Source organism: Lissotriton vulgaris, chromosome 11, assembly GCF_964263255.1.
Source record: "Lissotriton vulgaris chromosome 11, aLisVul1.2, whole genome shotgun sequence".
Lineage (NCBI taxonomy): Eukaryota > Metazoa > Chordata > Amphibia > Caudata > Salamandridae > Lissotriton > Lissotriton vulgaris.
In genome coordinates, this window is record NC_141699.1 from 1,093,381,105 (window position 1) to 1,093,648,042 (window position 266,938).

General features: G+C 47.2%; 2 protein-coding genes across 3 annotated transcripts; both read right to left on the reverse strand.

The window, feature by feature from the left end:
* Nucleotides 1-10,414: 10,414 nt before the first annotated feature.
* PCYT1A (phosphate cytidylyltransferase 1A, choline) lies at nt 10,415-180,951 on the reverse strand. 2 transcript variants are annotated; one of them, XM_086944610.1, is made up of 11 exons: nt 180,690-180,951; nt 136,507-136,593; nt 115,296-115,452; nt 77,921-78,019; nt 50,023-50,122; nt 48,569-48,685; nt 44,225-44,376; nt 41,355-41,433; nt 25,986-26,128; nt 12,503-12,691; nt 10,415-11,695 (listed from the first exon to the last, which is right to left on the reverse strand). In XM_086944610.1, exons 3-11 carry the CDS (start codon nt 115,413-115,415, stop codon nt 11,486-11,488), a joined length of 1,209 nt encoding a protein of 402 aa, XP_086800736.1. In that variant the 5' UTR covers nt 115,416-115,452; nt 136,507-136,593; nt 180,690-180,951; the 3' UTR covers nt 10,415-11,485. The 2 variants fall into 2 exon arrangements, with proteins under 2 accessions (XP_086800736.1, XP_086800737.1); XM_086944611.1 differs by lacking the exon at nt 77,921-78,019 and having other exon boundaries at nt 180,690-180,941.
* A 30,417-nt stretch (nt 180,952-211,368) lies between these two features.
* On the reverse strand, nt 211,369-231,560 carry LOC147684209 (dynein light chain Tctex-type protein 2B-like). The gene is made up of 5 exons (XM_086944961.1): nt 231,382-231,560; nt 225,526-225,659; nt 222,296-222,365; nt 217,575-217,638; nt 211,369-211,786 (listed from the first exon to the last, which is right to left on the reverse strand). Exons 1-5 carry the CDS (start codon nt 231,450-231,452, stop codon nt 211,739-211,741), a joined length of 387 nt encoding a protein of 128 aa, XP_086801087.1. The 5' UTR covers nt 231,453-231,560; the 3' UTR covers nt 211,369-211,738.
* Between the last annotated feature and the right edge of the window lie 35,378 nt (nt 231,561-266,938).

Below are 266,938 nucleotides of genomic sequence, written 5' to 3' on the forward strand. Positions count from 1 at the left end.
CAAACGGTGTTTGTGGAGATGTACAGACCCTTGTGGGCGCCATTGGAGTGTGCCAGCGTGAACGTGTGAAGCTAACACCCTAAACATCTGATTGAGTGCCTAGATCTAACAAAACGTTACATCTCTGCACCTTCAGGAGGACGGAAGTCAGCGAATGCACCCCCACGACAACGTTGACTTGGGCAGAGCATCTACTAAACTTGAGCTGGACTCTTTGCTGTAGCATCTGCTTTGGAGAATCATGTGCTTTTTAAGCCTTCATTCTCTCGTCGCATGAAATTCACTCACTCTCCTCTCGTCACATGAAACTCACCCATCCTTCTCTCTGCACATGAAACTCACCCATCCTTCTCTCTGCACATGAAACTCACCCATCCTTCTCTTGTCACCTGAAATTCACCCATCCTTCTCTTTTCACCTGAAATTCACCCATCCTTCTCTTTTCACATGACTCACCCATCCTTCTCTCGTCACATGAAACTCACCCATCCTTCTCTTTTCACCTGAAATTCACCCATCCTTCTCTCTTCACATGAAACTCACCCATCCTTCTCTTTTCACCTGAAATTCACCCATCCTTCTCTATCCACATGAAACTCACCCATCCTTCTCTCTTCACATGAAACTCACCCATCCTTCTCTCTTCACATGAAACTCACCCATCCTTCTCTTTTGATATAAAACTCACCCATCCTCTTTTCATATAAAACTCACCCATCCTTCTCTTTTCACCTGAAATTCACCCATCCTTCTCTCTTCACATGAAACTCACCCATCCTGCTCTTTTCACCTGAAATTCACCCATCCTTCTCTATCCACATGAGACTCACCCATCCTTCTCTCTTCACATGAAACTCACCCATCCTTCTCTCTTCACATGAAACTCACCCTTCCTTCTCTATCCACATGAAACTCACCCATCCTTCTCTCTTCACATGAAACTCACCCATCCTTCTCTCTTCACATGAAACTCACCCATCCTTCTCTTTTGATATAAAACTCACCCATCCTCTTTTCATATAAAACTCACCCATCCTTCTCTTTTCACCTGAAATTCACCCATCCTTCTCTCTTCACATGAAACTCACCCATCCTTCTCTTTTCACCTGAAATTCACCCATCCTTCTCTCTTCACATGAAACTCACCCATCCTTCTCTCTTCACATGAAACTCACCCATCCTTCTCTCTTCACATGAAACTCACCCATCCTTCTCTATCCACATGAAACTCACCCATCCTTCTCTCTTCACATGAAACTCACCCTTCCTTCTCTATCCACATGAAACTCACCCATCTCCCATCACATAAAACTCACCAAACTTTCTCTCTTCATATGAGAAGGTACCCGTCCATGTAGCAGACAGAAACACCCGTCAGAAAGTGGTATTCTAAGCGAAGAAAAACATATCTTAGCAGCTGCTGCCTCAAATGGATTGTGCTCTATTGAATGAGGAGCAAAATCCTTAATCAGGGACAGCAATGCTGAAGATGACTCACTACCTCATTTATTAAAAAAACCGACATCTTAGAACATTCATGCAAACTGCGATAGTGGACTAAAAATAATTCTCAAGTAACCAGTTTTAATCCCTGAACCACAAAACAGCTACTGATCGCTAAACCTTCATTCAGAGAAGCATTTAACCCCTTGGGCGCGGCCGCGATTCTGCTCGGAACTTTTAATGAGTGGGCGAGTTCATGACGGCCCCCAGCCGTCATCAGCACACGACCACCGTGATGCATGACGGCCGGGGGCCGTCATCAGCATAGAAGGGGTTAAAGAATTCCAGTTTCTCTGCATGGCCTCTTTAGGCATGTGTTTCAGTATTGCCTCCTGATAGAAATCTTCCTATCCATACACATGCCGGGCATACGGTCTTCTCATATGCACTAAAGTGTGTAAGTTAATTTCTCAGGAACAACACCTTACAATTCAGCAACGCAAGAAATGATGAAGCAGGCAACACTGCCGGATTATACGAACTGGAACAGGAGGAAGTAACTGAAAAGTGGTCTTATTCAAATTAATAATGTGTTCAGAGTAGACCATCAATTTAATACTTGATGCACGTCTTCATTACTTTTTATATAGGATTTATGACTATTTACATAGTAATGTATGCAGGAAATGTATAGAGCGCCGGAATCACCCCCGAAAGGGGTGTCTCCGTGCTCACATAGAAGAACAGGTCAGACTACCATAGCTCAAGGCTTGAATAATTCCATCTTCAGAAGTTTTGTGAATCGAACAAGAATAGGGCATTTACGTAAATCCTCTGGCAAAGAATTCCAATATTTTGGGGCCAGATAGGCTTCAGTTTTGCCTCCAGATCGTGTTTTCCTAAAACGAGGGACCACCAGCAACCCTTTGCCTTCTCATCTGAGCACTGGTTCAGACAGTACACTTTGAACTTATGCGCCATATAGCTCGGGCATGTGCAAAAAAACAGCTCTGTGAGTTAAGCAACAGAGCTTAAACTTTATTCTCTGGTGGATAGGAAGCCAATGGAGAAATTTCAGTAATGACCTAGGGGAGGTGCAGGGTGGTTTTTTAAGAGCTAGGCGTGCAGCCACGTTCTGAACGATCTGCAGTCTGCTAAGAGAAGACACGTTCGCGGATGCCAATAAAAATTTAAAATAGTCCAGCCGACCTATAATCAACACCTGAATTAGGGTTCTCCATACCGTGAGGGGCAGCCACATGAACACTAATGAAGGCACATATTTAGTGTGAGGCTGTAGCCTGGGAAGCATACATCAATAAGTTAGTTGACATGTTTAAAGAATCAATAGGGCTATTAATAGTGCAGCAGGTGCAGTGGCACCAGGCCCCAAGGGTGTGATGGGACCTCTTGACCGCAATTATGGCTGGGAGCCCTAATCCTCGTTTGCATGGGACCCGTGGCACCCCAGCTTAAGCCACTTGATGATTGAGGCTTGGGTTGTAACCTACCCATACTTGCCGCTTTGGGGTTTCCCTTTAGATTGCTACATGGCCTTTAAAAGCCATGAAGACTTGGGGCAGCTGCTAAGAAAGATGCCTCTGCAGAACTCAAAGATTCAGTGGTGACAACCTCAGCCCTCGTATGCTGTGGCACTTTATTCCATTATAAATCTCTGGGTATTACTGCCATCTAGTGGCAGGGATGGAAACTACAGAGTTGATTTTAATAGAGCTTTGCAGACCCTGCTTAGGATGCTTACATGAAAGGCAGCACCCCCCCCCATGCACTTTATTATCCTTTCTTCTGCTGAAAGCTGGGCTTTGAATCTTCTCTCACAACAAGAAATATTCCTACATGAGCCCTGCTGCAAAATCTTAAATCGTTTTGATCTTTTTTTTTGTTTTCTTCCCTCCCTTTCATTCTTTCTCCAGACCGGATAGATTACCTTTGGGTCTTGTGCTTGGGGGAACAGTTGCACGCCTGTGCTCAGTGGGCCAATGCCTGTGCGGGGTCCCCTGGGACCACCTGCCTTGTGAGCAGAGCACGGATGCACTGATCCCAGTTAGACGCTGGACTTGAACTCCAGGGAGAGGGATCAGAGGAACCACAGGGTCTCGAGTACCAGAGAGTGTCCGAGAGTACCCAGGTCTCCTCACGTCGATGAGGTCCCCTCCTGGACAAGCCCTCGCTAGGAGGCAAGGTTGGGTCCCAGCCAGGTCTGCTGCTTTTACAGGATCTACAATTCCACTATGGACCCTCCTTCCAGCTCCTCTTCCTCAATAGGGGTTCGCCTGGGGGTGCCAGTCACCAATCCCATTACAGATCCCTTCAACCAGGAGTAACTGCAGCCAATGAGATTCTACCACAGTATCAACGCCAGGGCTTTAGAGACACCGTCTTGCAAGAGAGAACTAAAAGAACGTTTTCCCTTATATCCCCCCAGACTAAAAGAACGTTTTCCCTTATATCCCCCCAGACATGCAGAATATCGTTTTAGCTCTTGTCCTATCAAAGATAGGTTACTGCAGTACGCTAGATCTAGGAATCCAGAAACTCCTTCAATTGAAACTTCAATTTCGCCAAAATGTGGCAGCTCGTCTGCTTTTAAAAATACCTAAATTCAGTCCCATCTCAAAGAAGAACCGTGACCCTCATTGGTTGCCCGTTTGTGAGGGGGGGTGGGGAGTTCAAGGCTCTTTGCATTGCCCATAAGGCACTGCACAGAACCGGTTCCTCTAATTTTCAGAAGATTTCTTCCTGGCATGTTCCCAACTGCAACTGAGATCAGGTCTCGCCAAATTAGAGGTCACCTCAAAAATAAAGAAAGCCAGATGAGAGGTAGAAGCTTTTCCTACATAGTAAGCCAGCTCTGGAATACTATGCCTTTTTCTTTAAGACTCCATCCAAACAGGGTACCTTTTGAAAAAATACTGAAAATTTGTCTCTTCACTTCCTGTTCATAATAAATATTTTGGGTTTCTTGTAGGACACTAGTGCCAACATGCCTCGGCATTCACACACTTTACAAAATCATTACTAAGAAGAGCGCCCCTGCTGGAAAATGAGGCCACCTACGACTTGGTACCTATGTTGGCGTGTATGGCTGTAAATCCCAGATTTCAGTAACATACCCGTTGCTTACATTCTAATGTGTCCTAAGCCTGAGAAGTGGTAACGAACCAGAGAATTTAGAATTAAGTGAGGGGCGTAATGCGTCTGAGTTTCGTGTAATGTGACAAACAGTTTTTCTGTGTGCGGCAATGCCATTCGCGTTGTTGTGTTAGGGTTGGACATGTAGCTTGTTTTTCCAGGTCTTTGGTTCTGGAGCGGTGATGCTGCAAACCTGATGGCGATGGATGGAAGGCACTGCAGATACATTTGATTAAACCGAGAACGCTCAACATTTTTGGCCGATCCTGGCAAACTGCACAGATTGTGCAAAGGAGTTATATGGATGGTAATCTTGATTTCTCGATTTTAAGGTCAGTAGTGAATTTATAGTCAAGGCTACAGAAATCAATGATAAACAAAAGTACACCAAATTTGTGTGTCTGTCTTATCTAAATATATATATAAAAACAAAAGTATGTCCGTTTGTCCTTTATGCGTTACTACACCATTCATCCGATCGCCATGAAACTTTGGGAAGTTGGTAAGTACACTCCTGCGAAGGTTTCTGGCAAAAAATAGGAAGAAAAAAAAAGAAAAACGTGTTAAATATCGGCCCCCGGCCCCCCAGGGCCCCATAATCTTTCCAATACTGAACGTTTACAGTTCACGGTGTGACACGCTTTTGCAATGACCATCAACAAAGCACAAGGACAATCGCTGCAAGTGTGTGGATACATTTGGAGTATCCGTGCTTCTCACATGGACAACTGTACGTGGCCAACTCACACGTCAGAAAACCTTCTGATTTATTCGTGTACGCACCAGACGGAAAAACAAAAAATACCGTGTATCCACAAGCACTCAAATAATTAAACAGAATTAAAACACTTTAAAATGTTTTCCATGTTAAAATGAATACGTTTCAATAAAAATGACACAATGTAAATTGAATGTTATCATAACAAGTTTCCATAAATTTCCTTTCTTCTGAGAACGCAGCAACGCGCGAAGGGTAAGCTAGTTTGCTATAAATGTGAACTGTTGCTGCGGAAATTATTGCCCATGCACTGGGTTCAAGTAAGGTAGCAATATCTAAGCTTTGCACTATGAACTTGAATCCAGAATATGATAGATTGTGAAAAGAGGGTTATTTATGAAGTCTACTAAACTATAGGAATATTGTATAAAGTCTTTTGAGGGCCATGGGGAGGGCATGGTGGTTGTCCCCATCACAAAGGAAGGGCAGTGTAGAAGACTTACTTTTGACTCAGCGACCGCTCCCTCTCCCCAGTAGTCTACGGATGTTGAATGTAGCCACTGAAAAAGTACTTTGCAGAATGCTGGCAACTTTAGCCCTGCATGCGGGATCCAAATAAAGCTTTTCAAAAACCACAAGAAGCCTCAAGTTTTTAATTTTGCATGCAAACTGGTGGGTGAAGTTAGATGGGTATCCCAAAAGCTGCATTTTCCAAGGAAATTCCCCAAGGCAAGTGTCAATAGCCAAAACCATGCTGACAGCAGACTCTGCTCAGCCAGCACTGATTGAGGGGTGCATGAGCAACAGACGCTGAAGGACACCTTATGTACCAATGTCCACGAAGCTGCACCGCAGGCTATAGAGCGCAGTCGGGTCCCGGGAGAAGGGCGTGGAAAACAGGGCTATAATAGATAATTTCATGAGTGTTATTGATTACGACACAAGTGATGTCATCTGTTGTAAGGGTGAAACCATGAGAAGTTTGGTGGGGGTTGAGTTGTGCTAAACAATTGTCGAAACACGCATGCCATCCACCCACCCAACAGGCCCACCCGACCTTGCTTAGTCATGAACTATAAACTGATCACAAACAGCAAACTATTGCAAGATGGAAGACAATGATGCATTCGAGGTCTTTCATAATGCATGGAGGAGCGCATGGCCATTGAGGTTCATCCAACTGTACACCCACCAGCCAATCACTGAAGTACTCCTTATGTCCAGATGTGATGAACACCCCTGTTCTTCCCAGCACAAGCCTCAAATAAGTGGAGAAGGGTGGCTGCGATGTCCGTGCATTCCCAAACACTGCTTCGTGGGCAGAGGCGTCTTACGTTTTAAGGCGCAAGCAAAGAGGGCCAGTGCCCTGGGCCACAATCTTCCATGCTAAACCCCTACCCCCCCATAAATCATCTTTCTCTCTATATCACCTCTGCTTTTTTCTCTTCTTCGACCCTTTTCCTTCTCTCTGCCTCACTCTATCCCTGACTCTGCCTCTCCACCCATCCCCATATTGAGGACTTCATGTCACAACAAAGGCATATTTTAGCCATTTGTGTGCTCTCGTTCCTGAAGGTTTAAAGTATCATTCAGTATTGCTTTATATCACCCAGGCTTGAATTTACAAAACATGGCCAATAAAATTCAAAGTAGTTTGTAACAGGGGGCCCCAAATATGTCTTGCCCAGAACCCTAAAATTCTTTAGGATGAACTATAAATGCGTGTGCCCTAAAATACAGCCTTCAAGACTGAGGAGTTTTATACCTGGGGGAAGCCTAACCCATTTAGCCAAGAGATAACTGATTGTATAGCTTTAATGGAAAATACAAGCTTTTATTTTTTAACAGAAATTTGGTAGAACATGCAGGTAAATGGACGAATTTGTGGCAAGTGAATCTTTTTCTAACCAGGGACCGCTTAAAGATTTCCGGGCCAAATATATTTTAGGTCCCCTACGCAGAACAATTCTGGATTTCTTATCCATTTTTAGCTCCTTTATGGCCTTGGCAAGTATGGTCGGATCATTGGCAACCCTCTTCCTTGGCCGGCCGCCATCTGGGCCCAACCCTAGAATAAACAGTCTCTTTGTCTGGCCAGCAACACAGAAGCCAAAAGACTCAGGGCATATTTATCAAAATGTCACGCAACGCAACCCACAAAGACAACTTGCTGCGCCGCGTGACAGGAAAGAGAGCCGGAATGCAGTGCATCTACTAAGATAAGAGGATGCATTACTGTGCTGGTGCACCGAGTGCTGCCCACCGCAAATGCAAACTCTTCGCCATGGTGCACATATGCCGGCGTTACATGCAGGATTATTTTTCTGAAGGAAGGGGCACCTTCCTGCACAAAAACAATCCTTAGAGTAATTTTCCTCTTTCATGGTGTGATGCAGACTGCAACACATGCAGAAAGAGAAAATAACGAGGAATAAAGATATTTCTCCTTCTAACGCCTCTGTTTGGAAGGTGTACCATTCTGATGCAATCACAAGTTTACAGCCCATAGTAAATCTGGGATTGCATCAGACTCCACGGGTGGATGCGTGGGAACGCTCATGCTCCACCCCATGGAACGCCTTCCCAACGCAGAGTAACGAAAGGCAGTGATTTCGGCTCTGGATTTACTAAGCCTCACAGATTCACACAAGGGGGCTTTGCAAATCTCACTTAAGCCCTTGTCGTGCGTGGCACAAGGGCTTAGAAATTTGGCCCCTGATGTGTAGACAAGATAGCTGCATGTGGACTTGGTCTCACTTTTGGGCCTGTGCCTACGGAGGGCGTTTCCTTATGTTGACTGTACTCGTTTCGGCTCCATGAGGAACAAGGACTCTGCATCAGGTCGCACTGGACTGTGATCGCATCATTCAGGCATACAGTGGCAATTGCTGCTTTTGTTTTCTGCACCGCCTGAGCTGTGCGGGACTAGGATTTGGAGTCAGGTAGCGATAGGTTGTGATTGCACCAGTCTGGCAGCAGCTCTACGAGGGCGATGCAGTCACAAAGGGAGCACATAACGACTATTTCCACTGCACGGTAATCCGAGTATGCTGGATAAGTGCAAAGACCTGTGCAGGTGAACTGGGACTATAAAGTCTAAAAGCTTAAAGTGCTTGCTGAATCTAACCAGAATCAGCCCACACTGGTTAAAAAAGGCAGTAAGTGAAAAAACTGATTATTTGTAACCTCTAGACAGTCTGGGACGATTACAAAAGCCTAACGGGGGCCTAATGGGGACCCCTTGAAAAGTGAGGGCTCTGGGCCAAAGCCCTCTTCGCCCATGCCTTAAAAACACATCCACCTAGGCCCTGATACAACATTTACTTTGGCACATTCACAAGATATTTAAGGATTGGGGGTAGAAAAGGGAATAAATAGACAGACTAACCATTCCACAAAGGAGCCTCTTGTGTGCAGAGCAGAAGAACCCCAGGCAGTGTTTGTCAGTGTGTGTACACACACAACACTCAAAGTGTGCGCACACACTAAGCACACACACACACAATCTGTATACATTCCAGCAAAAAATATTTTGACAATGTATGATTTGGTTTGATCAATTTTCAGATTAGTGAGGGGGCATGCAAAATTGAAGACAGAGTGGCCCCAAAATGTGTTATTTTTAAACACTATCATTTTCATAAGAATACTTTCTCAGCTGAACACCTTTCGCCAAACCTTGCAAGTGAACAGTGCCTGGCCCACCTTGAAGCTCGTTTGTGAATTGCTGTAGGTATGTGCAGCAGTCTTTGGAACAGAGACATTTAAAATATGAAGAGATTCAAGAACTGAACTTGCACTGTCCCTTCAAGAACCTGCCTAAGAAGAGAGGACTCATTTGTCGACCATTGCTACTTAAGAACCGGCTGCCAGTAGTTGAACTGTGTTGCCTTCTTGTGTCAAACATCTGTGCCACGAGCCTCCTCGCAGGCGCTCTCCGAGCCCTTCAGGGTGCTAGACTCTGATGCATGGAGGGGTTTATACCAAGGTCCTTTCATCATGGGTGACTTCGACCCAATAGGCCTGCCAGTGCCAGGACTAATGGCTGGTGGCGGTTAATGCAGAGTCGTGGGGCACATGCCTTATTACCTGCTCTGCAAAGCGGGAAGACTTCCTAATGTGTCAGCCGATGCCATTTGTTCAGTTGGTCACGTACCCAGCATTAAAGGGGTAAGCGAGTGGTACTTCAGTAGATTCAGGTTTAGGGGAGCCAGTTGGTGTCCCACTGCATATATGAATCCCTCTGTTTGTATAGTGCATCCTAGTCTTAATGGTGGACTGAAGGTATTCTGGCTCCCTTTTCCTGCATGTCCTCTTGAGCTGCTCTCCAAACTCCCTCACCCACCCCACACACATTTCTCTGCAGCATCCACAATAGCCATCAAAATGATTTGCGACAGAGAAGCTTTCCTTGGCTTCCTTAAAGAGTGCAAGAGCTGGTGGTCAACTCTACTTACAGTTGAGACCAGGAAAAGTTCAAGAATTTCCGGGGCGGGCTGCTTTTTGACATAGCCTGCTGACAGCGACTCTTCCCGACCAGCAACACGTTTAGGGCTCTCTGGACCTGCTGCTGTGTGGCTCCTAAACTGCTGTGTGGTCCTCTATGTACACACAGGCCCCACCTGTGTGTTGCTGTGTGATCCCCTATGCCTCTGCACCCCCAGCACTGGCACACTCCACTGTAGCCATGACCACGACCTGTCACACACCCAAGATAACACCCAGGACATGCACACGCCCGCGAGCTGCTACAAGACAAAGACACTAGCAAACAAGCGACAACCAAGGACGCAGACCAACTGTGCCGGCATTGTGACGAAGGCCATATCTGACACTTTCCCTACATTGCTGTCGGCATGGGCCTGATGTGTGCTGCAAAGAACTTATTCGACATTGGTCCCTCTCTGACTGTGCACTCTGCCACACTGCCCTCAAAAGGTACCCATTGGCTTTTTTAAGTGAATAAACATTGTTTTATCTTTGAGTTTATTGTTGTTGTTTTTATGGAGAAGACGTGTTAACAAGAGGTCTCATTTAAAGACACTTGGTACATTGCTTCCTAAAGAAGCTTGGAATTATAAAAGCACACTACAATAATACGTTTTCAGAAGGAATTTTTATTTCCTACTTGGGTTAACATATACACATTGAAAAATGACAAATATTACACTGCACAGTCAAGAGGCAACTGGTGCTTTTCCTTCTGTTCTCAACAGGAGACACAGGAGACAGAAGCGACGACACACTGCACCCAAAACCCAAGTGCTTGCAATCTTCAGTGGGCGCCACCTGAGTGCAAGGAAAGTGCGCCCTCCGGCTCTTCATGGCTGGCGGGACACTGCAGACGATACATCAACCCACCCTCCAGAGTGTTCAGAGCCAGGCTCCATTTTGTGACACGAGTCTGTGACAACTCCCACCTGCACTTTTGGAGGGGCACAGTGGTTCTGTTGTACGGACCCAGCCCGCTGTGAGGCACATAGGGTCCCACATACGCGTCAACCAGTTTCGAGTTCCCAAGAGGATTAAGAGACACCACTAATAGAACCCACGACCCCTCTCCTCCATGCTTTCATATGGCCACGTTTGTATGCGTTCGTTACTTTCTTTTGGTTTTACGGGCATCGCCCTCATCCAATGCCCAGCTTGCTCCTTATGGCAACATCCACAAATGGGGCTGCCTGGCTCCACAAGAACTTGAAATCTCGAGAGTGGAAAGGAAATAGATTGGGGCCATTCATACAAGCAACTAAACTTTGTGTCCATTCAATAAATTTAGTGGTGTCCAGGAAAGGAAGAAAAAAAACCTCATAAAATCAGGATATATGCCCGAGAGCTAATTGAGGCCAAAACCCTGAATTTTCACGCGCCCAAATTATAAAACTATGTTTGAATTAAAACCACAGTTTTGTAAGATGAAAAGAAGGAAACAAGAGAATCCACAGCTAAATAAGGTTTAACAAACGCTGGTTATTTTCTAGGGACACAAGTCCATGTTAAAGAGATGACAGCAACTACCCCAGTTCTCACTGGGTGGTTCATCCAAAGCTAATCCTTTCTTTTCTGGTTTCACTGTTCGCGAAGATAGTTCTTCGACGCCTCTGTTTCGCTTCTCCTTTAGGCTTAGTGCAAGGCTACAAAGACCGAGTGAAGGCTGAGCACCCCGGCAGCTTAGTCCTCTTCGTCTTCGCTGATGTCGTAGGCAGCCGCCCCTTTGGACCGAGGAAGGTTGATGGGTGAGGAGGATGGGGACATCTTGTTGGTAAAGGGCCAGCGGAAGGAGGGCGAGGGGGAGCGCTCCCGCACAGGGCTGCTGCTTGGACTCTGTTTGGGGCTGATTGCTTGGAGCATACGGCCTCTTCCCTCCTTAAGCATGTGTTTCTGAAAATTGAGAAAGGCAGAGAGCTCATGAGGCAAAAGAAATGAAGAGATTTGAAAGGGTCACACAAACATTGTAAGAAACAGTTGACAAGGACCAACCCCAGGGTGCAGCTATGATTATGGGCAAATTTAGAGGTTAGAAAAATATAGATATGTGCAATTTCCATAGCCTCTGAAGCAGCAACATTGCTTCAGAAGAAGGGTACTAAATAATAAGGATATACAACATTGCTCCAAGAGAATAGGCACTAGATTCAATTTTCAGATGTATCAGTAACTATGTAAATGGTCTCATTTGTGGACAATTGTTTTAAATGTATTCCATTCAGACAGACTCATAGTTTAGCAGAAACCCAGCTCTTTTGGACAAGGGTGGATGTTGGACACCGAATGTAGGTTTTCCAATCCCTGTATCCATACCCGACTCAGAATAGGGGGATAGGTCTTCGCACCAGAGTGAAGGAAGGAACACAATGAGATATAAGCGGCAAAAGGTACCACCAGCCATTTCAAGAATACGCCCTAGAAGCCACCACAGGAAGCAGAGTACACTGCAATCTATGGAAGTCTTTCAATTGCTAGCTTCTAATTTTGGAGATTTATTTGGATTCTTTGAGTCTTAAGAAAGACCATAAAGATTTACCTGAAGGACGGCTAACACCATGGGGCTCCCTTTCACACAAACATGGAGGGGCTAAAGATAGGGTCAGGATTCTGGCCTTGTACGTGAAATGCTCAATAGAAGGAGAAAGCAATCAAAAGCGCGAAGGCTGGGATCCCTGTTCAGAATCCAGTGAAAAGACTTACCAGGGCCCCTTCGGGTCCAAACATCTCCAGGAAGTTACCGATGAATTCCCGCGACTTCTCCTCCCACTTTTGAATGAGGTCGATGCTTTTCTCCTCCACCTTCTGGACAAACTCCTTGGACTTCTCCTCCACGTCCTTCACCTTCTTCTTCACCTTATCCACCCTCTCCTGTAAGTTGTATTTCTTCTCCTTTAGGAAACAGAAGACAATAGAAGACAGTGGCTCAAATAAATAACCAAATCCTAAAACCATCTAACAATTCAGAATATTCTGAGGTGATTCAACTTCTAGTGGAAGCTCATATGATCTGACTGCTCGCGTGGTCTTTCAAAGCATTAATGCACATTCTAAAGGGCTTGAACATGAGGTAATTGTCCGCCACCATAGTTCTGCATCCCAAGCCAAAGGGGAATAGGCATAGGAAAGGTGAAGACTATTGTCTCAATGGATATTAATGCTATTAGAACATACTCAAAGGGAACAGTAGCTGTTCAGAAAAGTGCGGAAGGCTTTCTTTAAAGAAGCGAAGACAAATTGTGTGCTTTTGTTCAGTGTAGTTGTTAAGCCATTTCTGTGAGAAGCATTGTGAAGTGACATCATTAGTACCCCGAGCAAGATTACACAACAACAGAATCTTCGGAAAAAGCTAGGAGTTCGTACTATGTTTTGTCGTCTTAGCAATCCGACATCACAAACTTCAGAGTTGTGTAAGGAAGTCCTAAGTTACCAATCAAAGCCCTCGCTGTGAGCCTTCTTAATGGTCAGTCGACGGACTGTACATTCTACAGTGAAATACTACTCAAAGGGGCAATCAGACATCTAGCAGTAAGCGAAGTCTGATTGATCGACCAAATCTTGGACACAGTAATTTGAATACATAGTAATACTTTATAAAACATCTCTGCCCACATTGCTGCCTGGAGAATCTCCGCTTCAGGAAGAAGAGGATACTGAGAGAACATCTGTCCGTAGTAAAGATGAGCTTTATGGGAGAGGCTGTCAGTACACGCCTCGGTATGGTCACAGATGCATGCTCTTCAAAAATATAAGTATTCACAGGAAATATGCTGTTCCTCTGAAGTCACAAAGCAAAAGGAGAGCGAAGCAGTAAGTCGGAAGACGCTAGGCAAGCAGATCGGGGGGAATCTGATAACTCCGAAGCAAGAACCCTCATACACTCAGATGGGTGTCATGCTCCATCATCGAGCAACTCCTCGTAAGGCCTGAGCTGCAATACCCAACGGGCCCCTCGAAGTCTTTTGAAAATAAGATGCAGTGATGGAGTGAGTGTGGACGTGCAGTGTGTGTAGATTGGTGACTATGTGGTTTAGGAGTTTTAATACATAGGTCCTACTGTTATAAATAAAATTTATATGTAGTACCACTAAATACAAAATGTCGACTGACCATAAACAGTCACAGTCTACTACTATATGGTAGCCATCACCCCAAAGCCTTGAGCGATAACCTGCCATACGGTCAGTTTCTATACTTTGCTATTACAGCAATGCAGCTGACTTTGACCTATAGACACAGCAACTGACTGCCAGTCTGAGAGCGACGCCGCTACCCACACCACTCTGTCAACCTAGCACGAAAAAAGGTCCGGGATAACAAATCGGACAGCATTGCTGGGAACCCATGTCAGAACACAGGATAACAAAATCACTTGTGTCGCAACCTTCACCCCTAACTCAAACTAGATACAAAAAATCATATGCAAACTCTTGTCCATCTTGCAAACAGATTCCGCTGGAGATTCCCCCTCTACGTTATGCGTTTATATGGACACACATAATCTCACACCAGACCACAGAGGGCACCAAGGTCTAAACAGCGTCCGCTCTGGAACCGGCCCCCATCACAGGACATTATCCATGTGGCTTTGGTGGGGTTTGGTGGAATATTATTCAGTTCATATTTTTTCCTTTGGCAAGACAGAATTTGAGTGAAGCATATTATCTTCAAAGTGGTATTTATTAAACACCGGAAATCATGGATTCTGGATCCTGCATAATAAGCAGGTGCAGGGAATTGACCCAGCAATCAAAGTAAGAAGGAACATGACCAGACTCTACAGATTTGCCTCTAGTATGCGACACAGTGAATACTGTATGAAAAACACTGGATTACATTCGAGGACATTGAACTAGTAACCATATGTGCACAAGGGATGTACTGTGTGGAACCAGATAGCCATTCTGGTCAGGATATGTCAACAAACCATTTGCTTAAATGAAAATGAACACCAAAAGGACCATCTATGTGTACATCTCTTACCAAGGCTCAAGAGCCAAGGTGGTGGGAGGACCCTTGTTTCAGAGAGGAGGAAGTTACTCACCTGACAGACCGCTGCTAAACATGGGGCCTCGGACAGATTCACAAGCTGGCACATTTTACCAACTTGTGGCCCTATACTTAAAATGGGTTTAAAGCTTTAAAAACATTGTGTGGGAGCGAATATTGGTAGGACGGTGAACCCCAATGGAATGAACCCTCTATTGGCTGAGACCAATGCCACTTCCAAGCCCGACCGAGGGCTCATGGTCAAGGATTTAAAAGGAAGTAAAGAAAGTGGCAGGAAACGTATCATGAAGTCAAACAGCGAATCCCAAAGGCCTGCTCCAAAAACTGGTTTAGGACGATGGGCAATAGGTTTTACTTTACCCTAGATGTGACCGGAAACAGCTTTAGTATCAGATGGAGGTTAGGATCGACAAACCTTAAATCTTGACCAGGCGCTGAAAGAGAATTGAAAGGTTTGAAGATGGAAAGATGGAAAGGAGGTTGATGGTCTGAGCGGTGCGGCTTCCTGCATCAAAAGCAGACAAAATGTGGAAGACCCATGTCTAAGGGTCTTTAAATACCTCACTGTCAGGCAGACCTGGAATCGGGAAACGTTCTGGACAAAGTAAACTAATAAACCATAAATGCATGGTTGATGAACATAACTAGGGGTCACAGAAACTGCCATATTTGTGAAAGGTCCGAAGATTACCCTCTGAGGTCTCACAAAGCTGGAGGTGAAGGTGACGGAGGGCAAGAGAGAGCGGCGGCCGCTCCATTGCAGCGGAGGAGCGCCGCCCACCCCCTGCCACCACCATTACATTAAACAGGGTTTTAAAGTAGTTTTATTTTTAATCCCTGGACGAGTCTTGGGGGCCTTGACTCCAAGACTGTGCATGAGGGTTTGAAAGTCCGGCTTAGGCCGGTCAAACTGCTCATGCGCAGTGAAGCTCACTCCAGCCCAGGCTGGAGAGAGCGGGAGAGCTGGAGAGAGCAGGCCCAGGTTTCCAGCCTGTCCTGGAGTGCTAATCGAGGGCGCTTAGGCCAATCCTGATGCTGCACTCATGCGAGAGCAGCTTCAGGATTGGCGGCAGAGCAGGTTGGGAGCCTGTGACCAGCCCCAGAGCAGGAAGATACGATGCGGTGGGACCAGCAGCATTCAGGAAAGTGTATTTATTTATTGTGGCCAAATGGATGGTTAGCAACTTCTTCTGATGGATACTTCTGACCGTAGATCCCTCACCTTTTGAATGATAACCAAAGCAGTATCTCCCAAATGATGGTGGTCTGAGAAGACCTCACAATGTCAAATTCTGCTGGATTGAGCGAGCAAAAACAAAACAGGTACTAAAAAGAGGTACCTCAGAAAACTTTGCCTGAAATGGATCTACAAGATTGCCCTTGCGCCAGGCTACAAGCAGCCAGAATAGAACAACTTGGTGTATTGACAGCAGCCAACCAAGATGACATCCACCACCTCTGCAGGTAATTCAATACGACTCCGCTGGTTCCGCTCAATCTCCATGCACGGAGATTAAAATTGTGGAGATTCCGCAGAAGAATACTGAATTATTGCAGGCACAGCAGGTCTTCCTGAGGGCCTATGCTCAGGCGCAGCAGCTTAGAGTATCAAATTGCGCCAAGCTCAGTCTCCTCTGCCTTTCCTCAGGGCTTGGAGAAGAAGCGGCAGAGGGGCAAAGCCCTAAAGGAGACCTGAATCCCACTGAAGGTAGAACACGCCTCCTAAGAAACTCCCAAAAGGCATGACACACAGCATTCTTGGTGATGGCAAAAAGATCTATCCACGGCATGCCCAACTGGGCGAAGACATCTTGAACAACTTCTGGATGTAAACACCATATATGTTTGATCAAACGTCACCTTGCTGAGCTTGTTTACCCTTCAATTGATGGAGGGACCCCACCAGGTGTATGACTGTCATGGAAACTACTTGGAAGGTCTACCACCGCCAGCGTCTCAGCCCTTCCTGATACACAAAAAGGAGTAGAGAGTGATAAAATATCTGTATGTGTGGTGGCACGAGCTATGTGTGAGTTAAAACCAGCTCGGAGGTATCACTATGCGTAACGTTTATTCCTGGACCCTGCGGCCAGGATTAAAAATGTGAAGGATGGTGGTGACTGGAAGAGATTATGAACTCCTTACACCCCCCACCTTACTGCCAATTTGTCGGCATGTTTCAGCCGTAGTTATGTGCCCATCACACAGGGTCACGCCAGCCTTCGTCAGGACCTTACTGATCCCAGGACCTAGGTCACCTCATTTCCTGGAGTGCAAACGTGCCAGAACAATTGTTCCTGCACCAAGGTATCCCCTATGTAACACTCTCCCGTAGTAATATATGGAAGAGAAAGAAGAGAAAACACAAATAGGAGAGGTCACTCATAGTTGTTCCCTCTCGTGGTTTCGCTTGCTACAGTGCTTCAACAATTGTCAATCCTCCACGACACGGGTATATTTCCTGGAACAGAATCCTGCAAAAAGGATAACATGGCGTTGCTCTAAAATGTGCAACTAATAAAGGCTCACCTACTCGAAAAGTAAGCGTAGATCACGGTGCATATGCATTCTCCCTAGCATCTCCACAGCATCTCTCATTTATAATCAGAAAGTAGCATGATACCTGGTCACTCACCGAGCCTGCCTTAAAACATTGCTAGAACTAGCGAGAGACAAGGAGAGACCCCCTGTAGTCACACTCTGGGGGAGACAAATCAAAAAAGAGACTTACACAGAGGTTAGATGGTAATGTGCCACAATACAATATCTCCTGACAGGATAGACCAGGATAGGTTTCTAAAAAGACACTTCTCGTCTATATACTTGTGGCCGCTGTACATATTGTACTACGTAGTCGGGGAAGGTACCCTCAGTGACATAGTACTGGAGTATCTTGCCTACAAATGCTGCTCCATATGCTCATGCCCATAGTATCGTGAAAAGATAGATACTGGACTGGATGGCCGCCGGGATCTCGATCATAGTACCTAGTCCGGTAATCGCTCCTGCCCCCTCTCCTTACTTCGTCAAGGTGGGTGCTCCTCCCTATGACCAATTTTCTGCTCTCGCCGCAAAGGTAAATGGGGGACCAGCGATAGCTGTCTGAAAAACCTAGTCCGGTTCCCAGCATCCCGTCTCAGCTTCCTGTCAGAGCCGTCGTGTGGTCAGCGCCACGAACGTGGATGACTAGACCCTCTGTGCACCCCGTTGCTGGGCAACGGAGACGCTCCTGGCTTCATTCCCTTCTCTGGTTTCTGCCTCTCACGGTTGTAACAAGCTTTATTGCAGCAAAGGTGCTACAAAGCAGTAATATCCACCTTATGGCCAATAAGTTTTCCCTATTGGTATTGGCCGCTCTTTTTCTGGCTTTTGAAATAGTGTACCCAGGGTATCCTCTCCGATTGAGTTTCTTCGCGAGGAGGGCCGCTTCCTCCTTAAAAGTAATTCTCTCAGTGCAGTTTCGCCTTAATCTGAAGAACTGGCCCACAGGTAGGTTCTCCCTTAGTGATTTTGGTGGAAGCTATCATATGCTAGCAGTGAGTTCTTATCTGTGGGTTTGTGGTGCACCCTGGTGGCGAGTTTACCCCTTTTAGGTTAGATGACTAAATCTAGAAAAGGTAGTCCAGTTTTGGTTACTCTGGATGTCAAATGTAGAAGGGGGTTCCTGCTAGCATATGATCCTGCCAGTCAAAGGACACCGTCCTATCCACAGGATCTGGGGCAAAGAAGACTTGGGCAAGGGTTAACACCTTTAACTTGCCCTTTCAAAAGCAGGTATTCATGAACCAACAGCCCAAAATCAGCCTGAGCCTTTGAAAAACCTGCAGGATCTACTCACTGATGAAGGTTACAATACATCAGGCAGGGAGACAAAAACATTCTTCCCCCTAAAGGCTGCAGACGGCCGTCTAAGGGGGAATCGGAGCATCTTGGCAGGAGTCGCCGCAAGTGAAGAGGCACAGGAGGACTGACCTCACTGGTGGCCATGCCATCACCACGCCCCATAGCACCTAGAGAAGAATAGCTGAGCTGCTGAAAAGACTGAGCTGGCTGCCTCTCGTGGCAAGCTGGATCCTGGGAGTAACTTCTAAACTTCTGGTATTGTTGGTGGAAATGGCAGGCCAGAAATAGCAAGCCAAGCGCAGCCCAAAGACCGATATCTTCGAATCACTCCAATGCAGAACCTGCCTTGTGTCCCGACAGCCTGGAGCCGTCAAACATTATATCCATAAGGCATCCCCGAAAAAACTAGAATCGTGCATCCAGACATGACAGTGAAGAACAAGTTACTTACCTTCGGCAACGCCTTATCTGGCAGAGACTATCTAGAGGCAGATTCCTTACCTTAAATATTGCCCAGGCAACAGACTGGATCAGAAACATTTTGAAACATTTTGAAGCAGTGCTCCTGGGTGGGCATCAGCTCCAGTTGGGGGATGGGTTTGGAGTGAGACAACTGGTGAGGAGTCAGACCCTTGGATTGCCGCCTGTGTGATCGGTCCCTGAAGCGATAAGGAGAGGTCAGCTGCCTGGAAATCTTGTGTTTCTGCCGAGAAATCTTTTGGTCTTGCCCAAAGATGGTGATCTGCCCCGGGCCTTGGATCACAACCAACTTAATTTCTTGTATTCAGCAACACACAGCTTTGCGTTCCGTTTCCTTGGTCATCGGATGCAACAAGGGGCATTGGTCACATAACTCCTAACCATGCTTGGAATCAACACACCAAAGACAGACAACGTGTAGGTCTGAAGCCAGCATCTGCCTCTTGTGTGTGTGTGGCACAGCTTGAAGCCAATAGTCTTTGGGTGTGTGTGGGGGGGGGGACGCGGCATAACATAACCTCTATCTCACTGTCCATAAATGCTTCAAAAGTTTGTAAAGCACTGAGAAAAGTTTAGGAAGAGCGCTGCAGATTTCCAAAGGGCATATGAAAAGTCATTTCTGAGTAAGAACCTGGCTATTATAGAGTACAATGTTACAACCTATCACAGTGCGGGGGCAATTACTGGGTCCAGTCTGGGGGAATTCAAAAGGTGATGAATCTGCTGTTAAACGTATCCATCAAAACATGGATCACAATCGCACATACAATCTTTGAGCGCGTGTCCACAGTGAAACTGGTCAATCCCACCGTCCTGAATACAGTAACGAACCAGTTCAGGTGTCGTTTTTTTGGCGGTGTTTTTTCCTCACCAAATGTATTTTACATCATACGTCCAGTAAGAAAGTACTTATAAATACAAAACTTGTTGCTTTTTGACAAGGAAGCCTTACTTGTCAAGATGGCTTGTACATTCCCCAAACAGTCCTTGCCACATGCTGCAAACTCCACACCTCAACCACTGCAATGGACACACTTTCTAGTGGACAGAAGGACACATCTAACAGACAACATCATGAGATGAGATCGGTTTACTGATTTGAAGACCACTATATGTATATTTTTGAAAGGGAAGCTGCAAAAGCTCTGGTAGACGTTGCACTGCCAAGCCAGATCTGAAGGACTGCGGACAGAGCGGTGTGCCGCTGTTCATGGTCTGGACCCTGGAGCTATATGCACAGCAGGAAATAAAGAAGCTTAGAACAAGGTCAGCGCACTTCATCTCTGCAGGCACAATCTATGACGGACTACTTTAGACATCCTGCCAGAGGCACCTCTGTAAAAGATTTTTAGGGCTGACACACAAGAGGGAACAGATAAAACCGGAAAGTCTACGGGCAATAGTTAATGGTTTGTGCATAAATTACATCTATACTGTTGTGCCAAGCAGAAGTGATGCCATCGTCGCAATTCACTAATATCCGCTGCTAGGGACAGATCACACCTCAAGAAGGTTAGCAGGCACTAGACAAAAGGTTAAGGCAGTGAACCATACCTCCCTCTGCTTTCTGTGTAATAAAATGCAAGTGAGTCAGGGTTCATGGGGCACTGTGTGAAACCAATCTGGAAGCCTATCAAACAGCTGCTAGGGATTCTCTTCACTAGCAGTGTGCCACAGAGGTGGGCGGACAGTTAAGTAGATACAGCACATAATGCAGCTACTGCCATCTTCACATCCTGAAAAGATATGAAAACTAACTCCTGAGACAAAGTACTATATGAACTCTGGTACCACCTCTGCAGTAGGGGGGAGGACCTTAAAACAGCAACGTATGTCAACTTGCGTGCGGAGTATGCCCGCAGGCATTGCGTGGGCGGCTACAAAGTGCTTCACCAGGCAAGGGGTGCAGACAACCGTAGCACAGTTATCCAAACCATAGTCAGAGTGTGGACTGCAAAGCTTTTATCAGCAACATGTGCAAAAACAATTTAACAAGATTATGCGGAAGGGAAGCTGTCCAAAAGTGTTCTAATCAATTTTGCCCCAAGCGAACATAATGTCATTTGTTTTAATAATCCAGGGCTGATGCCCCCATTGGTGCATTCTGTACGCAACTTGCTTGAAAGATCAACCATCAAAATTCATTGACTGGTTAAGAGGTGTGATTCGCTGAGCAGGCCAGTTGGTAAGTCCCCTTTATAAATTGCTGTGGGCCATTTATGGTAAAATTTGCAAAAGGGCTACATGATCTAACTTGTTATTGCCAGCCTAAGGGAACCTTTGGAAGGTAAAAGACACATGGTAATTAAAGAAACTAAAACATACAAGGATTCTAACATCTGGCTTGATTTATTTGAACAGAGTAATCCAATTGTTGTCCATGTAGAGATGTACATATAGACCCTACATTGTATTCTATATTGAAGGCATCTATCCGCTCCTTGATTTAAGAATCGAGCCCCTGGTGCAACCACAACATTTTTGCTCCCCAAGCTCACCCATGGCATCCACGTTGACAGATAGTGTCGCAGCTTTTAGGTGCCAATATCCAAGACGGAAAAGAGCAGAAGAAAAAATTGATGCACAAAATGCTGAACAATGCAAACATTCACCCCCAGTCACAGATCTGGGTTTAATCCATTGTTCTTTAGCTCCCCAAGCCACCCCAGTTTGGACCCAGCATATGCAAATCAGTCTGACCCTGTATCTTAAGGCAACAGTCCAGCCTGAACTGCCAAGCCAGGTCTTCCCTTGACAGGAAACAAACATCCTGGGACTAGATTTTGGGCATCACGCCTCATCAAGCAGGCTAGCTTGAATCCAGTGGCGCAGTGAATACAGCACCCACATCTAGGCAAGATACAAGAGCACCTAACTTTACTGCAAGAAATTGCAGACTTTGAGGCAAAAAGTGCACTTTATTCTGTTGGAATACATTTTGACTACATTTGGTACTATTTAGGCAGAAATGGTGATAGTTGTAGGGTAGGCAGTCCGACTGTGGTGAATGACTCAAATTTGTAGGCGAAGGTTGTTGACAAAGACGATCAATTGCCTGTCAACCCCAGTGGCGGGGTGATCTGACTGACAGGGAACAGGCTGGTAAGACCCAAACAACAGAAGAAGCTGGCGTCTTTACACATGGTATTCCTACCAGTCTTTAGGAAGGGCATTATTCATAGCAAAAAGAGCACGTGACAGCACTGCAATTCTGGGCATATGACCACATAAGGATGGATCAAGAGGAAAAATGGGCTCAAAAGTATCCCGGGCTAGCGAGTCAGAAGACGACGTCGGTTCTGAAGGCAAGGTGCATGAGTAGGTTAGAATGACTTATGGTATAGCCAAAGAGAGTTGAGATTGGGGCAAACAAAAAGAGTTTCAACAACAGATTTGATCAACTGAAATCCACATTTAGAGACAATATTTTGATATAAATGAACGTGAATTGTGAAAATTGCACTTCAACAAAACAGTAAACACAATTGAGAAATTACCATTTGACGAACACTACTAGCCCTATGCGGCGGAGAGCTGGACTGGATCAGTAGTTCAATGAGGCCAAGGACTGAGATGAACTGACCGTAGGGCTAGCAACGCTAATCCTGATAATTACTCATACTCCACAGCGAAACCACATTTATATCATGAAACATTGTTAGTTACAATGAACAAGTTGTAAGCTCCAACGTACTTTGAGTGGACTTGGCTGCAGGCGTCTTGGCACACCCGCAATTGTTCCAGATATGGCGTTTTAACAGAAAGCTATGAAATCAGCCAAGGACAAGGAGAAGGAGGAATCTCTTGCTTTGTGCCACTAGTTGCAGTCTTGAAGGAGAATGAATGATGGTAGCATGTGACTGTATTGGGAAACAGATCCGCTTTGCTGCTGCCCATTAATCCGGCTCACATGATGCTCTGGAATGTAGACCCGCCTCTTCTAAGGCAAGCGTCCTGGAGCCAGCAAGTCTTAATTGCATTGGTGTTGAGTTACTTGGACAGGTATATATATATATCCGGATACTTTTGCAATACGTTTTCATAACTGAAGACTGAGCAGACGTGGCTAACTACCCCCAATAAAAATATTATATGAATACAATAAATGGACACAAAAGAAAGGTAAGCAAGCACAGCAGTATGACAGGCGTCGGATTACAGAGGTTTATAAAGTGGAACTTTGTGATAGAGACAAAGGTTATGACGTGGCACCAGGTGTCAATCTTGAGGATTATGGAGGAAGCTCAAGAGCTAATGGATCAGTGGCCAGCTTCCATGAGGGGGTCCACTCGGGTGGCCAGGCAGTGGAGCCTTGGCTCTGCTCCACTACGGAGGACATTACAGTGAGCAAGACTGAGTCAAAAGTAATCAAGTTCCAAAGGCACGTAGCCGAGTCTAAAACTCACAAGTGGCATCTGCAATATTAATCTGTGAAGTCCATATAAACTCAGATTAAATTAATTTGGAGAGAAAACTGCAAAATACTGCAGGATGTGGAGAAATATTTTCTGGACAAGTAGTAGTTCAAGGAGGTCGTACAGACAAATAATGTAAAAATGTTCTATACGTTGGTGCACGGAGGCAAAAGGGATAGTCAAGGTTTGCCAGACGTGTAGAGTATTGCTCAGTACAGAATTACTGAGAGGATGCTTATTCATTTCAATACCTATAAATGGCTGCAAGGCAGGAATGAAGCACTCTGGTCTGACTGCTCTCTCAGATAGTGAAAGGAAATGACAGCAAAGTAACATTTAAAAGATGTAAAGACGAGGGCGTCGGAGGATGTATCCTCCTCATTGAGCAGACTGGCTTCACTGCCGGGACAAGCACCGTGGCCAACGTACTGTCTCTCTGCATGCTTTAAAAAATAATAATATTATGAATAAATATATCTACAGTCTGGGCAGCACTGGGACTCTACAGTTATTTATATCTATGGTCTTTGATAAGGTCGGACGAAAACTGCTACCGGAAAATGTGTCCAAATGGCAATCGACCAACCACTGCTAAACAGTACTCATGCACAACTTTTTATCTTGAGGGTAAAGGTTTGCCTAAGCAGAGATGATTCTCACACCCATGAAATCAATATAGTGAATGATGGGAAACAAGAATGGGTGCACACAACTTTGTGTCAGTTGTATTTATTAAATATTGTCATTTTGGGGGGTTTTGTAGAGTGCATACAATCACACACTAGGTGCACCTTGGAGCTAGAAAACACAAAAGGTCACAAAACTACAGAGAATCACTTGCTTCAGAGAATAGTAAATAAGGGAATTAAAAAAAGAGCCAGGATTTTAGAAGTTTGTGAAATTTGGTGAAATGATCTTTCTTCCACAGGTGAAATGGCAGCCAGTTCTACTACGTGGCCGCGTCTACTGAAAAGCCTAATCTGCTCATAGTGTACAAGTGAAACTTGGAAATCCTGAGTGGGAATTTGTCTTTAGAGAGGAGACCGCTGATAGACTGATAGTGCTGAAAGTGCCTAGGAAGCGGAGAACAACAGAAGTTAAACACTACCTTATGGATTAGGCATACTGACTTGAAGAGTATACTTTCCTTACCGACAGTCAGTGCAAAGAAATCAAAGCTGGAGTGACAGAATTCCATTAACGTAAGCCCAGAACCGGTCTGGCTGTGAAGCTCTGGACTAACTGCAATCTTTGGGCCAAGAAGTCTGGAAGGTCGAGGGATACAGCATTGCAGTAGTCCAAACGGGAGGATAGAAACGTGTGGAGGGTAGACTAGTCTTCCCACGTACTTATAGCAAAACAGAAATAAGCGCTGCACTCCAAGGAACTCAGTATCTTAATTTTAATAATGCAGCTATTGTTACAAAAACGTGTGTGTATGTGTGTGTGTGTAAAGAATTGTGTGACTGCATGATTTGAACATGGGTTGGAACAGATGTGACGGCTGTGCAGTGTAGGTGCACAAGTAACTTAGTAGATTGGGTGTTTGAGGACCTTTCTGAGAGGCTCCCATGCACCAGCTTATTGCGTCACTTCCTGCTGTAGGAGACACATAGGAGTTAGAGAGGCAGTGTGCATTGGAGTCAATAAAAGAAAACTTCCTAGCACAGTTTTCCTGATAATTGCTTTATGAGATCAGACAAGTTTCCTTTCATAAATTTTCTCTGGAAGAACACTTTCAAATAAAGATAGTAAAAATAAATGTTTCTTTCGGTTTGTGAGTTACAGTGACACATACATGTGTCTTCTCTGGGTTTATGCCAAAACATTCTCAGCAGACTTGTTACTGATGTTCACATGCTGCTGTCACAAGAGCGGTTACGAAGGCCACAGCTAAAAATTTCCACCATGGATAACATTTCTCTTCGACAGACAAAGGGCAACATCCTCCAGAGAAATTCAACTGCTGGAACATCACCAATGTGGACATGGGTGGAGAATCAGTGGACTTGGACAACCACTTCAGTTCACTCTCTTCACTGGCTACACTTTTCACAATATATGCTGTATAACATAGGTTTTAAATCAAATGCGAGAAACGCTGTTCTTGAATTTTTTTCATACCCTTTTTCTTACGCTTTTGCATTTTGAAGAATAAACATCTCGTTTACCATCGTCACCAATCAGATCAATTGGCGATGTCAGGTCTCCCTTCTGCGATCACTTAAGTCTTTAGAGGCATTGGGCAGCGTTGATTGGCTGAAACAATGAAAACTATCACAAACGTCTACAGCAAAGTATAACCTGGTTCTAAATACGAAAGCGTAAGAGAAAAAATAAAAAACAGACTGATTCATCATATAACTACATTTGTAAAACTCTGATGTAGTCATTTCTTCAGTGCGGTCGCCCACTTCTAGAAGACCATGAAAACTCACATTTATGAAGCTGACGTTGAGTTCTTTGGCTGTGTAGCCCCTCTGCAGGTTCCGCCTGGCGTACACATCATAGTCCCTCACAATCCTTGTGATGATATCAGATGTCGAGATGCCTTCAGTCCTCTGAGTCGGTGCAAACATGCCTGTGCCCACCAAATGAAAGCGGGAGAGAAAGTAGACAGGTCCGTATGAGTGATGATGTTTACACACTTAAAAACACAAACATAGTGGAATTACAGCTCTAGGAAATCTGCCAACATGCTTTGAAATGATGGGCAGAACACCCTCATCGTACGTGGTGAGAAGGGATTTTAGTCCCCTCTCTGAAGACAACTGGCTTCTTGTCAGTAAACGTCAATCATTTTGATGGCACTTACAAGCAAGATGACATTCACCAGGATGCTCCATTGAAAAGAACTCAAGCGGAGGGACACATAGAAAGACTCCGGAGGAACATGGGATGCTGCATCCAAGGCCATAAAAGACTAGGCTGGAAAAATGTAAGAGCACATTCTGGCGAACTAATCAACCGACTGAAGGGGGTAAAGTACCAAAACAAACAGGCATTCAGAGGACTTTGGAGAACATGACCTCAGTTTACCATCTCATGGACCAGAACATCATACGAGCGTCTGCTCAACTCCATACGTGTTAATACATGGAACACATTACCAATACACAAAGCCTGAGCGGTCTTCAAGGAAACCAGTTCTGAAGCTTGTGGCTCCTAAGCTTGTGCTCAGGCACCTACTGCTGTGGTCTTAAAAGTTTACCTGCTGGCTTTAACAATTACGAATTGAAATGGAGTACTCGGTGAAGCTCCCCCTACATTGCATGGTCCACCCACACTTCACTACATTCAGGCACTGAATGCCTGCTCTGAACTACAAACAGCGAGGGACAGATGGTTTTCATCTCCCTGGTTTTAGGCACCTTCCTGACATGGCAACCAATACCTGCTGCAGCACACATCCAGGATCCTGGCTATGCTGTGTGGAGGTGATGATGCAGGTAACTGAGCCTATACAACTCATACATCTAAAGGTTCACTCATTAGCTTTGCAAACTTGTCTCTAAAACAACATGCAGGAAGGTGGCGCAACCAGAAGCGGTGGCAGACAAGACACGCTATTTCTGGCACGCGCGGCCAAAAAAATAAGTTTAAAAAAAACCTCAAAATGATTGAAAAGACCTAAGAAGCACAAGAATTGTTCAAGGGATAGGATGGGAAATATTTCAATATTACGCTAGACTGCGCGGCTATCAACGCAGCATGGGCCTTTATATGATAGTCATAAAGGTAACGTACCAAACAAGAGGCTGCCCCTGTAACTTTTTACTAAAATACAGAGCCTCTGGTGGAATTATGATGGCTTGGATGAATCATCGGGAGGAAGGGGGGGATCCGATTTGGGGTCGAGTTGAAACACCCAAAGACCGAGAAGAAATAAGATCCTGTGATCCTCAGAGACTCAACGCCACTGGCTCCAAAGGAATGATCTAATGTGGAGACCCTGTAGTCAGACCGATCCCTGCAAATGTATTGTGGCCCACAGGGGTCAAACCAATGCGCTCCACTGCTGGGAGTTGTTGCAATGCTCTCTTTTGTGATGTATACATTGAAATCGAAAACTTACAATAACTTTTTTTATTAAAGAAACAAGATTTTTTTTTATGTTAGGCTTATTTCAGGTTGACATTTACTTGCTTGATGGATGCTGCTCCAGGATGCGGGCCCCAGAGAAGCGAGGAGCAAAAAGACTGCTGGCCTCGGCACGGAGATCTAGCGACACACTCCTCTACAGCCTCTGCTGTCAGTAGTTTTCCGAATGTACTGCGATCTTCAACTCTTCCATTGCTTCAGGGAGAGTGTTACACAACTAAGCATCTCTTAAAGTCAAAGACTAGTCGATTGCTGTCACGCAGCCTCCATGAACACAAAACTAGGTGTGTCCAGTTTGAGAAAAACGCCCAATCTAAAGTGTTGAAGTAGGCAACATTTGGAAAAGATCACAAAGGTAAGTCTCCAAAATTCAAGGTGCTGTATGTTTGGGATTTTAAGTGAGTCCTCCTACTCGCAGGGGGATTGGCGGGCCCGTGCCAGTGTTTAGCGGGGCTCTCGGGAAGGATGCCATCACTTGTTCACCACTTCCAATGCGTTGCAGTCTATTGATGGTGCATGGTGTGGAGTCCATCTACTCCCACATAATAAAGCCTTTTCACCGACTCTGCAGCAAGGGTCTTGTAGGCCAACTCATAGAGGTGACATTTTTTAGCTGGACAGACATCTGGAAGTTATAGGAGCTGTTAACCTCCGACGCATGCCTTCTCCAGGTTAGGTGGGAGTCCAGGTACACTGCAAGGATCTTTTTATTTTTCACCACTGACAATGCTTATTGGGCGGGCCCCAAACTGCAGGCCATCCCAAAGGCACGTATGCTGGTGCCTCGTTGTTGAACACAACTACAAATTCGTGTTTCAGAATGAATCGTCCATCAAAAAGAAAGACAGACATTAAATTAACACAATCCACAACAGGGAAGGTGACAATGTGGAAACTGTGCTGAGGGGGTGGGGTGAGTAGAAAACACAGCTCACAATAGGTTCCAAGAAAACGCCAACGCTTGCCAGGCTTCATTCCAACACTGCAAGAAGCCGCTTTAGTGCAATGTGTCAAACCAGTTGGGTTGATGTGTCACAATGGCCCCCAGGGTGGGGAGAGTACTGAATGAGGAGGAGGGAATATGCCACACAATAACACACAAGTGGGGAATGGAGCAGGGATTAGAGTTTCAATACTGCAAACAGTACCAACTGTAGCTCTCCGTGACCTCAAAGACCTGGTGACTGGGACGTTTAAAAACAGGATACGCAGCGGACCATAAATACGTAAAGCCCGGTGATGAGCAGCACCCAAGTCAAGTAAACCTTGCTACTTTTATATATTTTCAGACCAGGGAACAGCCCCTAAAGTAATTTAAGTTGTGCTACAGTCATGTAGGTTAAGTGTATTTAAATCATAGCAAGAAACACGTGTTACTTCAATAATTGAAGAACAATGTAATATGATTTTCTTAGCAGCATGATAGGTGTAAAAATATTCATGGATCATATAGATTTATTCAAACATACCTTAGGGATAGCACTTGTCTGTACACCAGGGACCGCAGAACAAATGAATAATTAGTTCTTCACAATTAAGTGCACACTCGCACCTCATGATAGGGGAAAACCAGCAAAGGCCACTAACACTCCTGAGCCTTTTGGCAATACAAGCTTCATGCAACAAAATAATATCTAAATTTACAATTTCCTGTCCATGTAAATAAATTACATTTACAGAAAAATAAACCTAAATGGGCCATGTGGAGATGTTAAAAAGCTGCATTTAGCCCTGCAGACCTACAACGGAAACCCTGTCATAGAGTAAAAGAAAACCAAAAATAATCCAGCACATGAAATCAGTCCCATTATTCATAGTAAGTGTTTACTCGACGCCTCCTAACTTAGCAGAGCTTCCCGGATCCCAGACAAACAAGTTACTTACCTTCGGTAATGCATTATCTGGTAGAGACTCGATTGAGCTGCAGATTCCTTACCTTTGAATTCCGAATCCAGATGGACGCCGGGGGAATTCAAAGGTAAGGAATCTGCAGCTAGAACTCAGATCCCATGGCAAGAGAGTACCTAAAAACCCCTTCTTAGAGGACATACATAGTTCAGCGATGGTACCGAGAAACACCCTTCTTAGAAGTTAGAAAAAGGTCAGTGTTGGTACCTATAAAGTCCCTTCTTAGAGGTTATACAGAGGTCATGAACATCAACTAAAACAACCTTCTTAGAGGTTGTACAGAGGTCAGCAACAGCATCTAAAACACCCTTCTTAGAGGTTATACAGAGGTCAGCAACAATATCTAAAACACCCTTCTTAGAGGTTATACAGAGGTCAGCAACAGCATCTAAAACACCCTTCTTAGAGGTTATACAGAGGTCAGCAACAGCATCTAAAACACCCTTCTTAGAGGTTATACAGAGGTCAGCAACAGCATCTAAAACACCCTTCTTAGAGGTTGTACAGAGGTCAGCAACAGCATCTAAAACACCCTTCTTAGAGGTTATACAGAGGTCAGCAACAGCATCTAAAACACCCTTCTTAGAGGTTATACAGAGGTCAGCAACAGCATCTAAAACAACACCCTTCTTAGAGGTTATACAAAGGTCAGCAACAGCACCTAAAAAACACCCTTCCTAGAGGTTATATAGAGGCCAGCAACAGAACCTAAAAAACACCCTTCCTAGAGGTTATATAGAGGCCAGAAACAGAACCTAAAAAACACCCTTATTAGAGGTTTTACAGAGGTTAGCAACAGCATTTAAAACAACACCCTTCTTAGAGGTTATTCAGAGGTTAGCAACAGCATTTAAAACACCCTTCTTAGAGGTTATACAGAGGTAAGCTACAACACCTAAAAACGCCCTTCTGAGAAGTTATACAGAGGTTAGCGGTGGTACCCACAAATATTGTCAGCGAAGGAGGTGCAAACACCCTTCTTAGAGGTTTTACAGAGGTCAGCAACAGCATCTAAAAAACACCATCCTTAGAGGTTATACAGAGGTCAGAGAAGGTAGCTACAAACACCCTTTTTATAGTTTATACAGGGGTCAGTGACGGTACTGTTAAAGATTAGACTGCAAACGTCAACATTATCGGCGCCATCTTGCCCCTTTCGAGCCCATTCGTGCGCGTAAGCAGCAGCCATTTTGAGCATCATGGTCTCCCGGCCCCTCGCTGATAGCCAGCGCGTCTCTCTCTCTCTCCCTCTCTCCTAACCTCGCAAACATCCCCCGCACGTTGACAACCCCCGCTCTCTCATGCCTTGGGTCATAAACCCCTCTTCAGCGCAGCTCCGCCACAGAATCCCATCCTGTTCCCAGCGCGACACCTCCCCTCATTCCTTTCATGGTCTCAGATCCTTTTGATGCAAACCCCTTTTTCCTGTGTCCCCGTTTGTCTTCCTTATTCCCAGGCCACCACCTGGCCCTGCGGATACTGTTTATTACCCCGTACAGTAGGAAGCTTCCCCTCCCCATCAAAAGACCCTCGAGCCGATCAAAGCCCCCACCCTATGAGATCCGATCAACCCCATGCATTCCGTGAATCGGCGGAATGCCCTGCTGCGTGACAATCATCACCTGTTGTGACCAGGGTGGGGAATTCAACTGTAAATGTAGGTGGGAACGGGCCTGTAGGGGAGATTCCGAGGATGTTCTTTCAAAATATCAAAGTGTTGCGAGAATGTGTTACGTGCAATAAAGGTCATAAACCCTAGTATAAGAGGCCAGGCCTCAGAAATGTGGTTAGAGCACCTCGTGATGATACTTGCTGTCTGAATTGATGTGTTCTCCTCCGGAGAGAATAAAATCCTCGTTTCCTGCCTTCCAGTCTCCAGCGCCTGCTTCTTCGTTGATTAATATTGGTGGGTCATAGAGGCGACACCGCCGGGCAACATAAAAGGGTCTTTGGTTACTGGTTGTCTTTGAACCCCTTTTTACAATTGGCGTCCCAAACGTGGGGCCCATCAGCGACTCGTGGATCCAGTGGGAGAGGTCCTGACGACAGAGTGAACGACTGCAACGATCGGAAGGTACCCTGTCCGATAGACCCTCGTCTGACAGCCGATCATCCGAACTTCACTGGTTCCGAACAGACCTCTCTCGAGTGATCTGCGGTCCTGACTGGGAACCATCAGGAGTGCCACGTGGATTACGAAGAGAAGAGGACGATCGGGCGCTGGATTCGGAAGACAAGAAACTGTCCATGCGGTCCGGGTAAGGTCGTGTAAACACGACGAATTGCGAAAGTGATTGATAATTGAAAGTGATTGATAATTGATGAGAAAATACTAGTATTACTTTTTGTTAATTTATTTGGAGATTCGCTGTCTGCAAACGGAGAAACAACAGGCTCTCCCTTTATAAACAGCGAAGGATAGGTACGCATCCGTCGGACCTATCTTTCTCCCCCACTAAACAATTGCCCCTCCCCCATTGATTAACTGTTATAGATTGTTTTCTGGAGATTCTCTGTCTGCAAACAGGGAAGATTAGGTCCCCTCTTTGCAGATAGTGAAAGGGTAGGTGACGCGGACCTTTGCGAGCCTACTTATTCTCCCCATTGACCATATTGATTTTTTATTTTTGACCTAACATTGATTGCTCAAGATTGGTTCATGAGGTATTCACTACCTGCAAACAACGTAGAATAGAAATATTCTGTCTAGTCTTTGCAAGCAGTGATAAGATAGGTAGTGCTGACTATTATCCCATTGTGATCCGTCATGCCTGTCTTCTCCCCCCTGGTTAGTAGCCTGTTTAGCCCGGACCGCTTATTAGAGATGAACCATCCGGCTCCGCTGGAAGGCACCCCTAATAAGGACATGTTCATGAAGCATGGATTAATCGCTATAGCCTATAGCCAGCTGTGGCATAAATATACGAAAAAGGATCGAGAAAGTCAGTGGCCACTGGTAGGATCCTTTGAAGACGATAAAATAAACGCACTAGAAACAGCCCTTGGTAAAAACAAGACGACGCCCACTATGCTTGACAGCTTCGGCATGTGGCGAAAGGAAGCCGAACAACGTAAAAAGAGAACTGAGAGTAGGTTGGGAAAAGAGCTGCGGAAAGCAGCCCACCTAGCAGCCCAGAAACTAGAGAAAGAGATAAAAGAAAGAGAGGATACCAAACAGAAGCTAGAAATAGAAACGTCAAGCCAGTGTCTGGTTAGAACACCCTCCACGCTCTACCCTGAATTACACTCGAAACAGCGAACCAACGATGATCTGCTGCTAGGTCCTCCGATCATCCACATGCCCCCTCCATATGCCCCTTCCCAACCCTTAGCGCAGCACCCACTACCCCCAGGTACAAGCGAGAGTAGCACCACGGCTTCAGCCCCCATGGCCTCTGTGCCGGCTGAACTCCTTGTATTAGATGCTACGCAAACGACAACGTTGGGCGACCCAGAGGCCCGAAGGGTTGGTCCTGCAAGAACATATAGACTAAACAAAAATGAGCGAGCAGGGGTCGACAAGATAGCAAAGATACTGGTAGAGAAGAGGGAAGATGAAGAGTCCGTCACGGATGTGTTTAATTCTTATACAGGGAGTCACAGACGACACTTTACTGTACAACTGTGTTACCACGTCCTAAACGCATACGAGGACCGATATCAAGAAAAAGGTCCCCAGAGCCTAACGACTCTGTACCGGAAGGTCGATATCGGGGATGAGAGTGAGAGTGATGTGACGGACCTCCTTACGCGTACGCTTGAGGTTTTCCGCCACCTCACTGAACAAAAGCCGAAAATCGAATCCACAACATCCATAGCAACCGAACCACAGACTGAACGATCTAACACCATGATGCCAACACGAGAGGCTGCCCCTTACTGGGTTCCTCCACGAGGTGAAGGGACTCACGATGACGCAAACAACAAAGACGCAAAGGGACGGGTAGTGTACAATTGGGTCTACCAACCATGGGACCGGCAAGAGATTCTGACCTTCCGGAAATCTCTGCCTGACCTACGTAAAAACCCCACTGCCTTCTATACTGAGTTGGGTACAGCCCTAGGATCGACGATTATGACTCTGGCTGACATCGACTTGTTTTTCGGGTTATGTCTACCAGCTGATGTGTGGAAACAAATCCGGAAAGTCGACCACTCTGAGCTGTTTGGACATAACTGGTCACAACTCGATGGCATAGACAGACAGCGAGAACCCGGACAAAAGCCTTTGAAAGCCATTTTAGACCTCCCGGATAAAATCGTACAGAAATTAAAAACCCTGATCCCAGAAAAGAAAGTGGACTGGTCGATAGTAACGGCTTGTCGCCAGAAACCTCAGGAGGATGTATCGGAATACTTCTCCCGGTTTGAAACGGTGTTCTCCGATTACAGCGGCCAGGACCTGACCACTGCAACCGGACACCATCTGTTTGTCCAGAATTACGTTAAGGGTTTATCACCGGAGGTCTCGCAGAAACTGCAGGCCAGCGAAAGTAGTTGGGCAGCCTCCAAACCTACGGCTATCCTCCAGATGGCCCAATATTATGAACATCAGAAAAACGAAAACGATAGGACAACAGAGAGAAAGAAGAAAGATTTAAAAGAGAGGGTGATGATGGCTCAACTGCAAGGGGTGACTCTGGGACGAGACCAATACCGGGGAAACCACCAGATGAACGTCCCTAAAACTGCACCTCCCAAAGACCGTACTTCGACTCCCCACATTGGACGTACAGACATTAGAGAGGACCAGTGTGCTTTCTGTAAAGGAACGGGCCACTGGAAATCTCAGTGCCCAGTTCTTTTGGAACTCATCAGAAATAGAGATCCTAGAGATACAGCAAGCGACCCAAGAAATAGGGGACCACAGCGAGGGCCCCCAAACAACGCAACTAATGATAGATCAAGTAGGCCAAACACATTTGATCGACCCAGACAGAACCAATGCCAGCAATCTGACTACGATGATGTTCATGACTTTGCATAGGACTGCCTAGGGCAAGGGAGGGATCCAGTCGAGCTCCATGTTGACCAGCAAGGCCCTTATGTCACTGCTAAGGTCTTGGGTACAAAGTCACCATTCCTGGTAGACACTGGCGCAACACGTAGTGCATTATCTAAACGACTGATTCCAAGGGCACCCTTGTCTGGCTCACTAATAACATCGACAGGTTTCGATGGAACGCCCTCCACTAACCCTTTGTCCGCCCCGATCCTCTTTGACTTAGAAAACAACACCACTGACACTACGTTTTTGCTTTCCTCCAACAGCCCTGACGCAATTATGGGACTTGACTTATTGAAACACTTCCGAGCAACGATTAGATGTTCCCAAGATGGAGTCCGAGTTTTCCTTTACGACAATCCTGTTCTGCTTAGACATTGCCCTCCCAGACACATGTTTTCCATCACCGACGCTGACACTTTCCTGCTTGACACTCTGCCTCCGTATCTGTGGGCCAAAACGGACTCGGATGTAGGGCGCATGATGATTGACCCAGTGCACATTACTGTTCGACCAGATGCAACACTCCCAAAACTTCCACAATATCGGATATCGCCCGAGGGCGAGAAGGCATTGGTAGAAATCATCCAATCACTGATAGACGCGGGAGTGGTAGAGGAAGTGGTTAGCAACGTTTGCAACAGCCCAATCTTGCCCATCATTAAGAAACAGGGAGAAGGAGATGAGAAAGCATACCGCTTCATCATTGACCTTCGAGAGATCAACAAAGTGGTGGTACCCCAGTACCCTGTGGTCTCGGACATTACCACCATCCTGACTTTGATTCCCTCCACTGCCACCACCTTCACTGTCATTGACCTCAAAAACGCATTCTTTTCCATCCCCATCCACCCAGACAGCCGATATCTCTTCGTTTTCACCCTAAAAGCCCGCTCGTATAGGTTCTGCCGAGCACCCCAGGGCTACACAGAAAGCCCTAGCATCTACAGCCAAGCCCTCAAGAGACAACTGGATCAAGTCCAGTTACCCGATGGAGTGGTGTTAGTGCAATATGTCGATGACATCCTCTTGGCAGCCGACACCACTCCACTAGCTGTCACAGCCACCATTCAACTCCTGCACTTCCTTGCAGAAAATGGCCACAAGGTCTCTAAGAAGAAGTTGCAATTCTGCCAACCCCAGGTCACTTACCTAGGCCACCTTTTGTCCAAAGACGGAAGGAAACTGACTCCTGACCGAATCCAAACCATTCTCGACACCCCCATCCCTAGGACCCAGAAACAGGTCCGCTCCCTACTAGGCCTCACCTCCTTCTGCCGACAGTGGTTACCCAACTTTAGCCTCGTAGTAAAACCACTGCTTTCACTGCTAGCTAAGGATATCCCTTTCCCACTCCCTTGGACCCCTGAGTGTCAGGCTTCCTTCACGCAACTACGAGATGCCCTTTGCTCGGCCCCTGTGTTGGGTACCCCCGATTACACAAAGCCCTTCTCCCTTTACACTCACGAAAGGGAGGGGTGCGCCTTATCTGTCCTGACCCAGTCCATCGGCTCAAAGCAACGACCATGCGCTTACTTCTCAGCCACCCTTGATCCTGTAGCCAGAGCCCTGCCTGCTTGCCTTCGAGCCGTAGCTGCTGCTGCGATCTCTATCCGACAGAGTGAGGGGATCGTGCTCTCGAATTCCCTCACAGTACTGGTACCCCATGCAGTTGACACCCTCCTAAACCAAACCAAAACGCAACACCTGACGAGTGCACGACTGACTGGATACGAACTGACTCTGCTCGCACCCCACATCACTCTGAAGAGATGCACCACACTGAACCCAGCAACCCTGCTGCCCTTACCAGAAAACGATCCCAATGTGCACCCTGTACACGACTGTGTGACCCTCACAGACGAACAGACCAGAAGTAGGGTTGACCTCAGAGACACGGCCTTTCCCGACCCCGACGGAGAGCTGTGGGTGGACGGTTCTTGCATCAAACTCCCCGATGGCACCACTTCAGCTGCCTATGCAGTCACCACGGCTCGAACTGTAGTCGAGACAGCCCGCATAACGCAACGATCTGCCCAGGCAGCGGAACTGATTGCCCTGACACGGGCCTGTATTCTAGCAGCAGGAACCACAGCAAACATTTACACCGACAGCCAGTATGCCTTTGGGGTGGTTCACCATTTTGGGCTCCTTTGGAGGGAGAGGGGATTCTTGACCTCACACGGCACCCCCATTTTGCACGGGGATCTAGTCTCCGCCTTGATCGAAGCCGTCCTTCTCCCCAAAAAACTTGCAGTCATCAAATGCCAGGCACACAAAAGGGTGACAGACATTATTGGACAGGGAAATGCACTAGCCGACATCACTGCCCGAACGACAGCTGAAAATAGGACGACAACACGCATGTACGCAACCAGGTCACAAGCAGAAAAATGGTCTGACGCTAGGGACACTATTAGAGACATTCAAATGGCTAGCACACAACACGAACTGACTGAATGGACACGGGTGGGATTGAAAGATGACGAAGGCTGCTGGCGGACAAAAGACACAAACAAATGGTTGCTACCTGACTCGTATCTGATTCCCATACTGACTATGGCACACTCCCCTGCCCACATAGGATCAGCCCCCATGATTGAACTTGTCTCCAGAGTTTGGCACAATGATAAGATCACAGAGTCCGCCAAACGCCTGGTCCAACAATGCTTGATATGCCTGCAACACAATCCCGGAAAAGGAACTGTAGTACCCCGGGGAGGGTTTGGGGTCCCAAATCACCCGTTTGAAGTCCTGCAGATGGACTACATCCAACTAGACAGATGTCAAGGCCTGAAATATGTACTTGTTGTGGTATGCGCATTTAGCAAATGGGTGGAAGCATACCCAACCCGTGACAACACTGCTATGGTCACAGCAAAAGTACTGTTAAAGGAGTTTTTCCCCCGTTACGGCCTTTGCCGAATTTTGTGGAGCGACAATGGCCCCCACTTCGTAGCCGAAGTTATCCAACTCATTTTGAAGGGGTTGGGTGTAAAACAAAAGTTCCACGCAGTCTTCCACCCCCAATCTGCCGGACTAGTTGAACGACATAACGCCACACTGAAACTAAAATTGGCCAAAATAGTGGCTACCACAGGACTGAAATGGCCAGACGCACTCCCCCTGGCATTGCTCTCAATGCGTTCCACCCCTACCAAACACCACTTGACACCATACGAGGTTGTATTCGGCCGGCCTATGAATGTCTGGTCTGCACCGAAACCAACTTCCATTCATGACGTCCCGGACGTCCTAATGTCTGATTACTTATGCCAGTTGACTAAAACACTGTCTGTTATCCATCAACAGGTGCTGCATGCCATCCCTGACACTTCCAGGGGTCCCGGACACACCATCCAGCCTGGGGATTTCGTCCTGATCCGGAACTTCCAGCGCGCCAAGAGTCTGGAACCCCGGTGGACGGGCCCCTGGCAAGTCCTCATCACCACCCGAACAGCACTTCGAGTGGAGGGAAGACGCAACTGGCTGCATGCACACCACTGTAAGAAAGTCTCCTCGACCCTGACCTCGACCGAAAACATCGACAACCAAGAAGAGCTCCTGAACAAGGACCGACCGTCACTAACCTGCTATCCTGATACCGAAACGCTTGAACTTTCAAAATTCTCTGATCCCACTGTGCCATCGAGAGAAGGGTATTTCCTGCGTCGAAAGGAGGGAGCCTCGGCTAAGTAGACCACGGACTGAGTTAAATCTCAGAACGGTGACCTAAACACTACCAAGGGTTACCCGGAGAGAAGCAAAACAAAATCTGTGGTTCTGCCCGCTACCGAGCACCTTGAAGATGATGGAAGCGCCAGATAAGAAGATGATGGAAGCACCAAATAAGAAGATGATGAAGGCAACAGGAAATACCCACCACAGAAACCCAAAAGCAGACAGACTCCACAGCTCAAAGACAATTGCACTCTTCATCACGATCCTTTTCTGCTTTCTCCTCATGACCACACTCTGGATTGTGGAAGAAAATGCACCCGCTCACGAAACATTCCTGACCACTGCTCAGCCTACCACCATGAAGGAACATTATCTGATTTCGCTCTCTCCCCAACTCAGAGAGAGGCGAAAGGAATTTTGGAATAACTCTTTCGTACAACTACTTCACCAGCACAACCTCGCCACCAATGCCACCAACTGCTGGATCTGTGGGTTGCTACCCCACGCCACTGGACACTCGATACCATTCATCCCTTCACCTTTCTCAGTTCACGGCTCCTGTCTTGCTTGGCTGATGCTTCTGCAAGAAAGCTTTAAGGACAATGCCACCTCCAGCAAAACCGTAACGCATTTCTACCACGGGGTCTGGCGGAACAGAACAAAGACACACTTCTGCCCACAGACCACCAACAAAACAATCCACTTGGACATCCCGGCTAAAGAACAAATCGAAATGCAAGTGTTCAATAATCCAACCAGAACCACCTTCTCCTACCTGCGAAAACGAACGGCTGCCACTCTGACTGTGGCCCGGTCAGTCATCAACGTCACCGGCCACATGTGCATGGAAGGGCTTGGGACTCAGCTGGTAGGCCACAGTGCTTGCCGGTTTTCCAGAACTCTGGACTCCACCGACCCACCTTCCTTTGTGGCATCTCCAAACACGTATTTCGTCTGCGGCACGAAGGCTTACACCTGGCTCCCCAAAGGCTGGGGGGGCACTTGTTTCATTTCCTTCATCCTTCCTCCGACATATGTGGCACCAGCAAATCATCACAGACAAAAACGAGCCAAAGACATTGAACAAGCCGACTCAACAGGAGCGCAGTTCCTCGATGCTATGAAGGGACTTGTCCCCCTCTGGGGCCCGATGGCGAACAGCCGTGCCATCCGACATCTGACTCAAGCAGTTGAGACAACAATGAACATCACGGCTGGTATCCTTGCTAACAACACCGCTGAACTTCAAGCGGTCCGCTTGGTGGCCCTCCAGAACCGCCTTGTCCTGGATGTGGTTCTTGCGGATCGAGGTGGAGCATGCCGCATTATCGGGTCCAGCTGCTGTACGTACATACCGGACAACTCACCCTCAGTGTACAAAGCCATCGAACATCTTCATAGGCTCTCTTCGGAAGTCCACCAAGAACAAGAAGAATGGTCGCTTGGTGGTTGGTTCTGGAGCACCGTTAAGAACTGGGGCTGGAGGCTATTCACCATTATCCTGATTCCTGTAGTTGTAATATGCGGTCTATGCTTAGGAATTCAATGTCTGCCACCTCTGTGTACATTATGCGTAAATTGTATTTGCCCTAAGACTGTGGACTTTGGGAACGAACATATGAGAGCAATATATGATGCCGAGGTTAGGAATTTGATGAAGATTGACATTGAGTAAGCAAGTTGGCTAAGATATGTTGAAAAGGGAGGACTGTTAAAGATTAGACTGCAAACGTCAACATTATCGGCGCCATCTTGCCCCTTTCGAGCCCATTCGTGCGCGTAAGCAGCAGCCATTTTGAGCATCATGGTCTCCCGGCCCCTCGCTGATAGCCAGCGCGTCTCTCTCTCTCTCCCTCTCTCCTAACCTCGCAAACATCCCCCGCACGTTGACAACCCCCGCTCTCTCATGCCTTGGGTCATAAACCCCTCTTCAGCGCAGCTCCGCCACAGAATCCCATCCTGTTCCCAGCGCGACACCTCCCCTCATTCCTTTCATGGTCTCAGATCCTTTTGATGCAAACCCCTTTTTCCTGTGTCCCCGTTTGTCTTCCTTATTCCCAGGCCACCACCTGGCCCTGCGGATACTGTTTATTACCCCGTACAGTAGGAAGCTTCCCCTCCCCATCAAAAGACCCTCGAGCCAATCAAAGCCCCCACCCTATGAGATCCGATCAACCCCATGCATTCCGTGAATCGGCGGAATGCCCTGCTGCGTGACAATCATCACCTGTTGTGACCAGGGTGGGGAATTCAACTGTAAATGTATGTGGGAACGGGCCTGTAGGGGAGATTCCGAGGATGTTCTTTCAAAATATCAAAGTGTTGCGAGAATGTGTTACGTGCAATAAAGGTCATAAACCCTAGTATAAGAGGCCAGGCCTCAGAAATGTGGTTAGAGCACCTCGTGATGATACTTGCTGTCTGAATTGATGTGTTCTCCTCCGGAGAGAATAAAATCCTCGTTTCCTGCCTTCCAGTCTCCAGCGCCTGCTTCTTCGTTGATTAATATTGGTGGGTCATAGAGGCGACACCGCCGGGCAACATAAAAGGGTCTTTGGTTACTGGTTGTCTTTGAACCCCTTTTTACAGTACCTACAACAACTAATCTTACAGGTTTTACAGAGGTCAGCGATGTAAAACACCATCCCTCGAGCACGATCATTCTAATGGTACCATGCAACTGGTCTCTAACCAAGGTTGTCACCTTTCTAAGAGAAAATTACCAGCCATCTGTTCACATTTAATATTCTGCAAAAGACCCGGACATGGATTCTTAGGTAGAACTTTATATGAAGTTTTCTTTATTCATTCCTAACATGGCCTTTCTTTGCATGCGTAGAAACTCTTTCTATGCAGTATCAGGTTTCCATTGCCCATACCATTACCTTTAGGATACTGAAATAGCCGCAACTTAATTCCAGCAAGACTGCAGAGAGCTATTCAGGGACATGTGTATCACCCTACTGTTCCTTGGTTTGTTAATAAAATTTGAGGTCAATGATGAGATGAACCAAGTCCAATTCACAGGCTTATAACCACTGCAGGACCATCTGCAGTAACTTATGCCATCAGAGAAATACCACAAACCCTGGTACAGTCGATAGCCACCCACCTGCTTCCTTTATGTGCTTGTAAACATCGTCACTGCCTGCAGAAGAATACGGGATGTCGTCATGCGCAACAAAATCAATCTGCAAACGTGAGAGAATGTACATTAGGAGGGTTAATAGCCGGAACAATGCACATAAACTGCTACAATCGGCTAGACTTTTAGTTATACTTATCACTCCTTAAAAATAGCCAAATACACCATTGATATAAAGAAAGTCAAATTACAGCTCTACACCAGGGAATGCTGGAGCAGCAACAAACATTGGGGCAGCAACAAACATGGAGAAAGCACCCATCAATGGCAGAACTGATATATCACAAGACGCTCTCAGAGTATCCTGCAGGAAGATCACATTCTGCAGGGCCAGCATGCAAGGGGGAACTCACGAGGATGCTAGAGCAGGAGGTAACGGAATCAGTTTGACCTCAGAGCTCTGCTTTTTCAATAGAATGGCTGATCAACTTGGCATTTTTTGACATTTCTCAAGAGAGACCAGGACACTCCCTTGGGAATATATTGGTCAATGCATATTAAGGAATGCATAGATTAGCAAGTATATTTTACACTGATAGGTAGAATTTGATTTTTTTCTTAATACCTTTTCCAAGGTTACTTGCTGTGCAAATTTATGTATTTTTCTGTTCTATCATACCTTTCTGCACATGTCACCTCCATTCTATATCCTTTACAACAAACGTGAATTGAAACATTCCTTCTGGACAACATATTATGAAATGTATTGTGATTAACAACACTTGGACAATATTGGTGAACTAATTTTAGCTGGCAACTGTTACATATTGTTTAAAATTGGTTGCAAGTACCAGCAGTTTTACATGTGTTTATATTTTTTAAGAAGATTCAATGGTAGAACTACTTGCCTAAAGACATCAGACCCTTACTATCACTCCTGAGCTTTCTACAACATCCTGACATCATACCTGTAGTACATCGCGCTGACTGCAAGCCACTATGAACAATGTTCAATACAATGAGTTTCAGCACTATATAGTAGGATATACATGTATCACATCAAAGTGCAAAAACAATTGGCACATAAAGAAACGTCCAGATACAAGATGTGTATTTCTTGACGAAGTTTCTCTTTATTTTTCATCAAAGGATTTTTCTTTAATGTTCCATAAATAAATTATCATAGCCAAAGCCTTTCGTCTCCCAAGAGACTTCTTCAGGGCTTTGCAGTATGGCCTACAATATGTTCTTTAGATGGTCGTACACTTTCAACAGTTTAAGCATCCAATATTCAGAGCACTTATATAAGTTTCACAGACTCAGTAGCGCCATAGTAACCACCAGCATGTAGACAGCGTTAACTTTCGAGCAAAGTTAATGCTGTCTACATGCAGGTGGTTACTATGCCGCTACGGAGTCTGTGAAACTTATAGAAAAGTGCTCTAAAGAACATATTGTATGCCATACTGCGAAGCCCTGAAGAAGTCTCTTGGGAGACCAAACGTGTTGGCTATGAACATTTATTTATGGAACATTAAAGAAAAATCCTTTTATGAAAAATAAAGAGACTTTGTCAAGAAATACACATCTTGGATCTGGACATTTCTTTATGTGCCAATTGTTTTTGAACTTTGATGTGAAACATTTAATTGTATTGAATGTTGTTATAGGACTAGTTCCTATTTTTGGGGAGCATAGAGGGGAGTGCTCCCTAGTTTTGTGCACTATCAGATACTAAGACACATTATTCATCTGTGGAGTGTGGATCTAAATAGCCTCTACCCTCTGTTCTTTGGTTTCAACTATTAATAATACAATACGTCTGTAGCCGCTGTGAACTAATGTGAGCTATTTTTACTACAGCATATCCCATAATGCAGGCGTGGGGTCCACAGCTAGAATCGGTGACTTTAGCCTCTGTGAGCCATCTGGGATCTAGTTTTCATTACAATGGCCATTCTGTCAAACAAAGACTGTTCCCAGACACAGGAGGCACACAACATGTGGGAAGCTGATAGTAAAATGAAAGATTAAATGTTTTGAGTACAGAATTTTAAACAGTTTAAATAAAAGGATAGGCAATAAACTACTTTTGCAACCCCAGCCGGCATCTCGGTTCGTATTGTATACTTTGTTTTTTATATTCATTTGTTTTGCTGTCTATTTGGGATATAAGATTGGATGAGCTAATGCTGGGTCGATTACTGATAAACATGCACTTGATTTATTTCAGCAGGCCTCTATGGAGAGAGGACATTTCGGTGTCTAAACAACATACAAGGTAATTTGATGTAAAATATAGATCGCAAAAAGGAGCATTTAGACTGAGCAGAGCTCTGAAACTGGCCCTGCAGCGGATTAAACCCACCCAATGTGGTCAGTGAAATTTATAATCCAAGTCTGATCAGTTGCAACCCTTGAATATTTCATCATGTTATCTGGGCCTTAACTACACCAAAAGGCCACATGTCCCTCCACAAGCATCCAGGCTCCCTATAAAGTATTTAGGAAGCCATTCAGAAGAGGCCCAACAATATGGAGCCACACGTACATGAAGTGGATGGGTCACAAAACAAAATTATTTCAGACTTTTGTTAAAATCTCGTGAAAAGGCTAGAATTAGTCAACCAAGTTTTCATTTAGCTTCTGTGCTGTAAAGCAAGGAGCAACTACAAGGAAATTTAGTAGCAGCCACAACATTGGGCTCTTGTTCAAAGAACTACCTGTGAGGCTTGGAGTAGGTACCTCCCCCAGTGGAACTAGAGCAAGAACCTGGGACCTTAAACTCCCATTGGGAACTAACAGTTTGAAATGAGTTGTGTTTTTCTGTGCCACTTAAAAACACAGATATATTGACACACACACACAAGCGATTAAAATATCACCACAAACCTTACCCGATGCTCCGCTAGGAACTCCGGCGTTAACGTCCATGGCGCGTTTCTCACCACTTCATCAACGTAGCGACAATGCTGTACGGCATCATAGCGCTCCGCCTCGTTCATCACCGTGAAGCCCTTCAATGTGTGCGTCAGCTCGTCACTGCATACTAAACACAAATTAGTGTTGTCAGGTAACAAGTAGAAGGCACCATATCATAAAAACATATTTCTTTTAAAAGCTCCGTCACTGCTGAGGTAAAGACAACTTGGCAGTTGGGGATGTAGGCAAACGTAGATCCATTTGTAGACTATTAACACTTGGCCTTTCCGACCCAACTTCCAGTGTTGGCTCTAGTTCGTAGACCGGTTGGAGTTCCTGAGTGACATATATGTATTCTTTCATCAGGCGGGTACTGCATGTGCTCGGGAGCTTCTTTATCTTTGATGGGTTACCCAGCATTAGAGAGCACTCATACAGAGGGGCCACAGATCAGCAAAAAAAGAAAAGCAAAGCAACATGAAATGTGCTGGCCAAGGATCCTCCAACCAAGGCTAAGGCTCTTGCACCGGTATCATTGCAACAATGTTTGACAAGCTGCTGCCTTGCATCCCTCCTACAAAACTCCTCCCCAACAAATGCAGCGGCGGCGGGGGCACTGCCCCAGGTAGGGGAAGAAATGATGTCCTTCATTAAAGAATGCTGCTGCTCTCTCCTAGCATTAGCCACCTTGTAACTGTCAGCTCTGTGAGAGCCACGCCATTGGAAGCACTGCCGGGGGTAAAAACCGGAGTATGCACCTACACTGGTCAACCTGGAAATAGAATAACTACACATCCACTCTGATTTCTGGCTGTGTTGATTCTCCTCCATCCTTAATGGATGCAGTGGTGGCAAGAAGGCGACACCTAAAAAGATGCACATCAATGAACAATTAGACACCGGTGTGAGGTTGCTACTTTCCACATCTTGAGTGGACATGGCCTTGCAGATGGGTCTGAACTGTGCTCCTATAGCAGCAGGGCCAAGAATGCTTTTTATCTAGCAAGTCACTGGCTAGAGTGGTAGGATGGACTGGAAAGCGGCCAGGATGATCACCAGAGGCTGCGATGAAGTCAAGCATTCCTTCCATCATTTTGTTGTTTGTTCTTGATTAGACTTCAGCCGTTTCCCACCACGACAAACATACACGTGTGTTTTCAGCAATGCCATTAACATGCATATACTGCTATAGTCTTTCTACATGAAACACTCGTGACTTTGAGTCCACGGGTAGCCCATGCTCCCCCTCGTCAGGGCTCGGCTGCCCTGTGAGTGCTCACCCAGTCATTTCCACTGTAGTATCTTTGTTATGAGAACAAAATTGTCCTTCTTCAGTTTGAGCCGCTCTAGCGTAAGCTCCCACTGGGCTCCTGCCGGAGTCTGCAAGCTTTGTATCCAGTGCCTCTGGGTGACATGCTTTACTGTGCTTCCTGGGTCTTGGCACAGCACACCAGATCCACTTCACATCACGGCCACCACTGCACGTCATCAGCCTACACACAAGCACAGCACAGGCATAAGAGGGCAGTACTTCCCTTGAACTGCTGATGCCTGCTGCACCACAAGGGCAAAGCTGCTGCTTGGGGTCACCGTGCACAACATGATGCTGTCGCTGTACAGGACAGATGAACAATGCAGCAGAGGGGCCCACACTAACAAGGTGAAACAGGAGTCAGGAGTTTTGAGTCAATGCCTCTCCAACTGTGACTCACCTGGCACAAGTACGGAATCCTCGCCTCACACAAGTTTCCATTTCATTACCTCATCCCACCTCTGCCCCCCTATGTTTGGTACAAAGGGGGAGAGAAACCAGAACAGGGAAGGAAGGGGACTGAGAGAGAAAAAGAGAGAGAAAGAGAGAGAAAGAGAGAGAAAGAGAGAGAAAGAGAGAGAAAGAGAGAGAGAGAGAGAGAGAGAAAGAGAGAGAAAGAGAGAGAGAGAGAGAGAGAGAGAGAGAGAGAGAGAGAGAGAGAGAGAGAGAGAGAGAGAGAGAGAGAGAGAGAGAGAGAAGAGAAAAAGAGAGAGAAGGGTAAGAGCGAAGAGAGCGAGAGAAGAGAGGGAGAGAGAGAGAAAGATAGAGGAGCGAGATAGAGAAGGAGAGGGAGAGAGAGTGTGAGGGAGAGAAGAGTGTGAGGGAGAGAAGAGTGTGAGGGAGAGAAGAGTGTGAGGGAGAGAAGAGTGTGAGGGAGAGAAGAGTGTGAGGGAGAGAAGAGTGTGAGGGAGAGAAGAGTGTGAGGGAGAGAAGAGTGTGAGGGAGAGAAGAGTGTGAGGGAGAGAAGAGTGTGAGGGAGAGAAGAGTGAGGGAGAGAAGAGTGTGAGGGAGAGAAGAGTGTGAGGGAGAGAAGAGTGTGAGGGAGAGAAGAGTGGGAGGGAGAGAAGAGTGGGAGGGAGAGAAGAGTGGGAGAGAAGAGTGGGAGGGAAGAGTGGGAGAGAGAAGAGTCTGAGAGAGGAGTGAGAGAGGAGTGAGAGAGAAGAGAAGAGAGAGAGGAGTGAGAGAAGAGAGAAGAGTGTGAGAGAGGAAGAGAAGAGTGAAAGAGGAGAGTGGGAGAAAAAGGGAAGGAGAGAGTGGGAGAGAGAAAGAGTGGGAGAGAGAAAGAGAGAGGGGGAGAGAGAGGGGGAGAGAGAGGGGGAGAGAGAGTGAGAGAAGAGAGAAGTGAGAGAATAGTGAGAGCGAAGGGAGAGTGACAAAGAGGAGGGAGAGACAGAGGGGGAGAAAGGGACAGGGAGAGAGTAGGCGAGAGGGTGGGGAGAGCGAGAAGGAGAGAGAGTGGAAGAGAGAAAGAGGGGAGAGAGAAAAAGAGAGAGAGAGATAGAGAGACAGAGAGAGACTTAAGCAGAACCATTGTAATGTCGGCCCTTTGAAGCAGATATCGTCCAACAATATTTTTTTAAAACTATTAGAGCGTCACGTACTTCAACTAATGACAGATGTAAAACTTGATACACTTATCTGGGTCAAATGTATACTTTTCACCAGGTCATCATGGCTAAATAAGAACACATACAGACATATAAGCAAAATAATGTAGCCTGAATTGACGTCTTTTTACCTTATATGTTCATAAGGAAACCCCAGGGATGCACACCTTGATGCACATATTCTATGTCAGACACTCCTAAACTTATGTCAGAAACTCCAATTCCTGATCAAATTTAATGTACAAGGACTGCCACTCTACCGCTTGTCAGGAGATGTCATTCACCCCAGATTACTGCTCGAGATTCTGGCAGAGACGGTCTCCCCTACTACCAGCACACTTTACAGATGCTACATCTTGCCTGAAGCCTGAAGCAGATAAAGTAAAGTCCCACTGTGTGCTTGCCCTTCATGGGGAATACTGTCTTCATGCTCCGGCTGACAAAGACAGTCTTTGCTTTCAAAGACAGTGTGTCTCTTCTCTTTGTGAAACTCTAGTCTGCAAGCTGCTCTGCCTCCCATGCTCTCAGAGTGTAGTGAATAGTAATAGGTGTTGGGGTGTTCGGTTTTGTTTTAAATGACGTTTAAAAAAATGCTAGAAATGTTCATTTTATTCTCGTTATTTAGACCGTGCCTTCTTGCTGTTCTAATAATATTCTGTGTAGTTGTTTTAGATGTCCTAAGAAACATATTGTTCCTGTAGTAATAAATACTTTTAAAGTGTCCTTTCTTCTTAATACAGTGCACGTGTGTGTGTGATATCGATCATAAAGAAATAGGTTTGTTAAGTTATCAAGGTGTCCCTGATCCGTTCCTTAGGGATTGTTAATAACCCAAAAGCAACATCTCTACTTCAATTACACATAGAATAGTGTTTCGCGGGGCTACAGTAACCTGCCTTTCTATTCATCCATGGTGCATTGAACCCAGTTCACCAGTGTCACCTGTGGGTGGGAAAGCACACCTTGTACAACTCAGTCAAAGTAATAGTTTACACATCACTCGGGGGCCCAAACACAAGCCACTATTCCTCATCCGAGGCCTCAACCTTCACCATGCACCATAGGAGCCATTTCATGCCAACCCCTGGTAGAAGCTGGAGAGGACCTGGCCTCAGGGACCAGAGCGAAGAGCAAGGTTAACCCTCAGCAGTGGGCGGAAATACCTGTACATGCAGAGACAAGAATGAGTATTTGATAAAAGAAGGTTCTCGCAGCTACTCCCTCCTGTGTCTGCAAAGAAGAAACATGGAGGAAACTTCCTCATGTCCTTCTTGGAGGTCAATAGCTGATCAGTAGTCAATCGTAACACAAAATTCACTTAATTTTCTTTGTACACATCATGCAAGCCATTTGAGCATCAGAAAGAAAATGAATAAACTCAGAACAAGAGTTCTTCCTACCTCCTACAATGAGGTAAGTATTTGGGAAGAGGCATTTTGCCTGCATTAACGCCCGAGCATGTCCAGAGTGGAACACATCGAAGATTCCATCGGCGTACACTCTCACCGGCCGGTCCACTAGGACAAAGAAGCACAAAGACGTCAGTGGAGAGCAGTCAATCCAAACGCAGCGTCTGAACTCATTTATAGGACATGCTAACACAAAAAACATGCATGATCGTCATAGAATGCGATTCCCCTTCTCAAACTGACTATTACATAGGTTTTGCTGTATATCACAGAAAGTATCAATAAATCAATCAATCAATCGAGCGTTTTTAGAGGGTCTCAAGGTGCTGGGGGGGGTTGGGTTGGGTGATGCGGCGGAGGTGGGGGGGCCTAGGGGGTGCGAGCTGCTCAGTTGGATATTCGAAGAGCCAGGCCTTGAGGTCCTTTCTGAACTGTTGCAGTGTCTGGCTTCGTCGGATGCGAGGGGGAAGTTCGTTCCAGGTCTTGGCTGCGAGGTAGGAGAAGGATCTGCCACCTGCTCTGTTCTGTGGATGTGAGGGACCGTGGTTAGGGCGAGGTTGGCAGGGCAGAGGTTTCTCTAGGGGCATGGAAGGTGAATAATTCTTTGAGGTATTGGGGACCTGTGTTATGGAGGGCTTTGCAGGCATGTGTGAGCAGTTTGAAGGTTATTCTTTCGACAGGGAGCCAGTGGATGTCGCTGAGGAGTTTGGTGATGTGGTCATGTTGTGGGATGTCTAAGATAAGTCTGGCTGCGGGTTCTGGACGGTCTGGAGTTTGCGGAGAAATTTGTTGTGGATTCTGGCATAGACAGCGTTTCCGTAGTCCAGTCTGCTGGTGATGAGTGCGAGGGAAATTGTCTTCCTTTAGTTAGGGGGGATCCATTTGATGTTCTTGCGAAGTATGCGGAGGGTGTTGAAGAACGTGGAGGATACGGCTTTGATCTGGTGGTACATGGTAAGGGAAGAGCGGAGTATGATGCAGAGGTTACGTGCATGGTCCATTGGGTTGGGTGGATTTCTGAGGGTGGGGGCCACCAGGTGTTGTCCCATGCGGAGTGGGTGGAGCAGAGGATGAGGACTTCTGTTTGCTCCGAGTTGAGCTTCAGGCAGCTTTTGCTCATCCAGGTTGCGACGTCTTTCATCCCATCTTGGAAATTGCACCTGGTGATGTTGGTTTCCTTGGTGAGGGAGAGGATGAGCTGGGCGTCAAGTATCAACTTTCACTTGGTCCTTCGCTTTTTCCCCCAACTACAATCCACCATTCTGCAATCCACTACAAGCACACACAATTTGCAGCAGCTGTCCTATGGCTGAAAACAGTTGGTTCCATTTTTCATAACTGTGCAGCATGCATAGAAGACCAGTCAGCACTAGGACAGAGGATCTCCTGTACTTAAAACAAACACCTAGAGAGAAAGCAAGGCTTCCGGTAGTAGTGGCGAGTACCTGGGGTTCCCATCTTTGCCTCCTCTAGCGTCAACCTTTTGTAGGGCTGGCTGTAGTCCTTCTCAAGCTCGTCCGAGAAGGGAGCTGGCTCACTCAGGCCCTGGGCAGAAAAGAACAAAAGGGGTTAATGGAAAGAACAAAAATTGAAAAACCCATGAGTGACTGGGCAGCAGGATCCAGGTATCTATTAAAATACTCCCACCCTGCTGCTCCCACCCCCCACAAATCTGCCCAACACTAGGCAGAGCCCAGTGTTCAGCTTCAGTAGGATTCGGGATATGGAAAGATTGTTTTATGGGTTACACACCTCTCAAGTCCAGGGTGCACACCTCAGTACTTTTGTTGCAACAGGAGGCAATGGTGGTGGCCTACAGGAACATCTGGTTGGTTCTCTAGCTCTTTAGTACAACTCTAGACCACTTAGGCCAAAACATCAGGTTTATATCAGTAAAATGTGGTTCGTGTGATGGTGGCACGGGGGTGCGCCATGGTGTTAAGATGGATCTCTCAGCACTTAGAAGATCGAAAGGCCACACACTTCACAGCTAAGCGCGAAGACACTCTACTACTAATGAGCAAAATCTAGGAGGGGTAATGTTTTAAAGAGGTTTATACGCTAATGAATTTAGGCAGAGTCTCCTGCTGGCTCTCTACTTTGGTATCCAACACATGTGATAATATACGGTGTAAGATACCCCAAACCGTGCGACATCAGGGTACTGCAAATCACTTGACCTCTATGGGATGTGCACTTGCAAGACCAGAGTGGAGAGTCACTATATATAAAGTAATGGAACCCAGAGGAGACCTTCAGTAAGCTCATTATGTAAATCTGGGGGGATTTTCTCTTATAATGCATGAGTCTTCAACGATTTGTACAGCTAAAAAGAAACATCACATGTAGAATATCCCAATTTTAAACATCACATATATTAGAACGAGTATGATTTGCTTTTATGATTTTTTTGAAACCAGGCACCTTCACAGAAAAGGTTCCAAGAAACGTGCCGTTAATGCGAACATAAGGGACATGCCTCTATACGAAGGTTTGTCCTTTCCATATATATTATAATTTCTTATTCCTCACCTATATTTGCAGTCTCAACATTGTGTCTTTCTCGCTAATGCTTCATGAAGCAACAAGATCTGAGGCCGTATCTAAACTCTTATGTGCTAGAAGTGGCAAAGTGGTAAACAGTGCTTATTAGTATGGTGAGGCTGGGGACTCACCTGGGTACAGCTAGGCTAAAATCCTGGTTGAAGAGGAGTGAAACCCCGAAACCGGTCCTAGGATGCTTGTTTCCAGTCCAGGGAGGACCTGGCTTGGCAGTTCGGGCTGGACTGTTCCCATGAGGCACAGGGTCAGACTGATTTGCATATGTGTCTGAACTGGGGTGATGGAGTGAGCTAAAGAATGATGATGGATTAAACCCAGATCAGTTGACTGGGGGGGGGGGGGGGGGGGGGGGCTCCAACGCTCCATTCATCATCCCCTTTGGTATCGCTTTGTTCAACCTACGTTGGCAGGGTATGCCCAGACGTGGGTCCATTGCTCATTTTGCCACTGGATTCAAGCTATCCTGGCTGATGACAGCTGATTAGCCAGAAACCGTTCCCAGGATGCTCGTTTCGGGTCCAGGGAGAACCTGGCTTGGCAGTTCAGGCTGGACTGTTCCCACGAGGCACAGGGTCAGACTGATTTGCATATGGCAATGTTGCATCTCAATATTCATCAAGCTAGTATTACTGGCAGGGTGCAGAATTTCATGCTCAAGAACATGTGTGGAACAGAGATTCAAATATATTTTACAAGAGATTTATAACAACTCCCCAACCCCCCCCCCCATTCCCCCCCCCCCCCACCCGCCCAGGTGGCTTTTGAGAACTGGTGGCCAGTGGTGCAGTTTTAGGACATTTCTTTCATTATCTTCTGTTCTTAGCACTTTTTCAAGTACACGATCCCTTCACGTGGCAGGACAGTCCAGCAGCAGACGAGACTCCGTCCCTGCTGTCCTGGGAGGATGCCTGGTGTGCAGGCTCCATGTACCAGAGAAAGCGGTCCCTGCACTCCCTGGTACTGCAAGGCAACGTTCCATCTTGGGACTCATAAAATATTCTTGATTTTGTTGCGATTTGGAATTATAGAAGTGTGAACTCCAAACTAACTCTGGACAGAAGTTTGCTGTAAAGCAACTGAGCACAGAAAGAAATCACTTCATGTCAGAATCTATAGTGCCCCCACAGAACAAACATTTACCCAAACTTGCAACAAACTCATTAACACTGGCAGCAGGAGAATACAACCTAGTGTCACTCTGAAAACACCCCTTCGCAGCGCCATATGAACTCATTTAAAGTTAGGCTTACCTAATGTGTACATATGTGTTACTGATGGCGTGGAGAGTATTTCAGGGGGAGTCTTCAGTAAGGGGAAGGAATCACGCAATGCAGCTCCTTGGCGAAACGCTACCTAGCAGGACAACAAAGTTATTCTGGAAATAATTGTAAGCGAGAGAAACTCACGCAGACACGCCGGGGCCTACGGAGGCAGGCACGCCGGGGCCTACGGAGGCAGGCACGCCGGGGCCTACGGAGGCAGACACGCCGGGGCCTACGGAGGCAGACACGCCGGGGCCTACGGAGGCAGACACGCCGGGGCCTACGGAGGCAGACACGCCGGGGCCTGAGGAGGCAGACACGCCGGGGCCTGAGGAGGCAGGCACGCCGGGGCCTGAGGAGGCAGGCACCCCGGGGCCTGAGGAGGCAGGCACCCCGGGGCCTGAGGAGGCAGGCACCCCGGGGCCTGAGGAGGCAGGCACCCCGGGGCCTGAGGAGGCAGGCACCCCGGGGCCTGAGGAGGCAGGCACCCCGGGGCCTGAGGAGGCAGGCACCCCGGGGCCTGAGGAGGCAGGCACCCCGGGGCCTGAGGAGGCAGGCACCCCGGGGCCTGAGGAGGCAGGCACTCCGGGGCCTGAGGAGGCAGGCACTCCGGGGCCTGAGGAGGGAGGCACTCCGGGGCCTGAGGAGGCAGGCCCTCCGGGGCCTGAGGAGGCAGGACCTCCGGGGCCTGAGGAGGCAGGCCCTCCGGGGCCTGAGGAGGCAGGCACTCCAGGGACTGAGGAGGGAGGCACTCCAGGGACTGAGGAGGGAGGCACTCCAGGGACTGAGGAGGGAGGCACTCCAGGGACTGAGGAGGGAGGCACTCCAGGGACTGAGGAGGGAGGCACTCCAGGGACTGAGGAGGGAGGCACTCCAGGGACTGAGGAGGGAGGCACTCCAGGGACTGAGGAGGGAGGCACTCCAGGGACTGAGGAGGGAGGCACTCCAGGGACTGAGGAGGGAGGCACTCCAGGGACTGAGGAGGCAGACACGCATGGGCCTAAGGAGGCAGACATGCAAGGGTCTACTTTGTTGCATCAGGCGGGCGGAGTGGGGACAAAATAGGCCAAACAATCCCAATCCCAAACTCATCAGAGATGGAGGACCGTCTCTTCTCATACTGAAGCAGCTACTCTCGGACAGCAAATACCTGCACTTAGTATCGTCCACTTCAACACGGATCTCCTGCTAACGTTACTTTCTTCTTGTACCCATCTCAAACCACTATCAAAGCCCTAATTTCTCCAATCCAATGATCCATGTCCCTCCGGAAGCCCAGTTCCCCCTCCCTCCCTACACTTCTAAAATATAGGCCATAGGGAGAGGATGAGGTGAGGACTCACCGTTGACACTGAAGTAGGTGAACCGCCACTTGGAGTTTGCAAGCTCCCTCTTTCTTCTCTACCATCTCTGCTATCACAGTTCCTCTCACCGTCAACCCACACTTCATTCTCTCTCCTCTTTTCTTCTGTTTAACATTATTACTACTAGTTTTCATTTCCTACCTATCTGTTAGTCAGACACACTGGTTTGGCTACCCAGGTTTCTTCCCCCTCTCCATTCTCAAGACTTCTTCCTCTTTTGCTCTATTGTGTGTACTCCTTTCCTTCCTTCTGGTTTGTCGTTTCTATTTCTCCTGCCCTTTTCATGGCTCTCAGTGCTTTTAAGTGACTTTACATTTGCTTAAAGAACTTTATTATTGATTTGTTTATTGTTAAAAGTATGCATCTAATTTCCACAGAGAACCAAACAACCATGTAGTAGAGCGGTTCTTAAACTGTGGGGGTCCGCGACGCATACTCAGGGAGTCCGCAACTGCTTCGAAAAATAAATAATATTAACAAATTAGTAAAGTATATATATAAGCAAAGAGGCAAAATGTAAAACCAACTTTTAAAAAGTTATGTAAACTTGTGGGAGCAATGCAAGTGCATCAAACAGAATATAGCATGGACAACGGGCGGCCTCAACTTAATTTAGAAAAGCTCCACTGTAAAAAAAAAGAAAAAGAAAACTACAATTTTGATTGTTAACATTTGTTTGCAAATGACATATTTCATCTTTTGTATATCAGTTTCATAAATGCACGTGCTTGTATTTTGTGCTTCATATTTTCAAAAACTAGCTTAGGCCATGGTCCCTGGGTTCTGCAAAGGACTAAGTGGGGGTCCTTAAATTCCAACAATGGTTCAGTTGGGGTCCCCGGATTCCAGTAATGATTGAATAGTGGTCCATGGAAGTCAAGCATCACTAATGTAGTAGAATAGAAATATATCATCAGTCATATCAAATGCCCTTCAAATGTTCATTAAACAGCAGATTTTACACGTGCATTACAATCCGCTTTTGCGTCCGACATGCCCCACAAAATCAGAAGATTGGTCTCCCTAACTGGATGAGAGGAAGGCTGCCGGGCGGTTACCATGCGCACAGGCAGCAGCAGGTACAGAGTTCCATGGCTTTCTGACCCAGGGCTACAGACACCTGGTGCCAGATAAAGGCAGTCCGCTCAGTGTCATACGGCTCTATACCCGTGCGCTCATGGCCAATGATGCTGATGGACAGTGGTCAGTCCAGAGCTGCATGGCTCTCTCGCGGGGTGTCGGGGCCAATGGTATCCTCTGCCCTAGTCGGCTCAGACCAGCCCAGCTGTCTGGGGGGCACGCAGGCTCATGATGCCTGCTGCTAACAGTCCGCTCAGAGATGCACGGCTCTCCTGGTGTGGGGTAGCGGGAGTCTGGACCTGTGGAGCCTACGAGCAGACCCACTACCTCTACGGCAATTCTGTTCCAAATGCATGCAACCTACAATGGGTTAAAGTTACCAGAGGCCTCCACTTTAATGTGAGGGGGGGGGGGTCGTCTCAATCATAAGGTTTTGTAATATGGTGTTGGCACAGGAACGTCCCCTGCACGGTATACACTTACCCTGATGACCCGAATGCCTATGAATCTGGTACCTGAACTTTTTACTGGCCCCACAATCTAGTGTATGCTGAGGCAGAGGCCTGTCCATGGTAAAGCCTGGGCCCAAGGCCTGCGCTCTGACCAGAGTGGTACAGCAAAGGAGCCCTATTTTGTCAACATTGGACTACTGTCTATGGCCTGGGTTGTTGACATGCATTGGTGATGGCAGAATAACAATTTTTGTGAATATTAATGAACTACCCATGTTCTGCATCAGAGGGGAGTGCAGCCTACCGGCCCCACCCATGTAAATTTCCATTTCCATGCAACACCCTGACCCTTGCACTGGCGTTCGGTGTGCGTGTTGCAAACATATATGCATGTGAAGGTGGAACTAGATGCTAAATTAGGTCACAGTATGAATGTGAGGGGCAGTGGGATCCATTCTGGATCAGCCTGGGCCAGGAGAGGGGTGGACACAGCTTCCCCTCATAGCAGAAGTGCATTGCCTGCCTTCCCGTGGCCGAAGAGCCAGACACTGAAGTGAAGAAAGACTGGTTTATTGTTACCCAACTCAATGATACTCATGTTATCGACCTCAGAAGGATGAAAGGCTGAGTGGGCCCGCCAGGATTTGAACCGGTTATCATGAGGTCAAACACAGGGCCCTACAGTGGATGCATTAGTTCACTGAGCCACCAGCCCCGACATACTGGAGTTTTAACAGCAGGGGCAGGCCCACGCCCAGGCCGCCATGCAGCCATCTTAGCAAAGATGGGTGCATCTATAAAAGACGGGGCGGCCTTAGGCATGTGCAAGCTGTGCACCTGCACAGGGCCACCAAACACCAGTGGCCACCACGCCAATATATATCCTTAATATAATAATCCTCGGAGGATGGATACATATTGGTTGGCGGCTCCTGGCAGAGATTTGGCAGCCTCCGGCACTGTTACACTTCCAAACACCCTGACCCCCCCCCCCCCCCCTCTTCACTGCCCTCCGCGCCTGCATTCCTCCTGATTCCTGATTGGCTTCAGACTCGCTATGTTGCGGGGGCCCCCTACCTACGCTCCCTGCCCAGGGCCACCATGAGCCTAGAACCGCACCTCTACATCACATAAAATGTGTGCCTAGGCCGGGGTCTTTTCTTTGAAAACTTGCAACTGGTAACCTACTTTTTTCACTATAACCAGGCCCAAAAGTCCCAGAATTCAAGAAACCCCGTGGTCTGGATGGGCTGGGGCCCTCGCCACCTCAGATGCACTCCAGTTAAAGTGGGAGGGTGGTTGGTGTGCCGTGGTATACACAGCACATGCCTGGCGCGCGCTGAACTTTGGTACTTTGTACACTAGACAGGCACAGAGCCGGGCTGGCCACGGTCACAGATGCAATGCGGCTGCGCTGTGACCAGCTGCGCTTCAGAGTCAAGTTCCACGTGTAAGAGGACACGGACACGCGCTTCTTTTATCAACACGGAGAGGAAGCAGGAAATGACTCCTCGCCCGGTGTGCAAACTAGATTTAGAGCGCAGATGGAAAGGGGGATCTTTATGAGTTATAGGGCGGTTTCCAGCACCCGCGGACTACAAGGGGCGTCTGTCCGATGCCTCCCGAGTCCGTGACGGGCCAGGCTGGCAGCACACACCTTCCAGGGTGGGGCTGTGACTGCCTCAGTGGAGTTGCAGCCCCAGAGGGCACGTCATGCAGGGATGAGCCGCTGCCGCCACCTAGTGGTATACAGGGGACGCTCTGTTGGATGGGAGGGCTGGTGGCACGCACCGTCCAGGGTGGGGCTCTGTCTGCCCTGCCTCAGCGGAGCTGCACGCACGCCCTGCAGGGCCTCCATGGCAGGGATGAGCCGCTGCCGCCACCTAGTGGTATACAAGGGACGGTGAGTTGAATGGGCAGGGCTGGTGGCACACACCCTGCAGGGTGGGGCTGTGACTGCCTCAGTGGAGCTGCAGCCCCAAAGGGCACGGCCCAGGGACTTGGCAGGGACGAGCCGCTGCCGCCACCTAGTGGTATACAAGGGACGAATGGGAGGGCTAGTGGCACACACCCAGCAGGGAGGGGCTCTGTCTGCCCTGCCTCAGCGGAGCTGCACGCACGTCCTGCAGGGCATCCTTGGCATGCATGAGCCGCTGCTGCCACCTTGTGGCCTTCTACATACACGGCAGTCGGAGACCCGACAGAGCAGGAACAGACAAGGCTGGAAAGGTGTTGAACCCCCTCCCTGGAGCAGGCGCGCCCAGGCCTGCCTGGTCCTTCCTGGGGTGCAATCGTTAACTCACGAGTTAACACGAAGTGGAGACGAACACTGTTTCAGCACAGTGAGAGCAAACAAACGCAGCAACAAACCGGGCCAAGTCCCGTGTTACAAACAAGATATGTGGACGTGGCCAGTGGCCTGAAGAAGACTGCTGTCAGGGGGCGGAGCACAGACACCCCTTCAAAACCCACATATGTGCCATGCCGCCACGGAGACACGTGCACTCACCGGGGTGCCACAGGGAGTCCCTGGTCAGGGTTTGTGGAGCAGGGAGTCCCTGGGCAGGGTTTGTGGGGGTTGTGGAGCAGGGAGTCCCTGGGCAGGGTTTGTGGAGCAGGGAGTCCCTGGGCAGGGTTTGTGGAGCAGGGAGTCCCTGGGCAGGGTTTGTGGAGCAGGGAGTTTATGGGCAGGGTTTGTGGAGCAGGGAGTCCCTGGGCAGGGTTTGTGGAGCAGGGAGTCCCTGGGCAGGGTTTGCGGAGCAGGGAGTCCCTGGGCAGGGGTTTGCGGAGCAGGGAGTCCCTCAGCAGGGTTTGTGGAGCAGGGAGTCCCTGGGCAGGGTTTGTGGGGGGTTTGTGGAGCAGGGAGTCCCTGGGCAGGGTTTGTGGAGCAGGGAGTCCCTGGGCAGGGTTTGTGGGGGGTTTGTGGAGCAGGGAGTCCCTGGGCAGGGTTTGTGGAGCAGGGAGTCCCTGGGCAGGGTTTGTGGAGCAGGGAGTCCCTGGGCAGGGTTTGTGGGGGGTTTGTGGAGCAGGGAGTCCCTGGGCAGGGTTTGTGGGGGGTTTGTGGAGCAGGGAGTCCCTGGGCAGGGTTTGTGGAGCAGGGAGTCCCTGGGCAGGGTTTGTGGGGGGTTTGTGGAGCAGGGAGTCCCTGGGCAGGGTTTGTGGAGCAGGGAGTCCCTGGGCAGGGTTTGTGGAGCAGGGAGTCCCTGGGCAGGGTTTGTGGAGCAGGGAGTCCCTGGGGCAGGGTTTGTGGGAGCAGGGAGTCCCTGGGCAGGGTTTGTGGAGCAGGGAGTTCATGGGCAGGGTTTGTGGAGCAGGGAGTCCCTGGGCAGGGTTTGTGGAGCAGGGAGTCGCTGGGCAGGGTTTGTGGAGCAGGGAGTCCCTGGGCAGGGTTTGCGGAGCAGGGAGTCCCTCAGCAGGGTTTGCGGAGCAGGGAGTCCCTCAGCAGGGTTTGTGGAGCAGGGAGTCCCTGGGCAGGGTTTGTGGGGGGTTTGTGGAGCAGGCAGTCCCTGGGCAGGGTTTGTGGAGCAGGGAGTCCCTGGGCAGGGTTTGTGGGGGTTTGTGGAGCAGGGAGTCCCTGGGCAGGGTTTGTGGGGGTTTGTGGAGCAGGGGTCCCTGGGCAGGGTTTGTGGGGGTTTGTGGAGCAGGGAGTCCCTGGGCAGGGTTTGTGGAGCAGGGAGTCCCTGGGCAGGGTTTGTGGGGGGGGGGGGGGGGGGTTGTGGAGCAGGGAGTCCCTGGGCAGGGTTTGTGGAGCAGGGAGTCACTGGGCAGGGTTTGTGGAGCAGGGAGTCCCTGGGCAGGGTTTGTGGAGCAGGGAGTCCCTGGGCAGGGTTTGTGGAGCAGGGAGTCCCTGGGCAGGGTTTGCGGAGCAGGGAGTCCCTCAGCAGGGTTTGCGGAGCAGGGAGTCCCTGGGCAGGGTTTGTGGGGGGGTTTGTGGAGCAGGGAGTCCCTGGGCAGGGTTTGTGGAGCAGGGAGTCCCAGGGCAGGGTTTGTGGAGCAGGGAGTCCTGGGCAGGGTTTGTGGAGCAGGGAGTCCCTGGGCAGGGTTTGTGGAGCAGGGAGTCCCTGGGCAGGGTTTGTGGAGCAGGGAGTCCCTCAGCAGGGTTTGCGGAGCAGGGAGTCCCTCAGCAGGGTTTGTGGAGCAGGGAGTCCCTGGGCAGGGTTTGTGGGGGGTTTGTGGAGCAGGGAGTCCCTGGGCAGGGTTTGTGGAGCAGAGAGTCCCTGGGCAGGGTTTGTGGAGCAGAGAGTCCCTGGGCAGGGTTTGTGGAGCAGGGAGTCCCTGGGCAGGGTTTGTGGAGCAGGGAGTCCCTGGGCAGGGTTTGTGGAGCAGAGAGTCCCTGGGCAGGGTTTGTGGAGCAGAGAGTCCCTGGGCAGGGTTTGTGGAGCAGAGAGTCCCTGGGCAGGGTTTGTGGAGCAGGGAGTCCCTGGGCAGGGTTTGTGGAGCAGGGAGTCCCTGGGCAGGGTTTGTGGAGCAGGGAGTCCCTGGGCAGGGTTTGTGGAGCAGGGAGTCCCTGGGCAGGGTTTGTGGAGCAGGGAGTCCCTCAGCAGGGTTTGCGGAGCAGGGAGTTCATGGGCAGGGTTTTGGGGGTTTGTGGAGCAGGGAGTCCCTGGGCAGGGTTTGTGGAGCAGGGAGTCCCTGGGCAGGGTTTGTGGAGCAGGGAGTCCCTGGGCAGGGTTTGTGGAGCAGGGAGTCCCTGGGCAGGGTTTGTGGAGCAGGGAGTCCTTGGGCAGGGTTTGTGGGGGGTTTGTGGAGCAGGGAGTCCCTGGGCAGGGTTTGTGGAGCAGGGAGTCCCTGGGCAGGGTTTGTGGAGCAGGGAGTCCCTGGGCAGGGTTTGTGGAGCAGGGAGTCCCTGGGCAGGGTTTGTGGAGCAGGGAGTCCCTGGGCAGGGTTTGTGGAGCAGGGAGTCCCTGGGCAGGGTTTGTGGAGCAGGGAGTCCCTCAGCAGGGTTTGCGGAGCAGGGAGTTCATGGGCAGGGTTTTGGGGGTTTGTGGAGCAGGGAGTCCCTGGGCAGGGTTTGTGGAGCAGGGAGTCCCTGGGCAGGGTTTGTGGAGCAGGGAGTCCCTGGGCAGGGTTTGTGGAGCAGGGAGTCCCTGGGCAGGGTTTGTGGAGCAGGGAGTCCTTGGGCAGGGTTTGTGGGGGGTTTGTGGAGCAGGGAGTCCCTGGGCAGGGTTTGTGGAGCAGGGAGTCCCTGGGCAGGGTTTGTGGAGCAGGGAGTCCCTGGGCAGGGTTTGTGGAGCAGGGAGTCCCTGGGCAGGGTTTGTGGAGCAGGAGTCCCTCAGCAGGGTTTGCGGAGCAGGGAGTTCATGGGCAGGGTTTTGGGGGTTTGTGGAGCAGGGAGTCCCTGGGCAGGGTTTGTGGAGCAGGGAGTCCCTGGGCAGGGTTTGTGGGGGGTTTGTGGAGCAGGGAGTCCCTGGGCAGGGTTTGTGGAGCAGGGAGTCCCTGGGCAGGGTTTGTGGAGCAGGGAGTCCCTGGGCAGGGTTTGTAGGGGTTTGTGGAGCAGGGGTCCCTGGGCAGGGTTTGTGGGGGTTTGTGGAGCAGGGAGTCCCTGGGCAGGGTTTGTGGAGCAGGGAGTCCCTGGGCAGGGTTTGGGGGGGGGGGGGTGTTGAGGGGGGGGGGGGGGGGGGGTTGTGGAGCAGGGAGTCCCTGGGCAGGGTTTGTGGAGCAGGGAGTCCCTGGGCAGGGTTTGTGGAGCAGGGAGTCCCTGGGCAGGGTTTGTGGAGCAGGGAGTCCCTCAGCAGGGTTTGCGGAGCAGGGAGTCCCTGGGCAGGGTTTGCGGAGCAGGGAGTCCCTGGGCAGGGTTTGTGGGGGGTTTGTGGAGCAGGGAGTCCCTGGGCAGGGTTTGTGGAGCAGGGAGTCCCTGGGCAGGGTTTGTGGAGCAGGGAGTCCCTGGGCAGGGTTTGTGGAGCAGGGAGTCCCTGGGCAGGGTTTGTGGAGCAGGGAGTCCCTGGGCAGGGTTTGTGGAGCAGGGAGTCCCTGGGCAGGGTTTGTGGGGGGTTTGTGGAGCAGGGAGTCCCTGGGCAGGGTTTGTGGAGCAGGGAGTCCCTCAGCAGGGTTTGCGGAGCAGGGAGTCCCTCAGCAGGGTTTGCGGAGCAGGGAGTCCCTCAGCAGGGTTTGTGGGGGGTTTGTGGAGCAGGGAGTCCCTGGGCAGGGTTTGTGGAGCAGAGAGTCCCTGGGCAGGGTTTGTGGAGCAGGGAGTCCCTGGGCAGGGTTTGCGGAGCAGGGAGTTCATGGGCAGGGTTTTGGGGGTTTGTGGAGCAGGGAGTCCCTGGGCAGGGTTTGTGGAGCAGGGAGTCCCTGGGCAGGGTTTGTGGGAGCAGGGAGTCCCTGGGCAGGGTTTGTGGGAGCAGGGAGTCCCTGGGCAGGGTTTGTGGAGCAGGGAGTCCCTGGGCAGGGTTTGTGGGGGGTTTGTGGAGCAGGGAGTCCCTGGGCAGGGTTTGCGGAGCAGGGAGTCCCTGGGCAGGGTTTGCGGAGCAGGGAGTCCCTGGGCAGGGTTTGTGGAGCAGAGAGTCCCTGGGCAGGGTTTGTGGAGCAGGGAGTCCCTGGGCAGGGTTTGTGGAGCAGGGAGTCCCTGGGCAGGGTTTGTGGAGCAGGGAGTCCCTGGGCAGGGTTTGCGGAGCAGGGAGTTCATGGGCAGGGTTTTGGGGGTTTGTGGAGCAGGGAGTCCCTGGGCAGGGTTTGTGGAGCAGGGAGTCCCTGGGCAGGGTTTGTGGGAGCAGGGAGTCCCTGGGCAGGGTTTGTGGGAGCAGGGAGTCCCTGGGCAGGGTTTGTGGAGCAGGGAGTCCCTGGGCAGGGTTTGTGGGGGGTTTGTGGAGCAGGGAGTCCCTGGGCAGGGTTTGCGGAGCAGGGAGTCCCTGGGCAGGGTTTGCGGAGCAGGGAGTCCCTGGGCAGGGTTTGTGGAGCAGGGAGTCCCTGGGCAGGGTTTGTGGAGCAGGGAGTCCCTGGGCAGGGTTTGTGGAGCAGGGAGTCCCTGGGCAGGGTTTGTGGAGCAGGGAGTCCCTGGGCAGGGTTTGTGGAGCAGGGAGTCCCTGGGCAGGGTTTGTGGAGCAGGAGTCCCTCAGCAGGGTTTGCGGAGCAGGGAGTTCATGGGCAGGGTTTTGGGGGTTTGTGGAGCAGGGAGTCCCTGGGCAGGGTTTGTGGAGCAGGGAGTCCCTGGGCAGGGTTTGTGGAGCAGGGAGTCCCTGGGCAGGGTTTGTGGAGCAGGGAGTCCCTGGGCAGGGTTTGTGGGGGGTTTGTGGAGCAGGGAGTCCCTGGGCAGGGTTTGTGGAGCAGGGAGTCCCTGGGCAGGGTTTGTGGGGGGTTTGTGGAGCAGGGAGTCCCTGGGCAGGGTTTGTGGAGCAGGGAGTCCCTGGGCAGGGTTTGTGGAGCAGGGAGTCCCTGGGCAGGGTTTGTGGAGCAGGGAGTCCCTGGGCAGGGTTTGTGGAGCAGGGAGTCCCTGGGCAGGGTTTGTGGGGGTTTGTGGAGCAGGGGTCCCTGGGCAGGGTTTGTGGAGCAGGGAGTCCCTGGGCAGGGTTTGTGGAGCAGGGAGTCCCTGGGCAGGGTTTGTGGGGGTTTGTGGAGCAAGGGGTCCCTGTCCACTCAACCAAGTAACCCGGCAGTCCTCACAGGACAAGACGCTGGCACAGGGGCCCTTCACAAACCACCCCGTCCGTCAGTAAGAGCGGCTACCCCCTCACTCCAAGGGTGTGCAGCTGGGGGGCTAGAGAAAGAGTCGCACCAGAAACCCACTGGGTGATCTTTAACTTATATTAACTAAAGACCTGCTCTATGGTCATCGTAGCCAGATCATGGAAAGTGTGTGTTGTTTCCGTCCTGCACGGGTACCAGAGGTGTGCCAGCATCCATCAGGACACATGACAGACAGTCAACAAACAGTTAACCCCATGGGGTCTCCTGCAGCTCCCAACCACATGCAATACAAGGCACAAACCAATATGAAACGGAACACAATTCCCTCGAACTGCAAAATCAGCACAAATATGCAACATCGCTTTCTATCACTGCGTTTACAGCACACAAACAAAGGTTTGTGTACACACAGGTATAGTTCTACAGTCGGTGGTCAGCAATAGGCAAAGATGGCGCTCTAAGGTCTATCACAAGTGCAAATCAGTTAAGGCAGGTAATCTGGCAAGACGCATAAGTTAGGGAAAAACCACCAGATCCCCACGTTGGTGGCCAGCAGACCCCTTATGCTATATATACAAATCCTCTGCCCACGTTCAAAGTAAATATATGAAGTTACATTAAATATCACAATGATGCTGGTCTTTGTATTTTCCGATGTCTTTAATTCAAGATCTTTAAGCCATCTTAAGATCTTGTAACAGCGACGTGTTTCGTCGATGTTACAGGGGATTACCCCACGACTTCTTCAGGGCTGACGTCAGTTTCAAGTAGTCTCTTAATTCCGGTGATAATTCCAACCAGGAAGGGGTTCCTATAAATACTGCTCCTGGAGAGGTAGACCAATTAGTCTTGTGTCCAGAGAGCTAAATATGCTTCCAAATATAAAGGAGTTTCTTTTAGAAGAACTGCCCCATCCCGCAGTATTAGGTAGAACCCTTCGGATCTCCAGGCCGTGGCGTGTTCGCCGTGCAAATCAGCAGTCTGCATTGTGATATTTGATGTAACTTCATGTATTTACTTTGAATGTGTGCAGAGGATTTGTATATACACACACAGGTATATTCAAATTAATTGTGACGTCATCCAAGATCCAGTATTACATGAACTCATAGATAAAACAAGTAAAACAATGCCATACAATCCTTATACATTGTAAAAAAACAAAAAAAATAATCCAGTAGACACAATATAAATATTTCAAAACACTGGTAAAAAAACTCCTAAAAATGTAAACATTTTAAAACATACTTGTTCATTCAGAGGGTGCACAGAAAGTTGAATCCAGTTTTGAAATGTTCGAAGTCCTGTTGCTCTCCTTTAGAGCCTTTCAGGACCTAAATACCTCGTCTCCAGATTTACTCATTACACCACCACCCGGACCCTGAGACCTTCTTAAACCTCCAACCTTTGGGTGCAAGACCAAAGGTGGCCAATCTATCGCTGCCTTGGGGATCAGGACCTGGAATCAGTTCCCCAGACCTCTGAGAATGACTCAGAATTGCTTTTTAGGAAACATTTAAAAACGTGGATCTTACAGCCTCGGATCCATTATTCCACTATTTTTTGTGGGGCTTCTCGCTCATGTTCAATCTTGCCGCTATGAACTCTGCGCTTCTCCGCTCAGCGCCAGGATGATCCGTGTGGAGTGATAGTTGCGCTCTACAAATGCAATATTCATTCATTCAGACATTTATTCATTCATTTGTTTCTGTATTAAAATTCACAATTAATGGATCTAAAAGTTGCATGCTGGCCTTCTTTAGTCCTGGCCACAATTCTAACACGGGGAACATATTCTGTGTTCCTACTTGTCAGATTACAGATCCTACTTAGCAGCAGTAGAGCTGTTCCTCCATATCCCTCTTTTACAACACGTCATACCACACTCGAACATCACACAGAACACACAACGGAAAGCTCCTGTGAGACAGCCAAGCCAACCTGCTGCCATGAAGACGCATATACAAATGGTGAAGCATTTCCAGTGTCACCGCCTTCACACCCATCGCTCAATGATAGGGGAGGATGTAGCCTTACCGCTAGAGCCGTCGACCTCGAAGCTGGGGAACCTGGTTCGACTCTCGGCAACAATGCTCAACATCTTGCGATTCTGGGCAAATCACTTAATCTCACCATGCCTAACAAAAATGAATGTGTCCTTCTGCAACAAAACTGGTGCTCATGTAAAGTGCTCTGATACCCAATATCTTTGGGTCTAGTTTGTGCTATATAAAACTCTACAAAAAAAAAAAAATTATACACAACCGCACAACTGAGGGAAGCACCAGGACACAATGGCTATACCACAATGTCACAAGCTGGATCAGAGCCTGGTCGGTAATGACGCCTTCAGCTTCACTCACATAGATGGACATATCAAAACATGTCCTTACTTATTAGATGATGTGAATCTTTGTATTGTGAACTAACATCACACAGAGATGACACTTTGAGTACGATTTGTGACAAACCTGGGGTCCACAAAGCCTCCTCAGGGAGTTCGCAACTACTTGAAATGAAATAATAACAGATTAATAAAGTGAATATAAATAAAGAAGCTAAATGTACAATTGAGGCAGGTTAAATGGGATAAAATCATTGGAAACCAACAAACAGTCTTATCGATTAGGGCAAATGTTATAACACACTTAAAGAGCTGCAAACTGCCCATACCAGGTACAACTAAATAAAATAACTGGGGCACATGATAATCTATTTCACAAAATAAAGACATACTTCTCTAAGGCCTCTTAGATAGCCTAGCAAATTGACGGTGAACCATGTTATTTGGTACAACAGGGACTGCAAACAAGAATACAAGTCCCTAGCGGCCGCAATTAAATCAAAAGATTTGGCTACAATTAAACCAACAAGGAAGTTGTATAAAGCCACAAAGCTGGGAGCCACAAAAGACTGGGATGAACAGAGATGGTAAGATATCCATCGGGCCAGTACAGGGAAAAAACACCAAACTTTTTGACAGCTGCTAAAATGGGGTAGAGGAGGGCAAGTACCATCCCCCCAAAATCCTGCGGCCCAAGAAAAAATGGGTTGCACATTTTTCAACACAATTTGCAGCAGAAGAAGAGGGGGAATTCAAGAGCCTTTACAAAGCCGCGTTGGGGACAGTAACGGGAGGTAGAGCCCGGGGCCTAGATAGTATTCCGGCAGACCTATTTTTGTACGAAGGGGATATCTGGCAAAGGTATACACAGTTGCTAGCCAACGCACTAGTCAGTGGACCTCCCAATACCGAAAGCTAGCGAGGTGCAGAGATTGTACCAATCTATAAAAAAGGTAGAAACAAAATTCCCTATGCACACACATTCGAAAGTACAAACAATCGTCTTATCATTGGATAAGTACAAAATGCAAAGGGTAAGGTAGCAGAATGACGAAGGAGTCTTGTATAGACTGAAATCCTCAGTTCTTTATTTTCTTGACATAGAAACAGCAGCCAGCCGACACGCGTTTCATCGCTCACGCAAATCTTCAGGGCACGAACGCTACTGTATACGCAAAGGAGGTCGCTCTGCCGGTGATACTTCCGACCCGGTGGGGCCCTTGACCAATACAAGTAAAAGTAGAACAATGAAGAAGGTCACTTCCAACTAGGTAACGTCGGACAGGACAGATGAGAAAATAATGTGAGGAGATCGTAGCGATGCCAGAAGTTTCAAAAGTGAATCCACTATCAAAGAGGGGAGTTCAATCTGTTTCTATTTTGTTGTAAAATTAGAGGGTCTCCATATAGTAGTGTAGCAGACGTGATACAAGACGAAAAACGCGAAGTGCGCACCAGCATCTAGATCTCTCTGGTCACGGAGTTCCTGGTATCGACCGATACCAGGAACTCCGTGACCCGGGCGCGCACTTCGCGTTTTTCGTCTTGAATCACGTCTGCTACACTACTATATGGAGACCCTCCAATTTTACAACAATATAGAAACGGATTGAACTCACGACTTTGATAGTGGATTCACTTTTTTTTTTTTGAAAATTCTTTATTGTCAGGAGTTTAGAAGAGATATTCATAACGACATTTTGCAATTGCAGCAATATAACAGTAATATGATCCCCGGGCGGGGAAAGGATTTGACATAGATTGTAGTAACAGTTATCATGTTCACGTAGGGCCCAGCAGGTGAAAAGTGAATAAACAGACATATGCATCACAGGGCCCAGTGTCACCCCTTCTTCTTAACACCCATCCCGCCCATACTGTTTCAAGTCAGTAGGCTGACTTCCCCCTTACATAGCATGAGCGGGGACTCATAAGAATAAAGAAAACAAATCTAAAAAACCAAACAACGGTCATCATGTTACCAAAATCTGTGTACGATCATATATACTATCCACAGGCTTACATATTCAGCATTCCGCTTGGAGTGGCGGTGCACGCCCTCCGCCTCCCGGCCCCGCCCCCGTTCATGTTAGCACCTCTATAGCCACTAGTCCTCTTCTTCCTCCGAGTCTGAGTCCTCACCCTCCGGCAATGCTTCACACGGGTCACCCCTATATGCGTTCCATGGCATCCACACCCGGTTCCATTTGCGGGGGCAGGCTCTTAATACATACACTGCTCTCTCCTTTACCATGAGAAGGTCCATATTTCTTATCCACCCTGCCACCGTCGGCAATTCTGGAGCACCCCACCTCTGTGCAATGTCTCGTTTGGCCACTGTCACTGCTAGGGTGACCCACAGTTGTCCATACCTGCTCAAGTCCGTAGGGTCCCAAATGTTCAGCAGGCATTTACGAGGTTCCGGCAGTACAGACATATTGATGGCCTGAGAGACTGTGCGCATAATCTGACGCCATAGTTCCCTGATTTGTGGACATTCCCATAACGTGTGTAGGAGAGTCCCTTCCTCCCCGCATCCCCTGAGGCAGTATGGGTGTGGCGCCCTCTGTATTTTGTGGAGTAATGTGCGTGTGTAGTAGGTGCGGTGTAGCACTTTGAGCTGTACCAGGCGGAATCTGGCTGATATGCCCACTTCCCTCGGCGAGGCCAATGCCTCATTCCACTCCGTTTCATCCATGTCGCCCAGTTCGTCCACCCATTTCTCCTTAAGTTTGTGTGCGGGATCTGGCATGTTGTTAATTAATTTTTTGTACGTGAGTGAGGTCGCTTTTTGCTCCATGAATTCGGTGAGCAACCTATCCTCAAGGGGCGATGATTCTGGGAGTGCGGTGTCTGGTGGGATCGCTCGTAGTAATGCATGCCGGATTTGTACATAGCGGTACGTTTCAGTGGGCCCTAGGCCGTATTGTTGCTGGAGGTGCTGGAAGGGAATAACCGTGCCCTTGTCCCAGAGGTCCCCAACTACCGAGATCCCTATGTCGTCCCACCTCGCAAATCCTTCACAGGTCCGTAGGTTACCCAGTGTTTTAGTGTCCCATAGTGGTGTCAGCCTGGTGATTTTACCCTTCCACCCTAGGCATGATTGTGCCGTATGCCAGATTGTCGCTGTGTGGAATGTCGGGCCTAGCAGGGTCTTCACCTGCGGGCAGTTGTACAGTACCGAAAGCATGCCATCAGTCCCCAGTTGCGACCAGTCTGCCTTATATGCGGGGTCGTCTCTTGAGACGTGAATCCAATGATTAATAACTTTAAGCTGTGACGCCCAGTAATATAGTTGGAGATTGGGTAATGCAATACCCCCCTCGTACCAGCTCTTCACCAGTTTTGCCTGCGCTATTCGCGCCGGACCATTACTCCACAACAGGCTGGAGACCAAGGCTGCTACTCGTCTAAAATACTGCGGGCTAACCACATAGGGGGAGTTTTCTAGCACATACAGAAATCTCGGGAGAGCCATCATTTTGTAGAGCGCCGCGCGCCCTAGGAGGGTCAGCGGCAGCGTCGCCCAGTATTGGACATCAGCACGCAATCTTTGCAGAGGCGGCTGCAGGTTTTCAATATAAAACGGTTTAGCGTCCTTCGTCACATAAATACCTAAGTACTTAAAGGAGGAGGCGGTCACTGTGAGAGGACAGTTAGCCGGCAACACCGGAGCCGGGCCAGTAAGTACATAGAGTATAGACTTGGCCCAGTTCAGGGTATATCCTGAGGCCCTGCCGTGTTCATCGCAGATCGCCAATAGAGCGGGGACCCCTTCAGTTGGGCCGGTCATGTATACTAACATGTCGTCGGCGTACAGGGAGACCTTGTCCTCCCACCCGTCGCGCCAAGTGATTCCCCGAAACAGCGGCGTCGATCTGAGCAGGATTGCCAGTGGCTCCAGTACTATCCCAAACAACAGGGGCGACAGCGGGCACCCCTGTCTTGTTCCCCTCCCCAGTGGAAAGGTCGAGGATATGCGTCCGTTCGCCACCACTTGTGCCATCGGCTGGGCGTAGAGCAGTCGCACCCATGCCATATAATGGGGCCCGAAGCCCATGCGGGTTAGGTCAGCAAAAAGGTATTCCCACTCTACCAAATCAAAGGCCATTTTAGCATCTAAGGAAAGTATCACAGCCTGCTCCTTAAGAAGATGCGCCTTCGCCAATACCCCATGTACCCTCCGTAGATTAAGCGCTGTGCTTCTATGTGGCATAAAGCCCGACTGGTCAGGGTGTATTAGGGTACTCAGATGCTTGGTTAGGCGACTGGCCAGGAGCTTCGCCAGGACCTTTGCTTCTGCGTTGAGCAGTGAGATGGGTCGGTATGAGGCACTATCTGTTTGTGGCTTAGATGGTTTGGGGATGGCCACAATGGTGGCTGTGCGTTGATCGAGTGGGAGCAGCGCCTTTTGTACGCTGTCGTTATACATGTGTAGGAGGGGCTTGGCCAGGACAGAGTCCATCGCCTTATACCATTCCACAGGAATTCCGTTTGGGCCTAGGGCTTTGCCTGACTGCAGCGCCTGTATCGCCAACTGGACCTCTCCCTCTGTCAGGTCTGCATCAAGTTCCTGCTGTGCTTCAGGTGTGAGTACGGGGACAGGGATGTGACTAAGTGAGTCTGTGGCCTCCCGCTCAGTGACTGGTCGTGTCGGTGTGTAGATCCCCTGGAAGTGGCGAGCTAAAGTCTGGATGATTTGCTCCGGGTGAGTTTGCAGCACGCCGGTCGCATCGTAGAGCCCGTGTATTCCCTTGTTACTGCCACCCCGTTTGTCCAGCCACGCCAGCATCTTCCCCGCCTTATCGCCCACATCATAGATCCTGTGCGCCGTGCTCGCGAGGTGTCCTTTGGTGATTACAGTGAGGTGTGCCTGGTGTTGCTGCTGACGGAGCTGCAGTTCATGTAGCGTCTCAGGAGTGGGGTTTGCCATATGTGCAGTGTTCGCCGCGTGTAATGCGAATTCCAAATTGGCCAGTGTAGCCCTAGACTCCCTTTTATGCCCAGTAATGGCCGATATGGATGCCCCTCTGAGGACCGTCTTATAGGCCTCCCACAGAATTGAGGGTGAGGTGACCGACCCAGTATTCTCAGTAAAATAGTGTGTGGTGGCTAACTTGAGTTTTTTCCCAGTGGCAGGGACCTGCAGATAATTGGGATAGATCGGGTACAGCCTACCCCGCTTACAATCCTTGGTAGAAATGTGAAGGGAGACCGGGGAGTGATCAGAAATTCCTCGTGGTAGGATATCAATACTATCCACAGAGCTCAGTCCAACCCCTAGAAAGAAGAAGTAGTCAATACGGGAGAGGGTGTTGTGGGGTGCAGAGTAGTGTGTGTATTGCTGCGCTGTAGGGTTCAGGTGGCGCCAGATGTCTGTGAGGCCCATAGCAGATAAAAATCCCGGAAGTGTGGCAGACCCTCTCTGGCGCGCTCGCTGGGGAAAGGTGTCTAGCAGAGGGTCCGTGATGGCATTGAAATCTCCCCCCAGGATCACGTCCCCCTCAGGGAGGTCAATAAGGAATCGGCTTAGCGCCGGCAAGGCTGTAGCATGCAGTGCTGGGGGGATGTATACAGATATCACATTCAAGGCTCTCCCCTCCCACTGGCCTGAGAGTGCTGCGAACCGTCCCTGATCATCTGTCTTGTGGCCAGTGACCAGGAAGGGGGAGTTGTTTCTGAGGAGTATCCCGGTGCCCCTGGAACCCGAGGTAAACTCGGAGTGTACTGCCATGGTGTACCCACGCCTATTTAGAGCCTTACAGGTGGTCCCCGCCAAATGTGTTTCTTGCAGCAGCACTAGGTCTGACCGATTACGTTTAACAGTTTGCAGCACCAGACCCCGTTTAATTTTGTCTCCCAACCCTCTGACATTCCATGTAAGGAGCTTCAGTGGGGGCACCAACGTCGTTACAGGGGTACCCATTGTGGGTGTAGCTCGATCATGTTGTGCCATTTGAGTGTATGAACCGTGTTCTCCATGTTCAGTAGGAGAAGGACGCCAGAATGCGGAGGCGGCGCACGCCGCCCATAGTGAGCAGTGTTCCCGTGCCTTGTGAGATTGCAATAATGATGACCATAAAACTTAACTTTAACTTGAACCTCGTAACTCCCATCCCTCCACCCCCTCCCTGCTCCCCTGCACCACGGACGAATTCCCGCCCGCATCCCCAACTTGGCAGAGTGCTTTTCTCCCCCCCCTGTCTAGTCTTACTTGCTTGTGGGGTTGGTGAGTCCCCTACAGGCTCCGGCCAAAACCCGCCCTACTCAGTTCCATCGGTCCAAGGTCCCAAGGGCAGTGTCAGTTCTTGGTGCTTCCAGTGTAGCCATTCATCCCCTGCTAGGCTGACCTGAATCAAACGGGTCCCTCTCGAGATCGGAGTCCAGGCCCCCGGCCGCGCCCTGCTCAGTGGCCGGGCTGGCCGCACGGTGTTCCGGCGTCTTCTCATTACGGCGATCCTGGCGGTCCTTGGGCGGGCGTTGAGGCTTGCCCGCCGGTCTCCAGCCATCCAGCCATTCTCGTGCCACCTCAGGATTGTCGAAGAACCATGTCCTTCCCTCGGCCACAATCCGCAGTTTGGCGGGGAAGAGCATTGAATAGGGTAGTTCCCTGTCTCGCAGCGTCTTTTTGATTTCATTGAAGGATTTCCGACGCCTGGCCACCTCGGCCGTGTAGTCTGGGAAGTACGCTAGCGTGGAGTTCAGGATTTTTACCGGCGGCGCCACCCTGGCCGCCTGCAAAATGGCGTCCCTGTCCCTATAGTTGAAGAGTCTGGCCAGCACCGGTCGCGGCGTGGCCCCTGGTTGGGGCGTACCCCCCGGGACTCGATGAGCCCTCTCAATGGAGAAGAAGGCTGACAGGCCTTTAGGTTGTAGTTGGGTCTTAATGAGGTCCTCGATGTACAGGTCCATGGCCCCCTTCCCCTCCGATTCCGGAAGGCCTAGGATGCGGACGTTATTTCTTCTCGAGCGTCCTTCCTGGTCGTCCAGTTTTTCCTGTAGTTGTTTAGTGGTCCTTTCTAGTCGCTCCATCGCCACCTGAAGGTCAGAAGTGTCTTCAATGAGGGATTTCGTGACCACCTCCACTTGCGACACTCTCTCCAACATTTTCTTAAAATCCGCTCGTAGCAAGTTCACCTCAGTGGAGATGGTGCCTACCGTCACTTGGACGTCTGTGAGAGTTCTCATTATGGCTTCCAGTGTGACTTTTCCAGTGCCATTGGTGTCAGAGGAGGCACCGGCGGAGTGCCGTCCAGGTCCCTGTGAGTGGCTGTTCTGGGCATAGGCAAACTTATCAAGCTTTGCTTGCGTCGCTGTCATGCTCCTCGTGTTTTTGCCCGTCATGTTGGTGTGCTAGGGCTGATAGTGTCCGTGTAGGCCTTCCCCTTGGTGTTCGCCGTCGAAGCAGCCGGTAAAAGGAGCAGGGACCGCAGGGCCCAGGTCGATCCCGGCCTGTAGTGTAGCTGCCGTTGGATTCAGCAGAAGGGTTTTCGCGGTGCTGATGGCGGCGTGTGCATCTCTCGGATATCGTATTGTTTCTCCTCTCCACGTGGGTCGCGCCGCCGCTTTCTAGGGCTGCAATGGGCAGCCGGAGACTGGCGCCACTACGATGAATTCAGCCCTTCTGCCCAACGGCGGTTCGGAGCAATGTTCAGTGCTGTGGGGGGACCGCGTTTACCCAGGCGACCCTCGCCCTGTCTTGCCGTATTTGTCGGGGCGTCCGTCCGGTAGCGTAGATCTGGGGCTGCTTCGATGTTGTGCGGTGCCTCTCCCGCCCTTGATATCACTGGAGTCTTGGCTCAAGGGTGCTCCCAGGTGCAGCGTTAAGTGAGCGCCGTGGTGGAACTTGGCGCCAAGCAAGGAGGAGCGGATGCCGGCCGAGGCTGACTCCTCCCGGCCGGGCAAGGCGCGCTTCCGGTCGGCCTGCCCCCGAACTCTGGGCCGGTGCTGCCGAGTTGTCGCAGGCCTCGTCTCACCGTCGACGGATGGAGCACTTCCCGGCGTCGGATTTGCGCTGGGGGCGGCTCGTTGTGCGCCGCTCGGTTCCCGGAGCCGATTTCACCCCTTCAGGCAGGTTAGTAGACGGATGTGCATGCGGATTATTGTGCGGGCCGGATTGCCTTGCGGAGCTCCCGAGTTAAGCTGCCGCCATGTTCGGCAGTTGGCCACGCCCCCCCCTAGTGGATTCACTTTTGAAACTTCTGGCATCGCTACGATCTCCTCACATTATTTTCTCATCTGTCCTGTCCGACGTTACCTAGTCGGAAGTGACCTTCATTGTTCTACTTTTACTTGTATTGGTCAAGGGCCCCTACGGGTCGGAAAGTATCACCGGCAGAGCGACTTCCTTTGCGTATACAGTAGCGTTCGAGCCCTGAAGATTCGCGTGAGCGATGAAACACGTGTCGGCTGGCTGCTGTTTCTATGTCAAGAAAATAAAGAACTGAGGATTTTAGTCTACACAAGACTCCTTCGTCATTCTGCTACCTTACCCTTTGCATTTTGTACTTATCCAATGATATGATGATTGTTTGTACTTTCGAATGTGTGTGCATAGGGTATTTTGTTTCTAATGTTTAGGGTCCAGCCGGCCTTCTGGTTAGACTTCTGAGTGTTCATAGGTTTTCCATTCACCCAGTTGCACCACCAACCTTATGGTTGGTATTCTGTATACTCATGCTGCTTTAATCTCTAGCAGTGCGCCCATCTTTTACTGACACTTAAACCTTCGTGTTGTCAAATCTATAAAAAAGGTGACCGATCTAGTCCTAGCAACTAAAAGCCAATATGCCTGATTGATTAGATACAAAAGGTAGTGCCAAGATAAGTGCTGGCAAGAATTCAGGAGTGGATCACAGATAATGATATACAAACACATCACAGATAATGATATACAAACAACTCTACAGGCAGGTTTTCGTGCACATGTCAGTACCATCGACCAGGTATTTAGTTTTGTATTAATATATTGCTGCACTGTAGTGATTACGGGAGGCACAATTTATGCTGCCTTTGTGGATTTGAAATCTGCGTCTTACCTGTTCTACCCAAAAAAAACCTCTGGTCGGTTCTAATTGACCTAGGGATGCCATTTGATATATTATCTATAGTCGTGAGACTACACAAGGGCAACTTTGCACAGGTGTGATGGGGCGCACAGGGTAACAACACAAACCGATTTCCTGTATCTAAAGGGGCTCGCCAAGGGTGTGTCATGGCCCCAAAATTATTTTCATTATTTCTGAATGGGGTTGTTAATTTCCTCTCCACCCATCCAACAGATGCACCAACATTTGCAGGTACCAAAATACCCATACGTAGGTTCACAGATAACACGCTTGTCATCTCGAAAACACAGAGCAGTTTACAGCGAGCACTCACGCGCTTTGAAGATCTTTGCAAGCTCCGTGGTCTTGTGATAAAAACGAACAAAACTAAATTTATGGTCCTACACAAGCATCGGGCAATCAAGGGCAGTGTATCTCTCGAACAGACTGACTTTTAATTATCTAGGGATTACCATTGCAACAAATCTAAATTTGAAACCTCAGATAGATACTATGGCCCTAAAATATCGCCAACTGGCAAGGGCATTGGCCAGAGAACATAAAACATCACTAACCAAGCCAATAAGCCCTGCTCTGAAGATCTAAAATACCAAAGCCATGGGGCTTTGAAAATCTGACACCAAAAGTTTTAGCCCAAAACAAATTCTTAAGAGGCATCACTGGTCTCCTGCAAAACACCCCCGTAAAGCCCCTATACCATGATCTAGGATGTAATCCACTGTATGAGGTAGCAAGGTCCCGCCGATAGCATACTGGTGCAGACTGTTAACCACCCCCGAACTAACATTATGCTGCAGCCCTGAAGGATGTCTGGCAAGCTGACACCGCATAAAAGATCAGTTGGTTAGAAAAAGTTAAAAGCACATTGATCAATATGGGCTTGAGACATCTATGGGAAGACCCTATGGGCACACGGTTCCCGTCAAAGGGAAATGAAAGAGCTTTATCGGTCCATGACTGTAACCAACAGCACACAAACCATTAATCCCGCATCATTGACAGGCCGAGTCCTAGAGTTTAAGCCTTGCCCCCGTGCGAACCATATTGGGATTTTATTTCCAAGCCTACAGACAGATGCCATATTTTCAATTTCCGGTGGGCACTGTCTGTCGCCGCCCGCCCCCGCAGCAGCCTGTGGGGAGTTCTTCCAGAGAACTGCCATTTGGTAGATAAGAGAGGAGGGTGGGACTGCAGTCTGTTTAAAGTGACAAAGTCCCGGATTACTGCTTCAAGAAGACGGGTGACATTTCTTGCTTACTTTTCTGGATACTCCAGGCTGGAGCGAGCCCCGTCGCTACCCGCTCTGAGAGCAGTAACTTTCCCGAAGGCTATGACTAAGGAGCTAGAAAATGAGATTTGAAACAGAACCAACCCAGACGGGTTCTAAAACCTTAAGAGTGGATCCACAACCCCCCATGGAAAAAGTGATAAGCCAAAGCAGCCCGTTTTCTTCCAGTGCCAAGGAAGAGGGTGCTCTGCACAGCTCTGCAAGGAATGCGGAGTGAGCAGGGCTGGTGTCTGCTCTACTTGATGGAGAAGCTGAAGGTCTGTCTAGCACCTAGAAGCCGGCCTGCCAGTCTGATCAGAAAGGGAAGAAAAGGGTCTGGCCCTGCAGGAGGAGAAACTGTCCAGAAGAAGTCAGCTGCGGTCCAGGCCTGCGGAGCACCCAGAATTTGCGGACTGCCATTGGGAGCGAGGCCAGGGCCAAAAACTGCAGTCATGGGTTTCCTAGTCTCAGACGGTCGCCTCCTCAGTGGTGCTTATAGGAAAATCAAGACAAGAAGTCAACCAATGCTGTTCAGCACTTCCACAGCACTGAAGGCTGAATGTTGCTGCCCATCCCACCTACCTCAATGAATCGGGAGGAGGAGCATATATCACCACCGAAGAAGGAGCTGATCCCGGCCTGGAGGCTGCAACTGTCCAACCCCTCCACCGCGTGTGAACCGTACAATGAGGAAGCATTGGATCCCGGTCTGGAAGCTGCATCTGCTTGGATGGCCACCGGACGAGCAGTCCAACCCTGATGCTCCCTGACCACAGACCCAGCCCCTAGGGAAACCGCTGCTCCGTTCATCAACACCCCCTTTTGTACCGCGCGGTTCTATGTCAGCAACAATGCTGCTGAGAGCACCAGCCCAAGGAGTGCCCGCCACAGCCAGCCAACCACAACAACATAAGCAGGTAAAATATTAGGCCTTACACCAAGACTAAAACCGACGAGCAACCAAGTCCTGCAGCAGGAGCAGTAACTGTGGTCTAAATGACCGCTTCAATTTGGGTACAAACTCCTGACCTGAAATGCTGAGTGGAGATATAGTGATGTGAATTACTAGAACTGAAGAGCTACAGGCAGCATCCCAGTAAATGGAATAGAGAGAGGCCACCATAGTGGACGGACTGTTTTATGATGCGTTATAGCTGCAGTCTCAATCTTGCATCTGAGCCTCTGAGCCCCACTGAACCGTATGGAATTGGATTTTGCTGGGTTAATAAAGTACTTTCTTTTTTAGTAAGACAAGCACTGGGCTGTGTAACATAATTACTGTATCTGTTGGAGGACTGTTGAGTTCTGAGCTGGTGGCTCCCACACTATTGCCCTGAAAGTCTAGATTTGCTTGCCCTCGTTGCCCAGAGTCATACGGTGAAATCATGTACTTGGCCCAGTTTGCAGAGCCATAGTTGGACAGACCCCAGAACACCACTGGCAAAATACCTCAATCACCGTAGTTGGGGACCACACGCCCCTGGAGGTCTGTGGCACCTGAACTGGACCAGTCACCAGGCTTGTAAGTGCCTTTAGGGATGAGGTTGCGAAGATGAAGAAGTGCACAGTTAATTGAGAACTCCAGAGCCAGTCTTTAAGCAGGTAGTAACCTTCCAAGTCTCCTTGATGGTTTTAATTTATCTGCCTGCCATTTCTGTCCACAGCCCAAATTCCTTTCTGCTTATCATTTTTCAACTAAGTACCAAAGTCTTGCATCACTCTGCTCTCAAGGTGTGCTATGTCCACTTGTGTATTAATTGTAACTTGTACTCCCATATGAGGCCAAACATAGCCCAATGTGTTTGTAACAGAGAAAGGTGGAGCTCCCACAGGCAAACTTTTCACTGCGTTGCAAATGGAAAATCGATGATTATGAGAGGAGTATGCATAAATGTTATACATTGACAGGACTGATCCAGTTTTTTTATGAACCTCATGAAAAATACAGTCTAAGACCAAATAATCTTCACGAGACAAACTCAGTCTGTGACACTTACTGCATGAATTTGTAACTTATGCACCAGACAGGTAAAATATCTCTTCCCAGATCTCCCGTGATTGAACTTCTAAAGTGGGATACATTTTTCACCTCTTGACATGCAGTGATTGACCCAATTTGGAGCATGCATATTAAAAACAATTAAAAAAGCCAGAGTGTTATTGATGTGCACATTTATAGATGGATCTTAAAGAGGATTCTCTAAGCAAGCCGGACAGGTGCAGTTCATTTCCACCTCTGTCCTTGCTCAGCCGAAGGATGAGGAGGGGGAGCAGCTTCATTGCTGCATTGGGGAGTGTGAAGAGAAAAAGTAATAACTCACCCATCCCTTGCTCAGCTTAGCACGCTCAGGCTCCAAGTGGTGAGAGTTTCGTAAAAATATCGCTTCAGTCCTTTGCTGTTTAAGAGGACCATTGGTTCCCTTAACGTTGAGAAAAAAAACTTTATTTGGCGACAAGAAGCATTTGAGGACAGTAAATTTGCTATCTGTATGAAAAATGGAGCACTCTGAATTTACAGTGCATTATTCACAATATGAGTGATAAAGTCCACTAAATGTAAAAGCATCATACGGTTAATTGAATGATTGTGTCCGAAGAGAAAGTCATAGTGAGTCAAAATGAGTACCATTGAGATGGATAACAATAAACATCTGCTATTCAGTGTCAAGATACCCTTCGGGTGAACGTGCGCTTTACAAATACACGTTTTGTTATGTTATTGTAGAATATACTTACTTCAGGTTTATTCCAAACGCTAATCGTGCTTTTCAAAGCAGCTCCAATGAGTAGTCAGAGGATATGTAATACATACCAGGTCAGCTCTCCTCCAACCCTTCCACCCACCAAAAACAGAGACTGTGTGTGCATCCAGAACAAACACAAAAAACAACCAGGCCTAAGGAAGGGAACTGCCTCCACCTTTGCAGCCACTGAGCACACAACACATCTTTTATTTTCAAGGTAAGCTATTGTAAGTGTCTAGACATAGGTAGAAGCTTCCTCCACGACAAGACAGAAACTACCAGAGAAATCTGCGTCGAAAGCTGGAGAGTACCCCAAGCCCAACATCACTCAGATCAAAGCCACAGATGAGGAGGATCAGAGGCGTTCCTCACAATGAGGACTGGACAAAGCGATGAGGGGCTTGGAGTTGAACACAGAAAAAGTAATTCCTCCCTGATCCAAAACAGCTCAGTCGGGGATGGACCGTCCATACAGGTCAGCATGTCGTCTCCAGGAGGCTAGAGGACACAGGGTTGCTTTCAAGGCTACATTGTCCATACAGGACACCGGCTCCAACAGGCTAGTGAGAAGAGGGCTGCCCTCAGAGCAGGACTATCCATACTGGACACAGGTTCCAGCACACTTGTGGTCAGTGACTATGGTGGGTAGCTTACAAGACTGGACTGTCCACCCAAGACACCTGAGATCCCCCGCGGGCTGGTGAACAATGGGCTGCTTTTATGGTTGGGTGGACCCGGGAAACCACAAATCACGGACCATCGAAAACACTCCTGTGAGAGCCCTGCGCAGTTTTCATTTAGATGCAGAATAAATGACTGACTGAAGCATTTCAATAGCGCATGTGACTCCGATGAGTCTCTTGACGCTGACAGACGGGACTTGTTGCTGCAGATAAATATAGCTTCTAGGGAACTGTGGCATCTTAGCAAATCAATTTAGAAATTTGCGAGTTAAAGTCAGCTGTTCTGTGAACTGGATCAGACTTGCTTGCTGCACTTGCTCTCTGTAATGTGGCTTGGAGACTTTAAAAAACAAACAACAAAAACAATCAAGAGTTCCTTTTTGGATCCCACCTTGCCCTGCATAGCAGTACCTTGGCCAGCTGCTCTAGGTAAACGCAGAGCCTGCCAATGCCCTGCAAAACAGATCTCACCCAACCTGGCTTTAAAAACATGGACTAAAGCGGTCAGGTTCAGGACGTCTCAGTGGAAAAAAGTGAACACATGTTGATCCAGAAGAAAACAGATTCTTAGACCAACCACCCTAACTAACTCTTCACTCTTTCCCTCCACCTCATACTCGGACAGTGTCTCGGCTGCCATACACTTCAGACCTCGCCCCTTGACGTGCGAGGCTCCTCAGACGGCAATAACTGCTGCCCATTTCATTCAACGTCCACCTCAGCCTCTGGAGCAGGTCATCTGGTCCAACTATCACATGCAAGCAAGGATGTCCAGTTTACAGAGGAAACCAGCGATCAGAAGCGTTGTGCGGTTGCAATGAATGAGGGCCAAACTGACGAAGAAGAGGTGACCGCTGGCAGAGGAGAGCCTAGGGTGCCACATTCTGGTCTCCTGAACCAGCGGCACTGGTGACCAATGCTGGCCTCAGGGTGGATTCAACTGCGACAGCGCCATGCTTTTACGCGGTGTCGCCATCATGGTTTCATCAACTTCAAAATAGGATTTAAAAAATCATTATTGGACTGTAAGTGGTCTACGGGCAGAACTCAATATGTTCCCATATGGATGCCCTCAGGCCTTCAAGGCGCTTGTACCAATCGTCTTGCACAGCTCAGCTCTAAACAGCCGCCTTATCCCAATGCCCAGTGCCATCGCAGGCGGTGGAGGGGAGAGCGCTGCTGTGAGGTGGAGGGTCCCTGAGCACATTTCCACCTCAGCTTCATACCGCGGTCCGTTGGTTCCCAGCCCTAAAGGCCATGAAAACCTGGCTCTTACCCAACTAGCCCTCTCCTTGCACTCCATTCATCGCCGTAAGATCCTATTAGGAAATGCCTCTGACGCAGCATGAACATAAAATGCTGCCTCATGACAATATTTATCCACACTAGGGCAAACAGTCTTCTAAACATTTACAGCCTAGGTTAAAAAATAGGCAGGGTAAGTTTTGGGGGTTATTTTTGAAGTTTTGCAGAGTTCACAAAGTCAGAAAGTCGTCAAAGTTGCAAACTTGGAAAACTACAAAATTCTACTTGCAAAATAATTTTCTCTAATACAAGTTTTAAAAACACAATTCTATTAAGGACATGGAGGCGAGGATTATGCTTCTCAAACTTTACTGCATCAACACAGCAGCCAATGAAAATATATTATTTTCGCAACAAACAATAAATTACTACATATCCCATGAACACCATGGTTATAGGCACGCCCCCATAGTCCATAAGAACCCTTTGCGTGCGTTACACATCCTCTTTCTTTGCTGCTCAAGTCAGAGTTAAGTGCACCTCCCCTTGGTCCCCTCACTATGCTTGTGTTTGGGTTGTTCCTTTGGGGTTAATGTGAATTGCTTTGTTATGTGTTTGTATGATTGAGCGATTAGCTACGAATTTGAATGGTTTTATTACTTTGTGTTTGACTTATTGTTGCACTTTCTCTGTCCGTTCATGAACCACTTCAGAGCCATAAACTTTGGACGTCCGTCCACTGGACCGCGCGCTTAACGAGCGTCCAGAACAACGGTCTTTGACCGACAAGGGGGCCGCCGCGCACCGCATAGGAGCCAGTTACCGGCAGCCGCTAGGCGCGCAGAGGCTTCCCTCGTACGCCCCGACGCTTCATCCGGGTGGCTCTCGGCCGACGCGCGCAACCTAAACGCTTACCAAATTGGGCTAATTCGGCGGTTTTGGTAGCGTTTGGGCGGCGCGCCTCGGTCTGATTCCTCGACTTTCTGCGAACGCATTGCCTACGCGTTCCACACACCGGCAGGACCCCTTGTGTGATCGCCAGCACTCTTGAGCTTGTTGGTTGGAAAGTTGATACGTGGCCCAGAGTGTGCACACGCTCACGGAATCGAAGGGCCCAGGTCTTTGACCTTTGATTACAGCTTTGCTGAGGGGGTTTAGGAAACGTTGCCAGCAATTTGTGTACCAGTGTGCCTGGGCAGACCCCCCCCCATTACCCCCTTGTATCGGCAGATCGCCAGCGTTCCTTCACCATGGAGGGTTGGGTTCGTTACCCAGATGAGGAACATCAGGATGAGGAGGAGATTGTAGAAGGACAGCAGGAGGCTGTTTTAGAAGATAATATCGTGGAAGCCTTGGATGCCTCGGTCCAAGCTTCGGTGGCGAAGGCTATGGAGACGCAAGTCCCGCAGACGGTGCACCAGGCACTTGCAGAGGCTCTGCGCCCTATTCGCAAACAGCTCGAGGGTTTTGCCAAACGCCATGGCTATGGAGGGAAGAAGAATCAGAAACCGAAACAAGCAGCCACTTCTTCCGCGACGGGCTCAACCGGGCAGCAGTGGCCGCATGCTCAGTCTTTGGCTTCCCTGCCGGCGAAAGGGCCATCGGACCAGCCCAACGTGGGCGGAAAGGCCAAATCTAAACGCCCAATATCTGTGGATACGAACACTGCTACCACGAATACGGACACGGGTACCGACACCGACACTTCGGAGGAGCATCCTCCTCCCTTTAAGAAGGCCAGAGTCGACCCGAAGCAGACGGAAGAAAAAAATCGGGACTTTCAGTTTTGACCCGTAGGATATCGTCCACCCCCGGTCCTCGGACTGGATTCCACCCCCGGCGGTCGCCGAATATCTGCACGAGAACCTCCGTAAGTCTTTCAGCAGGGAGGTTCGTAATCGTTTGAGGTCGGAGTGTCCCCGGCCTGAGATTCCGGATGGTGTAGCAGATACTCCGGAGATAGACGCGAGCATGCTCACGTTCTTACGAAAGTTCTCGAAGGACCCGAAGAGGGGGTTGGATAGGGCTTGGCGGTGCTGCCAGGACAAGATGTTGGACGTCGTGGGGCCCCTCGCAAAAATTTTGGAAATGGCGCTGAAGGCCAAGGAGGGTACGGAAGCGGTTGACCCGGACATTCTAGCGGGCTAGGCCCAGCGCGCCATTTGCCTCGTGGGCAACGCTAACTGCGCCATCTCTTCTGAGAGGCGAAAATCCCTGCTTCTTCAGATGGACAGCAACCTCACGGACCTTGCGGAAGCGGGACCCCTGGCGGGGGGTTTCCTTTTTGGCGACAAATTCTTAAAAGACGTTACTAAATACGTCAGCACCTTCACCGCCCTTGACAAGGCCCAGAGCGGAATAAAGCGGGCCCTTAGCCAAGGGGTTTTCACCAGGGCCGGACGAGGCGGGGGCCGCTCGTCAGGCCGAGGATTTCAGCAAGGCTCCCAGCGTGGAGACTTTGGTCGTGGAGAGTGGGACTCCACCCGCGGTGGAACTTTCTATCCATCCAAGCGGAGATTCTCCAAGGGCCGTTTCCAGTCGAGGAACAACAGGGCTTCCTTCAAGTCAAGTCAGAACTCCGGTGAGTGTTACAGATCTTTCCATTCTTCCGTTGGGGGGACGAACGCAGCATTGCATGGCGCAGTGGCGAGCTTTGACGCAGGATGCATGGGTGCTGCAAACCGTTCAGGGATTTCAGCTGGAATTTTACTCCCGTCCAGCGCAGGGGTCTCCCCCTCCACCTCTCCATTTTTCCCTACAAGATCACAATTTTATAAACGAAGAGGTGGAAGAATTGCTGAAGAAAGGGGCGATCACCCAGGTTCAGAGGGGTCCTCGGTCTTTCTTCAGCAACGTCTTCCTTGTCCAGAAAAAAGGGGGCGGCAACAGGTTGGTTCTCACCCTTAGAGATTTCAACCAATACTTAACCTACAACCATTTCAAAATGGAGGGTATTCATCTCCTAGCAGATTTGCTGCAGGAAGGGGATTGGTTTGTCCGCCTGGACCTCAAAGATGCATATCTGTCTATACCAATTTTTCCCCCACATCGCAGGTTTCTACAATTCATGTGGGACGACCAATGTTACGAAAACTTGGCTCTTCCCTTCGGTCTATCCTAGGCTCCATGGTGCTTCACGAAAGTGAGGAAACCGGTGGTCGCCTTCCTCAGGGAAAGAGGAGTACGACTGATCATATATCTAGACGATATATTACTCATGGCACAGGATCGACTTGGTCTCCTGCGACATCTGAACATGACTGTCATTACTCCAAAGCTTGGGATTTGTAATCAACTCAAAGAAATCGATGCTGGTTCCGACGCAATCGGTAGAGTTTCTGGGGTTCATGATCGATTCCCTGTCGGCACAACTATACCTTCCGCAAGCCAAATTGCGGGATTTGAAACTAGAGATAAAGAAGTTATTAGACAGTCAGGTAGTGACTCTCAGGACGCTGGCCAGAGTAGTAGGCATACTGGCATCGTCCATTCAAGCAATCTTTCCGGGGCCATTGCATTACAGGGCCCTTCAAAGGCTCAAGATACAACATCTGAGGAGGGGCCTATCATACACGGACTCGGTACCTCTGTCAGAGGAGGTACGGACAGAACTACAGTGGTGGTTAAGTCACGTAGATGCCTGGAACGGCAGGGGGATATTCGGATCACAACCGGAGGTAGTGATCGAGTCCGACGCCAGCAGGTGGGGCTGGGGCGAGTGCTGTGGAGAAGTTTCTACAGGCGGCAGATGGTCGGCACAAGAACTAGAAATGCACATAAATTGTTTGGAACTACTAGCAGGGTCTTTTGCGATTCGCACTTTATCCCCAAAACAGACGTCTTGTTGCATCCTCCTCCGTTTGGACAACGTGTCAGCGGTGAGGTATATCAACAAGCTGGGCGGCACGAGGTCGTCGATGCTTGTTCAGATAGCCAAGGATTTTTGGCATTATTGTCTCCAAAACCAGATCTCAGTGGTGGCGGAATACATTCCAGGTCAGGCCAATCAGGTAGCGGATTGGAACTCCAGACACCTGAGGGACTACAGCGAGTGGAAGCTGCTCCCTCGTGTCTTTCAGTGGCTTCAGGCGACGTGGGGCCCGTTTCAGACGGACCTATTTGCCTCCAGGCTCTCGTTTCAGATTCAACAGTTCTTCAGCTGGAGACCGGATCCGATGGCGGCGGCGACGGATGCCTTCCTCCAGGACTGGACTCAGGGGACGCAATATGCCTTTCCTCCCTTCCTCTTGATTCCCAGGGTAATGTCACAGGTAGTCAGACAGAAAGCGGCAATAGTCATGGTGACTCCGTGGTGGACGTCTCAAGCTTGGTTCCCCAAGCTCTTGCAGTGGAGCTGCGATTGCCCACGGATGCTTCCGGACTCGAGATGGTTGTTGCAGGGCCCTCAACAGGAACAGCACCCGTTGCTACTGGAGGGCAAGCTGTCGCTGATGGCATGGAGGCTTTCCGGGAACAGTGGCAGTTGCCGGGAATTTCGAGCGAAACTGCTGAGTTTATCAGACAGGCATGGGCGCCTTCCACCAGGAAACGTTATTCCTCAGCCTGGAAAAACTGGGTGGATTGGTGCGTGGGACGACGTTTGGATCCCGTGGGGACAGAGTTGTCCCAAGTTTTGAATTTTCTGACGGAAAAGGCCGGATATGGTTTAGCGTACCAGTCGGTTAATAATTTTCGTTCGGCGATTTCAGCGGGGCATACCCAGATAGACGGGAAACCGGTGGGCATGCACCCGATGGTATGTAAGCTGTTAAAGGGCATCAGGGCTGCCAAGTCGCCCTCACCCAAGTATACCGGCTTGTGGGATGTGTCCTTAGTACTTTCTTTATTCAACAGTTGGCTGAGCAACGCTCTTCTGTCCAGAAAGCAATTATCGGCAAAACTGGCTACGTTATTGTGTTTATCGTCTTGCAGACGGTCCTCGGATGTGAGAGCGCTCGACGTAACAGGTAGAGTGTTCACCCCGGAAGGGGTTTCCTTTCACATTACAGGTCGCACTAAAACTTTGTCACGTCACATTTCATATAATGCTTTTCCTACCAATGATAAATTGTGTGTGGTTCACTGCTTGAAAGCTTACGAGGAATGTACCAAGGCCTTGCGGCCGCAGGGTTGTAAACAATTATTAATTGCCATTCAAAAACCCTTCAAACCTGTGGTAGCGGCCACAATAGCTAGATGGCTTCGTTATGTGATGGCTGAAGCTGGCGTAGATACTGGGATCTTTGGTGCTCATTCTGTAAGAGGCGCAATGGCGTCGAAGTCGTATAAGTTGGGGTCAAGTATACACGATATAATGCGTTGTGCAGATTGGTCGTCTGAATCGACATTTAAAACGTTTTATTATAAGCCGGTGGGAGATATTACTTCAGTTGTATTTAATCAAGCGTTAAACTAGCATAATCAGAAGCCTCCGGTCCTGTAATAGAATCAAAAATTTGCTAGCATTCGCGCCAAGAATTTTCAATTCTATTAAGGACACGGAGGCGAGGATTATCCTACTCGGCTTAATGTCTGTATATCATACGCTTGCCCACCCTGTATTTCAGTGATTACGGTGGTGTTATCCTTTTTTTCAGGAGCTGAGAAAAAGTCGGACTAAGAGACGATGGACGTCAAGCTGTTAAGCTGAAGATATTCTTCCATGTTGGAGTTCGTTTGGTTCAAGTTATGGACTTATCGCCTCAAAGAAAGAGGATGTGTAACGCACTCAGAGGGTTCTTATGGACTATGGGGGCGTGCCTATAACCATGGTGTTCATGGGAAATGTAGTAATTTATTGTTTGTTGCGAAAATAATATATTTTCATTGGCTGCTGTGTTGATGCAGTAAAGTTTGAGAAGCATAATCCTCGCCTCCATGTCCTTAATAGAATTGAAAATTCTTGGCGAGAATGCTAGCAAATTTTTGATCCTCCTACTTAAATTCAGCTTTTGTCCAGTAAAAAAATGTATTTTCGCAAAAGAAAAAAAATCTCACAACTTCATGGGTTGGAAAGGGTGTGTGGGGCCTCTAAAGTTTGAAAGAAAAACGAATGGAAAAAACATAGCTACTCAGCTGTACACCTCATAAAAACGACAGATAGCAAAATTTAATTAAGCTAAGCACATGACTCCGTTTGGTTTCGCCTAAGGAAATGTAAGTGAAGTTTCCACAATGGGTGTGTGACGCAACGCAACACATGCCATGGAAACATGGTGTGATTAAAGGCCCACAGGGCGGTGGTGACAAAGACCGGACAGGTTTCACTGTAGCCATAAAAAGTAAGAACGAACTGACCAACAACACAATGAACACAATAATATCATGTCTTCTAAAGATAGTGTGCTTCAGACACGCATTTGAGCTAAAAATGTGTATAGTTGTGCCCTTTTACGAACTGCCTTGTAAAGGTCACCCCTGTGGCAGAGGTTAGTAAAGGCGTCACACAGCAAAGGCACCTTGAGACGAGTCTTCTCAACATAGAAATTTGTCTAAAATCACAGGGATACCCTAAATATACATTACTAGCAAACAAACACACCAGGCCACGGTTGAAGAGACCTGTGTCAATGTCTGTTAATTACACGCATGGAGTAATCTGCACATTCACCAAAGATGTAGAAAGAAAAAGGACTCCATGAATTAAAATAGAGTCTAGATCCTTAAATTAAAATGGGGTCTAGATCCTTACATTAAATTAAAATGAGGTCTAGATCCTTACATTAAATTAAAATGAGGTCTAGATCCTTAAATGAAAATGAGGTCTAGATCCTTACATTAAAATAGGGTCTAGATCCTTACATTAAAATAGGGTCTAGATCCTTACATTAAAATGGGGTCTAGATCCTTACATTAAAATGGGGTCTAGATCCTTACATTAAAATGGGGTCTAGATCCTTACATTAAAATAGGGTCTAGATCCTTACATTAAAATAGGGTCTATATCCTTACATTAAAATAGGGTCTAGCTCCTTAAATTAAAATGGGGTCTAGATCCTTAAATTAAAATGGGGTCTAGATCCTTACATTAAATTAAAATGGGGTCTAGATCATCACATTAAATTAAAATGAGGTCTAGATCCTTAAATTAAAATAGGGTCTAGATCCTTACATTAAAATAGGGTCTAGATCCTTACATTAAAATAGGGTCTAGATCCTTACATTAAAATAGGGTCTAGATCCTTACATTAAAATAGGGTCTAGATCCTAACATTAAATTAAAATGAGGTCTAGATCCTTAAATTAAAATAGGGTCTAGATCCTTAAATTAAAATAGGGTCTAGATCCTTAAATTAAAATGGGGTCTAGATCCTTACATTAAATTAAAATAGGGTCTAGATCCTTAAATTAAAATAGGGTCTAGATCCTTAAATTAAAATAGGGTCTAGATCCTTACATTGAAATAGGGTCTAGATCCTTACATTGAAATAGGGTCTAGATCCTTACATTGAAATAGGGTCTAGATCCTTACATTGAAATAGGGTCTAGATCCTTACATTAAAATAGGGTCTAGATCCTATGGCGGGCGGTGGACGTTCTACTAAGATACAACTGAAACACAGGAATGACACAGTTAATGCAGTTTAAGAGGATCACTCCAGACTGCAAGAAGAGTCCAGAATAGACCACAAAGCATACGCCTCAACCATCTAAGGACAGGGATCTGAGCCCAGGGAGGGTACGGTGCCACCACGCGGGACCACAAGAGAACATGTGATCAGGAGCACGCAAGGGTCTTGATCTCATGTAATAGATGGGTATCACATGCACTTGCCACTAAAGGAGTGCTGGAGTCAATTTAGTGATTGTAAGAGTGGCAGGGAGCAGACACTTATAGCTTGAAGTCACCTCAGTACTGAGGAAGCCATCTTGGCCATTGAAAAGAGAAGGCGTACGCCTATGCCATCGGTGGCGGCGTCAGGCTACACACGTCATTACTGTTGATCCTGCTATGCAGGGCAGCTCTGGAGGACACCACACGGTGACGTACGCCACAAATTACAGACATGTGCTGGAGTACGGAGCCCACTACTGCGCGTAACTCGAAGAGTCATGTTTGGACTACTATTAGAGCATAATAATTACACCCCTTAGCAAAACCAACAACATCCAGTGGAATCCAGGCCAATACAAGAACACTGCCTCCAATACAGAGCACGGGTAAATTACAGCTGCTATAAGTTTCACAGTGCCGTCACACTAGTCCGCCTGTGTAAAAGGACTAAGTTGGGCGCCATCTTGCTGAACTAAAAGCATGGTTTCCTATAACTGGACATTCGTGTTTCTAGCGTCTAGACAAAACACTGCTGACGAGATCAGTGCTGTAAATCAATCAATCAACAAAATGCATATATAAACAATAATGCAAATCAACAGGCTTCGTACTTTGACTATTTTCAGGCCACCTCCTATCACGCTGGCTGAAACACTCTGGCCTTAATTACTTGCCTATCACGACATGTGCAAAACTTACATTAATCCAAGATCAACTATTTAGATAAAGGTATATAGAATATCGACTATGGTTGGATTGTGTTTTGTTGGTTTTGTATAGCATGAACATGGTCCAAGAGAACTAAATATGGCCAATAGTTTCTGCCATCACCAGCCTGTTTGAGAACACCTCCAAATATATAGACCATCATTTGCAGGATTTTGTCACCACTCTTCCTGCTTACATCAAAGATTCAACTGAATTTTTAACCCGTTAAGCGCGCGCAAATATTCCGCCCCAGTGCGGACGTTCGATTGCGCTAACGGGATTCGGACGTCCAACGGTCGTGCGCAGCACTAGCGAGGTAGTGCACGCGACGACCGTTGGACGTTCGAAGCACTGAACGGGTAAAGGAACATTAACCACTGTGTATGGTCAGCTGACTATTTTCTCATGAGTATGGACATTGCTAGTCTCTATACTAGTATTTCACATGCAGATGGCCTGAGGGCTGTAAAGTTCCATTTGGACAAAAGACCGGTGGAACTATACAAGCACAATTCCATGTTAACAACTATGGTGGAACGTTGTCTTAACAACAATGTTTTTTTATTTGACAACAAGGTCTACAAGCAGTTAAGGGGTGTTGCCATGGGGGCAGGTTTCTCCCCCACTTACGCGGGGCTCCACGTGGGCTGGTGGGAGGAACATGTCCTCAGGGTAAAGCACTAGGAAGCTTGGAATAACAACATTGTGAAATATATGAGATATATTGATGATATATTTATCATTTGGAGAGGTAGTATGGAGGAGGCACAGCAATTTGTGGAAATGATCAATATAAATGACTCTAACCTGGTATTCACTGCTGAAATCAGTAGAAATAAGATTAGTTTCTTGGATGTGTTAGTAGAAGTAGTTAATGACACACTCACTACAAGTCTTTTCAGAAAAAGCACGGCAGGCAACACCATCCTGCATGCTCAGAGTTTCCACCCTAAGCATACCATCAGGGCAATCCCCTATGGGGAATTCCTTAGAATTCACAGGACCTGTAGTACAGTGGAACTCCGGGACCACCACCAAAATGAAGCCAAGAAAAGGTTAGAAGCCAGAGGTTACGATAGCAGTACCTTAAACAAAGCAATAATCAGAGCAAATAGCTTAGATCGGCACAAACTGTTGGAAGCCCCGATATCAGATTCCCATCTGACCAATCCACAAGAGAACAGCAGTGTCAGACTTATCACAGGGTATAGCCGCCAAGCACGCAGAATTTCCAGTCTGCTGAGAAGTCAGTGGCCTGTGATTCTAACTGACCCTGTACTAAAAGACATTTTACCGAACAAGCCCACAGTAACCTACAGAAGGGCATTTAGCATGCGTAATGAACTGGTCTCAAGCTCTCCGGAGACACCAAAAAATGATGACTGGTTGTCACCCCGTAAGGGTTTCTTCCGGTGTATTTCATGCCATGCATGCAATTTTGGTATTAATACCAGATCTTACCTGACCCCCTTTGACTCTAAACCCATCACTATTAAGGCCCATTATACCTGCAGAACAGAACTAGCGGTATATGTTTTAACTTGCACTTGCAACTTAAGATACGTTGGAAGCACCAAACTTCTGGTGCACCAACGCATCCTCCAACATCTTAGGGCCATAGTGAATTGTGACCAAAGCTACCCGGTGGCTCCGCACTTCGACCAGCATCACAATAGAAACCTGTCGATCTCAAATATTTTGTGATAGATGCCGTAAGAACTTCCAAGAAGGGTGGCGACTATGAAAAGAAACTAAGACAGTCAGAGTCAATGTACATTGTGCGACTAAATAGTAAAATCCCCGGAGGTTTGAACATGGGGGAGGATCTGAGTAACTTCCTTTAATCTTTCGCGTAATCTGTCCCAGAGCTTCATATAGGGCGTTAAGGATCAAGTCCTGACATACAGATGTTTAGTCATCTTCTATATCTTACCAGCAACCAGAGCATCACATTATAATTTAGGCAAATATGGGTTTTTGATAAAGACCTCGTCGTTGTCCAGCACATATCTAAACCACCCTGTCATGCTGTAAGGCAAATTAAGATGTGATTCAACATCTTAAAATGAATTTTTAATATTAATGTTTAAAAATGTGTAGAAAGATTAATTTCTGGTCAACATTGATTTACTTTTAGTTTTATCCCTTCACTACCCAAGTTGTCTAGCATTATTGGTTTTAGGCACTTATTCACTCCTTCACCGTTATTAGAGTTTGTTTTATTAGCAACAATGGACTGTTACATTTACGTAAAGAAGTACAATGCAAAGCTATTTGGAAATTCTATAAACTCTTAGGAGAGGCGCGTTTGCACCATAGCAGAAGCAAAATCATTTAAACTGTCAGCATCAGGGATTTATCCCAGCATGTTCTGTTTGAACACGTATGGTCACAATAGGGGGGATAAAAAAAACTTTTGAGAAATGCATTTTTTTTCCAATTTAGCAATATTTTTTGCTTTTGATCCATTATGATAATATCTGCTAACATTGCGTATTTGCACAGATAAGACTAAGGCATATGCCAAACTGCGTATTTGCACAGAATGCTTAACATTGCACTTTTGCACTTTATTTAACATGAGCAAAATTTGCACTATAAAACATTTAGATATGCATTTGCACTTTATAATGTGGATAGATAAAAACAAAGGATCATCGATGCATTATTATATCCTTTTGTTAAATAGGAGTGTTCCACTACTATGTTTATTTGTATTTGTACTTCTATATAACCCATATTTGTTTCAAATGTGTTCGTGAACATTTTAACTAGTCAAATATGGCCCCCATACTTGCTGATGTATTAAGTTCACTTATGTCCTGAGTCCTCCTGCTATGTCAATGAAATGCATTTGGCGCGCTATCTGAATCTGCACAGTACCATTTAAATGTGATTCAGTTCCACTAACCGCTAACAGTGAACAAGGGCGTGCACGCCCGAAACGCGTCTGTTCGGCGTTCTTTTGCACCCCTGCACTTTATGCTTGAAAAAATAAAATAAGAGAAGAACAACTTGAAGACTGGCTTTGAACTTTGTAATCTGTTGTCTGCGTACTGGGTAACGTGCACAAGGCGTCCGTTGCACGGTTGGAGGAGTGTGTGTGTATATATATTATATATATATATATATATATATATATATATATATATATATATATATATATATATATATATATATATATTCTCTGCCTGCTTCCTGAAGTTGCGCATGATCAGAAAAATCCTCCCCTATCTCCCTCTGGACTCCCGCCGTACAGTTACCCATGCCCTCATCACGTCCCACCTGGATTATGCTAATAGCCTCTATGCTGGAGCTCCCCAATACTTGATTGACCGGCTGCAGATTGTTCAGAATGCGGCGGCGAGGCTGATTGGCAATATTCCCTATCGTCAATCAGTTGCCGCATATCGTAAGGAACTGCACTGGCTACCTGTGGCCAGCCGTATCCAGTTTAAGATCCTCACTCTGACTCACCGAGCCATCAACGATCGCGGACCAAACTACTTGAAAAAACGTGTTTCAGTATCCCGCTCCATCAGATCTCTGAGATCCAATGACCTATGCCTTCTGATCTCTCCCCGTTTCAGACTATCCAGAATGGGTGGCAGAGGGTTCAGTGTCATTGCGGCAAAACTATGGAACGCGCTGCCAGTCGATCTTAGATTCTGTCCCTCCGAATCCATCTTCCGGACCAGACTTAAAACTTGGCTCTTCTCTGGACTCTGATTTACTACGCTACTTCCCCTTCTTGCTCCTTTCCTCTCCTCTGAGACTTAGGTTCTAGCGCCGGGACACCCCTTCGGGGGTAGCTGTGCGCTTTATAAACTACATAAAATAAATAAATAAATAAATAAATAAGCTCATAAATCAGCAACACACCAGAGCCGGGGCCCAAATGTTCGTTCAAAAGTGCTAAATATATATTGGCACACAGACAAAACCCTACGCATTTCGAATTTTACGCCTCTTGCTCACGGGTAAATATATATATATATTTTTTAAGCATAGGGAGGTTATGTCATTTACGCAGAATCAGTGGCAGCCCCCCCCCCCCCCCCACCGCTGAGGATCATCGCCCCACTGCTATTTAAGCAGTACATAAGAGAAAATGACAATAGGACGTTATTATCATTTTATTTTTCAATGCAGCGCTCTGTGTCGGGTGGGACTGGGCTCTGTGACGCCAGAGCAGAGTGAGGAGTGGTCTGCAATCCCTTAAGTGCGCATGACGGTTTGGCCAGCCCTGTACACCCCATGGAGAACTCGCCCAGCCTCCCAGGCCCTGCCTTAGCGGACAAACAGGCCGCTCAGACCAATCACGACGCTGCTCATGCAGCGTCTTTATTGGCTGGGAGAGTCCAGAAGGCAGGGTGCTTGCAGCAGATCTGAAGAGGACGGAGGAGAGGCGTTCGGCGGGGCGGCAGAGATGGTAAGTTTCATTTTTAAATACGTTCCCCCTACCCACCATCCCCATTCCAAGGCAGCCGCCACTGCCCAGAATGACAGGATTTTGAGCGAAGGTCGGGATTCAAACTTGGCTCCCTAGTCTCAAAGACGGCAGCTCAGGCCGCTAGGCTATAACTCCCCCGTTGACTGATGGTTGTGTTTAGTCAGCGTTATGCTGAACAGTATCACCTCAGTTTCAACACTATGGTGTCACGTGGCAGCAAAACGTGCAAGAAAACAAGAACATCGCACCGGAAACATCATGTCGAGAGAGCTATAGGTTACAAGGATCGGCTAATGGAATAAAGCACTGAGAATGCCCGATTTCAGATTACATGCCAACAAAACCCAACTTCAAGGAAATTTTCTAAATAAGAGCCCGGAAAATTGGGATGGGCTCTTGTTAAGGTAGCCCCCCATAGAACGAGACCACACAGATGGAGTCACAGGGACTAAGTGTCTATGTCGCAAATCGGACAGCATAAAGGGTAGGAGCCAACAGCTATGGAGTTCATTAAAAAACAAAAGACTTTTTGCTTGGTGGGCTTTCGGAAAAGATGAATGTGTAAAACAAGAGTGAAAATTGATGATATGGACCTATATGACCATCGCTACATGCAAGTGGAGATATCCTCTTCTATAGTGTAACTGGACAAACAACTAAACTACTTGACCCCAATGCACTGGATTTACTATTAAGACAATCACTCTTGCACAAGTTAACACAGACCACACCAAGGGTAAGGGTTGGCACATGCAAGATGGGCGCTCAACATGTGACAGCTTGGAGTTTTCTCCAACGTATATTTATCAGGTCTCCTGCATTTTAGACTAAAACACGCTTTTTCACTCAATTATGAGTTATTTTTGCTATTTTTGTCATAGCTCCCAGCTTGCCTTGGAGACCAAGGCCGTGAATATGAGCAGCCCAGATAATTGCAATACGTCCGTGAACTCCTATTTCCGCATTTATCGCAACTATTGGCTTTGTGATAAATATCGGCAGGTCAACCCAGTCTATGCTTATTGGTGTAAAATGTCCGGTGTTTACTGAACATGGTGATTTTATTGCGATAAGTACCAAAAAACAACATGTTTCTTAAAAAACTAGCAAGTGTATACTACTTATCGCACCCGCTAAATTCCAACCAAGCAGACACAGATTTGAACAAGTGCGATACATACTACACCAGTTACTGGGCAGCATTAAAGGAGGACACTCAACAACTGAGTGAAGCAGCCGAAGATACACTGATCGAGCCTCTGCTTTTTAGGTTTTGCCTCGCCAAAAAGATGCGCTCTGCGCATCTTTTTTGCACAGCAAAAACCTAATGAGAACTGTAGTGTGGCTTTGGGTCGGCCCTCGTCATTCATTGGCTGGCTCCATAAATGGAGCCTAGCCATTGGACGAGGGGCCTGTCCGTCAATGCCGGACCAGACACGGGGGCGTTCCCGAGATTCTTTGGCTTTTGGCTACGTCAGCCGAAAGCCTCTTCTCGGGAACGCCCCCGAATCTGGTCCGGGATTGAGGGCACCCGCCGGGAAAGGGCATGAAGGTCAAACCAAGCTGCAGGAAGGTATGCCGACAGCCCGTCATCCGAGGAGATGGTTGGCTGCGGGGAAAGTAGGAGGCATGAAGATTATACCGAGTGCAGAGTGGTGCTTCAGAGTGGAGCGCCAGAGTGGAGCGCCAGAGTGGAGCTTCAGAGTGGAGCTTCAGAGTGGAGCTTCAGAGTGGAGCTTCAGAGTGGAGCTTCAGAGTGGAGCTTCAGAGTGGAGCTTCAGAGTGGAGCTTCAGAGTGCAGAGTGGAGCTTCAGAGTGGAGCTTCAGAGTGGGGCTTCAGAGTGGGGCTTCAGAGTGGGGCTTCAGAGTGGGGCTTCAGAGTGGGGCTTCAGAGTGGGGCTTCAGAGTGGGGCTTCAGAGTGGGGCTTCAGAGTGGGGCTTCAGAGTGGGGCTTCAGAGTGGGGCTTCAGAGTGGAGCTTCAGAGTGGAGCTTCAGAGTGGAGCTTCAGAGTGGAGCTTCAGAGTGGAGCTTCAGAGTGGAGCTTCAGAGTGCAGAGTGGAGCTTCAGAGTGGAGCTTCAGAGTGGGGCTTCAGAGTGGGGCTTCAGAGTGGGGCTTCAGAGTGGGGCTTCAGAGTGGGGCTTCAGAGTGGAGCTTCAGAGTGCAGCTTCAGAGTGGAGCTTCAGAGTGGAGCTTCAGAGTGGAGCTTCAGAGTGGAGCTTCAGAGTGGAGCTTCAGAGTGGAGCTTCAGAGTGGAGCTTCAGAGTGGAGCTTCAGAGTGGAGCTTCAGAGTGCAGAGTGGAGCTTCAGAGTGGAGCTTCAGAGTGGAGCTTCAGAGTGGAGCTTCAGAGTGCAGAGTGGAGCTTCAGAGTGGAGCTTCAGAGTGGAGCTTCAGAGTGGAGCTTCAGAGTGGAGCTTCAGAGTGGAGCTTCAGAGTGGAGCTTCAGAGTGGAGCTTCAGAGTGGAGCTTCAGAGTGCAGAGTGGAGCTTCAGAGTGGAGCTTCAGAGTGCAGAGTGGAGCTTCAGAGTGGAGCTTCAGAGTGGAGCTTCAGAGTGGAGCTTCAGAGTGGAGCTTCAGAGTGGAGCTTCAGAGTGCAGATTCAGAGTGCAGATTCAGAGTGCAGATTCAGAGTGCAGCTTCAGAGTGCAGATTCAGAGTGGAGCTTCAGAGTGGAGCTTCAGAGTGCAGAGCGGAGCTTCAGAGCGGAGCTTCAGAGCGGAGCTTCAGAGCGGAGCTTCAGAGCGGAGCTTCAGAGTGCAGAGTGGAGCTTCAGAGTGGAGCTTCAGAGTGGAGCTTCAGAGCGGAGCTTCAGAGCGGAGCTTCAGAGCGGAGCTTCAGAGTGGAGCTTCAGAGTGGAGCTTCAGAGTGCAGAGTGGAGCTTCAGAGTGGAGCTTCAGAGTGCAGCTTCAGAGTGGAGCTTCAGAGTGGAGCTTCAGAGTGGAGCTTCAGAGTGGAGCTTCAGAGTGCAGAGTGGAGCTTCAGAGTGGAGCTTCAGAGTGGAGCTTCAGAGTGGAGCTTCAGAGTGGAGCTTCAGAGTGGAGCTTCAGAGTGGAGCTTCAGAGTGGAGCTTCAGAGTGGAGCTTCAGAGTGCAGAGTGGAGCTTCAGAGTGGAGCTTCAGAGTGGAGCTTCAGAGTGGAGCTTCAGAGTGGAGCTTCAGAGTGGAGCTTCAGAGTGGAGCTTCAGAGTGGAGCTTCAGAGTGCAGAGTGGAGCTTCAGAGTGCAGAGTGGAGCTTCAGAGTGGAGCTTCAGAGTGCAGAGTGGAGCTTCAGAGTGGAGCTTCAGAGTGGAGCTTCAGAGTGGAGCTTCAGAGTGGAGCTTCAGAGTGGAGCTTCAGAGTGGAGCTTCAGAGTGGAGCTTCAGAGTGGAGCTTCAGAGTGGAGCTTCAGAGTGGAGCTTCAGAGTGGAGCTTCAGAGTGGAGCTTCAGAGTGCGGATTCAGAGTGGAGCTTCAGAGTGCGGCTTCAGAGTGGAGCTTCAGAGTGGAGCTTCAGAGTGGAGCTTCAGAGTGGAGCTTCAGAGTGGAGCTTCAGAGTGCAGAGTGGAGCTTCAGAGTGGAGCTTCAGAGTGCAGAGTGGAGCTTCAGAGTGGAGCTTCAGAGTGGAGCTTCAGAGTGGAGCTTCAGAGTGGAGCTTCAGAGTGGAGCTTCAGAGTGCAGAGTGGAGCTTCAGAGTGCAGAGTGGAGCTTCAGAGTGGAGCTTCAGAGTGCAGAGTGGAGCTTCAGAGTGGAGCTTCAGAGTGGAGCTTCAGAGTGCAGAGGGGAGCTTCAGAGTGGAGCTTCAGAGTGCAGAGTGGAGCTTCAGAGTGGAGCTTCAGAGTGCTGAGTGGAGCTTCAGAGTGGAGCTTCAGAGTGGAGCTTCAGAGTGGAGCTTCAGAGTGGAGCTTCAGAGTGGAGCTTCAGAGTGGAGCTTCAGAGTGGAGCTTCAGAGTGGAGCTTCAGAGTGGAGCTTCAGAGTGCAGCTTCAGAGTGCAGCTTCAGAGTGGAGCTTCAGAGTGGAGCTTCAGAGTGGAGCTTCAGAGTGGAGCTTCAGAGTGGAGCTTCAGAGTGGAGCTTCAGAGTGCAGAGTGGAGCTTCAGAGTGGAGCTTCAGAGTGGAGCTTCAGAGTGCAGAGTGGAGCTTCAGAGTGGAGCTTCAGAGTGCAGAGTGGAGCTTCAGAGTGGAGCTTCAGAGTGCAGAGTGGAGCTTCAGAGCGGAGCTTCAGAGTGGAGCTTCAGAGTGGAGCTTCAGAGTGGAGCTTAAGAGTGGAGCTTCAGAGTGGAGCTTAAGAGTGCAGAGTGGAGCTTCAGAGTGGAGCTTCAGAGTGCAGAGTGGAGCTTCAGAGTGGAGCTTCAGGGTGCAGAGTGGAGCTTCAGAGTGGAGCTTCAGAGTGGAGCTTCAGAGTGGAGCTTCAGAGTGGAGCTTCAGAGTGGAGCTTCAGAGTGGAGCTTCAGAGTGGAGCTTCAGAGTGCAGATTCAGAGTGCAGATTCAGAGTGCAGAGTGCAGATTCAGAGTGCAGAGTGGAGCTTCAGAGTGCAGATTCAGAGTGCAGAGTGGAGCTTCAGAGTGGAGCTTCAGAGTGAACCTTCAGAGTGCAGATTCAGAGTGCAGATTCAGAGTGCAGATTCAGAGTGCAGATTCAGAGTGCAGATTCAGAGTGGAGCTTCAGAGTGCAGATTCAGAGTGCAGATTCAGAGTGCAGATTCAGAGTGCAGATTCAGAGTGGAGCTTCAGAGTGCAGATTCAGAGTGGAGCTTCAGAGTGCAGATTCAGAGTGGAGCTTCAGAGTGCAGATTCAGAGTGGAGCTTCAGAGTGGAGCTTCAGAGTGGAGCTTCAGAGTGCAGAGTGGAGCTTCAGAGTGCAGAGTGGAGCTTCCGAGTGGAGCTTCAGAGTGCAGAGTGGAGCTTCAGAGTGCAGATTCAGAGTGCAGATTCAGAGTGGAGCTTCAGAGTGGAGCTTCAGAGTGGAGCTTCAGAGTGGAGCTTCAGAGTGGAGCTTCAGAGTGGAGCTTCAGAGTGGAGCTTCAGAGTGGAGCTTCAGAGTGGAGCTTCAGAGTGGAGCTTCAGAGTGGAGCTTCAGAGTGGAGCTGCAGAGTGGAGCTTCAGAGTGGAGCTTCAGAGTGCAGAGTGGAGCTTCAGAGTGGAGCTTCAGAGTGCAGAGTGGAGCTTCAGAGTGGAGCTTCAGAGTGCAGAGTGGAGCTTCAGAGTGGAGCTTCAGAGTGCAGAGTGGAGCTTCAGAGCGGAGCTTCAGAGCGGAGCTTCAGAGCGGAGCTTCAGAGTGCAGAGTGGAGCTTCAGAGTGGAGCTTCAGAGTGGAGCTTCAGAGTGGAGCTTCAGAGTGGAGCTTCAGAGTGGAGCTTCAGAGCGGAGCTTCAGAGCGGAGCTTCAGAGCGGAGCTTCAGAGTGGAGCTTCAGAGTGGAGCTTCAGAGTGCAGAGTGGAGCTTCAGAGTGGAGCTTCAGAGTGCAGAGTGGAGCTTCAGAGTGGAGCTTCAGAGTGGAGCTTCAGAGTGGAGCTTCAGAGTGGAGCTTCAGAGTGCAGAGTGGAGCTTCAGAGTGGAGCTTCAGAGTGGAGCTTCAGAGTGGAGCTTCAGAGTGGAGAGTGGAGATTCAGAGTGGAGCTTCAGAGTCGAGAGTGGAGATTCAGAGTGGAGATTCAGAGTGGAGAGTGGAGATTCAGAGTGGAGATTCAGAGTGGAGAGTGGAGCTTCAGAGTGGAGATTCAGAGTGGAGAGTGGAGCTTCAGAGTGGAGCTTCAGAGTGGAGCTTCAGAGCGGAGCTTCAGAGTGCAGAGTGGAGCTTCAGAGTGCAGAGTGGAGCTTCAGAGTGGAGCTTCAGAGTGGAGCTTCAGAGTGGAGCTTCAAAGTGGAGCTTCAGAGTGCAGAGTGGAGCTTCAGAGTGGAGCTTCAGAGTGCAGAGTGGAGCTTCAGAGTGGAGCTTCAGAGTGGAGCTTCAGAGTGGAGCTTCAGAGGGGAGCTTCAGAGGGGAGCTTCAGAGGGGAGCTTCAGAGGGGAGCTTCAGAGGGGAGCTTCAGAGTGCAGAGTGGAGCTTCGGAGTGGAGCTTCAGAGTGCAGAGTGGAGCTTCAGAGTGGAGCTTCAGAGTGGAGCTTCAGAGTGGAGCTTCAGAGTGCAGAGTGGAGCTTCAGAGTGGAGCTTCAGAGTGGAGCTTCAGAGTGGAGCTTCAGAGTGGAGCTTCAGAGTGGAGCTTCAGAGTGGAGCTTCAGAGTGGAGCTTCAGAGTGGAGCTTCAGAGTGGAGCTTCAGAGTGGAGCTTCAGAGTGGAGCTTCAGAGTGGAGCTTCAGAGTGGAGCTTCAGAGTGGAGCTTCAGAGTGGAGCTTCAGAGTGGAGCTTCAGAGTCGAGAGTGGAGATTCAGAGTGGAGATTCAGAGTGGAGAGTGGAGATTCAGAGTGGAGATTCAGAGTGGAGAGTGGAGATTCAGAGTGGAGATTCAGAGTGGAGAGTGGAGCTTCAGAGTTGAGATTCAGAGTGGAGAGTGGAGCTTCAGAGTGCAGAGTGGAGCTTCAGAGTGCAGAGTGGAGCTTCAGAGTGGAGCTTCAGAGTGCAGAGTGGAGCTTCAGAGTGGAGCTTCAGAGTGGAGCTTCAGAGTGGAGCTTCAGAGTGCAGAGTGGAGCTTCAGAGTGGAGCTTCAGAGTGGAGCTTCAGAATGCAGAGTGGAGCTTCAGAGTGCAGAGTGGAGCTTCAGAGTGCAGAGTGGAGATTCAGAGTGGAGCTTCAGAGTGCAGAGTGGAGATTCAGAGTGGAGCTTCAGAGTGCAGAGTGGAGCTTCAGAGTGCAGAGTGGAGCTTCAGAGTGCAGATTCAGAGTGCAGAGTGGAGCTTCAGAGTGCAGAGTGGAGATTCAGAGTGCAGATTCAGAGTGCAGAGTGCAGATTCAGAGTGCAGATTCAGAGTGGAGCTTCAGAGTTCAGATTCAGAGTGCAGATTCAGAGTGCAGATTCAGAGTGGAGCTTCAGAGTTCAGATTCAGAGTGGAGCTTCAGAGTGCAGAGTGGAGCTTCAGAGTGCAGAGTGGAGCTTCAGAGTGCAGAGTGGAGCTTCAGAGTGGAGCTTCAGAGTGCAGAGTGGAGCTTCAGAGTGGAGCTTCAGAGTGGAGCTTCAGAGTGGAGCTTCAGAGTGGAGCTTCAGAGTGGAGCTTCAGAGTGGAGCTTCAGAGTGGAGAGTGGAGCTTCAGAGTGGAGAGTGGAGCTTCAGAGTGGAGCTTCAGAGTCGAGAGTGGAGATTCAGAGTGGAGATTCAGAGTGGAGAGTGGAGATTCAGAGTGGAGATTCAGAGTGGAGAGTGGAGCTTCAGAGCGGAGCTTCAGAGTGCAGAGTGGAGCTTCAGAGCGGAGCTTCAGAGTGGAGCTTCAGAGTGGAGCTTCAGAGTGCAGAGTGGAGCTTCAGAGTGGAGCTTCAGAGTGGAGCTTCAGAGTGGAGCTTCAGAGCGGAGCTTCAGAGCGGAGCTTCAGAGCGGAGCTTCAGAGTGCAGAGTGGAGCTTCAGAGCGGAGCTTCAGAGTGGAGCTTCAGAGTGGAGAGTGGAGCTTCAGAGTGGAGCTTCAGAGTGGAGCTTCAGAGTGGAGCTTCAGAGCGGAGCTTCAGAGCGGAGCTTCAGAGTGGAGCTTCAGAGTGCAGAGTGGAGCTTCAGAGTGGAGCTTCAGAGTGCAGAGTGGAGCTTCAGAGTGGAGCTTCAGAGTGCAGAGTGGAGCTTCCGAGTGGGGCTTCAGAGTGCAGAGTGGAGCTTCAGAGTGGAGCTTCAGAGTGCAGAGTGGAGCTTCAGAGTGGAGCTTCAGAGTGGAGCTTCAGAGTGGAGCTTCAGAGTGGAGCTTCAGAGTGGAGCTTCAGAGTGGAGCTTCAGAGTGGAGCTTCAGAGTGGAGCTTCAGAGTGGAGCTTCACAGTGGAGCTTCAGAGTGCAGAGTGGAGATTCAGAGTGCAGAGTGCAGAGTGGAGCTTCAGAGTGCAGAGTGGAGATTCAGAGTGCAGAGTGGAGCTTCAGAGTGCAGAGTGGAGATTCAGAGTGCAGAGTGGAGATTCAGAGTGCAGAGTGGAGATTCAGAGTGGAGCTTCAGAGTGCAGAGTGGAGATTCAGAGTGGAGCTTCAGAGTGCAGAGTGGAGATTCAGAGTGGAGCTTCAGAGTGCAGAGTGGAGCTTCAGAGTGCAGAGTGGAGCTTCAGAGTGCAGAGTGGAGATTCAGAGTGCAGATTCAGAGTGGAGCTTCAGAGTTCAGATTCAGAGTGGAGCTTCAGAGTGCAGATTCAGAGTGGAACTTCAGAGTGCAGATTCAGAGTGGAGCTTCAGAGTGCAGATTCAGAGTGGAACTTCAGAGTGGAGCTTCAGAGTGCAGAGTGGAGCTTCAGAGTGGAGCTTCAGAGTTCAGATTCAGAGTGGAGCTTCAGAGTGGAGCTTCAGAGTGGAGCTTCAGAGTGGAGCTTCAGAGTGGAGCTTCAGAGTGGAGCTTCAGAGTGGAGCTTCAGAGCGGAGCTTCAGAGCGGAGCTTCAGAGCGGAGCTTCAGAGTGCAGAGTGGAGCTTCAGAGTGGAGCTTCAGAGTGGAGCTTCAGAGTGGAGCTTCAGAGTGGAGCTTCAGAGTGGAGCTTCAGAGTGGAGCTTCAGAGTGGAGCTTCAGAGTGGAGCTTCAGAGTGGAGCTTCAGAGTGGAGCTTCAGAGTGGAGCTTCAGAGGGGAGCTTCAGAGTGGAGCTTCAGAGTGCAGAGTGGAGCTTCAGAGTGGAGCTTCAGAGTGCAGAGTGGAGCTTCAGAGTGGAGCTTCAGAGTGGAGCTTCAGAGTGGAGCTTCAGAGTGGAGCTTCAGAGTGGAGCTTCAGAGTGGAGCTTCAGAGTGCAGAGTGGAGCTTCAGAGCGCAGAGTGGAGCTTCAGAGTGGAGCTTCAGAGTGGAGCTTCAGAGTGCAGAGTGGAGCTTCAGAGTGGAGCTTCAGAGTGGAGCTTCAGAGTGGAGCTTCAGAGCGGAGCTTCAGAGCGGAGCTTCAGAGCGGAGCTTCAGAGTGGAGCTTCAGAGTGGAGCTTCAGAGTGGAGCTTCAGAGTGGAGCTTCAGAGTGGAGCTTCAGAGTGGAGCTTCAGAGTGGAGAGTGGAGCTTCAGAGTGGAGCTTCAGAGTCGAGAGTGGAGATTCAGAGTGGAGATTCAGAGTGGAGAGTGGAGATTCAGAGTGGAGATTCAGAGTGGAGAGTGGAGCTTCAGAGTGGAGATTCAGAGTGGAGAGTGGAGCTTCAGAGTTGAGATTCAGAGTGGAGAGTGGAGCTTCAGAGTGCAGAGTGGAGCTTCAGAGTGCAGAGTGGAGCTTCAGAGTGCAGAGTGGAGCTTCAGAGTGCAGAGTGGAGCTTCAGAGTGCAGAGTGGAGCTTCAGAGTGGAGCTGCAAAGTGGAGCTTCAGAGTGGAGCTTCAGAGTGCAGAGTGGAGCTTCAGAGTGGAGCTTCAGAGTGGAGCTTCAGAATGCAGAGTGGAGCTTCAGAGTGCAGAGTGGAGATTCAGAGTGCAGAGTGGAGATTCAGAGTGCAGAGTGGAGATTCAGAGTGCAGAGTGGAGATTCAGAGTGGAGCTTCAGAGTGCAGAGTGGAGCTTCAGAGTGCAGAGTGCAGATTCAGAGTGGAGCTTCAGAGTGCAGATTCAGAGTGGAGCTTCAGAGTTCAGATTCAGAGTGGAGCTTCAGAGTTCAGATTCAGAGTGGAGCTTCAGAGTGCAGATTCAGAGTGGAGCTTCAGAGTTCAGATTCAGAGTGGAGCTTCAGAGTGCAGAGTGGAGCTTCAGAGTGGAGCTTCAGAGTGGCGCTTCAGAGTGGCGCTTCAGAGTGGAGCTTCAGAGTGGAGCTTCAGAGTGCAGAGTGGAGCTTCAGAGTGCAGAGTGGAGCTTCAGAGTGCAGAGTGGAGCTTCAGAGTGTCAAGAGCAATGCCAATAGCTCTAACTTTAACAAAGGCAAAACCATTGCATTGTAAATGCTTGTTAATCTTTACCTGGTCCCCCTGCTGAAGCTTATCCGCTGTCTTGGTTGAGAAGGAATACAACCAGGCAGAGGGTCAGGCACAGAATCCTCTTCATTGTGTCCATTTCAGGGATTTCCGTGGTGGAGTCAGGAGCCATGGACCGGCCACACAACCTCTGGTCTGAAAAGGCAATTGGCTCTTGTCCCAGTCCTGTCTCTCAGGAACTCCTCATCGAACTAACGGGAGGTACTCTTCGATAGAGCGCTAGTCTGATCAACATAAGACTCTGTTTTGTCCATCAACAACAGAAGTGTGTCTTGTTCTACTATTCCCTCACGGACATTAAGCCATGCTTGCCTAGCTGGTATCACAACTGGACTATGCGGTCATCACCTACCCAGGTCTACGCTAATACAGACTGTGCCGCTTTTAATGTCTGCAGAGTTCGGCGGAGTGCTTAGTTTACCAGGTGTAGAAGAAGGCCCAGGCCTCCCTGCACTGGCACAGACAGGAAAGACTACCCTGCATGACAGCCAAGATGATGCACTAGAAGAGGCAGAGAAGAGATACAGGCAGACATGCATGGGAGGAAGAGAGAGATGGAGTTCCATGGCACAGCAATAGAGGGTCAGGCATTCTGTTGAACAACAACTTTCTTTATTCTGCATAGTAGACATTACCAGAACACGTCACTGCCAACAGAGGGTGTCACTGCACAGCGTTCAAGACACTATGTATGTATATGTATGTATAGGCATTTATATAGCGCACTACTTACCCGGAGGGTCCCAAGGCGCTTCGACCGCTGCGAAACCCTTCCTGGCTTTCCTGAGAGATGGTCCCTTAATGGGTATCTCCAGGGTGAGACCAGGCATCCCCGGCGGTCTGGTGGGGCCGTTAGTGAAGATGAGGCAAGCTAATGCCCAGAGTTGCCGAGTGTGATCGCTGCACTGTTACTCTGATGTTTGTAGCAGGGATACACGGATTCGGATGACTTTTGATGGGCATATTTTCTGGAACCCTAAATCGAAATGCTACAGTGTCCCCTTAAATTGGAAGCATGGTGGTATTTTTCACAGCACTTGGAACATATAAGCAGTATTTATGTTGTAAAATGAGAGATGGCTCTGCTCTCAGTGCCTGTAAGACCGGAGATTTGCCTGGAACGAGGGATTAGAGTGATCTCTGATGCTTGCAGCTGATATCTGCCGCTTGCCCTATCTGTACTAACCGCGACTGCATACTACGGGGACAGGGCGACCGGCAGCGTTCAGTGTTCACCCCTGCGCACTTACACAAATGCTTATCACCAGCCCTGGTCACGCCTTCGGGCATGAACCTGTGAGTCTGTCCTGGTACTGGGCAGAACCGTGGAAGGAGCGTTCATGGGAGGAGCTTAGTGATGTTACAGGTACAAAGAGGGCTCGGCCTTGGAAACATGCTTGCACCTGATCTTTCCTTCACAAGAGGACGGAAATCCTCCTGCACTAGAGTCCATTCTCCATAAGCCTTACTCCTAGAGTGGTCTTCCCTTTAAACATAGCCTGTGCCTCTCTAATAAAAAGACAACTGATGTACAAGTGTACGCGCTCTCACAAAGTTCCCGCCCCATGCTTGTTCGTCTTCCTCTGCTTTCATACGCTCATGTCTCGCTATTAAGACTTAAAAGAACGTATAGATTCCTCAAGGCAGCCACTCCTGGATTCCTTCAATCAATCAGCACTTGTAAAGCACACACTGCACCCCTGGGGGTACCTGGGCGCTGTGCTTGTGCCGATGAGCCAGGTCTTGAGGCTCTTTCTGAAGTCTGCCAGTGAGAGGGCTGTACGGAGCTGGAGGGGAATGTGGTCTTGGCAGCGATGTGCTGCGACAGATGCGGGGTGTGTGCAAGGGCGATTGAGGAGGAGAACCGGAGTTTGGAGGGTTGGTGGAAGCTCAGTCGATGGTGGATGTAGGCAGGTACTAGGTTGTGGAGGGCTTTGCAAGCGAGTGAGGATCTTGAACTGGCATCTCTTCTGGATGGGGAGCCAGTGGAGGTCTCCCAGATGGGAGGCGAGGTTGGTTTGGGGAGGTTCAGGATGAGCCTGGCTGGGGCGTTCTGTATGGTCTGAAGTCTTCTGAGGAGCTGGGTGGGGAAACCAGCGTACAGGGCATTGGTGTGGCAGCGCCGGCTGGTGACGTTTCATGGTCAGTTGGCTGTTGAGGATGATGCTGAGGTTGTGTGGATGGTCGGTCGGTGTGGGGCAGAGTTGTGCAGGCCATCAGCTTTGGTACCATGCAGGGGTGTTCTTCTTGAAAATCAGTCCTTCAGTTTTGTCGGCCTTGAGTGGGAGGCAGTTCTCTCATTCATTTGTCTACGTTGGTCATGGCGATGCAGAAGTTGGTTTTGGCGTTGGAGGGGTCCTCGATGAGTGAAAGGCTCAGTTGAGTGTCATCTGCATAGAAGATTATGTCGAGTCCTTCTCCTTCACACCCTTGCACCTTCTCTGCTCCACCCTAGCTGGTGGTGGAGGCTGAGCAATGGGAGGGCACAGACTTCTTGTGCCTCTAACTGCTGACAAGTGTGTATCGGATTCATTTAAATTAAATGAACCCCTTGGGGTTCGGCTGAAGAGGGCAGACTGCTTCCGATACCACTTCTATGATCCTCATGCCGTATGGGGCGCTCCAGGGAATGAGGTTTCTCAAAGTCTGTGTCTCACGTAAGACAGGACAGCTGAATGAAGCCAGAAGCTTACAGGACCTCTGTGCTGGACTGTACAGGATGAGCTTGGGGACATATTCTTAGAATGCCCTAAACCGCAACCCCACCGGGACAGACCATGATGCATGTCAACACCTCCAGAGTGCATTTTATTAGTTCAGCTGTCCGTATTCAAAGAATTTCACTATTGCTTTCCTAGGAGTTCAAGCTTAGGTGTCCTGAGGAAGCCAAAAGAACAGGTTGGTACTCTGTAATTTTCTTACATTTTTTACTTGTTTAACTTTATGGAGTTTCACAGATGTTCCTGTAGGCCTGGGTGTCCAATACAGGTTCATGTAAATTTGACTGAGGCCAGATTTTTAAGATATCTACACAAAATGTATTTAACCATGGCTAATATAACAGTAACTTCTTTATAAAGTATATGGTTATCCTGAATCACTGAAAAGGATCCTGCCGTTGAGCATCTGTGTGGAAATCCCTGCTCCAGCATTTACTCCCGAGAAAGGAGTTTTGTAAATTTTGGGAAAATCACTGAGGACTTCTACCTTCATACAAGACCCAGCAGACCTCAACATCGGCAAAGACATTCTGTGTGATGAATATGAAAGCCTGAGGAAAATAAACTGAACAGGAAGGACAATGGGTTTTAAATATTTAACGAATGCTCTGTGTCAGTATGGAGTGAACAAAACCAAACAACAATATAGTGTTCCGATTGCATTTTGAGACAAAATAAGTTTTGTAGCTGAATGCGGATCAGTCGATACCTTGCGGTGTTTTATAAATAATTTAAGTGCTATCTACTTTTTTACCTGTTTGAAGGGAATGCAACAAAGTGAAAAAGAGCAGACTGATCAGAGATGTGGTGGCAGATGAGAGGTTCTGGGGAAAAAACATTAGAACCAATTAAATACATTTAATATAAATTGAACTTCTACCATCGAAAACGTCTTCGCTTTGTTGAAACCTGTGTTTGAGGCCAGTATGGTCTCTGCCACTAAGAAATAGATGCAGCAGATTTCAATGGAGATACTTTAATGGGTGTTTGAAACTTGCGCATTTTCTTTTGTGTAATTACGCTACATTTCTGAAAGTTTGTGTGAAATAAAATGCAAAACTGGCATTCAGCTTTATATTTTAATGCAAAATAAGAGGATGCATTTTCCTCTAAAAAACAAATGGTGCAAAAATACAGAGGTGCGGCGTGCGGCAAACAGCAATTGGATTCTGTTCATGCTCCCGCTCTAGGATTTTTACCTGAACAGCCTTGAAATTACACAACATCGAATAATGGCTGTATTTTAGGAACTTCAAGTAACAAGTTTATCGTGAAATGCCAGAAATTACACTTGTGTAAAGAACATTTTGCCTGGGCCTAATCCCGATACAATAATGAAGAGGTAAAGTAGCTGTTTTCCTGCAAATGTGCCACACGCCCAGAGTGTACATGGGTATAAACTTGATTTGTTGTTGCCAAAGTAGTTTATGCCAGGGTAGTTTATGCGCTATATAAATGTAATTTTCATTTCATTTCATTCAAAATGAAATGTTACTGTTTGATGAATTTCTAAGAACACTTTTTTCACCTCCTGCAGTGTTGATGCATCTGATTTAAACTCAATGACTATGCATGCAGCCTACTCTCCACAGGGTCTTTCATGCAAAGATTGGTCAAGGATTTCTGGAAGTGTTGAAATGCAACTCCCAATCTATGTGTTTATTTTCTCCAGTAGCTATATGTTTATGGGAGATTGGGATCCTCTCTCTCACAGGTTCCCTCACTCAGAGGGTGTCTGATGGAAACTACCATGTCCCGGAGTTGGGTCGGGCAACGTCCCTGGATCCTGCAGGGTGGAGACTAACCCACCCATGTATGAATTATAATTTTGGGCTTGACTGTTAAGAGCAAGAACTAACCAAAAAGCTGATGTTCACACAGGGTTTTGGGCAGATGGATCACGTTTGCGAGCGCATATGCTGCATCTCGTGTCGGGCACTGCAACGGCATGGTCAACGTTGGCAAACATACAATAGAATTTGCTGCCACGCGTCTACTGTGTCTGCTGCCAGGATCCTGCTACATGTAAACCCACAGGCTCATCTCTCCCTGCCTTGAAGGCCCTCCACTGGTTCCCAGTTGCCAGAAGATCCACATTCAAGCGGCTTCGCCGCCCCACAAGTCAATAATTGGCAACAGAACACTTTTCATCGGGAAGAAAAAAAAACAAAATAAATTCAGCCTAGGAACCTGCCTTCTAGGTTGGCACAGCATCTCACAATGCCAGCATACAAGAAAAAAACCCACGGGCGCCCATCTTTCTCTGTGTATGCAACAAACTATGGGATTCAGTACCACAAAAAATAAGGTCCAAGGGGAACCATCTCAGCTTCAGAAAACCAGTCAGGAGCCGGCCCTTCCCTGCATGGTCACAATACTCACAACAAAACAATCTACAGCAACTCCAGGAACAAGACAGACAAAAATAACCTCTGATATTTATAGAAGAATGAATGTATATTTATGCCTTACACGTTTACTTGTGTCTGTATATAGACATTGCACAGTGTATGTACAGAGAAGTATATTTATTGGGGTGCTGCTTTGTATAGGGATTCACCAGTATGTGTATGTATCTGTGAATACATATGTTTCCATATGTATGTTCTATGTATCCGTCTAAATTTATAAAAGTGTTATCTATATAGCAATGTATGTATATGTATGTGTGTGTCTGGATATGTTACAGTTGTTAGGAGCATATGCAGGCCTTCATCAATACGAGTTTAGGCTTTGTATAAGGATTTGTCTGCATATGTGTGTATTTATGGGTAGGTACTTGTATTCATATATGTGCATGTGTGTGAATATATACATATTTAAAAACATATTTATAGGACAATACGTGCATAGTTCTGCATTAACCGCATGCGCGCTAGCGGGTTTTCTCGCTGCGCGTTGAAATGTGAAAATCGCGGGTAACGTGACAAAGCCAGCTCGTCATGCGCGCAGCGCAGGTAACGCCCATGACGAGCTGGCTTTGTCATCCGCATCGAAGGGGTTAATGGACACGCAAGTCTGGATATGTAAATACCTCTATGTGTTTATACACGTGTCTGTACAGAAGTATGCATTGAACAAGGATATAAGAATTCTATATACCTGTGGGGGAAAAATTCTTTTATGACAAATGTAGGTTTACACATTACACATACATATATCACAGTATATAGATATGTACACAAGTGTATGCATAATATATATATATATATATATATATATATATATATACATATACACACATACACACACACACACACACACACATATATATACATACACACATGTAGCTGTACCTAAATATGATCATATGTAGGTACTTGAACCTATTAATATGGTTTCAGTTTTCTATAATGATATAACAATATATTTAGATATTAAATAGGCAAATGAATAATACCGCATTTATATTCAAACATGACAAAAGTATGTATGTCTGGGTATGCAGAGGATGAGGTGTATACACACAGGGGAAGAGACCTTGATGGTCCCCATAGAAATAAAAAATTCTGGGACTGATTCCCCAGCAAGTCCTCATTTTCAGCAGCAGTGTCCCGATTTGATTACCGGGTGATAGTTAAGAGATCCAGTGTGTTCCGGTAGATCCATAATTGTGATGAGGCTGGTAACAGGAGCTGGAATAAGTTACCTTCCCTATCGGCTGGTAACAGCAGTTGGAATAAGTTACCTTCTCTATCGTCTGGTAACGGGAGTTGGAATAAGTTACCTTCCCTATCGGCTGGTAACAGCAGTTGGAATAAGTTACCTTCTCTATCGTCTGGTAACGGGAGTTGGAATAAGTTACCTTCCCTATCGGCTGGTAACAGGAGTTGGAATAAGTTACCTTGTTCATCGGCTAGTAACGGGAGTTGGAATAAGTTACCTTCCCCATCAGCTGGTAACAGGAGTTGGGATAAGTTACTTTCTCTATTGGCTGGTGACAGGAGCCGGAATAAGTTACTTTCCCTGTCGGCTGGTAATAGGAGTAAGAAAAAGTTACCTTCCCTATCGGCTAGTATCAGGAGTTTGAACAAGGTTTCCTTCCCTATCATCTGGTAACAGGAGTTGAGATAAGTCACTTTCCCTATTGGCTGGTAACAGAAGCTGGAATAAGTTACTTTTCCTATCAGCTAGTCACAGGAGTTGGAATAAGTTACCTTCCCTATTGGCTGGTAACGGGAGTTGGAATTATTTACCTTACCCATCAGCTGGTAACAGGAGTTGGAATAAGTTACTGTCCCTATTGGCCGGGAACAAGCGTTGGAATAAGTTACTTTCCCTATCTGCTGGTAACGGGAGCTGTAAAAAGTTACTTTTTCATATTTGGCTGGCAACAAGAGTTGGAATGAGTTACCTTCCCCCATCAGCTGGTAACAGGAGTCGGAATAAGTTACTTTCTCTGTTGGCTGGTAACAGAAGCTGGAATAAGGTACTTTTCCTATCAGCTAGTCACAGGAGTTGGGATAAGTTACCTTCCCTATCAGCTGGTATCAGGAGTAAGAAAACGTTACCTTACCCATCGGCTGGTAACAGGAGTTAGAAAAAGGTTTCCTTCCCGATCAGCTGGTCGACTGGCAAGGAGTGCTGGAATCAGTTACCTTCCCTATCGGCTGGCAGTTGAAGCTGGAATAAGTTAATTTCCCTATTGGCTGAATAAGTTACTTTCCCTATTGGCTGGTAACAGGAGTTGGAATAAGTGACCTTCCCCATCAGCTGGTAACAGCGGTTGGAATGAGTTACTTTCCCTATCGGCTGGCAATAGTAATAAGAAGTTAACTTTCCAATCAGCTGGTAATAGGAGTAAGAATACGTTACCTTACCCATCAGCTGGTAACAGGAGTTGGAATAAGTTACCTTCCCTATTGGCTGGTAACAGGAGTTGGAATAAGTTACCTTCCCTATTGGCTGGTAACAGGAGTTGGAATAGGTTACCTTCCCTATCACCTGGTAACAGGAGTTGGAATAAGTTATCTTCCCTATCACCTGGTAACAGGAGTTGGAATAAGTTACCTACCCTATCACCTGGTAATAGGAGTTGGAATAAGTTACCTTCCCTATCACCTGGTAACAGGAGTTGGAATAAGTTACCTTCCCCATCAGGTGGTAACAGAAGTTAGAACAAGGTTTCCTTCCCCATCAGCTGGTAACAGTTGGAATAAATTACCTTCCCTATAGGCTGGTAACAGGAGTTGGAATAAGTTTCCTTCCCGATCAGCTGGTAACAGGAGTTGGAATAAGTTACCTTCCCTATCGGCTGGCAATGGGAGCTGGAATAAGTTACTTTCCCTATTGGTCGGGAACAGGAGTTGGAATAAGTTACTTTCCCTATCGGCTGCTAACAGGAGCTGAAATAAGTTACTTTTCCTATCAGCTAGTCACAGGAGTTGGGATAAGTTACTTTCCCTATTGGCTGGTAACAGGAGTTAGAACAAGGTTTCCTTCCCTATCAGCTGGTAACAGGAGTTAGAATAAGTTACTTTCCCTATTGGCTGGTAACAGAAGCTGGAATAAGTTACTTTTCCTATCAGCTAGTCACAGGAGTTGGGATAAGTTACTTTCCAGCTGGTAACACAAGTTAGAATAGGTTACCTTCCCCATCGGCTGGTAACAGGAGTTAGAACAAGGTTTCCTTCCCTATCAGCTGGTAACAGGAGTTAGAATAAGTTACTTTCCCTATTGGCTGGTAACAGAAGCTGGAAAAAGTTACTTTTCCTATCAGCTAGTCACAGGAGTTGGGATAAGTTACTTTCCAGCTGGTAACACAAGTTAGAATAGGTTACCTTCCCTATCGGCTGGCAGTGGGATCTGGAATATGTTACTTTCCCTATTGGCGGGGAACAAGAGTTGGAATAAGTTACTTGCCCTATCGGCTGGTAACAGAAGCTGGAATAAGTTACTTTTCCTATCAGCTAGTCACAGGAGTTGGGATAAGTTACTTTCCAGCTGGTAACACAAGTTAGAATAGGTTACCTTCCCTATCGGCTGGCAGTGGGAGCTGGAATATGTTACTTTCCCTATTGGCGGGGAACAAGAGTTGGAATAAGTTACTTGCCCTATCGGCTGGTAACGGGAGATGGAATAAGTTTCTTTCCCTATCGGCTGGAATAAGTTACTTTCCCTATTGGCTGGTAACAAGAGTTGGAAAGAGTTACCTTCCCCCATCAGCTGGTAACAGGAGTTGGAATAAGTTACCTTCCCTTTTGGCTGGTAACAGAAGCTGGAATAAGTTACTTTTCCTATCAGCTAGTCACAGGAGTTGGGATAAGTGACTTTCCGTATCGGCTGGTAACAGGAGTTGGAATAAGTTACCTTCCTTATCGGCTGGTAATAGGAGTAGGAATAAGTTCCCTTCCCTATGGCTGATATCAGGAATAAGAATACGCTACCTTACCCATCGGCTGGTAACAGGAGTTAGAACAAGGTTTCCTTCCCGATCAGCTGGTAAAAGGAGTTAGAATAGGCTACCTTCCCTATCGTCTGGTAACAGGAGTTGGAATAAGTTACCTTCCCTATCGGCTGGCAATAGGAGTTAAAATAAGTTACCTTCCCTATCGGCTGGAATATGTTACTATCCCTATTGGCCGGGAAAAAAGAGTTGGAATAAGTTACTTTCCCTATAGGCTGGTAACAGCAGTTGGAATACGTTACCTTCCCCATCAGCTGGTAACAGGAGTTGAAATAAGTTACTTTCCCTATTGGCTGGTAACAGCAGTTGGAATAAGTTACCTTCCCTATTGGCTGGTAACAGCAGTTGAAATAAGTTACTTTCCCTATTGGCTGGTAACGGGAGCTGGAATAAGTTACCTTCCCCATCAGCTTGTAGCAGGAGTTGGAATAAGTTACCTTCCCTATAGGCTGGTAACAGGAGTTGGAATAAGTTACTTTCCCTATCAGCTGGTAAAAGGAGTAAGAATAAGTTGCCTTACCCATCGGCTGGTAACAGGAGTTAGAACAAGGTTTCCTTCCCTAAAAGCTGGTAATAGGAGTAATAATATGTTACCTTCCCTATCTGCTGGTAACAGGAGTTGGAATACGTTACCTTCCCTATCGGCTATAAACAGGAGTTGGAATAAGTTACCTTCCCTATCGGCTGGCAGTGGGAGCTGGAATAAGTTACTTTCCCCAATGGCTGGTAACAGGAGTTGGAATAAGTTACCTTCCCGATCAGCTGGTAACAGGAGTTGGAATACGTTACCTTCCCTATCGGCTATAAACAGGAGTTGGAATAAGTTACCTTCCCTATCGGCTGGCAGTGGGAGCTGGAATAAGTTACTTTCCCCAATGGCTGGTAACAGGAGTTGGAATACGTTACCTTCCCTATCAGCTGGTAACAGGAGTTGGAATAAGTTACTTTCCCTATTGGCTGGTAACAGCAGTTGGAATAAGTTACCTTCCCTATTGGCTGGTAACAGCAGTTGGAATAAGTTACTTTTCCTATTGGCTGGTAACAGCAGTTGGAATAAGTTACTTTTCCTATTGGCTGGTAACAGCAGTTGGAATAAGTTACTTTCCCTATTGGCTGGTAACAGCAGTTGGAATAAGTTACTTTCCCTATTGGCTGGTAACAGCAGTTGGAATAAGTTGCCTTCCCTATTGGCTGGTAACAGCAGTTGGAATAAGTTACTTTTCCTATTGGCTGGTAACAGCAGTTGGAATAAGTTACTTTCCCTATTGGCTGGTAACAGCAGTTGGAATAAGTTACTTTCCCTATTGGCTGGTAACAGCAGTTGGAATAAGTTGCCTTCCATATTGGCTGGTAACAGAAGTTGAAATAAGTTACTTTCCCTATCGGCTGGAAACAGGAGTTGGAATAAGTTACTTTCCCTATTGGCTGGTAACAGGAGTTGGAATAAGTTACTTTCCCTATTGGCTGGTAACAGCAGTTGGAATAAGTTACTTTCCCTATCAGGTGGTAACAGCAGTTGAAATATGTTACTTTCCCTATCGGCTGGCAGTGGGAGCTGGAATAAGTTACTTTCCCCAATGGCTGGTAACAGGAGTTGGAATACGTTACCTTCCCTATCGGCTATAAACAGGAGTTGGAATAAGTTACCTTCCCTATCGGCTGGCAGTGGGAGCTGGAATAAGTTACTTTCCCCAATGGCTGGTAACAGGAGTTGGAATAAGTTACCTTCCCGATCAGCTGGTAACAGGAGTTGGAATACGTTACCTTCCCTATCAGCTGGTAACAGGAGTTGGAATAAGTTACTTTCCCTATTGGCTGGTAACAGCAGTTGGAATAAGTTACCTTCCCTATTGGCTGGTAACAGCAGTTGGAATAAGTTACTTTTCCTATTGGCTGGTAACAGCAGTTGGAATAAGTTACTTTTCCTATTGGCTGGTAACAGCAGTTGGAATAAGTTACTTTCCCTATTGGCTGGTAACAGCAGTTGGAATAAGTTACTTTCCCTATTGGCTGGTAACAGCAGTTGGAATAAGTTGCCTTCCCTATTGGCTTGTAACAGCAGTTGGAATAAGTTGCCTTCCCCATTGGCTGGTAACAGCAGTTGGAATAAGTTACTTTTCCTATTGGCTGGTAACAGCAGTTGGAATAAGTTACTTTCCCTATCGGCTGGAAACAGGAGTTGGAATAAGTTACTTTCCCTATTGGCTGGTAACAGCAGTTGGAATAAGTTACTTTCCCTATCAGGTGGTAACAGCAGTTGGAATAAGTTACTTTCCCTATCAGGTGGTAACAGCAGTTGGAATAAGTTACTTTCCCTATTGGCTGGTAACAGCAGTTGGAATAAGTTACTTTCCCTATTGGCTGGAAACAGGAGTTGGAATAAGTTACTTTCCCTATTGGCTGGTAACAGCAGTTGAAATAAGTTACTTTCCCTATCGGCTGGAAACAGGAGTTGGAATAAAATACTTTCTTCATCGGCTGGTAACGGGAGTTGGAATAAGTTACTTTCCCTATTGGAATGAAGTCGCCCCTGGCAGTGAGAGCCCACGGTGGGTTCGTGCACCTGCTGCACAGATTCAAGCCATAGCACAGTTTTCACTCTGTCAAGGTCCATGAATTGACTAGGACTTTGCCTGCTATAAGTGCAGCACTTTGAGGCCGGGGGGATGAAGCGCTAGATCTGTCCAAGCACTAGTTATTGCTCTAGATGTACTCTCGATGGTATGGCGTGCCTGGCATGAGTGCAGCGCTTTGAGGCCGGATGGACGAAGCGCTAGATCTGTCCAAGCACTAGTTATTGCTCTAGATGTACTCTCGATGGTGTGGCGTGCCTGGCATGAGTGCACCGCTTTGAGGCCGGATGAATGAAGCGCTAGATGTGGCCAAGCACTAGTTATGACCCTAGATGTACTCACGATGGTGTGGCATGCCTGGCATGAGTGCAGCGCTTTGAGGCCGGATGGACGAAGCGCTAGATGTGTCTAAGCACTAGTTTCGGCGCTAGATGTACTCACGATGGTGTGGCGCGCCAGTTTCCGCGGCACCAGGCCATCCTCCGCCGTTCCGTTGGAGCCGGGCCCGTCCTTCCTCCTCTTCCTGCTGGTGGGCTTCTCGGCGCTAAGGGGGACTTCCATGTCGACGGCGAGCTGGTAGTCGGAGCTGGAGTGGGAGCTGCAGAGATAAAGAACAATGTTTATACTTCCAGGGAGGGTGGGTTCTGAAGAAAGCACCTGCCCCAGCACAGAGGTAAGGGCTCCGCTGGCTGCCCCCTGGGCTGTGCTTAAAGTCCCCGCTGCCCCCAGAGCCCAGCACCGCCCCCTCTGCACGGATGGAGGTACAAAGTGTGCACGCCAGCCCAGCGCCCTCCCAGAGATGCGCCCTGTGCCCCTGCCCTGGCAGCGGAACTGAAAACAAGCGCTGGAGCCCGGCCGCAGTGCCAGAGCCCTGCCCGGTGCCAAGTGCCCCACCCCGGGCCTGTGGCATGCGAGCAGCGGGGGCCAGAGGGGGCTGAGTCACAGCGAGGGCGAGCAGTGACAAGGCGGTCTGGCCTCTACCCGGGGCGAGGTTAAATATAGGCCTGGAAGGGGGCCCAGAACACACCGTCCAGGGCACCCATGACTGCCCTGTCCTGCTGTCCGAGGAACGGGGCCGTGCCCTGGCCGCCCCGGCTGCCCCCGGTCTGTGCCACACCTCCAGACGGTCCTGGCTGCCAACCCATGGCACTTGCCCTGCTTGGCACCCTGAGCGCAAACTCGCAAGGTTCAGAGCTGAACTTCAAGTCCCAGCATGCAAAGGGAGCTAAAGGAAAAGGCCGCCCTGTCTCAGCGAATCACGGTCACATGGGGCCACGGGGAGGCTGAGTAAAGTATCACAGACATCTACTCCTGCTGTGCCTGGTGGTGAGAAGTGGGGGCCCATGCACACAGCACCCCTTCAGTTAAATGGACCCAGGCTCTCTGCCACCCCCACGCTCCTAAGTATGTTAGCACACCCCTTCTTTCACCAAACGCTGCGACGTCCTCGAACAGGGGCCATTTCCCCAGGCTTGACCCCTCCCCCATGAAAAGGATTCACAGAGAACTGGAAAAGGTGATGAGAAACTTGACAATGTGGGGTGCTCTTCTTTGGGAAAAGGGGCACGAGGAAGAGTTGACGTGGAGGGTGGGGGCAGGACACTTCCCAGTAATCAATCTATGTATTGGGTCCTACATAAAGCAATGGCCCAATCAGATGTGGCTATTGAGTGGGCTAGTCACTAGAGACAGAATACAGGTAAATGCAGCAATCGGGCAGAATGTAGTGTTAATGACTGCTGAGCCAGTCAATAACACCAGATAACTGCCCTCCTCCAATTTACAAACTCTATAAACTGTTGCCTGGGTTTCTTGGTCGATAATACTCCGTTATTGCCCTCACTCTGTTCTTCCCTGTAAACAGCAAGTACCCTACTCTGAGAAGAGTTGTGCCCGAGACGCTGTTCTTCTCCATTCTGGAGAATCTGATTGGCTGACAGTCTTAACTGTCCAACAGCGCACCAATGTCGATTCCAATGTTCAGCATAACCGGGAAGGAGTTTAATTTGTGCTCATTCTGCCCGGTTATACTGCCCCTTTCTCGCTCGTTTCTGACCTTTATTCTGCCTCTTTCTGCTCATTTACCTCTTTCTACTTATATCTCACCTTCATTTTGCCTCTTTCTGCTCGTTATTTTACCTCTTTCTGACCTTCATTTTGCCTCTTTCTGCTCTTTTCTCACCTTTATTTTGCCTCTTGCAGCTGGTTTTTACCTCTATTTTGCCTCTTTCTGCACACTTATGCCCATTATTGTGCCTGTCATTTTGCCACTTTCTGCTCGTTTAAGCCCGTTATTTTGTGTCTTTCTGCTCGTTTCTCACCTTTATTTTGTCTCTTTCTGCTCGTTTATCACCTTTATTCTGCCTCTTTCTGCTAATTTTTAACCTTTATTTTGCATCTTTCTACTCGTTTCCGACCTTTCTTTTGCCCCTTTCTGCTCGTTTATGCCCGTTATTTTTTTCCTTTTCTGCTAGTTTCTGTCAATTATTTTGACTCTTTCTGCTTGTTTTCCCCGTTATTTTGACTCTTTCTGCTAGTTTGACCTTTATTCTGCCTCTTTCTGCTCGTGGTTGCCTTTTATTTTGCCCTTTTCTGCTCATTTCTCCCAACTATTTTGCTTCTTTCTGCTCCTTTATGCCCGTTATGTTCCTCTTACTGCTAGTTTCTGACCTTTATTTTGCCTCTTCCCTCTCGTTTCTGGCCTTTATTTTGACATTGCATCCACAGCGTCCAGATACCCCTAGGGATGACAGTGCTGCGCTATACAAATGATGACTGATTGATGATCGATTGATAGAATGCTTTAAAAGAGTGCAATATTGGTAATTAGCACATTACTATGCACCCACCGCAGGAGGACAGCAACAGGTTACACTTTACAACTTAAACCAGGACACATTCACAAACCCCTCTGCCTAATCCTACATGGTGGTACAAAAGGGGGTGGTGATGGACGGAGCATCTGAACCAATCAAACACTCACACCCAGTCAACTGATCTGGGTTTAATCCATCACCGTTCTTTAGCCCACTCTGCCACCCCAGTTCAGACATGGCCATATGCAAATCAGTCTGACCCTGTGCCTCATGGGAACAGTCCAGTAGAACTGCCAAGCTATGCCTTCCCTGGACCGGAAACAAGCTTCCTAGGACCGGTTTCTGGCATTACAGCCGTCTTCAGCCAGGCTAGCTTGAATCCAGAGGCAAAGTGAGCAAGGGACTCACAGTGATTTGCATATGGCCATGTCTGAACTGGGGTGGGAAGTGAGCTTAAGAACGGTGATTGATTCATCCCAGATCTGTGACTGGGGGGTGAGTGTCTGAAAAGTCTCAGCGCTCTGTTCATCATCTCCTTGTGTTTGCTTTGTTTACCCTAAGTTGGCAGGGTATGCCCAGACATGGGTCCCCTGCTCACTTTGCCACTGGATTCAAGCTAGCGTGGCTGATGAGGGGTGTTCCCACTAAACTGGTCCCAGGATGCTTGTTTCTGGTTCAGGGAAACCCTTGCTTGGCAGTTCGGGCTGGACTGTTCCCATGAGGCACAGGGTCAAGACTGATTTGCACATGCCAGGGTCCAAACTGCTCGGCATGATGTGGAAAATAACGATGGACTGGAAGCGGCCGAGTAATTACCAGCGGCTGAGATTCATTCAAGCATTACATCCATCCCTCTTTTGTGTACTTTCTTACTGCAGCAGTGATTGGTCATCAATATTGAGCTGCATTTAAATAACCCTTTGCCCGATACACTAACCCCAGCAGTGCACTATCGTTCCTTCTTTCAAATATATGATGCTGACGTTTTGAAACCTAGACAATCCTGCACCTATTTGGGGACAGAATGTTGTTGTGATGAAGAATCACAGCCACATAAATGCACTCCTGATGCTGAAGAGCTTGGAATGATATGAATGGAACAGTTTCAGGAAGCACCTTGCACTGAGAGGGGTAAGGGTGTGTTCTAAAGAACAGCAGTGACACAAGGGTCACACAGGTAACAACAACACTGAGAAGATGGTCAGTGCAGCCATCTCAGAAATGGTAATAGTTACATTACAGCGAAATAGAGGAAAAGAGGAACCAGGGAAGAGGGTAACGAGAGCTCGTTAGAAGTACAGGATGCTGTGGCACCGGAGCCCCCAGTGTCTGTACGCGGTGGCACCGCAGCCCCCAGTGTCTGTACGCGGTGGCACCGCAGCCCCCAGTGTCCGTACGCGGTGGCACCGCAGCCCCCAGTGTCCGTACGCGGTGGCACCGCAGCCCCCAGTGTCTGTACGCGGTGGCACGGACCCCCCCAGTGCCTGTACGCGGGGGCACGGACCCCCCCAGTGCCTGTACGCGGGGGCACGGACCCCCCCCAGTGCCTGTACGCGGTGGCACAGACCCCCCCCAGTGCCTGTACGCGGTGGCACAGACCCCCCAGTGCCTGTACGCTGTGGCACCGGAGCCCCCAGTGCCTGTACGTTGTGGCACCGGAGCCCCCAGTGTCTGTACGCTGTGGCACCGGAGCCCCCAGTGTCTGTACGCTGTGGCACCGGAGCCCCCAGTGTCTGTACGCTGTGGCACCGGAGCCCCCAGTGTCTGTACGCTGTGGCACCGGAGCCCCCAGTGTCTGTACGCTGTGGCACCGGAGCCCCCAGTGTCTGTACGCTGTGGCACCGGAGCCCCCAGTGTCTGTACGCTGTGGCACCGGAGCCCCCAGTGTCTGTACGCTGTGGCACCGGAGCCCCCAGTGTCTGTACGCGGTGGCACGGACCCCCCAGTGTCTGTACGCGGTGGCACGGACCCCCCAGTGTCTGTACGCGGTGGCACGGACCCCCCAGTGTCTGTACGCGGTGGCACGGACCCCCCAGTGTCTGTATGCGGTGGCACGGACCCCCCAGTGTCTGTATGCGGTGGCACGGACCCCCCAGTGTCTGTATGCGGTGGCACTGGAGCCCCCAGTGACTGTATGCTGTGGCACCGACACCCATTGTCCGTACGCGGAGGCACCGGAGCCTTCGGTGTCTGTACGCTGTGGCACCGGAGCCCCCGGTGTCCGTACGCTGTGGCACCGGAGCCAACAGTGTCCGTACGCTGTGGCACCAGAGCCCCCGGTGTCTGTACGCTGTGGCACTGGTGCCCCTGGGGTGGGTAAGCTGCAGCATAGGAGCATCAGTGCCTGTAAGCTACAGCACTCCAGCGTCCGGTGTCTGTAAGCTGCAGCATTGGAGCCCCCAGTGCTTGTAAGCTGCAGCATTGGAGCCCCCAGTGCCTGTAAGCTGTAGCATGAGCCCCCAGTGTCTGGGAGATGCAGCATTGGAGTACCCAGTGTCTGTAGCAATGCAGGCCCCATGCCTGTAAGCTGTAGTAATAAGTCAAACAGAGCATAGGACATCACCTGAGAGTTGGGGCTTGTTGCTCCTGGAAGTGAGGGGGCTGGAGATAAGCTTAGATGACAAGACACAAAAGAGGCTGGAGTTAAACATAGAAAATTGTAAGGACCGGGACAAAGTGGGGACTGTCAACCAAACATCTTAGAGGAAGTGGAGGTGAAGAACCCTGGGGATGAAACGGTGAGCTAGGAGGGCTACAGAACCTGGTATAATGAAAGCAGCTTGCCAAGTCCCCCAAACTAACGCCTAGCCAATGAGTGGCAACTAGCTCGAACCGAGTCCAAGGACACCCAGCACCTGTTGTGGCAACACGGGTGACAAACACTTGGTGTGAGTATGAACACCGAGGACTGTTTCTACCAGGATATGGTTAAGCCTCAGCCAAGCTATGCGGAATTCTGCAAGTGGCGCAGAGTGTTACCTCGCGCCGTTCGCACAGATTTTTAGTGCTGGGTGTTTGTACCGTGCTGTAAAATCAGCACGAACGGCATCTCGCACAATGCAAGAGGGTGCTGCTTGTTTCTGCCTCTCGAGTAAAAGTTATACTTCCTCAACACGAACAGAAGGTTTCTCATCGTGAACTGTAGCGACCATCAGCGACAGCCCGCGTTGAGAAATCTCGCAGAGAAGTGGTCTAGTGTCGGATTTTCCCAACTTGCGCTCACCAATCTACCGTTGGCGAGCGCGAGTGAGGGAAAAAGTCGCTCTGCTACGCGGAGCGGAGTTTTTGGGATTTCTCGAGCTGCGTGGTGTGCGAAAAACTCAGCAAAAAGTGGAGTACAGCGCCCAGACTTGGATATGGTATGATTTGCATGCAAAGATCAGTGTCCTTTGTCAAACATTTTAGGATTATCTTTAGTATGGCTTTAGAGGTCATTTTTGACCAGTAAACAGCAGCTTGAGGTAAACTTAAAAAAATATATGATTTCAAGACAAAACAAGCTTAAAATCTTTCATGAGGACATAGAAGTTGAGCAAATACAGACTAGAGTAACCTATGGCTCAGAATAAGTGTATTAGGAAGATTTTAACTGCCTGGAAAAAAGCCCTGCGTTTCTTCTACGCCATCAAGAAGCAACTTGCAGGCTTCAGCCCCTAATGAGGTTAATGCGCAAACTGTTCGAAAGCATGGTCTTTCCAATCTAACTTTATGAAAGTATGGACCGGATTCAAACAGTGAAAACACTATGAAGCAAAGGACACATTCCCAACAGAAATGGCACACGCAAAGTCCATTCAACAAGTAGGCTTTCCTGTGCGCCTTGACATGGTAAAACTGGTTTCAAAATCAAATTAAGGAGATTTCTCAGTCGCTCAATATCTAAAAGCAAATCTTAAAATTTTAGAAAGTGACCCAAACGCCCTACATTAGAGGGCGCTGAAAGAAAAGAAGAATCAAATCCCCAATCCCCCTTAATGCCATCTCAGAAACCAATCGTCCCTCGAGAGGAACCCCCACAGAATACCAACAGGACTTCCCAAGCTGTCGGAGGCCCTTCGGGTCAAGGAATCGACCCCCAAGAAGCAATGCCAAAAGTAACACCTGGGGCAACACTGGCTAAAATACTGCAGATCAGTGGGAAGCTGTATCCTTGCTGAACACATAAGTGAGGTAAAAAAAACCAAAGCACAGACAAACACTCACCATATACAAGCTAAGTGACCACAGGCCAGGACAGAATTTGTCAACACTTGCTGGAGAAGAGACAGAGACTTTATGATACACTGCCCTACCTACAAAGACCCCTGGGACAAGTACTTCCCCACGGTCTGCAAGCAAAGGACCAGCCAGCTGGCTACAAGACTTTAATACCTACTGTATTTTACATGTTTACTCTGTCAGACCTGTCCTGCCAATAAAGCATCCTGTATTGCACCCCATAAACCTAGACAGAAGTGAAAGAAGAGAGGGACATGAGGTGTGACAGGGCTCTCCAGTCCTCAAAGACTGTTCACATGGAAGTCATTTAAGGGTCACAGCTGTGACCCCCTCTTGCTCTTTGCGACCCCTGGTAGTGCCCCGGTGACCCCTGGCTTCAGATAGGCATCCAGAAAGAGCTAGCTTAGTAATACTTTTTTCTGAAAAGGAAACACGCAGGACAACTGGTCTTTAAATGACTTCCTCAAGACTTAAGTTTTGTTTCCTTGCTTCTCCATTTCCTGAGGGGACAGAGTTATGGTTTCTCTTTACAAACATGTCGGCCTGGCCTTGTTTTCCACTTTGATTCAACTAATATTACAAGGGCAAGGAATTGAGACAAGTCACAAGTTTTTCTTACAATCAGAGCAAGGATGGAGACTTTTGTTGGGCCTGCTTTTGCATACGATACATTTTTAAGACATGCATTTGCATATTTCTACAGGTATATTTTTGGATTCTCTGTACACAATCTGGGTTGTCATTCTTCCCTGTTTAATTGTACACCTTTTACATTCTCTATTCACAAAACATTAAATATTCATGATCTTTTAACCAAACTTCTTTGAAGAACGCCCTCCACTCCGCACCAGTCTGTTGCATGTACCTGCTAATGACAAACATCCACTGTCATCACCATTGATGGGCAAACAGGATTGACGCATGACGTTTCTATTAGAGAAGTTACTCTATAAGACATTTGTTCTATCTGCTCTAATGCAGGACAAGGTTGACTGGTGGAAAGGCCTAAATGAATCTTAAATGGCTGGCAGGTCCTCTATCAAGTCTTCTGTATAGCAATCCATTGCACTGTTTTTAGGTCGAGCTGGAGATCGCAAGGCGAAGCATTGCGTCCAGCTCGACAACTATAGTTGCCCGTCTCCTGGGAATGCGAGACAGGGGTCGGGCACGCACGGTGATTGACGTCTGTGGACGCGCACGTCCAGGCCGGTGCCGTGCACATCCCCTGCCCCAGATTCCCTGAGGTAGAGACAGACAGACAGACAGTCTGCTGTTGGGGACAATCGCCGGGTCCTCGGCTCCCGATGGATGGGCGGGCGGGCGGGGGCAACGCAGCCAGGGGCTCCAGACCAGGGACACTTTCTGCTGCTCCTGCGGTGTGCTGCAGGGACGGTGGCTGCAGTGCACGGGCGTGACAGGACGGCGGCTGCGCAGGATTCGTAGCCCTTGCCCTTCGGCCGCCTCCGAGACTCCGCCCTGCTAGCACACCATTGGCCGCTGCTCCAGTGTTGGTGATGTCACCGATCCTGTGTAACAGACGGCCGGGTGGTGAAGCAATGCAATGCTGGTGCGTATGACCAAGTCCATGGCAAATGTACTCTGGGGTTTACATCTACTATAGTTGCTCCCATTTGCTTATTTTGAATGTGTTTCTCGAGAGTCACTCTACTCAACTTATTTCCAGTGGGACACGCTGCACCATATTCGCTACATCCACCTTTCCCAGGCAGTCTCATTACTCGTCTGAGCATGCGTATATAAACAGTATCTTGGTAATGAGCCAAAGAGGGCTGCAAACAAAAAACTATCAGTGAACATGCTTCTTCACCCCCAAATCAGATTCCGGGTCTACCGATCGCACTCTGCAGCCAGTCACTGTGTTACTTTTAGAGTTGTTTTGGATTAAAATACGCCGCTTTCAGGGCTGGGTGTACCTGGGCTGCTTATTAGGAGATAGGGAGATGTGCCGTGTTTCCCTAGCTTCTTTTCGTCTTTATCTTCCTATGTTGTTCTTCAACAGAGGATAGGGCGGTGCACGCGGATTCTATTCTCTCATCGGTTTTCATAGTGAGAGGGTAACCATAACCTTTTTTTTCTCGTTTCTGTCTCGGTCTCCCTCTTTCCAAAATTGCGCTTGGGGACTGTGTGTATGTGCCTTGTCTGTCCCCCAAACCCTGCACAGTCTCATACATTTGAGAAGAAAATCTTACATCTGGAATATTACAATAAAAATCAGGAAAGGAATATGCAAGCGGGATTCAGAGGAGGTAAGCACCACTCTAGAAATTATCTTTTTGTTGTCTCTGGCGTAAGAAATGTTAATTTACGTAAGATGATATAGTAATGCATCACTTTTCATAGACCTGAACGTTGAAGAAAGACGTTGGAATAATCCTTTGATGCCCATGCACTAGTATTCTTGGTGAATCTGTCTATCTTAAAGTGTGTGAGATTGAGGTAAGGAGTGGAAGTCTTTCTATGTGACTCTTTAAGTGAAATTTGAGCAAAGGCAGTACGTACATCAATGACAGTGGGTACCCATGCCACAAATCTACTCTACGAAACGTCATTGCAGCCCTCTCACCTGCCGGTCTTCTTTTTCTGTCTTTTCCCCACAAGTATTGCGTACAAATATTTCTTGCACATACGTGAATGTGGGAAGGGTGCCCAGTAATAAAAGCCAAGAAAGAGAGCGGGAAGAGCATCGTATGTAAGACAGAACATGCTTTATGATACTGTGGCTCTACTTGGCTCGTGTGAATGTCACTCTACCAGCTAGCCACAACTGTAAAGACGTAAAATATGGTTTTAGCTGGTGTGTTCTGCCCACCAGTCTTTTCTTCCCAAATCCATGCACAATGGTGACTGTTGTTTCCAGGGCCAGGATATTTTCGATTTTGTTCCTTTTGATGGGATGTGGACAAAACGTAAACAAAATATATAGTTGTTTCACATAGGCAAACTTAAGAACACCGTGATCGCTATCCATGTAACTGAAAGAACTGAAGCGATACATTTGTGCTTAAATTGGTGTGTTATATTGCTGCTCAGCCAGTGTGTGAGAGAATGTTGGTGAATGGAATGTTCGTGTGTGACCCTCACCCTCACACCTCCTCACCCTCACACACCCTCACAACCCCTCACCCTTACCCTCGCACACCCTCACCTTCACACCCCCTCACCCACACAACCCTCTCACCTTCACCCACCCACCCTCACACCCTCACACCCCTCACCCACCCTTACCTTCACACACCCTCACACCCCTCACCCACCCTTACCTTCACACACCCTTACCCCCACACACCCTCACACCCCTCACCCACCCTTACCTTCACACACCCTCACACCCCTCACCCACCCTTACCTTCACACACCCTCACACCCCTCACCCACCCTTACCTTCACACCCTCACACCCCTCACCCACCCTTACCTTCACACCCCCTCACCCTCTCACACCCCCTCACCCCCTCACACCCTCACCCCCTCACACCCTCACTCACCCCCTCACTCACCCTCACACAATTCACTCACCCTCACCCCCTCACACCCTCACTCACCCTCACACAATTCACTCACCCTCACCCCTTCACAACCCACTCGCCCTCACACACTCGCCCTCACACACTCGCCCTCACACACTCGCCCTCACACACTCGCCCTCACACACTCGCCCTCACACACCCTCTCCAGCATAACAAAACACAACACAGCATAGCATAATAAAAAAAAAGCATAGGATAGCAAAACATAGCATAGCATAGCAAAACAAAGCATAGGATAGCAAAATAAAACATAGCAAAACAAAACATAGCATAGCAAAACACAACAAAGCATAGCAGAGCATAACAAAACACGACAAAACAGCATAGCATAACAAAACACGACAAAACAGCATAGCATAACAAAACAAAGCATAGCATAACAACAAAGCATAGCAAAACAAAACATATAATAGCATAGCAAAACATAACGCATACCAAACACAACAACGCATAGCATAACAAAACATAGCAGAGCAAAACAAAACATAGCATAAGAAAACACAGCACAGCATAGCATAACAAATCAAAGCATAGGATAGCAAAACATAGCATAGCATAACAAAACATAGCATAGCATACAGCATCACTCAGCACCACCACAGCATCACTCAGGGGCACCACAACATCACTATGCACTACCACAGCATCACTTAACGCCACAGCATCACTCGTTCGCCATCACAACATCACTCAGCGCCACCACAGCATCAATCTGTGCAACCATTCAACAACAACTGGTTCAAATATGTTCTCTCAATGTTTCAAGCTTTATTACAAATGTAACAAAAAGATATTAATATTTCACTTCTATTCTTGGATTTTCATCACAATAAAATACACAAAAAAATACACTGAACATAATCTTCACAAAAGTTATTTACAAAAGTTTAAGCTATGCCATTATAAATTACAATAACTTTTATTTAAGTATTCATTATTAAAAAAAATTAAAAGCCATTGTTATTTGTAACCTGTAAGTCACGTAAATACAACACATATTGCATTACAAATGCTATAGTTGTCACATTTGCGAAAGTTATAAGTATTGGCATTGTAAATGACAAAGCTATTAATTTCGCTTTTTTCAAAAACAAAAAGATATATAAAGAAAATTGGCATTTACAATACCAATAGCTCAAACTTTCCTAATGCGAGACCTATTGCATTGCAAATGCTTGTTTGACTCTTTGTCATTACAGAAATATATCATCATAAGCAAATCAGCAAATGCTTCTTAAAATACTGCAGTCCGCCCCCCCATGCGGCCTCCTATTACAAGGTGGGCTAGAAGATGGAGACACACTTGGGACTAGTTGGACGTCACGGATAAGCGATTCCTCCAATCCCCGCGACACCGTTCACACGCGCCGGTGTGTGAAGGAACATTCAACGTAAAGATGGAAACCTTGCCAAACTGAGGCCAGAGTGTGCACTACTGATCCTCTGCTACTAAGCAGAAGGACATTAAATCTGTTGCATCACTGCAGCACTAGTATTAAGAAGACTTGAAGCAAACCGTGCTACGAAGTGCGTATAGCTATAGATACACGAAGTGCACGTTTTAGATCAGAAAGGGCCTTTAGCGTGTGGACCCCAAGAGGCTTTACTGCACTGGCGAAGCTCAATTACTGGTCTCTTACACATCCCCAGTCTCTCTGTTCTTTGTTGAGATGGTTTAAAGGCGCTTCTCTTTAAAGAACGGCTCAAGCATCACCCTACCATGAAAACAAAATGTCTCACCTATTAATTGGGTCGCGTTCCCAGGTCGCTTGGTCAAATTCCCAGGTCGCTTGGTCAAATTCCCAGTCCACTTGGTCAAGGGCAAGATCACTTCCTTCAAGGTGGGCATCGCGATGATCTATCGGCTCATAGGTTCTCAGGTCAACTTCCATCTTTCCTGGTGAAAAAGCCATCCCGCAGTCTGGAACGGCATTCTCCCCGATGGAAACATCAGTCCGCTCCACTGCAACGTCATTTCCTTCCAGGTAAACACCATCTTGTCCCTGGTTAATGACATTCCCTCCGGGTTGAACATTGCTTCCATCGGGGTATACATCGCTGGCTCCAGGGTGAGCGTTACTCCCTCCCCCCACCCCAATCTTCCCATGGTCACCTAAGATACTTATATCAGCCACTTCCACCGCAGTCTCCGTGGCAACAATCTGCTTGTTATACTCTATCTCGATTCCTTTCTGGTAGTGCTCTCCTCCCCTTCCAACTAGTTGCGCCCATAGTCCCATCTGGCGCGACAGCCAGACCGATCTTCTTGACCTTCCCTGCCCTGGTCGTGTTCATCGCCACATGAGTAGATTCTGTCCCAGTTCTCTCCCTTCTTGCACCAGCTTGAGCTCTGGTTACTGCACTCTTTATTCCCACACTTGTCTGAATCCAGGCCTGAGCATTTCACACGCTCCGATTGGCCCAGCATTATGACATCATCTGTACAAGATGCTCACCAAGCTACAGGCACTCATGTTGGTTCTATCAGGACATGTGGCTTTGTGCTTAGGCACTGGGCTTGAAATCAGCAAGTCAGGTCTTCAAGTGCAGCCCTCCACATTCATTCCTGGAATGGTCCTATCTTCAGAGTTCCAGTATCTGGATCCACTGAACCGAATACAGGTACAGGTGTGCTACAGGAGTTTCTCGTCTCCATTCTACAGGTACTTTCATCAGGTAACCCTCTTCTTTACTCAGGTTTGTACCTGACTGAAGCTTCCTACTTGCTCTTGGTCTCCACCTAACTCCTGCTACATTAAGCCTCTTAGAATGCGTTGAGGCGCAGAGGAAGCCAGGCAGCATCATTCTGGAGAAGAGAAACCAAAACTGTAAGAACTTCATCCGACGGCCAAGACTCTTAGATGTGCCCTCCACGCTGCTGCCAATCTTTTACTTATGGCCCAATTCCAGGTGAAGCATATGGCTGTCAGGGAATACCATGAGGATAACAAACATTGGCAAAGTCAATAGGTCTTGCTTTGAATATTAAGTGCTAACCTATTGGCTTTCTCCTCGATGACTCCAGAGAACTGCCACACAGGCAGATGGCATCTTACAATCATTTTATTTTTAACTTAAGTGAAAAAGCATTATGATGATGATCAACCTGCATGCGTACACATGCTTAAATGCCATGTTGTAATAGTTGTTCATGAAGGATAAGAAAAAGCATTACAAGATGGTTGCCTCTGTGTGCCACTGACCACTAACTCGCATAAAGGAAATATTTTTTTAAATCACTCTAGATAACTGGACAACAGTTTTGGCTTTGCCAATGCTTTTAACGTAAGTAAACCAGTATTGGTAAAGGCAAAAGTATAAATGGAAGGGAGTGGTGGCCAGCGGCAGCAGGGCCACATCTGCCGCAGAGCAAACAGGATGTGGTTTACATAGATGACTATTTACAGCTTCACCCAATCATAAAAGCCGAGGCAAAACATAATGAAAACCCATGCACCCTTTGACGAAATGATATGACTAATGACAGCTCACCCATAAATGACAAATCTTTAAAAAAAATGCAATCAGCCAATGGCTTAAGAGGGCTGCCCTAAAGCACACTGCAAGTGTTTGTTGTATGTACACAGAAGTACACTGATACAAAGAGGCCTCGGACAGACAGACATAAATCTTTGTAAGCTAGATGCAAAAAGGACCTTGCACACAGTGTCCCAGTCTCCCCTGCTCATGACCCCTTCCCACCGACATCCACTTTTGGAAACAAGAACTGTGGCAATGCAAGAGAATATTTTCATTGCAGTATCAGTTTTAGTTGAAGCACCAATCCTAATAATCTTTCAGAGTTTGCAAGGGTAGATAACAGGGCCAGGCAAAGCAGAAATGGCCAATTTGCGCCACCATCCTCCATTACCTCTCTCCTTGGAAGCTTCCCACTTTACAAGATGTGAGTTTGAGAACCCTTGCAGTGGCTTTACAGAGATCTACAGCTACTTCTCTGAGGAGTAGACAATTCTCTCTGATATCTCTGTAAATGCGGCACTGACAGGTTTCTTAACGGTGAGGCAGGATTTCCATTACTCCCTTAGTATCTTATGGGGTTCAGTCCTGTTCACTGGCAGAACAGGCTTAAAGCCAGGTCTGGACCATGCTCATAGACGAGGCTCTTAGGCCCCACCCACGGGTCTCCAGGGTTCGGGTGCATCCTGTTCAGCCAGAATCCCAGTGGCCCTAAGAATTGCACACGGGATGGCATGGTGCAGCCTGCAGCAGGACCCGGCCTCTCCCAAGGGCCTAGAAGGGCAGCCAATGCTTAGGGTGACCCCATGGCAGAGCTTCAGCAACGGTCCATGACTGTCCATTGTATGCCGCGAGGTGATTCCGTGCATGTGTTCTGTGAAATGCCTGGCTTGAGACCGGATCTGGTACATGAGACATGAGAGGTGACTCGCCGGAGAGATGGATGATGTAAGACCGATAGGGTCGGTCACTCTCTGGGACAAACAGTGGAGGGTGACTTCAGAGGGACAAAGGTGGCCTCTAGTAGCAATGGAAGTAATGACGTCAATAGAACGAGGCATGTTGAAGTTAGAGTGTGAGAAATGAAAGTTGGAGAAATCAATTGCTTGGAAGACACAGAGCACTTGGTAGCACAGTAAAGGAGCTTATTTAACTTCCTTTTGTGTAGCGTGCTACTACACAAAATTAGCGACGAGTTACGGCCAAGCCATATTCATGAACCACGTATGCCCAGCCGGTGTTTCCCATAAAACCTTTTTGATTTTGACGAGGAACTATCAAGAAGCGTCTTTCTAAATGTGGGGATTTAGAGATTATGGAGGCCAGTGTCTCATTGAGAAGGCCCTTTGTAGCGAGTGCCTCCGTCCCATTATAGGAGGGAGAGCTGCAAGGCTAGTGCGCTTGACGGAGCACTGTGTGCCCACATTCTGCGTGCCCCCCCCCACCCTCCAGAAAACAAAAACTTAATTGGCACAGAAACGTTTATATTGGTGGTAGGTATGGATAACAAGGTAGAAAAGGAAGTCCGAGAATGTCATGTATGCAGGTCAGCTGATAAATCTTTGAAGACCTTAAGACCTCCTATGGGCAATAAATTACAGTGCCCGAAAGCGCCTTGGGAAAAAGTGATGGTTGACATTATGGGGCCAATTGGGAACACTCAAAAACATATTCTAGTATTGATGGGTGTATTTTCCTGGTGTCCTTGCATCAACATTGTTTACAAAATAAATACAGATACAATACTATGGTTCATAAACAAGGTTTTCTAGAATGAAGGGATACCTAGCATTTTACTGAGTGATAATGGTGTACAAGCAGTCTCAGAGAAGGCCAAGGAATATTTAAAAATTGTGAGGTTCTCCATCCCTCCCAACCTTCACAACCTTTGACACCATCCCTTGACAATACAAGTGGAAATGGAATGGTAGAATGCCTCAAAGTTCTCAAGGGGGCCATTCAGTTGCCATTAGAAACAATTCTTGTTGGGGAATGCCAGTGTATCAAGCTCTTTGGTCATATTGATGAACAGAAGTGGCAAGCACAGGATTTTCCCCATTTGAATTAATTAGAGGAAGGAAACCTAGAGCAAATGTTAACCCAAGCTGGTTACCCCCTCCTACGAGTGTAACCTGGTCTTTGGGAAAAGTCAGAGAACAAATATAAAACAAACAAGAAGAATACGAAAAATACTACAACTGGAAACATGGGGTCAAACAAAGCAAGTTAAAGCTTGGACAATAGGTTAGAATATAAAAAACAGGCATAGTTCTTAAGGGAGTTAGTTCTTACTTTGAACCTAACCACATTAAACAAGTGTTACATAATGCGATGAGATTAAAAGATGGTAAGGTGTGGAATTTAAAGATATTAGCTGCGTGTTAGGAACAATGAAGAGTAGAAATGCCAGCGAAATAAAATGGTAAGACACGCAATCTGGAAGAAGATATTGTGACTGCAGAGCACCAAGAGAGTGCTGTGAACAACAACATAACAAGTGTATGATCAGTCTAGGAGTGGTGAAGAAATCCTGGGACAAGAAGATAGTGGAACGGATTTAAATTCTATTGCTGTGACTGCGATTGACAAGTTGATTAGAAGACCAAAGAGATGAATTAAGCATCCCATTCAGTTGGGTAATTATCTTTGTGATTAATGAATTGAGCTAGATTACATACCCTTTTCCCCCCATAGGCTATATGGTGAATTTCACTATTTAAAATGTGTCAACGCAATGATTATACTTTTTAAATATGATGTATAGAAAGGTTTTTATTTATGTTTAAAAGGGGAGGGGTGAAGTACTGACATCTGAAGAACGTGGAATGTTGAAGTTAGAATATGATAAATGACAGTTGGATAAATCAATTGCTTGGTAGATGCGGAGCGCTTGGTTGCATAATACAGGAATTTATTTAACTTCCATTTGTGTAGCGTGTTACTACATGGTCATCATGAGACAAGTAGACCAGAAACTGGGCTGAAGTTGTACAGACAACCTAGAAGAGACAGAGTGGGAGGAAGAACTGAAGTTTTACAAGGGCCTTCTACAAAAGACCACTAAGGCTAAATTCACTGAAAAATGACGAATGTCCTCTAATACTTGGACCAGGGTGTTTAAGATGAGAGTAAAGATTTGACGATCAGGAGACGGCAAGCTGCAACGGACTACACTGGGCTGTGAAACTGAACTAATACAGAAATGTCCAATGTGGCGAAATATAAAATGAAATTCTGGCAAGACCGCAATTTCAATAAAAACATAGGAATTAAAAAAAATAATAACACATGAAAAACCAAAAAGATAAACCTCTTCCTCCCCCAAATTTCACGAGACAAAAACTATGCAACAACATTTGATATCAACTGCTACTTGGAAACCCGCTACAACTGTATTCGCCGTCTTTATGACCTGTTCTCCCAACACATACACTTCATCTTTTACTGAACCATCCCGCGCCTGTAAAGCACTATAGGTTACATCATAAAGCACCGCATATTTCAGAACATTTACAACAGTTGCCCTTTAGCTCACCTGGTTCTTCACTTCCAAGTCTGCATGTTGCACCACAACTCCTCTGACACACATTGAAACTATTGTGCTCTTCCTCATTTTACTTGTTTACAACCTTCACACTTATTTGCAAATTCAAATTTCACTCCTTCGCATCGTTCCCATACATGTTCACCTGCTAACTTGTGTACGGTTTTGTATCAGGCCCCCCTAGTGCTCTATAAATGAACGGGGAGGGTACAGGCACCAGACCATATGGGAACACCAAAAATCACCGCTATTAAATACTCGACTCACCCTGAACAAGCTGTTCCCTGCCTGCTTATCCCAAGAAATGAGTCGGCCACCTTCAGCAACGTAGACCAGAAAACACTGTTAGCAACTTTTACTACACAGTAGAAAGACCGAACAGTCCTTGGCTGGTTCTTTTCATTCCTCACAGGGAAGCACAAATGCATCCATTAGGGCGCAGATAACTTCTCCCACTTACAGTTCACTGTTAAGTTCCAAGAGAATTTAGACTATCATTTTTTTTGTTGCATTCTGTTTTTATTACCAAACGTTCAAGTCACTTCATTGCAGATACACATTGGCTCCAGCAGCACAGTTCTGAAAATTAGATCGATACAGGTCATAGCACTCTATCCACAGCAAAAACACAATAATACGGTAGTTATGGCGATGTTGGATCATCACGGGAGGAAAGAAGAGGAGGCTCACAAATATTGCCACGATACACATTACATCTATCCCAGACAGCCATCCACTTTGGGAGCAACTGAGTGCAACATAAAAAAAAATGTCCCTGACCATACACCAGTCCATTCCGCCTTCCAGGCTGCCAGTGTAGGCGGTGCAGTCGCTCCCCATAAACGAGCAATATTTATTTTAGCCACCATTTGACCCAGAGTCGCCCATAGCTGGCCTTGCTGTTGAGGTCTGTGGGTTCCCACAGGTTAAAGAGACACTGCTTGGCTTCGGGCCTAATCACAACTGCCCAGACTGTACTCATGCACTCGTGCACCTTCCTCCAATATTCCCGAATACGCCCGCACTCCCATATAATCTGCATAACGGAGCCCTCTAGTCTACATTGTCTCCTGCATTGTCGATCCCTAGCCCTACCCATGTGTACCAGTCAAGGGCCAGAGACAAGGGGCCCGATTCACAGAATGAACTTAAAACTCAATCCTAAACTTACTACTGTTTTGGTATTCACAGAATGAACTTACTCATTTCGGTATTCACAGAAGTTAGGACTCCTAAATGCCTTCACTTACTCATTTCGGTATTCACAGAAGTTAGGACTCCTAAATGCCTTCACTTACTCATTTCGGTATTCACAGAAGTTAGGACTCCTAAATGCCTCTTGTGAATACCGAAAGTCTTAAAATTAGGATTTTTCTCAATTTAGTAGTAGTAAAGTTAGGACTCCTAACTTTACTACTACTAAATTGAGAAAAATCCTAATTTTAAGACTTTCGGTATTCACAGACGGCATTTAGGAGTCCTAAAGTTAGGAGTCCTAACTTCTGTGAATACTGAAATGAGTAAGTTCATTCTGTGAATACCAAAAGTAGTAAGTGCAATCTGTGAATACCAAAACGGTAGTAAGTTTAGGATTGAGTCTTAAATTCATTCTGTGAATCGGGACCATAGATCCTATATAAAATTTTAAAGTTGGACAAGTCGTAGTCTAGATGAAATTGCGACTTCCCGTGGGGAGGACACTGCTTCCTGCCATTCTTCATCATCTAGTTCTAGCCCATCTCTCTCCCATCGCTCCCTCAAGAGTACAAGGGGGTCCAGAGTATTGTTGTTGAGTTTTTTAAAGGTGAGGGAGAAGGCCTTGTCCAGCAGGTATCCTTCAAGCAGTCTGTCCTTCAAGGGAGAGGATTCTGGTGGGGAAGACCCTGCTGGCAGGTTAGTTTGGAGGGAGTGTCGGACTTGCATATATCTGAAATATTCCTTGTCCTCTAAGTTGTGCGTTTCTTGAAGTGAGACAAATGAAACCACCCCACCTGCCCCCCAGAGGTCCCCGATTGGAGACAGCCCAATAAGATCCCATTTGTCAAACCCTCTTGTCCTCCCGAGGGAGCCCAGTTGGTCCGAGTCCCATAATGGAGTGGCGAGTGTGAGCTTTTGGGTCCAACCCAGTATACGGTTAACTATGTGTCAGAGTTGGACTGAGTATTTTGTGGGTCCGACTATCATCTTTTGTGCATAGACAGAACCAGTGGGTCAAGATACTAAACCAAGAGGCCTCTGTATGGCATCATGCAGAGGAGCAATAGTATTGTCATCTCTCAGAAAACTTCCTGGTAATAAAACCATGCCTCACACTCCTTTAAATCTGGTGCATTGCGGTCTGTCGGAAAGGGAATTCTACACAAACTGAATTATAACCCTCTCAGGTGGGATCACAGTTCCCAAACTACTATACTTTCATTGATTTCATGAAGCTAAAATATTCCTGTTTGAATCTTAACCCATGAGCCACAACATGTGGCTGCGATAGACTACAAACACGGACTCGAAACTCCAGAGCAAAAATGGTTCAAAGCATACGTTTGATTAAGTCTACTATGCAAGAGTAGAAGTTACTACCCAAAACAAATTTCCAGCTCATAGTTCAAACCCTAGTCGTGTCCTACTGGATGAGGTTAACACCCTCAGCATTTCCACAACTTTTCTGGATCCCACCCAAAACAATGGCATCAAACAGAAATACCACACAGCAATAATGAATAGCAGGTTAATAGGCATTCTCCACTCGTGTCCCCAGGCTTGTAAACCAACCCCTCAATGAGCAGACTTAGTTCCTTTCCTACAATTCAAATGTCGACTAAAATCCCACTTTAGATGCAACGCTTCTGGACAACCAACCAATCATGCAACCACGTAAACGCTGTAAGTCTACCTCATTAAAGACCAACTACAGCCGATTGCCGCTGTGCCCAATCTGTTCTACTAATCCTTTTCACCAGCATTGTCCTTGCTAAAGTTAGAATATAAGCTGCATACTGTTTCACAGTATAAACTACATGCTTTTAATATGAACCCCCTTCAATCAGGTAACACAGCTCTCCATCTTGGAGACTGCCCTCTCTCCTGTGGTCTTACATTTGCATCATAACCACTTCTTACCCATCCTCATAGTCTCTCTGCAACGCAGGATACTCTTGTCTCTCACTGTCCTATCTACCCTGGTCACCCTCAGCATCATCCTTCCCAATGATGTGGCGCTCATGATTTTTCACACCAGCTCCCCAACTGTTGGCATCTCAAAAACTCATCCCCCCAAAACTCCAGTCTTCGGTATTGCCTTTTCACGCTTTATTCCACGTCCGCTGGAAGTGCTACCAATTGCATAATTATAACGACTGTTGAAAGAGAATAAAGTCCAGGCAGGTAAACAAAATCATCATTTACAAATACAGAACATTTAAAGTTTTGGAGAAAAGACAAAAGAAAGCAGAAATTTACCAACGCCAGGTTGTGGCTGATATCTACACTGTGCTTAATTGAGAAAATAACAGAGGGCATCGTATAGGACGAGACCTTCGGGTTTCACTATTGACAAATTAATACATTTTGATTACAACTATGTCAACCTTGATTTACGATGTCCTCCTCTCAGATGTTTGTTTTTACTGTAAATACCCAAAATGTTCTGGTTTGAGTAGTCACTGCTATGGAGTTCCCTAAAATGCATTGCATCGGGGTAGCTCTCGTACCCCTCCCAATCGTACTTATGTGTTCCACAATCCTGATCCGTAGTGACTGATCGAGCTTCCCATATAAAGCAGCCAATAAGGACACCAATATATGCACACAACGTACGTGTTTTGACAGTTTTGAAAGCACTGATTTTCAAATACTACACCATCCCTTCCTGTACAAATTCTGCATGTATTCAAGGCGAAATGCAAGTTTGTGAGAGTTTGACAATAGGTTAGATGACCCAATACCCAACTGAAGGTCTAATGGGGTAATTATCCGTTTATCCAACTTTACAATGTTCACCTGTCATGGAATTCACCTTCTATTTTGCAGTGCACAAAAGGCTGGTCAACATACCTTGTTCAACTAAGATCTTCTGCCATTGGCCTCCAGATGTCTGCTGGAGCCCTGGAGGTGGTCTGATCTGCCGGAAGCTACAAATAGCTGAAAAAAAAGAAAATGACAAGTTGAAGCTTCGAAAGTTATTGATTCAGTAATGTTATATTAATATATTCACACCCAACTCTGACACAATCTCAAATTCATGACTGTACAAATGCAGGGTGGGGGTACCATCCAAGAAAATGCAGGAAGAAGACACATTCATTATGCGAGACAGATCAATATTATCAGGAGCTGAAAGCTTGCTACAAACTTCGTTCTGTTCTCCATTGAAACTGCTTACATATAAACAAGCCAATTCAATAACATCTGTATTTCTTGGTAAATTCAAGAATAACCCAACTAAAACTGCAAAGACTTCCAATAGCAATTCTGGCGATAGCTCGTCTGCATCTTCGAGACAGTGAGAGACCACGCTCAGAGCCTTCACGCCCTCACCCAGCGTCACAGTCGGCAGCTTTGGGATATGGTTCAACGTGGTACCATCTCCTTATGAAGTTTTACTTCAGCAATCCCATGGATGCGTTGAAAGCCTAGTTTGTGTATATAGACGTGTATAAATGTAGGTGGATCAGAAAATCCAGGGCATGTTAGATGAGCATTCACTTCGAGATCACCACCTCTTTCTTGTCCGTGAGAGCGGAATCACATCTCCCAAAGATGCTTATGAATAGAATGGATTGTGAGGAGAGCCCTTCCTGATGGACCGCTACAACGTACAGTAACAAGAGATTTCTTGAGCATTCTTAGGCGCAGAGTTGGTCCTTGTTGACAGATATCGGCTCTCACACAACTTAGGATCCTGAGCCGCAGACAAAAGCACACCAGGCAAGTAAGGGACAGTAACCCATGCAAATGACTGACTCCTGGGCCCTCTGAAAACACCAGCACTGCTACCTCTGCCACCCTTCTTCCCCCTTCATCTGAACCTCTGTTTGCTGCCACAACTTGAAGAACTGTGGAGAGAAGTTTCCAAAGCAGTCTGATCAGATTCCAAACAAACCCAGACGCAAGCCGTCTCGGTCTTGGGTCCAAGCCGGCTCGGTCTTGGGTCCAAGCCGGCTCGGTCTTGGGTCCAAGCCGGCTCGGTCTTGGGTCCAAGCCGGCTCGGTCTTGGGTCCAAGCCGGCTCGGTCTTGGGTCCAAGCCGGCTCGGTCTTGGGTCCAAGCCGGCTCGGTCTTGGGTCCAAGCCGGCTCGGTCTTGGGTCCAAGCCGGCTCGGTCTTGGGTCCAAGCCGGCTCGGTCTTGGGTCCAAGCCGGCTCGGTCTTGGGTCCAAGCCGGCTCGGTCTTGGGTCCAAGCCGGCTCGGTCTTGGGTCCAAGCCGGCTCGGTCTTGGGTCCAAGCCGGCTCGGTCTTGGATTCAAGCCGGCTCGGTCTTGGATTCAAGCCGGCTCGGTCTTGGATTCAAGCCGGCTCGGTCTTGGATTCAAGCCGGCTCGGTCTTGGATTCAAGCCGGCTCGGTCTTGGATTCAAGCCGGCTCGGTCTTGGATTCAGGCCGGCTCGGTCTTGGATTCAAGCCGGCTCGGTCTTGGATTCAAGCCGGCTCGGTCTTGGGTTCAAGCCGGCTCGGTCTTGGGTTCAAGCCGGCTCGGTCTTGGATTCAAGCCGGCTCGGTCTTGGATTCAAGCCGGTTCGGTCTTGGATTCAAGCCGGCTCGGTCTTGGATTCAAGCCGGCTCGGTCTTGGGTTCAAGCCGGCTCGGTCTTGGGTTCAAGCCGGCTCGGTCTTGGGTTCAAGCCGGCTCGGTCTTGGATTCAAGCCGGCTCGGTCTTGGATTCAAGCCGGCTCGGTCTTGGGTTCAAGCCGGCTCGGTCTTGGGTTCAAGCCGGCTCGGTCTTGGGTTCAAGCCGGCTCGGTCTTGGGTTCAAGCCGGCTCGGTCTTGGATTCAAGCCGGCTCGGTCTTGGGTTCAAGCCGGCTCGGTCTTGGGTTCAAGCCGGCTCGGTCTTGGGTTCAAGCCGTCTCGGTCTTGGGTTCAAGCCGGCTCGGTCTTGGATTCAAGCCGGCTCGGTCTTGGATTCAAGCCGGCTCGGTCTTGGATTCAAGCCGGCTCGGTCTTGGATTCAAGCCGGCTCGGTCTTGGATTCAAGCCGGCTCGATCTTGGATTCAAGCCGTCTCGGTCTTGGATTCAAGCCGTCTCGGTCTTGGATTCAAGCCGTCTCGGTCTTGGATTCAAGCCGGCTCGGTCTTGGATTCAAGCCGGCTCGGTCTTGGATTCAAGCCGGCTCGGTCTTGGGTTCAAGCCGGCTCGGTCTTGGATTCAAGCCGGCTCGGTCTTGGATTCAAGCCGCCGCGGTCTTGGATTCAAGCCGCCGCGGTCTTGGATTCAAGCCAGCTCGGTCTTGGGTTCAAGCCGTCTCGGTCTTGGATTCAAGCCCATGGAACAACCACCGTCACACAAACCCTCATACAAGACTCAGAGTATTAGGGATCTTCAAGACTTGGAGGAGGCCCTGCATTAGTGCCCAAAGAGAGCATTCTGCCTACCTGAAAATACCAACAGGAATCTTAGCACCTCCCCAACACCATCAGCCATTCTGTGACCCTGCGCACAATCTTTGAGTGGTTCCCCTACATCCTCCTGAGCCCGCCTCTACAACGTGCCACTGCTCACTAAGCTCAGCTTACACTTTATAAATACCTGACACGAAAGGATATGAAATGTTCTTCCGCTCCTAATACTCCAGCCAATAAGCTAGGGACGTGTCATTGTTGGCCTCAAGCAGCACTCCAGCTTCAGACAGTGGTGGAGAACAGAATAATGTACAGGAAGAACCGGATAGCTCACCCTCAAAGCATTATTTCAAGACCAGAATCATACACTCCGTCAAAGCGTTATCTAAAAACGAACAGCGTCCGAAGAAGGTGGTGGACAGTAAACATGAAATCTTGAATATAAAGTTTTCAAACATCCTCAAATGCTCTTTGTGCAACGAAGCCAACATACGTCGAACGTGAGACCACGAGCGGAGGAAGACGCTTCTTGACCGCTTCACGCGCTATACACAAAGCCCGCATTCAGCTGAATCACAAATACCTCCATTCTATGAGTCAGAATGCAAACAGCTGTCCACCACTGCGTGCCAAGCCACACTAAGTACATTGTATTCTACCCACATCTGAACAGGCTCACTTCTTCTATAAACTCCTTGGTGGTGAAGACAAAGATTTCAAACATACAGGCAACTCAACATGAAGTCATGAACAGAAGAAATACACCACGTGTGCCCAGAATTGGTGTGTGCGCAGACTGGTGTTTAGATTTCAGGACAAGCGAGGATGGGGTTCACTGATCTAGGTGGAGGGGGGGGGTGGTTGATTCTGCCTGTTACCAGCTCTTAAAGTAATTAAATGTTGCAAGTGCGCTGCAGCACGCATTGCGATGCTCACTGAAGTAGCGCTGTAAACATGTCTCAGGTCAGTCCTTGCAACCTGTAAAGCAGTATAAAACCGTCCCTTCGACCTGGCAAAATAAACCTTTCGCTATGCCCAAGCCTTTCTTTTTAATAGTTATAAGTCACCCCTAAAGTGGGCCCTAAATGCCAACACGTCAGGGAGTTTAAAAAGTAGGGCATGTTATGCTTAAGTTTTACATGTCTTACCAGGGAGAAACCTACAAATCCGGTTTTCCATGCAGCAAGGTGGGTTCTCCACAGAAAAGCAATGGGCTACCTTATAACCCCCTTTAATGCATAGCTTCAGTATGGGATTAGCTAGAAAAATGATTCAAGGACTCATTAGAATAGGAATGTTAAATCCAACTGAAGGGTTAAGTCTCTTTTTTAGTTACTCCCACGTTTTGAAAGTTTGCAAATTCCTGCGTAAGTCAAATGTGCCACCCTACCACTGTCACCTGAATGTTAATAGTGCTCCTGAGTTGTTTTGGGTTTTCCTTACAGACAGTGGGCAAAGGGCTTCAGAGTGGAGAGGTGAGGGTCTTCCTGAATGGATGGCTGGGGAGGAGCTGAGCCCCTTGTCCTGATTACACTTCATAGATGCCCGCTGAGGCACACGCAGTAGGACCAAACACCAGGCCTGACCCGGTCTTTGTTCACTTGCAAGGCTGGTGTCAAACCCAGAGGAAAAGGAGGAACTGACCAGAGGCAGTTATAGAGTTCTATATATGTATGCCATAGTAGGCCGGCACAGGGAATAAAAGTGGCATCCCCAGAACCTGAAATAGGAACACTGCTGAACATGTGAGGAAGCCCTGGAAGGACTGCCCTCGGTCTGAAGCACGAATTGAACCCAGGACCCTAGAAGTGAATCCAAGGGTCAGTGGGCTGGCCTGTGTGAGCTTCAGAGGTACACGTTCCAGAGGCCTTTCCTTCTTCCCAGCTGACTCAACCCAACTGGACCTGACCTGTCTCCCTCTGCTGGCCTATGTGGCAATGAGTCCTGACCAACAAATGCTGTCATCAAGCTCTTGGAGCTTTGGCTGGAGTCAGAGTGCACTACTCCCTGCCTCACGGAAGATTTGACCAGATCTGACGCAGAGCAATAAAGCACCCCGTACAGTTGTGATGCTTCTAGCTGAAGGCTTCACGGATCCAATGACAAATGACGCAGAGATCTGCAGCTCCCTACTCGAAGCCTCAAAGGATCAAACGCAGAGCGACTCAGAGCCTCGCAGAGCTGCACCATGCAGCTACTCATGAAAGGCTTCACCGGATCTCACAATGTGCAGAGGGGAGCCCTGCAGAGCCGTGCCACCCCCAGCTGGAAGCCTCACCGGATCCAACGCAGAGCCGCACCACACTATCCTCACAGCAAAATCAGAAGGTAAAACTTCCAGTGGGATGAACCTAGTCCAGTATTGGGCACGCCCTCCATCGTGTTAGCCTGAACTTCTGACTTTGACATGGTTTCACATGGCCAGATACTAACAGTTGGCGCTTTGAGCCTTAGGTGCTACTTTGTTTAAAACTTTTAAAAACTCATACCTCCAGATCTAGTGATTTGATTTTTTTAAGTTTTGACATAATTACATTTATTAAAATTTACTCAGTTTTGTAAATACGTTTGGGATTTTTCTTGTTTGGTTTTCACTTTATTACTGTTTGTGTGCTACATAAATACTTTACACAAATCCTCTAAGTTATGCCTGACTGATTTTGTGCCAGACTTCCGGAGGGCTAAGTACAGGTTTCAGACTTTGTGCTTCATCCTGACAAGGAGAATGATTATTTGAAGTGGGTTCTCATCCCCTTCAACAAATAATCCAATTTCTTATAAGTCCCTTCAGCTGGGAGGCTGATATATGCATTCACTAAACTTTATGAACACGTTTTTCACATGTGTGCAATTGAGCCTTATTATTCTGAAAATCACATGTCCACAAACGATCCTTGTGTCTCGTAACTTTACTTACGGACATCCTAGCACACCCGTCACTAATCAGTTAAGCACAAAGTCTAGGATCCCAATGTTGCTGCTGTTTTTGCAAGTATGGCGAGTGCATCGACAGCTAAGGCTTTACCAAGTCTGAATACATCTCTTCCACCCATGTACCGCCTGCAAGTGGCTTCCTAGTCACTCAGTTAAAGAACACGCCCGGACGGGTCTAGAACGCCCTTAGTCATAAGAAGGGAGAAAGTCCTCAGTCACGTTAATTCTCAAAATTCAAGGTAATTCTGTGCTGGGACTGTGGTTCCATGACTACACCATCATGGATGCCACTCTTTCAATAACTGTACCTACCAAGCCTCCCTCTTTGGAGGGAGCATGGCTGCCTTACTGCAAAAGAGCTAGTCTGACTCTCCCCATAGTGGCAAAAGACGCAGTCACGCAACCTCCCAACACACTACTTTTCCTCCACCCATGTTGCAGCCGCTCCTCTGCAGTCCCATGTCATGCCCCTGCCCCATGGAATGGATGGTGTGGAAGAAGGCTTTGATGAGAGTTGCACCAAGGTCACTGAATCTCAGCTGGAGATGGACTGATGTGGGTCATCATTGCTCAGGGTGGGAACTAATACTTGAAATTCACTTCAAATAAACCAGTGTATTGGTTCCTGTGCTGCTTGGGCAATAGCAGATCCGAAATTCATGTCCAACAAACACACGAATCACATCAGTAAAAACACACCGGATCCCCCAACCTCATGTCAAGCTCGGCCTTAGAAGCTAAATAAACCCTACAAATTGTTAATGAGGGTCTTGTGTGAGCACGCACCCTACTTTTAGCTGGAGTGAAAATTAGAGGACTGGGTTCACGGATACATTTTGGTACAGCACTGCCAGATGCTCGGGCTCTGCACAAACAGGGCATATAAACTCATTTGGCCTACTGCCACCATGATCAAGAGCAGGTTCATCAAGGTGCACAGCACAAGTGCATTAAAACCCAGAGCCGGCTTGGTTGGAACATCCACAAATGAAGTCTGGCACAAAAATATTGTGAATGACGGCATAGGAACTTAGCAGAATGTGGAAGGCTGAAGTTAGACAGTGGTTGATTGCTCCAGAATGTAAAGGAACCATTAGTGTACATGTACGGAGAGAAGCAGCTTCTTGTTGGGTGAGATGGGAGGACATGATGAGGGAGCGCAGAGTTCACGGCAGAACACAGCAGAAGGTAGCACATCTACAGTCTGGACTGTTCCCATGAGGCACAGGGTCAAGACTAATTTGCATATGGCCATGTCTGAACTGGGGTGGCTTGGTGAGCAAAATAACAACGGATTAAACCCAGATCTGTGACTGGGGTGAATGTTTTGCCATTGTGCAACATTCCGTCCATCATCTTGTGTGTTTTGCTCATCTACAGTGCTGCCTGGAGATCTAGCAAAAAACACAGTAGATGGACAGAATGTAGAACAATGTCATACATTCACCCCAGTACAAGGATCTGGGCCTAAATCCATCATTTTTTTTTTGCACTCCACACCACCCTGGGTTAGACACTGGCTATATGCAAATCAGCTCTGACCCTGTGCCTAATGGGAATAGTCCAGTCCAAACTACCAAGCCATGTCTTTCCCAGACCGGAATCAAGCATCCAAGGACCGGTTTCTGGCTATCAGCCTTCATTCAGCCTGGATAGCTTGACTCCAGTGGTGTGGAGAGCCTGGGGCTCACGTCTCAGCATACCCAGCCCACTCGGGGTGAAAATTGCAAAAAACACAGTAGATGGACAGAATGTAGAACAATGTCATACATTCACCCCAGTACAAGGATCTGGGCCTAAATCCATCATTTTTTTGCACTCCACACCACCCTGGGTAAGACACTGGCTATATGCAAATCAGCTCTGACCCTGTGCCTCATGGGAACAGTCCTGTCCGAACTACCAAGCCTGGAGATCTAGAGCAACCAGAACTTCACTGGACTAGAGCAACATGGAGACGAATATCTGGATTCACCTCAACGGGTCTCAAAACGCAGGGGTAGTAAACAGAGTGATGAACCATGCCGTCAGTTCTCCAACCTGCAACAGGCTCTCCTCTGCTGCATCCGTATCTTATGTATCTATGTGATGGTCTTTATGTGGCGATGACATCAGCAAAAGGCAGCGGAGAGCTGTACAGGGCCAAAATAACAGTCAACGAGTGATTGGAGAGGTAGCTGGGTTCTCGACTGTAACTGCACCGCGATGACACATCTACTCAACACTGCTTGCTTATCAAATGAGGTCTTCAGAAGAAGGTTAAAAAGCACTGCAGGGAAAATCACTGGGCGGCTGGAATTTATTTATGAGTGAGTCTAATATTGACACTCCAAGGACGTGCCCCTAGTATTCGCTAATGTCTGTTTTCTTGGCTTGGAAAAAAGGGAAATGTTTCCAATACACAATGTGGCAAAGGTCAAATTCCTTTACGGTTTAATATTAGCCACTCAGGCTCCATTATGACAGATCTAAGGGCCTTTGGAAAATTTCTGATGGAAAATAAGGTGACAGACAGGACAGCATGTAGAAGAAGTAAGGTCCTCTCTCAAAATGCTGCACTTCAAAAGTGTCATGAATGAGTAAAGCGGATCCCACCACAACCATCTAGGAGTGTAGTTTGCACGGCATCGACTCAAGCTATGGTCTGTGTAGCTAACCATACCTTACCAATTTTCGTGTGCTACCATTACTTTGCAGTCACTACTTTGAGGGAAGTTACATTGCGGTGAAGTACATCAGGCTGGTCGCTACAACGCAGGGAATACCGCATGTTTACTTCACATGAATGGTGCAACAAATTTTACTTCATGGGGCTTTCCATCGCAGTTGTGTGTGGGTGTGTGTAGGGGGGGCAACATATAGGGGCAGTGAGTTTTTCAGGTTTCAGAGAGATGGGTATAGTGTAAGGGGGTTTTAGGGTTCATGGTTGGTATATAGGGGTAAGGGTGTTTTAGGGTTTAGTGATATGTATTGGGGTAGGAAGGTGGTTTTAGGGTTCAGAAATGGGTAGTGTTTGTGGGCAGCATGGGTTGTTAGGGTTCAGGGAAAGGTAGTGTTAGGGGAAGCAAGGGGGGTTTAGACTTCAAGGATGAGTAGTGCATTGATAGGTCGTGTACAGGGGCATTTCAATGCATGTGCAATTTAAAGTTAATACGTATTAATCAAAAATAGGTCAAATTCAATATCTTACAATGTTAACAGTATAGAATTAATTTTAACAAATACAAAATATTATTTTGAATATAATTCAGAGTTTATACTATGTTAGAATAGAATTGTATCTGTACCAAAGTAATGGGTTGAGAAATACTGACTAACAATTCCCTATTTCAGGAGTTTTTTTTTTTTTTCGGAATCATAACTTTACTTTGGATTTAAATGGGATTTCAACTTTACTTTTACATGTATTTTCAAATTCTACAAAACTTATCCGCACTCTGCAGGGCACAGATCGGGATGGGCGGAAGAACCAGGCATTTGGCTAGCCCTCCTTCCCATCCATCCAACACCCGATCCTCACGGGGCACAGCATGCGGCCATGTGCAACTGGGTGCCCCCTGCATTTGCAAAATATGTAAATAAATAAAAACTTTTTTCCTCCCCCAAAAATTGCCTATCTACATGTGAATACAAGGATTTATTTTTTATTTTATGTTTTTATATGTGGGGCAACCACTGTACCTTTTTTCATGACACAGGCTTTGATGCCTGGCATCCTGTAAAGGCGTCAACAAAAAATATTTTTTCAGCCAATCATATTAGATTTGAAGCCCAGGTCCGCTCTCAGATTATTTATTTTTCAAACCATGTCTACTCAGATATTCTTATCTTCTTTCCTCATTAACTCAAGGCCGGCCCGACACATTTTTGTAACAAAAATGTTTCAGAAATGTGCGAGTCGGTTTATTCCAAACCAAGCAAAGCCACACCTTGATATAAAATTGTAGTTACAAGCAAGCTTTGGTGCAATTCCACTCATCAGCTTTTTGCTGCCGCTGATAGCAAAGAATCCAGCGGAATTTAAAATCGAAAACACAACTCTCCTGACCTGAATTTTAGCTCTTGTTTGACCACGACATAAATGGGAGACAGCGTTGTATTTCTTGGCTTCTTTAGGCAACCGGATGACTGAGTGAGTTTAATGTTGGCTGCTGCAACAAGCTGTGATATGCAGGTCTAAAGTTTGAATCCCAGCAAGGCCGATTCAGCCTTCTATCCTTCCGAGTTAGGTAAATGGAATTCTACTACTAAATCGGGTAACAACAACACTTATCAGTGCAATACCGGTCCCTTGACAAATGTGTGGCCAGTAGGAGGTATCCGCTCTCCCTTTTCCCTAGGATTCTAGTAAGCGGAGTGAGAATTACCTCTATCAGTAGATACAAAGCAAGTATCATGCAAGCTTTTCTTTATCTTGTCATAAGTGTTGTGTGTGCTATGTGTTAATCAAAGGAACTTCCAACAGAAACATTCAAACAAACTGGAAATATCACATCCCTGAAGAAAGCCTGGTGACCCTGTGGCATTAGCAAAAGAGGCTTAAAAATGGGGACTCATTACCATGAAGGGATAAATAACTTCCCTAATCATCCAAAGTTTTGATTATAATCGTGCCTCGGATACCTTAACCCAATAAACTTACAGGTTTGTTCCAACTGTTCAACATCATAACGGATCCCCCCAGATCACATCGAAAAAGAAGCATAAAACAGAGCTTCGACTAGAATGGTAGAACCCAAGCCGACACACCCCGATTCACCCTTTGCTGTGATGTAGAGCTCGATGATGTAGCATGCCAAACACTGAGGACAAGGGATATTCTTCCAAAGTTATGTATATCCCTTATCCATGGAGTATCACAAAACACACACTCAAAGTAAATCGGTGCCAACTGATCTGCATCAGGGCACAAGTCAGAATTTAGGGAGATTAGAATACAAACAATATAACAACTCGCTCCTTGAAAAAGGCTAAAATGTACTCATGTTGACTTAGACCTACATTTTAAATACATTTCGGACTGGAATTCTTTCAGAAATGGTGGGAGTATTCTTAGGCGTATGACACGGTCACAGATTGGAGGGAGTAGTCACATGTGTACCCTCCAACACAGTTGGACATGAAAGTGTAAATTTATACGTGTAGAAATGTGACCATGATGGTCATCTGCTTGTTATATTTCTCTAATGGAAAGACATGTTCAAAACATAGAAAAATCTTACACAGATGCTCATTCCACATTTACGTACAACTTCCCCATTCCTACTCTATAAACAATGTACTTGTGTCTTTGATATTTTCAAATCTATAACTTCTTTCAGGAGCTTTAAGTAACTGCACAAAGTTTCTAAATGCCCCTAAACCGGCCATTTTCTGGGATGTCACCAACTTTTATAGTTGGACCCATCGCGGAAAAGTCTACAAACTTGCTCTTGTTAGCAGATTTGCTCACATGAAAATTCCAGCATAACAGCAGAATTGGCGAATGAATAAATCCTATTAGATACAATTCTATAAATTGAGAACTGGGTTCTGTCCTTGTAAATGACTATATATTTACTACTAAGTTTCAAGTATAAGCAAACATGTCTGCATTGACCCAAGGACATATTGTTTGGGGTCAAGGACAACAAGTTTTCATGTTTGTTTTGTCCTTGGGACAAGTAGGCCCAACCACCTGCAGCACAAGCCCTTTGGCTGCCAGTTTACAGTACAACATTATGGAGCACAGAGGTAAATTTGGGTCCAAATGTTAATGCTGTTCGAACTTGTATTTATGGCTCATTAATGCAAACCCTTTATTATTCGGATGAACATTTTAAATAAATGTTGTAAGCTCGTACTGTACTGCTGACAGTAGATCCAGTAAAAAAAATGTGTACACACGTTTGCAAAGCTTAACAATATAAGGCTACATAAAAGGCTCCTAGAGTGTTCTTTGATTAAATGCAAATATTTGCAGATGCTTGAAAGATTGACGATTCTTGGCTTTCAAAATAAAATGTTAACAAAAAAATGTAACTAGGAAAAAAAACATTTTGCTAAACTACTGTGAAAACTACAGGAGCATTTCTTTGAAGCATCATTTAGTAAAATGGGTTGATGCGAGCTAGTATTTCCAAAAAACATTCATGATGGAAAAGGAGTGTAACCACTTGCAACAAGATTATAGAAAACATGAAAATAAATGAGCATTGGCAAAGCCACTAGGTGTGGTATTGGTGGTCAGTCGTTTGGTTTTGTCAATGCGTGTCTTGTTTTGATGTAGCTTTTGTTAAACTTCATTGTGGAAGCTGCCAGGCCCTCATCATTGTAACAAACATTGGCAAAAAGCAAAAATATGTTCTGCTCTCAAAAAGTACAGATTCTCACTATAGTTATTGGCACTGAACAGAACTACTTTAGGTGCTGATGTGCTCCTTGTGAAAGAGCGAAATGATATCACTTACAGTGAAGCCATTCAATAGATGTATAGCGAGGGAGACCGAATTTTAATAAAAACAAAAGGTCTTGGTTAACACCACACCTAATAGGGGGCCTAATTCTTAAAGAAAGTCACAAAAGTGCACCCATGGTTGTCTTTGCATTAGTACAGATTTATGTATTTCATGAATTCATGAGAATTTACAGAAGGAAACCGGGAAATCGTACTCCTAGACAATATCTGTGAACAGTATTTTAGAATAAGAAAATATACAGGAGTTGATTTACTCATGCGAAGATCTGTTGAGAGTTTATAAGCTCACTTTCTCTACAACCACTTTTTTACCTGCACTGGAAGAAGTTTTACTTCTGCCCTTGTCAGGAGTAAATTTACAACCTTTCTCAGTAAAGAAAAAGATTAGAGAAGAGATGGTGAAAACCCTTAAAATATTCAAGTTAGTAGGTTTGCACAGACTCAAAAGGGCATTCCAACCCTGAAACCATTGCTGACCTCCAGCCCAAGTATGTAAATGTGCTAAAAGGTGATAAAATAAGGAAATTGCTATTATTTAAGCTCTGCTATAGTATTAGCTGCAACAAATGATGGACGGAATGCTGAATGATTAAAACATTCTCCCCCAGTCAAGAGATCTGGGTTAGATCCATCGTTCTTTTGCCCATGAAAGGCCAAAACCGGTCCTAGGATGCTTGTTTCCAGTCCAGGGAGGACCTGGGCTGGCAGTTTCGGCTGGACTGTTCTCATTGGGCGCAGGGTCAAGACTGATTTGCATATGGCTGGGTCCAAACTGGAACGGAATGGTGAGCAAAAAAACGATGGATTTAGGCCCAGATATCTGTACTGGGGTGAATGTATGACCTCGTTCTGCATTCTGTCTATCAATTGTTCTTTTTGCATAGTATTAGCTCTGGCATAATCAGCTAGACTATCATAAGAGCTCTTATATAATGAGACTGCTGCCATAATTTGTCGCTGCACTACATGGCACTAAAGGGACAAGTAGATTTTTTGTTTACAGGATAATTCGATTTATGAAGCAACTTGTTCCATGGACAAGTAGATATTTTATTAAATTCCACACCCCTGAACAAGATGTGCTTCAACATTAGCTTACAGAGGAGATGCTGCATAGGTGACTACCTCTGGCACCAGAGATCAGGGTTTTACAACCAGCTTAGGCACTTGATTGACAAATGTGTGGTTGTAGACAAAGTACATGGTCTCCGCTTCCCTCAAATTTTAAACCATTTATTAAGTAACAATGTAAATATATATGGTGCATTGTTTGTAATGTATTGTTCCAGTGATTGGCTTCCCTTCCTCTCTGTAACTGTTCAGTTCCAATAACTCAAACCCTGCTGTATTGCTACATACAGTCTTTCGAACAGAAAGGTTAGGCTATAAGCTTTTGTATACTTCTGCCATTAGCCTGGCATTGTAGCGCTTTCTCATTCCGGGGGCTCTTTTGTTTCCTTCTTACATTTCCATTGATCAGCTGAGCATAGCTGTTGAGTTGTGTACGCGTAATAAAGACTTATAAAAAGCCTAAATTATGAATACCTCATTCATAAATAAGTATGTGTTATGTGGGCTATCCACATAAGAGTAAAGGATATTACTATTAATCAATTCGGTTACATTTATTTTATTAGCTTTCGAAAAATGATAACTCGTGTGTGGGCCCAGCACTGTCCTCAGGAGAAGTTCTGGCCAGAGGTACTCCTTGGAGACTAATCTAAGTACAGGACACGCTCGAGCAGAGAACGGGATATAGCTTCAAATAAAGAATTCTTTTTTGTATTATTGTCTTTTAGGGCCACATGTACGTAAGTTTCATTTTGCAAGTTGCTAATAGTGAATTTTTACGATTTGCTATTAGGAAATCACAAACACCTATGTAGAAATTTGCCCATGACACATTCAGCCATTCCTAATGTGGTTGCAATCGACCTACATCATTAATATTCATGAGGTAGGTCACAAATTGCGGCCCATTGGGAATAGATAACACAGGTATGGCGGCCTGCTGGGGATAGCAGACCATCATGCCTGTGTTTGCTTTTAAATAAAGCAACGTTTTTGTAATTTAGTTTTATTTTTTAAATGCAGCCTTTTTCCTCAAATGAAAACGGGGTGCATATCAAAAACAAGAATGAAACGTTTCAGTTTTTAACAGTAGGAAGTGGTCCCTGGAACTACTGCTTGCTCTTAAAAAACGTTTTCACATCCATTCACAAAGGAAAAGGGGGCCCCTGGGGACCTTTCCCCATTTGCAACTGGGTTACCACCTACTTGAAGTAGGTAATGTTTTGTGAACACATTTCGGTTGCACAACATTCGTTCATAGCACCGAGAGTAGTTATTAGTAAGAGCTGCCATTAACACAGCCCTTCCTAATACCGAATCACAAACCCATTTTGTGATTCAGTAATGGGTTACCGAATAGCAAAATAGCGTTTTCCGCAAATACAAAAAGGCTTTTTTCTGAGGTCGCAAACGGCCTGATTTTGCTAATCGGCCCGCATGCGACAACAAAAGAGCTACGCACATGTGGCCTCTTCTTTTTATATAAATCAGACAAAGTTGTCTGATTTCTGCTTCTCCATTTTTGATTTCCAAATGCCCAACAATTCAGTTTTCATTTTGACAATCTCAGCAAATGGAGACTTTGAACACAGCCACCAAGTGCCCTGAAACATCAGGGTAAGATTATGATCCCACTGGGGCAGCTTAGTCGAAAAATCAACTCTCTACAGTAGACAAAGTATAATTCTACGGACATATTATGGCTGGATTGCGTCATTAATGATTTGGATCTCACATTCTTGGCTTCCAAGTATCCCGACCCTTAGGGCCCTTGTGGGGACGTCACTGACTCGTTACATTTGATCCATGTCCAGCAATCTCGCCAGATTGAGTCTTCCCATTTAACAATGTCGGTAGTGATCTTGTGTCCCTCAGGTGGACAACTGTGTTGCCTGGATACACAGAAGCGATAGGCTCCGCATTCCTGTTGTATCCCTATATACTGAGCCAAAGTGCCCGCCACAAACAAGGGACAAACCAATGTTAAGTGAGCAGATTGCCAGCGACAGACGTCGGATAGGATTCGATGCTCTACACGCATCATGATTCCCAAGAGACTAAATGCCTGTACATTAGGATTTACTCTTATACCCACTCAACATAAAGCAGCAATGTTGGCAGGGACGCAGGTTCCGCTAATAAAAGGAAGAACCCACAGCCGCCCACTTTAGAATACTGGATTCAAGATGTAGAGAAATGGAGCAGAAGAAATGTTCACTGTGCTGGTCCATAGAATAAGAAACTTGATAAAGAATTAACGGACTGGAATATGCTTCCTTTTAGCGTACAGCAGAGGGCACTTTAATCCCTATAATACATATTCACACTATCTCCTTTCCCATAAACCAATGAAATCCTTGGTCTCTTGCATGTATGTATGTGTATATATATATATATATATATATATATATATATATATATTCACTGGAAAAAAAACATAGGTTTCACACCAGTTATAGTTAGCTGTAAATTTTACTGACATAAAACCATTGAAATTCCCACGTTATAGTTAGTTGGACTCACTATAACTTGCGCGCCTGCACTGCACTGCTGATGACGTCACATATTACATCACTCCTGACATGGTCAGTGACATCACTCATGACATCACTGATGACACCATCCAGGGAATGTGTGTCTTTCTGAAAAATAAATATGGTTTATATATGTATGTGTAAAGGTCGATGGAAGAATAAATGTTTAAATAAGTGTGTAAATGGATGTTTTACTAATAAAATATTGATTGGTTAACTGGCTTATTAAGTGTATCTTAGTGAATACATATATTAGCGAGTAATTTTTAAATATTTAAATATATGTATCAGTGTTTCACTTTGTGTATAAGTGGCTGCATGGGTTGGTGACTGACTCACTGTTTGTATGTGTTTTGAAGACAGCATATGTGCAGGACTGTATGGGGTGATGAGTGTGTGTATATATGTGTGTTAGTGAGTGAATGCCTGCCTCACTAGTGTCTTTATGAGTAACTACATATGTTTTAATCTAGTATATGTGAGCATTGATGTATATAAGTAAGTATATGTGAGAGTGAGAGATTGAAAGAGTTCCTGTTTAAATAAGTATGTGTTTCTATAAGTGATTGTTTAAGAGAGTAAGTATGTGCAAGTTTCCTTAGAAGTAATGTGCTAGTGTGTGTATAGTTGTATATGCAAATAAATGGATGCTCAATAGTTTATTTGCATGTGTGAGTAACTTTTGGATGACTGTCGGTGTGTAACAGGATGTATATGTGTATCACTACATATGATGAGTGAGTATATGCATGAGTGACTATATAGAACTGTTAGTGGATGTGTATATAGATGGTGGAATTACTGAATTGGTTGTTGTAACTGGTATGGGTATCTCCTTCTTTTTTTTTAAATGTTAGTTTCTATTTTTGAATATGTGTTTCAAGGCTTACATTACACTGAAAGGAGGTCTGTCAGTCTGTCACAAGGATGGTGTCATCAGTGATGTCATGAGTGATGTCACTGACCATGTCATGAGTGATGTAATATGTGACGTCATCAGCAGTGCAGTGCAGGCGCGCAAGTTATAGTGAGTCCAACTAACTATAACGTGGGAATTTCAATGGTTTTATGTCAGTAAAATTTACAGCTAACTATAACTGGTGTGAAACCTATGTTTTTTTCAGTGAATTTAATAGGTTTTTTTAAAATGCTAATTCCTAACTATAACTGGTGTGAAACCTATGTTTTTTTCAGTGAATTTCATAGGTTTTTTAAATTCTAATTTCTAACTATAACTGGTGTGAAACCTATGGTTTTTTCAGTGAATTTCATAGGTTTTTTAAATGCTAATTCCTAACTTTATATAGGGCCTCAAACCTATGTTTTTTTCAGTGAATTTCAAAGGTTTTTTAATAGCAAATTTCTATAGGTATGAAATGTAATCTTTTTTATAATGAATCCTATATTGTATATTTATGTAATACTATTTTTTTATGTATATTCATGGGTTTTTTTTTTTGCCCTGGGGCGCTCCCGGTGCGCGTTCTGGTGAGCGCACCAGTAAGCGCAGTCTTGCGGCGCGCCCCGGGGCTCATACAGGTGAGCGTTCCGTTAGCGCTATTGCCGCAAACGAAAACATCATCGTGACGTATCGTGTAGCCGCGTCCGCGTGATACGCACAGCGTAAGCGCACCCGGAAGCACTCGAGCGCATACGATTGCGCTACGTGACGCGCTTACGCGAAGGGCCCCGGGGGCGCGTAGCGTAAGCGCGTCGGGTCATGTGACCTAAAAATAACACTTGATTGGTTCAGGACAGTTTTGGTTTCCAAATGATGAAAGCCCTGGTCATGTGACCTTAAAATAACTTTTCATTGGTTGTTATCAGTTTTTTTTTTTTACAACTAATGAAAACCCCACCCATTTCCTTCATTTCTTTTTTCACTTTGTTGACAGCAAGACCTGTATTTTTTCTGTCCTACCATTTTGTGCAAAGAATGGCAGCTAGACCATCCAGCAGTAGTGAGGACTCAGATGGCTTCATTGAGGAAGAGCCTCCTCAGCCCAAGATCAAGGAGCATTTTATTTGGAAATTTTTTTCAATACCTGAAGGATTAAAAAAGGTGAACTCTCCCAAAGTAGAATGCAAAATCTGCCAAACTGTGCTTTCCCGAGGAGACCCAGAAAGGAACTACAGTTTTGGCAATTCGACAATGATTCGCCACATCCAACGCAGGCACCCCCAGAACTATGCCATGGGAGAGTGTCCGAGAACTGGCACGTAATCCCCCAAGGGATGGTGCCGCTACATCCACAGGAGGAGCCACAACATCAGGGAGAGGACGTGCAGCGGAATTGGAGATGATTCCGAACATTCAACCTGTTTTTAGTGACATTACTATAAAGTGCAAGCAATGCGATGAAATGCTTTGCTATGGTGAGCAGAGCATCAAGCTCATTGCACGCAAGAGGCAAGATTCTTATCAAATTCAAAATGAGTAACTGGAGTGCAGTGAGAGAGGAGAGGAAAGGAAAATGAGTGAGAAAGCAAAGAAAGGGACGAGAGGGGAAGGGAAGTGAAGTAGGGGGACTGAAAGAAGGCGAGTGTGGGGAACGAGAGTGAGGAGAAGGAGAGTGAACATGGGGAATGTGGATAAGTGAAGAAAATGTAGTAAAAGAACGGTGGTGTGGAAGGGTAAGAAAAGACTGATGCCAGCCTTTTCACATCATACCTGCGCCAGGTGCAATGTATGCAAAGGGGGCGTATTGACGCAAGAAAGGGTCGTAAAAGTGACGCCGTGAAATCTATGAGATTTCACTGCGTCCCTTTTAGGACACCGTTGCGTCAAAATCTTGCGCCTGCCTCACAGCAGGCGTAAGACTGACGCAGGCCCTTTCACATGGGACTGGCCCCATGTGAAAGGATGCATTGCTGGAGTTGCATCACTTTTGTGACACACTCCAGCAATGCATCACTACCTCTAAGCACTTTAAATTATTATTTTACTGTTTCACGGGTTTTCACCATGGTACGCTCCCCGGTGCGCGTACTGGGGGCTCCCCCGCGCAAATTGGAAAAAAAAAAATGTTTGCCCTGCGGGGCCCTTTTATGGCCCCAACATCAAACCTAGGGGGTCAGGGGGGGTCTACCCTGTCCCCTTTTGGACATTTCCCCCTTTGTTTTTGCCACCTCTTGTGTCTCGATCCTACCGAGACACAAGATGGCGGCCACTCCGGACTGTTTGGAATGTTGACAGACACCCGAGAGCCAATCAGGTTTCCGCGCGTGAACTCGCGTATCGCGCTGGTTCGCGCCCCGGTGCGCGTACCGGGGCGCGCTTATAGATATATATTTTTTTAACCTAAATTACTCAAAATCCACTGGAGCACATATCTTGAGACATAGCAAAGGCACATCGGGCTACCAGTCCCTACAATTTTGCCAAGTTTGGTGGAAATCCATTCAGCCGTTCGGGCTAAAAGTGAGGTTGACCGCCCTATGGAAATTAACATGGGGAAAACACGTTTTGGGACCCCCTTTTTTCTCGGCCCCCGCTGGACGAATTCCCCTCAAACTTTCAGGGAAGGACCGGAGCGCAGCGAGACACATTTGAGGAAATTTTCAGGCAGATTCCTCAACCGGCGCCAAAGTTATTCACAATAGAATGTTGCGATTTCCCACTACCTACTGGCGACTGCCAGTAGGTAATTACATACATATATATATATATATATATATCTATACTACTATTATAAGGAGAGAACTTGCACCTTTTGGCCAGGTAAACTAGGGAACCACAGCGCCAATCTACACACCAGATACATCTATGAAAATGTCAGGGTGTGTAGATGGATATAGGCTATATAAATTAAAAAAAAAAGTAAATTAAAAAAATTAAGTTTGAAAACAAAGTAGTCCCCTGAAAGTAGCGCCGGCCGGGACCTAGCGCTGGCCGCGACGAGACGTGCGTGATGACCGCGACGCGACGTGCGTGATGATGACGAAGGAGGAGCGGCGGTGTAGTGACGAGTGGCGGCACAGGTAAGGAAAGGGAAAGTTCAGTGCAAGACTGTGTGATGCAGGGGGAGGCAAGAAGGACCTTCGCAGTGCTATCAGCTGGAAGAGGCAGCAGTAAAAGGAAAATGAGTGAGTCGGGGCGGGAGGGAGTCGGGGCGGGAGGGGGGCCTGGTCCGTGTCTGTGCATGGGCATGCAAGGACAATGTCGGGGCGGGCGGGGGCCTGGGCGGGCGGTTGGCCCTGAAGCCTCATTGCCCCCAGGCAACGCTGGGGCGGGCTGCTAGTATATACACTATATATATATATATACACACATATATATATATATATATATATATATATATATATATATATAATAGGATTTCTACAGCACAAATGAGTGCAGAAAATGGTCCAGGACTATGCTCTTGTACATGAAATGTAGTGTAGCTGCAGACATGAAGAATAAAACCAGACTCTGTAGATCGAGATTAAACACCAAGAAGCCATTAGTAATCTCTTGCAAAAAGCTATTGGAATCAGTTTAATGTAAGTCAGGGTTAAAAAGGATGTAGCTCAGAAGGTGTAAAAACATACAGATTCTGTATGAACAGAAGAATAAAAGAAATGTTCTCCTTTTCCTCGTTTGAGCTGCAGCTGCAACGGTGCTCTCAGACTTGCTTTTCACCTTGGTTGTCAGCTCTGGCACTAGTCACTATGACATCACAACTCAACTGTAACACTTTATTACAGTTGAGAAACTATGTTATTTTGCTATTACAGGTGATTATTGACATAAATACCCAGCTGTAATGGAGAAATTAGAGAGATTTGTTTAAGGAATTGTTCACTTCCATGATTTAGATGTTGATTATCAATTGATGCTCAGATGGGAGGTCTGGCTACATACCAACTGTCTTTATGTTTTAAAATGTGTCTCTCTCCTGCTGCACACCACAGCTAAGTTAAAACATCACGTTAGATTGATAATTTAAGGCAAGAACCATTTGTCCACGAAGGAAAATGTAATGATCATGTGTTATGTGGATAAAATCATTAACATATATTTTAAAAAGATGTCCAGGGACAGGAAATACGTCAACGGGTGGATAAGGCCCCACCTCCAACTGAAGGAGGGGGTGCATTGTTACCTCAATAAAGAGGAGCATCAAAAATTGAATAAAGGCTTCAAGTCAAGTGTTTTGTGGGAGAAGGGATGGGCTGGGAGGGGAGAGTTCATGGTGCCACCCAAAGGAGGGAGCAAGTGAATGACTGTGGAAGCGAGTCCGCCTTTAAGGAATGAGTGGACAGGCCCAAACATGTACTCTGCGTGCTCTCCAATCCCTCTGCGGCACCTCAGGGGCATAGATTCATAAGCCTTGGATTTAAATGGCAATGTCCTGTCAACCATGGTGCTCCTGGACCCAGTGGCTGGTACAGCACCCCCTTTATCAATGCAACCGACCCCCCCGTGCCCCAAGCTCGCTGCCTGCTCCCATGGGTTAGTGATTGCTATACTGTCCACTTCACCTTAAAACTAAGGTGTCCTCACCGACATGTAGGAGGAAAAGTGCAGAATCAAAACTACATCGTAGAATTCCTAATTTTTGCACTCTTATGTGATGGGGCAGCTCTATTGTTTGCAATGGACTTTTTTCTTTTTTAAATTAAATAAAAAGTGGTGCTTGCCTCCATAGACCATCGGCATTGAGAGATTGCAAAATAATCTGCAAACATTAGACCACAGAAGTAGCCAACAGTGACTGGTTAAGGATGACATTCTACAGATATCTTCAAATAGGGCCAAGGAATCCCCTCAAATGTATGCGCAGTGAAGGGCTCTGCTTCTTGACCGCGTGGCTCACTAATCGTTAACCGGTCTCTGCCGGTCCTCGAACTGCACACAGCATGTGATGTTGGCTGTGCTAGGTAAATACATCTAAAATATGTACATTGTAAGTCAACGTTTTGTTGGCAAGTCTTAACTTACATAGGAACACACCCCTGGCTTTTAGTAGAATCAGGACTTCTGGGCGTGCCTCTGAGGCAAGGCTCCCTACAAACACCTGTCCACCTCCCCTACTCTGTCTCCACTACACCTGGGAGGAAGTCCTTGATTGACCTGCACCGCCCAACAGAAGCTGGCCCCTCGCTGCTTGCTGTCCACCCAAGTCCCTTCCGTAAGAGGAGGTCTGTAGGCAGTAAGAGACTTGAGCCCTTACTTAGGGGTCTTCGCAAACAGGGTCGGACTGGTCTATACGGCAATCAGGCAGTGCCGGAAGTACTGCTTGGAAAGTAGAGTAAGGGGGGCGATTTTTTGGCTTTTTGTGGTCTGCTAGACCGCTTTTTAGTGTGGATTTCCCCGATATTAAAACACACATGGTCTGCTACAAGCTCAAATCCATGCGGTCTTTCATACCTTGCAGAGCCCTTATACAAAGCGTTTTACAAGATCACAACTTCCCCAGTTTGAAAACATGGGCCACTTTTTTAGCTATCTAATTCTCTAATGGAGGCCACTTGAATTTTGGTGCCTGGCCTATGTTCGGTCAGAGTCCCACCATTTTCACAAACATCCAGGAGGACCCTTAAGACCTTCAAAACCAATGTCCGCGTCCTACCTCAGAAGGTATCCAAGTCAAACTATTTAAGAAAGGAATGAACCCCTGCTAGGCCATCAGCAGACGATAAACACAGAACTGGTTAGATGGCCCGCTTCGATAATGCAGGTTCACTGTGTGAAATAGAGGACACAGATCAGGCTACAGATGGACCCAAGGACGTGGATGACAAAGGTGTAAGATTAGATAAAAAGTTTGACACCACAGATTCGCAGGAGTAAAAGTACAGTGCAAAGCTCAAAATACAAAGCTTGGATGGCGTGACACACTGGGTGAATCAGACACGATTCTGGGTTTGAAACGGTTGCCCAGTAACCTTAGAGCCCTACAAAACAGAGTAATTCCCAATTCTCCATGCCCTGGAAGCCAGCAACAAAGGGTCCTTACAAAGTAGCACAAATACTGAAAGAAATGTTGTTTCTAGAGGAATATTAGTGCCGTACAGTCTAGACACCTTCTGTCTCCTGAGCCTACATATGTAATTCCTGAGTTACTTGCTTGTGTCCTGCACAGCTGTGGCACTTCCAACCCCTCACTACACAAACCACATAACATGTCACCCAAGCGACAGGCTTTCAGTACATCTTAGGTTTCACTCCCTGCTACTGACAATCAAGACAAGCAACTTCAGGCATGTGAAGAGAGGTGAATGGGAAAGTGGCCATATGCATTCCATCCCAAACACTACAAGCCAAGAAAGAAATTTGCACACCCTGTGACTGGCACGCAGGGCTTCTTGGCTCAGCATACTCTGGGTCTGATCACACTTCAGAGAGGGTGCCCCATGGAAGTGGAAATTATGCCATACCGGCTCATCCAATGACAGTGGCATTTACAGCAAACACCAAGAGGGCGAAGCTATGGGTGATGCATGCATAATGCCACCTCGCAACACAGAAGTAGGCGTCAGGTACGCCCGTGTGCCCGGGCTTACAGCCCATGCCATGCACAAACTGGAACAGCCATCGGGGGAGGAGCAAACAGATTGAAACAATGTTCTAAAATCTACAGCTCTAAGCCAGACCTAAGCACACGTGCACTGGTGCTCAGCCAAGTTCATCCATGATTCACTCAACGCATTACTGCACATGGCAGCGAGGCGAGGGGCCAGTTTAGGCTCAGTATCCAGGGCCTTGCCGCCAGCTAGTGCAAGTTGTGAGGAATCTTGGGACTCAGTTTCGGAGGTTGCCCTCCAGTAACTGGTTCCTACGCCAACTAAAACCGTTTATCATAATCCCAGACCACTCCATTGCAGCTTTAACGTCTCATCTTCCTCTCTAAGTGAAGCAGCAATCAATGTTTTTGTCCTGGCATATATTCAATGCAACCAGAACCTTCTTTCATAAAAATAAAAAAATGTAGTGTGGGACACATTTTTACTCACAACTTTGTTGTGACATCACACCGTCACAAGAACTCTGCAACTCCCTCGCCACGTTTTTCCACCGAAAGATCGCAGACATACACGACAGCTTCGGACCCCAGACCCCACCTCCAGCCACCCCCAGCACCTGGACCCCCATCAGCACTGAAGACACCACCAACGTCATGAACTCCATCCACTCCGGCTCCCCCTCGGACCCATGCCCCCATCATATCTTCAACAAAGCGGACACCATCATCGCACCCAATCTCCGAAACGTCATAAACATCTTGTTCGCGTCAGCCGCCTTCCCCGAGAGCTGGAAGCACGCAGAAATCAACACCCTTCTGAAGAAACGCACAGCGGACCCCAAAGACCTCAAGAACTTCCGCCCCATCTCTCTTCTTCCCTTCCCGGCCAAAGTCATCGAGAAGACCGTCAAACAGCTGACTGCTTTCCTCGAGGCAAACAACTCACTCTACCCATCCCAGTTCGGATTCCGAGCCAACCACAGCACCGAGACTGCCCTCATAGCAGCCACCGACGTCATCAGGACCCTGATGGACAACGGAGAAACAACCGCCCTCATCCTCCTGGACCTCTCTGCAGCCTTTGATACCGTATGCCATCGCACCCTAATAACCCGCCTCTACAACACTGGGATCCAAGTAAAGGCCCTGGACTGGATCACCTCGTTCCTCTCCGACAGAACCCAGAGAGTCCCCCTCCCTCCCTTCCGCTCAGAAGCCACTGAGATAATCTGCGGCGTACCCCAAGGCTCCCCGCTCAGTCCAACCCTTATATGAGCCCCCTCGCCCCCATCGCACGCAAACACAACATCAACATCATCTCCTATGCGGACGACACCCTGATACTCTCCCTCACCAAAGACCTAGCCACCGCCAAAACCAACCTACAGGAAGGAATGAAAGACGTCGCTGAATGGATGAAGCTAAGCCGCCTGAAGCTGAACTCAGACAAGACGGAGGTCCTCATCCTCGGACAATCCCCATCCGCCTGGGACGACTCCTGGTGGCCCCAAGCTCTGGGCTCCGCGCCGACACCCTAGGACCACGCACACAACCTGCGATTCATCCTGGAGTCCTCCCTCACGATGACCAAGCAAGTCAACGTCGTCTCGTCATCGTGTTTCAACACCCTGCGCATGCTCCGAAAGATCTTCCGGTGGATCCCCACCGAAACCAGAAAGACGGTCACCCAGGCCCTCGTCACCAGCAGACTGGACTACGGAAACGCCCTATACCCAGGAACCACCACCAAACTACAGAAACGACTACAACTCATACAGAACGCCTCTGCACGACTCATGCTCGACATCCCTCACCACAGCCACATATCCGCCCACCTGAGAAAACTGCACTGGCTACCCGTCAACAAGATCACATTCAGGCTCCACACCCACAAAATAGGCCCCGAATACCTCAACAACCGCCTCTCGTTCTACACTCCCACCCACCAGCTCCGCCAGCCTCGCCCTCGCCACCGTTCCACGGATTCGCAGAACCACCGCCGGAAGATCATTCTCCTAACTGGCAGCCAAAACATGGAACTCCCTCCCTGCACACCTACGAATGACCCAGGACCACCTCACCTTCAGGAAACACCTCAAGATCTGGCTTTTCGAGCAGTAGCAGCACCCCCCTCTCAGCGCCTTGAGACCTTCACGGGTGAGTAGCGCGCTCTATAAATGTTTCTGATTGATTGGGTTCTTACAGCAAGCATACTGCTCAAAAGCCCCTGCATGAAGTGTCACTTCTATTATTCATAGAAACTTAAACTTGTGAGGAAAAAAGTTAAATATAACCATCAACTGAACAGACTTCTTTTCAAGGCCCTCAAATTCAAGTTGAAGAAGAGGGGCAGCAGAGTTTTCTGTATTCAAGATCCCTTACTAATAACTCCAAGCCCTTGAAAATTCAGGACAAGCTGCCCCATCTGAATTTGCCTAAACTTAGAACCTTCACTCTTTGCTTTAAGCATTTCACTTGTAGGGAATCTGTAATGAGCGGACGGTCTTGCCCTGTGATACTATTCTACAGCATCAAGATATCCTATCTAGGGTGCACAATGCCCTTAAAATAGGACCTTCTGGAATAGATCAAAGAAGCCTCACACCTCTCCCTCTTTTTCTAATTCTGGCTGGTACCCTCTACCCTACTTGAAACATCTCAGACACCCACCCAGTACCCAGCCGGTGCACTTTGCTTTTTAAATAAGATCAGCAGGACTTTGGACTTCGAGTGGGAAAGGCATGACGGAGGCGCCAGGTGTGACACTTCCAACCCCTCACTACACAGGCAGCTCGGACCCCGTGGAAAAGGCAGAAAAGACAGGCTAGAGCAGATCTGGTTGAAGCAGGCCATGGATGAAGTGATGTTGACCATGCTGAGCTGGACATTGGAAATACCACTTTCATGGACATCGTCTTCTCAAAAACTAAAGAAATGCATACAGAACATTGACAAGAACTCAGAGGACGTGGACACGCTCTTCAGTCTCCTTTTCTCTGAATTAATTCCTGAACCAAAAATCAATGGCTGCGACGAAGAAACAAACATCAAGAAAATAGCAAGTATTGTCCAAAACCAGACATAAGGTTTGAGGCAGAGCTCAGTCCTAGAACAAACACGCTCTTCATCATATTCACAGATATGAAAATCCCAGCATTCGGTGTTCTCTTGAAAGTTTATGAATGTCATAGCAAACAACAAGGCCCCTGTGGACTTACAGGAGCGCAACAAAAGGGCTGATACTGCAGCTACTGGGATTAACAGCGAAGAGCAAAAGTTGGAGACGATGCTCAAAAAAGAAGACAATCCATCGTTACTTCATGGATTGTGGAGTCTGCAATTTGAAAGCAGGTGGAGTCTGTTATTTGAAAGCAGGCGATGATTAAACCTGAATCTCAATACAAGGACATTGCACGGCTAAAAAGCAGCATCAAGATTCTTCACAACATTCTTACGGACACTCCGAAGCTGGAGTATCAGGGAGATAAAAAACACTTAACGCCAGCATGGATAAGAGGGTCAAACATACTGAAAAAGCACCAGATGAACCTGTGAGTGCTGAATGTACCAGAATCAGCCACGCAAGGTGTGTCTGTCCACTTGCCACTCTTACACTATGCTGCTGTCCGGTACAGACCTGGGGCCAGCAGCTGTTCTTGTATTTTGTATGTGGCATTTATAAAACACAACCATCGCTCCGAAAGGAGCATCCTGGCGCTATAGAACTTTAATGTACATGGGTGGAATTATACGGCAGCCATAACAAAGGGATCTGATAGACTGAAGATCCAAGTTTTCAGTTCTTTTATGAAAGCTGATTCTTGCTCTACAAGTCGGAGATCCTTGGGCATTGCATTCCAGGCCTTGGAGGCCAGGATAGAGTTTTTCCTCCCTTAGTTTTATAATGGATTTTGGGTACCACCACCAGGTTGCTCCCTGATGATCTCAGTTTTCTGGGTGGATTGTAACAAGTAAATCTCCTGGCAAGATACCTCGGACCTGAGTGATTAAGAGCTCTAAATGTTATCAGAATTTTAAACAAGATCCTTATATGCAAGGGTAACCAGTGTAAGTTCTTAAGGGCCTGTGAAGCGGAGGCGCGTCTCGGTAGTTTCAATACCAGTCTGGCCGGAGCGTGTTGCACGCTCTGGAGCATCTTCGGCGTTGCCTTTTTTCCCCCGGCCATCAGTCCATTACAATAGTCTAGCCGGGAGAGTATTAAAGCAACTGCCACCGCCTTCCTGGAGTCCATTGGAAGGAAATCAAAAAACTTCTGTAGTGATTTAATGATGCCGAAGCAACTCCCTGCCACATTTCTCACATGCTGGTCAAAGGTGAGAGCGGAGTCAAATATGACTCCCAGGTTTCTGGCTGATTCCACAGCCTGGGGCGGAATAGGAGAGCCATCTGGCCACCATTTGCTGGGACAAAAATGCACATTTTTCCCTAAGGTGAGAATCTCGGTCTTATTTGTGTTGCATTTTGAGTGATTTTTTTCCATCCATTTAAATTCTTCTGTCAGGCAGTTCTTTAAATTCTGTTCTGCCTCGTTCGAGTTCTTTTCTAGGGGCACAATTAATTGGGTGTCATCGGCGTATGAAGTAACTAAAATGCCATATGACTCAATTAAAGCAATGAGAGGAATCATGTAAATATTAAATAATAAGGGGCTCAAAATCGAGCCTTGTGGGACTCCTGATAGAACCTTCTTTTTCTCTGAGAGGAAGGGACCCAGAGCCGTGATTTGAGATCTATCAGTCAGGAATGAAGTAATCCACGCTAGAGCCATGTCTGTAATCCCATTCTCTCTCAGCCTACTGATCAATATAGTATGAGAGATGGTGTTGAACGCCGCTGTGAGATCTAATAATATCAAAACGGCGCTTTTCCCTTCATCTTGCAGGAACTTAATTGAATCAGTAAGCTCAATGAGGGCCGTTTCCGTCAAATGCCTGGGACGGAACCCTGATTGTTGGGGATGAAGAATGTTATGAGTGTCCACAAAGTCTTTTAACTCACGATAGACCATCTGTTCCGTTATCTTACCCAGGACTGGAAGGAGGGATATAGGACGCAAATTAGACAGGTCCGTTGGGGATTTATTAGATTTTTTCATTAGGGGCTTAAGTATTGCTGTTTTCCAATCAAGTGGAACCATTCCTGAGCTAAGTGACGTATTAATGATTTCATTAATAGTGGGGTTAATCACATCGATTATCTGATGGAGTATCCGTGGAGGACATGAGTCAGATGGAGCCCCTGATTTATAGGCCAGAATAGCGCCCCGAGATTGGAGCAACGAGACACGCTTAAATGCACTGAGAGAGTGAGCCCGGGCCTCGCCCTTGTCGGAGTTACTCAACCGGGGAGGGGGGGGGGGGGGGGGGGGGGTCGAAAAATCTCTCTGTATCAGTTCAATTTTCTTCTCAAAGTAATCCGCAATTTGATTGCAGAAGGTTAGAAAGGGCGGGATTTCAGGCTGAAGGGATTTTGGATGAGTGAAGGATTTGACGATGGAAAAGACCATTTTTTGCTTTTGCTGCGCTTCTTTAATGGCTTTCATATAGTATTCCTTTTTCGCTATTTTGATGCTGGAATGATATAGTCTCCTTTGTTGAATATCGAAGATTTTGGCTGTGTGGTCATACGTTTTACACCACGTTCGTTCACTTTGCTTACACAATAAGTGTTTCTCGGCCAGTGTTGGTGAGAACCAAGGTGCATTATGCTTTCCTCTTCTCTCTTTTCCAGGGGGACGTTTAGGAGTGGCCCGTTCTTTAGTAACCTGGTTCATCCAGGTATGGAAAAGTTTGAAGTCTTGTGTTACGTCTCCAGTCATAATCGGGATTTGTGATTGGTGAATGGGAACATCCTTCAAGCTTTCCTCCACTACCCTCCAATTAATATTCGTAGGAGGTTGATGGTTGACATGTATCGGTTTAAGAGTACGACGAATACAGATATTAAGAGGAATAAGACTATGGTCTGTCCAGATTTGCGGGATGGGAATCTGAACCTCCAAGGAGGGGAAATTTGAACACACACCATCTAGTGTGTGCCCAGCGCAGTGAGTTGGTGCGCCCACCATCTGGTGTAAGCCAAAGATCTCTAGAGTCTGCTGAAGATTGAGGGCTTGAGCATCCGTTTTAGATTCTAACTGTAGGTAGAAATCACCTAACAGGGTAAAGTGGGGGTAAAGTAATAGGAGCTGTCCTAGGGAGTCACTCAGTGAGTCCAGAAATGTAGTAGCACTTCCTGGGGGGCGGTAGATTAGACCTCCTGAAAAAGCTGTAGATGCATTTAGCATAATGGAAAAGCCCATACTTTCTGCCCCTTTAAGGGAGTCTAAATTGAACGTATGATACTTCATCGTAGTTCTAAGAACCACAGCTACCCCTCCCCCTCTACCCTTCGGCCTATCTTGCCTCAGAATTGTAAAACCAGGGGGGGGGGGGGGGGGAAAGAGCGTTCACTGGATCAGGGTTGCTGATATCATTCAGCCAGGTTTCGGTAATAAAGAGAATATCCATGTTCGAATCAAGGATTAAATAGTTTATGTCTTGGCTATGGCTGCACATAGAACGCGCAATAATAAGTCCCCCTTTAAAGATGGAGGTTCCCACTAGGGACGTATCAGGGTGGGGTATCATTTCCGGGGCCGGCCCGGGTATGATGCATGTGCAGGTGTTACATGAAAAAGGGCCCCTTATTCGTTCCGTGATATTGACACATGGACAGTTCTTAAATGCATTCAGTTTAAAAAGCTCACTTGCCTGAAAGATTATGGGAAGTGGGGTTTGGTCAGCCTGTCCTGCACCTGTCGCGGTCTTGGCGCGGACAGGCGCAGACGGGCTTTCCTTTGGCGCGCGCGCCCGCTGCGCGTACGTGCTCCAGAGTCCATTAAATAGTGGAGGAGGAGGGTGGGAGGCATCCAACAACTGGTGCGCTACTCTCCTTTCTGCCCCAATATGGCGGCAAGCCCTGACTCCCACCGCGTCCGTTTCTATTTGGCTGCGCGTGGAGCAGGGATTAAAGAGCGGTGCAAAGGAAGGTAGATGGTATAATTAAAATATCCAAACAGTCAAAGTGAAAGAATTAAAACAAGTTTTTAAAATTTATACAGTATTAAAATTCGTGGCTGCCTAGACCGCCGGCTTTCCGCCTCAGGGGATAGTGTGTACAAAAGTTCTTCCTCTCGGTTGATCATGTTGCAATATTGTGCTCTGGCTCCAACCATCTTTCTCCGTTTCCTACTTCCATAAATGACTATGTTGGCGAATATGGAGGTTGCATTGCCTGCATGGAAAACAACTTGGAGCTGTTGGTTGACTTTGTGGAGCGAGCTGAACCAAAGACGGTAAAAACCCAGAGGGTTGAGGATGAGAGGCGGCAGGAGTGATGAGAGGGGAGAGCATCCCTACTCCCTCAACCCTGTCCAATCAAGCCTACCTCCTTACCCTCTCACTTAGGCGTAAAACAACAGCTACCTCCTAAACTCTTTGATCAATCCTACCACCCCCTCATCTAGAATAAAAATTTATTTTTTATTATCTCAGGTTCACGTGATGTAAAGGTGATAGAAATAAAAAACCCACTTGTATTCAGCTAATTAGACATCCAGTTTTCCGTTTTTACTGATTGTTCCAATAAATACAGACAGAAAATGTGTGTCCTGTCTATTTATTTCTAAAAGTGGAAAAATACAAAAAATTGTGCTTCTTGTGGGCGACTCTTCATGCTGCGTTTCGTGATTTCCAGGACAACAGCTGAGCAGACAAGACAGACAGCATCGGAAGTTAAAAACAAGGTTGAGCCTTCCCTAAATACATGCATAGGTTAACAAATATTTGTATTATACTGGGGATATTTACCAGTGGGTGTATGGTTTTGCTATGTTTGGCTGCTTAATTTACTAAAATGCATCAGGGCGCAAAGTTTGATAGCATGTTTTCAGTTAAATAACTGTGGAAATATACCATTATAGGACTTCACTTATTCTCAAAACAGAAAATAAATATGGATAAATGCCAATAAGATGTCTGAAAAGTTAATATATGGATAAATACAGACAGAAATGTTAAATAAAAAAAATACCATAAAACCGGGAGCCCTACTTATAACCAGTATGGCCTCCAGGAAGATCTTAGGGTGCGGAGAGAGGGTACTCTATGAACCCAAAGATGCCTTCACCGTAAAGACTTTTGTAAGCGCTGATTTACTAAGTCTATGGACTGCAGCCATTACCGAACTTTGAAAATATTGATTAATGATGGATAAGACAAAACTGCTTCATTAGATATAGGGGAAACCTGTGACTTTCAGGTTCCACAAATATAATGGACTTTTGTTCTGAACAGGGCATCCACCTACTCGCATTGCTACGTTTCTGTGGTATTTGGATATTTTTTGGGATATTTGGAGGGGTATTTGTAGAGCGCGGCGTTCGCTCCGGAGGGAGCATCATGGCGCTGAAAAGTCCTGAAAGCCCGGTCCGGCGGAAGGCACGGGGGAGTCTATATGGCGGCTCTGGTCCAGTCGTCGGGGAGGTTGAAAATCCAAGTTTTGAGGAGCTTTCTGAAAGGCTTCTCTAAGGTCTGCTGTCTCAGGTGTTTAGGCATGTTGTTCCACGCCTTGATGGCCAGAAAACAAAGTTTTTCCACCTTTGGACTTTAAGTTGTACCTGGCAGAGGACATGAGATTGTCTTGGGCAGAGCGAAGGGAGCGACTCGGGCAGTAGTGTGGGAAACGTCTGGTGATGTATTTGGGACCAATGTTGTTATAAGCTCGAAAGGCCACAGTCAGTATTTTGAAGAGTATTCTTTTATGAAGGGGTAGCCAGTGCAGGGTTTTTAGGGCTGTAGAGATTGAGGATTTGCGTGGTAGTTTCAGTACCAGGCGTGCGGCCGTGTGGAGGACGCTTTGTAGTTTGGTCAGAGTGGATTTTTTGGTCCCAGCCAGGAGGGCGTTACAATAGTCAACGCGTGAGATAATGAGAGCTGCTGTTACAGTTTTCCTGGCCTCCAGAGGGAGAAAGTCGAAGAACTTTCTAAGGGATTTAATTATGCCGAAGCATCTGCCGGCTACTGTCCTGGCATGCTGGTCGAATGATAGGTCAGAGTCAAAAAGAACACCGAGGTTTCTAGCGGTAGTGACGGTCTGGGGTGGAGCAACAGAGTTATCCGGCCACCATAGCGTTGGACAGAAGGAAGTGTTCTTTCCGATGGGTAGGATTTCAGTTTTGTTGGAATTGCAACGAAGATGGTTAGAGTCCATCCACTGGAAGACCGCAGTTAAGCAGTTTTTAAGGTTGAGCTCGGCTTTGTTTGAGTTGTCCTCTAGTGGTACTATCAACTGAGTATCATCGGCATACGATGTGACTGGGATGCCGAATGATTCAATCAAGGCGAGCAGTGGAATGAGGTAGACATTAAAGAGCAGGGGGCTTAGGATGGATCCTTGGGGAACTCCAGAAGAGACATTTTTCTCCTTAGATAAAAAGGGGCCGAGGGCGACCGTTTGCGACCTGTCGCTGAGGAATGATCTTATCCATGATAAGGCAGTATCTGAGATCCCTATATCCGTCAGTCTCTTGATCAGAATGGAGTGTGATATGGTGTTGAACGCTGCCGTGAGGTCGAGGAGAATCAGAATGGCTTTTTTCCTCTGGTCTTGCAGCATTTTGATTGTATCGGTCAGTTCTATAAGAGCGGTTTCCGTTGAGTGTTTGGGGCGGAAACCAGATTGTTGAGTGTGAAGTATGGAATGGGTTTCGAGGTAGGATTTGAGCTCTTTGTAAACTAGTTGTTCAGTTATTTTTCCTAGGGCAGGGAGAAGGGTGATTGGGTGCAGGTTGGTTAAGTCCACTGGGGATTTGTTAATCTTCTTCATCAGTGGTTTGACAACACCCTTTTTCCATAAGCGAGGGACTGATCCGGAGCTGAGGGACATGTTGACCAGGCCATTGATGGCGGGGTTTATCACATCAATGATATGATGGAGAATCTTGGGGGGGCAGGGGTCGTCAGGAGAACCAGATTTGCACGATAGGATAGCTTCTCTTGTTTGAGCCAGGGAGACAGGGGTGAACTTTTTAAGGCTACCAACTGGGGAATTAGGTAGAACCGGAGAAGGGGGCACTAGGGTGGCAAGTGGAGGGGGGAAATTCCTCTGGATGGAGGCGATTTTATCGTCAAAATAATCGGAGATCTTGTCGCAAAGGTCTTGGGAAGGGGGGATTTCGGGTTGAAGGGCCTTGGGCTGAGTAAAGGTTTTCACGATAGAAAACAAAGTTTTTTGTTTTTGCCTAGCTTCGTTGATGGCTTTTACATAGAAGATCCTTTTGGCCGATTTGATGTTAGAGAGGTAATTTTTCCTTTGTTGGATGTAGGCAAGGCGATGATCATTGTCATAAGTGTGGCGCCATTTGCGCTCCGCTTTCCTACATAGAAGGTGAGCAGTCGCTAATTCAGGAGTAAACCAGGGGGCGTTGTGTTTTGTTTTCTTCTGGGTTCTGTTGGGACGATTGATGGGGTTCCGGCTCTTGATTTCTAGTGTAATCCAATTGTGGAAACTATCCGCATCCCTTTCTATGTTGCCAGATAGAACGGGGGATTGGGGTTGAAGGATGGGGTTGAGCGTAAAGTTTTCCTGGACGGTTTTCCAATTGACCGAGTTATCTCGATGAGGATTGGATTTATTGGTAGTACGAGGTCGGCTGATTGAAATGTGGAATGGAATCAGGCTGTGATCGGTCCATATCTGAGGGAGAGGGGGAAGGGTAGTGAGAAAAGGAAAATTAGTGCAGACACCATCGAGAGTGTGACCGAGTAAATGGGTGGGAGAGTTGACACTTTGTTGGAAGTGGAAAATTTCAAGAGTTTGAAGGAAGTTATTGGTATGTGAGTCAGTTGAGGACTCAAGGTGCAGGTTGAAATCTCCAAGAAGGGTAAAGTGTGGATAACGAAGTAGGAAGTGTCCCAGAGAGTCGCTGAGGGAATCAAGAAATTTGGAAGCGTTGCCGGGAGGGCGATAGATCAGACCGCCTGAAAACGAGAGGGATTGACTGAGTTTGATGGAGAAACCCATGCCTTCTGTGTCCATTAGGGGGTCTAAACTGAACGTATGACAGTTGAAGGAGTTTCTTTGTTTGGACTCGTCCACTATGTAGGCTGTGGAGGTGGATGACCATGAGAGAACATAAGGAGACCCCAAAGGGACTGTGGAAGAGCAGCAAAAGAAAGTGTGGACAAAGGATAGAAGGGGTCTTGCCTGGCAGACCCTAGCGTGGATGACGCAGCGGCTTTGGTGGAACTTACCAGCATACAAAGCTGCAGTGGTGTATGCACTTGGTAACTTACCACTGTGATATTTTTTAACAGAACCCTGCTCAGTGACAAGGTATTATGGCTCATATTTCACCCAGTGCCTTGGGCTCACCTTGTTTTTCAAGTTACAACAGCACACCTTTTATCCAGAGCCAATCAGTCGATACCTGTGTTCCCTCAGAGCCTCAAACAGAGCCCCACCCTCTTAGATCATAACTTATGAACCTTAGATCAAGCTGGAAAAGTCAACTTTGCAGGAAAAGCACAAAGCCTACGCATGGATCCGGGAAGGGGTAAATCACTTTGCCTTCTTGAAAGGCAAGTTCAAGCCATGCAAGATCTGATCAGACTGATCCTGGCGCTTTGGTTTCAGCGACCTACTCCTTCCTGTGAGGGCCCTGCAGAGGTAAGTCAGTGAATCTCAGGCTTACAGCTTCTTTCTGTAACATCCATGAGAGAGTGCTTCGAAAGGGACGTCTTACCATTCATTTCCATAACATCCATGAGAGTTCTTAGAAAGAGTCTTACCATTCATTTCAAGAACATCCATGAGAGCGCGCTTGAAAGAGACTTCTTACCATTCATTTCTAGAACATCCATGAGAGCGCGCTTGAAAGAGACGTCTTACCATTCATTTCTAGAACATCCATGAGAGCGCGCTTGAAAGAGACGTCTTACCATTCATTTCTAGAACTTCCATGAGAGAGCGCTTGGAAAAAGACTTCTTACCATTCATTTCTATAAAACCCTTGAGGGAACGCTTGGAAAGAGACGTCTTACCATTCATTTCTATAACATCCATGAGAGAGCGCTTGAAAGAGACATCTTTCCATTCGTTTAAAGGCGAAAGAGTGAGCGCTTGGAAAGAGACATCTTTCCAATCATTTAAAGGGGAAAGAGTGAATCTCCTTTTGATTACTTCAGAAATCCAACATGTACAACTTAAAACCAGGACACTTGCTGCCGGAAACAGCCACCTGCCCCCTCCACTGGCAGGTTCATGATACCAGCACTGCGGCGAGGGCCCAAGAAGTTAATGCTATGGTTACAAGGGCATCCTTACCGCCCTCAACGGCCCCACCCCGAGACCTACTCCAGAATAATATTAATCACCTGTCACCCTCTAAAGAGCACTTTTAAAAAAAACTGTATCTTGGCATCCGACCAAATATATAAATATATATATATATATATATATATATATAGCAGTACTCTATCCACCAGGAATCCAATGGAACAACACGGACTCAGATAGACACGCGGACCCAATTTCTTAGTGCGTTTTTCATTTATTCAATTTTCTGCCCTGCATCCCATGCCGCCATGACGCGTTTCGGTCCGACCTGGACCTTGATCACATGACATATATATACTGAGAGCCTCAACTTCTAAAGGAAGGACTGGCAAATTGTCTAAGTGCGGCACGTGACCTGCTCAGATCCCAGCCGGTATTACCCTACTAAAGCCTACAGCTCAATTAAATCTACTTTGGGAAATCCTGGGGCTTGCAGATCAGCATTCCTCCTGCTCCAAGACAGCTCTGGTGATATCTAAGCCCTGATTAGCCTCCTGCTTCAGCACCACCAGTCCTACCGCTGCCCCCCAGGCCAAGTACAGCCAGCTTGCTGCGCCACACCTCACACACAGGCCAGTATCACCTGTCCTACCACAACTGTGCCACACCTCACAGGCTAGCACAACCACCAGTTCTACCGCTGCCTCCCTGGCCAAGTCCTACCATCTCTGTGCCACACCTCACACACAGGCCAGTATCACCAGTCCTACCCCTGCTGTGCCACACCTAACACACAGGCCAGCGCCATTTGGACAATTACCTCTGTGTCACACCTCACAGGTCAGCATCACCTGTCCTACCCATGCTGCTCCACAATTCTCACAAAGGCCACCACCACCAGTCCCACCTCTGCCTCCCAGGCTGAGAACTGCAAGCCCGCTGCGCCACACCTCACAGGCCACCACCACCAGTCCTATCACCACTGTGCCACACCTCACAGGCCACCCCCATCAGTCCTACCACTGCCTCCCTGGCTGAGAACTGCTAGCCCGCTGCACCACACCTCACACACAGGCCAGTATCAGCTGTCCTACCACTGCTGTGCCACACCTCACACACAGGCCAGAACCACCTATCCTACCACTGCTGTGCCACACCTCACACACAGGCCAGAACCACCTATCCTACCACTGCTGTGCCACACCTCACACACAGGCCAGAACCACCTATCCTACCACTGCTGTGCCACACCTCACACACAGGCCACCACCAACAGTCCTATCACCACTGCGCCACACCTCACTGGCCACCACCATCAGTCCTATCACCGGGGTGCCACACTTCATGCACAGGCCAACACCACCAGCACTACTGCGGCCTCCCAGGCTGAGTACTGTCAGCTCACTGTGCCACACCTCAATCACAGGCCAGCACACCTGCCCTAACACCGCTGTGTCACACCTCAAGCAAAGACCAGCACACCTGCCCTAACACCGCTGTGTCACACCTCAAGCAAAGACCAGCACACCTGCCCTACCACCGCTGTGCCACACCTCAAGCAAAGACCAGCACCACCTGTCCTAACACCGCTGTGCCACACCTCAAGCACAGGCCAGCACACCTGCCCTAACACCACTGTGTCACACCTCAAGCACAGGCCAGCACACCTGCCCTACCACCACTGTGCCACACCTCAAGCACAGGCCAGCACACCTGTCGCACCGCTTCCCCCAGGCCAAGTACTGCCAGCCTGCTGTGCCACCCCTCACACACAGGCCAACACCACCTGTACGACCGCTGCCCCCAGGCCAAGTACTGCCAGCCGGCTATGCCACACCTTACTTATAGGCCAGCACCAGCTGTCGTGCAACCACGTGCCACACCTCACACACAGGCAAACAGGCGAAGGAGTCGTCTAAATAGCTGGAATTCCACAACAGAAGCAGCTGACTGGAATCTAAAAAGTACGTGTGCATTACTGCAGGAAAAGAGGCCGTTTTAAGTAAAGTCTAAAGAGTTTCGAAAGCTCCCTCTTTCAAGAGTACGTGATAAAAAGTTTCAGGGCACTTCCTAATCTGTGCAGCCACGCGATTGCACTTTGACCCCCTAGAAAGATGTCGTGTCACAGTCCAAAGGCTGGAGGCCCTCCCCGGGTCAGGGACAGTAACTGGGCAGAACACGATCACTGCCAGCATCACAACACTCTGCTGGGCACCTACTGCCCGCCCACTCTGGCAGATGTGGATGAAAGCCCCACCCTCCTGCGGGGCCTCATGTCCCCTCCATCACTGCTCCCTCGGTTCAACCTCAACCCCTCGCCTCTCCTCTCACTCGCCGCGTCTTCCATGGCCTCTGCCTCTCAGCAAAGACTGCAAGCCCTCTCCCTCCCTTCGCTCTCACAGCATCGGCTTCCTATCTCCCTTGCCCTCTCACCATAGACTCCGAACCCTCCCTCTCCATTCACTCTCACAACACCGGCTTCCTATCTCCCCTGCTCCCTCACAACAAACTACAAACCGTCTCTCACAACACCGGCTTACCATTTCTCTTGTCCTCTTACCGAAGACTGCAACCCCTCTCTCTCACACACAAAACCAGCTTCCTATCTACCCTGCTCTCCCACCAGACTGTAAACACGCTCTCTACCTTCACTCTCACAGCACCGGCTTCCTATCTCCCTTGCGCTCTCAACACATACTACAAACTCTGTCACACTCACACACCACTGGCTTCCAATCTCAGCACAGAACCCAAGCCTTCACTTCCGTGTCATGTCACAGGCCTCACATCACCTCTGCTCTCAGCACAGACTCCAAACCTTCACTTCCGTCTCATGTCACAGGCCTCCCATCACCTCTGCTCTCAGCACAGACTCCAAACCTTCACTTCCGCCTCGTGACACAGGTCTCATAGTCTGCCCTCTCACCAGAAACTTGATTCATCTCTTCCCTTCACTCTCGTGACATAGGGGTTGTATCACCTGTGCCCTCTCACCAGGAATGCTTAGCACCTCCTCCCTTCACTCTCGCGAAGAAGGCTTTTGAATGGCTGCTGCTCCTGCGAAATATCCTCTAAACCACTTAACTTGACTGTAGTGTCATAAGGTTTTGCACGACTGCTGCTATTTGGCAATAAACTCTAAAGCTGCTTCTAAAGCTGCTCTTTCCCTTCATTCTTGTGATACAGACCCCATGCCACCCCATGCTACCCCTGCCCTCTCACCAGGGACTCTAGCCACCCCTGCCCTCTCACCGGGGACTCTAGCCACCCCTGCCCTCTCACCGGGGACTCCGCCCACCCCTGCCCTCTCACCGGGGACTCCGCCCACCCCTGCCTTCTCACCGGGGACTCCAGCCACCCCTGCCCTCTCACCGGGGACTCCAGCCACCCCTGCCCTCTCACCGGGGACTCCAGCCACCCCTGCCCTCTCACCGGGGACTCCAGCCACCCCTGCCCTCTCATCGGGGACTCCAGCCACCCCTGCCCTCTCACCGGGGACTCCGGCCACCTCTGCCCTCTCACCTGGGACTCCGGCCACCCCTGCCCTCTCACCAGGGACTCCGGCCACCTCCTCCCTTCACTCTTGTGGCACAGACCCCATGCCACCTCTGCCCTCGCACCAGGTTCCACTTTCCTATTTTTCTTTGCAAGACTGCTGCTGTTGCGCCATAGATTCTAACCCCTCTAGCGCCTGAGTTCTTGTGACATGGGCTTCATACCGCGCCCACTCTCTGCACAGACTCTAAACTGCATTTCCAGTTGCTGCCACGAAAGACGCTTAATGACAGGTTTGACAGCTCTGCTCTTGCGCCATATGTTCTAAAGCCACTAGCGCCTTAGTTCTTGTGACATGGGCTTCGTACCACGCCGCCTCTTTGCATTTGGCTCCCATGAAACACGCCTCGGGATAGCCCTGCTCTTGCACCACAGACTGGAGCCCTCCCTTCTCCTCTGCCTGAGGCCATGATAGGCTCTTCACATGCTCTCCTTCTGGCCCTTGCGCCACAACTTCTCAACCTGTTCCTCCACTTTACCCTTTTGGGGGGGGGATAGCTTTCCCTATCGACCCAGGCTTCACACAAGCATCTGGGCAGTACCTCTTGCCCTCTGCTCTCCCCGGCTGCTCTGCAGTCCCTCCCCCTTACAGCCTGATGCAGCAGGCCTCATCCCTTCTTGTCTCAGGCTCCCAACCCTCCACCTGCTCGGCTTCCATGCAACAAGCACTATACCCTCTCCACGCCCTCACCACCGGCCCCCAAGCCCACCCAGTGACATAATCAAACAACCCTGCACTTCATTGAAAGATATGGCTACATGAAGCTGCTCGCGGCACACATAGTGTGCCCACTTGGAAGGGCGGCCACCTTAGCGCACATTAGGCACAGCCCCCCTGTGGATCCCCAAATTCAGGAGCAGGATCCAGGCGTCATTTCCGGCGCGCGGCAGGCAGGTGCATGGTACTTATACCTGCCCCTTCCACCTAGTCTACCTTTTGGGATCATTGCATACGCAGTCTCCCTCCTACCGCATACTCAGCGGGTCAGCTGGAAGGGTAGCTGGGGCATGAATATGATAACTTGTTAATTTGTGTTGCAGGCGGAGTGACAGGGCAATCCAGAGGCTGAATGGTACAGAAGCACAATAGGGGTTCAGAAGCCAAACAACTCCAGGAGTCTTTACGGCAGGACCCTGGAGGAAAAAGAAGGCGCCCGCTAGTCCTTTGGGCGGTTGTAAGCCTGGGCAAACGGGGGCTTGTCTGGACAGGCTCCGCCCCTAAAAAGGCATGAGTATAAGGATGGACTGGTGGCCCACAGTATTTAAGGGGGATAATCCCCAGTAAAAGGTAGCACAGATTGGATTGGCCATGGTGCAGTTGGCTCCTCATGCGGGCAGGGCCGCTTAGGTTAGTCACTGCTGCCTGCCCTTGGATCGCCTGCAAGTTAACCCACCATGTTGGCATAATTCTTGTATGAAATAAACCTGCAGCAAAATGTTTTCCCACAAACTATTCCCATGTGGTTATTTATTGCTGTGCATGCTATGTCTCCATGCTGGGGGGTGAGTTGCCTCTATTGCCACCAAGGGCATCAAAGATGGTCTTTTACACCCCAAGGACTGCTGGGTCGAGTCACCTGCAGGGTAGAGCTAATGTCCCGCGGCCGCCAGGGCACCAAATCACATGCGTTACTTCTGCCAGGACACGTAGCTCGCTGTTGCATTACAAAGCAGCTGAGTAATTTCACACCAAAATTGTTATATTCCTAAAACAAGTGCCCCCACGGGCTCCTGAAGGCGACCCCAGGAGAGAAGGACAACAGGTCTGTCTCTCACTGTGTGACCCATTCAGACAGCTCTGGCTGATGCCCCCTTCAGGGCTAGTCTGAACATAAGGCACAGTTGGGCTGTCGCCTTAAAGCCACTCCAGGGTGGCAGTCAACCACCCAGAGCATGGATGTGACCATGAGTGTTTTAAACCCAGCAGCACAGCAACATCAAACCAAAGGGCAAGAAAGGAGTACACAGTACAGGTTACTGAGGGGTGGCTGGTCTGCACACAACCACTCCACAAACATACAAGCACACAAGGCTGGGGCGGGCAATCATGGGTTAAAGACAGGAACACACAAGCAGGCCTAGATACTAGAGGAAGCCAGGCTCCGTAAACAAAGCAAGAAAAACACGCCGAAGGTACAACGTACTTCCTGGTGAGCGGCAGTGAATGTCAAACAATGAGAGCCGAATTTGGGGAGTTTGAGAAAAAAAATATAATTCACAGAATTTCATAAACTAAGTGATGAAGAGAAGCTTCTAACCTTGACCTGGGAGGTGAAAGATAAAAGGCGGAGAAGGCCTGGGGGCATGCAGAGGCTCAAAAGAGTCCAGGGTTAAGAGGAAGACGCGGGACTGGCCAGGGCACAGGTTACCCCACTTTAAACACAGCGCAATAAAGGCCCCCTTGATGGATAACTATCATACGACACAGTGTAAGGAACGCTGTTTACAATCAAGCCTTGGCAGTAACAGCAATAAGGCATTGCAGTACTGGGATCTAGTATCCGAGCGCCTCACCTCAGACAATACCCATCGACCCCTCCAATGCAGACAGTACTGCAGCACTGGCCGTACTCTGGCTCCTCTCAGCGCACTGGCAGTACTCCCACACCACTGACAGTACTCCAGCTCACACCTGCACTGACAGTGCTCCAGCACACACCACCACACACAGTACTCCAGCACACACCGCCACAGACAGTACTTTTGCACACACCGCCACAGACAGTACTCCAGCACACACCGCTACAGACAGTACACCAGCACACACCGCTACAGACAGTACACCAGCACACACCGCCACAGACAGTATTCCAGCAAACACCTGCAGTGACAGTACTCCAGCAAACACCTGCAGTGACAGTACTCCAGCACACACCTGCAGTGACAGTACTCCAGTACACACCTGCAGTGACAGTACTCCAGCACACACCTGCAGTGACAGTACTCCAGCACACACCGCCACAGACAGTACTCCAGCACACACCGCCACAGACAGTACTCCAGCACACACCGCCACAGACAGTACTCCAGCACACACCGCCACAGACAGCACTCCAGCACACACCGCCACAGACAGCACTCACCGCCACAGACAGCACTCCAGCACACACCGCCACAGACAGCACTCCAGCACACACCGCCACAGACAGCACTCCAGCACACACCGCCACAGACAGTACTCCAGCACACACCGCCAGACAGTACTGCACACACCGCCACAGACAGCACTCCAGCACACACCGCCACAGACAGTACTCCAGCACACACCGCCACAGACAGTACTCCAGCACACACCGCCAGACAGTACTCCAGCACACACCGCCACAGACAGTACTCCAGCACACACCGCCACAGACAGCACACACCTCCACAGACAGCACTCCAGCACACACCGCCACAGACAGCACTCCAGCACACACCGCCACAGACAGTACTCCAGCACACACCGCCAGACAGTACTCCAGCACTGAGAGCACTCACATGCACCAACAGTACTCACATGCCCACACCTCCAAAGACAGTACTCCAGCACACACCACCACAGACAGTACTCCAGCAAACACCTGCACTGACAGTATTCCTGCACACACTGCCACAGACAGTAATGGAGCAGCCACTGCCAGACAGTACTCCAGCACACACCTACACTGACAGTATTCCTGCACACACTGCCACATACAGTACTTCAGCACACACAGCCACAGACAGTACTCCAACACTGACAGTACTAGCATGCACCTACATTACTCCAGCACGCACCAGCACAGACAGTACTCCAGCACCCCCAGCTCTTCCACCCAGAATGTGTCCCAGCGCGAGTAACTGATGCAATATTCCTAGTCTGAACATTATCTCCGTTCCCAAAGTTCCTCTAGCCCAGTCAGTGTCCAATATCCACTACCCCCTCCCAGCCCAGTCATTGCTACAACTCCCCTATGTCCCTGCACCCCTGTCACTGTTCCCATATCCATATCTCTTTCCAATCCCATGTCATTGCCCCCATATCCATATCTCTCTCCCATCCCAGTCACTGTCTCATATCCAGTACTCTCTCCCATCCCAGTCACTGTCTCATATCCAGTACTCCCTCCCAGCCCAGTCACTGTCTCATATCCAGTACTCACTCCCAGTCCCAGCCCAGTCACTGTCTCATATCCAGTACTCCCTCTAAGCCCAGTCACTGTCCCATATCCAGTACTCACACACAGTCACTGTCTCATATCCAGTACTCCCTCTAAGCCCAGTCACTGTCCCATATCCAGTACTCACTCCCAGTCCAGCCACTGTCTCATATCCAGTACTCCCTCCAAGCCCAGTCACTGTCCCATATCCAGTACTCACTTCCAGTCCCAGCCCAGTCACTGTCTCACATCCAGTCCCCTCTCCCAGCCCAGTCACTGTCCCATATCAAGTACTCACTCCCAGTCCCAGCCCAGTCACTGTCTCACATCCACTCCCCTCTCCCAGCCCAGTCACTGTCTCATATCCAGTACTCCCTCTAAGCCCAGTCACTGTCCCATATCCAGTACTCACTTCCAGTCACAGCCCAGTCACTGTCTCACATCCAGTCCCCTCTCCCAGCCCAGTCACTGTCTCATATCCAGTACTCCCTCTAAGCCCAGTCACTGTCCCATATCCAGTACTCACTCCCAGTCCAGTCTCTGTCTCACATCCAGTCCCCTCTCCCAGCCCAGTCACTGTCCCATATCCAGTACTCACTCCCAGTCCCAGCCCAGTCACTGTCCCATATCCAGTACTCACTTCCAGTCCCAGCCCAGTCACTGTCTCACATCCAGTCCCCTCTCCCAGCCCAGTCACTGTCTCATATCCAGTACTCCCTCTAAGCCCAGTCTCTGTCTCACATCCAGTCCCCTCTCCCAGCCCAGTCACTGTCCCATATCCAGTACTCACTTCCAGTCCCAGCCCAGTCACTGTCTCATATCCAGTCCCCTCTCCCAGCCCAGTCACTGTCTCATATCCAGTCCAGTCACTGTCTCATATCCAGTACTCACACCTAGTCTCAGCCCAGTCACTGTCTCATATCCAGTCCCCTCTCCCAGCCCAGTCACTACCCCAATTTCCCTGTGCCCCTGCAGCCCACTCACTGCCCCACTCCTTCTCTGGTCTCATTCCCCTGCAGTCCTTGCTCACCGACACCCGTCCCCCCCGGGGGGTGTCCTGCCTCTCTTGCACCCCTCCAGCTCGGGCACTGCCCCAGCTCTCACGCCCTCTCCAGTGACTCCCACTTCAAACCTGGGCATCAAGCCGGTCTCTGGCCCCTCGGTGCCCCCACACCGCCACGTGCCCATCCCCTGCCTGGCCCCGCCGCTGCGCGCTCACCTGGCCCCGCCCGGCGGCTCCAGCGCTGCTGCTGTCACTCGGCTGCTGGTCCTGCTGAAGGAGACGCAGCACCGGAAGCGTCTCAGGGGAACACCCCGCCCAGGCCGGAGCTCCGCCCACCACACTGACACCCAAGCCTGGCCCGGAAGCCGGCGCCGCTGACCGGAAGTGACGGCACAGCACCGGCGGCCGAGAGCTCCGAAAGGGAGCAAAGACCCTGACGCATGGGTTCCACGTCTGACGGGCAGGAATGCCGCGTGTCACTGCGCATGCGCAGACAGGAGAGTGAGCGTGTCCACGGCGAAGAAGGGGCGTGGCCATGCAGATCAGAAGTCCACAAGAGACTGGCTTCTTTCCTGCTGCCTCGTGCACTTTTATTATAAATTTAAGCTGCTGCCTGTGTTGCATGAGTGAAGCACAGCAAATAAATCAAAGCTCTGAAGCCTTCAAATGAGCCTGTCTAGGTTTTGAGAAGCAAATACCAGGCGTGGCCAAGCACAGAAGTAGGAATAAAGGCTGCCTGACCATGAATATATATATATTGCCTACTGGTGGTTGACAGTAGGTAGTTATAGTTAGGAACCACTTTCCATAGACATCGTATTGTTAGGTCGAGGACCGTAGGCTGCGCTTGCGCAGTCTCGGTGAGAGAATTAATGTTTTGTAGTATGGGGTCTTGAACCTGCCTCTCTCCTCCATTGGCTGGCTTCCTAAACGGCGGCCAGCCATTGGAGGAGAGGGGCATCACTCCATTCAAGCCCGTCTCTTTCGGATTTGGGGGTGGGTTTTTTGCGTTCTTTCGCCGTGTGACGTCATCCGTCACTCAGAACGCAAAAAACACGCCCCCGAACCAGGAAAACCAGGAGACCAGGACACTGGCGTAACGAAAAGTGAGGGGGCCTCCCTGCACAGTACTTAGGGGGGCCCCCTCCGGGCTCAATTAGGAGCTCTCCCGGCCAGAGTTGGACCAGGAGAGCAGCGTCTACCGAGGACATGAGGTAGCTATCCCTTGTTTTTTTTTTACTTGAACTAGTTTATGTAAAGCCCGACCACAACACGAGAACAGCGGGATATCCTTCCCAGCCGCTGCTCTGCACACAACCACAGAGGCATTCCCGGGATCCACAACATAAACATACTCCACCCGCTAGGGTCTCAAGGCGCTGGGAGGGGGGAGGGAGTCGCTACTGCTCGAACAGCCAGGTCTTAAGTTGTTTCCTGAAGGAGAGATGGTCGTTGGTCAGCCGTAGGTGGGTGGGGAGAGAGTTCTATATCTTGGCCGCCAGGTAGGAGAAGGATCTTCCTCCGGCGGTGGATTTGCGAATTCGTGGGACAGTGGCGAGGGCGAGGCTGGTGGATCGGAGCTGGCGGGTGGGTGTGTAGAATGTGAGGCAGCTGTTGAGGTATTTAGGGCCCATGTTGTGGAGAGCCTTGTGTGCGTGGGTGAGGAGTCTGAACGTGATCCTCTTGCTGACGGGGAGCCAGTGCCGGTCTTTCAGATGGGCAGAGATGTGGCTGTGACGAGGGATGTCCAGGATGAGTCGTGCAGAAGCGTTCTGTATGCGCTGGAGTCTTTTCTGGAGTTTGGCTGTGGTTCCGGCGTAGAGGGTGTTCCCGTAGTCCAGTCGGCTGGTGACGAGGGCCTGGGTGACCGTCTTCCTGGTTTCGGTGGGGATCCACCGGAAGATCTTTCGGAGCATGCGCAGGGTGTTGAAACAGGATGACGAGACGGCGTTGACTTGCTTGGTCATCGAGAGGGATGAGTCCAGGATGATGCCCAGGTTGCGTGGGTGGTACGTGGGTTTGGGGGCGGTGCCCAGCGCAGAGGGCCACCAGGAGTCGTTCCAGGCAGAGAGGGCTGGTCCCAGGACGAGGACTTCCGTCTTGTCTGAGTTCAGTTTCAGACGGCTGAGCTTCATCCATTCCGCGTCGTCTTTCATTCCTTACTGGAGGCTGGCTCTGGTGGTGGCGGGGTCATTGGTGAGGGAGAAGATCAGCTGGGTGTCGTCCGCGTAGGAGATGATGTTTAGGTTGTGTTGGGGTGCGATGGCTGCGAGAGGGCTCATGTAGACGTTGAAGAGGGTGGGGCTGAGTGAGGATCCTTGAGGAACGCTGCAGATGACTTTGGTGGCCGCGGATCGGAAGGGGGGGAGGCGGACTCTCTGGGTTCTTCCGGCGAGGAACGAGATGATCCACTCCAGGGCCATTCCTTGGATTCGGGTGTTGCTGAGGCGCTGTATCAGAGTGCGGTGGCATACGGTGTCGAAGGCTGCTGAGAGGTCCAGGAGGATGAGGGCAGCTGTTTACCCGTTGTCGAGCAGGGACCTGATGTCGTCGGTAGCTGCGATGAGGGCGGTCTCGGTGCTGTGGTTTGCTCGGAAGCCGGACTGTGAGGGGTCGAGGGAGCCGTTTGTCTCGAGGAAGGCGGAGAGTTGTTTGTTGACGGTCTTGCCCAGTCAGCATGACAGTACCAGACTGCACGCAGGTTCTGCAATGGCAGACCTTAAACATATTTTACCAGGCCGCTTCTGTGGGTGGCACAACCAGTGCTGCAAGCCCACCAGCAGCATTTGTATTTACAAGCCCCGGGCACTCCTGGTGCACTGTACGAGGGACTGACAGTAAACCAAATAAGCCAAACATGGAATCCAATCAACACAGCAATTTCACATAGGGAGCACTTGCACTGTGGCACTGATTGGCAGTGGCACAGAGCTCTGAGCAGCTAACACCAGCAAAAACACATGAGGCAACAGTAAAAATGGAAGGGAGATACACGCCAATGGTGCCAGGTCTAACATAACATAACTTGTATTTGTAAAGACACGTTCACGCGTAGGTATCTTGGTGCTGAATAATAGCTGTTTATTGTTATCTAACTCAATGGTACTCATTTTCATCGACCTCAGATAGATGAAAAGCTGAGTGGACCCGCTAGGATTTGAACCTGTGACCATTAGGTAGAACACAGGCTCCTCCAGTTGGCGCATTAGTCGACTGAGCCACCAGACACAACAGCTAATAGGAGCAACTTTTATTTCAGTGCCCCAGCCTGTTTTTTGTTTCAGTCCAACTCTGCTCCCAGTCCCTTTTGTGGCAGCAACTTTCCTGGAAAATGTCTAGAGGCAGGTCTACCATGTCATGGTGGCACACTGTGACACTGGAAACAAGTTGCCTCCAACTGGCGATCACCACTGATGGTGAAAAAAGTCTTGTGTTCCTCGTGCTCCGGTTCAGAGGGCCTGGCCTGGCAGTTCAGGCAAGACTGTTCCTATAGGAGCAGGACAATGTCTGCATATAGCCGGGTCTAATCTGAGGTGGCATGGTGAGCCAAACAGTGATTGTTTGGATGCGGCCCCAAGTAATTACCAGTTGCTTCATGGTGGCACACTGAGGCTGCTCCCTCAAGTGCGTCTAATGGAAATGGTTCCCTGAAGCCAGGATATACCAGTGCCACATTAGAAACTTCCCTAGTGTGGTTGGAGCTTTCGCCCCAGGCCAGCAGCATTATGAGGCTGTTCTGTGCAAGCCAAATATGGTTACTTGCTCTAAATCTGGGGCCAGCAGACACTGTGCTACTTTTCAGTTTTCTACCGAATTTCCTAAGTACCTGAGCAAAGTGGACAGCAAGGATAAACAAGTTGAAGCCAGTTATACTTGGAGAAAAGAGAAAGCATGTTAACAATGTTTTATATGCTACCAACAATATACATTGTCCTTAAATTCTTTGGGAATCACAGTGCCTGCTATTAAAGTGCTGAAAGACATAGGAGACCACACTCCTATAAGTTTTGTAGAATCAACATAACGTATGTATTGTTAATTTGGACTATGATTTGTGCAGACTTCCAATTTTTCTGCTGTTTACAAATATCCCTTGGGATATGCTCGAAAACCTATAGAAGTGCATGCATTTCATGGGTTTATTCAAACACATAATCCGTGAAAGCAAGACAAGTAGAAATATTTATTATCACATTTATTTTTCATTTCAATGTTTTGTTCACAGAAAGAAATATTTTTCAGTGTGGATAAACCCCTTACCAGATTCCCAGGATATTGCAATGTGCAAAGAATTCACAAAATCAGCACTTTTGTAAAAACCTCGCAATTTTTACAAAAGTGACTGCAAAATATATTTAAAAAACAAAACAAAACAAAACCATGGCGTTCGCCCTCTCTTTACTGACTCTGTGCTGCCACTGAGCCAGTAAAGGGAGGGTGAGCAACAGACCAGCAGGCAGCAGAGGTGTTAATTTCCTCTGTTGCATGCCTTTGAAATGCACCTAGCCCTCTCCTATGCTATTAACCTGCAGCCCGTCTCATACTTTTGTGTCCCCTGCGGGCTCTGCAGGCTCTTGAAAGGCTCTCCTGCCCCTCACCTCCACTATAGTCCCCTCCCTCCACCAGCTCTTGTCTCCTATTAACCCCATAACTCCCTCATGTTGCCTCTTTTTTTTAGGTCTCGCCGAGCGTTGCAGCGCATGCGCTACTTGCTTTGCGAGGCATGCTGTATTCGGGTATTTTTTAGAAGTGGTGTGGAAGCCCCGCACATATTTTTCACTGGCTGGGGTCATCGTCCATGGTAAACGCTGGCTTCCGACTGATAATGAGGCTTCTTAATCCCTCCTTGTTACTGCCCTGTCTCCTTTTGGGACAGCTCATCAGGACTGGATCTTTTACTTGCGGCGTTATGGTGTCTCCTTCATTTCGTCAGTAAGCACTATGTTTTTTCATTCGGTTTTGGCAATGATGACAGCTTGTTTTATAAAGAGCATACGGCGGCCATGCAACTTTATTATGTTTTTTTAATTCTGCTTTGGCAATGGCGACAGCTTGTTTTATAAAGCGCATACGGTGTCCGCGCAACTTTATTATTGCGCACGCCGTCATAATACTTTAAAAAAAAATGTATATGTTTTCATAAAGTGCGGCACACCAAGCTTTGTATTCATGGCGGCCGCACACTTATCTCCCGCTTTGGCGTTAGCCACGGCTCTTCCCTTCTGCCCCTGCATCGGCTAAGACAGAGGTGGGGACAGCAAGACATACAAAATTGTTCTTGCTACCTATTTAAATAAAAAAAAACAATCGCAACAGCTCCCTAGCAACCCATGATTCGGTCCCAGCAACCATGTGACCATTATTTACAACGTTGCTGGGAGCGATGCCGCCGACTTTGGGTGAAATTGTTGAGGGCTGTAGGGGGCATGAGCAGCGGCAAACCGGGCTGCTAGAGGCAGCCGCAGGGCAAGGACAGCACACAGGCACAGCGGCAGCCAGGCCAGCTCTGGGGTGCCAATACTTCACCTGCTTTCCACACTCTGCCGAGCCAGGCTGCTTCCCTCTTGCTGATGAAACTGGATGGCTCCTCTGCAGCATGGCTGAATTCACTGACTAATCGGAGCTTAAAAATGTATTTATGTGAGGCGCTTGTTTTTGTGTATTGACTGTACAGATAGGTCCCGGTGTTTTCCATCCTCTCCTTTGAGTTCAGTTTTAATGGTCATATTTTTCCTTGTTCAGGCAGTGACCCAAAGCACTCAGGACTGCAAGTGGTTATAACGCCTTGGAGCAGGAGAGCGCCGTTCTACATCTCACAAGTTCAACAGTTTGTAGCAGCGTGGTCAGTAATAAACGCACAGTACATGAGGGTAACACACTTTCTGAACCTACGTGTTCAGTAATCTGTAACAATGTGCACTATTAGTGCAATGCACAGGCACCCACGTGCACATGAGGTGCTCGTAAATTTGCAGAGACGATTCTGTCGAACAAAACCATGGCAGATTCCCAGCGAATATATGTTCTTGGCATTTGCTGTTGGCGGAGTACTTGGTTGGGAAGAGGGAGGTGTTGGATAGTTTATGAGCATTCATCGCCCCTGCCCCACTGGAACTGAGCCAGCTCTGTTACCTTAGACTCCCCACCCCCAACCCTTTACCACAATCAGTGGTCACGCTCATGGCCCTGCCAACCATGGCTGTTGGGGCAGCCATAGAGAACATGGGCATACATCTGATTCTGCAGAGTCTACCTAGTATATGAGCGCCTTGATGTGGCCTTGCGGCGCCACACGGAGGCAGGCAGTGCCACAGAGTGTCACGTCTCACGTGTGCACTGTTCTACACCAGTCAGCCTGCTGTGGCATCAGTGCAAAGGCCAGGGACTCTGTCTGCATGCCACACATTCTGTGTGTCTGGCACCTGCCAGCTTGCAGTAGTAAAAGACCAATGCATAAGGAGAAACTTTCCCCAATTTGCGTTCTTGTCACCGGTCAGGCAGAAAAAACCTTACAATGCACAGCACTCTACCCTTCGAAAGAAAGTGCAGTGTGCCAGCCAGAATGCTGTAATAAATGTAAAGCAAACATGTGAACAGGTTCTGCGCTTCATGTTTTGATTTTTCTCCGCCAATCAACATGCAGTAGTAACAGAACACTGCCTAGGCACACACGTCTGCAATGTAGGTCTGTGATGTTGGTGTACTACTCGACCTGCAGTAACCAAGCAATGCGTGCCATTCTGCTCTTCACACAGCCCCTTATACCGGTCACTATGCAGCAATCTGGGTAGACTGCACACACGATATGCAAGGGATGTACATCAGAAACTCAGAAAAAGACTTTACTGTCTTTTCTACCCCACTTCCTATACCGCTCTTCTATTCAGAGGCTTGAGACCTGGCCGTAGATACCTCACTGAATGAGTTGACTTTAAAAATTATATATATTTTTAAATATGTGATCTAACGTGTTTATCTCCATGTATATAAAATCGGATTTGTATCCCCATTCAAAAGGTACAAATATATAAACCTGTATCTATGAGGTTCCTGTACCTATCAAAGGAATTCTAAACTAAGCGGCCCATCCACTAAACCCATCAGAAAGGTCATATGCACCAAGCTGCTACCCTCACTTACATATGGTCATCTAGCATTCCCGACGGTTTTTAGTAACACCTTGGAACAAGCCAACTGTTGTGCGTTGAAGCGAAATTTCCAAATACCAACACATGCCCGGAATGTAATGGTCCGATTGGAATTCGGGCTAAACAGTTACGAGCATTGGGTCTCGATTGTGCGGTTCTATCGAGGGGTATGTGCGGCCCCCCCGCACTCAATGAAAGCAATTTCAAAAATAATTTTTGAGAAAGGAAATAACTCGTGGTCCAAAGGCCTGCACTGAATTGCACCTTGACATGTCCAACTGGCAGGATTTTATTCATCAGCCCGGTACCCTAAAATTGATCTTAATAAAAGAAGTTAGACTACTCTCCAAGGAAGAGGACATGAATGAACTGAGGCTCTCCAGCAGCAACATCAGGATACTTGCTATCTCCTATGAAGACCGTCTAAGGCAGCCGTATCTTGATGCCGCTTTAAATAAGGCAATTTTAAAGTGAATCTTAGCAGTGAGACTTATGGTGCTGCCGATAAAAGACATTAACATGCTCTGGAAATCTTTAGAGGTGGTCAGCACTTGCAGACTCTGCCAACAGTACGAGGAATCCATGGCTCACTTGGTGTGCATATGCCGCCGCTTTACTAAAACCCTTGTTTTTAAAATAAGGAACATACATATGCCAAGGTGCGATGAAACTTCCTTTCAATTTGGACATCCCAATGGAGCTGGCAAGATTTGCGAAATTTTCACAAAAGGTGAAAGAACTCCTAGGCACTTCCTCGCACATCGCACTTTACTGAAATCTCTGTGTCAAAAGTCAAAAAGTTTATTGTTTAGTTAGTTAAAACCATAACAATTTAAAACCAGCATTTCAAAACCAAAAATAAAGGAGCAAATCATTATCATACGAGAAGAATAACCATACATTCATTTCATCTCTTCTGATTCTTCTAAAATTCATTATAAAAAAAACAATACAGTAGGATCAACCGTCTTCCTCTTTAACCGAGTTTCCAGTCTTTTTAACAGAGCTTAGTAAATGCTTTAAGGAATTTAATCAGTCTGCCGTTCAGAGGGGGATCTTCCGGATTTAGGCACACTGTTATTGCCGCTCTGCATGACCTAATACCTCTTACATTAAAACTTGATTTTAGGAGCATAACTCGTTCATTGTACAGTTTGTTGCATATGCAGATTATGTGAATGGAATCTTCTTTGTGGCAGTTGCACAGCCGGCATAGTTTAGAACCTGTGTGCACCCAGGCTGGCTGGTCTGCCAAAGATGGTAGTTTACCAAAGCGTAATGTCATTAATTGCTTTTTTTTACATTCATTGAGAACGGTATGCTCAAATAAGGTGCCGGAACAAGGGACTTATAGTTATTTATCACCATCCAAGCGTGTGACCTTGTTCTAAAGATATTTTTGTCCATCTGCGATGAATGAATTTTGTAGGCGTTGTTTATTGCTTGTTTGAATGATTGGTATGGGAGGTTTTTATTCCATAATTCTGTTGTACATGTAATTGAGAGAGATTTGAACAGATATTGTTGAAAAGGGGAAGTTTTGTCCTCATTTACTTCCGACCAAAGTGCTTCATTGATTTGTGAAGTAGCTACGTTTAGTTTCAAACTATGCCAGGTTTTGACTGTCGCATACATTCTGCCCACGTCTTCATTTAGTATGCCGAATTCCAGGCGCACCTGGGCTGGGGAGGCCGACCTTTGTATCTGAAATATTTTTTTGTAGATGGAAGCTACAGTTGGTTTAAAACCTCTCCGTCTTCTCCATGAAAAGCAACACTGGCATACGTTATTATTGGTAGAATTTTTGCCTTCATTACGGCAAGCAGAGGATTATATGAAGGACCCTTCAACTTGTTAGCCAATAGGCTGAAGGCAAAAGTAAGGGCGGTTTTTCTCTGTGCCATATCTCCTTTTTGCTCCGTGAGATTTCTTGAGTTGTCGATATAGAAACCTAGATACTTGTATTTTTTTACCTCCTCTAGTTGGTTACCGTTAAGCCAGATTATCTGTTTACGTCTCAGTTGGCTCCCAATCACCATTATTTTGGTCTTCGATGTGTTTATTTCAAGTTTGTTTTCTGAAATGTAAGCTAACATTTCATTCACACTTATTTGAAGACCAATTTTTGTGTTGCTCATTAGCACCACATCATCGGCATATGAGAGTTGGGAGAGTCTCAATTTTCCGAGTTTCGGTGGATGGGAGTTGGTACAATCCAGCCTTTGCGAAAGATCCGACAAAAACAAGTTAAAAAGGTGAGGGGCCAGGACACACCCTTGTTTAAGGCCTCTGGTAGTTGGTAACTTCCTCCATAACCTGGATCCATCTCCTATCTTGATTCTTAGCCACGTGTTTGAGTAGAATAACAATATGCCTTTTAATAGCCTTTCAGGAATGTCCCATGCTCATAAAGCTTTTTCCACAGGAGGTGGCGATCAACACTATCAAAAGCAGCTTTCAGGTCTATAACGCAGAGGTAGAGATGTTGTTTCCTGTGCTTACATTTGTTTGCCATTATTGATAGACCTAAGATATTTGTTGTCCTCCCTATACCTTGCCTGAAGCCTGTCTGGTTGGCCGGGATAAGATTGAGGTTATCAGACCAAGCCTTAAGCTCTTCTAACACCAGAGTAGCATAGTATTTGGCTTCAACATCCAGGAGAGCTATCAACCTGTAGTGTGCTGGATTTGATCTGTCTCCTCCTTTAAATATAGGGGTCAGTATCGAGCCTTGCCAATTGGCTGGTATATAGTTTAAGAGCTCTACCTCTTGATATAGACCAAGTAGATAATGAATCCAAAACGATGTGTCATGTTTAAAGATTGCTTGGGGGATTCCGTTAGGGCCAGGAGCGCCGTCATTTCGGGCTTTCTTTATTGTGCGTCTAACTCCTTTGCTTGACAGAAACGAGTAACTTGTCGCTGGTTTCGATGGGCCATTATCCTCTATACACATTAACCAATCATTTGATTTCTTTTCCCTATATGAGGTTTTGACTTCTTCTGAGCTGGTGGTTCCTTAGATCCCAATGGAATTGTCATTTCCCTCGGCTAAAGTCTGGCGGTTTCTTTCTGCGTATCTTGGGTATTTATGTAAAAAAACCTCGAGGCCAGGAATTCCGCCCACTCCCCTTCTTGGATATTTGACGATAATACGTTCGCTGGTCTCTGCAGTTTATTTATGGTAAGCCAAAACTGTTTTGAATTTGATTTCTTAGAGATACAAAGCAGTTCTGCCCAGAATTTGTCATTCATTTTTCTTCTCAGAGTTCTTTTTTATACCGTTTCCTTAGCTGCCGTACGCTGTCCCAGGCTGCTGTGTCAGGTACTGTTCTTTTTAGCCTCCTTATTTCTTTTTTGAGATTGCATTTCAAGGCTCGTAGCCCTGCAGTTGTTGCTTTCACCAGGTACTTTTTTTGGCCATGATTTCTTGTCTGCCTTTGTCCAGAAGACATTAGAGAAGATAATTCTGCTGTAAATTTTTCCCAGGCTTGGATGATAGTCTGGGCTTCTGCTTTGCTGGCACCTATCTTCTTTTTTAGTTGTTGCTCAAGTGTTTCCATTGTTTCATTTGACCATTTAAGGCGCTTTAGGTCAACCGTTTGTGTGTTTCCTTCAACTATTGTATTTGCCTGATGTTTAGTGATTTTTAGCCTGAAGTGTATGAGTTGTAATGAGTGATCAATCTTGGGTGTGTACTCAATAGAAAAGTGGGCGAGGAATGGCATCAATGATACTGAAATGGCTGTATAGTCTAGTCTTGATCTTATCTTTCCCCCGTGAAATGTATGTTTAGGTGGGAAGTCATCTGGAGTTCTGCCATTTATTACTCTTAATCCAAGAAATTTGAAAGCATTTACCAAGCCTTGTCCTGCATGATCCTTTTTAAACATCGTTGGCTGGTATTGTTGTGGCACATTCCAACATATGTTGTCCGATGCTAGCAGGTCATCCTCATCTGGGGTATGAATTAAGTTGGAGTTAAAATCTCCTGTAAGTATCAGGTCCCATGAGGGAAAAGTAATCCTGATGTTTGTGATGGTCGTAATTAATTGCGTATTGTGCTCTGCTTTTCGCCTGGCCGACGGATCTAATATGTATTAATCAGCAGGACAGTTTTTGATCTCTGCGCAGACCCGGAAGTTAGTTTGATCAGTTGGATGTTTAGTCCTACTGAGTCCATCTGTCCGGAATCAATTAGTAGCTCTGTGGATATGTAGACTGCCAGGCCCCCTTTCGTCCGACCATAAGTTTTAGTTTTGGTTGCTGGTACTGTATATTGTATGTAATTTATTAGAGGAAGGTCTTCTAGTGCCCAAGTTTCTTGCAATGCTATTATGTCGTATTTTTCCCATTTGTCTGGTCGGGACCAGTTTTCTAACCATTTTTTCCTCCTGCGATGTTCCATGAGAGCATTTGTATATTTCTTGAGTCTTGAACGGCTAGTTCCTTTTCCATCAGTCAATTGCATGAATTCATATTTAGCGCTCCTGGCAGCCAGCCCCAGTTATCCTTAGACCCCTCCATTCTGGTTGCCAGGTCATTCTGTCGGGCTCTATTCAGTGCTGTAGAAAGGCTGCTGCCAATTGCTCCTTTAAGTAATGTTTGATTATTCGACGAGGTTCCTTTTTGCCTTTGACCGATATAATTGATGTTTAGATTGCTGTTTAAAGGTCCCGGGTAGCGAGGTTTCATTGGTCTTGATAGTTTAATGGTGGTTAAAGTAACAAACATGTACCTGCACAGTCGCCACAAAATCTCTCTTGGTCCCATATAGAGGAGTGAAAACCAGCACTTTAATGAAAAAACTCTGAACATCGCCTTAATCAAGGATTAGAACTAATCGAAGGCTTAGGAAGTTGATCATTTGCAGGGTGTTTTATTGTTAAATGTAATATTTTAAATCTATTTTATTCATGTATTAGAACAGTACTCCGAAACGGTTAATCACATACTTACTATAACTGAATTAATTAAGTGCTGGAATATCTCTGCTTGGTCTTCATTGTAACAATTTTAATTAATTGAAACAATAAAAATGTATTCATTCATCGTTATTCCCTCTGTCTGGTTCAGTGACCCTGTTATCAGGTTTCAAATCATGTCTCAAGCACAATGGGCAACATACTTATTTTATTACAACTAGTATCTCAGAGTTTTCTCTGATCTTGTGTCCTCCTACCTGGGGAGGACAGCATAGTTGAAGTTTTCAGGGTTCTTAAATCCAGGTCTGGGCTGCCAGTTTATTGCCCCGAGGAATTTTCCCGGTGGGCTGGAACCACCAGAAGCCAGTTTTTGATGGCAGACGGCCGCTGATGGGGCCTCTGCCACTTTCTCCAGCTCCCCCAGGTAATTACAGCAGGAGATTCAGATGAGAGGAGAGAGAAGAGGAAAGAGAGAGGACAGAGATAACGAGAGACAGAGAAGAGGGCAGGGCTGATCTGGACATCTTTGCCAGGGCTGATTTTGGTTCCCAGTCCAGCCACAGTTATAACTCACCAATTTCTACTCTTTTCCCCCTTTAAGCCTCCTGACAGCCACTAGTTCAGGGACCATCAGACCATAAACAAGAAATGATGCCTTACTTCTGCAGCCTGCCTAGTCATCTGACTTGAAGTAGCATGCTTGAACACAATAACCCAGCCTAAATATTGTAGGCCAATAAAAGGGAGCACTGCTGCAGTATTACTGACACTGTGCGGCCTTCATGCCCACCGCATTGCAGATTTTGTTATCCTCCCGCACGGCCGCAGGTGTGCCATACTGTGAACGAGACCTTGAAGCACCCGTCTGTCCACTCCCTGCCAATTCTACTGCGCATGCCCACACTGTGGACGCATGCGCACTGAGAATGGTGTAGTGTGATTCCCACGCTTGCACAGACTATGGCAGAGCTCACGATAACATACTTTCCCCGCCATTCGAGAGCCGAGCGGGGACAGCAAATGATCCTGTCCTGGGACACTCGGGCACATTCCTATACTTTGCTTCTGGGTTTCAAAGGAAGCAGACAAATGGGACGACTTCTAGGAGGCGCAGAGAGGCCGGCGGGGCAGGGGTTCAAGTGCTGGAGCACAGGCACCCCCAAGCCATGGGGGGTCCATCAGTTTTTTTTTTTTATTGGCTCAGGGGTGTGGTAGGTGACAACTATCGAGACCTTTCCCACACTGTTGCTGTCCCAAAGTCAGGGACTTGACATCAAATTTATGAAGTCTGCCATAAAAGACATATTGTATTGTGTTCAGGGCATTCCAGTAATGATATATTAGTGGGGAGTTGTATTTTCAAACAACCTCAACCGTATGTTGTATGGAATTTTCCCCATGGAGTGCGCAGAACTGTCCTGTTGCTAAGGCTGAATTTGTTTCTCTTACAAATTATCAAAGTCAGTCAAAAAAAAGCTTTATTATCTGTTAAAAACCATAAAAGCACATGTATACATATGGAAATAAAAACTGTCCATATACAACAAGCAAAACATACAGGTTAACATGCCTAAGTCCTAAAATAGTTTGGATAAAAATATTAAAAGTGTTAAAACATGGCAGAATCCTGTACAAGTTGGAATCAGAGTGAGGAAAGTTAATCCCTGGGTTTATAATTTATAGGGACCTTCAAGTTTACACAGATTACGGTGGGACAATGTGGGCAATTTGACTTTTCTAGATTTTTGCGCCCCTTATGCACCACATAGCCCAAAGGTATCTGGAGGTTACAAAGACAATCAGGGGGGTTGTGTCGTATTTTAGTATTCTGAATACGTCCCTATAGTCCCTGATACCCCTGGATTTACAAAGTTGTACGATCCATTTGGCTCTAGCCCTGGAGTACATCGAGAAGAAGAGCAGAACTTGCAGATCTGTCTCTTCGCTGCTTTCGCACCCCGGGCAATCACTCGGACCGTGGGGAACATTAGACCACTTGTTTGTCACAGCCCTCACCGGGAGAACTCCATGTCTGAATTGGAGATATAATTTTTTTGCCAGTGGGGGCTGGATAATGTCCAGGAATTTCTCGAATTGGTAATTGTCCTTGACCACCATAAAGCTATTGGTCAACCTACCCAAAGAAGGATTTGATAGTAATAGGTGCATACAATCTTGTTTAAGTTCAGCCCCCAAAGCCCTCTTGTTAATCGTGGCACATGTATCCTCAGGAGCAGACCACATGTCTCCCCTGCCAAATGCATGGCAGAGCTGCTTGACGGACTTCAGCCAAGGAATGTTTCCTAAACCTCTTAAGGACAAAAGAGCCCCTAGTTCTGCCCTATAGCTTGAAAGCTCTGGGGTGGACCAGAGACGCCTCCAGTACAGCAGAGGACGATTTGAAATGACCTTCTGGATCGGGGTCAAACCAAGGTCTAGCTGTAATGGGGTCAAGGGTATACTCAAGGGGAGTCTCACTAGGCGCCTGATAAAAGTATTCTCAGAAGTGGACAGAGAGGCCGCGTTGGTATGGCCCCAGAGTTCAGCTCCATAGAGCACCCCCCCTCTCGCCTGGGTCTTGTATATTTCTACTGGCGGGCCCAGAGTTTTAGATGAGCACTCATTAAAAACCTTTAGGGTGCCGCCAGAGGATTGGACCAACTTCAGGTTAGCCTTGGTCAAATGCGCCCCCCAGTCCATCCTATCATTTAAAGTTACCCCTAGGTAGTCAAAAGTAGACACTCTTTCTAACGCCATGCCATCCATATGCGGGTGCAGACAGTTGGATGATTTTACATTACAAGCCATAAACTTGGTTTTTGAAAGATTAATCTCCAAGTTTCTAGATCTGCAGAAGGAGCAAAAAGCCTCAAATGTTCGCTGTAAACCCATAGGGGTTTTCGATAACAAAAGGGTATCATCAGCGAACATCAGGGCTGGTATCTTGCGGGCGGCTAGGCTAGGTGAGTCCAGATTCCTCGCTCCCTCCAGGTGTTTGATCAGACCGTTGAGGAACAGCGAGAATAATGTAGGGGCCAAGACACCCCTTTCCACCAGGAAAAGAGCCACCAGGAAAAGAGCCGAAAAGTTCCCCATTCCTCCCATACCTCCCCCTTGCAAAATTGCCTTGATGCATACGTTTGAGTAATTGGCAAAGATGTAAATGTAAATGTACAGGAATTTATATAGCGCAAATCACCAACCGGTCTCTAAGCGCTTGCTTAGGGAACCCGTCCTGGTATTCCCCTTTGAGATAACCCCGGCAGGGTATCCGCAAGGTGAAAGACAGGCATCCCGCCACGAGGGGCCGTTGTGGAGATTAAGCAAGCTATTGCCCAGAGTCGCAGAGTGTGAACCCGTGAATCGAGTAGGCACCGGAGCGAGAATTGTCGAGTCCATGGACATTTTAGGACTCAAGACCCCGCTGAGCCGGGAATTGAACCCTGGTCCCAGGCTGACCTCTGCTTCCAGGTCTGCCTCCTCTAACCAGTGAGCCACACTTCTCCACTAAGATAGACCGGGGTACCCATCTCCAACAAAATCACCCAAAGCTTATCCCTCTGGACCAGGTCAAAAGCGTATCGAAGATCCACAAAAATCAAATACAGACTACCAGCTCCCATGGTCACTGTCTTCCAGTGAACCAACTGAAGTCTAAACAGTTGGTCGATGGTAGAGACCTTAGCACGAAAGCCTGCTTGGAGGGGAGTTAGGATGTGGTGTTCGTCCATCCAACACTGCTACCGCGCTAGTAAGAGGCGGGCAAATAGTTTCTGTAAGGCATCGATGAGACAGATAGGGCGGTAATTAACCGGGTCAAGAGGAGAAGCTTTTTTATGGATTGGGATAATCTCGGCTCCCAGACAAGTTCTGGGAATCTCCATACCAAAGAGAATGGCATTGAAGTATAGCCAGATATAAGAGACCCAGACCTTCTGTTTGCTCAAAAATAAATCACCCGGGATCCTATCTAGACCCGGAGCCTTACCCGAGGATAGACTTTTGAGTGCCACCTGAATTTCGGGTATGGTAAAAGAGGGCAGGTCGGGGACCCCAGCATCCAATAATACTCGGACAGATGAACTCTTCAATGAAGGAACTAGGTCTTCAGAAAATGGGAAGTCAATGTGGGAAAAAAAGAGGCTTGAAGTGGGCTAACCAAACCTCTTCGCTAAAGTCCTGGACTTTAAGATCAAACTCCCCTTCTTGGATATTTGACGATAATACGTTCGCTGGTCTCTGCAGTTTATTTATGGTAAGCCAAAACTGTTTTGAATTTGATTTCTTAGAGATACAAAGCAGTTCTGCCCAGAATTTGTCATTCATTTTTCTTCTCAGAGTTCTTTTTTATACCGTTTCCTTAGCTGCCGTACGCTGTCCCAGGCTGCTGTGTCAGGTACTGTTCTTTTTAGCCTCCTTATTTCTTTTTTGAGATTGCATTTCAAGGCTCGTAGCCCTGCAGTTGTTGCTTTCACCAGGTACTTTTTTTGGCCATGATTTCTTGTCTGCCTTTGTCCAGAAGACATTAGAGAAGATAATTCTGCTGTAAATTTTTCCCAGGCTTGGATGATAGTCTGGGCTTCTGCTTTGCTGGCACCTATCTTCTTTTTTAGTTGTTGCTCAAGTGTTTCCATTGTTTCATTTGACCATTTAAGGCGCTTTAGGTCAACCGTTTGTGTGTTTCCTTCAACTATTGTATTTGCCTGATGTTTAGTGATTTTTAGCCTGAAGTGTATGAGTTGTAATGAGTGATCAATCTTGGGTGTGTACTCAATAGAAAAGTGGGCGAGGAATGGCATCAATGATACTGAAATGGCTGTATAGTCTAGTCTTGATCTTATCTTTCCCCCGTGAAATGTATGTTTAGGTGGGAAGTCATCTGGAGTTCTGCCATTTATTACTCTTAATCCAAGAAATTTGAAAGCATTTACCAAGCCTTGTCCTGCATGATCCTTTTTAAACATCGTTGGCTGGTATTGTTGTGGCACATTCCAACATATGTTGTCCGATGCTAGCAGGTCATCCTCATCTGGGGTATGAATTAAGTTGGAGTTAAAATCTCCTGTAAGTATCAGGTCCCATGAGGGAAAAGTAATCCTGATGTTTGTGATGGTCGTAATTAATTGCGTATTGTGCTCTGCTTTTCGCCTGGCCGACGGATCTAATATGTATTAATCAGCAGGACAGTTTTTGATCTCTGCGCAGACCCGGAAGTTAGTTTGATCAGTTGGATGTTTAGTCCTACTGAGTCCATCTGTCCGGAATCAATTAGTAGCTCTGTGGATATGTAGACTGCCAGGCCCCCTTTCGTCCGACCATAAGTTTTAGTTTTGGTTGCTGGTACTGTATATTGTATGTAATTTATTAGAGGAAGGTCTTCTAGTGCCCAAGTTTCTTGCAATGCTATTATGTCGTATTTTTCCCATTTGTCTGGTCGGGACCAGTTTTCTAACCATTTTTTCCTCCTGCGATGTTCCATGAGAGCATTTGTATATTTCTTGAGTCTTGAACGGCTAGTTCCTTTTCCATCAGTCAATTGCATGAATTCATATTTAGCGCTCCTGGCAGCCAGCCCCAGTTATCCTTAGACCCCTCCATTCTGGTTGCCAGGTCATTCTGTCGGGCTCTATTCAGTGCTGTAGAAAGGCTGCTGCCAATTGCTCCTTTAAGTAATGTTTGATTATTCGACGAGGTTCCTTTTTGCCTTTGACCGATATAATTGATGTTTAGATTGCTGTTTAAAGGTCCCGGGTAGCGAGGTTTCATTGGTCTTGATAGTTTAATGGTGGTTAAAGTAACAAACATGTACCTGCACAGTCGCCACAAAATCTCTCTTGGTCCCATATAGAGGAGTGAAAACCAGCACTTTAATGAAAAAACTCTGAACATCGCCTTAATCAAGGATTAGAACTAATCGAAGGCTTAGGAAGTTGATCATTTGCAGGGTGTTTTATTGTTAAATGTAATATTTTAAATCTATTTTATTCATGTATTAGAACAGTACTCCGAAACGGTTAATCACATACTTACTATAACTGAATTAATTAAGTGCTGGAATATCTCTGCTTGGTCTTCATTGTAACAATTTTAATTAATTGAAACAATAAAAATGTATTCATTCATCGTTATTCCCTCTGTCTGGTTCAGTGACCCTGTTATCAGGTTTCAAATCATGTCTCAAGCACAATGGGCAACATACTTATTTTATTACAACTAGTATCTCAGAGTTTTCTCTGATCTTGTGTCCTCCTACCTGGGGAGGACAGCATAGTTGAAGTTTTCAGGGTTCTTAAATCCAGGTCTGGGCTGCCAGTTTATTGCCCCGAGGAATTTTCCCGGTGGGCTGGAACCACCAGAAGCCAGTTTTTGATGGCAGACGGCCGCTGATGGGGCCTCTGCCACTTTCTCCAGCTCCCCCAGGTAATTACAGCAGGAGATTCAGATGAGAGGAGAGAGAAGAGGAAAGAGAGAGGACAGAGATAACGAGAGACAGAGAAGAGGGCAGGGCTGATCTGGACATCTTTGCCAGGGCTGATTTTGGTTCCCAGTCCAGCCACAGTTATAACTCACCAATTTCTACTCTTTTCCCCCTTTAAGCCTCCTGACAGCCACTAGTTCAGGGACCATCAGACCATAAACAAGAAATGATGCCTTACTTCTGCAGCCTGCCTAGTCATCTGACTTGAAGTAGCATGCTTGAACACAATAACCCAGCCTAAATATTGTAGGCCAATAAAAGGGAGCACTGCTGCAGTATTACTGACACTGTGCGGCCTTCATGCCCACCGCATTGCAGATTTTGTTATCCTCCCGCACGGCCGCAGGTGTGCCATACTGTGAACGAGACCTTGAAGCACCCGTCTGTCCACTCCCTGCCAATTCTACTGCGCATGCCCACACTGTGGACGCATGCGCACTGAGAATGGTGTAGTGTGATTCCCACGCTTGCACAGACTATGGCAGAGCTCACGATAACATACTTTCCCCGCCATTCGAGAGCCGAGCGGGGACAGCAAATGATCCTGTCCTGGGACACTCGGGCACATTCCTATACTTTGCTTCTGGGTTTCAAAGGAAGCAGACAAATGGGACGACTTCTAGGAGGCGCAGAGAGGCCGGCGGGGCAGGGGTTCAAGTGCTGGAGCACAGGCACCCCCAAGCCATGGGGGGTCCATCAGTTTTTTTTTTTTATTGGCTCAGGGGTGTGGTAGGTGACAACTATCGAGACCTTTCCCACACTGTTGCTGTCCCAAAGTCAGGGACTTGACATCAAATTTATGAAGTCTGCCATAAAAGACATATTGTATTGTGTTCAGGGCATTCCAGTAATGATATATTAGTGGGGAGTTGTATTTTCAAACAACCTCAACCGTATGTTGTATGGAATTTTCCCCATGGAGTGCGCAGAACTGTCCTGTTGCTAAGGCTGAATTTGTTTCTCTTACAAATTATCAAAGTCAGTCAAAAAAAAGCTTTATTATCTGTTAAAAACCATAAAAGCACATGTATACATATGGAAATAAAAACTGTCCATATACAACAAGCAAAACATACAGGTTAACATGCCTAAGTCCTAAAATAGTTTGGATAAAAATATTAAAAGTGTTAAAACATGGCAGAATCCTGTACAAGTTGGAATCAGAGTGAGGAAAGTTAATCCCTGGGTTTATAATTTATAGGGACCTTCAAGTTTACACAGATTACGGTGGGACAATGTGGGCAATTTGACTTTTCTAGATTTTTGCGCCCCTTATGCACCACATAGCCCAAAGGTATCTGGAGGTTACAAAGACAATCAGGGGGGTTGTGTCGTATTTTAGTATTCTGAATACGTCCCTATAGTCCCTGATACCCCTGGATTTACAAAGTTGTACGATCCATTTGGCTCTAGCCCTGGAGTACATCGAGAAGAAGAGCAGAACTTGCAGATCTGTCTCTTCGCTGCTTTCGCACCCCGGGCAATCACTCGGACCGTGGGGAACATTAGACCACTTGTTTGTCACAGCCCTCACCGGGAGAACTCCATGTCTGAATTGGAGATATAATTTTTTTGCCAGTGGGGGCTGGATAATGTCCAGGAATTTCTCGAATTGGTAATTGTCCTTGACCACCATAAAGCTATTGGTCAACCTACCCAAAGAAGGATTTGATAGTAATAGGTGCATACAATCTTGTTTAAGTTCAGCCCCCAAAGCCCTCTTGTTAATCGTGGCACATGTATCCTCAGGAGCAGACCACATGTCTCCCCTGCCAAATGCATGGCAGAGCTGCTTGACGGACTTCAGCCAAGGAATGTTTCCTAAACCTCTTAAGGACAAAAGAGCCCCTAGTTCTGCCCTATAGCTTGAAAGCTCTGGGGTGGACCAGAGACGCCTCCAGTACAGCAGAGGACGATTTGAAATGACCTTCTGGATCGGGGTCAAACCAAGGTCTAGCTGTAATGGGGTCAAGGGTATACTCAAGGGGAGTCTCACTAGGCGCCTGATAAAAGTATTCTCAGAAGTGGACAGAGAGGCCGCGTTGGTATGGCCCCAGAGTTCAGCTCCATAGAGCACCCCCCCTCTCGCCTGGGTCTTGTATATTTCTACTGGCAGGCCCAGAGTTTTAGATGAGCACTCATTAAAAACCTTTAGGGTGCCGCCAGAGGATTGGACCAACTTCAGGTTAGCCTTGGTCAAATGCGCCCCCCAGTCCATCCTATCATTTAAAGTTACCCCTAGGTAGTCAAAAGTAGACACTCTTTCTAACGCCATGCCATCCATATGCGGGTGCAGACAGTTGGATGATTTTACATTACAAGCCATAAACTTGGTTTTTGAAAGATTAATCTCCAAGTTTCTAGATCTGCAGAAGGAGCAAAAAGCCTCAAATGTTCGCTGTAAACCCATAGGGGTTTTCGATAACAAAAGGGTATCATCAGCGAACATCAGGGCTGGTATCTTGCGGGCGGCTAGGCTAGGTGAGTCCAGATTCCTCGCTCCCTCCAGGTGTTTGATCAGACCGTTGAGGAACAGCGAGAATAATGTAGGGGCCAAGACACCCCTTTCCACCAGGAAAAGAGCCACCAGGAAAAGAGCCGAAAAGTTCCCCATTCCTCCCATACCTCCCCCTTGCAAAATTGCCTTGATGCATACGTTTGAGTAATTGGCAAAGATGTAAATGTAAATGTACAGGAATTTATATAGCGCAAATCACCAACCGGTCTCTAAGCGCTTGCTTAGGGAACCCGTCCTGGTATTCCCCTTTGAGATAACCCCGGCAGGGTATCCGCAAGGTGAAAGACAGGCATCCCGCCACGAGGGGCCGTTGTGGAGATTAAGCAAGCTATTGCCCAGAGTCGCAGAGTGTGAACCCGTGAATCGAGTAGGCACCGGAGCGAGAATTGTCGAGTCCATGGACATTTTAGGACTCAAGACCCCGCTGAGCCGGGAATTGAACCCTGGTCCCAGGCTGACCTCTGCTTCCAGGTCTGCCTCCTCTAACCAGTGAGCCACACTTCTCCACTAAGATAGACCGGGGTACCCATCTCCAACAAAATCACCCAAAGCTTATCCCTCTGGACCAGGTCAAAAGCGTATCGAAGATCCACAAAAATCAAATACAGACTACCAGCTCCCATGGTCACTGTCTTCCAGTGAACCAACTGAAGTCTAAACAGTTGGTCGATGGTAGAGACCTTAGCACGAAAGCCTGCTTGGAGGGGAGTTAGGATGTGGTGTTCGTCCATCCAACACTGCTACCGCGCTAGTAAGAGGCGGGCAAATAGTTTCTGTAAGGCATCGATGAGACAGATAGGGCGGTAATTAACCGGGTCAAGAGGAGAAGCTTTTTTATGGATTGGGATAATCTCGGCTCCCAGACAAGTTCTGGGAATCTCCATACCAAAGAGAATGGCATTGAAGTATAGCCAGATATAAGAGACCCAGACCTTCTGTTTGCTCAAAAATAAATCACCCGGGATCCTATCTAGACCCGGAGCCTTACCCGAGGATAGACTTTTGAGTGCCACCTGAATTTCGGGTATGGTAAAAGAGGGCAGGTCGGGGACCCCAGCATCCAATAATACTCGGACAGATGAACTCTTCAATGAAGGAACTAGGTCTTCAGAAAATGGGAAGTCAATGTGGGAAAAAAAGAGGCTTGAAGTGGGCTAACCAAACCTCTTCGCTAAAGTCCTGGACTTTAAGATCAAACTTTTATAGGTTTGTCTAGCTGCTCTGATGCCCGGCATGGACCCAGATTTAACCTCACTTTCAAGAGCACATTTGGCCGCCCTACAGTTTTTGTTATACCATTGGGCCCGATTAATATCCGTGGCTTGTTGATGGCTGAGGTGTAGAAATAATCAGCCAAAGTCGAGACGAGGTTGGTGTGGATGCGCTCTAGATCCTGGAAACAAGGTAAATCATAATTGTCCGTAGGGAGTTTAAAAGCCTGTACTAGAGAATGGGCAACATGCCGATATAGCTCAGCAATTTTGTCAGGAGCCAACACAAACTTAGCCTACGTAATGCGTTGGCCACCTGCCACTGCAACTAGATTAAGATCAGCACAGGTCTCCATTGCCCCCCTTTCGTGTTGATGTCCCAGAGTAGAATTTAGTTCAAGTGACAAAAGATTGTAGTCACTATCCACCCTTTGAATTACAGTGAAGGTCTTCAATTGAGACCAGAATTCCACATTGACCATGATGTAGTCAATGGTTTTGCTTTTACCCACCCTGTTATAGGTACATGCACCTGGTACGTCTGGTAGGAGCCTACCGTTACATGCCCTAAGAGAGTAAGTGACGAGCAGTTTATTAATCTGAAGGGCCAGGGGCGTTAGGAGCTTTGCCAGGTACATGGAGCACTCCTGGATGTGCCAAGACAAGTCCTTATCTGGGGTAACAGAAGGGATCCCATCCAAGGGTTCGAAGTGACAATTAAAATCACCCCCTATGATTCTGTGAATTGGTGGGGGGAATAAGAAAAGGAGTTCATCAAGGGTTTCTAACATAGATGACCCCAGTGATTGTGGAGTAGGGCGTAAATAAATGTTAAATACCACCACCATCGTAGCTCCCGGGAATTTAAGTGCTATACAGAGGATATCCGGGGAATGAGAATCAGTTACTTTAACTGTGCACCCCAGATGTGCAGCTACCCAAATGCACAATCCCCCCGATGGTCTTTCCCTAGGTCCCTGCACAACCGGTATGTAGAATGTTGCGAAGCCCACCCTTAGGGGGCTGTCAGCAGCCAAGTCTCTTGGAAGAGACACAAATCATACTTTTCCATCAACAACACCCACTCTGGATTAGATAGCTTTGAACCAAGCCCTGCTAGATTCCATGACCCAATTAGTGCTCTACGAGAACCATCCCCTTCAATACTAACTAAAGGGGGTTCTGCCCTATCAGAACCGGCTAAAGTAGGTAGGCTTGAAGATCTAGTAATAAATGGGAAGCCCAGACCGGAGGTGCTAAGGTGGAAAAGTTGGGACGTGGCTCAACATCTGTGGGATCAGAAGTAGGGGAAATACTCTTGGGAGCCTTTTTGGGTTGTCTCGACTTTTTATTTCTGGGCTTAGGTGCCTTTCTGACAGTCAGGGGAGCTATAGACGATACAGAGTTAGTAGGAGCGCTAGAGGCTGGCAAGATCTGTGCACCAGGAAGGTCAACAAAGGAAGACACTAGAATCGAGTCAGGTGAGTTAACAGTATCTAGGGATATATCCCCATTTGGCAAAGTGGAGGGCATGACAGGGGTTAGAGAAAGACGTCTTTCAGTGTTTACTATTGCAGACGCAACCACCCCTATGGTTTTCTGCAACATTTTATCAATCACTGTCAGACTCGGGAGTGGGGTTGATAAGGCTGCCGTTTGCCTAGTTAGGGGACGGGAAGTTGTGGGATTTGCTTTGCCCATGATGCTCTACAAGGGATTCTCAAGTCACAATTCGAAGTAGGTTAAAATTGAATAAAATACTCCAATTACTGAAATATAAATAAAACATTATAATATAATATAATAAGGCCCCAGAAACAATTCCAATGGTCAGCGTTTGATTAAAAGACACAAAAAGGGCCAAGCTTTGACTGAATAAAGTAAGAGTAATTACCACAATAAATCAAGACAGTAAATAAGTCCAGCCAGGAGGGGTGGCCCTGCCCGGCCTTGGACGGCCCGCCCTTTGCCCGGCGGCCGCCCGCGTGCGTCCCGCGTGGCGTGATGTACTGGTTAGTAATATACGCCCTCGGTGACGAGCTCCAGGTGAGAGGGGGAGGGGCAGGCAGTCCGTTCACTGCCCCGCGGCAAACTGGTAGGTGTAGTCTCCCCCGTGCAGGCTCCAAACGCCAACACCAATGATGCGTCTCCCGCGGAGCGGGAGGCGCAAGCAGTTTTGAATGCCCCTGGTGACGAGCTCCAGGTGAGAGGGGGAGGAGCAGGCAGTCCGTTCACTGCCCCGCGGCAAACTGATAGGTGTAGTCTCCCCCGTGCAGGCTCCTCACGCCAACACCAACGATGCGTCTCCCGTGGAGCGGGAGGTGCGAGCAGTTTTGAATGCCCCCCGGTGACGAGCTCCAGGTGAGAGGGGGAGGGGCAGGCAGTCCGTTCACTGCCCCGCGGAAAACTGGTAGGTGTAGTCTCCCCCGTGCAGGCTTCTCACGCCAACACCAACGATGCGTCTCCCCAAACAAACTTACAAATTATACCAGGGGCGTGGGAGGGATTAGCCAGGCAGGACAGACTGTCACCTATGTGGAAACTGGGTAAGGGATCTAAATCAGGTTTTATTTTTCTGTCCCAAACTACAACCGTTACAATGTCATTTTTTAAGACCATTGTATCTAAAATACAACATTGCTACAGCTAAGCAATTCTTAAATATATTTTAGAGAAGGACCAGCATGTTGTGTATATTGTGGTATATTGAACAGGGTCCTTTCTGGCCAAAATTCATTGCATATTATAAGTAGAATTATCTGGGTCTTTGTATTATACAGTTGAAGTTGTTGGAGTATGTAATGGTATCATCCGATTTGCACTGACCTAGTTAGGATGGTTTTTTGAAACATATGAGAAATTGGTATTATACTTGTGCAGTTGCACTTTCGACATCCTGTATGCTGCTATGAATATTGTACTGTACTATGAAAATCTAACACTGTTAGGTCTCTGCATGTATTTTGCACATGGTCCCTTTTAGTCAAAATCCATTTCATATTTAGGGTCTTTGTATTATACAGTTGAAGTCATATTTAATGGTAAAATCCAATTTGCACTGACTAAGTTAGTATTGTATTTTAAAGGATTTGAGGAATTGGAGCTCCAAATCATAATTTAAAAAAAAATGGAATTGGACATAGTTGCAGAGTGATTTCACCAACATGCAGTTAGTAGATATGGATTTGTAGATAGGCGATGAAGGCAGTGGTACCCATATGTCTGTAGCTCTAATATTTTTTCATTCATTCACTGTAGTGTTGATCCAGAAACCTACCAATATTTACTACCACAGCACGACAATAATGTATACTGCTTGGAAGTATGATTTTGGTTTATTTAGTGGACTCTCATTAGAACTGACATGTACGATGTATACATGGTAAATTAGCCTCTCTGTGTATTTTTGCCCAGAGAGGTGTTGTGCTAGACAGCACACTTTGTCCTGAGGAGATCCTTGTAAATGGACTGAAGGGTCGAAACGTCGACATTTTTCGGGGGGATTGTCTGTCATTGAATTACATTGCAAACAGTAACCATTGGATCGATTTTGGTCTGTTTCTTGGTCTTTAAATCCCTGCGACACCCCACTGTACATATGTATCATTGTAAATATTGCACACCACTGCACGCTTGAGCACTGCGCTGTCTGCACATAATTTTATTCTGGCTATGTGCCGTATAACACATATTTTGGAGAGTAAAGTGTTTCTTTGGAGAAATGGACATCAAAGGTGTCCTGTTACGTACAAACAATAGTGTCAGTAGGTGTCCTTTAACTCCCCATGAGTCAGGGGGGCTGTGCCTTCAGGGACAGAGGATGAAAGGATGCCAGTGGGTGACGTCACTGAAGGAAAGGGTACTGATGGAGAGGCGGAAAGAGGGAGACTGAACAACAGATGGAGCGAAAATGGAGTAGTTGAAACAGGAAAGGAAGTAGGAAGGGTAAAGTGCAGATGGAGAAGAGGTTTGAAGCACTCCCGAATAGGGTGTGTAAGGCAGTGGAAGGGGGCCGAGGAACAGCGTGTGAAGAAAGAAGGACAGAGAAAAGGCGATAGGAGAAGGGCCGGGTGGTCATAGGGAAGGAGAGAGGGAGAAGAGACTGGAACGAAGACGACAGGCAGACAGATGGAGGCAGGGAGGAGCAAAGCCTCGGCATCTTTTTTTCCAGTTACGTTTTCCCCCTATCTGCATTCCAGCACTTGTAGTTTTGAATTTGTGGTTGTAGGGGGTTACACGTTGCAGAATACAATGGAAAACAGGATCGATACTTTATTAATGGTTGACATAGAACCACTAGCAATCTCTTAGGAAATGGGGGGTGGAAAGAGAAGGGTCTCAATGGTTGGGAGGTAGCTAGCAGGCAGGGAGAGGGAAGTTAAAGTAAGGAAAAGGGAGGGAAGCAGAGGCGAGAGAGAAAGGTCATGGCTCTAAGTGGAGAAGGTGGGTGATAAGGTGAACAAAAGTGTAAAAGGCAGCAGAGGGAGAAGTCAAGTGGATGGCAGTAGCTTGCCAGCATCCAGCAATCAAGCCAACATCCCACATCCTCACCTCACACAATAACAGGGAGGCCTTGCTTGGGTCCAAATGTGGGCATTGGGTGGCATATTGTGTGAGCACCGTCTTATACAACTGGGGTCCACAGGCCACAAAGATGTTGCACTCCAGATGGATAACCAAGTTACTGCCTTTGGGATCTTGCTGGTAGCACACAGTCAAGGCTTATTCTAGGAAGGGGGAGGAGTAACAAAATCGCACAAAATATGCCAGTAAAAAACATACCATAACTTCATTGACCTGCCGTAGCATATACATGCAGAGTAGAGGACCTCAAGCACCATGATCACACCTCCAACACCCTCAAGTACACAGGTAATACAGAAGATGTCAATGGTGCTGAAAGCAGACATCTGGCCAGACCTTCTAAGTTGTGATCCAAGACCCGCAAGCATCCTTCAGTACCGCATGAGCTCTGACCGTAAGCATGTCAGTCACCTTCAAGGCAGCACCCACCGGTTCAGTTGCATCGAGAGACTTGTGGAGAAAGTTCTTACAACTATTATGAACTGGTCTCAGGGGTTTCTAAATCTATTGTCCACTGGTCACAAGGGTTTCTAGATCTCTTGCACACTTGTCTCAAGGGTTTCTAGATCTACTGTCCACTGGTTTTAAGGGTTTCTAGATCTCTTGTCCACTGGTCTCAAGAGTTTCTAGATCTCTTCTCCACTGGCCTCAAGGGTTTCTAGATCTCTTGTCCACTGGCCTCAAGGGTATCTAGATCTCTTGTCCACTGGTCTCAAGGGTTTCTAGATCTATTGTCCACTGGTCTGAAGGGTTTCTAGATCTCTTGTCCACTGGTCTCAAGAATTTCTAGATCTCTTCTCCACTGGCCTCAAGGGTTTCTAGATCTCTTGTCCACTGGTCTCAAGGGTTTCTAGATCTCTTGTCCACTGGTCTCAAGGGTTTCTAGATCTAATATCCGCTTGTCCTAAGGATTTCTAGACGTGCTACCTATTGATTACCCAAGCTTTTACCTCTATTAACCACTGGTGTCAGTGGTTCTTACATCTATAATGTACTCATCTAAACAGTTTCTAGAAATATTATGTTCTGGCCTCAAGGGTTTCTAGATCTCTTGTCCACTGGCCTCAAGGGTATCTAGATCTCTTGTCCACTGGTCTCAAGGGTTTCTAGATCTATTGTCCACTGGTCTCAAGGGTTTCTAGATCTCTTGTCCACTGGTCTCAAGGGTTTCTAGATCTATTATCCACTTGTCCTAAGGTTCTTACATCTATAATGTACTCATCTAAACAGTTTCTAGAAATATTATGTTCTGGTCTCAAGGGTTTCTAGATCTGTTGTTGACTGGCCTCACTTGGTTTCTAGCTCTATCATCTACTGGTCCACAGGGGTTTTTAGATCTCCACTGCTCTCAACGGCTTCTAGATTTAATATTTTCTGGCCTCAAGTGTACGTTTGCCAGGTTGTCTTGTTGCCTCTTCAACATATGATCTAACCATCATGACTGGAGGGTGAGGAGTGAGATTGGTAATAGTTCCTTACTGGCGCACATATGCATTGTTACTCACCTTTAACCAATTCCTAGTTTGAATGAAATCTAGCAATGTTTCAAGAAAAACATTTAACACTAATTACTTTTTATCAAGTGGGACAGGTATCAGGAGTCCTGCAGTGGTGGCCTGAAAGCGGGAGGCCAGCATGTTGAACAGGATCACCGAGCCCAGCAATGTAAAGGTTACCTTCTGTATTAACCTCTATCCAAACTCTTGTTTTAGAGAGCCAGCCCTCACACAAAGGGCCAGTTGCAATAAGTTCTGGCCAACAAGGTTCTTAATACCCACAATGTTGAATTTTAACAGTTGAATGATCGCTAGGGCACAAGGGACATTTGTTTTATCCTGGGCTAAGGCGAAGATCAATGGGGAACCTACATGAGTCTGACCTCACCTGGGAATGTGAGAGGTGGGTGGCGAGTAGTGGAAAGGAGAATTTAGGTAATACAAAATGATGCCCCTCCCCTGCAGAATGTGATGAGACCCAGCGTCTCCCAGATCGCACAAATATTCATTAGTCATGGGGCTGAATAGGGGTCCCCTGAATAGTTAGGCCCCCCTACACTACAGGGGCCTGCTACGGAAGGCAGAGTGGCTACTCAGAGCGTTTAACAATTTTTTATTCCATGCCATTGCACACATTCTGCAAAGCATGCAATGGCATGGCTTGGAGAGTGAGAGGGCCCCCACTAAAACCCTGGGGGGGGCCTCGCACAGCAGGGGCCTCCTTACGCCCCTGTCCCCTACTTGAATCCCTAGTGTATTGTAGAAATGAATACTGTTCTGGGATTATTGTATTTAATTTTCTCCAATGCAGCAATTCTTTTGTCAGGGTGCCAGCTCTAAAGTGCGTGATGTGCCCTTTCCAATATTGGCCCACCCAAAAGCATTCTTTCTTGGGGATGGCAGTAGGACCAAGACCCGAGGTACAATCGTTTCCATTGGACACCGGGTATTTTCAGCGGGCGAGAGTGCCCCAGGGCATAGGGACAGATTCTTCCAAGGCACCAGCGGCCTTTCCCCCCTCCTGTAAGGAGCATGGGGAGTTTGGAGGACAACCCACAATCTGACTCCGTAAAGACAAGGAAAGCACTCAAGGAACAGGCAAGGAAAGCACTCAAGCATAAGGGATTGTTGCCACATTTCTGCCCAAAAGAAAGAGGATATGATGGAAGACAATAAAAGAAAAATAGATGGAGGTAAACAAATAAAATATATCAATACAAAACAGAGGCCCAGCTGGTGTCAGGCAGGTGTCATGGAATTTGGGGTGATATGGTATACAGCGTCCTGACAGCAAACAGTAGGAAACCAGAGAAAGTGTGTGCGCAACGCCCTGCTCCACACACGAGTCATAATTTGGCAGCCATAACATGCAAGTATTTCCTGAGCAGGTTTTGAACAACTTTTCTTCACAAGTGCCTCGGGTGCCTCATGTGAAGGAACGGGTACGCAAAAGGTTCACAAGCTTAAACAAGCATTTCCAAAATGGGATTTATGCTATAAAAAACTATTGCCAACGACCAGACTTCACACGGAGGCACCAAAGCGAAAACCTTCACTTTACTGTATTCTCAATGGGTCTTCACGAGGATCAGAGGAATACAACTTTGCACGCCTCGAATTTAGCACATGGCTCCCACCACTGTAAGGCTGGGTGCCTTATTGAAACCATTGAACCCTTTTGGACCTTCAGTGCTGAATCTGAAACCTCAAATCCACCACAAACCTTTTTTTCCAGCTCCACTCTGACAATTACCCACAAGATCAAAAAGACAAGGTACTGGTGAGTGCTTAAGCATACTCAAAGGGTCAACTCTCGCAAATACTCTGCTGGATTCATAATGAGATGGGTGATCACTGCTTTGGCTTGGAAGGCCGGCTGAAGTGGGCTGATAACTATCAGTCTCAATGGTGCAGCAAATGTGCCATCTGCCCTGGAGCAAGCAAGAAATTCAATGTCTAACAGGGGTTCAGTGTCCACCTAGCTGATAGGGCAGCGGGACCCTCACCCACATGAAAGTCAGTGTCCGAGCACCTGCAGATCTAATTATAGCTCCATCTGAGCCTAGCACATTTACCAGCATGCTGTGACCCCTCCACAAAGTTGCCTTCCAGACCTGGTCCAATTAAACTGGGACACACTGCCTGTTTGGAATCTCTAATGATTGGGATGATTTGCTTTGGGTACCACAATATGTACATCATCGAAATCACCCTTCGGTGTGGGGACAGCCATGGAGTCTAAGCATACGGCTCCCATCACAGCCCATCAAGAGGATTCTTTCAAAGCAAAGCTGGTTAGGTTCATGCTATAGAAATACCATTTACATACATACATACATACATACATACATACCTTATGCATACATATATACATGCAAGAGTAAACTGACTCCCAGAGCGCCACGGAGGGGGCTGCATATGTTGGTGTCTCCAATGCCAAATTTACTAATTTGGTTCACGACACTTTTTATTTTACAGACTTCAAACAGAACCATAATTCACCAAAAATGTACATGGATGCACGACTTAAGCAACTTTCTGTCCAGATAAATATTTAATTACTCATCATTAGATCATTTATCAGTCACAATACAACAGCATTTAATAAATACATGTGTCAGAATTTTGAAAGGACGAGAAAAGGGAGAAAAAATACAAAGCATTTATACACAAATCTCAGGAAACATTTGCTAGAATTGTGTTAACTGTACAGTAAAACAACCTTTAACACTTTAAAAACGCTTCTATTTGTAAATTAAAAATCTTGGCGACACAAGGCTGCTGGCCAAGCCTCTGCTTGAAAGTGCAAAATAAACATCTAGAATATAAATGTAAGTATAAATATATAAATGTTTACACAAAAATAGGTCTGAAGCGTGGCCCCGTTGACATCAGTGGTTTTTCGTTAATAGAAGAAACAGCCAAACGCAGCAGCAACACAGAACAGACTGTCCTGTGGGGAGAGGAACAAACAAAATGAATTTCTATCAGGTTCCTACTTCACATACAAAATGTTTAGGTGATCACGTCAGCTGTCAGCAAGTACTCCTAGAAGTGGAGTTGCCACTAGCTGGGTAAGTGTTTAAAGATTACCGCAAGCCCAGGGTTTTGGTTTTATATGCCATAGCCTTGCCTGTCCTCCAGGTCCTTACTATCTCTATCACCATTAAGCAGATACCTCTCATTAATAATGTCCTTCACCAAGGGCACTCAAAGTGGTCTTTCCACAGCAGAGTAATGGAACTTCTGCAGGAACCCTCATCCAGGCTGGCCAGATCTTCCCTGTACATGAACTCCTAGATGAAGTATCCAGCAGTGGCGGCTGTCAAGGAACGGGGGCGGTCAGAAACATGTACTTATCTGCAACCGCCGCCTCTCCTCAGCTTCGGTCCCGGAAGCAGGAAGCACACAGGCTCCCCATAGCCAATCACAACGCTACAATTCAGCATTGCGATTGGTCTTAGTGCTGTGGTTCAGTGCTCAAACAGGGACTGGGAGCCTTGCATGTTCTCCACCAGGCTGTGTATTACAGTCTAGTGGGGAACATGCAAAGTGCGCATGACTGTTTGACCACCCAAGACGGCCGGCCAAACAGCCCGTAGCGAAGAAAGGTTAAATGATAATAACAATGTTAGTATCATTTTCCTTTTTCCTGCTCTGAGCCGGCCCTGGCCTCCAGTGTAGGATGAGGGGTGGTGGCAGCTCTCGGTACAGGCTCGTGTAGTCACAGTCCAAGTGATTCTGCACAAGTTCACTCAGGGGAATACATTGCACACTACTGAAGAATCTGAACTTGAATTATGGGAAAACGTTTAGGCAGAGATAAGAGGGAACCATCAGCAATGTGGTGAAGCTGCCTAAATGTTAGAAAGGCGATGATACCTAAGGAATGTGGAGCCAGCAGTGAGAAGATGTCAACAGGTGAGAAAGGGCTGGAAAAACAAATAAATGCCTGAGTCGAACAGGAAAATGGATGGAAAAGTTGAAGGTAGATGGAGAGGGCCCACAGAAAACCAAGAAAGAGGGAAAAAGAACAATCACTGAGAGGCTGGGTAACTTATTGGATTAAAGAAAAGCAATACAACTACAACTGTTGTTGACAATTCTTTGCATGACATATGTGCTCTTGATTCTGATGTATACTATGTTGCAATAAGCATTGGAACTTTAGCATGTACACAGACTTACGACGATCATATGCTGACCTCAGTGTCTATCTTTTGGAGGGATTAGGGGTTTTCCCTCTCCTGTCTGCACCGCCTCACTTACGCTAGACTTACTTCTACGCATACTTGATTGGAGCCATTCCTACCACACCTAAGAAACCCACCCCTCTGTGTGTAATCATTGAGAGGAATAAGCTGAGGTTCAATGTTACAACAGCTTTGAAGGATAAGAGGATACATTTCTGGGGACCATAAAAACTGAATATGGAAAAGCATGTGACAAAGGCGGTCTGATCCCATTATGAGAGGGAAGAGTCATCGAACACCAGGGAAAGAAGCATCTGGAGCAGAAGGCAGAGAGGGGAAAGAATTGAAGAGAAAGCACAGGGTGAAGGGAAGTGATGCAAGCTGTTGGTGAAGACCTCATAGGATAACAAGAGCATTTGACAGAGGCGATGTGATCACTGTATGAGATAGAAGAGTCAAGAAACACCTGAATTAGAAGCCGGAGAAGATGAAAGATGGAAAGAGGGAAAAGTAAGGAAGAGGAGGCACTGAGTACAGGTGAGCGATGCAGGAAAGAGCAAGCTGTTAGTGAAGATCTCGTTGGATAACAAGAGCATGGGACAGAGGCGATGTGATCACAGTATGAGATGGAAGAGTTAAGTAACACCAGGGCTAGAAGCAATTGGAGAAGAAGGCAGAGAGGGAAAAGAATGGAAGAGAAAGTACAGAGTGCAGGGGAGCGATGCAGGAAAGAACAAGGTGGTGAAGACCTCAATACCTAAAGCACTGGGTAGTTTTTGGCCATGGTCTACAGCCTGTAGATATGGTGCTCCCTCCCGCCCTCTCCCTCTGACATCATAATCTTTTGACTCTGTGCAAGCTTCTCAGCTTCACTTGAACGCCTTAAAATACTAACTGCTCTTGTAAAACCACCCTTTTGGAAAAAGTCTCACTGCCACTGGGTCACGCTTGCGCTATAAGTAACTGCTTATGAAATAAAATAAAAATAAGAATACTGCAGGAGGTTGGTGTGGCATTTATAATTCTAGACATGCTACCTGCAGATTTGGTGGCAGAAGTGGTGATGGTCCCACCACTTCTGCGCAACATGTGAAAAATCACACATAAAAAGGTGCCCTCTTCTTTGCAACTGCTGGCAAGGGTTGCACTTGCCATCTGCGACACAAATAACTCTTTCACAAACTTCTACCCACGCTACCACCCGCTTCTTGCTCTGCACAGCTCTGCACAGAACAGCAGGAGGTACAACCCATGACTCCTGTAATCTCCTCTCTGGCGGAGGACAGTAAGTATGAAACAAACAGGTCTGTCAACGCAGGGGGAGTACAGGAAGGATGGATGAAAAGAGCATGTGAGAGCAATAGCAAGATAGTCAAAATAAAGAAAAGTGTGCAACAGAAAAAAGGGGGAAAAAAGATGAGAAAAGAAGTGAAAGGAAGAAAAACAGGAAGGTGAGCAGGTCGAGCTAGTGGAGGGAGAGAAGGGGCAGAGGAGAAAGAGACAAGGCATGTGCGAGTGGAGAAAAGAAGAAAGGGACCCTCAGAAGAAAGAAAGGCTGAAAAAGAGGAGGGAAGAACAGAGATTTAAAAAGTGGTTCGAGGGCCGGCTGCATTTTTTTAAATTTTCGTGTACCGGCACAAAGCACCAGCAGCTGAAATTTTTTAGTTTATCCATTTAAGAAATGGACCCTTTAGATGAAACTAGAAGAAAGAGTGATTACCACAACTACTTACATTCCCTCACGAGACCTTACATTGACAATGAATTGCTTCCACTGCAATGCACAGATGGAAATGCTTTCATTATACAATGGCTTTATGATTAGTTTTGGTCAGAAAAGTCAGATGGACACCAGTAGTACAGTGCATGCTGAGGCACTACCTCTGCCAAACCCTACTGTTTATCTCCTGACCCCACCCCTCCCCACACACACACACACACACATCCCCTGCATGGACCACACCCCATTCCTATTCTAACCTCGACAATCATCCTTTCCCCCTTAACCTGCTCCCCTCAACGATGCATTTCATTCGAAGCCCTCCTTTTCCCATGTTGACACAGGGTAGCTACCCAGAGAAAAGGAGCAAAGCCCTCATCACCCCCCTTACCTGCCCCAACACCCCACTTTGCCATGCTCACCCCAGCGGAATGTTGTCCACATCCCTTGCACCTGTATGGGTGTCCGTGCTACACTGTCACTGTGAGCGAATGAAGTGAACTCTGCTGTTGTGCATGGACCTCTGTGAGAGGAAAGATTTCACAATGATGCTGTCGTGTACTACCTCGGAGATGGAGAAAAAAGTACCCTGCTGATGTGCACGACTTTGTTAGAGGAAAGATTTTCCTACTGATGTTGTACTGTACTAGCTCTGTTAAGGACAGAAGCCTACACTGCTGATGTGCACGACCTTATGTGAGAGGGTCGTTGTCCTTAATGATGCAGTACTGTACCTGTTCTGCGAGGTAGAGAAGCGTACATTGCTGATGCTCATGACCTGTGAAAGGGAAGTTTTCACAACTGAGGCTGTACCGTACCTGTTCTACGAGGGAGGGAAGCACATTCTGCTGATGTGTGTGACCTGTGAGAGGGACGTTTTCCATACTGAGGCTGTACGGTACCTGTTCTGGGAGGGAGGGAAGCATACACTGCTGATGTGTGTGATCTGTGAGATGGACGTTTTCCATACTGAGGCTGCATGGTACCTGTTCTGGGAGGGAGGGAAGCATACACTGATGTGCACGACCTTCTGTGAGAGGGACGTTTTCCATACTGAGGCTGTACGGTACCTGTTCTGGGAGGGAAGGCAGCTTGCAGGATTGATGCTCATGTTATAGCTCTTCTGTACTAATTCTGTGAGTAAGGCAAGCGTGACCTACCGGTGCCCATGCAGCACCTCTAAAGTGTGCGTAATAGAGCTTGCATTCCTGATGCTTATGCTCTCTCTGTTCTGGTGGGCGGGGTGCCTCTGGGGATGCTATGCTGTATCTTTTATGTGATGAATGGAAGCCACCTTTATGGATTCCCATGCTGTACTTTTTGTGTTGGAGGCAAACTTGCCATACTGATGCCCATGTGGTATAATTTGGTGTGCTAGAATTGTGCACCACTGTTGTTCGTCAGATCTCTTCAGTGGGGTGGTAGTTGGCCCTGCTAATGCTGTACCTGTTCTGTGAGGAGGGAAGCTTGCTCTGCTGAGGTCTATGCTGTACCTGTTCTGTGAGGAGGGAAGCTTGCACTGCTGAGGTCTATGCTGTACCTGTGAGGAGGGAAGCTTGCACTGCTGAGGTCTATGCTGTACCTGTTCTGTGAGGAGGGGAGCTTGCTCTGCTGAGGTCTATGCTGTACCTGTTCTGTGAGGAGAGAAGCTTGCACTGCTGAGGTCTATGCTGTACCTGTTCTGTGAGGAGAGAAGCTTGCACTGCTGAGGTCTATGCTGTACCTGTTCTGTGAGTAGGGAAGCTTGCACTGCTGAGGTCTAAGCTGTACCTGTTCTGTGAGGAGGGAAGCTTGCACTGCTGAGGTCTATGCTGTACAGCGTCTGTGAGGAGGGAAGCTGGCTCTGCTGATGTCTATGCTGTACCTGTTCTGTAAGGAGGGAAGCTTGCACTGCTGAGGTGTATGCTGTACCTGTTCTGTGAGGAGGGAAGCTTGCACTGCTGAGGTCTATGCTGTGCCAGTTCTGAAGGGCTGAGATACCTCCCCAACTGATGCCCATCATGAGAGTTTTCTCTAAGGGAGGGGAGTTTTTACTACTGATTTTGTGCTGCTTTGCGAGAGAGGGAGCTTCCAATACGGACGCCTAAGCTGGACATGTTCTGTGAAGGAAGGAACCTTGCACTATTGAGCCCTGAGCTACAGCCTAATGATGGGCAAGGGCTGCTTGTACTCCTCATTCCTATGAAGTACCAGTTCTGCGAAAAAGGAAAGCTTGCACCGCTTGTTGCCCTTGTCAGACCGGTTTTGAGAGAGGGTAGCTGGCCCAGCTGATGCCGATGCTGTATCTGTCCTGTGAGGGAGAGAAGCTTGCACACCTAATGTCCCTGTGGTACCTCTTCTGTGAGGGGGTAGTTGGCACAGCTGATGCTGATGCTGTTATGAGGGAGAGAAACTTGCACTGCTTAGGTCTATGATATGCCTAGTCTTTGAGGAAGGGTACCTCGTACTCCTCATGCCCATGAGGTAGCGGATGAGTGAGGGGCAGAAGCTTTTATTGTTTATGTCCATGTGGACGTCTTCTGTTATGGAGTAGTGAGCACGGCTACTGCCAAAGAGGTACATGTTTTATGAGGTTCTTTACCTTGCCCTGCTGATGCGCCTGTGGTATAAGTTCACTTTGCGTTTCTGAGGCCGAAGATCTTTGTTTTGTTATCTAAAAGCTACAATGACTGGAGCTTTCAATACCTATCAGCATTTACCTAGAGTGCTATTTCGTCTCGCGATAGCACCCCGGGAAATTAATAACGCTAGGAGTGAACCCCATAAAAAAGGAAGACACAGAGCCCCATGCTGGCATTACTATTCAGTGACCAACCCCAAATACTTACATTCATGAAAACCTCTTGAGCATAGTTATCAGTGTCAGCATCCCAGAAGCACCGAGCCGCCATCCTGAGCAAAACAAAAACACATGCTGCTTTTAGGTACTGAACAGGATCGCAATAAATACAACTGGTTTGTAGTTAGCCCAAAGATACAAGTTCCACGCTGATGGGGAGAAGAAGACAGACAATGCATGGGTTGGTTCACAGTACAGTCATCTGCACAGCAGTATACGACAGACCCAGCAAATATCGATAGTAGAAATTTATAGACTAAGCAGTTTACCGAATGCAAGAAAACATTAAAACTATACATTATAAAAGAACAACTGCTAAACCCAAATGGAGAATGTATAGAAGGTACAGCGTTCCTGCTCTTCAAATACCATACTTGGAGGATTTATAGGTGAGGCACTGTGTATCAGAGATGAAGAAGTCAAACCGAACAATACAACATTACCCAGTAAAGGAATTGAAGAAAGTCTTGTAGGGCTGAGCATGGGGACAGTATAGCAAGAAGGGGAGGTAAGAATCCACCTAAAAGAGGAGGCCAGAGATAGAGTTTATGGATTGATTGGAAACTGGAACATTAGTATCCCAGACAGAACATTTGTTGGGCACACAAATACCCATGAAAGTAAATATTTTGCATCTGTTCGATAGAGCTTCTAGAAAGTTTCACCCGAGATTAATGTTGTTGCCACAATCAAAGAAACTGTAAGAGTGATAGGACCCGTTGTGCTTTGCTGTAGCTCGACAGAAGATTAGTATAGACCTCCCATATGGGGTTTAACAGAAGGATTTATTTGTTTTTAATGTAGTACGTGCTGGGCATTGCTTTAATGCCGCTCCAGACATAGGAAAATCTTGGTTTGGAGTAAATGTTCAAGAGACTGCTGAGAAGGAGTCCAGACAAATGCTCAACTTGCTGACACAGTGCGCCAGAGTCACAACCCTGCCTGCACACCACCCGAAAGAGCTCCACCACACACAATAATAACTCTGCTCAAGGCCCACATTTGGTTCTATAACATTTGAAGTTGTGAATATATTTTCCTGACCATGCACTTGCTGTAAAACATGAGCAATTTGAAAAATCAAAACATACTCATGGAGCTGGAAGTTATACATGCACTTATTACCTGCCACAGTGAGAGACAAAGATAGATGGACGTCTTGGATTTTATCCTACGAAGGGTTGGGAATGGGCAGTAGAATGGGGATTTGGGGGTAAAGCTGGGGGGCTGATGGCAAAACATGATGATGTCCCCAAAGTCAGGACACAAACCGCTGCGATGAGAAGCCAATAATTAATAACAAGGTGTTTCTAGAGCTTGTAGACGTTGGCAGCTGATTTGTTGTGATCACAATTACTCAAAGTTGGCTTTGTTTGGAATGCTTCCTTACACGTCCCATGGAAACCTCCCGGAATATGGACTCCCATTGGGGAGGAGCTCCCCCACTCTACTGTCCCTGGTTATTCTATCGGGTTCGTTAGTACTGCTGCTTTTTATGGACAGTAGTTCAGTGAGGGATCATGATCCTCTCAGCTACCCCCATGATAGTCCACCAAGATGTGCTTGGTATCAAACATTTGTTTCAGCCTCTATCCTACGCTGTTTGTGCAGGTTGCTCTGTTTGTTAAGCTGTCGGCATTAAAAAAGCCGCAGTGTTGGAGAATCGTCAAACAAACATTCTACCAATATTTTTAAGGATGACAGCCAGGCCCTTCTCATGGTTGAGTGGATCTTGTACAATTCTAGGCACTGAAGAATCCACAAGTAGGTAAAGGGCAGGGAGGGCGAAGAGGAAGGAGCACAAATGTTATTTCTCTTGCTATCCAAGCTGACTTTGCAACGTTGGTGCAGATGTTTGTGTAGGAAATGGGACCCCCGGCCGGCCAGGGCTTGCGCCACAGCCAGTCAGAGACCGCCACCCCTATGTAAAATCGACCCCTGCTCACCCTCTAGGTAACGCGGCGTGGGCAGTCAGGCCTATCTCGGAGGACATGTGTGAAGCATTTGCGCACGCACCCACCAACAACATCATCCCGGGCCTCCCACAAAAGGGACTCCACACCAGTATATATGAAAATAGTATTTGTATTAAGAAGGACACATAGTAACATACACTTTACAATGTGCTCGAGGCACGGCAGGGGTTACAAGGAAGAAGGTACAGGGCAGGGCCAAGGGGCCCCTGCCTGGGGTATGCACATGATGGATCACATATCCACTGGGAGCTTCCTAGAACTAACAGTAGAACTCACTCTGACCAGGGATCACATACATGGGACAACGGGTATTCAGGAGGGGAGGACAAGGTACATAACACAACAGAGGCCCCCATCAGCAGGGCAACACATAATAATTATCAGCATCACTTGGATATTAGTCAGTAGCACCCCATAGGCCAGATGGCCTTCCTGGGGCAAGGTGCCTTAGAGTCTCGATGTCCAGAGTGGGCTGCAAGGGGCCCGGGACAAACCTAAACGTGGCAGCGGCCCACGAAGTGCTGGGCCGCTGAGGGGCTTGGATGTAGCCTTGCAGGCTCGGGGGGACAGGGGGGGCAATGGTGGAGCCTCTCGCAGGCTCGGCAGGGTCGGGGACACGTGGTGGAGCCTCTCGGGGCTCAGGCAGGGTCAGGGACACGTGGTGGAGCCTCCTCGGGGCTCAGGGAATATCTGGGCGGAGCCTCGCGGGCTCTGAGGGCTAGGGACACGTGGTGGAGCCTCCTCGGGGCTCGGGGACCAAGCTGCGGGCAGGCGGGCCCCCCCCCCTCGGGAGACCCGGCATCCCTGGGGCCCCGTGGGCCTCTGAACACATGTCTGCCCACGCGGGAGGGGAGGGGCGGCCACCGGCAATGTGGCCCGATGCCCCGCCTCCCCTCCTGCATCACTCACCGGTCGGCGAGCGCGCCGGTCTCTCTCGCTCTCCGGGGCGCCCTCTCGCTCCTGGGGGGCCCCGGGGGGGAAGCGGCAGTCGCCTTGGGGGACGCAGGGGCGCGGAGTAGGTTCCCCCCCCCGCTCCCTGCATGCTCTCTCTCTGTATCTGCAACTCCCCGGGCCGCCGGCCAATCAGAGCGCGGCCCGGGGAAACGTCATCGGGCCAGCCGCCAATCCGAGCGCGGCCCGGGGGCGGGCTTCACGCGGGGTCCCGGGAGGCGGCGGTGAACACAGGGGAAGTTGACGAGGGCCCGGCTCCCTCGATAAGGCAGCCAGGAAGGGGCACGCGAGGAAGGCACTTGCTGGGGGCTCGGGCCCCCTCCCACGAACAGGCAGATGCCGGGTGGGCACCGGCTGGAGGAATAGAGCGCTCCCAGCGCTGGGGGGGCAGAACGGCAGCGCCTCAAGGCGCTAGGAGAGCCTGATGGCACTAGAAGCCGGGAGGAAGCGCCCCAAGGCGCTAAGACAGCAGGAAAGCGCTCTCAAGCGCTAGAAGCGGGAATGAGCGCCCCCAGGCGCTAGGATAGCAGGAAAACGCTCTCAAGCGCTAGGGCCATAGATAGCAGAGACCCCAGGAAGTCCAGGAGTTCAGGGGGAGCACATCAGCTCTTGGAAGGGAAAAAGGGACATCAGCAGTTCAGGAGCAGGGCAGGGCCCAGGGAGGCCAGCCAACCCTGAGCCCACGCAGCAGCACGTCCCTGGCAGGGTTCCAGTCAGGACAAGCAGGAAGAGAGGAAGAGAGAGAGAAGAGGGCCCACCCTCCTTTTATACAGGAGCTTCCTTTGTCTCCAAAGGGACAGGCAGGGAGAAAACCAGCCAGAACTGGTTATAAGGAATTTCGTGTTACTGGCCAGGCCAGGGACACTGGACGCACCCCAGGGGGGTGGAGCCAGCCTGGTGGGGGGAGGCCCAGCCGGCTTCAGCCAATCATGCGCCAACACACCTACTGCACACACGCACCAAGGTCTAGAAGTGGCACTTCCCTTCTAGTCACACACATGCCGCATACATCATCTTGTAGCACTCAACCTCACGAGCGCACACATACCAGACTCGACCCGGCACGCATCAGGAACTACCAGAGCCACATACATTCCCCATGCATTCCTATGGGAGGCAGGTCTCTCTCACCACAGACACACTCAGAAGGGGGATCTCCATTCCCAGGTCACATATAACAAGCGCAAAACTTCAGGGGCGGACCTGCCAGACGGGCCAAGTCCAACAGTTTGCATTTAGCTAGGTCCACAAGCAGGAGGTAACTGCTTTAACTTCCAATTAATTACAGAAGATTATTTTTTTTATCAGAGTTTTATATAGTGCGAACTTGACCCAAAACGGGTATCAGAGGGCTTTACATAGCACCAGTTGCATTACACGAGGACACATTCATTTTTGGGGAGATTACGGGATTTGCCCAGAATCACAGGATGTTCAGCGTTATTGCAGAGACTCAAACCCAGTTCCCCAGATTCGAGGTCGACCGCCCTAGCCGTTAGGCCAACTCCTCTCCCCAAGTTTAGCATCTGGACACTCAAATTGGTAAAAGTGCCATCTGCAAATTTGTCAATCAATCAATCACAAGTTTAATTTGATACTGCAAACAAATACAGGTTTTAAATAGAGGAGGACAGTAAAATATACCGGGATGAGAACATTAATCCATATATTGAGCGTTTCTCTAGATCTCAAGCAGTGTGGAGATTAACTTCCAATAAGTGAAACACACCTTTTACACACAGTTGGCACAGAACCCAAGGGAGAGGCAAAAAAAGCAACTTACTTCACTCCTTCTCCTCTCTGCTCACCAATCACAACCTGCACCACCATTTTGTATCTGTCATATCCCATATCTGTGAAGGAAAACACAGATACTGGATCTTTCAAGCTGATCATACATGTGCATGTTTCAATATTAGAGCAAACTGGTAAAAACGTGTCTAAGAGCAATGGGATGAGTACAGTAACACCAACAAGATTGTACGACCATATGGTTTCAACTGAATACCGCTCAGTAATTTCTAGGTGATACCTTCCTCAAAGTCTTTACAGTAAGCTGGTCTAGAATCCAGTAGGAGCCGACAGTATAGAGACGGATCCTGACATGCTCAACTTGCCACATAGAAATTTTGCAAACCACAACAGTAGCTCCCTCTAACCATTTATGCCACTTGTTTTTATAAAATCCAGGCTGTAGTGTTGTTACTTAAACAGGCAATTAGTTGGGAAAGAATCCTTCATGCCATCCCTAACAATAGTTAGGAAGATAATAAATAAAAGAAATTCAGTTTGAAGTGGACACCTCATAACCTCACAATACTATGTAGGGCCAGTATGAGGAGCTGGCTAAACTAACTTCTTAGAACAAGGTACTCAAGTTCACCAATAGAAGGCAGTGTGAGTAACCAGAGTTTTCTGCCGCACTAGAACATCTAGTATCTGAGGGACGCATACGGACAATAGTTTCGTAACAGAAAGGAAGGGTGAGTAACCAGAACCTCTCTACTGCACCAACACATCCAATAGGGTAGCTGGGTTCTGATAGAGGAAGTGGACTGTTAGTATGCTACAATGTAGTTTTCTTTTTAAAAGGAGGACTATTCTGCCCTTTAATAATTTGGAGAAACCCAGATTACTAAAGGCAAGTCATTCTACATCATAGTTGGTTAGATGGGGAAGGCTCTCTACCTAGCCATTGCTTTTTTGTGCTTCACAGTCTCCACTGTGATGATCTTCTGATTGCAGGTGTGCAGACAATCACCACAGATAGCGAATGTGTCAGACAGATATGTGTGGTTGCCAGTCACACTGTTTAAGTAGATGATGTAGCTGTTTTTGAAGATGGTGTAGGCTGGCAAGGGAAACCAGGAGAGTTCCATCAGGGTGAGTCTGATGAAGGAAAAGGTCTTCAGGCCCTTGATGAGGCATCCTGCAGTGAGTAGGATGTTGTTAACGTGGTCCAATGTGTTGTCTGGCACCACATGGTCGGAGCTTGCCACTCAGCATTATTTAAAACAACACCCCCACTAGGAGCAGAACGTGATAGAAAGGTGTCAAAGGTATTTCCATTTACCTGATGTACATATTTGTAATTTAATGTGTAGTATTGTGTGGTTCATGACCTGGACAATAAAACATAATTTGGTCCTCCCCCGCCATATACTTCTAGTAGTCCTGTTAATAACCCAATTTCTAACACATGGAAATGGGGATCTGTATAATTCATTTTGACATACCTTCCAACCCACAGCTCTACTTTATTTGCATTAATTATAGACTACCCAGTGTTCTCCCACTTGTCTCAATAAAAGCGTGACCCTAATCATGTGGCTAGGCCTTGTGCATGCTACAGGAACTGATCAAACCAGGGTCCATGGGAGTCCTCGCAAGGGTTTCCATGTTGTGTTTTGGGTCCATTCCTGCTGGGCAGTAGGCCCATCCACACAAGTAAGGTATTGTTTTTTTATCAGGAGACTTGGAGGAATGCTGGGTAGTAGAAATGTGTGCTTTTACGCATATTCCAGAGGTTTGCCTCGCAGAAATGTGAGGAAAATCAGTGTTTTTAGACAAACTTTTAGAGATTTGCAAGGAATCTAGGTAAGAAAAGCTGGAGAGGGTCACAAAAGTCATACACCCCTGAACTTCTAAGTGTGGCTAATAATCAGAAACGTATGGATTTGGTAGGTTTCCCTGGGTGCTGGCTGAGCTACAGCCCAAAATCCACAGCTACCCATACTGTTAAAAAGTGTGGAATCAGAAGGGATGTCCCCAGGTTGAGTTTTGGAGCATTTTTGTTGCAGGTGCTAGGCCTAGCCACACAAGTGGGGTACCGATTTTATCAGGCAACATGAAGGTACACAGATTAGTAGAATGCTTGTTATTACAAATTGGATTTCTCTGCATTTGTGGTTTCCAAATGTAAGCCAGAGAGCAAGAAATAAACCATTTTGCAAAAACACATCTAAATCACAGGATTGTAAGGGCAACCCCAAATTCAGAGGTATACAAAAAACCACTGTTCCTAAACTCAGTATCTTGGGTACATTTCAGAAATACACAGATATTCTTCTACCCATTTTGCATTCCTTTTATTTTACCATATGAATTGCTGTATAGTCAGTACACAATGAAAAACAACTGTAAGGTGCCTCAGGTGTTGGCTCTGGATCCCTCAGATTCTTGTAGAACCTATAAATCGTATATATCCCTGCGGACATAAAGGTCTAGTGGACGTAACAGTATATTGCTTTTGTAAATCTGCCATTGTGACAGGACGTTATAGATGAACATGTAGTCACAAATGGCAGAATGTTTCTACTAATTTTCATTATTTTATTTAAACAGTTTTTGTGTGAAAACCCTGAAAGATCTACACAAATGACTCCTTGCTAAATCGAGAATGTTGTCTAATTTTCAAAAATGGATAGCTTTCTTAGAACACCCATGAGTTTTGCATTCATTTCCATCAAGTAGGTTGAAATCACAAAAATTAGGAAAAATAGGCTACCTCTTCCAAATGAAAAAAACGGTGGTTAAAAAAAAAGCTGCTTTTTTTTAGCAGTTAGGTACCATTCACATTCTTGTTTTTCAGTTCCAAAAACATGATCAATATTCTCAATCTTAAACTGCAATGTAGTAATATGAAACTTGCCTCAGAAAGTGATTTTTGTTAAGTGCAGAAGCCCAGCAAAGACTACCATTAAACCTGGTTATTAGAGGCTGCAAATTTTAATGGACTCAGGGTATACAGAGTTACACAGCGTAGTATGGAGAGAAGTCTAAATCAACAGCACAGACAGAACAACATATGCTTGTGCTGGATCAAATGTGCACAAAACTTTTTTTTTTTTTTTTAAAGACCTGGAGGCAGAAATAATTTTTTAAAACAGCAAAAAGTCTCAATTCTGTGACTATCTTTCACTACAGGTTAACCACACCGAACAAAGGTAAGCATGTTAGATACTAGCCAAAGAAAGCCTGTGACTAATGCCTTCTGACGTAAAGAGCGATTACCTTTCAGTTTATTTTTAATATTTTCAGATAGAGATATTGTCATATCCGGAACTTCTGTAGGGTCGTAAAGTTTGTTGGATAACTCCGCCTTGAGCATGGTACGAATTATTTCTTTCACAGTACTCGCTTTGAATCTAATAGGGGAAAAGAAAAAAAATCATATCAACCTAGAACCTCCATGATACACCATTGACAAAACATACATTTTCCCCCTTGTTATCCATGACACACTTGGTGCAAGCGCTCTTTTTTAAACTGTCTACCATTTTGCAAAACAAAAGCCATGGAAAGGAAGAGGTGCAGATTTCAATCCAACACAAGGCATCTCTTTGTTGCCTAAACTGTTTTCTATAAGAAACAAAAAGGAACCACCCCAGAATGTATAAACAAGTTCTCCCAGATCAAGTGTGTTTCCTACAGTGGGGTGCGGGGGAAGCACACAGCCTTGTTAAAATACCCCTCACACACCAAAAGGGCCCTTGGTGTCATGCTTCATTATGGGGTTCTTCACACCCCGCTGCGGGACGGGCGTACTGCAAACTGAGACTACGTGGGAGCACTGATTTTGTGAAACAAAACTATGTTTAGTGTGGAAATTCCAGTGGAAGGGTCAGGAGTGATGGAAGGAGTGTTTGTAAGTTAAATAACACCTGGCCCTTGTGGAAGAAATGTTTTTAATATTCCGTAGGGCTGGTGTTATTAAAAGTGGAGAACGAGATAGAGATGCATAGCTATAATGAGCAGTTTTTCCTATGTCGTCAACATGTTTCGAAGCCCTCCTCTGGCTTCTTCGTCATGACCAAAAGGATCACTTCTACACTCAAATGAATTTTAAAGGTTGATGGTTCAACGGAGCCGCAGGGAGGCAGCCGCTAGGAGAGGAAGTGATCTTGACGGGTGTGCGACTATAGACACTCCTTCCCACCCCGTTCAGAGGCTCATGGGGCATTTTCCCTTTTAAGAAAAAAATCATTTAATTAACATACCTAATGGGGTATCGTACGTAGTGCATGCTTATTATTTGACATGCACTTCACGTAATATTATCTACTAATATATGTATTTCCTGTACTCATTTTGGAACATATATTTGAGTGTAGAAGGGATCCTTTTGGTCCTGATGAAGAAGCCAGGGGAGGGCTTTGAAACATGTTGACGACATAGGAGAAACTGCTCATTATAGCTATATATCTCTACTGCACATGTGTTACATGTTCTGTGTGATTTTTGTCCTCCGTGTGGAGGAAATGGCTTGTATTCTGCAGTGTCCTCTGTAAAGAGGGAGGCATGTTACATCTGGTTTGTCCATTCTCTTGTAAGGTATGTGTAATGTCATTATTCTTTGGGTGGTACATGCTTTTCTAAATCTTTTTATTAAACAAATACATAAATAATGCTCCTAATAAACGATAGCACGGAAGTTTCACGGGACAGCAGTTTAGTGTTAATTACATCAATCTACATCGTCAGCCAGGGACTCACAGAAGCCTCCCACGTATTCATTCCAGCCGCCTCATATTTTGTTCCATTTATTTGGGCAACCCTACCAGAGTGGTACATGTTTGTGTTACATGAAGTTATGAGAACATTCACTTAACTGTCAGCTAGCCCCTTCGTATATCGACCTGGTGGGGAGTTTACTGTTTTGGACTTCCGCGAATAAAGAAACTACAGCACAATCTGAAGTGTTACTGTGCATTCTTAATGCAGACGTACAAAGAAGTTGGAACTGCGAGTAAAGCCAACTAGACATGCCAGCAGGTAATGCCCTGTTGTCCTTATATGGAAGCAAAAGTTTCCAGGCTTCACCTCACATATAGGGCCCCATTTACAAGATACAGAGGCCACATACTGCCACAGTATATAGGAAACGGTCCACTTTCCGATTACCACATACATGTCAACCCTCCCGATTCAGGCAGGAGACTACAGATTTCAAGGTTAGTCTCCACTCTCCTGATTCCTCAGCGGGCTTCAGCCAACAGGGACTGGTCTTGTGTAACTCAAGAGTATGCACTGCCAATAACCTAATCCTATAGGCCAGTGTGCAACATTTTTGCCACACGCTCTCTTCCTGCTATAGCACTTTGACCAATCTCCTGACAGGTAAGTAAAAAAACTTACATTAGCATTTCTGATATCAAATCCTGCAGCAGCACACTTGTAAGTCACATACATGACAATAGGCCAGATTCAGGCCTCAGTACAAGTAAATGGGAGAAATACATTCTCCTGATTGGTTTTTCAAATCTCCCACTTTCTTCTTTTAAAATGTTGGCATGTATGCAAACAATATGACCTGCAATGTAACTGTAACGCTCCAATACCTTCTGGACGAGTTCCGGCTGAATAAAACTGAAAAAATAGAGTCCTATCCTAGCCACTCAACATATGACATGCAGGGTCGTGCCCCAGTCTTCCTCGCGCCATGCCCCATGCTGGTAAACTGAAGCAGTGCACTGCCGCCTGCCCCCCCTCCCTATACAGAGCCCTTCTCTAAGGACATGTCACCATCTCCTTCCTACCCTCCCATACATGGCAACAGAGACGATTAAGGCGGGAGACTCCCGGTTTTTAAGCAAAGAATTGCTTCCTTTTAGCAGTCTTCCACCTAAAACTGCCCGTCCTTCAATGAACGTCAGAGAAGAAATTGAAATCCCCCGATTTATTTTTCTAAATCTCCCTAAATTTTGGCATGCATGCCCTCTCCACTCGATCCATTTGGGCATGTAGGTCCTCTCCCCTCCTTTTGGCATGTGTGCCCTCTCCCCTCAAGGTCTTTTTGGGCATTAGGCCCTCTCCGCTCAGGGTCCTTTTGGCATGTATGCCCTCTCCACTCAGGGTGTTTTTGGCATGCATGCCTTCTCCACTCAGGGTACTTTTGGCATGTATGCCCTCCTCCCCCAGGGTTCTTGTAGCATCTATGCCCCATCCACTCAGGTTCCTTTTGGCATGCATGCCCTCTCCACTCAGGGTACTTTTGGCATCTATGCCCCCTTCACTCAGGGTACTTTTGGCATATATGTCCTCTCCCCAAAGGGTGCTTTTGGCAAGTATGCCCTCTCCACTTAGGTTCCTTTTGGCATGCATGCCCTCTCCACTCAGGGTCCCTTTGCATGTATGTCCTCCTCCCCCAGGGTTCTTTTGGCATGCATGCCCTCTCCACTCAGGTTCCTTTTGGCATGCATGCCCTCTCCACTCAGGGTCCCTTTGCATGTATGCCCTCCTCCCCCAGGGTTCCTTTGGCATGCATGCCCTCTCCACTCAGGTTCCTTTTGGCATGCATGCCCTCTCCACTCAGGGTGCTTTTGGCATGCATGCCCTCTCCACTCAGGGTGCTTTTGGCATGCATGCCCTCCTCCCCCAGGGTTCTTTTAGCATCTATGCCCCATCCACTCAGGTTCCTTTTGGCATGCATGCCCTCTCCACTCAGGGTACTTTTGGCATCTATGCCCCCTTCACTCAGGGTACTTTTGGCATATATGTCCTCTCCCCAAAGGGTGCTTTTGGCAAGTAGGCCCTCTCCACTCAGGTTCCTTTTGGCATGCATGCCCTCTCCACTCAGGTTCCTTTTGGCATGCATGCCCTCTCCACTCATGTTCCTTTTGGCATGCATGCCCTCTCCGCTCAGGGTACTTTTGGCATGTATGCCCTCCTCCCCCATGGTTCTTTTAGCACCTATGCCCCATCCACTCAGGTTCCTTTTGGCATGCATGCCCTCTCCACTCAGGGTACTTTTGGCATCTATGCCCCCTTCACTCAGGGTACTTTTGGCATATATGTCCTCTCCCCAAAGGGTGCTTTTGGCAAGTATGCCCTCTCCACTCAGGTTCCTTTTGGCATGCATGCCCTCTCCACTCTGGGTCCCTTTGCATTTATGCCCTCCTCCCCCAGGGTTCCTTTGGCATGCATGCCCTCTCCACTCAGGTTCCTTTTGGCATGCATGCCCTCTCCACTCAGGGTGCTTTTGGCATGCATGCCCTCTCCACTCAGGGTGCTTTTGGCATGCATGCCCTCCTCCCCCAGGGTTCTTTTAGCATCTATGCCCCATCCACTCAGGTTCCTTTTGGCATGCATGCCCTCTCCACTCAGGGTACTTTTGGCATCTATGCCCCCTTCACTCAGGGTACTTTTGGCATATATGTCCTCTCCCCAAAGGGTGCTTTTGGCAAGTAGGCCCTCTCCACTCAGGTTCCTTTTGGCATGCATGCCCTCTCCACTCAGGTTCCTTTTGGCATGCATGCCCTCTCCACTCAGGTTCCATTTGGCATGCATGCCCTCTCCACTCAGGTTCCTTTTGGCATGCATGCCCTCTCCACTCATGTTCCTTTTAGCATGCATGCCCTCTCCGCTCAGGGTACTTTTGGCATGTATGCCCTCCTCCCCCATGGTTCTTTTAGCACCTATGCCCCATCCACTCAGGTTCCTTTTGGCATGCATGCCCTCTCCACTCAGGGTACTTTTGGCATCTATGCCCCCTTCACTCCGGGTACTTTTGGCATATATGTCCTCTCCCCAAAGGGTGCTTTTGGCAAGTATGCCCTCTCCACTCCGGTTCCTTTTGGCATGCATGCCCTCTCCACTCAGGGTCCCTTTGCATTTATGCCCTCCTCCCCCAGGGTTCCTTTGGCATGCATGCCCTCTCCACTGAGGTTCCTTTTGGCATGCATGCCCTCTCCACTCAGGTTCCTTTTGGCATGGATGCCCTCTCCACTCAGGGTCCCTTTGCATGTATGCCCTCCTCCCCCAGCGTTCCTTTGGCATGCATGCCCTCTCCACTCAGGTTCCTTTTGGCATGCATGCCCTCTCCACTCAGGGTGCTTTTGGCATGCATGCCCTCTCCACTCAGGGTGCTTTTGGCATGCATGCCCTCCTCCCCCAGGGTTCTTTTAGCATCTATGCCCCATCCACTCAGGTTCCTTTTGGCATGCATGCCCTCTCCACTCAGGGTACTTTTGGCATCTATGCCCCCTTCACTCAGGGTACTTTTGGCATATATGTCCTCTCCCCAAAGGGTGCTTTTGGCAAGTAGGCCCTCTCCACTCAGGTTCCTTTTGGCATGCATGCCCTCTCCACTCAGGGTCCTTTTGGCATGCATGCCCTCTCCACTCAGGTTCCTTTTGGCATGCATGCCCTCTCCACTCATGTTCCTTTTGGCATGCATGCCCTCTCCGCTCAGGGTACTTTTGGCATGTATGCCCTCCTCCCCCATGGTTCTTTTAGCACCTATGCCCCATCCACTCAGGTTCCTTTTGGCATGCATGCCCTCTCCACTCAGGGTACTTTTGGCATCTATGCCCCCTTCACTCAGGGTACTTTTGGCATATATGTCCTCTCCCCAAAGGGTGCTTTTGGCAAGTATGCCCTCTCCACTCAGGTTCCTTTTGGCATGCATGCCCTCTCCACTTAGGGTCCCTTTGCATTTATGCCCTCCTCCCCCAGGGTTCCTTTGGCATACATGCCCTCTCCACTCAGGTTCCTTTTGGTATGCATGCCCTCTCCACTCAGGGTACTTTTGGCATAGAATCCCTCTCCACTCAGGGGTCCATTTGCATGTATGCCATCCTCCCCCAGGGTTCTTTTGGCATAGATGCCCTCTCCCCTCAGGGTCCTTTGGACATGTGTGCCCTCTCCACTCAGGGTCCATTTGCATGTATGCCATCCTCCCCCAGGGTCATCCTGGCATAGATGCCCTCTCCCCTCAGGGTCCTTTGGACATGTGTGCCCTCTCCCCTCACGACCCTTTAGGCATGCATGCTGCCCTCAGGGTCCTCCCCACCACCTGTCCCGGTCCCACGGGCCCCGCACATGGCTCTAGCTGAGCCGAGGCCCCCCGCCTACCCCCGGGCCTCTCACTTGTGGTGGTAGTTGGGCCGGATGGAGTAGGTGTTCTCCAGCCCGGTGCTCGAGCCCTCCACCTCTCCCATGGCGGATCCCGTCCTCAGCTCAACGTTTCAACATGTCCGCGTCCGCTCGGCTGGACCGGTCACCATAGCAACGCAAGGGCGCTCGAGACAGTGACAACTTCCGCCCGTACCCGTAGCGTCGACGTCACGCGGAAAGAAACGGCGCCCGCGCCGCCGCCATCTTGGAACGGGCAAACCTGGTCCCAGGAGCCAAGGATCCTCTGTCCAGAGCTCTGCACAGTAAGGGCACTCAGGGCGGCGCGAATTATAAGGACTTCAGCACCTACGGATTGAATAGCATACAATGTTCAATATGTTTGCACGCTAAAGCACCCTATTTGGATAGTTTAAAAACAGCTGGCGAAACACTTTTTCACAAGTTGCGTTCCATGTTTAAGTATGTAGTAATAAGGGGAAACATCAACATTTGGTGATATTTGTGACGTTTGAGCTGCAAAGACATTAAAATACCGGCCATTCTGTTATAAAACAGGGCAGGTGACGACCCTAATCTCTGCTAAAATATTAGATTTGAGTTTAAGGTGCTAGTAGCTGCCACTTGAATACGATTGCATGTAAAAGAATCTACCATTCATAAATGGCAATTATGTATCGGTTTGCGTAACAATCATTCAGGAATTGTATAGATGTAGTGAAGACTGGACTCAGCAGGTACAGGTAAGTAGAAGTTCATTTGTAGTGCAGGAGGAAGGCACATTATTATTTATTATTAGATGCAGGACCTCTACACAGGACGACTCCAAAACTGACACTCTTCCTCAAGTTCCAAAATAGAACTCAGCTGTGTGTAGGGTGACCAACTAGCCTTTGTGCAAATTCAGGACGGGGAGTGTAAAAATTCAGGACAAAGGGTCGAAATTCAGGACACAAATTCAGGACAGGGGGTCAAAATTCAGGACAAAACTTCAGGACAATTGGATACGTTTTACAGACACATCAGAGGTCGCGCAATAGTATAGAAGTAAGCCCAGCCATATCCAAACATATTCAACAATTTGCAAACCTATCCATCATGTATCCTTCCATCTATCATTTCACTCATCCATCCCCTCATCCATCCTTTCACTCATCCATCCATTATCCATCCATCCACCCTTTCACCCTATCCATCTGTACACTCATCCATCCACTCTATCCATCTGTACACTCATCCATCCACTCTTCTACCCATCCATCCATTCACTCATCCATCCAGCCATTTACTCTTTCACCCATCCAGCCATCCTTTCACTTACTCATCCATCCACCCAGTCACTCATCCTTCCACCCTTCCACTCTATCAGTCATCCATCCATCCTCCCTTTCTCTCTCCATCGACCCTTTCACTTAGCAATCCTTCCTTCCATCCATCCACCCACCCATCCATCTACTAATCCACTCATGAATCCATCCATTGACCCTATCACTCATCCATCCTTTCTCTCATCCATTTATCCTTTCACTCCTTCACTGGTCTATTCATCCTTTTGTTCATCTACCCTCCCTTTCACTCACTCATCCATCCTTACATCCACCCTTTCACTCATTCGTCCATCCATTCAACCTTGCATTTATCAATTCATCAATCCATCCATCATTTCACTTATCCGTCCACCCACTCACTCACTCATCATCCACCTTTTCACTCATGTATCCTTCCACTCATCCATCCACCCGTTCACTCATCCAGCTACCCTTCCACCCATACATCCAGCCATTTTCCTTTTCTCTCTTCCATCCTTTCACTCACTCATCAATCCATCCAACCTCTCTCATTATCCATCTAATTAATCTTTCATTCATCCATTCACCCTTTCACTAATTCATCCAGCCATCCATTCATCCCTTCACTTACTCGCTCGCCCACCTTTTCATATTCATTTTGAGCAGAGCCTTTTTGACAAGAGGCCCATCAAGAACTTCACCCTCGCTGCAGGAGCCATTCCAGGACTGGGACAGAAGCCACCCAGGGCAGAGACAGGATCCACCACAGGAGGGGACAGGAGCCATCACAGGCAGGGGGGGGGGGACAGGAGCCACCACATGGGGGGACAGGAGCCATCACAGGCGGGGGGCAGGTGGGGGGGACAGGAGCTATCACTGGGGCGGGGCAGGAGCCATCACAGGAGGGGGAACAGGAGGATCCACCAGGGTGGGCATGCAGTATTCTAGTATCATCTTGGTCTCTTCCAGGGTGGGGTAGGGCTCATCACCCCCTCCTGGACAAGACAAGGAGAAGACAGGCTCTTTCCAAAATGTTAGTTTTTCCATCCCCCGCTGTGATGTACAGTACTTACAGGAGATGTTCCAAGAGAACTGATTTAACTGATTGTCCTCCTTACTTTGTTAATTAGTGTGGGTGCGATTGTGCCATTTCTTAATTTTATAACATTACGACTGTATGTTAGTAGAACCGAGGTTTGTTTACAATTTAGTGACAGCATTTAAGCTCTGTGAAGAGAACCAGTGCTGCTCAGTGTAATCAGGGCCGGCTCTAGGATGTTTGGGACCGTCGGCAGAAATTAAATGTGTGAAGCCCTCCTAAATCGCAGAGACATGGTGCATTCAGTGCTGTTTGCATCTGAATAGATGCCCCCTGCTCCTGAAGCTGCCGCCCCTCCCTCACCTTCACGACCTCTTAACAGCTCATCAAGGGCTGGAGGTGTGAGGGTTGCCACCCCCCTGTGCCTCTCCAATGCTGCGGTGTATGTGAGCTTTGCATCCGAGTCAAGAAGGGAGGAGGGTGGAAGCTGTGCCGGCTTTAGGGTAGTGCGACCGGGCCCGAGGTTAAAATTACGGACAAAAGGCGTCCGTTAAAGAATCCTTCACGGACAACGGACAGACGGCCGAAATTACGGACTGTCCGTGAAATTTACGGACGGTTGGTCACCCTAGCTGTGTGGCATCCTGAGTCTCCATGCATGTGACTCTAGGATACCACACACCTTCCTTCTTGCACAATTGGAACACATTGACACAAAACAGCAACAACGTATAAGAAAAAAAAGATACAAGAAACAAAAACATGCCAATTTAAGGGAAAGGACAACAATGAGAAAAAGAAACACACAATGGCGAATATAATCACTCTACCACAAAGTCTTTAAACTTTGCAGGTACGGTGACCATTCTTCCTGACTTAGTTAACTTCAAATCCTTACGGTGACTAGTTGATACCTCTGTGGGTAAAAACTTCCCTCTCCCTTACGCCTTTAGCATCAGAACTGCCAACAGGACTCAAGTTCCCTGTCTGACCAGACCGGTTTGCAGAAGAAGGTAAGCTCGAAGTGGAAGCACTCTCTTCATTCCACAACCACTGCTTGTGCTTGGATGAAACCATACTTTTGTTGTTCCAAGATAAAATCCTAAAATACATCCTTCTTCTAAAGTGCCGGCCATACAACCTAAGGGAGAAGAGAACAAGAAGGGAGTAAGGTTCAGGCGGCCTGTTCATCTTCCCCCCGAGGCGACGCCCTATACAGTTATTCTTACGGGGGTACCTGAGCTGATGGAAAATACAGATGAACCTCCGTGGTCCCTCCGCAATAAGGTCCTTCAGTGGTTAGGTACAAATAGACCTCTCCAATCTCCATATACTAGTAGTATTACATCAGTGCGAAGAGTAGCATGGATTGGGGATTCTAGAAAAAACATACAAGGCAACTGCATTATAGTCAGCTGTGGTGATTCCGCCACGGTGGATTATATTTGCTCCTGGCCTGATCTGGAAAAAAAGGGGGGGATTGATGCTTATCGTCTCTCCTTCTTCTATCCTCCAACAAACTCATATAACAACGCAGATTTCCAATACTGGGAGGAGGGTGCGGATTGGTCTTGGAACCAAGTAGGTCACTGGAATGGAAATAGACATAGATCGAGAGACTGGGAACCTAGGCCTTGGATGCCAAGGAGAAACCAGTACAACTTGGATGGATGGAGGGGCATCCCCCTGAGAAATAGGTATGATTGCCTGGACATGGTTGACTGACCATCACGGTACTCATCAAGGGTGAATAAGGAGTGTAGTACCCTGTCCACTACTTCAATCTTAGGCAATAAACCTGAGTTGCGTCATTCAAAACAGCCCTTTAATGGTTAAATCGAGACTACTATGAACTTTGATCCTCTCTGCACACTACTTATTGATTCAACACAAGAAAAAATAAACAAAGGTCCGTTAGACCCGACAGGGTACAACAAAGTTAATAGTGTGAGCCCACTACACTCTGAAATAGTTCTGTCATCAACATTGAGGAAACCTAATTTGGACTTGACCTCATGGAACGTCGCGGGCCTTCACAAGAAAGTGAATGATCAGTTATTTCTATCTTTTGTAAGGAAATACGACATTGTTTGCCTTCAAGAGTGCTGGGATCAGGAGGAGTCGCATTTAGAGGGCTATACCACCATATTTACGCCGTCTATGCAGGGTAATCGAGGCAGGGGATCTGGTGGGCTTTGTACCTACATCTCTAACCTGGTGAAAGTTACAGTGAAGAAAATAGTAGGGGAAGGGGTAAATGACAGAGTGTGCAGATCCCTGCAAGGCCTTTCTGTTGCTGGCGAGGGGATGAATCTCCTTCTGATTAACTTTTATAATAACATCGGGAAAGAAGAACCAAAAGATACAATAGAGGACCTTACCAACATTTTAAATTTGGGAGCAGGAAAAGCGGATTGCATCCTTATCATGGGCGATTTCAATTACCATTTATGTCCCCTTAGTGGTGCGGGCATTTGTGGCATAACTGATCTTAAGGGCGAACCGATCACACACTTTCTCCACTCCACTTTTGGTACCATGTTAAATCACCTCATGCATGAATGGGACCTAGGATTTGCGAATGAACTTTGCGAGCCTGTGGTTGACTTTCAAACAACCTTCCATGGGCATGGGTCTGGGACCATTATTGATATCATGCTGATATCGAACAATAGACAGGGACATGTTCAGGGCGTTGATATTGAAAACCTAGCAATTAGTGATCATTTCCCAATTAGTATCAGCTTGCATAAAGCCTGGCATGATGGTCATGCCTTGAGCCTTCCCGATAAATTATACCATCACTCTATCTCACTCTCCAAAAGAAATGGTTACGCTGTGAAGTGGGCGAAAGTTGACTCTAGTAACTTGCTAAAAGAAGTAATCATAAAAGATCAGGAGCACTTTATGATGTGCTTGGAACAAGATCCTTCTCCGGAGAAGGTTAAACTAGCCTACAGAAAGATAGCGGTCACCATAAAGGAAAAACTGACTAGGAAATGCAAAGAGAGGGAAACGACCAAATTGAACCGTTGGTTCAACTCTGCCTGCACTAAAGCTCATACTTCTTTATTGCAGGCTCTAAAGACACTTCCGAGGGATGTTAATCTAGTTAGAGAAGCGAGAACAGCGTACAAACAGGCCCTAACTAATAGGAAAAACGATCTCAAACAGCATGCATGGGAAGCACTAATCAGAGCTAGCGCCCTTCGTGATAACATTTCCTTCTGGAGAGAAGTTAATGCCCCATTCTTTGTTGAAAGCAGGACTGACTCTCTCGAAATCGTGATTCCCGAGGACGATTGGGTCAATTATTTCACGGGCCTATATAAAAAAGAGGATTTAGTGGAGATTAATCACCGTGAAATTCCTGCAAACAATTCTATCGACCTACACCCTGAGACAACCTGCCATTTAGACAAGTTTCCTTTGAATATAGTTTTTATGTCTGCAGAAGTCGAGCAGGCCATTTGTGAAAGCGCAAATTTAAAAGCCCCGGGCCCAGATGGAATTCCCATCGACATATTTAAAGATAGTCTGGACCTTTGGGCTCCGCTTCTCACAAATGTCCTGAATGCCTACAGCCAAGTAGGTTTTCCTGTTACGTGGCAAGAAGCCATTGTAATCCCAATCTTTAAAAAAGGTGATAGACAGGACCCTAAATGCTATAGGTCCATCTCCCTGCTCGACTCTCTGATGAAAGTAGCAGGGAGAGTATTATTGACTAGATTACAAACCTGGGCTAATGAAGAGAGGGTTCTTTCAAAATTTCAGTATGGTTTCAAGAGAGGTCTGGGTACCGTCGAGCAGGGCCTGAACCTGGCCCTTATAACCAGCAAATATACGATGGCTGAAAAAGGCAATTTGTTTATGACATTTGTCGATCTAAGCTCGGCTTTTGACTGCCTAGATCACAAACTGCTATGGTCAACTTTAACGAAGTTAGGTTTAGATCCCCCAATTTTGAATTTTATTAGGGAACTCTATAGAGGTGCAGGAGCAATGGTTCGCTACGGCAGAAATGGTGAATGCACCAGGAAATTCCCTATAGATAAGGGGGTTAGGCAAGGATGTATACTTGCACCCTTTCTTTTTAATCTTTATATTAACGAAGTGGCAGACTTTTTAACCAATTTAGAAGTTGATTACCCCAAAAGAAATGGCTCGTCGGTTCCAATACTTTTATATGCCGACGATGCCGCAATCATATCGCGAACCCAGATGGGCCTTCAAAAGGCACTAACTGGTTTCTCAACTTTTATGGGGTCTAGAGGTTTGAAGATCAACGTAGGTAAAACTTTTACCATGTGCTGTACCTCTAAAAAAAAACCTAAGATAGCCTGCAGAACCTTTGTCAACCAGTCTAAGATAAGCTTAACTAAAACTTTCTCATATCTAGGCATCACATTCAATAATAGAGGAACCTGGACAACAGCGATAGCTACACGTAACTTGGCCTTCTCCCGTACTATTGGAGCGGTAAAACAATTTGCAAAACGCCTGGGTGGGAAACCCATTGACACTTTGATTAAAATCCATGCAGCTAAATGCATATCGACTGCAACCTATGACGCTGGTATATGGGGGACGGCCGATTGCTCACAAATCCAAACAACAGAAAATGCCTTTTTCAGATATTTGTTAGCTGTTCCAAGATCTGTTTCCACCACCATCTGTCATAAAGAATTAAACCGCGTGCATATTACAGATCTGATAAAGGTCACACCAGTTATGCTGTGGTATTAGATTTGGTCCTCAGATGAGACGGGCTTCAGCAGGGATGTGATCCTGGACTGCATGAAACAATCAGCGGCTAAGAAGATTACCTGGCTGCAATACATTAAAAACTTTATGAACTCCATTGGGCACCCCGAATTCTTCACAACCCCGAGTACATGTTCTTTTATTTCGAAAAACGTTTAAAAGATTCTTGTCTCGAACTGTTGGAAGATAGAAGGTGGTACCTGGATGGCACCAAGTCAACAATCATTTCCCATCGCCGCATTTTATATGGTCCAGGCCTACATCCGTATCTGGCCCCGGAAATCCCCAGCTATACAAGATCACTCTTAACTAGGATGAGAACAGACTGCTTTTTTAGGATGGTAACATTCCCTACTCCAAATGACTGGTCGGTGTTATTGATAAAATGTCCATGTGATGACGTTTCGACTCAGTCAACATCCATAGCATTTTCTTCTGTAAATATTATGAGTGGGGGAGAAAGAGATTTTTGTTACCATTATTAAGGCTGTGGGGCTTGCGTCAATGCAGACCTGCTCTAATTAAGCTGTATATGTTACCCGATGAACTTACTGTGAATACAGCTGCCAAATATCTGAAATATGTGGTTAGAACTAGAGGCTCCATGATTTAATGTAAAATGTGGAATTTATATATATGTAGCTAATAGCATACTTAATTAATTGAGTTCCTCAGATTGCCTTTTTATAAAGTGTTTATAAATGTTTTTTATATTTTTTAATGTTTTCTTCTGCTGTAATATAGATAGATTCAACTGTATTATGGTATGAATTTTTATTGTGCTTTTATGGTCTTTTTATAATACCGAATAAAGCTATCTTGACTTGACTTGACTTGACTTGATAACATTCTGTTACATTTGGAAAGTTTGCTGAGGTGCCAAACTTTCCCACCACTTAACTTAGCAGAACTTGTGTACACTGCCAAACCTTGCAAAGTGATGAAAAATGGCTGTCACTCTTCTGTAATTTTTTGTTTTGTTTAACACACATCCAATCACCGTCCATAAAGGAAACTTCCTTCACACAATTATCTTGTAATCGTTGCAATTGAAGACACCGCTCACCAGTTAGATAAGGCGAATTCCTTCATTAAACGAAGGAAGAGACCCCACACCACAGCCCTGCCAGGCACAGTACAACAATGGTTGAAGCGTCCAAAACCCCTACATTCCACTTGTGACATGAAGGTGAAATGTTGCCATGTCCCAGGAGGGAGTGCAGTGTCAACCTGGCTGAGTTTGTCTATTATAACAAATCTCCCCATCTTGGGAAATAAAGAGAACCAAGACACCAAACAACCCCTAAGAGATACCCCGGTACACAGAGAACAAGAGACACAAAGATGCACAAAAAGTGACTTGGAAGGTTGAGCATTGAACAGAAATAACGAACACCATGCAGCAACCTTCACCACAGAATTGGGCACCAATCAATCGCAACATAATCCCACAAATAAGCGGACGGCTTACTGACTCTCATCTCTTTCTTGACCTGAGGAATGCTTATGACCACCTACACTGTGGAACTACTTATTCTTGCGGTAAAACTGTCACATTGTCTGAACGAATAACCCCATTTCAACCCATACATTAGGGGCGGCAGCTTGTGAACCCCCTCCAGCTAAATTGTGAATTCACCATCTCTCATGAACAGCCAAGGAGAACATGACTTCAACTTGTCTCGAGCATCAACGGAACTCCTCAACACCGCTCCCTGTCTCTGGTACAAAGCCACCCTTCTTAGGTTCCAGGTTTGACCGTTATCTAATTTGACCCAATTTCCACCACCTGTTGAACTTTGAAAGGGAAACAAAATTGAGTTAAATCCTTTACACCAGAACCGCCATGCCTGACTTTGACCCAATCTCCAGCTGAAATAAAGTGTTTTTCCACAGTTTTATTCCAACCCACTTGACCCCTTGCTAGACTTTCCCGCATCCATGATGGTACTAGTTTGGTACCACAACACCTGCCACACATCATCTCAAAGGGGCTTTTCCCTGTAGCTGAATTGACAGCAGTGTGGTATGCCCACAGCACAACCTTGACAGTTTTCTCGACAGAAGAACCCACACTGCAAGCCAATTGCATCGTACCTTTGACCTGCCTGTTGACTCTCTCCATGAGACCACTACGCTGGGGATTGTATAACGACGAATAAGCATGTCTCACCTCTAAAGTGTCCAAGAACATTTTCATCTCCTCTAACCTCAACTGTGTACCATTATCCGTGAGGATTACCAAAGGTATTCCTTCTTTTCTGAAAACATCACTCAGAAAATCAACCTTGAAATTAGTGGTAATATTCCTCACAAACGCAACCTCCACCAGAACAACTGTAAAACCTATCCTGCTTTGGTAAATACGAGAATGGCTCAATGAAGTCCAAACATACTTTCTCCCACACTTCCTTAGCATCAGTCAAATGTTTTCTTCTTCTGCAGTTTCCCAATACCTACTCTCAACCGCTTCTCAGAATCCTTGCACACACCGCAACTCACGATCTATTCCTTAATTTCACTGTCCATGAGCGGCCACCAAAATCTTTCTCTGACCCTCTTGGTGGTCAGGGTCTGCCCCAAGTGTCCCCCATGAGCCATGCTGATCAAGCATGGCCTTAAGGAGCTGGGAGACACACATTTTTATTCCTCATCAACAGGAACTCACCGAATACGTGCAACTCATCCACCACCTTGAAAAAGGGTTTGGCTGCATGTGGAAGTACACTCTCTCTCTTGACCACCCCCTTCATCAACTTTAACACACACTGAAGCATCAAATCTTTCTCCCCTGCTTTCTTCTATTCATCTTTAGAGTGGGAAGCCCCCAGTCTTCCGTGACATTCTCCACACTTGCCACCACCTCCTCAGTGACCATTTCGGTCAATTCAGCGGTCCCATCAGGCAGCCTTGAAAGGCAATAAGCCTCCCTATTCTTCCATCCGGGGACATATTCCACTTGACAATCATAATCTTGCAAACCGACAGCCAGCCTTGCCAAGCGTCCAGAGCAGTTCTTGGTTCTCCCTGGCCCTAACACTTTCAGTAATGGCTTGTGATCCGTCGTAAGGGTAAACGCCCCTCTCCACAAGAACACCCTGAAATAAGTAGTGGCCCAAGCAGCAGCCAAAGCCTTACGCTCAATAACAGAGTAGTTACGTTCCATGTCAGTTAATGACCGTGAGGCAAAGGCTATGGTTTTCATCTGGCCGTGCACCTGAGACAAAACTGCCCCAATACCTACTGCACTGGGCTCCACCGTGACAATGGTCTTTAAAGTACTCTGATTCTGTACAAGGACACCAGCCTGTGCAATATCATTTTATACGGCCAGGAATGTCCTATGTTGTGATTCCCCCAAACAAACTTCCTACCCTTCCTCAATAACTCTCTGAGAGGTTCAGTTTTCAGTGCAAAAACTTGCACAAACTTGGAGTAGTACTCCACTAATCCCATGAAAGATTGGAGGACATCTCTGTCACTCAGAACATTGAAATTAACAAATTGCACTCACTAGTTTCACCTTAAGCTTCACTCCATTTCCAGTGATCATGTAGCCCAAATACTCCACTTCTTCCACCCAGAAAACACACTTCTCCCAGTGTAGGGTTAAACCAGCTTCTCTAATATTAACACTTCATTCAACATACAATTGTGTTCCACCTCGTCCTTTCCAAACACCCGGATGTCTTCCTGGAATACAATGACTTTACCCAAATCAGACAAAATTCCTGACAGTAAACGCTGGAACACACTTGCACCTGAACATAGCCCAAATGGAAGTCTGTGGAATTGGAAGGTGCCCTCTGAAGTAATAAATGACGACAGATGTTTAGAGTGTGGATAGAGTTTGATCTGATGATATGCACTACGCAAATCTTTCTTTGAAAAGAACATCCCCCTAGACAACATCAAAATGAGTTCAATAATATTCGGCAATGGGAAATTATCCCTTACCACATTTTGGTTGAGGCTGCGAAGGTCCACACAGAACCTGAGAGACCCATCCGATTTTTTTGTAATAACAACTGGAGAAAACCACTCAGTGTCCTCTACCGTTTTTAATACTCCATCCTCCAAGAGCTGCCTGATAACCTTCCTAGTTTCTGCTCTAGCAGCCATAGGTATCCATCTAGCTGGATGTTTTATAGGAACAGCATTATCCTTCAATTTTATCTCATGCACATAGTTCTTGAACTCCCCCAACCTGTCCTCAAACACTTCAACATGGCGAGATAGCAGATCATCAAAGTTAAATGCATCCACCACCATGACTTGATAATTGGCCCTGGGATGCCAAGGTTGTACTGGTGTATCCAACCTAAAATTAGGGGACCCTCAGGAGCCACATGAATTTTCCTTTGGTCTGGCAATCCGCAAACTTGATATCTGAACCCATGAACCCTAAGACTCCAATGTCTGCCCCCTGATACCCTTTGAGAACGGCATCTGAGGTGATTGTTTCACTAGGTCAAGCAACATCAAATATTTCCTTATGGTGTACAGAGAACCAGTGTCCACCATTAGAGATACTATCATTCCATTGACCTCAAAGTCAGCCTTAGGACGAGATAACCTCCTCTCCTGGTCATGGCCTCCCAACACCACTCCATCTTGTACCATCAGCACTCTGTAATCGGACAGCTCATCCTCCACCATAGCAAACCTCTTCTCCACCACCTTGCACATGCGGGCTAAGTGTCCCTTCTTCCCACATTTGTACATTTGTGACAATCCTTTCCCACTGCAAAGCATAGTTTCGAGTCTGCCAAATTATAATTGCTGCCACATCTAAAACAGACTGATTTCTCTTGCACATTCACAGTAAGGAAATACCAGCTCTTACTGGTATTTCCAATGGCTATCCAGGATTTGCCCCTTACTGCTTTAGCAAGATCACCATCTTTCACCAAAGCTGCAAGTTCAGCCGTTTTAGTGTCTAAATTGGAAATCCTTATTTCCAGCATGCATTTTTCGGATTCTTCCACCACCTTTGCAATAGCTATTGCCTCTTTAAAAGTAGGATTGCTGGCAGCCCACAATCTCTCCTGAATCTTTTTACTGTTACATTGGATGATAAAATGGCCCCTAATCATCTCCTACGTCATCTGTCCAAATTGGCACTTCGCGGACAGCTCTCTTAATCTAACTACAAAATCATCAACGGACTCCGTAGACCGTTGTGGCTGTATGTAAAACGTATGGCGTTGCATTACAACATTTGCTTGTTTTGCAAATCTTGTTTGTAAACGTAGTACAGCCACCTTGTAGACATCACCAATTTATTTATTTTATTTTATTTTAGAGTTTTCTATAGCGCGAACTTGAACCGATTAGGTTATCAGAGCGCTTTACATAGCACAAGTTTCGTTACATGTTAACACAGCAGTTTACATAGAATCAGTTACGTTGCACATTTCAGTAACTTGAACCGAATAGGTTATCAAAGCGCTTTAAATAAGACAGCATTCGATGTCCAGTGCCCTCCTCCGCCGTGTAGCGGGGGACCACTTCAAGCCCTCCGAAGTCGTCGAGCTGTCGGGACTAGGCTCCTGGAATGTCCAGTGCCCTCCTCCACCGTGTAGCGGGGGACCTCTTCCAGCCCTTCGAAATCGTCGGCCTGTCGGGACTAGGCTCCTGGAATTTCAGCTGTCCCTTTACAACTACTTTGTTTGAAGTCATGACGGAGGTCTCAATCCCAGCAGCAACCAAGTAAGCTCTCTGTCTCCAAGTTTCTCTCCGCGCTTGATGATAGTCTAGTATTATGGATTTAGGTGGCTCGCACTGGTCATGTCACGTGACAAGCTTCAGGAAACCTCGTTGTTTTGAAAGATTCTCTCAAGGCCATAAATTCCCCCAGCACAATTTTTCCATCTTAATTCTAATGCATGGAAATAGCAGGATTGGTTAACCCTGTAAGTCCTGTGGAGGGAGGATGTGTGCTTTAATCCCCTCTATCTCCCAGGCAGATAGGGAATACAGAGATGTTTTTTCAGTGCGGTGACCCAACTTGGGCGCCATTTGGGGGTCAGGCAGAATGATGTTCGTCTGGGTCCATGTTGGTTAGGCTGCTTTTCCCATTTCTGACCTCGTTCTGCTCTTGGTGCTGGGTCCAGGGCGATGCGGGGGGCTCCGCCGTCCTTAGTGGGGATCTCGTAGGGCCCTCAGCAGGAGATTTCGCGCTAAATGGCAAAGGTCCGTCCTGTCCCGGGCGCCGCCATCTTAGGGTCAGGCAGCTGGGGGGATACAGATGTCGCTGGGTGGCCCCCGCCCGCCGGCATGCGATACCTCCTCACCGCTATCGTGAACGGGAGCAGCAATCTTTCTTCCGGTCCCAGCGGCTGGGTTCCAGCTTCCCCAGTGCTGCCGCCAGCCTCGAAGGGTCCCCTTACTGCCTGACGCCAGCCTCGACAGTCGCGGGCGCCATCTTGTCGCCTGCAGATCTCACGAGCAGGGAGAGAGGTAAGAACCCCAATTTTCGGCCCTTCTAGGCCCTTCTAGGTTCCGTCGACCCTCTTAAAAGGGGCACCGGACCTTCATGCGCAGACTGTGGCGCTGGGTTCCAGGATTGCTGGCCAGGATCGATGTTTATGGAGGGCGACCGCGGAGGAGCTCCAGGGCTCGCCTCCCTCTACATGCTTAGCCCCGCCTCACCGTGAGCATCCTGCACAGGAGGTAAGTACTTAAACACATACTGACCCTCCTTCCCCAAAGATCCCTGTAGCAGTGCTTTTTTCCTTACAGCCGGAAACCTGCCACCATCACGGGCCAAAATATAATTTTCAAAACAATTTACCAAATCTTCCTATTCAATTGGGAGTTCACCTGGCAACATCAGAAAAGGTGGTGGTGTAACAATTGCTGTGCTCACATCCAATGTGGGAACATTTCAAATGTGAAAATTATGCTGAAAGGTGCGCTTAACTCTTTGTGCATAAGGTGGCAGTGTTTCCCAAGAAAAACAAACCATCTGCAGGCTAAACTTGACAGCACAACAGCCAGCCAATGAGTCTCCAGTTACCCAAACACCCAATAATCTTGTTACAGAAGTGAGCCAATCCTCGCCCCTGACCAATGAGAATTCATGGAAAACGTTCAATTTATTTGCTGGACAATAGGCTGTACATTCACTCTGCCTCTGCTGTGTTTCTTCAGGTGACTGTTCCATCTGGGACTCCTCTCAGGAGTCAGTTGTGCTGCCACTGCATTCACGCTGTCCCTCGCTGCCGCTCCCTGGACAGCAGGTAAGCCAGCGCTGATTCTTATGCTCGAGCCGTGCTCTGTTCACAACTGAGCCAGCGTTGTTTCTTTATTCGCCAGCGCCGTACTGAACATTCTTATTTATTTATTTATTTAAGCAATTTGTAGAGCGCGCAAATACCCTGGGGTGTCTCGGCGCTGCGAACAGAGTAAGAGGGTCCTTTCATGACTCCCCGCGAGACAGTTGTGCGCGTGCCAACTTCACTGCTCGCGCTCTCACAGGGAGGCCGAACAGTGCCAATCTCACACTGTGCCCAACCGGTGACAGAGCCAAAGTAAAGCACCGACCTTGTGCCTGTCCACCAGGGGCGGATTGGCAAGGCGGGCATTCGGGAATGGGCCGAAGGGCCGGTGCCTCAGTGCCCTCTGTGGGCCTTTTTTTTTCGCCCCTGTCCCAGTCCACAGAGAGTGGACTAGGAAAGGGGAGAAAAAAAACGCCCCACAGAGTCCACGGAGGCAGACAGAGAAAATGAAAGCAGCCTCGCTGTGCGGCCAGACAGCGATTGTCAGCTGTGGGCTCTCCTTCACCCCTGCCCTGCCAAGCAATCAAGCTGAGGCTGGGCTGGGGAGGGGGGATTGTTTGCAATAATCGGCCTCCCTGGGGGCCAGGTGTTTCTCAGGCCTTTGAGCCATTTGCACCTCGGCCCCCTGGCGCCCATGCAGCCCAGAAACGGTGTTAGTCTTAACACCTCGCCCACAGCCCTTCACATTCAGGGCATAGTGGGCGAGGAAGAATGGGTCTTGCTGTGGGTGCCTGGTGATGTTTGGAATATTTTTGTTTTATTTATTTATTTATGCGATTTTATATAGCACGGACTTTACCCGAAGGTGTCAGAGCACTTCACACTAGGAACAGCAATTATACATGAGGAGAAAATTATAAGCGGACAAATTACAAAAGCAAACGTTAAGTTACATGAATCAAAAGTGACAATAGTGAGCAACCAAAATACAAGAGGTAGCAAACGATACATTACAGGAGGAAAAAGTGATATGTGTGCAGGTTACAAAAGCGTACAAAATACAAGTAGAGGTATAATACTGCAATTAATGGCAGACACTCCAGCACAAGAACAAACGTTACGTAGGCAATGGTGGCACTTGTGCAAGTATCTAAAGCAAACAAAAATGAGAGGTAGCAAACAGTGTGTTACAAGAGAAAAGTGACGTGTGCAAGTTACAAAAGGGTACCATACACAGGTACAAGGGTAATACTACAGTAAATGGTAAATACTCAAACTGCCAGAACACACTGGGAAGGCACTTCCCATGCACCAGCTTCACCCCAGCCTCCCCCCTGGCTACCTGGCTACCTTGGATGACCCAGAAAGCTGTGTTTTGTGCTCCCCTGCCAGGACATTTTCCCAAGGCCTGGAGGGTTGATTAATTTACTAATTGCAGGGGCCTTACCTCTGTTCATGTGCTCCTGAGCTGAAGGTCTGGGGAGGGCTAAGTAGGTTAGTAATAGCAGGGGCTTTGCTGCTTTTCAGGTGCTCCTGTGCTGAAGGCCTGGGGAGGGCTAAGTAGGTTAGTAATAGCAGGGGCTTTGCTGCTTTTCAGGTGCTCCTGTGCTGGAGGGCTGCAATCATTTAGTGACAAAAAGGAGCCTTGCTATTTTTTTTAGTTGCTCAGCATGTAGGCCATTGTCACCTTGGCCCTGTGTCCTGTGCAAGAACAGTATCCTCCCACTTTCATTCCTTGTCTGTGCAAAGCGTGTTTCATGAAAGGGCACGCCCCTTGAATGTGGGCCATGCCCCTTAAATGTGGGCCACGCCCCTTGAATGTAGGCCACGCCCCTTAAATATGGGCCACGCCTCTTGAATGTGGGCCACTTTTTTCGTCAGTGCCCAGGCCGAATTGTGATCCCAATCCGACCCTGCTGTCCACTTAACCGGAGACCCTCTTCACCGCTGCACTTTAAATATGGAAAACTAATTCGGGCCCATTCAACTGCCACTCGTTACTCATCTCCTGTCCACAAACTTAATCTTGTAGTAATCTCATCAAGGGTCTAAATCCTCAGTAGTGCGTCTGTGCCCAGCCATGTAATAGTCACCAAAATTGTTGTAATTGAAGACACCGCTCACAAGTTAGATAAGGCAAGCCCTTTATTAAACGAAGGACGAGACCTCACACCGCAGCCCTGCCAGGCACAGTTTAACAACAGACTAAGCGTCCGAAACCCCCAAATTCCACTTGTGACATCAAGGTGGAATGTAGCCATGTCACAGCATGGAGTGCAGCATCACTCAGTCTGGCTGAGTTTTCCTCGGAACATTATAACAGTAATATTTGTAAGGAAGCGGAGGAGGCAAATTAGGGTTAAAATGTATGGATTTATTTAAGTTTAATCCAAGGACCCACCAGAGCACAGAGCAAGGCTTCTAAGTCAGATAAGCTCAACCGCTCCTCTGAATTAGAACACAAAACGTAATACATTCTAAAAATTTTGCTCCATTTACAGCAGCCAACATTTCCTGTATTCTGGGCAAAGGGTATGTTTCTACTACAATGTTTTTATTGAGAGATCGAAGATCTACACAGAGCCTAATCTCTTGGTTCTTTTTAAGGGCAATAACAATAGCCGAAACCCATTCGGAGCTATCCGTAGGTTCTATAATGCCTTGGGAACAGAGACCGTCCAAATGCAACTTGAGCTTGTCTCTGACCCCCAACGGTACCATGCGAACCTTGTGTTGCACAGGCAAGGCTCCCTTTTTAAGTTTGATCCTGTGCGAAAAGCCCTTGACCTCCCCCACAACATTTTCAAAGACATTTTTGTACTTATCAAGAATAGGAGAAATAGGATAATCCAAAGAAATACTGTTCACAGGCATTTCCCCTAATTGAATAGGATGATCCGATCCAGGACATAGAATAATGCCAAGTTTACCCAGGTCATACCAACCAACAATGTTCTGCCCATCAATTGCGACATAAATTTTGGTAAAAATGACACGAGACTCAAATTTTAACGAGTCTTCAAAGAAGCCTAGCATTTTGATCTTAAAATTACCAAAAGCTTTGGGATTAATGTCAGATTTGGTCAGTTTAACATCCTTCCATCTCTCATAAAAGAAAATATCAGATAAAATGGTCACAGGCGAACCAGAATCAGCCATAGCTTCAAAGGTAATCTTCCCAACATGAACTATCCCCAAAGGAGCCTTGAAGGGAAGCGAAACACTATTAATGTAACTATCAAAGGAATCGTCATAAATGGTAATGACTAAATTCTCCAAATCATCATGAACACAAGAAACACTGGAAACAGCAGTATCAGATTTACCACCCTTCCTTTGAATCCTACAAGAAGATGCAAGATGACCAATCTTACCGCACTTGGTACATTTCCTCTTGAGAGCAGGACAATCTGGAGAATTCGCTAAGTGTGCCTTTGAACCACACCTAAAACAACTTAAAACTCTACCAGGCTGAAAATTACTTTTACTGCGCATTTGAAGAGCACAAATCGGGGCATCACTGGTACTCTTGTTTTCATTAGCAGAAATGACCTTAGAAGATTCAATAGATCTCTCAATCCCCTTGGCTAAATCAATAACTTCAGATAGGGTGGGGTTGCGACAAGCTAATAGTCGTTCTTGAACTTTCTTAGCTGCACAATTAAACACAAATTGATCCCTTAAAGCAGTATCAACATAGGCACCAAATTCACAATTCGCAGCTAACACCCTTAAAGCTGCTATATAATCCTCAACAGATTCATCAGCAAGCTGTTTCCTCTTATGAAAGGAATGCCTTTCAATCATGACGTTAGGCTCATCTTCGAATTGTTTTTCCAGTCTAGCAACAGCTTCAACAAAAACATTCCATCCATCACCACCTTCAAGTGGTGGTGCAATGGGCACAAGGTTCTTGAAGATCTCAATGGCGGCTGTTCCCAAATAACTGAAAAGAATGGCTTTCTTCCTCTCCGCTGAGAATTTAGTACCACCAATAGCGACTAAATAATTCTCAAAAGTATCAAACCATTTTTTCCACCCAAGTTTGGGTTTTCCAGGTATCTGTAGAAATATGGAAGGTTGATTGCAGATTTGAGATGCAGCCATTTTGAATAGTAATACAAACAAATGAGTTAAATTGCTAGAATATGTGTGCAAATCACAGTAGAGATAAAATTGCAAAATGCACTTTCAGTGAAGCTAAAGTGTGCACATCACTTGTAGAAAAGAGAAGATAAAGTGTGATTGTGCGCAAGCAACAGAAGTAAAAACTGCAACCTTATTTAAATATTGTGTGCAAATCACAGTAGAGAAAACTAGCAAAATGCACTTTCAGTAAAAGTAAAGTGTGCACATCACTGTAGAAAAGAGTGCAATGTCATTTAAATATTGTGTGCAAATCAGATAAGTAATGACTGCAACAAGCACAATTGAACACGACTGAAGGCAGATTAGGATTCCCAGTTTACCACGTTTGTGCTGTGATCAAGAACAGTAAAAGAAATACCAACTTTAAATAGGCGTGAGGAAATGCTGAATTCGCCAGTAAAAATCTTCATGTAGTCGAAGTAAGAGTGAGCGAATCACTGAATTCGCCAGTAGAAACCTTTATGTAATCGCTTTAAGTGCGAAGCGAGGAGAACAATGCCGCGCTGTGAAGCCGATGACAGAAAACAGCTGACACTGAGAAGTTAAAATGGCCGCTACGCAGCGTGATGTGCGCTGCATTTCAGTGAAGCGCGCTGCGTGTCAGTGATGCGCCTGGAATTCCCAATAGGAGTGGCGTTGCGTGCTGAGTGCGCCGCGTTCCAGCAGAAGTCCGTTGTGATTCACGGACGTCATCAGTTGAGAAAAGGCAGGAATGCGTGATGACCAACTGCCACAGAGACGCTTAAGCAATAAGCGAGTGGGAATCCAACAATAGGTCGTAAATAAAAGTACCTTAAAGCTTCAAAGGGACATCACCTCAGCCAGCATGAAGTACAGCGCTTGAAGAAATTGCAGCGTAAGTCCGAATCTTCAATTGAATTCGTGAAAAATATAAAATGTGCTCAAAATCGTGGTGGGTCCAAAAATATATTTAAAAGAACCTCGTCGCCATTGTAAGGAAGCGGAGGAGGCAAATTAGGGTTAAAACGTATGGATTTATTTAAGTTTAATCCAAGGACCCACCAGAGCACAGAGCAAGGCTTCTAAGTCAGATAAGCTCAACCGCTCCTCTGAATTAGAACACAAAACGTAATACATTCTAAATTGCATGGGCAACACTCTACAATGACATACTAAAACTCTACAATAGAAAGGAAAGAAGGATATACCACAATATTCTTTGTAAGTCATTTGAGCCTTTTCCAAATGATTCCTGACCACATCAGGTGACTTTTTGCTTTGGTATTCCTGGGAGATCCAAACTGAATTATCTTTTGTAAATGGCTCTCTACCGCTTAATATTTTGAAGGGGCTGTAACCTGTAATAGTGGGAGTAATTCTGCAAGACCACGCTAACTTGTCTAACTCTACTTCCCAATTCTTGCCCGCATTGATGGCAGGCTGGATACTACCCAAAATGACTCTGTTAAACCTCTCAACAGCACCATTGCAGGCCAGGTGATAGACAGGGGTTTTCTTTTCCTTGATGCCAAGGCTTGTTGGTGCTCCCGCCAGACACCAACCCTCTAGTCATCGATATCTGACATGGGACAACTTGTGCACAGCTCCTAGTCTTCCTCAGCATCTCCTGGCCCTCACAGCTGCAGCAGCAAGGTCACTGTCGACTCTTCTGAACCTGCCGACATCGGTGGCCATTGTGTCTTTGTGCCTCCTGGTCACCTCCGAGTGGCATAGACTCTGTCAACTCTGCCTGAAGGTTCTTTACTTCTCTAATCCATCCTTGGATTCCACTGGAGTTCTTCACTTTCTTATGAAGAGGCCTTTTCTTCCAAGTCTTCCATTATCCCCTCCGGAGGTTTCCGACGTCTCTTCACCCCTGTGCACTTGGCTTCCCTGGTATAAGTAACCTGGATCCCGGGGTATCCACGGGTGGGGTGGCTCTCCAACATTCCGTCCTCCAAGGGAATTCCTCGGGTCCTCATGGAAGGGTCCTTCTTCTGCAAAACTGCAACCATGAATTCCACAATGACTTCTATTGGACACGCGTCTGTGTTTCCACTCTGCTCACAGCCGCCGTGGGGTTCCTGGATATTTTCTTTGGGTGGTTCCTTGTGTCCCCGGCCCCTCTGGCTCTTCTGGTCCAAGCCCTGGCCTCCGTTGCAGATCGCATTTCACTTTCTTAGTATATGGTTGGTCTCCCCTGGAGACCACTATATTTTGTGCTACTTACCTGATTGCTTTTTAAGTATTCCTGTGCATTGTGTTGATGGCTCAGTGTAGGAGATATACCAATGTGTTAGTGAGTGTTATGTAATAAATTGAAGTCTTTTTGTATTCACCCTGTGTGGGTTGCTTACATTTAACCTACACTACAGATTAAACTGGTAAAACAAGCTGTTTTCACTCCTTCAAGCTAAGCCTGAAGGCTGCTCTCCACAGCTACCACTTTGAGAGCTTTCAAAGGTTATCATAGACCACTAAAATCACCACAAGGGTTGTCTGGATTACTGCAAGGTGCCTCACTTGAATAAGTGTGTGCCATATACTAAGCCAGCCTCCTACAATATATATTTCAAATTGGGACAGAGCCAACACTACAAAACATCAATTGTCTGTAAAGACTCGGTCGATAATAAAGACATTAAAGAAACTGCAATTGTTCACCTCTGAGCTTCATTAATCTTGCCCTCTCCGGAGCCCTCCAGCGGTGTTCCTGGCTGTTCCCGGGCGTTCGGTAACTTCCACGGCCCGGGAACCCATCAGGGGCTGATAGAGGAGGGGCCTGGCCACAGCAGCCAATAGCGGGGCCTGCCGTGAGGGCGCGTCAGCCCAGGCCAATAGCTGCGCCGCAATGGGCAGGGGTGTGGCCAATGACGCGGCCGGGCACCCCCGTCACGTGAGGCGAGTGTTCACGCCTCCTGGGGCCTAGTGCGGCCTACTGTCACGATGCAGCGGGGATGGCGGGCCCTCAGTCAGCTTCCGGGCGGCGGTGGGAATGCAGATGGCGCTCAGATGGTGGAACTGCAGGCCGCAGCGCTAGCGGTGACACAGGTATGTGGCGCTTCCTTTGATACAGCGCTTCCAGGGGCAGAGGAGCGCTTGGGGGCTCAACAGTGGTCTCTAGCATCACAGCGCTTTCCTCAGGGACAAGTTAGTCTCCAGAGCCGCAGCAGTTCGGAAGGTTACAGCGCTTCGTGGGCATAGCGCTTCGGGGATCACAGCGCTCTATTGGCAGTAGCGCTTCCACAGGCGGCAGGGTGCAAATTACAGCGATTCTCAGGGGCACAGTAGGAGAGCGCTGGGTAGGTAGGACAGGCAGTTTAGCAGTCTAGGCCGTTCAGGCCAGGCAGGACAGCAGAGGGGGTTAGGCAGGACAGCACAGGGGCCCAGGTGAAGACAGAGGGGCGCAGAAGTGGTACAGCCCGGTACCTGGTTGATGCCCAGTAGTCCTGGTGGCACAAGAAAGCCGTCTTCTCTGCTCTTGGTGGTTCCTGCGCCCTGTGTAGGTAGCAGATTCTTGGTTTCTTGGAAGTGGGGGTTGAGTTGAAGGCTGCTGACAGGATTTCTCAGCAGGTCACTGCAGGTGATCCCTGGGTTCCCCTCCCGCCGGGCCAGATCAGTGGGCTAGTTCAGGGTTCCTCACACAGCTTGGTGGGCAGCGCCTAAACCCTGTCACCCCCAGTGGTATAGGTTTCTGACTAGGCCCTACCGCCTAAGTCTCCTGCGTAGGTTCCCCCAGGTCAGTGAAGCCCCAACTGACTACAAACTTTCCCTCCTTTCTTTATATATGCCCAGGTCAGGTGACCACACTCTAAAGCGGCAAAAGCAGACCCCACCCCTATTCTAGAAGATTCCAGGAGCTTCCCTACTCTAACGATGGGCAGGCAAGGCAGGTTGGTATTGCAACAATGTTTAAGGGTTCCAGCCAGCTCCTGGCAACTAGGGTGCTACACAAAAAGACCACGCTGCAGTAGCAAGGGCCTATGGCAGCCATGATTGAAGTAGAGAGCACCTGCACCTTAGCATTGATTAGCAATGGGAAGGCGCTCGGAGACCTAAGGCCAACAAAAAAGAAGGTGGGAAAAATGAGGCAAGGGCGGAAAAAAAAAATAGGGAAAGACCACCCTAGGGCTGACAGGTCTAACAACATGGAACACAATACCCTTGTCCAGCTGGAGACAGCCCTTTAGCTCCAGACTAACCATAGCATCAGCATTCCACCCGTGACACAGTGTGATTGGGACAGTGATTTTATTATATAAATGGGCTCTGAGCACCATTGGGCAATGGAGCACTTCGGCTGGGATTGCCCTGGATGGAATACGCTGTGACTAAGATGCAGTCCTGCTGACTCCGACCCCTATCCTACAATGGACGGTAGCCTGTTCTGCACATGCCGGCTTCCTGATGCATCACAGTCGGGTATGAGGGGATTAGGCTATCCCAGGGGATCTGGCAGAGGGTACACCTGCTCTGCTCTCGATAGTATAGATAGTGTTAGGTAGGAGTATAATCATAGTAAAGTCATAATGGTTGAACTGTTTATCCTTTTCAACATTCTTGTAATGCTGGTTACAATGCCTTGTTTCTTCTGCTTAATAATTGCAGCACACTCTTTCTATGCACAAATGTGATTTTTAAATAAATGTTTTAAAACCTAATTAGTGTCTTTCTTGTGTTACCTTGGGCATGCGTATGTAAAACAGCGAAAGGGTAGATCTGTTTCCTTGATTCCTTGGGGAATAACAGAGTGGTCATGTTCGAGGTTGCTGATACTATCAATCACTCTGGAAAGGTTAGGGGTCCAGATGGGGCACTATGAGCTAGCTAGGAACCAGGTCAACGTGTGAACTGAGTTCCCGTATTTTGAAGTCTATGTAGTCCAGATACAAAGTCAGTCAGTACACAGGTAAACCCTCTATGCGATGGACCTCTTGCATAACAGTTTTTGACAATTACCCAATTGCAATGGATGGTAAAAAGTTTAGTGTGAAATGAAAAAAAGCATTATTATTGAACTTACTTGGGAAACAAGCTCAAAAAATATTTGCGCATTTCCTACTATGTCAGCCTCCACCTGGGTCATCTTCTGGTGATTACAATGAATATTTATAAGCAATTGATCAGCTGAAATTTAAACTCAAGGAAGACCCACACATTGTAATGGAAAGCCAGAAATTCTACACACGTCATCAACTATCTAATGAACCAATTGATACTTATGTTGCAGCTTCATGGATTTTAGTTTCTAAATGTGAATGTTGTACATTGCTACAACAGAACAACACAAGAGCTAATTGTGAGACATTGCAATCCCTCCTTAAGAGAAACCATTGATATTGTGCTGAGGTTGCCATGCGTTCTATCAAAGTGATGCCTGAAAACGAAAATACTAATGAAGAAGTTTGTGTAATCAAACACAAGAACCCACCTGATAAAAATGGAGATAAGTCAAAAGACAAATCAGACAAAGGTCTAAATGGACTGTATGGAAAATCTGCAAAAGCTTCTGATTCTCTTCACAAATGTTATAGATATGGATCATGTAAGAAAAATGGTTATTTTCTTTTAGTTAGGCTAGTGCCCCCTAGGAATAAAAGTATCAGAAAGGGTTGCCATAGACTTATTTTAATTTGCTCACACTCACCGCACTACCCAGCCCACACACCTGCACACGCCATACGGCTTCATCAACAAAAGATCTCCGCCAAAGAACCCCTTTGCGGGTGCCCGTCAGGCATTGCAGTGCCGGCCCGACAAGGAGCAGGCGCATTGAGGAAGCATCCTTCAGGGTGTGTGAGTGCACTTTTTAGAAAGACCTGAATTCTCCCTCACTTCTAGGAAATGCAAACCCCTTTTCTTACATGTATCACTTAGGAGTCTGTATGCAGGAACTGTTTAAAAAGCTCCTGGTTCCTCTTGCTTAAAAAAGAAGACAGATGTGGATCATACAGTAATTTGGCTAATTCTAAATTTTGCCCAGCTATACGAAAGGAATGCATGCAGTGCTAGAAGATAGGTCATTGTGCAACTGTTTCTACCAATGGTTTACATTTTTTTAATTCTATTCAAGATGTTGAGAATGAGGAGTTTGTATAGTGTGGCTACTCACCCATGAGGGTCTCAAGGTGGGGGGCCACTGATCTGTCTGGGTGTGGAGGTTCAGTCGAAGAGCCAGGTCATGAAGACCTTCCTGAATTGGGTCAACGATGCAGATTGCCAGAGGTGGAGGTGCAGGGTGTTCAAGGTCTTGGCAGCGAGGTAGGAGAAGGATCTTCCTCCGGTTCTGGTCTTGTCGATCTGTGGGATGGAGGCCAGGGCGAGTTGGACCATTTGTGATCAACAAGATTAGTCGGAAAAAGAGACTCAGACAGGAGACTTTTTTCAAAACCACAGTATTTTAAAAACCTTTCTGTCTTTGAATGTAAACCTGATTTAGTGAAAAATATTAATTTGGAGCCTTTATATTCCTCCTCAATGTGAGATTTTTATTGACAAAGTGCCAACTTCAGTTTTAGATGACTCTTGTTCTCCATATACTATCATTTCTAATGTGTTTTTTTGCCAAGAACTGGGTTAATGTATCATTATTTGAACCAGATATTAAGGCTTTTTCAAATTTCCGGAACAATATCGACTTGATAGTTTTTTTGTTTCTGACCTTCACACTTGGGTCGGGTAACATTTATGTCTGTCCTCAAAACCAACATTTTTTAGGATGGAGGCATCAGGGGTTTCTTATGCATGGATCTGAAACCTGCAACTGACAACCCCATTTTATGTTTGACAATATCCCATTCTGTTGATGTCATAATAAGTCAATTACAGGCATTTTTAACAGCAAATTAGGAAAAGTGATTTTTTTTCCCCCAAAATTTATATTGGGAAACATGCCATACCAGTAAAACACAAAATGAGGACTGCACCCATGTCTGTCCATAAGGAACTCTCTTCTTTAGTCGATAATTTGTGAAAGGAAAAAGTTATTCAACCAATTGAATTACCACAGTGGGTATCTCCTTTTGTTTTAGTGAAATAAAAACAAGGAGATTTAAGATTATGCACTGATATAAGGTCCTGCAAAAAGCATAGTCTAGTAGACTGTTATCCACTCCCCAAAAAAACTGAACATTTTTGCTAAAATGAGAGAAGCCAAATTCTTTACATTAGACCTATGGGCAGCATACCATCAGATTGAACTAACTGATAATTGCAAACACCTCACCACATTTTTACACCGTTAGGGGCAATTTGTTATTTACAAATGTCATTAGGATTATCTTCTTCTACATCCATATTTCAAAGGTTAATGATTTACTTATTTGGTAGTATGGAAAGGGTAGCAGCGTTTCAAGATGACAATAACAATTTTGCTGCTACCATTGATGAATATAATAGCATGAAAGAGGCATAACTCTTCATAAAGATAAGTGTAACGTTTTACAAAGTGAAGTTGAGTTTCTTGGACATTCTATTTCTTGTAAAGGTATAAGTCACAGAGAGGGTCTTCTCAAGACTCTCAAAGAAGTTCCTCTACCCAAGTTGAAGGACGAAGGGCTTTGCGGGTACTATTCAAGATTTGTTCCCGATTTCTCTTCACATACAGGGGCCTTGTAAACTTTTGTAAAAAAAAATATTGACACAAGGTTTTAATAGAGTCAAGGATTTAATTTTAGCTGCCTCAACACATACTCCTTTTTCAAAAAATTAAGTTTGCATTGTTACTGGAGATGGCAGTGGGTTTGGCTCAGGTGCTGTTCTTTCTCAAAAGTCCAAGTATGAGAAAAATTGGGAGCCCACTATTACCTTTGCATCAAGATCCCTGTCTGTGGCTGAAAAACATTACTTTTCCATTGAAAGAGAGGCTTTCGGATGCATGTTGAATACTTTAAGACGTACTTGTGGGGTAAATAATTAATTATTATAACAGATCATAAATCACTCATTTCCTTACTGTCGAGAAATCGGACAGGTTAAGTCGCATTTTGGATATGCATTTTGCCAAAGTATATAAGTTCAGTTTACTTCTGGTAAGGATATCAGAGCAGACTGTCTTTCTAGGTTACCTTGTAAAATCAATGAAGGAATGGAAGAGTCCATAGAATATTGTATTGCAGCAAATGCTTCTGACAATCTGGAATCTGATAATGTTCACATTTCTGAGAGAGAGCGCAAGGGAGACATGTTTAATGACACCAATCTTTTGCATGTCAAGGATCTGATTGTAAGTAAATAGCGTAGGGACGGATCCCTCAGTAGCGAATTACAGGTTTTCTGGAAAGTGAAAGAATAATTGTCTCTGGAAGGAGATTTTGTAATGAAAGGTGATAAATGTGTTCCTGCCGATAATATTAGATATAAAATTATTGATGTGGAACATAACGGCCATCTAGGTGAAACTAATACTAAAGCCACTAAATCAGAGCTGGATTCTAGTGGCCTTATATGGATTCCATGATTATTTCTACAATTAAGAATTGCTCGGTCTGTTCTAATCCAGATAAGTCTTTCAAGATCAGTTCCACATCTGTGCAACCCATTGCTTACCCCGAAAAAGACCATGGGAGCTTGTAGGTATTGATTTTCAGACTCAATATGCTGCAACCGGGGTGGAATCACGAAAGTTAGGTAAGTTGCCCCTGGGTCCCAGGATACAGCTACAGAACTGAAATGGAAGGCAGCATATGATGCAGCGCGCGCAATGTAAATCGTTTAATTTATTTATTTAGTTACTTAACTCTGTTCGGCCGTATGTCGTAGTTTACTACCCTCCACCCTGCCCCACAGCACTCCCTCCAGGAGCCGCTACTGTGATCACCAGCTGGTGAGTAGCACTAGATGCTAGGGGGACAGAGGGAAAAGTGGAAGAGCTCTATCCAAGAGGGAGCTACTTACCAAGGGATCCAAAAACTACAGAAGTCACAAAAAAATGTATGGGAACGCCAAATTGGTGTAAACGGAGTCAAAACAGGAGTAAATCCAACACCCTCTGTTGACAAGTCCATTACTCCCTGCCCTTTTAACTGGCACCCCCTCTCATAGCCCAGAAGTAAACACAATAGCTGAAACCCTCTGGCCTGAGTTTCACAATCCCAGTCTTAAAGGGCCTTGCCAGGTTTCATATACCCCTTCTCCAGCACTTCCATGTTATAGACAATTACAGTACTCAGATGATGTCACTTGGCAACACTGATGATTCTGAATGGGTAAGGGGATGATTCAATCTAATAATCAGCAGCAAACTGCACTAGCTAAAGCTCAGTTGGAAGTAAGAGGCGGTTAAAGCCATGAAGCCTGTTGGTTTATGCATTTGATGCCCACTTCATTTTGTATCCACTGGCATGTGTTTACAGTGAGCCACCCACAAGCAAACTGTTCTATGCAGGACAGGACATCCCCCCTCTCCTCTTCTCAGGCATTGAATTTGCACACTCCAAAGAGCCTCTCTTTTCTTCCCCAGACTGTGCCCCTGCAGACTGACATGGTGTCCAGCAGAGAAGGTTGCTCACCTGCTGCTGAGGGAGTCTGTTGCTTTGTTCTAATATTCTTAGTTAAACAAATAGGTGACCCTATACACCTTGATGAGCCAGGAGTTACGGCGGTGTTTGAACAGTGATGGTTTGCTGTGGCTTATCATTCGACAGTCACATTTATACCATAATTTCATATATACATAGTGCTACATATTTCTTGTAACTGTACATGCAATGCAAACATTTGAGTGAAATAGAAAATTATATAGTGAGTTCTGCAGAATCCTTTTTTAAAACAAATATATTGCTTAAGTTTGGATGAATATGCACAAAACATTATAGCGAAGTGCAATGAAATGCTTATTGATCAGGTGCTCACATAGTGACACAATACAGAAAAATAATCAGCGTGTGTGTGTACAAATGGAAAAGGGCTAAAGGAAAGCTGAATGTAGGGAGTGGTTAGAACAATAAGGAAAATGCCTCATCTGTGAAATACGTTTATTCTACACTCAATGAAAAACTTTACAATAAGATTTTAAATTATTTACACCTAAGCATTTCTAGAAAGCATTGAAAAACATTTGAATGCAGTTAATATAAAACATACAGGTGGCAAACATATATTGATGCCACCTGGCATGATGCATGTACCGGCATCTTTCATATTCCCAATGCACAGGTTCCACCTTGTGTTCTGAGACTTTCTCATATTTTTCTGCATTTCATGCCGCTTTCCTCCTCCCCTCCAAAACAAAAACACTGGTCCCGCGTTTGAACCCCAGAATACCAATATTATAGTAGTCTGTAGTTTCAAAGAAGTAGTCTTTTTCCATCTCTATTTGATGAAGATATCTTGCTCTAGGTTCAAAAGCCCAGAGTCTTTTTTCTCCCAAAATTTGTGAGATCATTCAGTTTAGTGAATTTTCCAGCCTGCATATAAATTGGAGTAACTGTGTTGTGTTCCCTTTAACCTCATATACAAATGAGGTTCCATTGGCTCTTTGGCTTCAGCGGTAGGATGTGTTGGTATATTATCTTGGCATTTGGATCCACCGGGGTAAGGATTGTCTGACTACAAACCTTACCACCCTGGTGGGTTGTTAGATCTTTCTTCTATTCTTTGTTGCTGGGAGGGTCACAATAATAAAAATGTTGACACCTTCATGGTTACTGTACCTTGGAAGGTCTTGGATACTGCTTTAACATTCTGTCACATATCTTTTAATTCCAGTGAATTACCTGAAGTTTGAGTGTTAATTGGGTCAGTCCATTGGTCATGATTGGATGGCTTTATTGACTAACTCTGGCTCTGTTTTTGATTCAATGGATTTCCTCCCTATTCTTGTGTTTGTCCCGCCCAGGTCCCTTCAGTCTCAATGTGTTCTGACTGGATGAGTTTTATCATTGCACTTGTGACTTAAGGGGACTTTTTACCCTTTGCACACTCCATGAGAGTTCATGTATTTTCTTGATCCGCCTAACATCCCTGCATTATTGGTCTCTTTTTGTTTAAAATATATTTTTATTGGCATTTTATAGAAATGATCACACCGGATAAAGAAAGGAAAACAAAACATTTTACATTATCAGATACTGACTACCTTCGCCAGTGCTTGCTCCACCACTACAGTTATAGTAAATCAATTATGTGGGCAACAGTCCAACGTCGGTCCATCGTAAGCATATACCACTCGCATATCGTACTAATAACTAGGTTCAAAACGTCAAAAAGAAAAGAATAGAAGAAAAAAGAAAAAAGAAAAAGTAACTTGTGCAGAGGAGTGGTGTGGATATGTTGAATCACTGATACCCAAGGGAATCAGCAGCAGAAACGGCCCACAAGTGGGTCCGAGAGGGCCCCCCACAACCGGCAATCCTCCACCATCATCATGGCCTCTAACTCAAATGACCCCCCTCTGGCCAGGCCTGGTTGAACTGGCTCCCCTCTATTAATTCCGTGAGTAGGCCACAAAAAGGACGGGCAAATCTTTCCCCCTACACCCTTGGTATAATTTCCCTGGGAGTTAGCTGGCATTATTTGCATCTCTGGTGTCCAAAGGGACTTCCCTTGTGGCTGGCCTGCTCCTGACCCCTGAATCTGGTCTGTATGTAAGTTTTGGTATTTTTTTATGATGTTAGTAACAAATATTTCCCCCCCTCAGGCCGAAGAAATGCATGGGCTTCGGTATGGACATGCCACTTCCGGCAGTGTTTCTCTAGTTTCCTAGCCTGGGTGGAGAAGCTTGCTTGCATGTGGCTTAATGGAGTGTCCATGATGGATTGGGGAACGTGTTTTAAGGATTTTGCAAAATTGGATTGTCTTGAAATTCTTTAAATAATTACAAATTCTACTCTGATTTTGAGGGACAGTGTACATGGAGTGCTACCAAAAACAATCTATTGGTTACGAGCTCTATAAAAAAAACAATGCATTGAAAAAGAATATTTAACACTAAGCAATAAGCCCTGAACAATCAAGGAGCGGGGGCCAACACATACCCGCTGTGTAGCCTGCTGCCACCGGGAACCACAGAGGAGCGTAAGGGTGATTGCCAGCAGTTTTCCGCCGCCGCCGCCTGTGTCTGAGGCTGCGGTCGTAGAGCGGGGAAAAGGACACCCCCCAAGACTCTTAGCGGCCGGACGCTGGCACACGGAGTTTCCGCACCCGCCGGCGCATAAAGTTGAGCCTGCACTTCAGGGGAGTGGGAACCCTGAACAATCAAGGAGCTGGGGCCAACACCTACCCGCTGTGTAGCCTGCTGCCACCGGGAACCACAGAGGAGCGTAAGGGTGATTGCCAGCAGTTTTCCGCCGCCGCCGCCGCCTGTGTCTGAGGCTGCGGTCGTAGAGCGGGGAAAAGGACACCCCCCAAGACTCTTAGCGGCCGGACGCCGCACACGGAGTTTCCGCACCCGCCGGCGCATAAAGTTGAGCCTGCACTTCAGGGGAGTGGGAACCCTGAACAATCAAGGAGCGGGGGCCAACACCTACCCGCTGTGTAGCCTGCTGCCACCGGGAACCACAGAGGAGCGTAAGGGTGATTGCCAGCAGTTTTCCGCCGCCGCCGCCACCTGTGTCTGAGTCTGCGGTCGTAGAGCGGGGAAAACGACACCCCCCAAGACTCTTAGCGGCCGGACGCCGCACACGGAGTTCCCGCGCCCGCCGGCGCATAAAGTTGAGCCTGCACTCCCACGTCGCGGGATCGCGCGCGGAGTCGTGCCGGGGCTAAGCTGGGCAAAGGGCGGACCCTCTGTGGCCCTCAGAGGACCTGAGGAGGACGGGACGGGCCACCCCATTTGTCTCTATTACAGGAGGAGGTATTGTGACACTTCAATCTTTTCTATCTTTTTGACTTTTTGATTATTTCGTCGTTTCCATTCCCATTATAGTCATCATGTCCATTTGGGAGGAGCTCAATGCCCTGTGTGGCACAAAGTACGTTCCGGATCCATTAACCCCCCCCCTACTGTGGGCACTAACTGTGTGATTTCTAATGGCTTCCCACGGGACCTAGCCTCTCCGGTATATAAAGACCAAATTCAAGCAAACGCTTCACCCCTAGATCCCAACAATAGAGGGAAGTACTACAGCGAAATCGACAATGAGAACTATGCAAGTACACAAAACCTGTGCACCAGCCCAAAATCATCTCCCTCTAATTTAATAACCTTAATGGAGGACTCAGCCACGGACAAACTTGATGTCCCCGTCCTGTGCCCCCAATTGACTTTATTGGCCCAAATTGAGCAACTGTTGTTAGCTATTACTTTACGCTTGGTCTAAAAAATTAACGACTTGGGGGACAGGTTGACTAGCATCGAGGATCTAATCAAAACGTTTTCTCCTCCAACTGATAAAACGGCTACATCCGTTCGCCCTAACCCTCCCATCACCCCCGGGAAGCATAAGTCTGGTATAGTGTAAGAACGGGGTAACTCAAATACAGCCTCCTAGTCTACCTACCCCAATAGGCCCCAAATTAATTTTAAAACCTGCGCTAAAAACTCACACAGTGACTAGACCCGCCCCGGTAAGAATGCCACGTATCAACTTACCCCCTGAGGCCGCCCCATATGTGTCTGTCCTCTCTGGGGTCCCTGCACTCAGCCAGGGAACATACGAGTCGCAGCAGGACCTGCTAAATAAGGTCATCTTCTGGCTACAAAACAATAGACCTTTGCCACCTGAGTTAGATGGCGGTATTTTGAGTGTCAGGAGGGTGGGGTGGTTAGGCATGCGCCCAAAGACATCGCTGGGGACTTGGTGCTAATTAGATTTAAAAACCGGAATATCGTCCCCTATTTACGATTCTGCCACCCCAAAGAAACACATGGCACTATTCACATTTGGGACTTGCACGATTTTTACCCGAGCTCCCCACATATTCCGTTATGTAGATCGACGGCAAAGATTCACTACTCCTGGGGACGGGGACCTTGTCCCTATAGCGCAACTAACCCTTTAGCTTCCAATGGTTCTGAACTTCTGTCCAAAAATTGTATTTTTAAGACCCCACCGCTAAGAGGCTACTGACAGGGCAATATGTAACTGATAAGTATACTACTGATAGAGGTTTGCTTAATGTTCCTCCCCGGCTTCTCAGTACGTATGTATGACTTTTTGTTTTAGTGCTGTTTTTATTGATAATGATATCTTCCTATATTGATTAGCTGATTCGCTATACCTATTTAATCTTGTTTTAATAATTTTGTAATGAAATGTTAATGTGTTTATTTATGTTTTGTTGATGCTTTTATGATTTTTAAACTAAAATCGAATAAAGCTTATCTGATCTGATCTGATCACTTAGCAATAAACAAATGCAAATGAAATCATAAGAACCTCAAGTTCAAGTTCAAGTTTAGCATTTGTATAGCGCACTACTCACCCAGGGGGTCTCAAGGCGCTTGGGAGGGGGGGGGGGGGTTGTAGTTTACTTATCGAATATCCAAGTTTTAACCTGTAACAGAATGTAATTGTTATTTCCCAGCAGTACAAGTTGATTTGTAGCAGTAAACTAGCAAACATTAAATTCTGGTCTGGAAAAATTGGTTAAAGCGCAGACTTACTAAAACATGACATTAGACATGAAGCATATTCCAAATTATAACTGCACCACGTTGTGGCGTATCGCTCCGGTGCACCGGTGCATGGGAGCGATATGCCACAACTGTACGGAATACGAGAGCCTAGATGACGGGTGCCGCTATGCAATATATGTGGTTAACCTGAACTCCTGTCACAGGGGAAACCTCTGAACTCACCAGCTAGAGTCACCATCCCAAAGTGCACAACAACGCGATAAACACGGTATCAGGAACTTCAAGCTTTCATCTGGACCCCACTGGATGAACCTGTCATAGACCCCAGTGGGCGCTACCTTTCAACGGCTATATATTTATGGTCATACGGATTGACGTAGATCATTTCCGGTGGATTTACCTACCCCGATTCCTAGGGACCAGTGACACGCCAACCTCCTGCTTGCCTGCCGTCTTCACGAGCTTCTGGACAGAATTGGTTATTGTAGACTTCCAGGAGTACATGGATGACCGTAGACCGTGAATGCTTTGCTGTGTTTATCATTGGAATAACAACACGCTCATATCGACATATACAATTAGGAATTGTGACTGGACTATTATTTATTTTGCCCTGAAGAAGCTCCCAATGTGGGAGCGAAACTCGTTGGCTGATAACTTGATTGGAATGGTCTTAAATTTGAAATAATTTTCTAATGAAGAAGTGACGTTTTTCATATAATTCTGGCCTCCTGGACTTTGTGAGCTGTGCACCCCCAATGTAGTATAATTATTAGTTGGAACTAGTTGATGGTGAAATGACATACGATTTTCAATTGACTTACACATTAGAAATGATCACAAAGTCGGGATGTCTTTAAAATTTTTATCTCAGATTAAATTCTTGTGAACCACTTACACAGCACAGAATAAACGCCATCTCTCTCAGGAAGGAAAATTCAAAATATCAATCAAAAATACATTCATTTATACTCTGCAATGACACTGCTTGGAAAGGAGAGGACAGAGAAACGGGAAAGGTCTGGCAAACAAAGGCTTTAGGACAGCAATTAGGACAGGAATCAGGACAGGACAGGCAACCTCTCTATCACCGATGCTTGCGTAGCATCCCTCTCTGACACTCTCTTCATCCTCGAGATTCTTCCGCGATCTTCTTCTAAATTCATTTGCTTAAGATAATTGGTTCAGTAATTCGAATCTTCTTCAGCACCTCAGTCTAGGACTTCTCTGTGCTCTCAGACAGCATACCGGTCTCAGCACTCATCGGTGCTCTGAGCTAACTAACTAACTAACTAATGTTACATCAATTAGACTTTTCTGTATGCTTGGACCACCCATTAATGTTTCATATTTATGAAACTCCTAAATCTGATTGGACAGGCAAGGGGAGGTGATCATCACACCATGCTTATTTCCCATTATTTTCGTTCAGCTCTTTGTTTAAAATCCCACCCCTTCATTTTTATACATCAATCTTTATTCCCACCCGTATTCACAATGTAATTGTCTCAATTTAGAGAAAAAAAACAGTAGTTCTCATGCATTTCAGTGGACTGTCTTTCCGGTTCCCATGAATGTAGCCGTTTGCAGCTTGGACAATGTTCAAGTTGACATTGCGTCTTTCAATTTGGGTTCATTGCGCATGTGTGGCAGAACGAGAGGTAATGGACTGTGGTTCAGGACTCTGGGCTCGTAACGAGCACTATTGAAAGAGTCAAAAAGACAAATGTTAAAAAAAAAAATGGTTTCACGGTATACCACCTATCCCTACTCTAATCCCATTTACTTGTTATTATTATTCCCGCATTAGCATTAGTATAATAGCTGGGTTTCGTTTTTCAGCAAGCAGGTGGCAAGCATGTGAGTTTCAAGCGGCCATTTTGTTAGCTACTGCGCAAGTGCAGAAAAAATCCCTCCAAGAATAGATACGTCATACTACGTAGATGCATGCGCACTAAAGAATATCAGTTAGTGGCCATCTTAGCATCACTCTCGAGGTACTAGTTAGTAAAACACATAGGCAAGCTTCAACCTTATACTCAATTGTTGTGACAATGCATGTTAATTCTACAAACACGTTTTCAATACGGGGTTAGCAGTAACATGAGAAGATTGCATCCGAGCGAGTCTCTTTTTCACGAGCCCTTGCTCCATCAGGAGTGACAATAGTACATCTCACCCCTCTGAAGTTCAACGCTTTCCCTGCTGTTGCTTAGCCTGGAATCAGAAAAAATGTAACTAGCAAGGCAGGTTTGTCACTTAGGACACAACCCATGTGCACATAGTGTCAGCATGAAAACCTATAAATTACAGTTGTACAGATTTCATGTCCTGACATTAGATTTTTGAGTACCCTCATGTTGATATAGGGACCTAAGAAGACCGCAAACTGTAGACTTTTCAGCAAAACGTAAACCTGCCATTGTAATGCAGCACTTGCCAGTGAGAAAATTTGCATTTTTATCTTTATTTTACACGTAATGTGTGAAACCTTCAATTTTTTTTTTTAGCCAATTGTACTTTGCATTCTGAGACTTAACGTTTTTTTTTATTTCCATTGAAATTAGACTATAAACATAGCATAAGAAAACCTGTTGCCCAAACTAGCTTATGTGTCAAACACGGACCG

Bases quoted from the DNA above. Each gene is read 5' to 3' on its own strand.
- LOC147684209 (XM_086944961.1), bottom strand. From the start codon at position 231,452: ATGGGAGAGGTGGAGGGCTCGAGCACCGGGCTGGAGAACACCTACTCC. The intron at 217,639-222,295 runs GTAAGTTGCTTT...TGTTTTGCTCAG, and splicing joins CAGAGAGGAGAAGGAGTGAA to GATGGCGGCTCGGTGCTTCT. The intron at 211,787-217,574 runs GTAAGTATTTGG...CTCTCCCCACAG, and splicing joins CTCAAGAGGTTTTCATGAAT to GACAGTCTGTTCTGTGTTGC.
- PCYT1A (XM_086944610.1), bottom strand. From the start codon at position 115,415: ATGGAAGTCCCCCTTAGCGCCGAGAAGCCCACCAGCAGGAAGAGGAGG. The intron at 41,434-44,224 runs GTAAGGTTTGTG...TCACGTTTGCAG, and splicing joins AGTTCCTAGCGGAGCATCGG to ATTGATTTTGTTGCGCATGA. The intron at 12,692-25,985 runs GTGAGTTTTCAT...TGTTTCCTAAAG, and splicing joins TCAACGTCAGCTTCATAAAT to GAGAAGAAATACAACTTACA.